This window comes from Passer domesticus, chromosome Z (assembly GCF_036417665.1).
Source record: "Passer domesticus isolate bPasDom1 chromosome Z, bPasDom1.hap1, whole genome shotgun sequence".
Taxonomy (NCBI): domain Eukaryota; kingdom Metazoa; phylum Chordata; class Aves; order Passeriformes; family Passeridae; genus Passer; species Passer domesticus.
Genome location: NC_087512.1, coordinates 68,240,711 through 68,529,068, shown reverse-complemented (window position 1 = coordinate 68,529,068; position 288,358 = coordinate 68,240,711). Strand labels below are relative to the sequence as shown.

The 288,358-nt window shown below is 36.8% G+C and overlaps 1 protein-coding gene and 3 long non-coding RNA genes across 14 annotated transcripts; 3 read left to right on the top strand and 1 right to left on the bottom strand.

Moving 5' to 3' along the window:
- The first annotated feature begins 49,412 nt into the window (after window positions 1-49,412).
- On the top strand, window positions 49,413-81,889 carry LOC135291140 (uncharacterized). 7 transcript variants are annotated; one of them, XR_010354009.1, is made up of 12 exons: window positions 49,413-49,491; window positions 52,629-52,760; window positions 53,280-53,329; window positions 54,655-54,708; window positions 59,882-59,998; window positions 60,329-60,507; window positions 60,683-60,785; window positions 62,273-62,351; window positions 67,961-68,035; window positions 77,042-77,179; window positions 79,232-79,372; window positions 80,901-81,889. It is a non-coding gene; the product is annotated as an uncharacterized LOC135291140 (long non-coding RNA). The 7 variants fall into 7 exon arrangements; XR_010354008.1 differs by lacking the exons at window positions 79,232-79,372; window positions 80,901-81,889 and having other exon boundaries at window positions 77,042-77,475; XR_010354011.1 differs by lacking the exons at window positions 59,882-59,998; window positions 79,232-79,372; window positions 80,901-81,889 and having other exon boundaries at window positions 77,042-77,475.
- Window positions 81,890-86,463: 4,574 nt separating this feature from the next.
- On the top strand, window positions 86,464-94,498 carry LOC135291108 (uncharacterized). Its single transcript, XR_010353975.1, has 3 exons — window positions 86,464-89,127; window positions 90,408-90,448; window positions 92,316-94,498. It is a non-coding gene; the product is annotated as an uncharacterized LOC135291108 (long non-coding RNA).
- Window positions 94,499-109,513: 15,015 nt separating this feature from the next.
- KCNN2 (potassium calcium-activated channel subfamily N member 2) lies at window positions 109,514-184,317 on the top strand. Of its 4 annotated transcripts, none has more exons than XM_064405119.1 (9): window positions 109,514-109,960; window positions 110,201-111,366; window positions 111,556-111,651; window positions 129,841-130,259; window positions 154,850-154,991; window positions 167,359-167,469; window positions 169,979-170,106; window positions 174,588-174,657; window positions 176,485-184,317. In XM_064405119.1, exons 1-9 carry the CDS (start codon window positions 109,939-109,941, stop codon window positions 176,770-176,772), a joined length of 2,442 nt encoding a protein of 813 aa, XP_064261189.1. In that variant the 5' UTR covers window positions 109,514-109,938; the 3' UTR covers window positions 176,773-184,317. The 4 variants fall into 4 exon arrangements, 2 of the variants coding, with proteins under 2 accessions (XP_064261189.1, XP_064261191.1); XR_010353970.1 differs by lacking the exon at window positions 109,514-109,960 and adding an exon at window positions 170,698-172,580 and having other exon boundaries at window positions 110,173-111,366; window positions 176,485-176,556; XR_010353971.1 differs by lacking the exons at window positions 109,514-109,960; window positions 174,588-174,657; window positions 176,485-184,317 and adding an exon at window positions 161,398-161,540 and having other exon boundaries at window positions 110,167-111,366.
- LOC135291106 (uncharacterized) lies at window positions 184,311-269,700 on the bottom strand. 2 transcript variants are annotated; one of them, XR_010353973.1, is made up of 5 exons: window positions 268,941-269,700; window positions 258,186-258,421; window positions 254,019-254,083; window positions 190,381-190,661; window positions 184,311-188,335 (listed from the first exon to the last, which is right to left on the bottom strand). It is a non-coding gene; the product is annotated as an uncharacterized LOC135291106 (long non-coding RNA). The 2 variants fall into 2 exon arrangements; XR_010353972.1 differs by lacking the exon at window positions 184,311-188,335 and having other exon boundaries at window positions 188,343-190,661.
- Between the last annotated feature and the right edge of the window lie 18,658 nt (window positions 269,701-288,358).

Genomic DNA, 288,358 nt, shown 5'->3' with positions numbered 1-288,358 from the left:
AGAGGAGGTACTTCTTCTCAGTCCTTGCACTCAAAGGATGTAATAGAGAGGGATGCAGATGAAGATTTTAGCTTAATCTGAACAATAGGAAGCCGTGCTTCTAAGCAGTGATCACTGATTTCGTTCCTGGTAACGATCCTAAAGCCAGAGCAGAGAAGATGATGGATGTGAAGTCCTGCACAGCCACAGTATAGTTAACTTTCTCCCACATATGCAATGGGGAGATATTACACCCTTACGTATAGTTAAAACTTTTCTTCCATTTTGTGCACAATTGAAAGCTGTGTATTCATGTTCTAGGTTTGAGTATTAATCACTATATCCTAGAGAACAGAATATTCAGAGGGGTAAGGTGGTAAAAGGCATGTTAGCACTCACTGAAATGTGGCTTTCCGAGTCCTATAATACTAATTTGTTACTTTTATGAACCTCATATACCTGATTGAGAAGAAAAGCTCTTATCTTTTCCTCGCCTTCAGCAGCAAGCAGTGTTTTGTGGTTTTTTTTCCAGGAGAAGCAGTGCAGAAAATGAGCAGAGGGCTTGAGGTTTGAGCAGGAGCAGTCTGATCTTCTCAAACTTGTTTAACTGTTGAATTAACATGTTTGTTGGGCAATTCAGACACACAGATGCAATTATTATTCTCGTATATTTTCAGACTACATGGCTGAACCTGTTATAGATAAATGCTTATTTTAGTTCTTTCCTTTTCTTCTTCATGTTGTTAATCCACAGTATATCTTCACAAAACTCAAACATATTTTCCTCAAAATGACTAGTCAGGAGTTTCTTTGAAAACAGCAATGCTTCCAGAATTAGTACAAGTTTTAAAATATAGAATAAAAGGCAAGGGAAATATGAATAGACAAGACCAAAGAGAGAACTTGTTTTTTTTCCAGTTCTGCCAGGATAGTCTAAGATATATAATATCTCACCTTGAAAAATTTTACTTGCTTGTATCCTTACAACGTCACAAATGCATCTCCTACTACAATGACAAATGTATCTTAGAAATCAATTTTCCTTGACTTTGGTAGACAGCAAAGAATTGAGTCATAAGCTACTAAAATTTTTGTTATTTGGCCACAATTGTATGAGGAAAACAGGCTTCCACTTCAAAGTAAGAGCAGAATATTTGCACTAGATCTTAATATCTATGGCCATATTATTAATTCTGTAAAAGTAACAACCATTACAAAAATCAGTCTAACAAAGAAAAGTAGCTTGTTTGAAGTATTCACAATATGGTTACTTGCAATGGGTGTTGTACAGAACTCCTCAGATATATTTTATATTCTGTTTAGTCTGCTTTTATAGAGACATTGCTATGAATTAGGGAAAAGTTTTAGTCTGAAACCTGTTTCTTATAATGCCATGATAAAAGAATATTTTTTGAGTTAATTCTGAACATCTAATTTAGTGAAAATTAGAGGACATTATGCAGTGTATTAAATATCTGCAAGTACTCTCAGCATCTGGCAACAACTCTTTCATTTACTGGATAAAATGTCTGTCACATCTGAACAAGTAATAAAAAAGTTTAGTACTTGTACATATATGATATTTTTTACAACTCTATATGAATATGCAACATGAACAGGAAAACTGAGGACATGAAATTTACTTGTTTTCTCTTTCATTAAATGAACAGCACATGTTGTCTCCTTTTTTGTGAATTAAAAACTCACTTCTTGATCTCTACACTGTATTAAAAAAACACAGTCAACCAGGTTGATATTAAAAAAACCAGTCTACTTGGTATTGGTCCTAATATTTCTTTACTGATTTTAAATTTAAAATCCAGACATGTTAGGGTACTGATTTTCTGTATGTATCTCGGGAAAAATATTTTGCTGTGTAGGATGCTGTAATGTTATAATTCATGGTAATGGATTTTTGAGTAAAAAATCTCATGAAGATTTTTTTGCTGTCAGACTTCAAGACTTGAAAAGGAGCTTCCAATCAATAAATAAATTTCACGAAATCATGTGTTTGGGCTTTGAATGAGTAAGAAAGTACATTTCTGCTTACACATTGTCTCTTTTTAAAGGGAAGGCTTGGCATAGGGAAGAGCGAGTATCCTTATCTGGAGGATTTTGCTTTAGGTTAGTTACACTGTACCAAACATGCAGAGCACAGGCAGTATCTTGGTTATTGTTGTGAGCCTGCTACAGGTGATACTAAAAACTACCAGATTTTCAGAGGTGATGTTTTTCGCAAGCAGTGATACTCATGCAACCTCTTCAGTGACAAAACTGATGTGAACTGGCATCAGGATCCCTGTCCCCATAAGGAAGTAACAAGGAAAGTCAAAAATTTCTGTATCAGTTAGAAACAAGAAGATCATTTTGCTTTATTTTTCAATCTGTACAGAGAATGTAAAGGAGAACAAGTAAAGCCCAGATGTTGTGTGCCTATGAAGGCTAATAGATACAGCCTTGTCATTCAATAAGAAATTAAATTGCTTGGGAAAGAATGACTTTCAAAACCAGTGTTATCCCAAAATAGGTCAGTGTACTGATACTTTGATATATTTTGAAATCTCGTTACATTTAATTGAAAGCTCATTTTTTATTATACTAAATGAGGTTGACGTTTCACACTGATAAATAGGCTCCTTCCATTTGGCAGAAACAGAACGATTAATTTAAGAGCAGAGGTAACTTGGATTGTGTCCTGTGGGTTTTTTAGTTGTTTTTTTTTTTTTAATGCTGATCCAGTATAATTAATCAAGCCATCTTATAACTTCAAGCCAGACCTGCAGCATCTTGGGATGCTATCATTCCTTTCTCCTTTACCATCCAATCAATGAGGTCCTATTCAGTTAAGTAACAGCCACAAGTCCAATACTATCAAAGACAGTAGACAAATAATGTCTCATGTCTCATTTATTTCTCTGTTATGTGTGGAACACTACCATTTGCTCTGTATGAGGGAAGCTACCAATATGGCCCAGCTGAGACCAGAGGCTACCTCCTACCACAAGCTGTACTTTGGCATCCCATGTGAATAATCCTGTCCTACTCAGAGGAAAAGGCTGTATTTGACTTTTTTTTTTTTTTTTTTTTTTTATGGAAGATGACTGCAAAAAGCAGAAGAAAACAAAGTTAAAAATTTATGTTGCGCATTAACTTTTCTTTCTTATTAATAGCTAAAGTGTTTTTCTTTTAAATTTAAATTTAAGCATGACTTTTTAAAAATTCTGATGATCTTTGTATATAATTTCTGTGAAGGTGTTTCAGGTTTCCCTGATTCAAGGGAAAGTTTGATGTATATACCAGATGCACAAACAACACATGTGGAAAACTTGCATGCCTGCTGCTATATTCTCTCTTTCTATTCTGGATTTTCTGAGTTAATCCATTGTCAAAACCTTTAAAGTTGTTGCCATTTGGCAAAAATCCACCTGTGCTAGAAATATTTCCTTTTTTTCCCTTATGTTCCCCTGAGCAGATTTTCAAAATTGCTAGGGGTGGGCAGAAGAGAAGAAATGGCAAAAGATGTTAGATTTTCCAGGTCAACTTCTTTCACTAATAAAGTGGAACTTTAATTGCTGTTTTTAGAAAGTGTCAGCTAAAAGTAGTGTAAAATTTATCAATTATTTCATTTGATCTCTGCCTTCCAAAAAGGAAAGTTTATATTCAAAAATTTTATTTTTTTCATTTAAGATGTCCTTTGATTTTACTAGAGAAATAAACCTAAACAAAATAAATAATTTGAATAAAATAGCATTTAAAAATAATTCAAAACTTTTTTTTCTTCTTGAAATGCATGTAAAACATTTTTTAAAAATATTTTTAAAAACATTGGTGCTTAATCTGAATATAATAATCATTATTTATACAGCTTAGGTCCTAGTCCAGCATCACTTTTCTACACCTCAAATTAATTTTTTACAATAAGAGATTTTCACATTGCTGGTGACTCTTTTCAAGTCAGTTGCTGATGTAAAAACAAACAAACAAACAAACAAAAAAAACCAAAAACCAAACAAAGCAAAACAAAAAACAAACAAACAAAAAAAAACAGAAAAAGAAAAAATTGTCTTTAAAAATTTTTAAAAAATCTGCTTGTGGATACTTTTTCAAAGATGAGAAACTTATTAAAAAAAAAAGTAACTTATCTTCCAGTTCCTAGTAAAGGTTCTTTTTCCTTTATTTTTAATGAAGCTGGGCTTTAAGCCATGATGCAACTTAAGAGATTTTCGCAAAGCCAGGGAAGAAGAGATAGTGGTGCCAGGATCGTTATATGCTGGCCACTAGGACATTTGCATCTATAATGGAAGATTGAAGAGTATGACTTACAATAAAACAGATGTGAGACTTGGTCTTAGATTTTCTTTAAGATGGGGACATGATCCATTCACTGGACTAGATGAATAGCAATTATTGCTTGTCTTCCTCTTCCTTTAAATTAATGGTATCCAAATTTCTTCTCAATTTTGGATGAAGGAATTTACATTTTAAAAAGTTAAGTCATAGTGGCTTATATATTGTATTTTCATTTTCATTTTAATATCCCTTCTAATTTTTTCTCTGATTATGTCTTACAGACAAAACAAAATGTTTGAAACATGTTCCTCCAAACAGAGGTGGCTTTGTGTGTTCTGAGAATACCTTTTAAACAATTATATTGTAAAAATATTTTGTAATTCCTCTTTCATATATATATTCCCTGTAGTGGAAGTGAGACCAGAGGAACAACCCCCCCACATTTTGTTACTCACCTATGAAAGGTTATGACTGTGGAAACAAATCCCTGGGTAGACAAACAGCGCAATACAGTCACCTGAAAAAGTTGTCTTGTTTGAGGTCGTTTAGCAAGGAGCTTGTGGTGAGAGGTGAAGCCTATTCAGGGTCTGTCCTCTGTCTTGTCTCATTACAATGCCTTCAGTCAATAATGCAAGAAGAAGTAGTATATTTGCATCATTTCCTACAATATCTTCTAAAGGTTTATTTATTTCTTCTCTCCTTATTCAAATGTCTTTGCTTTCTTTTCATCAAAACATTGGGAAATTTTATGTGGTTCTTTGTCAAGCCTTTTAAGAATGACATGTAATTGTTAACAGATGAATTTGAGGTTGACAGTAGCAGCTGTGGAGCAGTACTGCCCCTTAGAAACATTAGTTCCTTGATATTGGGACAGCCAACAGGTGTTTCATAAAAGACCCTATGAATTAGAGAAGCCTTGAAGCAATCATGACTAGAAAATTAACAAAATCACATAGAAAGCAAAGGAAGTGTGGCTTCAAGTGTGACTTCCTGTGATAGGCAGAATGGAAGTACTTGCCCATGTAAAAAATTCTTTACATTGCTTTACATCATTTTTTGCACAATGATAAAAATTTAGTTGATTTTAGTGAGAGTGCCACTTTAAATGTAACAGGGAAGAAGTCATTTCAATGACAATCTGCCAGTGGGACATTATATTCTAAAATGATGTGATAATAGAGTAAAATTACTTTAAGTAACTTTAGATTAAGAAACAAATTTATATGTTTCTTTACTGGTTATAGTAATGATTGTCCTAAATTATCTCTGTTGTGTGTATGAATTGCTGGATTTTGCTTTTTCATGAAGGTTCCAAGGACCTCTTTCACATTTAATCATCTTTAAAACAACAAAGTGCTGAAGAAAAGCCCTATTTTCACAAGATTGGTGTTCAGTGTTGCATGAGTACTTATCTGGCTACATTGCAGTGTACTTATCTGGCTATGATGAGAAAGATGATGCCTCCTCTGATACTTAGCTGGTGAAATACAAAACGATTCTAGGTCACATTAAATAGTCCTGTCACAATTTTTTAAAGGCTGAGTTTAGAAACAATTAGGTTTTGTGCCTTGCTGTCACAGGAATGCTGGTACAGCACACCTTGCCATGAGGGCTCTGGCAGCCCCATTCAGCTCAGCTATCAAGTAGTGGCACAGTGAATTTCCCTTGCTGCTGTATTTTAATTTTTAGAGGTTTACATCATGAAAGACATTCAGTAGGGATGCAGGCCAGCACATGTTCTCTTATTTCTTCCCCTATTTATTCTTTAAAAATAAAATGTCCATAGTTCTACATGGTTGTTTCCTTAAAATGGAAAATTGATTTGATCATGGGTAATTGGTAATGGTCTTATATAATTAAGTGCTTTGGTAAAAGGCCAGATATGTTTTTATTAAGAGAGCTGCAACAGCCCTTGTCTATTTTTGAAGACTTTAGTTCCATATTAGGAAGCAATTTTTGATGTCTCATTTGCTGGGACTTATTTTGACATTCTTGACATACTCCTGTCAAGTATATAAATCCTGATGATGTCTTTTTACATAATCTGATTTTTTAAGGAATCTGTAGCTTGGTGTAACTGTAATTTTGAGAGTTTTCATATTAATTGCTTCAGAAAAAAACCAGCAACAAATATGTAAACTCATTTGTTTTAATCTATTTTTTATCTCTGTAATGACTTGTGGCAGTGAGTTCCAAACACAAATTATGTGCCATATACAGAAAAGGACAGCTTCAGTTTTTCACCATGCCATGTTACAGTTTTGATCTCATAACACATATCTATTCATATTTTTGTATGGAAAGCAGGCATTCTGTAGCTGTCCATGGCAAAGAAATAGGAAAATACAACTCATCCTTTTTCTATTAAAACAATAATGCCACTTAGTGTTTATATAACTCTGTACTTAAAACCTTTTACAGATGTTAAGCAATTAATACTCATAACAGTACTCTGCTAAGTTTAGCCTACAATTAGAGAATGTACTGAAAACTGCCTACTGTCCTCATTAATTACTTTGAAAGGGGATCTATCAAACATTATGTTTGTGCTTGACCATTTGCAGAAAAACACTTCAGCATTCTTCTGGTCTCCAGTCCTCTCCTAGGAAGTTTTTAGAAATGCTGCTGCTGCCTGCATCCTGACCTGATAATTAAAATCATTGCATTTTCCCACTCACTTTGGCACATGAGAGATATCTAAGCAAATTAGTAAGTCATACTCTGTGTTGTCCTTGTGCTTCCTTGGCTGGTTAAAGATGTTTGTCCTATGGTCATAAGCAGACTGAAGCAAGTTTTTAACTGAACAGATACTTTTTGATTAAGTGATCATAAAGTCTTTAGAATACATAAATTATTTTCAAAAACAAGAAGTTCAGTAATTAAGTGAACCTTCATTAAATGTATGAAAGATATTACTGGCTAAACTGAGAGGGGAAAATTAGATAGCCACATAACCAAATGAGGATGAGAATTTTTTGCAGCTTGTAGTCCCTGCTTCTGGGCATTTATGTTGTTCCTATTTGACATTCTGCTCTTAAGCCTTCCTAACCTCCATCTCACGTCAAATAGCCTGATCAGCCATAACATGACGTCTTTAGAATTATAAATATCCCAGCCTTGAACTGTAAGTTTCTAGAAAGTGATTCCAATTACTTTGGCTTCTGCATAATTTATTTCACATCACTGTAGTTGGAAAAAGTCACCTGAAATTCACATATTACCCTTTTGGGATTCATTGCAGTAACCATTAGAATATGCATAATATTAAGGCTGGAATGAGGCCTGTAGTAAGCAGTGTGAAAAGGTTTCTTGCTGTTGTGAGTGGTTTTTTTAATGTATCTTAAGTGACAGCTTTGAGCATGGATGAAGGTTTTTGAAGTTACAAAGCATCATATTGAATAGCAAACGTTCTTGGTTTGAATGTAACAACACTGATATAACTTTACTTATCTAAAATAAGTGTACAAGCCAGGAACCCAGTTTTGATTCCACCCTCATGCTGGAGGGTGTTTTAAGGTTTATCATGCAACAAAAATTTTTTCAAACTCACAGGAGAGTTGAAACTTCATCATGCTAATAAAACCAGTAATTTAATTCAATTCAGTATTCAAATCTATCATTGTGACATATCATGAGCCACTTTTATACTGGTTGCTGGAAACTGTCGGAATTATTTTATGTAAAATTAACTTATAATGACCCACACTTCTGTTACAAAAGTCAGACATTCAGACTACTTCAAATGTCTTATAGTTTCAAATGTGACAGTCGGCTTTTAAATCCCTAGACAAATCTCTGGTACTACAAGAAAAGGAAGAAACATCATATAGAATACAAAGGAAGTGTTGAAACTGTATTTTGAGCAATATATTTTTTTAGTTTATATATTTCCAGAGAACTTAAGGAGATGGAGCACAGAATGACTATTTTAGCAGGTTGGGCGGGAGATTTCACAGAATCACACAATAAATTTTGTTGGAAAAAATCTCCAAAATTGAGTCCAAGCTTTGACCAAATATCACCATGTAAACAAGACCATGGCACTGAGTGCCACATCCAGCCTTATCTTAAACACCTCCAGGGATGGTGACACCACCACCTCCCTAGGCAGCCCATTCCAATGATCCATCACCATTTCTGTGAAGAAAATCCTCCTAATGTTCAACCTCAACCTTCCATGGCACAGCTGGAGACAATGTTCCCTCTCCTGTCACTAGTTGCCTGGGAGAAGAGACCGACCCCCACCTAACTACAGCCTCTGTTCAGATGGAGAGTGATAAGTTGTTGATATTTTATGGAGCACAGTCTGCCCTGGGCATACTTCACAAACATTGATACCAGTAACATTTTTTTGTCAGTCATTGTAGTGAATAGAAATGCTTTACCTCTTGTACTTGCTGGAGGATATTCTGCCAGAAATTCTGCTGGTATTTTAGCGTTGTGCTATCTGGGATACAAAAGAGAAGGTGCAAACCTAGTGTTTTGGAGTGCCAACAGAATTACTGACAATTCTCTATTGCATTTCTGAGTAATTTCTGCATAATTTTAGTTCTGAATACGTTTTGAATAAGTGAGTATCTCCAGTACACTTCATGGAGCGTTAAGCAAATAAATGCATCTGGTTTATAAAAGGACAGTGCTTTTTGGGAGATAGATTTGAAGAAAATAACTTTAAAAGAAGCAACAATCTAGGAAATTTTAGTTTTCTGCTTGAGTGGAAGAAGCATTGCATCTTTGAACAAAGCGTTGTTAGATAAAGTGAATCAAGACATCAATATGAGAAGTATCTTACACCATAAAAGCAGATCTTCACAAAAAGCAGGGCATGGTTGCTACTACCCAACAGTAAAAAAAGTTTGTCTCTATACATGTGGGAACAAAACAGTAAAATGGTCGGGTGAATGGGGCATAAGACGAAGTGCATGTAAAGGCACCTGGTGTCCTTTATTTCAGGTGCATTTGGCCGTGTATACCACAACTTTCTTTGACAGATGTTGATCTCTCTACAGTACACATAATGTATCCTTCTTGGTTTTGAACTGACAGAAGTATTCGTGCAAATTGCTGTAGTATCAATAGGCTATTTGAGCTGGTTATATAAATATCCTGAAAATTTATGTCAGAGCTGGTTCAGTCCTCAGAATCTCCTGCATTTTAGCATTTATTAATTATTTTTCTTCTGCTTTATAATCAGATAGAATACATGAAAAGAATATTTGATAGCAAAATCAAGTCTATCACTTTAAGGTACCCATTTCAGGAAAGTTTTTAAATGCAATTACCAAACCAAACAATAAATTTCACATGTGTACTGCAGATATTTTTTTATGAGCCTGGGATATTCTATTTGCATATTGTATTCTGGGATATTGTATTTGCATTCCAGGTTTATATTCCAAAGAAAGACCAGAAAGTAACAATGCTGGAAGAGATTTTTGCTTTTCACTTAAGAATAAGAAGTTTAAATCAATTTAGGATTCAGTGCAACTGTCTTCTATAAGGGCATGTGTGAAAGAATGCTAGAGAAGAAAGTAATTTCTCAGTGATGCAGAAACCAGATATTGGTAAGATTTTAAGGCACCTTGCAAACCATCTAATGGAAATCTAAGCAGTTCAATTAAGTTTTACCTGCTTTGTGATACTGACCACTTTAATCCAAGATTTTACCTGATTATCCTTCTTTGGCAGAAATGTTGTGCTTTTTGAGATAAGTTTTCCTTCGATAATAGGAGGTTTAGCCCATGGTCCTCCGAGATGAAAACAGAACCATGGAATCAAAGAATGTTTTGGGTGGGAAGGGACCTCTGGAGATCATCCAGTCCAACCCCCTCCACCAAGGCAGGGTCAGTGTAGTAGGTGACACAGGAATGCATCCGGGTGGGGTTTTAATATCTCCAGATATTAAAATATCTCCAGAGTGGAGTCTCCACAACCTCTCTGGGCAGCCAGTTCCAATGCTCAGTCACCCTCAGTGTTAAGCTCTTCCCCATGTTGAGGTGGAACTTCTTGTGTTTTAGTTTATTGCTTTTGCTCTTCATACTGTTGCTGGGCACCACTTTAAAGAGTCTGGCACCACCCTCTTGGTATCTGCATTTGAGACATTTGTATGCATTTTTGAGATCCTCTCTGTGTTCTCTTTTCTAGACTAAAAATGCCAAGCTCCCACAGTTTGGCTTCATAAAAGAGATGCTCCAGACACCAAATCATCTTTGTGGCCCCTGCTGGACCTGCTCCAAAAGCAGCTTGTCTTGAACTGTGGAGACCAGAACTGAACTTCCATGACACAGTAATGTAACCCTAGCTCAGTAGCTATGGTCCAGTAGTTCACTACCTTGAAGAGTCTTCATCAGCACCAAACTAAAAAAAAGTCAGGAACAAACACAGAGAGTACAGAAAACAAAATATAAGAGAAATTTTCAATAGTTGCTTGAATTATCACCAGGGAACCAAGGGATTATGGAGGAAAGGAATCACATTGATATTTAATTAAAGTAAGTCTGTAGAAGTTCAAGGTTGCAGAGAGATTTTGCTGAAGTTTAGTTATTTTGTAGGACAGGAAAAGACTCTGGTTAAACAGTTAGAAAATGCAATTGCTTTATCTCACTGTACCCTTTCCTTGGTTCTTTTTAATTGACGTCTTTATCAGTAAAGATACTTTTTAAACTTTGGAAGTGCATGTGATCCTATCAAGCCATGATTCAAGCAGGAAGGAAGACCTCAGATCACTTGAAGACCTGAAATCTTGTGTGGAATGATATTTCAGGAACAATTAATGAACTGCATTTTTAAATGGAAAACTGTGGGATCCTAACTGAGCAGTAACCGGTAAATATATGGTGACATTTAAAAGAATGTTCAGTGAATTCTGGGATCAGACACTTTTAGTTTTATCTGCTGACTGAGGGAAAACTATAAAAACACACAAGAGGTGCCAGGAATTTAATTACAGAGGCCTGCCAGATGCCTCTCTGCTTGAGATCAACATTTTCTGTTGCCTCTTTAAAATTTCTGTATATTCTAGTGCAGCAAATCAACTGCCAGAGCTGTAGATGTTTTGGCCCTGACAGATACACAAGGGCTTCAGCAAAGTAGGAAAATCACTACCATTTGGCTAGCCGACTGACCCAGAAAAAAAATTTGTTCTGTAGCAGAATACAAAGAGCATTGTCTGCCTCACACAGAATTTATACCAGCAAAGCAGAGAGGAAACTCTAGTTCAGATACCTTCACTGGACATAGCAGACTAGCTTCTTCTTTATATGCATGCAATAGTGCTAGCTTAAAAGCCTCAGAATAAATAAGAGGAACTTCTACTCTTGAATATATTTGTATTATTTGGGAAATCTGGAATAGTGTCCTGGCTTTAATAGCAGCCACAGCTTGGTCATGCCTGGTGTGAATTTGAGCAGCTAAACTATGTGAGAAAATTCTTGTTCTGCACACAGAAAATGTATGTATGATATTTAATAGAGCTTAGGAATCATTCCAAGAGATTTTTAAGGGCAACATAAACACAGACATTTTGGATTTACTTCTCTCATCGCTGCCACAGAGTGGCAGCATGAACACGTCTGTGTAGTGAAATAATTCCTGAAAAAGGAAGCCCTTAAAAAAACCTGATGGATGTAGTAATTTATAGGAGAAAAAAATAAATCCTCTCCATTTCTGTGCTCAGAGTAAAAAAAACCAAAGCTGACAGCATTAACAGTGAATGAGGAATTAGCTATTTTCAGAAAAAAAGGAAGCATTCAACAGTAAACACAAAATTGCTCCTTAATTGTATAGCACAGACAAATATACAGAGGAAAATTGATGCTCTCGAGGTAATGCTTGGGTATCGCTAAAATGAGTAAGTTAGAACTTTCACGTAGTGAAGAGAGCATCATGGATGCTCTGGAAGAAGAATATATGATGTTTCAACCAGTCAATTGATCTGCTCAGTTCTTTAAAATATCACCCTCTTGTGCCTGCCCCTCACCTCATCCCAAATCTACTGGTTCACATTTGTTGCATTCATGTGCTTAGAAAAAGTGATTTTGTCTCAGTTTTCTTGGAAGGAGGAATGGGGAAATCTGTGAAGACCCTTTTCCTACACAGAGTATCACATGTCCTTCCAACCCAGGTCATTTTCACAACACCAAAGGGAAAGGTGAAGAAAAACTGCTATTGTACCAGTCTGACTCAAGACATGTAGGCTAAACCTGGTCTCAACAGAATAAGCAGAATTGTATTGTTTGCTTTACACACCACTGAAAAACACAGAAAATACCTCTGGATGTTTTCCTCCTCCACAGCCAAATTAAAGCAGGTAACCACATAGTAATTTTGGAGATATTAGGAAAATAATATTTATTGAAATTCCATGGAGGAATTGCAGATAGGAGAGGATTATAGGAGGGTGGGGAACAATTCTTACTAAGTCCTCTGAAAAATAAAGAGGCTTATTCATGCTCCAAATGGAAATATGACCTTGGAAACATGATCTCTGGACCTTTTCTGTGACTGAAGAATGTACCGGACAGTAGCTGGCATGGTCTAAATTCATGTGACCCTTTGGGAACTGTTTTGCTTGTCAGGATTAAGAAACAGTCCCAGGCACTCTGGGAATTTCTTGAGAACATAGTCCTTCTGCTGATACATACTGCATTTTTTGTGCTAGATTGTAACATTTGTAGCCATGATAGCAGTGATACCTTCTGAAAGAGCACTAAAAACATCTTGGGATCCAGAAAGATTTATTATTTCTATACTGAATCCTGAATTTAGGATATGGGTGGTTTTTTATGCCTTAATATCTAGCTTCTCAATTGCAGCTTGAGCTCTGTGGTCCTGCTGGGATCCATCTGCTTTCTGAATATTTATCACCAGTGTGGGTATTGCATGGGGAAATTCTGCTCATTCCTGGGTCTGAGCAGCCTTATATACGGATACACAGGACAGAAGAGAAAGGATGCTGTTCACCAGCCCCAGGCTGCGGTGGTGGTGGTATGGGAATACATAAGATAAGAGTGCAGCAGCACAGCTGTAAGCTGTCCTGCTTGTATGTGCGTTCTTTCCTTAAATAAATGCAAGATAATTTGAAATATTTTGTCTACATTTAAAAGGGCATGAAATGAGGTAGGAATAATCAGAAATGGTATGTGATGTGAATGCAGAACATTGATTCAGCAGAACAAGTGGTGTCTCTTGGAACTATGTCCACGTCAAAACATGTTGTATAAACCCTCTAAGGGAATTCTTTTCTGAGTAATACAATAATTGCTGTAATCTCAAAGTTTTACTGCATAATAAATATGATTAGAATGTGTGTTTTCTGTTCCGCTCAGAGAAATGCACCTATGTCCATGAATGAATATCTAAATAATACAGTGGTCATTTCCAACTTAAGTTATTGAGTCTGAATTGCAATAACTCAAGGTGGATGATTTCAAAGAAACTTTTCAAGTTTCAACACACCTATTGGTGTATATTTAAAATTTCAGAATTTCAACAAAAATTCTGTATGCCAAGAAATAGTGAGTTGAAGTAATAACAGCTGAATTTCTCACCACCTAATCTGACAGGAAGGCTTCACTGAAGCTTTCTTTTTTATGATTCACCTCACTGTCTCCTCACATGGAAAGACTTCTGGTTGCCAAAAACCTGTCAGAGCCCTTCTGCTGACATAAACAGGGAAGATGGTTCACCATTTCCTGGAAGTTACCACCCTGAATAACTGCAGTAGTAGGAGTTTGTTGTTCAGCCATTTTCAATTGTGCAGTACTGATGGTATTATTATGACAGTTAAATATGTACTCTTAAAACATTGTCTGTATGTGTGAAGAGATGATATACAGGTTAGTGAAAGGGATAGAATAGAATTTGTGCTAGAGACAGATCAGTGCAATTTACTTAGTAGTTGTTGTGCTATCCTGTGGAAGTTGTTATTCTATCCTGTAGAAGGTGGATATTTGTTCTCAGAAACATCAGTTGTTGATTACAGCTAGAAGACCTGCTAACACTCTAGGTCTCAAAGAAAGCATTTTCCTACAAGAACAGCTTCCTAATCAGATGAGTATTGCCGTTAAAGCAGCATGTGTTATCTGAAATAAGCATGAAAATCTTAAACCCTGAAATCCTCATGTCACTTTGAAAGTTAAGCCAGAGAGGATCTTGAAAATGTATATTCCAGCAGCTAGTTTACAAATTCATAGCTGACTAGAAAATATATTGTTTTTAAACTTGAGCAGAATGACTTCCTATCAGACGGGAACATAAGAGGATTTTTTTATTGTTCTTGCCAACTACCGCATAATGTTATCAAGTACAGTAGTTCATCTACTCCTTTAAAACTGGCTTACTTTAAAAAAAAATAATGCGGGATTCTCTCTGGTTTCAATTTTTGTCCTGTGAGGGTTAGGAGCTGAACACACAGTTGAGAGCATTTAGTGTTTCAGAGACCGGAGCACAGAGAAAGTAGACAACAGAAAAATTTTGCAAACTTATAATAAAAACTAGCACATTTATTTTTTTAATTTGTTTTTCTTACACATGAAAGCTGTAATTTCTCAAGAGAGAATATTTAGTTCAACATATATTCCTATACATTCTATTAGAACTTCAAAAAATGTTGCATTTTTCTTACAGAAAATTCTGAATATGGCAAAATGTATCCTGTGAGAGTGCAGCAAGGTTAAACACTAACATGTGTATACCAGTGAAGTTTAATAACGTTTTTTCTTCCTAAGCATTTAGCTTTTGCTATATCCCTGAGGCAGTCCCTTCCTCTGTGTCTCTGTTGGTGGTATCTTCATCTTACCTTGATTTCTGGCTGCATTTTAAAAGTAAATTATTTTCTTTACAATCTTCAGATCTGATGCAAGGTCTTATGATGAAATATGTATTATAGCAGGTCAGATTAATTGATCAGGTTGTGTCCTTTGACCTCACTGTCCAACATGCTGTGAAGGCCAGCAAGATGTTATGAGGTACAGCCTTGGTTGGGCCATAGTTGCAAATGGTTTGAGTGCATGGGTGAAAACTTTGGGGAGGCAAGATAGTGTTTATTCAACTCTGAGTTGACTGAGTGGTCTACTGTACAAACAAAAATGGCTTAAGACTGTTCTGTCTGAAGATTTCTGTCCATTCACCCCACCTACCTCCATCTTATGCTGAGCTGGATATCTAAATCTTCTGTGACAACTTCACAGCTATGGAGATTTCAGTTTCTCTTAGAAGAAGGACCCAGCTGCCTCTTGAGAGCAGATATCTTTCCAGTATAGAGTAAGTGTGTCTAGAACCACTATTTGAATCTTATTTGAATCCAGGTAGACAATCTCTTAATTTCTTTTATTGTGATACTCTCTGCTATAGGTGACTTGTAAGCTGCATATTTAAAGTCTATCATACCAACAAAATAAAAAGGGGCAAGGCAAACAGAAACATCACATTCTGTTAAGTCTCTCTCTAGTGAATGAGACAGTCCTAGAACTGTCAGCTGAGAATATGACAAAATCAATGCCATCAGTTTATCTTTCTCTAAACATGTACAGTATTATTAAACTTCTGTTGTTGACACTATTCTCCATTGCCATAATTCCTTTGCTTTGGCTTTGGCTACTTGCTCTTAGCTCTTGCTGCTGCAGGAGATTTTTTTTCCAAATTTTATTCTTATTCCATTTTAAAAAGTTCCCAATATTTTAGATGGAATGTAATTTCTAAATCAAAAGTGTCTGTCATTTAGATGGAATGCAGTTTCTAAATCGAAAGTGTCTGTTATTTAACTCTGAACATACTGATACCTGTGATCTAAGATGTTGCCATTGGCTTTTTAACACAATTTTTACTTTGTTGGAGGTTCTGAAAGCGTAAATACTTAAGCAGCATTATCATTATGCCCCTTAAGTTTAGCAAAGAATAAGTTATTTCATTTTACTCATTTGAATGACTTGGTTTCAACTGTTACACAGTCGTTGAATCATGATGCCAGTTGCTGAGAAACAGAAAATGAAACAGTTACTTCCATTATTTAACTGAGAACCACACTTTACTAAAGTCATCTTAGAGGTGGACCAATGGTCTTTGAATATTTTACGAAAACCTGTTGATTTCTACTGAGTCCTATTGAAGCAGCCAAGATCAGCCACTCAGAGGCTGAAAAAGGCAGTTATGTGCAGCATCTGATCTTAAGAAACTAGCAGAATGATAACACCAGTGGAATGGAAGGGTGTTAGAGGTGTCACATTTGGAAATGTCTGTGCACATCCGACCATGATCAGCATCCAGACTAGTCTCTGTTACTTAAGTATATAATTTCTCAGTATTTTAAATCCAAACAGCTTAAAAACTATTTTAACACTTGAAGTTCTACTAATAAAGCAGCACAACACACAATACATGTGAAAATATACAGGTCTGTATATACACACACACTGGATATAGTGTATATAAGTGTGTATAATATACACACTTTCGTACAGTGGAAACAAATAACATAATAGATGTTGTAATAAACCCTTAAGTTTCCTGTAATAATTATTTTGAATCATTCCAGAAGGTGGTAGGCATAACAGTTCTAAGGCAGCAGAGTTAATGTGAGAGCTTGCAGGGAAGAGAACATCAGCTACACAGAGTGACAACTTGTCTTTCAGGGAGTGCAGGTTCTTCATTTTGTTGTGTTCCCTGCTCATAGATTTGAGGCACTCAAGTCTCAGTAGACATCACACTGTGTGAGTCCAAAGTCTTCTCTAGGTCTTCTTGTCCACCTTTGTATCAAAAATTTAAGAATTTTACTCCTGTAGCTTTTTTTTTCTTGCTCACCATTATCTATTTTCACAGTTAGCTGATATATTAGTACTTATTTGTCAGACCAATGAGGTACCACTTAATAGCAGCAGCATTTTTATTTATTTTCAGAAAGTAAACTGCTATCTTCTGAATCAGACGCTAACCCCAGGAAGCTAAGATACCCTTCATTATCCTAGGAAGCACCATATTCTCTCTTCAAGCCTCCATCTCATGATGCAAACTTGAGAGATTCACATAGTGTTCCTTTTTTTCTCAAAAGGAATTTTTCCTGGTCTCCAGATAACTATTATCTTACTTTCCCTTCTCTTTCTGTGAGTATAACTATGTTAAATGTGGGAACTGTCCCAGCAAAAACCCATATAAACCTTCCAAACCTTAGAGAAATGAAACTGGATTTTTAAATGTTCACACATTCTCTCTTCACAGCAAATTCTGTGATGAATATAACCTACATTCTCTGTTTATACTTTGTGCTTGAGTTTCCTTTGACTTCAAGGGTGTTTACTCCTTGAAATGTTATGATGTGAACATTGTTCTAGTTTGGGTTGGTTTTGCTCTTTGCTGTTTGAGACTTTCTTCTTTACAAAGGGCCACAATAAAGTCTAAGTGATGTTTAACTCCCTCTGATGAAAAAATGAAAAAAATATGTTTATTTATTTATGTTGATGTATCAAAACCACCTATGCTGAATACTTTAGACCCACAAAAATGTCTTTCCCAGGCTGATGCTGCTTCTGTAAAGGATTGATGTAAATAATTGTAAAGATTTTTTTTACTTTTGTCACTAGGACAGAAATAGGAAGGGAAGAAGAACTGTAATATTCTTAACAACTGTATACCTATGCCTTGATATAGTATCCTAAATTAGGATGAATATTGGCCATAAATTACTACTTTCACATTAGAAGACAAGTTCATCCACGTGAAATTTCAACAGGAATTTTAAAATCACTTCTTCTCAATAGATGATATTTCATTTTCCAATAATTTATTAGGATACGTGTGGGATATAATAACAAGTTTTTTTGTGCTCTGTACAGAAGGGATTTGCTTAAAGTTCTAAGATTACAGCCCTTAGAGAGGACAGATAACAGCATTTAAATGGATTGCAAACATATTCTAACACACACAACCCCTTGAGTATCTTTCATAGCAATTTTGCTACTTGCTGGCAAGATTACATTTTCTAAGTATTTTTCAGATCATGGTGTAAAGAAATTGGGGAAGCCACAGATTTTCTTTTTTGATATCAACACAGTGAAAATGTCTTGGCTAACATAAAGTTTAAAATGCTATGCCATGTCCACTTTAAATTTATTTTAAGTGCTAAGTTCACTTTTGCATAACTACTCAGATATTTAGAGAGCTCCCTATAGTTCTCATTTATTTTGTCTTGTGCAAGGAGATTGGGATGTCTGGCAGCATCTCTTTGCCATCTCTATGCTTTCTTCGTCTGTCTTTTAAGCTTAAAGAGCATTAACTGAAAATCTCCTTCCTATTTGCATTGTGTAGTGATTTGACAAAGAGGGAGGTAAATGCTAAAAGACAATGTCAGGTCTTTTCAGCATCTTGTACTTTTTTAAAGTTATCTTTAAAGCACTCTTATTTCTTAGAAACCTGAAAGCCTTTGCTGTGGGTTTTGGAACCAGACATTTGTTTAAACTCAGGCACAGTTGATCCTCTTTAGAAAAAAGGTAAAAACACTGATGGATGAGTAAAAAGAAGACCATAACCAGGCAGTTATTTCATGTGCACTTAATTTTATTATGTCAAAACATTTGTATTTATTTGTTAGCATAACTAATGGTGACTACACAACCCTTGGAAAGTATAAATTGAAAGACAGACAATATAACTTATGTTGATTAAGTTTTTCCCATCAAAAATATAAATATTTTTATTCATGCAGAATAAATTATTATTTATGCAGATTTTTTATTCAGATATCTGTTTTGCTACTTGGACATCACAGTGAAAAAAAAAACCTGTACTGCAAGATTATAAAATGTAAACAAGTACAATTCTGAAGGTCTGCATTCAAAAGTTTTGAAGACTGCCACACCTAAATGTCCTTTATAAGTCATTAATCCTTCCTTGTTAATTGAGTTTCTTCATAATATATAATTGCCACCATTTTTCTTCATTTAACCATCCCTCCATATATAACTTTACTTCATACCCTTTTGAGGACTCTACATAAGAGGTTACTAGCTGCAGTCATCTTTCAAATTCTTCTTTTCAAAAGTGACCAGTTATCTCACTCTTCAGTTAGATATCTGCATATAAGATATGCTTGGAAAATTACTTTTTAGTTATTACAAACCAATGTGCTTGTTTTAGACTCATTGACTTTCACTGCGTTTAATTATAGGTTTTCTGTTCCTGTTGCCTTCTGTATTCCTCATTGCACTCTTAAAAATGGCTTGGAAATGTCAGGTTAAAGTCTGGAAAGGGGGAAAAAAAGGCCTAAACTATGGAAAAATTGAGTTCAAACCAAAACAGACCATTGTGACACAGTAAGAGGAAATATTCTGAACTTTTTTGGGTCATTGTTAGGGGAGTAGTAGGAACTCTGGTACCTATTTAACATCCTACCCATTAGCCTAAAATGTCTAGAAAAATTTCTAAAGTAGCGGCTGGATAGAATTCCAAGATTGACAGAAGACTGAACATGCAGAGTCCCTTAATTTTAATGATGGGAAAGGAAGATAGAAGAATACCACAGCAAAGTTTTAGAGTTATTTAAATTAGTCAGCTGTTATGAAGTTGTAGTCAGAAGTAAAGCTAGTGCATTTCCAATTTTGACTACTTGGAATTAGCAAATGAATACATGTTTCTTCAGTATCTTGGCAGCATTTTCTGCCTTATATGAAACTTCAACTCAGAGACATAGGAAAGATCAGCATGATATTTCTTCTGGCAGTAATGTCAGAGCACCTGCACAGACATCTGGAGGGAAAGCCTGCACTGCTGTGTAAGCAATGTAGGCTACATGACTAAGGCACTTGAATTTGTCTGATACCTCGCTGTGAAAAGATTCCCTAGTAGCTTCTGGTGAATACCCTGGATTTCTGGAAAGGCTCTCCTGTTTAAGAGAAACTCACCTACTGTTCTCTTTGCAGAGGGTTTTTTTGCAAGTTGCTAGTTTTGACTCCAGTTGTAAATCTTCCCCACCAAATTTTAAATGTATAAGTCTGACTCATTCCTGTTTTCTGCATAAATAAACCAAGAAACCCCCCCCAATTATAAACAGGTATGTCTGTTGATTGCAATATTTTAATACACCAAAATATACAGGTAATAGAGCTCTACAAGCAATCCTCTGTGGCAGACATTCTAAATGGGTGAATTTATTCAAGTGACAAGCTCGCACATTTAGCTGGTTTCAACTGCAGCAAAAATGTAAACCTGCAGGTAAGGAATAGAAGCCTGGATAGTGCAAGGAGGTGATAAATTGTCACAGTAATTCATCACAGGCTTTTTTTTATTAGGTTCCAAGAGTGTCATGAATTTTTTAATTTCTACAGTAATAAATTATCTTCTCCTAAATACTGTTTAAAGCACATATAGCCTTTGCTCAAGTGTAGTATTTTGCTGATCTCTACATGAGTTCATTTTTCTTCAGCAAACATGCCCGAGGAAGATGAAAAAGGATCAGAAATTGTCCTCTACCAGAAGGCAACTATTTTCTGAAATTGTCCATTTCTGAGTAGTATGTCGTGTTCTTTTCTGATTCATGGACTGAGACAGAATGCAATTGAGAAAAAAATTAGCACAGTAGTTTCACAAAAGGCCTTAACATGTTTTACAGTATGCTGTATGAGTTTCTGCTTGAGGACAGTATATATAAACAGTCCACTGCCACTGTCTCTGCCTGCAGGTTCTGAGAATGCTCCGAGCTGAATACAGAGCCAGACTCCTCCCAAAACCCTTCTCCCATAAAGGAGCAGGTCTGGGTAATATAAACTGAGTGTGTCCTTCAAAATATGGGAATGGCAAGACTAACAGTCTATCCATTCCATGAGCCCCACATTTGCTTTCTTGAGAACTTTAAATGCTGAATGTCATTACAGAGTCAAACTGTATTCAGTTTTTAATGATAAAAGAATTTTAGATAGTACTGGTAAAGATTCTGTCATTCATGGCAGGAATGCCCTTGGCTGGCTTCAGGCTGAAGCTTATTCATCACTTGTAAGGGGGTGACTGCTTGCTAGTTTTAGACTGTTGGTAGTGTTTTTTTAAATCTGGTTGAATCTAGTACTGCAGCAGTTCATTAACATCTGTTACATGTTATCTGAAGATTAATTTATTGGGGTGATGTCTTAAGAGTAGAAAGGAATGGCACTGGTACATATATATGAATATATATATGAAGTTCACTAGCTGCTTCCTTCTGGATTACAGGGGTCTATTCTCCTCCCTGTCCCCATTCCCAATCAACTCAGGAAGTTGGCTGTCCTGGGGACAAACTGTCTAATTCTTGGCAACTGAGGTAAAGAAAGTGTTAAGTACCTCAGTCTTTTCCTCATCTTGGGTAACTATAGATGCCGTGTCCAAAAAGAATTTAGGTTTTCCTTGACCCTTCTTTTGATATTAATGTACTTATAAAACCATTTTTGTCTTCCTTTACAGAAGTGACCATATTAAGTTCTAATTGAGCTTTAGCATCTCTAATTTTCTTTCTGCATGAAATTTCAAATGGCCCTTGATAAATGGAGAGGAACTACAGGCAGTATTTAAGAATGTTATGGCCTGTCTAGCAAAATTTCAATTCACAGAACTGAGCATTTCTTCCTGTTTGTCCCTTTTTTAAATAAAGAGGAAAAAACAAGAAGAAATTCTCAGTTTTAAACAGAGGTACAAACAGGAGGAAATGCTTCATTTTAAATAAAGAGGGACAAACAGGAAGAAATTCTCAGTTTTAAATAAAGAGGGATAAACAGGAAGAAATGCTCAGTTCTGTGAACTGAAAGTGGGGCAGGCTATGAATCGCTGTTGAAGCTATTAGTATAAGGAGTGAAACCTATAATCAGCATGTTTATATTAACAGTAGGGATTACGTATTTTGATAATTCAGGACATGGCTTGAAAGGTTTGCAGAACCATTATCCTTTTAAAACCATGAGAAAGAAAAATCAGTCACTTTATAGTTTTTTTTTCTTTAGAATGATTAGAAAATATCATGACACTCACCAAAGAGGTGTCTGAAGTTAACACCAAGCATATTTGATAAACAGAGTATTACAAGATTATGCTGTTTGAAGTCTTGCATGAAAACAAAGTTTAATTTCCTTGGTTTGCAAACAGCTTGAAGAGGCTGTATCACATCCCTTTCTCCACTTCACCATCCCTATAGAAATCTCATTAGCAGAACCGAGCAACTAGTGGAAGTCCTGAACTTGAATTTTTGTAAAGCTTAGAAATTCATAAGTTGAACTTTATTTCCTGGAGAAATCGAGTAAAATTTCTCTTCTTAGGTACAATATCTCTTTTCAATTGCTCATATTGAAAAGAGATATTGTACCTAAGAAGAGAAATCTGAAAATTTCTCTGAGTGAATCAAGTTCCTGTATCACAAGTCAGAGTGGAGACTTGCTGAGGCAAAGTTTGCTGACATCTTCCCCTCTCTCCAGCATTTGATAGTCTGGTCTAGCTTGTGTGAGTTTGTATTAATTCACATGTAGCCTAATGATATTGTGAGAACCTCAGGTAGTTCCTGAACACATCTGAAGATCATCCTGAGAAAAATGTTTTAATGGTCCCATATGTGTTGAGTATGCTAAGCCATTAAATTCAGATGCTTCTTTTGACTGTAAACAATTACAATTAGTGATGCCCAAATATTCTGCATTATGATGGCACTAGCAATACGTGGCAGTTTAGATTAAAGTTAATAATAAAGAACACCTATCTGCTATATTCATTTAGTCAAAGTAGGATTCCAAAATATCAGGTTCTGGGTTATGCTTGCTCAGTCCTGAGGGGAACACTTCTCACAGTCTTGTGTGCTCAGTGTCTTACAGTTGTCTTATAAACATGCGCATAAAAAGTATGCATGAGAAAAGAAATGTTGCCCTGAATAAACGCACACTTACTAAATCACTCACAGTACTACTGGATTTGCTAGGACTTGGGAGACAGTGACAAAAGTAAAACTACTCACTGCTTTTGTTTCCTATCTGATTCACAGAAAACAGATCGATTTCAGTATGTTCAGTAGAATAGAGTGTTTAGAACTTGGAGAAGAGAGAACTTTTCAAACACTGGCCATTACAAAGCCTGAAATTGTACTTAGCTTTTAAATATTGCAAAGTATATTGCTGAAGTTGTTCTCAGCTTTTCTCATTGTCTTTTTCTTGACATCTTTGCTCAAAAACATCCATCTTTTCAAAACTGCAGATGAAACAGATTCTATTATTCTTGTCTTCCCCACAAGTGGCCAGGTGCTTATTTAGTCCCTTCCAAAAGCCATCTCAAATAGACTTCTTCATGGTTCTACATTTGACATTAATTGTACAGGGGTAAAAAGCACCCAGTCTTTTTGGTTCCAAAAGTATTTTATTAGTTGTTCTGTAGGTGATAGAAATGACATTGGTCACTCTCATGGTAGATATATAAAGTCCTGCAAATCTGGTGTGTACGGAGCATTGAGAAAGACATAGCAGAGTTGTGGGTTATGCTTTTTGTGGGGAAAGGGAGGTTTGGTAGCAGTGAGTATCAATGCTGGGACACAGATTTTCCTTCTTTCTGATGCCATTCAGTGCATCTCTGCTGGCAGGGCAGCCGAAGTGCTGCAGTGGTACCATGAGTGGGTTTGGGTGTGTGGCTTAATGTGCATGCACGCAGCTTCTTTCTGCCACTGCTCTCCTTGAAGGGTTACTCCACAGGGCTGATTCTACTAACTCACGGACACCAAAAGGTATCCTTGTCCATCTTCTGTCATTTGGGCAAGCTTTGTTTTACTGGTCTTCTTTTCATGATCTGTTAGGTATAAAAATTCACTTCTGTACAGAGCAGTGGAGCTATTTGTGGTAATAACTTGACTTATGTAGATTCAATGCTCAGTACAAAGACCTAAATCAAACAATACAGCAAAGAGAATCTGATCATTATTATGCCCATTGAAAACAGAATTGCATTTAAGAGAAGGAAAAAATGAGTTTGTGGTACGCTAAATATATATATGTTATGTCTCTGTATAAAGTATTCTAAGTTGAAGTAGGAAGATTAAATAAGTTTTTTTATGTAAGAGCCCTAATAAATTTAATTGTAGCATTAGAAATGAAAGACATTTCAAACTTATCTACTATTTGCAAACAATCAGAAAGGAACAAGAAGGTGCATGCTGTGGTCATTGAGTGGCTCTGGTCATCGAGTTTTTTTACTTACAAAAATTCTACCCTGTAAAATTATGTTATTCACCACAGACTTCTAAGTCTCAGACAAAATGCCTATAACATGGCATTTCAGGGGTAAACATTTGTATCTCATCTGGTTAGAAATGCACTTATGCAATATCAAGAAAAATATTTGGTAGCTGAGACTAAAGTGATCTAATGCTCTGTTCATCCATATGCATTGCTAGTGGAACTCTTTATAAATTAATTTTCTTCACTGGAATTTTGTGTTGATCAAAAGGAAACTTTAAGCAGTACTTTGATGGAGTAAAAAGCTTCCACGCCTCTTTTCTTCAAATTAAGCAGCTATATGAAGTTTATTTTCTTCTGGATAATACAGCTGGAACTAGGGTTTTATTTTACTAAGATTATTGTTCCTTTTATTAGCTTGAGGTGAATGAGAATGTAAGGTATTTGCAATGCAAAATTATGTTTTTATTTATATATTATTTGTTATATTAGCACATTTGCAGAGTATTGTTCATTAAACACGGAACTTCAATACACAGATTTTTTTTCCAACTATAGTTGAAAAACATGAACAGTAAATATATATTTAGATACTTGCCATTCTTTGTTGACTTAACTTTTTAAAATATAAATTTCTCCTCATTTGTTTATCATTTTTCCCACTGTATTTCCTACATTTTTTATAAATTAATCTCTTTCCTTATCTTCTAAAAGTAACCACCTGTCTCTGGATTGTCTGCCAATCATTTTTTCCGAACTAGTGGTTTTGGTTTAGATGGCAGGAAAGTAAATATTAAAGAGTGTCAGGTGTTCCTGGAGATAAGGTTATCAGATGTAAAATGTCCAAGACTGAGAAAAATAATTATAGCTCTGAAAGGAAATTTAGAACTGATTTTAGTATATCTTAATTTATATCTTAGATTTAGCAAAATCTTGCTTTACAAGGTGTGCTTATTTTCTTTCTTCTAAAGTGTTTTGTGTGTGATACAGAAATGTAGAGATACATGCAGAGATGTAATTACAGAGATGAGGACTAGAGCAGCATTCACAAAAAACAGCCTTCTGCTGCATTCCTCAGAAATGTCTTGAATATTGAAAACACTGAATTTGAGGTTGGTTGGTGAGAGTACAACTCCTACGTTTTAACTTCTTGATTTTGTAGAATTATGTTAGCAAAATTTCCTGAATTGATTTGCTGTCTGTGAGGAGTCTCACCACTGTCTTTGAAGAAAGGAGACAATGGCATAAACTTCAAGATAACTGCAAAAAAGATAAAATATCAACGTAAAAGAGATGAATGAACAATAACCTAAGCCACTAAGTTTTTGTAGTGACTTTTTAGTGCTTTAAAGAGTGAAAAATTCCACTGGAAAGGGACAAGATCAGCCTTTGCATTGATATAATAAATAAATAAAGTTTCATAAAGAAAAAAAAATTCAATGCCAGAATCAGTGGCATTGAAAGAGTGGATTCAATGAATGCATAGATCAGTGGATTTCTGTGTTCTAATTTTTCTTGGTCAGTGTGCCTGCCTTCTTTCTATCTTTAATTTTTATATGCAGTATGCCTGCTTTCATTCACTAATTCAGATCTTCAGGAATATGAAAGATATAAATACATTTAAATTCAGATCTTAGCAGGTGGGCTAGAATTCAAATAACTTTTACGTTCCTTTTTTCTTTTCTTGCACTGTTTTGTAATATTTATTTTTCTTTATTCTTTGTTCTCACTCAGTGAGTCCCAGCTCCAGATCTGTACTCTGCAAACACTCATATGATTTATTGTCTGTTCTGCAAATACTCATGTATTTATTGTCTACTGTGAACTTAATGAGACCATTCATATTTGCTAAAATTGACATGTATGTAGCTGTTTCTTATGCTTATTTCTCCTTTTGGTTTCTATTTAAAAATCACTGTAGTTCAGATTTAACCAGAACTGGTTTTATACAGTGTCGTGGTGTAACCCCAGCTGGCAACTAAGCCCCTCTCATCCACTTGTCACTCAACAACTGATGCCCAGCCAGCTCCCAAGCAGCAGCCCTGCCCAGCCTTCTCCCCAGTTTATATACTGAGCATTATGTCATACGATGTGGAATGTCCCTCTGACCAGCTTGGGTCAGCTGTTTGGTCTCTGTCCCCTCCCACCCTCTCGTGCCACTCCAGCTTTCTCGCTGGCAGGGCATGAGAGGCTGAAAAGTCCTTGACTTATGGCAAGCGCTGCTTAGCAACAACAAAAACATCAGGGTGTTATCAACATTATTCTCGTGCTAAATCCAGAACACAGGACTTTGCCTGCTACTAGGAAGTAAATTAACTCCATCCCAAATGAAACCAGGACAATACACATGTGATTCCTCCCCAGTTATAGACTGCATCTTCTTATGACTGTTTTCAGTATACTTGCTTTTCGGTCAGAAACCCAATGGCAGAAAATTTGGGCTCTGTGTGTGCTTGTAGATAAACAAATTAGCTACTCTGTGAAGCATCTAACCTCCTTATTTTACTATGAAGTTTATCAGTGGTGGAGAGCCCAATATTTGCTGCAGGAAGAAGAAGGAGGGTTATTCTCCAAAGCTTATTTGGTTCTAAGTTTGACAGGACGTCTGAAGATATTCTTACAGACTAGTTCAGGATTTGAAAATTTTGTGTTATGGCTACAGTCCTTTAGCCATGTTTGAATGAAGAATCAAAGAGTTAAGATAGATAATATTTGAAAAAGTCTTCCATAGCAAAATTGTGTCATGAAAATATATATACAAGGTGGGGCGGAGGGGGGAGGGGAATTGTATTTCAACTGAAAAATGTTTTTGCCCTTGGTCTTCGGTGTTTTTGTTTGGGGGGTTTTGTGTGTTTTTTGGTTGTTTTTGGTTTGTTTGTTTGTTGGGGGTTTTTTTGTTTGGTGTTGTTTGGTTTGGTTTTTGGGGTTTTGTTTGTTTATTTGTTTGTTGGTTTGGTTTTGGGGTTTTTTTTCATTTTTAATGGGAGAATATGAAATTGCTGTAATTACTGCATACTGCTGTATATAGGTATTTTGGCTTTCTTGCCATAGTGGGGTGCACCTGGCAAGAAAAAAACACTTTGACTGGCTTTAAAAGCAGTGGTTTATTACTTTTAGATTGTTAAATGTTCTCAACACAGACAAGGAGAGAATAGGGTGGAGAATGCCCAACTACCGTGAGTTTTTGAGGCTTTTAAGAAATAGAGGGGATGCAGGACTTAATGCATTAGTTTCAGAGAAAATGAGCTCCTTTTTCATATAAGCAGAAATACAGGAACCTGAAGAATGAAGGTATTTTGGTGTTTTCCATTCTTAAATATCTCTAAGTATTTAATTTATTAGTACACTTAAGTTCTTAGCATTGTATCAGTATGTTTTTGTCTATGTGTACATTTGTGTCTCAACAGGAGTTTCCTGCCTTGTGCTTCATGTAAAGTTATTCCATAAATTCTCTTACTATCTCTATGTAATATGTCAGTGATTGGCTCCCTAACCTGAAGCCCATCAATTTTATTGATCACTGTTTGTTTCCCTTACTGATTTTTATTCAGTTGTAATTTTACTAGTGTTTCTTTCTGCTTCGGTTGTAATTTGGAAACATTTGGAAACAACAGGCATGTTGTCTCATTACATAGTTTGTCCAGGTCTGCTTGGAGGGAAACTATATATCTGCATGTTCTATTAAGAACAATGAAGAAAAAAAACCCAAAGAACATCCCCGGAATCTTTCTTCCAATAATAGTCATTAGTAGCCAAGTAACAATCTAATGCCTGATAATTTAATCATTATCAGAGTTTGGGAAGGACACTTGCATCTATTTTAGAAGTAGGAGATTTAAAAAATCAAACATATGATGGGACCATTTGTAACAATGATTTAGATTGAGAGTGGAGTTTCTAAATCCAAACAGCAACTTTTCTCATTTTTCTGCTCAGTTTTATCTTAAATCAGATGGAGATCCATTACACCTACTTAGCTATTTTATAGTATTGTGTCTTCCTCTCCTTTTTCCCATAGAAGGCAGAAAACCCTATGTGTCTCTGAGGCTTTAGGAAATAAATTATTTGGTTCTTACTAGCCCATTACAGAACATTCACAGTAATAAGAGACTAATTCCATGCAGTAAATAGAAAGAGAATATCATTCAACATAAAAACATTAAACACAGTCTGTATTCTTTTTCAACTGCTACACTGTCAAGAGTCTTCCTTTTAAGATCATTAATATATTTCTTAATTCTACTGCCTTTAGTGAGGGGATATTACTTCTGTTTGAAGTAAATAATCTCTCTCTTATTACTGTTACTTGACTGTATATATCTGTGAAGGCTTGTTTTGTGGACAATCCCATTTATTTGACTGATTATGTTATGCAGTATGTGGAACTCAACATGTCTGTATTGAAGCACGAGACAGTGTGATTAATCACTACTCTGCTTATTGATATAAGCTCCTGCTTATGAGCTTTTAAGGAGCTTTGTGGGAAATCAATTTCAACTGTTAAGACTGGAAGGGCAGCTAGCCATGTCTTTCTTTTCCATCTCTGTGCGTGCATCTTTCTATGTCTTACAAGTTTAACTGTTGCTTGACTTGTTAGTGCTGTTTCATGTTGAGTGCAGTGTTGCTGGTTTGCTGCACTTACTTAAGATATATCCTAATTATAGAGTCTTCTGGATGGTATTACTGTATGTATTTTACAGCTTTGTCCTTGCTAGAATATTTTAAGATACTATTCTCTATGTACTTGCAAACATAAGTGAGGGTTATATTCAGTGAAGTTACACTGCCCCGACTGAGTGATGGAGTTAATGTTTGGAATCATTTTGCCTCAAATCTCAGCAAAACCTGTATATGTGTGAATTTCTATAATGTTCAAGCGTGGATGGATGAAAGGACAAGAGCCAAGGGGCCTTTGCTCCACTGGACAGGCTTGTGCTTGCTAAGCAGTGAGGGAGCACATACTGTGAGGTAACTGCCCTGCCTTGAAGTAGCACTTTTATGGCTCTGAGTAGTTTTAGAAACAGCCCAGGCATTGGGGCAGGTTATAACTGCACTGCTACCCCTTGACCAGATGCTGAGTATTATTCCTCTAGTTAGGCACAGCTTTTGTTTTATAAATGCTGATTTATATTCCACACAGTGTATTGTGGGGCAGGGAACACATGCACCAGCTTGCCCAATAATGTACGTGAAGTAATGTATTATGGTAGTTGACACTAACCAGGTCTGGTGTTGACATTCTTACAGAAACCTGCTTTGATAATTCTAGGGTATAAATGGCAAATGATGTCAAGGAAGTATTTCCACTCATTATCTATCTACCTATCTGTCTGTGTGTTGGGTTAGCTAGTATTTTGTATCTTAAACTTTTTGCATTTCAAAACTCTTTTCCATAAATAACAGCTTGAAATTGGTGTAATAGAAGCGTGGATGTTGAGCAGGGAAGTAAACAGAAAAGTAAGTGGACATTTTTTCATTTGGTTTGGTTCTTGATTGCATTCAAGTTGGGTTTTTTTATAGTCCTGTAATTATATGCATGTTACCTATGAAGCTGCAATCTTCTTGTAAGAGTGAGATGAAGTTCTCTAAGATATGATAGTGTCACAGCAGATTTGTTTCTATTTTGCAATCATTTGACAGTATTTGAGGAAGACCTGAATATTCCTTCCATTTTCTCCATCTTCCTGCCTATATACATTTTTATTTATGAACTATACACCTTAACTTATACACCTCCTACCTCTTTCCTTATGTATTTACCTATTAATGGTGGTAACAGAGCTTATAGTAGAAAGATAATTATATTCCTGGAAATCACATGAACTATAATCCCTTCATGCAAGAGGACAATGTGTTCTTAATATCTTTGTAACATCCTCCACTTTCTGATTATAATACCAATCAGATGTCTTGTAAGAGCTTACGTACATGTTAAAGCTTTACGTCAGCAAGAGGCTTTAGCTAACAGAACTTAAACAATTTTTAGGTAACAAATTACCTTGTGCTTTCTGACATGTTCATACACATAAATACTTGTTTTGAACTATTGTCTCCAGTAATTGTGGTCACAAGTAAGTTTTATATCAACACTGCCTGTCCTTATGAATTCTTATATATTTGATTTTTATAATACATCTTAAACTGACATGGCTTTTATTTGTTTTGCGGTTTCTTTAGCTTTATGAAGGAGCTGGCCACTACAGATGCTGCACAGATTAAAGTCAGGAAAACCAGTGGTTTTTTGCCCACATTTTTTCTTGGTTTTGGCTTCTTTGAGAGATTATGATTTTGACTTTTCCTCAAGTAGATGCTTATGTTCTGGCCTTGTACTCTAGAGCTTATTGAAAAATGTGTGGCAGGGTTTTGTCTTTATGGGCAGAACATGCAAATTGAATAGAGGAAGTTCTACTTCAAAACAGTTTTGATTATAAATATTGCTGCAGGCCTGTTTCTTTCCTGTTTCCCTTTATTTGTTTCTTTATTTTTTTATTGCTCTTCATTCTTACACTCCTTAAATCATGTTCCAATCAGCACTGAAGTGTCCTTTTTTCCCCTCAGCTTTGTTCTCTTTAAGCATTTTCATATTTTCATTGCAGAGTTTTAAAGCTTTCATCTTCCTGTCCATCCACTGAGCTTTCCTCAGTGCACACAAGGAAATAAACATAGATGCTACCTCCAGCATTTTTAAAATCCCCTGGAGACACGATGCCTGTCAGCTGAGTGCCAAACCACACAGAAGGAATACAAGTTATCTTTCAAGACTGAGGCACTGAAAAAACATTTGGAAAACAACTTGCCATTTTTTCCCCTGATTTTTTACTTTTCCTATATTTCCCAATTAAAGGTCTAGATGAACTTTTCCCCTAGTTTTATTTAGCGATACACTTTTGACTAAATTACTTAATAACTTTTTCTGCCTTTGGGATAAAATTCCAGGGTGATCCCACTTGCATCTTGGATAGAGGTATTCACTTTACCAACTGCAGTGTTTGGGCCTGTTATTATTTAAAATGTGACAGAGTTTCTTCTCTATGTGTCTAGACCTCAGAAGATTTCTCGGTGGCAAGGCCTAGATAAATTTTTGGCAGTCCTGATGCAGTCTTGTGTACACAATAAAATACAAACCACCCCTTGCAAGCCAGAAATTTTGTCTGTTTGCAGAATAAGAAATGTGAATAACCACAGTGTGAATACAACAGCCCTGAAGAGATTATTTAAAACACATATGCCCATCTAGAGAACATGCTTCTTCAGCTTAGGTTTCCTCTTCTCACAGGAAAAGCTTCTTGCTTGTTCAGGAAACCCTCATTTTGGGTTCTGCTTCTGCTCTGCCATTGCTTCCCCTTCACTTTTATGTCTACTCTAGACACAGGTTGGGGAAGTTGCAGATCTTGACAAAGAAAAACATTGATGTGTCAAAGTGGAAACTGTCAGTTAAGCACTAATAAGTGAAGCTTACCAATTGCCACTGGTAGTTACCCTGGGAATGCTGGAGAGCAATAGCTCATGGAAAAAGAACAGAATGAAAAGGACTGCCACAAAAGTCATAGGAATAGTACAGGCATACCTACAGATACATAACTCCTTCAAAAGGTAAAAACTAAAACAACTAACAGTCTCAGCATTACTGAGATACAGATTCATCTGCACCACTTATAAAAATTTTTGAATATTAAAGGTTTCTTCTTGTTTCTAAAGCTTTGCTACTGAAATTAATTTCTCTTACAGTATTTAATTTAAACTTATTTGTAGAAACAACTTCAATAGGAAAGCTTAAGCTTTATGTGTTGGATTTTTTAACTGATTTCTCAGTAAGAATTTACTTAATGAATGAAAATCTCAAAACTTTCAGGACATATTACTTTAAATTTTGTTAGCACACTTCCTTTCCCAGAGCAATCAATAGAATGTATAGCACTCATTTGGCCTTTCCTTGTCTCCTTCTACCCTTCTTGTTTAAAGAAATAAAAATTCATCAATGTCAGGCAAGACCCAATACAGTAGTTGTAAAGAGTGTTCCAGGTATAGGAGGTAAAAGAGGTAAAGGCTGGATGTCCTGGATTTTAAAAAGATTGGACACTGTTTTGCTAGGAATACTCATAAATTACTATCTAATTTGTGCCACTCTTCTAGTCTTATTTTTATTGCAAACAATGGCTCATCAGATATGTTCTCCTATTTTATTCACTGTAAAAGTGATGGAAGTCAATGGGGAGGGCATAGAGTCTTTAGATTTCATACTTCCATTGCATGTACCAATGTCCTGGTCCACAAAACACTCAAGACTTCACTTTAATTATGCAGTTGTGGAAGAGTTCCATGCTTGAAGGAGAAAAAAAATAGTGCAGAGGACTAAAACCACAGGGAACTGAGGCTGACAAAGTTATGTCAAGGAGCCTCTAAACACTGCATTAATTTGTGTTATGAAGGCTGACTTACAGCTGCATAAAGACATCCTAGGGTAAGTCTCTCAAGGTCTGCCTTTATTACTATTGTCCTTTAGTTTTTCCTGTTTTCTTCTATTTCTTTGTCTTCTATAATAACTGCAGTCAGAATCCCATCTCTGTGTCAAAGGGCAGCATCTGTTCTTCTATGTCAGTGGCTAGCTGGCTGTGTCTTCTGGAGTTGTGTGCATGATTTCATTTTCTGGAATTGTTCCTGAGAAATGTATAAGAACATATTTTATTATTTCCTGAAAGTCACGTGACACAGTTGCACAGAAGCCAGAACATTTATCTCTCTTCCCTAATCCTTGGCTTCTTTGTGGACAGGAGGAATTTCCTGAGATGAATAACCTAAGACTAACATTTGTACTGGCTTTGTTTTGCAAGATGCATTTGTGATTAAATAAAATAATAATTAAACAGATGAAACTGATCCCTTTTGGCAAAGGATCATGCAAATAAAGAAAAAAAGCAAAACTTTACTTACTATGTAGTTTCTCATTTGTCTTGGGAGGAATAATGAGCAGAGCTGTCTAAACTGCATGTGCAATCTGAAGTGAAAAGACACTATATAAAGCAGACTTTAATGCTAATCTTCTAATATTTGTCATCAGGATAACTCAGTTTTTGTAAAAAGGGGAAATCATTATTAACTTAATACTTACAGCACTTCTGCTGTTTGCATGAAGTGTCGGTTTCTTCAGGATGAGAGAGCTGCCCCGGGTCCTGCCAGGACAGGGTTAATTTTTGCAGTGGCCAGGAGGGGCCATGGCTAGGATCCACCTCATATCATTTTCTGAGGATGGAGGAAAGGCTCTCTTTGGGGTTGGGTAGCACGGCAGTAATCAGTGTGTTACAGCTCTGAAGGGTGAGCAATAACCTGTGAATAGTTCTCCTATTCTGCTGGATTTTGTTATTAGTGTCATTGGTTTTCTAATTACCTTGATGTTTAATATAAGTTGTTCTTATCTCAGTCCATGATCTTCACCTTTTGTGCCTCCAATTCTTTTCTCCAGCCACCCACAGAGATAGGGGAAGGGAGGGAGAGGAAAGCAAACAGCGCATGGTTTTGTGTTTCAGTGGGAGCACTAAACTGGGAAATAACTTTCTAAACCATAATACTTCAAGTTATTGTCCTTTCATTTGCTATGAGATAAAGACATGGTTTCAAAATGACACATGGTAAAGATTACACACTCCTCAAAAAACAGAGTTAGGTGGGGAATCCAGAAAAAATAATATTTAGAGTTCCTCAGAAATAAAGCAAGAGTTGTACAAATGCCTTGTAATTAGCAGAAATTAACTTTAAACAGGATTACTCATCTAGTTATGGGTTGGAAATGCTTTTTGATCTGAAAAAAACATGAGACATACAGTTCCTACTCTGTTTTGAACATAGAAGGGGCAGGAGAACAAACGGCTCAGCATGATTTTTTCATTCAGCCCAGATTAACCAACCATTCAGGACTGAATCCTCCTCTACTTGGGGAACCAACACGCTTCTTGGAGATTCCTGAGTGGATTCCCTTTGCTCTAGGCTGTGGTGCCTCTGTGATTCCACTCATGCTCCCCAGGTTTAATCAGAAATTAATCAGTCACACAGATGTTGCTTATTTCTTGACAGGGAATGTAACATGCAGAATGTCCATCTACAAATCATTAGATTTGAGAAGAAATTCCTCTCTAATGGTTCATATCATATTGACTGGTGGCATGTTTTCCAGTCAGTGTCCCAGTTCTTAGCACCTTCTTTGAAAATGTAGCAAGTTGTTGCGTAGTGTGTGCCAGAAGTCTTTTGGTCTAGTTTGAGGTGAGAGTATTTTCCTGTTTTGGACTACTCTTAGCATCTTTCAATCTTTTGTTTTGACTTCAGAGCAATGCCACAGACATTAGTCTTCAGTTCTTTCAACTTAACATGTTGTCTTTTGGTGGATAAAGATTGAGTCAGCAATATTTTTATAGACACATACATACACAAATGTGTGTATATCAATATATCTAGAAAGATATAGATATACATGTAATGCATATATATGGGTAAGTGTGTGTGTATATGTATATACATATGTATACACACTTATGAACCAATTATGCATAGAAGCTCTGGAAGATATAGGCCTTCTGTGATAGAAAGAGATCTTTAAAATTATTTGCATTATGTTATAATACAAAATACAATATAAATTACCAATACAAAACATCAGAATATTGTGAATGCTGTCTTTTAAAGGCAAACTCTATGAGCTGTGTACTTCTAACAAATAAAGAAGATAATGCTGCTTATAATTATTGACAATAATGACCTGTATCATATGAAAGGAGTTTAACTTCAGCCAGTGATGAGTATTTTTCCCAACAAGATTACCAAACAGTGTTGAGCTTTAGTTTATTATCTTTTAAAGATGTTCTAAAAAATTATGAATTTACTGTTAGATGAGAGAGGAGGTAATGCGTAATGATTAAAAAAAACATTTATACTGAAGGTTATGCCTAATTAGAATTATTTCTTTTTAACTATAACTTCTGAATGATGAAAAAAGGTTATTACTACTAATAATTTCTAACAATAAATCCAGTTACAATTTTCTCTTGCAGTAAAAAGAAGCAAATTATGAAAAAAAACCTCAAGCAATCCCTGACTGATGAAATTCACAGTTTTGTCCCAAGATAAAAATTGAAATAGATTTCCTCTCCTTCTTGCATGAACTTCTCCATATACAGTGTGGGAACTGCCTTTACTGTGGATTAGGAATATGCATACACAACAAACTTTTTTGCCCTTTTGGAATAAATAACTTTCTATTAACAACACTTTGCTAAACTTCAGCCGTTGTCTTGGTCTTGAAGAAATGGCGTACACAGATCTCCATAATGACTGTAAGATTTCAGAAGTAATGGCAGCAGCTGTATTAAAATGCTTGCTTACTCTGTTGCAATGATACTATTTCCTCACAAATGTGTATTGTGTAATTTTCAATTATTCTTAAAAGTGCAATTTGATACACCCTCGAGGACGATTATGTGCAATGCATATTTAAACACCAGCTGGCATAATGTGCTATTCTGTTACTCCCCTTGAACATAAGTGTTAAATAAGAGCAAAAATACAGCTTGCTTATTGCAAATGTCTTTTCTCAGGAAATCTTAGTCTTTCACCAAAAGCAAATACAATCTCTCCCTGCCATCATAAAATGAGAAAAAGCCTTTCCATTACAAGCATCAGATGATTTAGTAGTCTAGTCTCATGGGCTTAATTTAATGTCCTCTCAATATGATTAGCATCTTTCTAGTGGTTTGTGAAGTTTGATAAGTTTGGGGTTTCTTTTGTTTGGTTGGGTTTTTTTCAGTTCTGTCTTATATAAATGGAAATACTTTGGAAACAGTGTTTTTTCCTAGAGTTTATCTTCAACATCTAAAGATTTCCAGTTTCTGCCGTCAAGAAATTACAAACTAAATAATTTCTGACAACTGTGGGAAGAGAGATGAAAAGCCAAGAAATTTATCTAAATTTATGACAAGCATACAATATAAAATACTTGGAGTAAGGCTTGCCTTCTATTTTGCTTTTTGCAACATCTGGCAGGACAGTCTCTCCAAAAGGAATTGTCAACTGCTCAGGCTTGGTGCTAATGCCCCGGTGCCTCCCCTGTAGCAGGAAGTTTCACACTGAATGATGTGGTGCTGTGGATCATGGGACACTTTGGGAGTGGGAATGAATACCTTCAGGCCTGTGTGTGGATGTCTGGGTGCTTCCCTGGAGGGGAGTTTCACAGCTGACCCATTGGTATAAGTAGGTTGACATCATAAAAAAGCGCTATCCCACCTTGCAGGATTTCCCTCTTATCAGCCTCTTCCCTTACCTTGTTCAACATCCACCTGTAGCCTCTGGTGATGGGTGTGCACCTACTCTACACCCCTGGGTGGCCAATTGTTTGAGTAAACAACCATTAATATTCCATTCTCTCACTGGCATGGTCAGTCATGCCAGATTTCTGATGACTACAGGGTTGGTTAACCAGGAGCAATACACTCTTTTGTGCACTGGACATGGGAAACATGGATTTGGAGCCAATTGTTACAGCCTGGGTATTGCCTACTACGCTGACTTTTTGTCAAGAAATAAATCAATAACTTTGGGGTGAAGTTCAATGCCATTATAATACGCTTGCTTACAAGATCTTGCAAGGACTCAATTAAGAAAAAGGTTTTAAACTTATTAAATACTTCCTGTGTGTGTTCACACAAGTACCAAGTGTATAGTAATTGGCTGTATAATATTGGCTGACACTGCAGCTACCATGAAAGGTTTTTTTCAAGAACAAATTACCATAACTGTACTTGACTATATTTAATGACATAAATCAGATACTTCTAGGAGGAAGTAGTAAGGGCGCACATTGTGAAAGTTCAATTTGTCTAGGGGTCTATTATGCATATATTTAATATCAGTGATTTAGAGTGTCTCATCCTATTGCTAGAAGTGGTTTTCTGGTTCTTACAATCCAGTACTACACAGACATAAACATTATGAATGGAAATCAACTTACACAACTGGTGATGCTGTGTTTTTCTTTAATAGAGATGTGAAGTTTAACTTTTCTCAAAATTATTTGGTCTGATAATTGTTTTTCATTATTTTGTACCCATCCTCAGTTTTTTCCCCTGATTTTGATATATTTAGAAGTATTGAAGAGCTGTCTGGATATAATTCCGTGCAATGTGCTCTAGGATGACCTGCTTGACCTGGGAGGTTGGACCACTGTGATCCCTTCTGCCTTGACACATTCTGTGATTCTGTGATGCTGTGAGGAAATGTGCCTAAAGCAGTTTCTTGGAATTAATTTTTGAGAAAACTGCTGGTGTCTGTACGGCTTACAGATTTATCAGATTATGAATTTTGAATGGCACATGATAACAGACTCTGATTCTACCTAGGAGCTCATCATACAGAAGATCAAATGCTGCAAAAGTTGAAACAAATTGGATTGCATCTGGATCTTAAGGTGTTATAGATTAATATAACCCAAATTCTTACTTAGTGCTTAGTTCTGCAGCAAGATTTCTCCTACAAGTTAAAGCAAAATCTTAAAATGTTTGAAAATAGCTTTGTTTCCCTAAAAAAAACGGTCTTTCAAGATTTGTTAATTTATTTTTATAAGGTGTATTTGTAGGTACTCGACAATAAAGGAATTCTGAATTCATTAGTTTATTATAGTGCATGTTTGCAAGATGTGCACAAATTGCATGTGCTGTTTGTGAATTGCAAAATTTATATGTTTAAAAGTGTAAATAACTGACATATTTTAATAACCTGATAGGCAAAAAAATCTATTAGAAGGAAAGAAGTTATTTCTACCTTTTGAAATGTTGTATTTTGAAAATATTAATGAAAAGAATTTTAGAAAGAATTTTAATTTTTAGATTAGAGAAACTAATTTGCCACTTTGTTTTTGTGTGGCCTCAAAGCTGACTAATGTGATGCAGATGATGAGACTGCATCAAGTATTTTCTTTAACATATTTCTGACATTTTTGCTGCAGGTAGCCAGTTTTAAACTCAACCCTAATTTTGTTGTCCTTGTGTTGCTCATGCCCTGCTGAAAATTTTTAGAACTGGTGGAACTTCAAAAACCTTGCTATGTGTCTGCTTAAAGAAATTGAGTTGGTTACCAGAATGCTGTAAGATAGCAGAAACATGTACATAATTTGAGAGTTTGTCACAACCACTACTAAAAGCTGCATTGCTTTAAATTTATTTGAAATTATAGTGGAAGGATTCTTCATTTGTGTACAGATTGCTGAAACTGAGAGCACTTGGAGGCTCAGGTCTTGCTCATTCCATGCATTATGTACTGTTCAGCCATAGCTACTGATAGTATGTTATCCTGCTGACATAAAACTTCAAGTAATTGCTGACTGACAACACTGCTTTTGATAGGTTAGATCACATCACAATGTCTTTGACACTAAATAAATTTCCTGAAGGCAGACATCCAAATCAGAAAAAGTCTTCTCTCAATGAATACCTCTCTGCCAAAGTCTTTTTATTAGCTGCTCTGTAAAGGCCATAAAATTTTCTGGACATGGCCTGTAAAGAAAATGTTATGACAGATACAAAGCTTCTCTTCTTATGATATTCTACACAGAGCGGATTTGTAGGCTGGAAAATATCCTAATATAGTTTATTGTAGATTACTAGGAAGACAGCTGAATTCTGTTTGCATTTTCCCCTTTTAAGCTTTGTTTACTTACTTGAGGACCTATTCTAAGCTGTGGAAACCAACGTGAATAACATAAAGGAATATCAAATTTTTGATCACCCTCAGGCAATGGGGAAACAATAAGTTTAAAACTTACTGGTCATAGGAGTAGAGGAGTGGGAATTAGACATTTATGATAGAGGGTTTGAAGGAGAGGAGGCAGTGGAAACCAAGAGGGCCTGCTGATGTTCCCCATCAGCATCTGCTGTGCTCGTCTTCTGAGGGTGGATGTTGTGAGGCATTTCTCTGTGCAACAAGGAGTAACCAAAACAAGACAGAGGTTCTAATGTTTTAGGTCAGTGTGAGAGGTAAACATTTGTCTCCAGTGTAACTCTTTCTTAATCACAATGGCTTTCTAAGATGTTTTCTCTTGGGGAAAAGGTCTGTACCTCTGTTGTGGTAGAAACTGCTGCTTGAGCTTCTCATCATGTTCTGACAAAATTTTAAATTACTTAATCAATCAGAAATTATGCCTGTGGCAAAAACACTATCTTCTTGCTCTAAATATTTCACTGACTGTCTGGTCAATTTACTACAACTTTGTTTTCCAACTGCTAGCATTTAGAACACAATTTGCAGAAACTTCTGAGTTCTCTATGTTGGCTACATGTTAGTAAGTTGGTGAGGTTAGTAATGGTCACTCTGATGCAACAGTTTCATTTAGGTTTCTGGGTTTTTAAGAGTGGTAAGTATCCCTAGCAGTTATAAAGTAGAATTTCATAGTTTTGAAATACGACAATGTTTTTACAGTAAATTATTTTATGAATGAAATTGTTCTTTGTTGTCTTGGTTTGAAAAGACAGGTGTCTCCTAAAGCAGGACCCTCCCTTGAAATAGGAAAAGGAAACCTCTTCCCTCCAAATTATTACAATTTTGAAATTCAGGGGCTCACAGGCAAAGATATGGGAATAGGAATAACACTTCCTTACCAGGAGAATTAAAATAAAAATGCAGTAATACACAAAAACACTGACAGACCAAACACAACCTGACACCTTGTGGGTCAAGGTGTTAGTAGCAGTCTGATTAGATTGTGGCTGCAGTCCTCTTGCAGTGACAGGTGTGGTTCTGTTGAAGAAGTGATCCTGTAGAAGGCTAGAGTTTTCCTCTGAAGGTCGAGTGGTGGTGCAGATGGGCCTGGTCTTGCTCTGGGAATACAGTGGGAAAAGGCTCCCCTGGTGTTCCAAATCTCTGATTGCATCCAGGTAGGAATGCCCCTTGGTGGAGCATCTCACAATGGGATGATGTAATTTTATCAGTCATGCAGTGAGATTCAATGGCCCATTAACAGAAGATGTTTCCCAGAGTTATGAGGGATAGGTCATGGAAGAGATTAAGAACACTGCTCCACCTGTTTTTTAATAGGTGGTGATAGAATTCATACTTCTGGTTACACCTTGCATGCAACCTAAGACACTTATTAGTGTGTTGCATTTTTGCTTATAATAGAGTTTTTCTGTTTCACTCAAGGTAAGAGTTTACCATAAACTTCTACTTTTCTTTTCTATGAGTGATGGCTAAAGACTGAATAAATATGCAAAGGGCTAATTCTCTCTATTATATTGTATTTCATAACCATAGCAGTTCTCAAATATATGTAACAGATGCCAAAATCAGTGTGAGAACCTACAGTCCTTACTAATATAAAGCCATGGATGAGTATTTGGGGACCAGCTGGCACTACTTCTAGATATGGTGAATAATAACTTACTTAGTAACAAAGCACTTTTATAATTTTGATAGCTTGTGGAGTAGGAAGTCATTTGGCTAAGAAAGGTTATGTGACTTCAGTTCATAAGTCTGTGTGTTCTATACAAGTGTTTTTGGTTTGCTACATTTGTCTATGCATTAAATATAAATTTGATCAATTGATACATTGTCCTTGTTTTGCTGCAATTTAAAAGTGAAGTTAGTTAATGGGAGCACTGAATAAATCTTATTTATGCTACTGCTCACAGAGTTCAGGCTTTAGCCTGGTTTTCATTTAAGGCACTATGCCAATTAGTACAGTCATCTCTGTGCTGTATCTTGCACTTATGACTAACGAGAAAGAGTTTGAAAGGGGAAAGATGATGTGCCAATTTGCAGTAGAAACTGTAGCATTGCACTTAAATTGTACTCCAGGTCCTCTGTCAATTTTGACAGGCATGGAGCCTTCAATGGCTGTTATCAAATCCAGAGTCTCAATACACTTGCTAAGTATATTTGCCACAATATGCCAGTTAGTGGATGCAAATTAGCAGTTTTCTATGTGAATTATAATCTATGAGGGAAGCATAAGAGGGGATTAAGAGTAAGATGGTAGCTTAGCAAGATATATACTCTCACATATTGTTTGTTCACTGGGGCTGTATGAAAGGAAATGTGAAGGTAATTGCACACATTTCCTCAAAAATTAAAAATGTAGTGAACTACTGTTGTGAGCCAGTACATGGTTTGGATGGGTGTTTCCTGAGGATGAATATAAATATCAGTAATTTAAACTGTAGCATATTACTGTGTGATATTTTGAGCAAAGAATATGTCTGTCTTGTTCTGAGGTAAAACTCTATTTACTGTGTCATGTCCAGACTTTTTCCATCTTTGCCAGTGCCTCCCAGGCACCAATATTTTTGCAGGTGCTCCCTAACATTAGCTTTGTCCTGAAGGGACAAAAAGTCTTTAACTTTGGCAAAAGAAATGCAACAAGTGCAACAGTCCTTTCTGCCCATTGCTGTACCTATTTTGATGTGGATTTTGGTCTCAGAGATACTGTTTTTGTAAGACAGAAATTTTTAGGCTTAAACTAGAAAAGAATAAGGCTCTTACAAAATTCAGGGGTATTTAGAAGAAGATCCAGAGGTTTCTGAAACAAAGAAGATTCTTGAATAATGACTTATAAGTGGGAAAAACACTTAATGTTTTTGTATAAAACTAACCATACAATGACACAATGAATGGGTGCATAACCAACAGCCAAGTGGTTTTCATTCAGTGGCAGTGCAAGAGAGACCTTTTGCATACAATCGTATGTTTGGTTTGTTATTCACTGGTATTTTGTGGTACAATTGCACAAAAAGATGAATAATTTTCACTTAAATTGGCTGCATATATCAGTGAAAATAGAAAAAGAGAACAAAACTGAAGAGGATCAGTAACAAGAAACAACCTTCTTTCTGTCAATGGTAACTTGTGAATACATAGAAATTATATTTCCTCAAATAAACTAAAAAAATGTCTTTAAATAGCATTGGATATCAAATTTCTTTATAAAGCTGCATATATTTATTTTATTTAACTTTTCCTGGGAAAATATTCTATGACTGTCCTGTTCTATGCTGGTGTCTTAAGTTTGATAATGGTAGAGTGATATCTAGGAAAAAAAAAACCCAAAAGTTACTTTAAGGTAATTTTGTTTGTGGGGACTGTTATACTCATAGCAGTGCAGACAGCTCCTCCAAATACCTGTATTCTCTGTCTTCCAGCAATGCTTGTCTAATCAGAAATGCCTCCAATAGCCTTTAAAACAGTCTGCAAAACTGTAGGTTTTATTAACTGGCATTGATAAATGTCTAAATTCAGCACAGTTTCCCAATACATTATAAAGTTCTGGTCACCTAGGGGACTACTTAAAATAGACCTACAGCATAGTCTCCTGCTGTTCAAGCCAAAGACTCACTATTTTTCAGCAAAACAAATTAAAACAAATTTGATCATGTGTAGTAGCTTTATAGGTTCTCACAAATTATCATTCTTTGTGATTTTTCTTTGATACATGGCTGAAAAAACTTTACCTAGGTAAACGTTACCTAGTTTCCAAAACTACTTGGAAAACTGAAGTTCCAGAAACTGCTGCTTTGATGCTGTCTGTTTATTATTCACACCAAGGAATTCTGAAGAGAGTAGTATTGAATCAGTCCATGTCATAGCAGAGTTAAATGTGTTTTATATGTGCTGTTGTGTTCACAAATATAGCTGAACTGGTGTACTATGGGACGGGGAAAAGGCTATTAACCATAAACCATACCACTTACCTTCTTACTTAATTCCTCATCACAGAAGAATTTAAAAAGTGTTGTTTCTCTACCAAATTAATTAATAGCTTTTTTACACTTTCTCTCTACTAATTAATACTGTTCTGAGGATAATATTAACTATAATATATTAATGAAAACTGCAAGCTTTTGGGTAATTGTTAATATCATTAGTGTCTTACACTAATATTACTTAGCTCAGTTGCATGAGCGTGAAGTACCCCCTGAAACATGCGTGTGAACAATCCCTAACCTGGCCTAGTCTTTTCCTGATGGCAGAACAAATATTCACCTAACTACATATTCTTATATATAAATAAGTCAATTCTATTTTCCTGTGATCAGCTTTTGAAAGTGAAGTTCTTTAGTAGTGTTGTTTTTTTAACAAAAGTCTTGTGCTTATTTTGAGGTCAGTCAGGCAGAAGCAAAAAGAAAATGTGTTTTGTTTGCTTCAGGCACAGGTACAGAGAGTTTGAACAGCTTTTTTACAAATTATATGTGCATTTCAGAAAGAACCTGTAGGTCTAAAAGCATCTGCTGGAGTCTTATCTCAGGTCAGAAACTGTACCAAAAGAATCAGTGGTCACTGGTGCTTTCTTTGGGGCATCTAGAAGACAAACACAACAGCTGTCATAGATGTCTTACTGAGGTAAATGCACAGTTTATCTGTAACAAATAAAAATCAACAAGAAATAGAACTGATCTAATGACAGGCTGAAATTAAACTGATATAATTCAGTAGAGTTCTGATAAAGGATGAATTAGGGAAAAATGCCTTACAAAGCACATTAAAAACTAAGTGATAAAACCATCCTGTTCCTCTCTTTTTTCCTGCACTTTTATAAATACAACATAAATGAGTGGGTTATAAACAGCACTCTCTATTTGTATAACATCATAAGGTACCACACAGCACATAAAAAAATCATGCTTAATTAAATTGTGGAAGTTAAAAGATCGCTTCATTTTAGAGCCTGTTTTTAATAATGGCAAAGTGGGAGGACAAAATTGTAAGAAGTTAGTTATAATTCAGCAGTATGCTGAACAGAACAGAGATATCACTTTAAATACGACTTAGTTTACAAGTGGAGAAAATACTTTTTTATTTCACAAACTCTATTGTGAATAGCAATTGGTTCAGTCTTCAAGACCTTCCACAGTTCTCTGGCAGAGGAAGAAGAAGGATATTTGCTAAGTTGATGATGTTCTATTTGAAATTATTTAAGTCTTCTGAGCTTGGTCAATTTACTGATTTTACTTTTTACAACATTGTAGGCATCTGTGTGTGCCTTGTCAGAATTCCACCTAGTATAGATCTTTTTTTTTTCCAAACAAACATAACACTTGGAATATGAGAAAGATACTTTTAGATTTATCTACAAAATCAAAGACAATGTAAATTTTTATATTGTTTTCATATAAAAAAAAGTAAGTTACAGAAATGCACCACATTGAATTTTTAGTTCCATTAGACTAATCTACACTCTTGCACTGAAATTCCAAGTAATTGATAATTAAAATTTTCTTGTTGGTGGGAGAGACCTGAGGTTTCATTACCTTGATTCTGTTGCAGGTATTTCAAGTAAAATGCACACTGCATACTCTGGATAAAACTGTTAATATTGCTACCAAGTTGCAAGAAATTATGGGCCTCAGTCTTACAAAATAACAGCGCTGTCATGACATTTTTCCTTAAATGTCTTTCGCTTTTTGTACAGAGATGGAAATATAATGAAGGGGATGATGAATCCTAAATATTTTTAATTTTCTAAAAGCTTTGCAGAATTAGTGAAATGACAGTCTCATAATTCTTTAGTAATTTTACAATTTTGTGAAGACATTAGGAATTACTTGATAACAGAAAACAGAAAATGCTTACTGGGCAGACACACAGGAATATGTATCCTGACAAATTTTATTCAAAACATACCAGAGTCAAGTTTGAATTTATAGTGCTGCTAGAGTTAAGTTCCCAGATGTCTTTTATACACCAGGAGATATATGCAGTCAATTGCAAAGGTTTTTTTTTTAATTTTGTTATAAAATCCACTGTGTCTCTTCCTTGAGCAGCGACCTTCATTTTGTACTAAAGTTAAAATATTTCAGAAAGCATCCTCAGGAGTTCATACAAAGCAAAATGTCATCAATGCAGCTCATGAGAAGTTCCAAAATTTCCTGTATTAAGCTTTCCAAACGTGGATGCTCTTTCAGCAGAATGTTTGTGCTCCTATCCAATCATAACAGTGAATGAACAAATGCTTGAACTTACAGTTTTGAGGCTGTAAATTCTGAGAGTGTAAATTCATAGTCTGAGGCTTGTAGGGGTGATAGGTATTAAAACTGAAATTACTACTTTTTAGGATTGTGAGAATGTTTTGTTATGAAATATCATGTACTACATAACTGTTTGCCAGTACAGTATTAAAAAAAATAAATCTGTTGGTACAGAAATTTACATCTCCAGCTTTTGTTATTTATCTTTACAGGTTAAAATTTAAAATTTACTGGTTTTAAGTGAAACAGAAAGAGGGGGAAGAAGAGAAGGCTTTTGATAGTCTGAAACAAGGCAAATGAAAACAGGGAGCATAAACAACCTCCTTGAAATGTTTGTTTGAATGTCTTAGTAATACAGTTTAAGATCTGATCAGAGTTCTTCAATACCTACTAAATTAATGATTATAAATTAAATTGAAATTAAATATAGATGCTATAGCTTGGGTTCAGGGTGTTCAGGGATCTTTGTGTAGAAAAATATTATTGATGTCAAGAACATAATATTTGGTCCATCATTTCTATTTTGGCTTTGAGGTAAGTTTTATTTCAGGAATGAAAGTAGTAAGCTCAAAAGTTCAGCTCTGCAGATTGTGCATATAGTGATGAACTACCAAGTCTTTTCTGTTCTATTTTTGTTCTAAGCAGGTCAGTATATTCTTATTTATTTATATTTTAGATGTTGCCAGTTAATTTAAATACTTCTTTGCTTGGATAATGAACCATTTTTTTGACTTGCTTGTAAAGCAGGAATGGAAAATTGTATTTACTTTCATCAGTTCTTTGTCCTTGATTTTAAGCAATAGCAGTGAATCAGTCATGCAGCATCTTTTGTAAGGTTTTTGATATGCTGCACCTGCAAAACTCCCTGAGGCAAATGTATGGAGGTGGAGCTCAAAAGACCAAAGGAGGAAAGAGAGAAGAGAGGTGAGAAATGAATGCTGGTCAAAGAGAAAGTCTACATGAAGAAATAATTCTCCAGCAGCAGGACAAAATAAATCTAAGATTCTGAATACTACGTGTGGGTGAAATATTGGGAATAATACATTATAAACATAAATGAGGTTTTGGGGTGGGGTGGGGTGTTCTGTTGCGTGCATGCCTAATGCTTCATGCCTTGAAGAAAATCAGCCAGCTGCAAAGCCCAGGACACTCTGTCCCAGAACTGCCTGGCAGCACACAGTGCCCACAAAAACCCTTCAGGTGTGTAGTTTCTCTCCTGTAGCCTCACAAATACTCTCCTGGACCTTTCACAGAGGACTCCTCTTGACATTTTGGTAGTTTTCAAGGAGCTGTGAGAAGAGCAGGCTGTTTTTGGGGGCTGTAGGTTGTGCTGCCAGTGGTGATGGTGTAACAGGTGCCGTGGATCAGCCACTTCCGCTTGCCTGCATGGCAGGACATGAGCCATGTGGAGGAGGAGTGCTCTGCCTGTCCCTTGCAATGGGGGAATATGCTATGGGGAGCCCTGTTCAGGCACAAAGGGGGCAGTGCTCCTCAGCACTGCTGTTCTGCTTTGTGGCCTAAGGCCCATTTATATCCTGCTGTTTTATTTCAGACATATAAGGGATTTTTAAAATATAATCCTATGAATTTATTATGCAAGGTCTATGCATTTGTATGTTTCAGTGCTTGCATTATTGGATGCTTGGCTTGTAAACATGCTGAAAGGTGGATGAACAAATATAATTCATTACAAAGATAATATCGTTTAATATAACTCTGAAAGGAATATCAAAGTCAAATGGTCTTTAAAAAACAGACAATACCATCACTTACTGCTATTCTGACTACAACATAGTGTTGCTGCTCACTGAAGTTCCACTCTACTAATCGCTATCTTCTAAGAGCAGGATACCATCAAAATCAATTAGCAGTGGAATTTATTAATATCCACTGAACAAGGAAAAATCAATGGCAATAGAAAACAAATACAAATCCTAATCTACAAAATTCTGCTATGTCAAATATATGTCAGTTAAAATAAGTATAGGGAATATATGCTTTTTTGAGACCAAGTATAGAAAAGCGAATAAGGTTTTTCTTATTATTTCATAATATAAATTATATATTTTCTTATTATAAAATATTTATAGCAGAGACAAGAAACTTGCTTTAAAAATAGATGCTGATCACTAATTGTCCACTTCATGTAAACCTTAGGATCCTAAGTAAGACATATGAATTTTTTTATTAATCTAAGGACATATTTAAAAATCTTCTTGAATATCATTATAACAATTATGTGATTATTAAAATTTGGTTTTTGACTCAGATTTTTCTACCCCTATCCAGTTGCATATATGCAATACATTTAATGATTATCCTAGACAAATGATTGAGAATTATTCCTTAATTTGTATTTACAAAGTGTCCAAGGCTTGTAAGGCAGAACTTTTGAGTTTCTGTATTTTGAGTTTGGTCATTGTTCAACTTACTACAAAATGACTTGTGAGATGAGTTCTGAATCCTGCTGAAAGCCAGTGAAAACTAAATGTCAATTCCATTGTTGTGTATTATGCAAGTACCAAGGCAAGGCTAAAAATATTAAGAAAATATACAAAAGAAAAATAGACTCTGTGTTATAAAAATAACCCAAGTGACGTTTAAGTAATGCTTAATGATCCAGGGACTTATTAAATCCAGAAAACTGGTTGATGAACTATGTCAAAGGACAGTGATATTCAGGGTATTAATTTGTAGCTATGTGATTCTTTAGTTTTAGTAGGGCTCACATACAGTTGTTATGTCTGATCAATCATTTTTCTGCTCTGAGAAATCCAATAGGATTATTAACTCTCACAGGCACCTCCAGTTCATCAGAGTTCTAGCTCTACTATCCCATAAGTCTAAGGCATTATAGTAAAAGAATGTGTTTCATACTTTTATGTGATACATACAATATATGTTTTGAATAGTTATTGTAATTTTTGTGCTTTTTCTGTTAAACACTAGCAACACAAAGACTTCCCAGAAGAGAAAAACAGACAAAGAAAGGGAATATTCATTTGAATCAATCTCAAAATTATTTCTTCTAAGACTATTTAAGTTTTTGCAGTCTATAATTTTAATTTGAAACTTGCTTTTTGGGTTTTTTGGGGCTTGGGGTTTTTTTTGCTTAGCTTTTTTCAATTCAGAGCCATACATACAGACACTAAAGTCAGAGAAGTCTGTATGGCTATAACCTGCCCATGGAGAGGACCACAAGAAAAAGTATTCAATAGAAAACCCTCATGAGATTAATGCTTATTAGTGATCTTCAACTTGAAGATCACTAAAATGTTTTCCATAGAGCTGCTTCATATAGCAAACTCAAGTCTGTGAACAACCATCTTTATTCTCATAACTTTCTTCTACCCTCCAAAAATAGTCTTGGTGGCTTCTCCCTGACTACCATGCCAGACATGAGTGTATCAGCAGCTTTTACCTGCTGCTGGAGGTTCAACACCTGGCAAAGGATCCATCTCACACAACAGTTGTGCTACTGAAAGAAGCACTGCTCAGGCACTTCACCTTTTCTTCTCGCAGGATACTTCTGAGCACAGGCTTTGCCCCCTTGCCTGAGTAACATTAGAGGGATGCTGTGTCTAGCCTCATACTGCCTTGACTCTGGCTGACTTGGTGTTCTGGGCTGGCTATAGGATGCTTTTATCCCCAATCGTCTATTCTGTTTATGCTGAATAATGAGTTTTATACTTTTAAGACTTGTTCCAGAGAGTGAAGGGGGAAGGGAAAAGCATGCAACTTGTTTTCAGACACTGCGCTCACTCCTCCACATTCCTGCTCCTGGACTGCGTTGTCTGCGGATGGACAGACCGTGGGACAGAGCTCTCCTTTGCTTTTAGTTAGTTTTTAGCTAGCTGAGGCAAGGAAGTTCCCTGGACTGTGGTTTTTTCCCCCTTTTCTTTGGAGCTGTTCAAGCCTGCTCTGGACTGAGCACGCAGAGAGCGGCGGCAGCTCGGCCTGCGGCCGCCGGGCCGGGCCTGGGCCGCGGCGTTTCCAGCCCGCAGGGCCTGGCCAGAGACCGAGTGAGCCGAGCTGCAGCCCGGGGAGGGGAGCTGTCATCGCTTGTGGAGCAGCAAGAGGTTTTGTTGTTTAATATCGTTTGGGTTCTATTGTTTAATAAACAGTTTTCCACTTTTCTCCAAGGAGATATTTTTCCTGAACGGGTTGGGTGAGAGGCCGATTGAATCTGCTTTTCTAGAGGAACCCCTTTGGGGGTTATCTCCCAAATTTGCCCTGATCCAGGACACTTGGCTACCTCTATTTATCCTGGACCTGCTTGTGTCTGCCACATCACCAGGGTGGGTGTGTCAGACACATGTCCTTCAGTCACCCCTGTCACTATCCCAGCCCCGCACTGGTATCCTCTTTGGATTTGGGCTGTTCTCAGTGGCCTGCTGCCTCTGCCACCCCTGGGATGTCAGCAGTGGTTCACCTTCCCTGACAGAATAGCCCTCCCTTACTGCTTCCTGACATGTGTAAAAAATTGCCAACAAGAGCAATTTAGTCTAAAGCAGTCAACACTCTCTAGAAGAAGCAGAAGTGCTTTCTGATGTGTTCTGCCCAAGCACATAATCAGGAAAAAAAAAACATAGAAGTGTGAGATATATTTTATTATTTTTCTGGTTGTGCTCTGTTGGCACCTGGCAAGTAAAGCCAGACTTAAATTTAATTTCTGATATTTTTGATCATATCAGAATTGTTTCAGTTTTTTGCATCACAAAGATAATTTGGTCACCTAGGAATGTGATGAAAAAATGAACATTTTTTTTTATGTTAAATATTATGGTTTTCCTCAGCTGAAGTTTCTAGAGTATAAAGACATGAAATATGCCAATAGAAATGTCATCCTTCATTTGAATTTAATCTTTGTCATTTCCCATGAAAGAGGCTGTGCTAGGATATTAACATATGTTGGCAGAGGCCTGAAGTAATTAATATGTACAAGAGAAGCTGCTAACAAAACAAAAAAGGGAATAGCTTGTAAACATAACACTCCAAAATGTCTTTGATACAACTGTTGCTGACAACATCTGCTTTTAGACAGGAAAACAGCATAAACACTATTGAAGGAAAGAGTGGGACTAGATTTGTCCTGACTTCTTAATTCAGATGTTCTTAAAATACAAGGACATTTGAATTCTACCTATGCTGCATTTTGTGTTTGCTGATCAAAATTTGTGCCTGCAAGTATCAAGTGTGAAGGCATACAAAGCTTATGTTTTTTTACACATGGATAAAACTTCAGTTAACCACAGCACAATATGGTGTTTTGTATATCCTCCTGAACTCTGAAAAGGGGGATAAGAATCATATGAGCAAACAAGGTATGCCTTATAGGCATGTAGTCCACTAAACTTGGAGTTCTTTCCTTGATTCTCAGTGGCTCTAGATTTTAATGTTAATTTGTATCTGGTTTAGATCTGAGAAACAAATTGAGAAAGTGAGGCAAAGTACTGAGATGGGTACTGACACTGTGTTGTAAAGAACTACATGTGACAGCTGAGGGTGTCATAGCTGAAGTGTTGAAGTTTTCTGCAGACCAGGTATGGTCAGCAGACCAATATGGAAAGATTATCTGCCAAAAGCAAGTGAGCCTTTTCCCCTTTCCATATAGTCTCCTTTCAGTTGAATCTACTTTGTTTGATTCTGTAGTCCCACCATTCTTCTTATGTATAGCTCTTCCCTTCTTCAGCAAAACTCTGTGAGATAAAATGAGATTTACCCTGTGATGGTGATCCACAACACACCTGCATGAGATGGCCGTTATTGGAGTGCCTGGGAAACAAACATAGAAGGTCTTTTCTCATGTTCTCCGAATAAAACTAGTTATGAAGATAGATACTAATGCTGATGTCAGCTACTATTGACTGGGACTGTCATGATACTCATGACAACAATTGTTTGGTTGACTGATTATATCTTCATTCTAGAGAAAAAGTAATGTTTTACAGTCTGAAAGCAGATTGCTTATTGACCTTCAAAAAGTTACACAATAATAAAAAAAAAGCTATTTAAATTCTTAATAAGTGTTCGTGTTATCAGAACAAATTTAAAACTCAGTTCTAAGCCCTTTATCCATTTTGAAATTTTTAATTATTCATGCTTGCTTTAAGTTGATAAGGGACCTATACTTCTCTGGTTCAGGATCGTTTTGTACTTGAAAAATTTCTCCAACCTACATCTCCTTCCTAATGGGAATAGAAGTATATCTAGCACATTCATGAATGGATTAAAGTTTCACTGATCAGCTTAACTAGTCCAGTGAGAATCAAGCAAACAGCAGGCAGAGGCTGAGCAGGAAAACTCTTACGTACCCTGCTCTACTCTGAAATGACTAACACCAATGGGGAGACTATTAGAAATACTTAGAAGGTCACAATGTATGTTAGGTATGGTTGTAAGGAGTAAAAATGAGTAGTTTTGACCTCCTTAAAGAGAAGTCTAGATATTTATGCATAGAGAACTCCTCACCACTCAACGCAAAAAATGCACATTCAATCCTGAGCTCCAGAATGCAATTTCATTAACTGGCATCCCCGCCCATGGCATGAGGGATTGGCACTAGATGATCTTTGAAGTCCCATACAATCCAAATCATTTTATGATTCTATGTTTTATTATGTCTGTAATCATCTGGCTTGCAACTGAACTTAACTAAACTGAATGTTGTCATTCACCTGAAAGAAACAGCCTTTCAGATTGTGTGATCATTTATTAGGGTGATCTTGAGATACTGAAGATCTGTTTTTTAATATTCTGTCTACTTTTATTTTCTTTCTGCTGAAATCACACTCAGATTTGAAACAGTTGTATCAAGTGACTTAGGCTCCTTGCAAGATCCATAATAACTTTACATGGTGCAGGAGTATAAGCACGGGGTTATATTCTAAAATGTCCTTCTTCTAGTGAAGTAACTGCTCAGAGGCACAAGAATAATATCCGCTGTAGAAAAAGGAGAAAAAAAACCATTTTTTATGCTTCACTGATAATAGAAATGCCTTCTAGTTTTACAACTGTAAATCCCTTCTGAATAATTCTTTCCTTCACCTTTTTTTTTCAGTAGGAACTTCACCTTTACTTTGTTTTCCAGGGCTGGATCAACTAATATAACATTATGTAGAGTAATTAAAACAATGACAAATGCAGGATGTATAACTGCAGAATTTTTTTTGGTTTGTTTTTTAAAGTAAAACAACTTCATAATTTATTTTTTTAGGGGTCGGTCAGAGGTATTTGGAAGTATTACCAAGTACCTTCAGTGAAAACTAGTAAAAGAGCCAGGACTAAGATGTTTCTGGTTGATGTGAGCCCCTAACACAAACTAGAAACATCTAACATGGGTTATAAGGTAAGATATCAATTTCCTGGTAGCTATTTCATTAATCAAAAAGCATATTTGGTAGTCTCAAATTGGATTGGCAGTAAACACCTAAGTCAAAGCATGGAAATTGCTGTTAAGGTGTTCTAGTAATTCAGTGAAACCAAAGTCACAACTCCAAGAGTCAACAAAGGCAAGTTGTAAAGTGATGATAGAGGAAGTATGGCTGCTCCTGGGTGAAATGGCTGATACAATCTGAATGCTTTTCTGGGTTGTTGCTCTTGCAGTGTTTAAGTGCTTTTATTTTATACCCATGGCATGTAACAAAAGCCATATGGAAGTATTTTTCCAGCTGAAAAGGTATATAAGCATAATGCCTTAGACCCTCATAGAAAATCCATCTGTGTTTTTTGTACTCCTACTGAAAAGAAAATAAAAAGATTAATTTTAAGTTTCTTTTCTTAGCTTCAAGACCAAAGGTTTCTTTCAGGTGATAAACTTTCACTGATATTCAGAGATGCTTTTCTTGCACTGCTGTCTATCTTGCAGACAGTCATCAGCTCAAGAGCTGCAGGGATTTCAGTCTGATATCACAGCAGGTACTGGCTACTTGCCTTTTCAGTAAAAAGTTATCCCTGACCTCCAAAAGTGGTTTATTTTTCCCTGAAAAACAATTTACCCATAATGCTTCAAGAAAACAATTTAGGATCTACAGTGCAGTTACTAGAGGTTTCATCTTTTATCAGTTATCAATTCTCAGCTGGGAAAAGAAAATACATCAGGATAGGATACCTGGTGACATGCAGTTGGAAGGTGGGGAAGGGAAGGTGATGGAGTGATGTTGATAGCAAGGTCTGTTCCTGCTTTCCTTGATTAACCTCTGGGCAGCAGAACTGCAAGTAGCATAAAAAGTGTTTGTTAGATGAATGTGAAAAAATCATGCCTGGCTGGCATCTTTCTTGGTGCAGTGCTTCAAGTTAGCAATGCCTCAGCAGGGAGAATGGCTGGGCTTTAAAACAGCTGAGCCTTCTGGCCTGTTCTCTCCACCCATCCAGTGTTAATGGGATTGAGCTGGGAGTCTGTGTAGGGGTCAGAACATTTCAGGCTCCTACTCTGTCCCACCTCTTGACAGTTTTCTGACACTTTGTCTTTCTTGTACTTTTTACATCCTTCAAATAAAGCTCAGAGTGAAGGGACTGGCTACAAATATATTCTCATTGCTTTTGCTGCTCTCTTTACTGCACTGCAAAGGGATTACATCTGTGGAAGTCTACAGCAGGTACCAATCACTTTAGGGGGTAAAAAGCATTTCTGGTGGAAAAATAAGGAAGTGCTAGGTAGATAGTGGGCTTGGCCAGAATCTGTATTTTGGGAACCTCTAACATATAAACAAGAACATATAGATAGACAGTAATAGCCTTGGACATAACAAAGTCGCCCTATCCTGGCGCATGCTTTTTTTGACAAGGGTCAGGAGGAAGCAGCAGCCAAGGAGATTGGGATTATAGCTCATTTTCACAAAGCACTGACTAGAATCTGAATATATGAATAGTCACTTTTGGTATTAATCACGGGCAATGAAATAATACGTTCACACTTTATCTCTGCAGTTAAACACACACATAGAAATTCATAATTTTCCACGTATTTTTGCATTTCTTAAAATCATAAAATTGTTTGAGTTAGAAGAAACCTTAAACAGTATTTAAAAGGAGTCCCAACCCCTTTGCCATGGGCAGACACCTGCTAGAGACCAACATTGTCACCAACGCAGATAAGGCACATATTAGAGGTGCTGAAGACTTCCCATCCTGACCCATCTTGCAAATGAAGTACATACTGACAGAGAGGAAAACCTTCAAAAAGGAATATAAAGGGTTACCAAACCCACAAAAGTGTAATGGTGAAAGTATTCCTCCTCCAGGACACTGTGGGTGGACAGAAGAATCAGATGAATCAATGTGAAGGAACAACTGGGGTAAGTGAGGAAGCTGGGTTTTTTTAATTTTTGTTTTCAGTTTTCTGTTCATTTTTATCTGAGAAAAAACATTGACACGTCAGAAAAAAAAAAAAAATACAGATGCAGAACAGTTTTACATTTTCTGTGACCAGAAAGAAGAATTCTCATTCATCTGCTGCCACAATATATAGCCCATATATAGGTTTTCTTAATTTGTGTCTCTGCTTTCATGTTGCCTTATTGTCCTTTGGTTTTGGGTTGTTTTTTTTTTTAACTGCCAGCTTTAGTACATTTCAACTTTGCAGATATGTAGTGGACAAAAAATACAGCCTTTGGCTTTGCTGCATCACTATATGTTTCCAAGTACTTCCAAGTTGTTATAAACAGAGTGTACCAGCTGTTGTGGGTTTTTGGTTTTTTTTTTAAATTGAAAGATGCCATGATACCAAATCCAATTGAAAAAAAAAAGGAAGTAATAGAAAAAAATATTTGAGAGTGGTCATGTCCAGAAAAAAATACAGAGTAACGTGCAACTACAGGACACGAATGAGATTACTTTTACAGTGGAATGCAATTGCCATTCTGGACTAGATGAATAATTTATCCAGTCTAGTCTTTTTACCATAGTAGCTACTATCAGCGTTTTAGGGAAAATTGCCAGAGATTACTTAATGGATAATTACTCATGTAATAATTTTTCTGTGAAAAATAACAAGTTCAAATCTGCCTCTTCTTTTTTTTTTTTTTTTGCACATTAACCATATGGATGTTAGCTTCATTGTAAATCCTTTCTGAGTCTCACTAATCTATGGGGTTTTGGTTTTATTTTTTTCTTAATTTGTTTGATATTTGTGTCTGTCTTGTGGCTTCTTGTCCCAAATGTCTATCAAATTGTAGGAAAGAAATTATTTGCATCTAGTTTGTGATATACTTGACTTTTCTTGTCTCAGTCATTGACTGCTTTTACATACATTCTTGCTCCTTTCTTTATTTAAATGGTCCAAATTTATTCCAATTATTCTCACTATGTCTGTCTCTCAAAAAGTCTTTGCACTCAGTTAGATGAAGGTAGTTGTGCCTCCTTTGACCTGTGACTTAACTGTGCTTTTGTCTCTTTGTATCTCCTTGCAGAGGTATTTACTAGATTTGGACCGTTACATTAGATAGATTGCTTCTTATCTGACTGTAGAGGATTATATTTTCAGAATTGCACTTTTTTTTTTTTTAGGTGAATGAGAGGCTTTCTCCTTGACTTCATTTCTTGTTATCACTAAACAGAGGTGTTTTCATTTGTCAATAAACCTTCACAGTTTATCTTCATATGTAAATTTAGAACACAGCAATATATTGAAAACTTGTTATCTTCATCTAAAATTAATTTATTTCTGCATTGTCATAATCTGCTTTCCTGGATTTATTACAGGGTCAGGTTTTGAGCTAGGCTGCTGCTTGCTTACTGTTTCCAGGAGCTTTCCTACCAACCCCCCTGATACACAGCACACTGACAGCTGTGGTGTTCTCCATGTCCTTGGCTGGATGCTGCAGCTGGTAAAGCCAGAGGCAAACAGAGCAGCAGCCACCTCACAGAGTGCCAGGGAGGATAGGTGCCATGGGGATCCACATGCAAGTCAAAGCAGGCAAGCAGCAGAGCAGCACAGGATCAGAGGTGAAGGTCCTTCCCTAGCACTTATGCAGAAGGCATGAGATTTGTCCACTGTAAATTGCTGAGCAGAAGGTTGAAGAACATGGTTCATCAGTCTTGTCTCTTCTGTTTACTGTCCTGTATGTTTGTGTAGTTAAACATAAATGATGATGAGTTTATTACCTCTTTTTAAGGGTTTAATATACTTTCTAATGTTTAAGGGCTATTATAACTCAGATGTACAAACAATTCCATTGTACAATCATATAAATATATTATCTATTAACAGTAAAATACCTACCACCAACAAAAATTGCAATCCTCTAACATTTTTTGCCGCTCATTAATGGCAAAAAAAAGACCACTACCTGTGGAAGATCTATTATTTTGTCATTGATTAGGTGACTAAGATTAGTTACCTAATCAGTTTCATGAAAACCATGACATGGCATTTGTCTTTTGAGAGATGAACTAGAAAATTATTGGCTGATCAACTTAGCTCTGATGCTTGGAAAGATCTGATAATAAAGATAATGCAATTTTTTAAAACCTGGAGCGTAAATCTTGTGATAAATAAATTCAATCAAATTAAAAATTAAATTAGTTAGGTAGCCAATTAAAAATTAATTAGTTAACCAATTAAAAAGTTAACAGAATGAAACCAGCAGGAACATTTTTAAGACCTGATAGTCAGTTTAATATTATTTTCTTCTTTGTCAAAGCAGCTGGGTACTGAGGAAGAAGGTGAAGCAAGATTTGACTTGTGTTGCCTTCATACCAAGACTTAGAGTACTCTGCAAGACACTCTTTACACTTAAAACATAATGAGTTAGAAATCAATCATTCTTTGAGTGATTGTCATGTCTTGAGTTGCTTTAGGTGATTTCTCCCAGACATTGGGTAAACAGATATTGCCATTAGTGATTTCAATCACTGATCAGAAAGTGTTTAAAACGCAGTCAAGCATTCAAAAAAGTAGCATGATGACAACCTTAAGAAGAGAAGCACTATTCTTGGTACTTTACTGGTGGGGTTATAAAGAATTAGGAGAAATAACAGCGGTGTTTTTTGAGGGACTACCCACTCTGCTGGAGGATGTGCTCTTGTTTGAAGAAAGAAGAGTGCAGAGAGTCACAAGGAGAGAAACAAGGAGAATGTATTTGGACAATGCTGCCTCAAGCACAAAATATGTCTTATGAGGGAGCGATGATTTCTTAAGTTCTCCACATAGAAGGACAGGAAGAGATCAACATATTCTGCAAGGAATCAATTAGATTTTGTAGCAGGAGACACTTTATAATTTTAGGTGCTTTTGACTTTCTGTATGGGGGCTGGTTAGACAAACTGCTCTCTGAAACTGTCTGATAGTGCAGATTTTACATGGAGAACCAAGTTGTTCTTGAAACTGTCTTTCTCCGCCCATTTCTCAGTCTCTTCATTAAATTCCCTTTTGTACAGTAGTTATTCCTATGAGCCTGCCACTTTTTTCAATTTCTTTTCAGTTCTTACACTTCTATGCATCACTCACCATATAAAAAGAATAAGCAGAATGGTGTTTATAATTATTTCAAAATAAAACATTTTTGCCTAAAAAAAATGTAAACTGAGACACATTTACAAGAAATGTGGCATATTATTTGGCAACATAATTTCAAGGGAGTATTGCATGTATTGCATTCTCTTTAAAATCATATGGGATTCTTCTGTAGGTGCTTGCTCACCATAATTCTTATGTTGATGTCCTGGTTTCAGCTGGGATAGAGTTAATGTTCTTCTTAGTAGCTGGCATAGCTCAGTGTTTGGGATTTAGTATGAGAACAACATTGCTAACACAGTGATGTTTCAGTGGTGGCTGAGCAGTGCTTGCACAAAATCAGGAACGTTTCAGTTCTTCCTGCTCTGCCAGCAGGGAGCCTAGACAAGCCCAAGAATCTGTGAAAGAAACACAGCTGACCCCAACTGACCAAACGGATGTTCCACATAATATGGCATAATGCTGGATAGTTCTACTTCCCCCCCACCGCCCCGATTCTCCCCCTGTGAGCAAACATTTTTATGGGCTTGTCTCCCTGCCAGGTTAAACTACAGCTCTGACTAACACTTTTATATCATATTACCTTCAGTCCTGTCAGAACTAGTAGTCCTGGACTAAAATATCCAGCTGTTTTTTGTTAGTGTTTGTACCTGAAGAACTCTGTGCTCCAGATGTCTTTTCCAAAGTATCTTTGCAAATACATAATACCTTAAACTACACTTTAGGATACAGACCACAATATTCATTCCTAATTTGCACATGCAGATTCCATGACCATCTGTGATGTTCATCTCCAAATTATGTTCTGCATAACAGTGGCAGGCCACTATCCTACTTGATAATGAAGATGTGTGCTGAGACATGAAACTGAGGTGTGTTCTGAATATTCAGTACTCTTTCAAAGTATAGTAATACCAAGCAATTATATAAAAAAAAAAAACAAAGCTACATGAAAAGTTAGAAGGGACCAATCTTATAAGTAATTTTTTCTTATGCTCGAAAAACTGTATCCATAGTGATGAAAAAAATACGTTTTTCTAAAACATTACAGAAAATTTTCTGGAGTCACAGAGAAATGTGAATTACTGTGGGGAGTAAAACCTATGATCATTAAAAGTAGAAAAACAAGGCTGCATGACTTATTGAAAGAAAGTCTTTAAGCACTGTTATGTCAATTTTTTTCCTTCATGAAGTTGTCTGTTGTCTCCCTTGAAAGGTAATAGTGCTCCACCTTGCTCAATACTGACAGGATCTGACTTAATGACAAGTGCATTTAACTGAAGAAAGAAATCACAAAACTCAGTGAAATCCAGAATAACATGAACAAAAGGTTTACTTGCTGAGATAGTCAAGAACTAACCGACATTTTTGAGACAAAAAAATAATTTATTTCACTTGTTAATATTGATTACTTTTTTGATTAAGCTGAATAAGTGTTTCTGTTTGATTAGCTTAATTTGGGATGAACGGCAGACTGGCCTCTGGACCTCAAACCAGTACTTACCTTTAAATAACTGCTCACTGCCAGGCTCTGCATAGCTCACACTCCTGGCCCACTAAATGAATTTCCATTCATTAAGAAGCCCCACTAAAATAATTGAGGACACTTGGCATAAGAAGGGTGATAGAGAAGGACAAAAACTGCCTCTTACTATATAGTGTTGATATTCAGCATCACAACACCTTTCTGATTGACCTTTCTTCAGTGAAAGGGACAGAAATGCAGAATTACCAAAAAGATGAGTTAAAGTTTTATTCCAAAGAAAAAGGAAAACTTTTGTAATTAAATTATCTTTCATAAATATTTCATAAATATTCTTTCATAAATCTGAAATTATTAAAAACTTTGTATGCTTTTGACATTTAAAATGCAAAAGTAATCTGCAAATACAGAAAATGGGGGCATAAAAATTTATTCCTGAAGGTCTTCTTTGTTGTAGTGGGGTTAAAAAACAAATAGATAGCATCTCTTGGGAACATAAAGACAACAAGCTGTACATTATTTTTCTATCCAGGTGCACAGAAGAAAGAAAAGGAATCAAAAGGAAAATGGCACTCCAGGCTGTCTGTCATGCAAATTTTTCTATAGCCTGTCTCCTCTTCAATATGCTATTTTCCTGTCAGATATCCCTGTAAGCACCAAAGTTCCTCTCTGTTTTTCTTCCCAGCTCCTCTTAGTAGCAAGAGTTGATGGAAGCTAAAAGTGGTTGCTTGATGCCTTGGAAGATTGTATTAATATTTCCAATTATGCTCTCAGCCTTGCACACAAATTATTATTTTCTTCTTCATCTTCTGCTTTAATGACTTTATATCTGTGCAACTGGAAGTGGAGAGTGAGTGAGAGAGAGAGAGAGAGAGAGAGTGAGTGAGTGAGTGAGTGAGTGAGTGAGTGAGTGAGTGAGTGAGTGAGTGAAATAAACTCACAGTTCTTGTTTGTCTCACACTCCCTCCCACTTTTGCAGTGACACAGGGAAGCATGGGGAAGAAGACCGTGAGTGGTACAGAAGGTCACACTGTGTGGTCAGTCACCACCATCCCAGAAGCAAGAAGGACCCTTTGAGGGCAGCCTTGCTGATCCCAACAGCTGAAAGAGAAGGTACTAAAAAAGGACTTTGTGACCTGATGAAGCATCATGCAACAGGTAAGTTAAGAAATTACTTTGTGCTTAGGGAAACAGAGTTTTCAATTTGATTCATTTAACAGCTAGAATAATATTTTGAGGGAAAAACTTCAAACAAGAGAGATCAGATTATATAATAGTATTTAATCTCTTTCTTTACCCCTTTTTAATATTGATCAATTGATTTTTCTTTAAGGTTCTCTAAATCCTCAGATAGCTGATTTATTTCATTTGAGCATGCTTTCATTGAGGACACAAGACTTTCCTTTTCCAAATATGTGTTTCTACTCCACATTGAGGTGAGCAGGGCTAGCTGGATTCTGGGGTGCTTTTCAATGCAAATAAAACCACTGCTCTATAACTTTACTGGATCATCAGCATCTTTCAAACCTAGATATTGCTTAGCTTTCAAATAATGACCAGAGGACTTTTATATTATAGCTGTATTTGGGGATAGAGTCACATCTGAAATCATAATATAATTTGATAGAACGCCAGTGACAGATTGAAAACCTTGTCCTTTATTTTATGTTCCGCCATGCAATTTATATTTTACACAAAAGAACAAAGGCAGAAATGTTTAAAGTTTTTTCCCTTCCCTCTCTTTTTTCTCTTTTTTCACCTGTGAAGAGCAAGTTGAAAACTCCCCTTAGCGGAACTTCTATGAATGGAATAAAAAGATAAAAAGGAGCAACTTTTTTTTTTTTTTTTTTTTTTTGCTAGAGATGTTTGGGCAATTGATACTGTTTGGTTTAAATTCAAAATCAGATGACATTATCATAACTAGATTATTTACAGGGCTTAGTTTTGATGGCTCTCCTTACACTTTTACTGTAAAAGTTTCATCACTATTTAATTTAGATTTTTTTCAACACATTAGCATATACTCCAACATTATTCTCTTATCTAGAGTCTTGGCTGTGCATTCTCTTTCGTAAAGTCAGCACAAGCTCATCATGGCCAAGTTTCTTTTGATTTTGTTGCCACTTTTCTATGGCCTCTTCTAATTCATAGCTCTTATACAGAGGTACAAAATCAAAGATTTTCTATAGCCTGAGGATTCTCACAAGATCAAAGCTTTAAGATTACATTTGTTGTTAATCTGCTGAGAATGCATCTTAAAATATTTAAATTGCAAGAGAGATCACTTGTCCTGATTGCATATCCCAGTACACGCCCAGAGAAATACTCTAATATCTTTTAAGTTTCTGTTGATGTTTCCTCACAGTGTGAGGGAGACCACAGCATACCATTGTTTGTAATGACCTTGCATTGCAGGTGCCTGTTATATAAACACATGTCTAAAAAATTAAGTGGCTGCTTTTATTTGGGGAAAGGAAAACATGCAACATTTCTATTTTCTTCTCAAGTGTTAATTTCATTACAACCTTTTTTTTTTTTTTTAACAGCCTGGAAAAACTTGAAATACAGCCAAAGTTGATCATTTTGGCTTTTTGTCATAAATGTCTAATTATAATAGAAAATTGTTGGTTTTTATATTATTGCCTGCTGTGGGATAAGTTGGTACCACCTGTGCATGTTGAAAAGATGTTTAAGCATTTGTGCCCTAAGAGTAGGGCATAACATACGCTAAAACAAACAGATCCTGAAATTATGTGGCAATCATAATAAGTGACTGACACCTTGCTTAGCAGAGTAAGAGGTTTTGTCTCTGCTTGCACAGAAATGTGAAAAAAATTAGACAATTGATGTGGTCATTGACCATTTGCAGCTTAGTGCCATAGTAGATTCATGCTTGTTTTGTCTTTGTATGCCATTTTTACAGATCAAAAAGGCCAAAAGTTACCTTAGACTGGAAGACATGTCCATGCCATTGTGATATTTACAAGATCCTTTGAAGCCTTGTGTGTATCCATATATATAGATGGTGATGGGGTATTTTGTGGAGGTTGTTGACAATGTGTTGAATCAGAACAGACACGATTAGCATGGCTAATGACTAGAGAGGAGGGAAAAAAAAAAAAAAGCTGTGTTTTCTTCTGGTATAAATACAATATTTTCAATATAAACTGGAATAGTTCCAAAATCCAGTATAAAAATGAGGGTTTCTTCCAAAGAAATACTTGCTGTAGGTATATTGGTGAAATTATATCTATATATAAATTTGTTTATAAACATACAAATATATTTTGTGGTTAGTTTTCTGTCTCTTCTGATTCAGACTGAATATGCTTTTCAGCTTTTTTATCATAAAAATTGAAAATTTCTGTATCTTAAGTCAGAGAATGGCAATGGTTTAGAAGGCATGTGAAAATTGTAATAGAAAAAAAAATTTTTTTCCTTTCTCTGTTGTATAAGGTTTGCTTTCTACAACAGCTGGGTGTTTATAGCAGACTGCAGACAACAAATCTGAGTGTAAAAATAACGTAATATGATACTGACATGCCTTGACACTCTGCAGATGTTATTTGCTTGAAATGTTACTGGTGTGGCTAACACCAAAGTACTTACTGAAATAACTGCAAGGTCTCTTAAGCCCCAGTGGTACTGTTCCAATGCAATTCTTCCTTTGAAGTCAGGGATTAGTCACAGCCTCAGTGATCTCGTTGGCTACTCCATGTACCTTGCTGCTATTTCCTGTGGAACTCTGTATGAGCCGAGCTGTTCTCCTGCAGCTAGGAGGGAGGTTGGACACCTGGCTGACAGTAATATAAACTGGGCTGGGAAACCAGAGAGACAGTTTTTGTTCTTGGCTTTACTTGTGGGAATTGTTGGGTGACCTTCAGTGAGTCACAGTGGTGGGTTAGCCTCGGAGTTCAGCCATGCCACTCACCAACTCACCACAGCAGGGGGAGAACAGAGAGTGGGAAAGCTCAGGAAACAACTACTGTCTCAATCCAAACATTTTCTACTTGCAGTAAATTCATTTAATTCATTGCCAATAAAAAATAGGGTAGGATGGCGGGATAAAAAGACAAAAATTAAAACAACGTCTTTCCCCAACCTCTTCACCAGGCTCAGCTTCACTCTTCTACCGCTTTTGCCCAGCGCAGAAGGATGAGGAATTAGGACTGTATTCTGTCTGTAACAGAGCCACTGTTTCCTTCTGACATCATTCCCCTGCTCCAGCATGGGTTCTTCACAATGAATTCAGTCCTTCACAAACTACTACAACATGGGCTCATCTCCATGGGTTAAAGAATATACACCTGCTCTGACATGGGACACATTCTCCTGCCCCTTTTTCTCCAAGCTCAGTGTCTTTGATCCTGTTTGACATATATTTTCTTCCTTTTTCTCTCCCCTTCCCAGTTCTTGTGGGTTTTTTGCCCTTTTTAAAATACCCTAACTGCAGACATTGGACACCTGCACCTGATACAGTCTTTTATCTTCTTTTACTTTGCTTCACTCTTCCTCACCCATTTATGATTCTATTCTTTTCTAAAATGTTTGGAAGGTACAGACAACTCTGCACCAGTGTTATTTTATTTTGTGACTATTACAATTGAAATTGAAGAGCATTATTTATTTTATTTTATTTTATTTTATTTTATTTTATTTTATTTTATTTTATTTTGAGAGACGCAGGTACTTCCATCTTTCTGAAATGGAAATCTTATTTTGGACTGAAGTTGCTGAAATTTATAAACTTTGCTTCAACTAGAACTATGTCAGAGCTGGAGATTTTTAAAAACAAATGTGCTGCACAATGTATTTTGTCAGACACATACTTGCAGTTACAGCTTGCCTTTACTGGAGCAAATTATAATGGTGTTAAGTTTCTTTTTCCCCCCAGTTTTAATAACTACTTAGGCACTTCTCATTATAAAATGGCATCCAAATGGGGCTCAGATCCAGCACCATGGTATGTCGCATTCCTGCTAAACAGCCTAGAAAAAACTGCTTGAGGTCTTGACGATTGTGTTTGGGCTTTGGAAGTGCAGGAAGATGTCCGTGTGTGATCATACTCCTGTTCACTCTCTTGCATCCCTGTGTTCTGACCGGGGAGCAGTACTGGCCTGTGGGCATCAGCTTATCTTACCTGCAGAGGAGAGAGCTGAGCAGGGAGCAGACTGAAGTCTGCCTTGAGCTGCAGAACTAGTTTAGTGTAGAAAATATCCACATATATAACACTATGGCAGTAATGGAACTCTGCTGGGTCATTCTCTAGACACACTGGAGGTGTTTACAACGGAGGTACTTAATGCAGGTGTCTAGTGTATCAAACTACTAATCCAGATATAACTTGTCTTTAAACCTTGCAACCTCTAAGAAGTCTTAGGCACAATGGAATCTTATTTCTGCTTGAATTTAAGTAATGGGTAGGGTAACCTTTTATCTTGATAGAGACCCTTAAAAGTAAAATAATCTGAGACAACCGGAGTCTACAAATACCATGAATTTACTCTAAATTGCTAAAATTCATGCAGAATTTCTAAACCAGTATTCATTACAGCAACAACTTGAATGTTTCTCACAGTGGGGAGACAAGAACTTTTTGCAGCAGAAACGAGGTGAGCTGGAAACGAATTAACTTCCTTCTATTGCAGTTCTTGGCAGCTCTTTGCAGTCTTGATAATGTCCTAACTGGCACCAATCATGATGTGTTGCCTCACTGCTGGATATGAATGACCATTGTGTGCCGTGGCTGATGTAAATTAAAATTATGATGGAGTAGAGAGTAAACAACTGCCACTTAAGTATACTTTATATTATATATTCAGTATTATATACAATGAAGTAGCATTTCACTTTCACCAGGGATATTCTTGCTGCTGCTGGTACAGAAAAATTCAATAGTTAGATCTCTGCTCTAACAATGTAAATTCATTACTGTAAAAACAAGCACTCTTGAGAAAAACGCCAGGCCTCCAGGTATCAAACTTCAGATCCTTCTGATCTCTGTGTCAAAACTTTCACTAACATCAAGGACTCCCAGGTGCCCTTGTTGGAACCTACTGAATGTACTACAAATCTCTCTTTGGAGGAATTATTCCCCGTGCTTCTTCTCCAGTGAGTGGTCATCATGTTCAGTTTATTTCTTGTTTCCAACCTTTCACATCTGGCAGCTGAATTTCAAACCCCTTATATGTCCTTTTCCTCTGTCTTAGTCAGCTAATAATTTTACAGATCTCCTTTCGACAAAAAATTCTGCTTCTATTGAAAGCATGATTTCCTCTTTTTATTTTGCTCAGCCTTGACAAAGCTTTCCCATAGGGTCAGAAGGTTATTTTATGTAGTGTGTTGGCTGAATTCTTGTGTCAGTTTTGGCACAAAAGTTGAAAAATTGCATTTAATGTTGAGGTGTAGGTGAGGTGCAGTTGGAAGGGAAGCAATCTGAAATAGTGCAAAATACAATGTAAGAGAAAGTAACAAACGTAACTGAGGTACTTGGCAGATTTAGGTTTTGGCATGTATAGGGGACACCACTGTCACAGCTAAAAAGCCTCAGCTCTGATAAAATACTTCTATTATTTTATACTGCCATCTTTGAAAGAAACCTAGATAAAAATATATATTGTCACACTAATGGACATTGCTTGAAGCAATTATTAGTGTAGCTGACAAGAGCTTTTCAGAATGCAGTATCAGCAGCAATTTTCTGATTTCTCTCTGCCTCTCCATATGGAGTATTTTTAGTATCAGTTTTATACTCTCATCAGATCAACAGGCTATTGGTTTCAGTAAGTCCTCTGCAGCAGTTTCCATAACTCCAGCACCCTGTCCCTAGTATTTGTCATGATAAGTGAGGTTACTTCGTAAAAGTTTCTTTAGCAGAAAAGGAGGAAGGAAAAACCTCCCCCTCTGTCCTTAAGCTTGAAAAGTTTTTTTTGAGAGAATGTCATATTACTGCTAAGTAATAACTCTGAATTGTTAAAGGTAATTTTAAAATTTTATAGTCTCCTTAATAGTCATGAATCTTAATACAACTAGGAAGCTTTTTTCTCTCCATAAAACTGTGTTCTTCAAACACCTGGTGTCAAAAATGAAGTAATGTTTTTATATATACACTTCTTTGTTATTGTGGGTATTGAGGTATTTTCTCTGGATAGAGAAAGCCTCTGTGGCAACTCTAAGCAGTATGAGCCTCTCATAACAGAATCTGTGGGCATCTTGAAACCAAAGTCTCTTGGTGTTTTTCTGGATTTGTACTGAGAGATAAGATAAAATTTCCACTGATTTTTTTTGCATCTTCTCAGTTTATTTCCAGGTGCAAATTATGAATACAGTCCCAGTCTGTGACCTGGCTTCAATTAAATGGATGGGGTCATTAGCAGAAGTTAGTGTTGGATTTACTAAAGTCTGAAGAGACATCTTTTCTCCCTTCTCAGCCATTTATCATTTTGTTTCTGTTTGCAATGACTGTGCATGTTTGCCAGTAAGAAAGTTTCTGTTAAAGTGCCTGGTGTCTAAATATGAAGTCTGAAAGGCATTTCTACAAATAAGTTTTTACTTCTCATCACATTCATATAGTGCTAACAAGTTTTTAATTTTCTTTTTAAGAATATTTCCCTTCTTGAAAAAAAAGAAAAGAGAGATGTCTTTGAGGCATTTAAAATAAAAGAAACTTGTACTTCAGGATTAATCCAAGTATAAATAATTTTCATGACCAGAGTTTACAGAACAAAGATTACAGAATGTACAAGATGATCTCAAATGTATTTGGTTCAGGAGCCTCTGTCCTGCTGTGTCACACCTTTTCCCAGTGATGATAAGTTTGCAGCCTTCTGGTTTTTGTTACTTAAGGATGGTCCACCTGCCTCACTTGTCCTACCTGACATGACCTGGAACTATTTCCTATGGAGCACTAGCCAAGTTGAATACCTGACATTGCTAAAGAAAGACCTAAAGGATTGGTGGAAAGTAATCAGAGAGGGTTTTACATGAAGTAAAAAGGAATCAACTGCAGGGAAGTAAAGTATGTGGAAAGCTGTCCACTCGAGGATAATGTGAGGTTTCTGATGTCATCAGTTTGTTCTGTGACTTTGGACAGGACAGTGTTGACCCTGGCCATACCCCAGGGAAATGATACTCCCATCTCCAGAGTAGAATACTATTAATTCTGCAAAAGGAGTGAAAAAGCATGGTCCTCTCATTAGTCTCTACATTTCAAATAAGGAAATAGTGTAGGCTTTCCCTTTTGTGAAACATTTTTCAGCCCATTGAATAGTGGTAAATTGTGAATTTCAAACTGCTACATCTATCTTTGTAAGCCCTCACTATCAGCAGATAAACACATTTCTGGATGCTTGCACAGCAGTGTTGCTTGTCACATTAAATAGAAGAATCTTTATATAAAAATTAGTACCTTTTTATATTAATATTAATAACCATGTAATCTTCTGTATGTATATGCTAAAATACCATTATTTTGGTTGCTAATCTTCCATAAAAACTAAAGATGCTTTTAATAGAAGCATCTATTGTTGTATTGACAGGTATTGAAAAGAGCTATGTGAGAAACAGTGGGGACCTATAATTTTGTTTAGACTGTCTTGTCCTTCCTTTCCAGGCCTCAAAGGAGTCTTTGACAAGAAGAAACTGTGCTGATTCTCACCTACTGAGGCAGTGATAACAAAGGATCCAGGTGACAACAAATCTTTTTCCTTCATTATAGTCACAGAGCATCTCTCATAACCCACAGTGCATCTCTTTCAGGCAAGCTTGGGAGAAAATAAGAGTTAAAGAGGCTTACTGGAACATATAGTCCAATTTACTGCATTTACAGACAGTTATTTCTGTAATCCCTTTAAAAATATGATCAACTCCACATTTGAACTGGCTAGAAATTGTGATAAGAGCAACTTCTGGGATGCTTTCAGTTTCTGACTCCTTTTTGAGTTACATATCTTTTTCATATTTACAATCTAAATATATTCACAGTCAATTTGTTCTCTGCTCTTCCTCCCTCTCCCCTTGCTTTGTGGTTTAGGCAAAAACAGTGCTCTTGAGTTGTTCACTGATAATTTTCTGTAATCTTTCCATCTTTCACTCTTGCTAACTGTGTAGCTGCAAGGAGAACTATTCCTTCTGTAAGTAAGCTCTGTTAATGAATTGGGTTTTAAAAGTTCTGAGTACTTCCCAGAGGAATGGAAAAACTGCTCAGGTCAAGGGAAACATCCCCAGTGCTGTACTTACGCTATCAGAGCTGCAGTTGTTTGTGGTCGTGTTACACCTCAGCTCAATCTGTGCTCCTAAGCAGTGTGACTTAGAAGCTAACAAGGTTGTTGCCATGGTACTGCTGTTGGCACGCTGACATTTTTTGGAGGAGGTGGTGAAGTTGTCTCAAAGCAACGCTAGTCTCATCCTCTGCCTGTATGTCTACTGGTGGCTGGAAGGCACTAGGTCATTTTGTGGGAAGCATTTAACTTTCCAGCGTCATCCAGAAAGAATATAGCTGTTCTAGTCGGAGCCTGCTTCTTGGCATGAACCAATATATGTGAAGGTAATTGGCAAATTCTTTTTGGAAACACACTCCCCATCTGGCCTACAATGCTAATATATCTGTTCTCATTCCTCCTTCACTGTGGAAGATTGACAGGGACATTCCTAAGACCAGAACTCCTGTACTGCAGGTTTAAGGTGATGGCACTGTATTTCTGCAACTGAAACACCCAGGTGTGCAAGATTTAAATATAATAAGTCTAGGGACATATTAGTATTTCTTTCAGTATAAAATGGAAACTGTGTGCCTGCTGGTTTCTCCCTCAGCATTGAGTTTGTGTTTGATATTGTTTAAAGGGACTATTGATAAAATTAGTTCTCTGCAGATTTTTCCTTATCCATTTTGATTTTTGTGAGTTTTTTGATTGGTTTTTTTTTGGGGGGGGGGGGGGGGGCATTCCCCTTGGGCTGTGTTGTGACCTACTGAGTTTATAATTAGAGGCAAACCAAAATAGCACCACCAGAGAGTGCAGCAATGATCTCATTAAAAAGTCAACATTGCTAATAGAGAATAACTGATGTTGAAAATGCCTTTAGGTAGAAATTCTTAACAAGCTGACTTCACTATAATGATCACTTACATACCTATTAAGGTTGCATTTCTTTTTGAGAATTCATCTGTTTATTGTAGAAATGCTGAATGAATATGCCATTTATTTTCTAATGTGTCATTTAGAAGTGGGCTAAGATGCCATTATCTGATATGGAAGCAGCAAAATAAAGGGCTTATAAGTTCTGAACTCTTTTTGATACCATAATTAGTACTGCTGCAGTTTAACCATCAACTATGATGCCATAATTAGCTACTGAAACAGAAAAGTGAAGGGCTTGTAAGCCATGAACTTTTCTTCATACCACAACCACTATTGCTGCAGATTAACTGTCTAATACCTACTTTAGGTTGGTTATTTGGCATCCTGTTTTAAATAAATAAAAAAGTCACTTAAAATAGGGGAAAATAACCACCTGGGAAGTGAGAAGGTTTAATGTAGACTTATTGCATTTAAAATATTTACAAAAAATGAGAAAAGAGTTTTTCTTGGCTTCATGTTGGGCTGCAGATTTCAAGGCACCTGAAAGCCTTTCAGTGAAGATAACAAGCTGTAATATCCAGCCTCCTTAGGCAGCTGGTTCAGAACATTGTTCTTAGCTATAAGCCTGTAGTGAGCAGAATGGTTGATGAAATAACTTTAAAACCAACTCAGAGTTTCAGATTAGGTGTACTAAAAGTGAAGAAATTCCTCTGAGCTGTTTGTAGTTTCTATGAAAGATGGGCATAAGTCTTTATGGGACTGACTGTGGCTGCCAAACCCAGAAATATATGCTCACTTTGAGCGTATAAGCAGTGTATATATTCATAGAGACTCAACTACACAGTATTTATCATGTGCCAAGCTGGGTATCTGAATTGAGCACTTTAATGGATTGCGCAATTTAATGGATCAGGGAAGAAATATGGCACATGGCCAAGAACCAGGAAAAGGCAGTGAACTAGGGGCTGGAATGAAAGATCAGTTAAAGGACAGGATTCCAGGGAAGAAATAACATCTGAGACAGCCTTGGAATTAAAGGTCTTTGGAGGAGACACAAGAAGACTGGAAGCACCAGGGGAGAGAAGGTATGGACTACAGAGCAAAAGAATGTGAAATGAGATACACAAACTCAGCTCTTACCTCTTTGATTCCTCATGCAGAGTGGCCTCTGTAGGAAAATATCCTATTGTATGATTTAAGCCTATCAAGAAGTTATCACAGGACAGTTTGGCTTTGAAGGGTCAAATCATAAAAGGTCATCTCATCCAAACATTCTGTCATGGCAGGAACACCTATCACTAGACTAGGTTGCTCCACGGCCTGTCCAGCCTGGCCTTGAACACTTCCAGGGATAGAACATCCACACATTGCTCTCTGTGCAACCTGTTTCAGTGTCTAAGCATTTTCATTATAAAAAATATATCCGTGTATCCCATCTCAATCTACCCTCTTTCAGCTTTCATCATTGCTCATTGTCTTGTCTCTACAGGCGTCAGTAAAAGGTTTATTTTCACCTTTCATTTAAGTCCTCTTTAATACACTGAAAGGCGGAAACAGAAGGTCTCCCCAGAGTCTTGTCTTATCTAGGATGAATAACTCCAACACTCTCAGCCTCACAAGGGAGTTTCACCCTCTAATCATTTTAATGGACCTCCTCTGGACCTGACCACAAAGGTCTACATTTTTGTCTCTCCTAAATGGATGTCATCTAGGTATCAAGTGTGAGGCAAGATTTGCCTTGTGGGAAAGAGGTCATCAAAACCTTTAGTTACAGTAATATTGTGCCTGAATGAGTGGAACACAGCTAGGTGAACTTACAGAAAATAAAACCAAATTTCTGTAACAGAAGGTCTGTGAAAATATCTGTCATATCACAGTAGAAGAAAGCAAGGGAAAAAATCAGGTAAAATTTGTTTATCCAAAATGGGATTATTTATTCTTTGTGCTGCAGAATAACCTCTATAATTCATTAAACAGGAATAATAGAAATTCTAGGCTTTTCTTTCTAATTAAGAAAGCGTTTGTGGTATAGTGCATAAATGACTCAAATATATGGGAAGACAGTTTTAATATGAAAAGAGAGATTTAGGTGATTGAAGAAGTGACATAGTGACATGCAGATAGGGAAAATACTTCCTTTCTTTAATGAATGTACACTAAATTCTCCATCTTGAAACTTTCATGGACTCAGAAGTTAAGTGTGGATGCAAACCAATCATCACTCTTTTGAAAAAATATATATTCAAAGTTTAATCAGAAATTGTCTTATAAATGTTTATTTAATATATAGCACTTTGCTATAGTCATATAGTCATTTGAAGTTATTTAAGTGTCAGGTACATGTAGTACCTATTAAAAAATCTCAATTTTGGCAGGATTTGTGTGTGTGTGTGTGTTAATTTTTTTTGCTTTTTTCTTCATTTTTTGCTTACTGTGGGTGGTATGTGGAAGACTGGGGAGTTTCTGCACTACTTCCATCTTGTTTTCTGTAGCCACTGACTAGCAGTAGTACCTTCCTCTAAGCAGGAGACAGAGGACTCTTACGTGTTAAGCACTTGGTTATGTGTTCCTTTGATCAAAGGAATCTTGAGGTAAAGGCATGATGTGTACCAGAATTCCCTCGCTTTACGATGGAAATGAATCTGTTTAATCTGCTTCTGACAGATTCAAACTAGAGAGTTCAGCACTTGAAATACATAATACCATAGTTTGATTAAGAAGGTAAGGATTTTTAGGAGGGTACTGCTGTAAATGCTCACCATGCCCCTTATATCTGTTGTGCTTCTGGACCACATCAGATTTCATTGAGAAATTTCCAAGTTGTAGATTTTTGCAATAATATGATTTTAGAGTGGTTGTTTTAGTAGATCAATAGAAATTGCTAAAGAGGTTATTTCTGTGCAATTTTCTGTCACTAAGGATCCCATGTCTGTTGTGGACCAAATCAGCTCTACTGTCACAGGAAACAGTAGTTCCCTCTCTGTATGCTTTGTTTTCCTTCTCAGCCCCATATCACCCTAACTAGTCCCCTTCCCATACCATAGGATCTCCCTGTAAGGCAGGGATCCAGCTCTGAGAGAGCTTCACTTCACGGTGTCTGGTCCAGGACCATGGTCTGGGAGCCTGCTGGGCAGCTGATTCTGCTGCAACCTCCTGTCTCACTTTACCACTGTTACAGCCTGCCCAAATCGATATTTCTCTGTCTGCTATTACTGCCACCAGACCTGACAAGCGAACTAGCTGGAGTCTGTTTATCATATGTAGGCTGTTCCCTCCCTCTTTCCAAAGGTGTTAAATATGAAAAGAGTGCCCGTTTCAGTGCCTCTGAAAGCCCAGGCACGCTCTCTCAGTATTGCAAACCTCCAGCTTGCTGTCCACTCTGAAGGCACACAAAGATTGCAATCCCAGAAGCTTGGTTGGAGGACAACTCAGTTAAAGCTTGCTCCTTAGGTTATTGAAAGGTTCCTGTCTTTCTGCTTATATATATTTCTGAGATTAAACTCCTCTGAAGCAGACTGCAAGAGTTGATGTGGATGAGAGAAAGGGACATCACCTGCGTCTTGACTTCACCATGAACGAGTTGGGGCTCTGCATCAACGTTATTGTGAGGCCCAGATGGGTTTTTTGACAAGTAGCTGGCTGCACAGAAGGCTTGTCCTGCACAGCAGAACACCTGAGCATCCTGGCTGGGACAGTGGAATGGTCCTGGGTGGTCCTCAGGTTGCTCCCATCAACCCTCCAGCCTGCACCAAGTTGTGATGTTACTGCTTAGACTCATCCAGATCTGATTTTGTTGTAGCACAGTTGAAGAATTGCACTGGGGTAGTTGGAAGAACGTGTAAAAATTGTCTAGGCAATCACAAAAAAAGGCACATAATCCCAAAGAGAAGTAACACAGTGTGATTAACCAATGAATATAAATAAAATGACAAACATCTAAAATTTTCAATAACCTGGAAATCAATACTGACTTCTTGTTATTAGGATTTAATCTCTTGCTATCATTGTAAGACACTTTAATAACAAAAACAGGTCATACTGGTAAGATTGGATACGAACAGTGGTGTTATTGCAAAGACTGACATTCATCTGACAAGAAAACATTTTCTTGCAAGCCATTTCTTCCTTTATTTCCCACTTAAACCACTTGAATTTATATCTGAAACCCTACAGTGCTAGCATAATCTGAAATCTCCAAAAATTTAGAGAAACTTTAGAAGGCTTGTCTTACTGTTTAGAATGTGTACAAATCAAAGTCCAGAGAAAAATGTTAGGTATTTTTTTACTCTTTATTGCAGAAGCCACGCCTCTCTATCACCTACATATTCTTTCAAAGTAATTAATTTTTTCATACTGAATAAATTGTCAATTTTTGCATGCACTGAAATACTTGAAAAGTGAAGAGAAGACAAAAATCTGATGGGCATGCTATAGAAATAAGAACCTATTTTAGAGGTTTGTGTGCATCAGCATTTCAAAAACCATCTCTATGATGCACAATTACACACTACAAATCAACAGTTATCACTGATAATCTTTTATTAGGCAATTTACATTTCAAAGAGTTGGTGTTAATTTTTCATCCTACTCTTATCCCACCCTTATATCCTTCACAGAAAAAAATTAAAGGACATTTATTTTGAAACAAAAGATAAAGTGACCCAGTTCCACTTTGAATAAGGCACTTCCATATACAAGTAGTCAGATGGATAAAAATTTACTCTACAAATTAATAAAAAATATCTCTTATCTTTTTAAAAAGTAACTCTATTTTCATACTGTTTAGAGTCCTGGAAGCAACTGAATCTTTTGATCCAGTATGTTACATAATGTGTCAAAGAACATTCAATCTCCACAAGTATTTCTGGTTGTGGGGCAGATTTTGATCTCATTTATTTTTACACTAGTGCATTCTGCTCTTGGTGGTTTTCTCTGGCTTAAATTCTGTACCACATACCAGAAGTAAACTCTAAAGCCTTCACAAAATCTGATTATATACTAGAATGATGCCTTTTCTTCACAAAGAAGGCAATGTTTAAAAAAGAATTTATGTGCTTAGCTTTCTTTAGAAGTCTGCAGGCCCAAAATTAGATATTCTGCTCAGTTGCATCTTCGTCTGTGTGTTCCAAAGCCTTTATCATTCTTCAGCAGCTGAACTTTTCTGCAGACAGCATTCAGCAGCATGTATCCCTCCTTTGCTTAAACACCTTTGGATGCTTCTTACATCAATTTCTTCAAAAGCAATCATAAAGGAAGCTAGTAGCTTCTCCCACCGAGCAGCTCAGTGTGAATAGTCTATTGTTTACCCAAAGTGATTTGATCCCACACCTCCTACCATGCTGCTTTGCCTCCTAAATTACGATGCACTCTCTGGTAGGACTGTTCTGGTTCACTCCTATTAAGCTGTTCCCCTCAATCTCCAGCCTACAGCAGATGCCCGTCTGTCTTAGAGTACCTTGGAGTAACTGTTGTGACAGCAGTTTTGTGTATGCGAGTGCACGGGCACAGACTCACTGGGCTTGGACAAGTGTCTGAGATCCTTCCAAAGGATGTGGTCAAATTTTAACTAATTGCTGGTATTCCTGCTTGTACTCTAGTTGATATTCCTTCTGTTTAGATCATGGTTAATTCAGCCTTCCTTGCCTGAAGTATCACTAGTAATTTCTTCTGTTATAGTCCTTGCTAGTTTTCACTTAGAAGAGTTACTTAGCAGTAAAAAGGCCCTTTGTCACTCTTCTTGTTGCTGTCAGGCATGTCTTTGACAAACTGAGGATGAGGCTTTGTTATGCTAGCTCTGCACATTAAAGAGTCAAAAAGAAATGCCCCAGAAGGTGTGGAAAGAGCTCACAAGCAGAGTGCTGGCTGCTGACAGCTTGGGTAGCTTTTGCTGTGGTTTCTCTTGGTTGAATTTGCCATCTGGCCTGTCCCTTCATTTTTCATCCTCTGAAGCACTATGAGTGCTTTTGCACTTGTGTCAGGTGGCACCACCTAATCTTGGCTTTGACTGGGTGGGAGACCTGTGGTGACCTTCTCTGGTTCCAGCTGTGACTCTTTACTTTGTTCCTCATGAGACAGCTGTCGCTGCTTTAGCAACTTCTATCATTTCTCACCCACCAGACTGCTGTGCTGCTACTGCAAAACATGATGGACATTTCTCCTTGAACTTGTTCCTCATAAAGGGGCAATGTAGCAACACACTGCCAGGTCAGATGTGAGGATGTGAAAATCCGCAGGCTGCAGGGCCAGGGAATTGAAGTATTTTATAGTCCATTCGTGGAGTAGTAATGCCACAGCAAGGACCTTGGCAGACACAGGACAATTCTATCTGCAGATTCAGCTAATTTCATTTAGTGATTTCAAAAAAATTTTACATTTTAAATAGCAACACATAGAAGTGTTCATTTTCTTTATTTAGAATGTAAAAATGGAACAGCTGATCCCTATGACAGCAATTATCATGATGGTATGATGTTGTTGATACACAGACCATGCAGCAGAAAATGAGGACCTGCAGATAAAGGTGTCCAGTGGGAGAGTATAGTGCAAATGCTGATCAAACCTTTTTATTTGGGGAGGTTCATTTGTTTATTTGCTTTGTTTATGAGTAAATGACTTGCATTAAGACTAATCAAAGGGAAGCAGTTGTTCTGTGTCTGTGTAACAATTCTTAAATCATATTGGAAAGTAACAGGAAAAGAGAGATGAATGATAAAACAGGGACAGTTTAAAAAGTCATTTGGTTTCTCAGGAATAATTTGCTTAGGAAAAAATATTTAAACCAAAATCAGAAGTAATGTACTTGTTTCTACAGTTTGGAAGTTGAAGTGTGGTGTTACTATTTAGTACTCTCCCTTTATTTTCTGTGAGTGGACCAATTCAAGTCACAACAGTGTCTGTAGTCAAAGGTTTGATTTGCACCAGGATAGGTAGATGAGATGAGTTGCTCTGTTCATTTGAATCTATTTCAGAGCATGTCACAGCATTTTCACTAGAACAACAGAGAGGTTAGAGAACAATGAGGCCAGAGGACTTCTGATATCTACTGGCATAGAGAGAATCAGATGAAGCACATGTATGTGTCCCCTCAGTACCACTCCTTGTACCATTGAGGGGATGGTCAACAGTTTTCATTGCTTTGCCCACGTCCTTTCACTTTCTTTTTCCCTGGAAAGGCTATGTGGACCACCTTTCAGTCTATTCCTGCTGCTCCTTAGGCATCTTCTCCTGAAATCCATGAAGTGAAATGAAGTCTGTCTACTGGGTATCTTAATTGGGAAAAATTACAGTGTTTAAAAAACTTGAAACTACACCTGAAGCGACTGAAAACAGTGCATGGCACCAAAAGATTTTGTGTCTAACTAAAGTTTAGTGTCTAACTTCTGCCTGCACTAGGGGTGCAGCCACCCAGTGTTTGGCACCACCCACACGTAACACAGAAATTTTCCCTGTCCTGGAAAATTGCTATAGAATAACCTCAGGAAATGAGCAGATTCAATAAGCAGGAGAAAGGATATAAATCAATAGTGAAATAAAATTGGCTGGTAAAATAAGCAATGGTCAAAGCACATCATCTGCCTTTTTTTTTTTTTAATATATTTATTTTTCTTTTTTTTCAGAGCCTACAAATCGGTAAACAATGGCTGGAGTGAGTTTAAAAGCATTTGAGAAAAAAAAATTATGTTGCTGTGGTTCCTGAGCATATGTGAAAGAATGGATTCCAATTGAATATGCATTTTTTTCCAGTAATTCACAGGGTATTAGAATTCAAGACTATCTTATTCAAAAGTATTTCTATTTCTGAATCAAATTTCTGACAGCCAAAGCAGCAGCTATATTTACAATTCAGAGGCACAGCTCTGCTGTCAAAGCTCCAGGAAAAGCATCTGTATTGGAAAACTTTCTATGAGGCAATGGCAATTTTTTTCTTTTCTGAAGGCACATAACTCAAAACTGCTGTGACTTGAGACTTTGCTGTTTTTTCTCAAAACACCTGGAAAATTTGCTATCTTCAAAAAGGTGGTCATATATTAAATCAAAATGTTTGCTGAGAGTCACATCTTTTGAAATTTATCCCCACAGGAGTAATGTGCCTCTGCTTCTTCTGGCAGCTTCACTGAAAGTAGACTTTGGACTGCATAAAGAATCAGTACTGCCCTTTGTTAAAGAAATAATATCTTTTTTTCCTATGGCAAGAGATTAGATAATATAAGAGGTACTATGAAGCACATCCCAATATACTAATGGCCCAGGACTTGAACGCAAAATACAACTCCCTAGTTCCATGTCAGATACTTCAGTGAAATTGTCACTCTTTATTGACACCTAACACGTTATCAAGAGGATACCAAAATCTACTGCATACAGTCGCTGTTTTATGTAATCTATTCTCTCTGAACTGTGTGCCTAGTGACAGATACAATTCCTCCTCCCAAACACCACCTTGCCTTGAAGTTGGACATCATGTATATAAGAAAATTGTAGTCTTGCCAAGTTGTTTGTCATTAAGGACAAAACAACAGTATTGGTCTTATATTTTAAAGTAGCACTGGTTTTGATTATTAGTAAACTTGTTTTTTTCATCTATTGCACTAAGTTACAAACAATAGAAACTAGAACGCAAAGTAAGAATGATTTCCTGCTGTTTCCCTTCTGATACTACAGGTACCTCTGAGATTAAGTGATTGTGCTCTTCATCTCCACCACTTGTCTCATACACTCTTCTAGATGTATTTCATCAGTTATGTGGGAAAAATCTCACCTAATTGTCTAATTTTCTAGGTTTTTCTAAATGTAAGATTGTAATAGCCAAAATACTTGAAAGCTACTATATATCCCATGGTCAGCATTGTAACACAGGGAAGCAGAAATGCTAAAGAGTTAGGGATTTCAGCCCTGAAGGCCAAGGTGTGTTATTTAAGTTTTGTCAAGCTTCAGGCCAGATTATAATACATATTGCAGCTGATAACCATCAAGGGACCAGTTCACGATCTGCCCCATCTGCTTTAGTAGTGTATGAACAAAACTTGGACATTCAGTAATCTCTTGTGGGTTTTTTTTTTGTTTGGTAGGTTTTACTGTTGAAGTGGGTCTCAAGGGATCATCTACTTATCATTTTCCAAGTAGCTATTGGGTGTAGTCTGTGGATGACATGAAGAACCCTGTATTTTATTGTTTCTGATGTGGTCAAATGAGACACAAAAGCCTTACTTTTCTGTTATCACTGATCATCATTCATCATAGAGCTTGCAGTTAAAACAAATACATATTTTCTTACACTTCTATACCTCACAAGGGCCACAGTCCCATGCTTTACTATCATGTTTTATTGCAGTATAACTCAGATGGTGATTTGAGACTTTCAGGAGAGTAGAATAAAGGTCATTTATGTGGAGGGTTTTGCAAATATTATAAAAATTTTGAGGCCATAAAAGGTGAAAAAAAATTCCAGTTATTTTTTTCTTCTTTGATTCCTAAAATCTAGGACATTTGTGAAGTGTAAACATGGTAGTTTTTCTTGGTTGTCTTGCAGGGAATCTGAAACACTAATTAATACATATATATATATATATATATATATATATATATATATATATATATATATATATTATATATTACATTATATTATAATACTATGTTAAATATATATATATATTCAAAATATATTTATTTTTGCTAATTGTATGAAAGAGGAGAATATGTTTGTGAAGGGGAATGGCTTCTTTGCAATCTCTTTTTTAATGAATTGGAAAAGTCAAGGAAATAAAATATGTTTGAGTCCTGGTTTTCTTTTTTCCTCCTGAAAATAGGTGGGACAATTTGCCCTTGGAGCTCTTTGGAGGAAAAAAAAAATATTTGTACATAGAAGTGCACTTGGACTCGGAAGAAATCAAAGCCTTTTCATCACACTCCCCTGCTTCCACCACAGTTGTCTAGCATAACTCAACAGGGTGGGTAATGTGAGAGAAAGAAACTTACAATAACTAAACACAGCCCCAATTCAAGTGCAGGCTCTACCAACTACCAATGAGTTCTGGACAGTTTCCAACATTGCAGACAAATGCAAGAACTTCTTCAGATGAATGCATATGTGATATAAAATTAATCCTGGATCTACAGGAGTTTTCACTGTTGTCTGATGCAATCTGTGAGGGATTTTAATTTATCTTACTTTGGAAAGGAAACTGAGAGTTCTTGGTCAGTAAAAATAGAGAAACTTTGTTCTTTCTGTAGGAAATAATTGCCATTGTAAATTTTCCACATGTTGGCTTGTAAGGCACCAGCCTAAGCACTACAGTTTCTGCAAGCTTGCAGGGGCTGTCACAATTTGCCAGTTTAATTGCTCTGCTACTGTTTAAGGCTGCTGGACGTAAAGGACATCCAACTATTTTCAGAAAATACTGAAACGTGATTTAATGGGTCAATATAGAAAAAAAGAAAATGAAAGTAATATGAGGATTTATTTAACTGTGGTTTTTTCTCCACTCTGTCAAATAATAACTCCCCGTGCTCTCTTAGAATGTGTTTCAGCTCCCACTGTGTTGTTGTAAGGGATTCACTTGCAAATTTCATCTCTTTTCCTCTCATTTGTTTGACTACTTAAACTTGTTGACTTCTAAAAGATAAACAAAAATCCAGACATTTGTCTTGCAATTGTCTTGGGAAAAGGGTTATTTCTACAGGGTGCCTTCTGGTATCTTTGTGCTCATCTTTGGTTGCTGACGTATTGTCTGGCAAACTGTGGCAGGCTTTGGGCTGCACCATAGCTTTGCCATCCTGGAAATAAAACTCTAGGTAACAAAAAACACCCTGTACAAAATGAATAGACAGGAAACCTACCATGCCTTTGTGCATAGACTAGACTAATATATTATTTGTTGCCAGGTGTCACATGGTCCTGCTTACAGGAAAAAATCAAAGAAAACTCAGCAGACTTTTGCTAGCTGGTGAATAAACCTATTGCCATTATTTTTAGTTGTCTAGTGATTACTAGACATTTTTTCATGACCTTTATGCAATGAAAGACTAGCATTTCTCTATTTCCAATGATGCAGTTAAACAAACTAGGCATTCAGTGGCCACCACTTACGTTAAATTAGTCATGGTTTAAGTTGTGATGTGACAATGTGACAGGAGTCAAGTTCCTCCACTTTCAGCTGGACAATTAGGTGTAAGATATGCCCAAAAGTCTTCTAGCATGTGGTCACAGCTCTAGAAGGACATTGGGAAACACCTTATTTGAAGGGTCCATGCACAATCAGACACTAATCCTGTGGCATGTATACATAGTAATACAGCTCCGTTTTCCCCATTTCTTGTCCTGTCCTGTTAGGATTTTTATTCATGCCCAGTTCAATTAAGTCAGATTTTTAGCAGTAATTATAAATAAATATATCTTAGCATTGGTGTCAAATTAAGATTTATGATCTGGTTTCCATGTATACAGTGTAGCCTTCATAAACCTTTGTCACTCTACAGGGTGCTCCTTGGGGCACTAAAGAAATTGGATGTTTTTACACTGTTCTGCACATCACATCATAAGAACCATGAGTAAAGGAAATAAAATCTCCTTGTTCCTATTCTCTGCTACACTGATGGAGAGCAGCATCTGAGAGGTGGGTTTGGCTCCCTAATTCTCACTTTTTGTAATGTAAAGAAGCATAGGGCTTCTGGTACTAGCTTAGACTAAAATACATAATGGGACACAAGCTGTGCAGCTTATAGCCATATGCGCCTAGAAAATTTGAAACATCTTCTTTCCCTTCAGAAGCAGGAGAGCATCAACCACTGTATGGTTTATTGGCTTCAGGCTGGCATGGACTGCTGCTACTTGTTCAACTGATATTCAATTCTAGACCTCAGGCTATCTCAACCCCACTCTTTCATGTTCACTAAAGAAAGGAGTTTGTATGCTGCACAGTTTGGACCAGTAAATTTATTTGTTGTTAGTGCAACATCTTTCAGCATTTGTGCTAAATTAAGCTTTGGCTGAGTTACCAAAGACAACAGGAACCCATAACCCTCTGTGGACCTGCATTGCTTTGCAGAAATCTGTGAGAAAAAATGAAAAGCAAAAGGATTACTTTGCAACATTTCACTAGTATGATGTTAAACTTCCTCTAAGTTGTGTTTTCATAATTAAGGGGGTAGGACTAAAACAGTAGAAAATTTACCAAGTCTCACTTAGATGTTCACTTTAGAAATGTGGTGCATTAAAAAGCTATTTTCCTTGGATTGTTTGCTATAGCTCTTTCCCAGAACTTAAAACAAAGGGATGAAGAGGACCTTTCCAGTGTTCATTATTACTCTCAGGACAATTAGAACTGTATTGACATTACCATGTTGTAGAGGTCTCCCTGAAAAGGAAGCTGAGCATGATTCCCAGTACTTCTGGATTAGGAACTGAACTCTCACTTTGGGCAATAGGATTTTAACCATTGTACCAATTGACTCAGTAGGGATCTGTCTTTGTTTATCATCTTGCCTTGATAGAAATGTAAGAAAACACTGAAAGATATTTGCAACTTGTTATTCAGATACCCTTTTTCATAAACTGGTAAATGGTTTTAGGCTTCATTTTTTCTCTGAATGTAAGAAGAAACATACAGACAAAAAATTAAATTTATTTTGCTTGAATTTGGGCTGTGATATAAATCTTTTAAAATTTACATATTTCCTGTATTTCACCTCTGAAATTTTAGAGGGAACTTCCTCTTGGAGGGAAACATGCACATTTTGTGATCTGATTTGGAACAGACATTAATTTGAAAACTTCAGTAAGATAGGTTGATTTCTTCCTATTTCTGCTTATTGCAGACTCATTATGAAATCATGGAATGGTTTGGGTTGGAAAGAACCTTAAAGATCACCTAGTTCCAATCCACCTGCCAAGAGCAGGGACACCTTTCACTAGATCAGGTTGCTCGAAGTTCCATCCAGCCTGGCCTTGAGTACCTTCAGGGATGGGACATCCACAGCCTCTCTGAGCAACTTGTTCCAGTGCCTCACCACCTTCACATTAAAGAAATTCTTCCTAATAACTAAACTTTCCTCTGATGTTTTCTTCTGCATTCTTTTAACTTTTTTGGATTAGATGCAGTTGCAGATGCAGGTCGGATTTGAAACAAAAATATGTGTGATATATAAGTAGACCTCTGGTCATAAGATTCAGATTTGGGTTTGATGCAATAAGGAATCTTTCCTCTTTTAAAGACTCTCCAAAGAAAGAAACAAATGAGAGAGTGCCTAAATAAATATAGAAAATTGCCTTTTTCTATAGCTCCTAGAAACAAATACCCATCCCTTGACTTTATTCCTCATCTTATTTAGTTTTTGCATGCATCTTTTTTTAATTGCTGTTATTGTCTTCAGTTTGCACTGGCTCTCTTTTGAGCACCATGCTCAGATTACATGTGACCATGACATTGTTCAAGGTTCATGTTTTATATTAAATTGCAAGATGATGGGGAAGTAGCATATGACTGTTGCCAATAGTGAAGAGAGATTGCTTTATAGACAGTTGGATAGATGGCTAAGCTAGTGCAAACTCTGACCTGGATCTGCTCAAATATTCTCCTTACAGTGAACTCCTGTTCAAAGACCAAAAGATTTTATAATCCAAAAATCCTGGTTTTCGTTCTAAACACCAGAAGGGTCATTGTTTTGAAATAAAAAAAAGCACCAACCAACAAATTAGGGCAGAGCAGAAGTAAAAAGTGTCTGTATAAGACTTGGAGTCCACCTCTGTCTTGTCAGCGAAATGCTGCTGTTGCTGGCACAGCTTACTTTCTCAACAGAAGGTTGAGAAAGTCCAGGTAGAAGAACAAAGCCCTCTCTTTTCCCAACTCCAAGGAGCTCTGTTTGCCTTAGTCTTCTTAAAAGAATATATGCATCTAAGTAAAGAGAAGTTTCAAAACAGAAACTCTCTGTGATTTGCATAATGATCACAGAGTTTTCTCAGGCATTGCCTCTAATTTTTGATATCAAGAGGGCCTGTGGATAGAGGCGCTTTTTCCTCAACAGTAGGGAAGGATCAAGCACTTAGCTCTCATACAGAAAAGCTGCAAATGCTATTTGTTTTTATATGGAATTCCTTACATAAGATATTAAATATATTGACATTTTAATTTCTAATTTCATTGCAGGCTGATGCAGGCAAATAATAAATCAAAATATTCTATTTACTGGAATGATAGAATCATAGAATGGTTTGGGTTGGAAGAGACCACAAAGAACATGTAGTTCCAGCCCTTCTGTTGTGGACAGAGAAACATTTGACTAGGCACTTTCTCAAAGCTCCAACCAGCCTAGTCTTGAGCTCTTCCAGAGATGGGCCATCTGCAACATCTCTGGGCTACCTGTTCCTGTCCCTCACCACCCTCATAGTCAAGAATTTCTTCCTAGTATCTAGTCTAAACTACTCAATTTGGAAACCATACTCCTTTTTTCTGTCACTACATGCTCTTATAAAAAGTCTCCATCCATCTTTCTTGTCAGCGTCCTTCAGGTACTGTAATGCTGGCTTGTCAAAAAAAAAAAAAAAAGAAGTTATGTTCCAAAAGAAGCAGTGCCTCCTGATATTTACAAAGAGGAATTATTTCCAAGGCAGCTAAATTGTGACTCAAAGGTGTAGAAAATTAATGAAAAAAGTTTTGGCAGAAAGATTTCAATTCTTGCTTTAAACTGCTCAAATGAGACATCAGTGTACAGAAACCCCAACTGTGACCAAAATTAATGCTTTGCAACTATGCAAATTTTTCACATGCATACGAGGATAATAATATGATAGAATAGTTACTCTGCATTGTAATACTGCCAGTGACTGTTGGATCAAAGACAATGAAAAAATTTGATGATGTGTATCACATTGCGATAAGCATCTATTAATTAGCACACACTTTTGCATGCCAATGTATTCATAGATTATGCAGCTTGCAAGAGAGTAACAATGGGTCAGGAACAATAGTATATGTTCAGGATTTGGTTTGGAATTACTGAGTAAATTGTGGCCCAGAGTGTTAATCTGCACTAGAAACTTCCAAAACATTTCTCTCCTAAGGTATACCCTAGCAAACTGGATTTAGAGGTCAGGTATGTCTGGTGGATTGAAAGAAACATGTTTTCTTCCATGCTTGTACAGAACAACCTATATGAGGGAGAGAGTGCATAGCACACATGTATTTCTTTTCCCCCGTGTGGTTAGGTTAGGAGACCTTCTACAGGGAAAATTCTGCAGGATGGCAAGAATGAAATGACATCTATTAGAAATGCAGCTTATGAGGGCTTCAAAGAGAAGTGTTTTTCTCTCTGCTTCTCACTTGTTTCACTTGTGGGCTTTGCCTCACTCCAGAAGAATGCAGGGGTCTTGATACCAAAAATTGGTGAAGGAAAACTCTTTAACATAAATGTAACATTAAGAAGAAGACATTCTTTATTCAGCCAGATGCACAAGGGGATATAGGTACTGTACATGCTGAGTACAGAAAAGGCTCCCGTTTAACTATATTTCACATATATTGTAATTTGTTTTCCTGGAATGAACATGCATATGATAATAATTTCTTCAAAATCCCTTTCCTCACTCCTCTTTGTGCACATGTTCTTCTGTTCTGGGTACTTGTTTGGTGGACCCTGGTGGCTGGTGACCCCAAACCCCTATCTGACAGGATGATAAACTACTTCTTTCAAAGTTAGTAGAAAAGTTGGCATAAGTGGTCTGGTTACTCTTCCATTTTTCTTCTTGGTTAGTGTTTAACCTGATCCTACAGAATAAGCATTGTGTAGTTCCATGGGCTGGTGATTTTTGAAGAATAAGCATTGTGTTAACCCACCAAGTGTGCAAACATTTCCCCATCTGCTAACACTCTTAGAGGACTCCTGGAGACCGATGTGACTCTGGAGCATGAAAACCTGCAGTGAAAACAAACTAGAGCCTCACAAGGACAAAATGAAAAGGGTTTTGACATGTCACATGGTAACTAAACGATTTGTAAATTTTTATTCATACATAGATGTGTATGCTTTTCACATACAAGATTTACCACAGTCTTGGATGAAGGAGATATGTAGCAAGATTGCTGCAGACAGGTTGCACTTCGAGTAGTTGCAGTGTCTAGGGAGCTGGATATATAAAAGGACAGTTGTCTTGATTTAGTCGTCTATTTATTCATTTTTTGTAATTAAGACAATTTGAGGTGCATATAAGATCATGGTCCACTAAGTTGTTTTTTTTAATGTAACCATCCTCTGATATCTATTATTTCAGGCTTGCCTAGCCTCTCCACACTGAAGGCTCAGATATCTCAACTCAGTTTCCTTCAATTTTTTAATGATTTTCTGAAGATGTAAAATTTTAAATTCAGCAGCAACTAGAGAAACTTCTGTTAGTGAGTATTGCTATAAAAGTCAGAGAGAATCACAAGCCTGAAATTTGAAATGTTTGCCAGAAGTAAGTAGTGTCATTTCCTCAGCCAAATTATGAATCATTCCCGTGAATGTTATTGTTTCCAACAATGTTATGCAATTTCCAATGGATGAAAAAGGGAAAAAAAAATCAAAGATAATTTTGTGGTGTTATCAGGGACGGAGGAGAATTTTAGTGGGTTTTAATCAGAGAGATTACCTACACGATATTTGAAGTATTTTCAATTTAAATCTTTTTTGTAGGAATAGAGAAGAAAGGGTGAGCACACAGCTTTGTTTACTGTGGGTATCAGTCCAAGTCTATTACCAGAACTCACTATAGTTGAAATAAATAAAACAATGTTACTTCAAATTAGAAGTATCAAAGAAAAAGAAATCTATTGTTCTGAGACATTGATGAATTTGGCTCAAAGGGTCATTGCCATCAGCAGACAAAAGCTGACACATGCTGGATTGTGCTGCACTGCACGTTGTGCTCCAATAGGCATGCAAACACATTGTTGTTCACTTTGCATCATGTGCCATTGGTAAAACACCATAGTCCTGAAACATTGACTAGGGAGAACTATCTGTCCTTTTGCGCCTGTAAATGGAATTGAAAATTGTGTCACATGTGCCATTAAATGGAACTTTCAATTATGTCACCCCCACAAAGCAGCTGATAAAGAAGACTAAAGCAGAACAGTACTGGATTTTTTTTTAATAAATCTTAATTAAAAGTGAAACAACTATCAGTTTGGAAAAGGAGTCTTCCCTCCAGTAATGTGTCAGGGAGAAAAAGACAAGGTAGGGAGACATAGGCTTTTCTAAAAATTCTGTGTTGTGCTGGAGAGGCAAGTGAGAGACAGCAGTACTGATGGTGGTAAGAATGACACACATTGTGTAGATTAGGCCCCAGCAGAAAATTAATGACCTAAACTTGTGAGCCACTATACACATCGGGCCAAGAATATGTCATGAACTTTTCTAAAACTAGTTCAGCACAGGAGATGAATACTCAGCTCTCCTAGGCCCAGCAACAAAGTATACAGCTAGAAGGGACCTCTTTAGATTATCTAGTTTACTCCCAACCTCAGGAACTCTTCCAGAAATTTTCCTAGCAAAAGGGCTTTCTTTTCTAGAAGATTCTATATTCTTTCTTACATAACACATTCTCTCTGTTAACCATCCATACCATCATAGACATCCTTTTTCTATATGCAATTCAGGATTATTGCTCTTGTTCTATATCCAGGAGACATATGGAAGTACTTATTAATTCTTTCATTGAAATGTAGTCTCTCAACTAAATAAATATCCCAGTCATGCCTGATTACCCCAACACCATGAAATTTTGTTACCAGTTGTTCTTGCTGTCCTCTCAAGTCTTTCCCTTAATATAATAATAGTTCTTAAACTGTGGTGCTTAGAGAAGAGTATTTCCATTAGTAAGGCTTTTACTTGTGTCAGTTGTTAGTCAGTTTGACTGCTGGTAGTCCTGCTAACAATTCAGATGATGCCATATTGGAAAAGTATGAGTTGATAAAGCCTCGTTGATCTATGAGTCATTCTATCCCCATCTCCTTTCCTGCAAAGCTGCTTCACAGATGTCTTTCCAGTTGAACTTGTGCAGTTCATTATTCTCATAGAAACATAGCATTGTGCACAGATTATCTCCTTGACTTGTCAAAATAATTTTGCATTACTTCTTTTGCCAAAGTGAGTGCAATCTTTTCCACTTCACACACATGCAAACATATTAAGTGCACAGTCTACTCAAGGGTCCAGAATGATTAATGTAAAAGCCCATTTGATAAATTTTTAGAGTTTGATGGTGAAGCAATAAGAACCAGTCTGGCTATTATTTTTTAATCAATACTATATTTGGTTCATGGTAGCTCCCACCTGAACTGTATTGCTGCAGTAAAATTCTGGAAAGGTCATCAGAGACAGACAAAACCTACCCTAAAGTAAGAGATATTGCATCTATTCTCTTTTGCCTATCTACAAAGCTTTCAAAGACTTTTTTGCCCTTGAGGAGATTATCTTAGAGGGCAATGTATTTTCCCACTACTTGTAGCTTTTAGGTTAGAGAAACTGGTGTCAGGAATGCCAGAAGGGAATTGCCTAAGAGAGCTGAGTATATGATATCTTGAGGTCTGTTTCATCCCAGTTTTCTGTGATAGAAAGACATTGCTGGCTAGATTGTTCTTTGGCACTCTGCTAGCTTTATATAAGCCTGATGAATGCAGCCTCCAGAGACTTATCACATAAAACTCAATTATAAGTGGTCCAAGAAAGAGCTGGAAGAAAGATATACTGGGTTGTTAGGGAAAAATATATTTTGGGAAGTGGAGATGTTATTCAGGTATACATCTCATCCTTAATTAAGGATTGAGCCCACATAAAATCTCAAGTGTTTACATATCTTCTTGGTAGTCATATACTTTATGCTTCACCAATAAAAATAAGTTGCCAGTTTGCACTGGACTCCTCTCTGCTCTGCTGTCATTTCCTACTTGCAAAACCACCAAGAACTTCTCCACACTTGACTTGGAAGTTTTGAAACTGGTGCAGTTTAAAGCAGAGTCCATGGAGTTGCAGGAACCATTGGCACATCCTAGACTAAGACCCAAGCTTGTGCCCACCTGTTTCTTTGCAGAGCAGTGTTGTGACATAACACTGCACCACCAAATCGGAAAGAACAGTGGGTGGAAGGGGAGAATTGTGAGCCATACTTTAAAGAGAAATGCTTCAAGATGCATTGAAAAGAGACATAGTAACTGCTTTTTTCTGTGACTGTCAGGGTAAGGAGTATAGAGGGGATAAAAATGTCTTATTTTCCATTTTAACTGCATATGATTATTTTTTGTTTATATCAGAGTTGTTTCCAGCTCCAGTAATGGTTTGTAGCCACCTAGCCTTCTTGTCATTACTGTCCTGGCAGTGCAAGAGCTTCATACTGTTTAATGCACACAGTTTAGAACCTAGACTTTTGTCTTCACAAAAATTCATTTTTTGATCAAGAAGTAGTTATATATCAATGCACTTTCATTTTAATCCACCTCTTGCATTGTACAGGTAGTGAAGTTTGACACCTTGTTTCCACGTTTTCCACTGCACAAACACTTTAAACAAGTGCACATAGAAACTACATGACTGTTGTCTTAATACTCCCAGGAGGCTTAGACAGAAAGACTGGATCACACAGAAGATAGACAGAGGAAGAAACTAGTGCAGGGTATGCCACTTCTGAAAGCTCTTTTCTAAATCATGTACTTGTCAACCCTGGTTTCTTCTTTTGGTAAGTAATATAATTTGTCTGTTTCTTCTGGGGACAAAATGGCAATTTTTATGCCTCAGTAAATGTGAATTGTAGAATATGCTATTTCCTGTTGTAACTAACAAATGACATAGTGACCTTTTTTTTTTTTTTTTGACTTAGTGGTTATTCTGGCACTACCTTAAGCAGATGGGGTTTTTTTCCTGTTCTTTCCAATGTGTTTTTTTATAGTTGAAACTGTTAAGTTTGCCTAACTACCTCAATGACTGGTCTTAAGGAAAAGGCTGTCTGTTATAGTAAAATAGGTGGAGGTTTGATTTGTAAAACAATTTGTAAGTTCTCATCCTTTCTTCTGTACATGCAAACACATGTACAGAAAATATTTGGGCTAGAGATGGGAGCATTTGAATACTTGGGATTATCAGCACAAGTACTGGCAAATAAGTGAACTCATTGTGGATAATGTTATACTGATTTTTTTTGTAAAAAGTTGCATTTTTCTGCCCTTTTCTCAATTTTTTTCTTCTCAAACAAAACAGTAAGCAAACCTACTCTTTCCAAATAGAAATTCATTACATTATTTTTGTAACTAAATGCAAATATTTGTTTATAAGGTAAAGGATAACATGATCTTATTTTTAATTTTTTAGTAAGTGTATTAGGCTTTTCACCACTCCTGTGCAAACAGTAATCTAATCAGGAGCCACATAGGTTTGTTTCACTGCTGGGAAGGTATATGAAGACTCTCTTATCTTCCTTTATGTGTGCTTGCATATAACACTTTATATGCTTGAATAGAAGGCCAATTATTGTAGAGTAATAAATAATGAAATCTGAGGCCTATGTGATACAAATGCAGAAGCAACAGATATCTGAGAAAACAGAATGCTATGGCTAAAAAATGAAGTCTTGCACCCAGCAACTCAGGGATTGTACGAAAGTTTTGTATGAGTCCATCTGCTTGCAGAAGGGAGCTTCCTACACAAGGAAGTTCTGACGCTTTGCTTCTGATCAGGAACAGTCTGATTATGTTGGAATGATGGTGGTTGAGCCCTGTGTTTATCTGTTTATACAAATATTTTTTCTTTACACTATGTTGTAAAATTAAATTCCAAACAGTTTCAGTTTATTTTCAGTTTATAAGAATTAACTGAGGGACAAAAATGCTTCATTTTTATCAAATGGCTCAGGGAAATGATTGAACACAATTGCAATTCATACCTTTAAATATTTATCTATCTTGGACTCTACAGTTTGGATGATACTTAGTTTAATCTGTTTACATTTGGCTTTATTTTTAGGGGCAAATATCTCGGATCAAATTCAGCTTCATTCGTGAAAGGTACTGAATCATTTACATCAATGAATACTAAAATCACTGATTTTAACAAGATACTTTCAAGTGTTGAGCCCATCTCAAAGTTAGGATTTGAACAATAGCATCCTTACTAATGTAGCAAAATATGCACTTATGGCAATAAAAAAAAAAAAAAAAAAAACAGGATCTTTTCAGGTTGAAAAGTATCTTCCTGACCTCAAATCAGTTTGTTGTTCCAGTGATCTTACTGTAGATGAGGAAGAGGGAAGTCCACTGACTGTTCACATATTGGTGTAGCCAAGCTCTGTTTTCTCATGTGTGAAGACTGTATGCTGCACTCGGGACAAGCTGCCCGCGTGTTGAGAGAAAAGTGTGGCTGCACTGCTTTTGCAGTTTACAGACTGTAAACAATAATGTTACAGCAAACTGAGGTGGGACTGGCTCAGTCTGAAAAATGTCTGGCTGTGCTAATGCAGCTAAAGGAAAAACGGGAATTACAACATCCTTGCAGATCATGTAAAAACACTTCCATTTTCATTAATTGATGGGCAACATGGCTGAGAAGAAAGATGTATTCCTATGTGAAATACCAGGTGAGGGTCACTGGTTAGGGCACATCCAGCACACACCATCTTGTGCTCTGGCTGTGTGCTGAGGCAAGGGTTTCTCTAAGAGACTTCTCTCAGACAGAAGTGCTAAAATATCACAGAATATAGAAGCATAAATTCACCTCATCAGTGTCTGTCCCAAAGTCTACCAAATTTCTCTAGCTGAATCTCTTCAATGTTGTGAAGTCTCTGCTGTAACAACCATTTCCATGCATTGAAAGTGTCTACATTTCTAGCCTTTGTTATGCAGCTCTATTAACAGGTACTACAATTTGTTTCTTCCAAAGCACCACACAAATAATAATTCAGATGAATGATGCTCTAAGTTTTTAAGTACTTCTCTCTGCTAATAAAGTTTCATTAAGTAAACATTTTCTTTGGCTTTCACATATTTACAGTCATTCATATATCTACCTGCAGCAGTGACATACCTGTGGCTAAACATAAGAAGACACCAAAGCTTTATAGAAAAGAAAACAGAAAGCATACTTTATCAGTTTGGTAATGATAATAAGGTTGAATTATTTTACCAAAATGAAAAAGTAATTTCTAGAACTAACAATATAATATATATATATATATATATATATATACACTCAATTTTAATAATTGCTAATATATGTATTCAAGCTGGTATTATTTATTTATTGAAAATTTAAAATGTATTTGTTGTAATTGTCTATTAAAAAAAGAAAACAACACAATACTAACACACAATCCCCCCTTTCCTCCTCAAATTCTCAATTTATTGTGGGTCCAGTGAATTTTGTTTTGTTTACAAATTGTGGCCTAATTATCATGACTGGAAAACAATGCTCGACTGAGACAGAAGCCTTGGAGAGAAGAGAGACTCTGGGCACTTTAGCACTAATGGGGCAAGACATCCTTGGGTTTTTTTTTTTTCTGCCACTCACCTTGGGATCACAAGTACAAGAAACAAGACCATGGGACATTCCTGAACTGACTGGATAAAAAATTTGTTTTCCCTAGGTCAAAGTAATGTCCTCTCAAAAATTCCACTTATTCAATTTGTATCCATCACATTAACAGATACAAAACTCTGGTGAGGAAAAAAAAGAGGCTGAATATTCTCAAATATATATAAATAATTAAAATGCAACCCAGGGAATATTATATAAACAAAGACAGAATCATTTTTGCTGTTAGCCATCTCGCCTGAGTCCAATAAACACATTTTACATAATCCTAAAACTTTTGTTAATGAATTACAGATAAGAGACCTCAAATGAACCACAGATATTTTGTATTTTCTTTCTTTTTAGGGACCAATCACAAGGGAAATGTAGGCAGACTGAATCACTAGAACAACGTGGGCATGCCAAAGAGTGGTAACACAAGGGAGCTCAAGATTGCAGCTGTGCTTTGCTGCTGTGTTGATAACACAGGACACATAGGCACACAAGATGAGGGAATTTTTTATATCCTCTTCCCCTTGTCCACCTGAAAGCAACAATGAAAGTATGATAAGTATTCATAAACATTCACTTTCATCTAGGAGGCCTTCTGGGGGGTCTGTTCAATTCTAATCTGCAGGACCTAATCCATAATTACTCTAGTTTCTTCCTCTAAAACTATTTTTCTGCACCGGAAAACACTGTCGTACCTTTGTTGTACAGTTAACACATTATCTCACTTCGACACAGAAATTAGATGTTAACACATCAGCCTCTTTGAGGCAGTGATCTGGTAGAGTTTCATACAGCATACATTGTAGAAAAACTAGAGGACCACAGTGTTAATGAAATGCAATAACCGCAGGCATTGCCGTCTTCCAAGCATGGCTGGAAGAGGTAATGGAGGTGATGCTCTGGACTTGTATAGGACAAATATCAGTCTTGGGCAGAAGGAATCTCTGTCCTACTGAATACTGAATAGGCTGTATAGTCACGCTTCTTACCTCTTTCTTTCTCAAAGACTTTATTCAATGATTTGGCAGGAGAGACATACAGACAGTAAAATATGATTCTGGGAGGGTTTCCAAAAGGTAGGAGATTAATTTCTAATTCCAAGACTATGATGCAGGAGGGAAGATTCTGTTTCAGGCTGTCTTCTATACTGACATGTTCAGGAGATATTTTGGGTTCTTAACTGGAGAGAGCTTTTTGCCTCTGCTTAGTAACCTGGGGAACAGAACATATATATTGTATATATTTTACACTTGTGTTTACCTATTAGCCAGCTCTTAGAGTTCCTCTTTGGAAAACAGTATCTGTGCAGGAAGCCTAAGTGCTTAAGACTAATTCCTCTACTTCAAAGCAAAGTTTTTGCAATGCTCAGAACTGTGACACTAGACTGACGTGATTGACATGGCACACTAAATGTGACAGAGTGGTACACTGATGTGGCAGCTAAATGTGGCAGCTGATACCACTCTACACAGAGGTTTTGTTTCAACCTCTGTTGCAATTAATGTCCTTTTACTTATTCTTAGAGGCATTTGATCCTACTGAATATTTGATTTTCATGTGAGGAATTTGTCTTTTATACTTCAGAAAACAGAGAACTAAAAAAAAGGCTCAAAGACAGTTCCAATAGGGATTTTATACAGGTATTTTATATACAGGGACTTATACAAGTATTTCTCCTTGCATCAGCAGCAGTTACATAGAACAGGTAAAAGTCCAAGACTTTCACAGACCTACAATGACCTTGGAAACACTGCTTTTGATGATTTCAAATATTTTCAAGGTGTGATACTTGAGACTGGATTTTCAGCAACTTCTGAAGACCAAGACGCTGTTTAAAGCATCAAGCATATATGTCAAGAATTAATAGAGTCAGCTTTTATACTCACATCTGAAATAAATAAATTAATCCTTTCAGAAGATATAGATTCTTTAGCAAAGCAGTTATGAGGAAACACACTGATGAATTAAGCAAATGGATATAAAGTATGCATAGAGATATGATGGGATAACCCCACCCCCACCCCCCACCCATGCTGTGTTCTCCAGATCCCAATTTAATTTATGAAGAGAGCTAGAAGAATTATTCAGCTCTTTGGTGCCTCAGTATTTTTTTAACCACTTTCTCCTAAGTTAAATCCTTTGTAACTCATCTGCAAAGTACAAATACTATGCAAAGGAATTTTGAAGAAGAAAGACAGGTTTTTCACAATACGGTATGCTGCAAAAGCTGTAACTAAGTCTAAAATAGATACTTTTTTTCTCTTTGGCTTAGCCATGTGAGGAAGTACAAAAAAACAAAGCAAGTAAAAAACAATGTCCTATATATTTATAGATTGGCTATATATAGTCCAGCTGCAAATGCTCAAGTTCAGTTTCTACAGTTCTTCTTTAGTTTTCTTATATTTTGAAGGGTGTGAGATAAGTAACATTATTTTTATGTAGATTGTTAATGCTACTCCTTTTAGATGGAAGACAGAGAATTCAAAGGAGAAATTAATATAAAAAGAAGATTTGACTTCTCCCATTAACTTAATATCTTCTCTTTTTGTAAGATCAGCATTTCTCAATGCTGTTCTTTCTCTTTCAATAATCCTTCTGTATCTTTCCCTTTCATATAACTGAAATCAATATTGTCAACTAAAACTGCTTCCTAAATTCCGTTCAATGAAGAGGAGTGATAGAGTGCAATGGAATAGTAATTAAATCCTAAAATTTGAAATTTTTTTCCTCCTCATGACAAAAAATTGTAGGCATAAGAGTCCTTTTGGAAAGGTCAATAATAAAAATTATTGACCGGCTGTCAGTTAAAAGGTGATTTAAGGACCCTAGTCCCTCTGACCTCGACTGCCTTGGGTTTTTTCTTAATTAAATCAGTCTGCAACTACATATAATTAGGTATAAAACTCCACCCACAATTATAGCTTGAATAAATTATAGCTTGAATAAAGCTACATAAAGAGGAGGAGAAAACTTTATGAGGAAACACACTGATGAATTAAGCGATATGATGAAAATATCTCTTTTGATTAAAAGCTATATATGTTTCACTTTAAAATAGAATTATTCCATTATCCAGCTAATTCAGTCATGTGAAAAGTCTTCCTCTAAAATCCAAGCAAAAAAACCCTTTTTCAGTATTTATTTACCTGGATGGTTTGCTGGAGGAGTCTGTCAGTTTGCCCACTGACTCGTGAACTAGCCACCTTAGCAGGGGTATTCTTGCCACATGACTCATATCCTCAAAATGGAAAAATTAAAAATATGCCATATTTTGCTGCAATTTTTTCATATTCAGCTGCCATTTTCCTTTGTTTTGTTTATTTACAGTAGGGTCTTGATGGAACAGCAGTAAGATTGTCTGGAGTGCTGTGCATCCTCTTAGTACTTACAGACAAAATCTGAAAGTGTTTATACAGAAAAAAAACCCCCCGACTATTGAAATCAATGGGTTTGAAATGCTTTGATGAAATGACTTGGTATTTTGCTTCACTAAATGATTAAGTAAATTTTAGTTTTTTGCTCTTGTCACATGGAAGTCTATTTTAACATCAAAAAAAAATTTATGATTGGGTAAAAATTGGTAATCATCCCAAGACATTACAAAAAGACAACTTTGCTTCAGAGTCCTCTACAGATTTTGAAAATCCAAATGTATTAAATGGTTGTCCCTTGTTAAAACCATTGTGTTGACTTCATCAAGGAAATCCATTGACATTTTAGGCAGGACATCTGCTGCGGGGAAGAAAAAAGATTTGAATCTTTTCCAAACTCATATCAATCAAGTAAGTATTACTATTATTTTTTAATATAGTTCTTACTCATATTTGCAGTTCTAACATCAGGTTTACTGGTCTGTAGTGTCACTTATCATTCCAGGAACCTTCACACTGTATTAGCCATTTGCCAGCTGTCTGGTGTTGATGTCGTCTTTAGCAAGAGGTTATATATTCTGCAGTTAGCAATTCAGCTACTTCATCTTCAAATGCATTTATAAACACTGGCTGATATTTTTCCCCTTTATTTATTTTTTTTTTACTATATCCTCTTTTACTACAAAAATAACATAGGATAGGTATTCAAACTGTCCATCTTTTTCTTCTTTGTGGGGTACTAGGTAAAAGATGTAAGATCAGGACTCAAGGCCTTGAGGTCTTTATCATATATACTACTTGACTATATAGATGTTTTCCCTTCTAGCAGCTAAATTCTCATGTCATTTGTTTTTGGGAATTCCCAGGACTAAAATCTTTCATGTAATAATCAGCTAACTACCCAACTCATGTCTGTATCTGGCTAAAACTGATTTTGAGTATTTTTTCTACCTCTTTCTCACCATCATGGCCAACTCCACTGGACATTTTTTGCTATATAATTTCTTTTCTTCCCTCACTGCTCTCTTCAAAACAGAGGTGTTGCTACATGTTTCCACAAACTCACTTATTTAATAATCTTAGGAGATAAAAGTGTCCCTTAGCATGTGAGAGACCATGCTGTAGATCCCTTCTGTGTGATAAAATTTTGAATCCCGCTGAGCAGGATCACTAATTGCCAGAATATAAGGTAAGGTTTTTTCAATTACTCTTACTGTAGAACAGAATAATTAAATAGCCACTGCAATGCTCTTCATACTAATGGCTGAGGAAGTCATTTGGGACTTGGAAACCTGGATTCCAATTTCTGTACTAATGAGTGTTTAAAGTTCATTCTATTAAGTGTTTTATTTCAGAAAACCCTTTAGGTTAGTGGCTAAAGCATAGAGCTAGGAGAGGCACATTGAAACTCATCAAGCAGAAGGAGATATTGATCCTATTTGTTCTGCACTTGGGCATGTGCTGAGCAGGTGAAACATTGCATGGGCACTCCTGCATCCTGTTTGTCTCTTCTTCATATTCTCTCCATTTTTGCAGGGAGCAGTGATGAATTCCATGCTCCAGGAAACAGATTGGGTGTGGAATCTATCCTGAGTACTGTATGGTAGTATCTCACTTCCCTGAAGTGCTATCATGCTTCACAAAGCAGCTGCCTCCTGGCTAGCTGATGCTCAGGTGTTGCTTTTCTGTTTTACAGTTAGGTGATTAAGTCTTCAAGTATATTAGGTAAAGTTTCAAGTTGAAATCAAGTTGTAATCAGCAGGTAAAATGTCCTTATTATATTAGTAGCTAGATACCTAAGAACAGTTATAGTGCTGAGAAATACAGCATTTACAACCACTGCTGATGTGGTGCACAGCTTTTGAACCTCTAAGTCAGGTCACTTCACTGATCTTTTATAATTTCTCAAGTACCTGGATTATTATTACATCTTTTTCCCAGTTTTGTCATACATTAGTGCTCCTTTGGATCACTGAAAAAAAACTAAGAGGAGACAGGCAATTTAGTGGCTAAAAATCACCCCTTAAACTTCACTCTCAAGGCATTCCAGGCATACAGGGATTCAGAGAAAACTAAACAATGTAAAAGGATTTTTTAATCACGTTATAAAAATGATTATATTCTCCGAGCCAAATAAGACAGTTTTACTTATATTACTGTAAAATACGTATCTTTACCTCCATAACTGGAAATGCTATTGCAATAAATATTATTCCTACATGCAGGAGCAGTGGGGAAAAAATGCAAAGAGTTAATTTATTAACTGCTTATTTAGAGTTAAATGCCTATTGTGGTTTTTCATCTATTGATCTCATTCCTTCATAATTTTTAGTTTGTCAAAATGAACAGGACCCTCTTTAGTAAAACAGATTTAAAGGGATGACTTTAGCATAAGAAATTTCTAGAATTACACAAAATTGTTATCAGGTAATTATTTTCTTGGACATTACTAGAAATCTATATTGTGTCACGCAACTATACAAGCCAAAACTAAGGATTTGCTTCCTGTAACATGTAGACATAATCTTATGTTTTGAATCTCCTTGCCTGTTTCATTCATGAACATGTTCACACAATAAATACATCTATGCAATCTCTTTACACAGAAATACAAGAGTACTACAGCAGCTGGACAAACTCAGTAATATTGTGCAGAGCTCTTCATATTTCTCCTTGAAAGCTCTTCTCATCTACATGGCTTATTTGTGTCCACTGTGATATTGTTACTGAGAAAGTACTCTCCAGTTTTCCAGGGCATCTGACTTAATTATTAAATGCCTGTTTTCATATATTTTCTTTCTTCCTGAATTAGTCTAATTCCAATAGTTTGTTTCTAATGTATCTTATTGATATAGAATTTAGAAAAAAAGTCTTTACACTCAGGGGAATCACCTAAACTCACATTGGCACTGTGACAGTATTTTCTTCAAGCTGGAATATTCTTCTTCTGCCTTGTACTGAAAAATAAAGTCTTGTACTAGAAGTAAGAAAGAATACCAAATCTAGTAGCACAATAGCAATTGGCTTCATTTTCAGTATTCCTAGGCACCAGATGTAATTGTCAGTTTGACAAAATACATCAGTCAAGAAGTTCCAAAAGATCTGTCACACCACCTCCAAGAGTTCGACATAATTTTCAGAGTACCTGAGTCATATTCTTCACAGGTATAACAGAAGCAAATCTGTCCCTTTCACTGCAGTGCTCTGTGACAAGCATTTTTAAAAACCGTGAATATACACAACCCTCCTGAAAAGTAAACTGGGTTAATCTTTGCTCATGCCTTAACAGGATAGAGGATGTTAAGAATGAGCTCATCATTACTAATCCTGTGTTCTCTGCTTGAACTTTGGAGATAAGCTTGGTTTCAACAAATGACACAAAACTAGAAACCTTAGGAAACTACTGCTTTAATGTAAGAATAAATTAAGAATTTTTAATGTTCTTTTACAAAGTCACCTGAGGTAGGAATATTAGACATCACTGCAGGTAACTCAGTGAACAGTTTCAGTATGCTGTCACAGATAAAGATGCATATAAAAATAATAGGATTAAGAATAACAAGAATAGTTTAATAACTTTGAAGACACATCAGTAAATGTTCTGCTCTGAAATGCTGCCCTGGACATTTCTTCTCAAGGAGGGTGTTTCAGTTCTGAGTGTGACTAAGGAATGGATAATTTACATTGGCCAGTATAGAAAACACTTTTGAAAGAAAAAACTACATGGACTTCTTACTTCTTAACCTTTTTGAGTGGCCTTCTCTTGTGGAACACAATGTTATAAATATAGGGTTTTTTAAATAAAAGACCCTAAAAATAAAATGCAACAAGAACAAAAGGAATAAGACCTGTGTCTTCTTTCTCTTATCAGAAAAGTTAGCAGCAAGTAAATGAAATATTAGAAAAAGGATTATTCAAAATTTATAATGAGATTGGGTTTTTCCCTAAATTTTTTTTCCTGAACCTTTACAAATTATTATCCTGGGGAGTCTGAGCTCCAAAGTCAGAAAGATTAGAAGGTGGATAGGGTATCAATTTAGATTTATAACTAGTGTTTCAAATAAGAGACCTTGGAAGAGGGATCCAACCTATTATCTCATAGCAATCACTGCCAAAACTGCTACAGGGCGCTCTGAGACCAGACAGGTCTGAAGACCCTGTCAGCCTGCTGCATACTGGAGATGCCCTGGAAAGGGACTCCTGCCAGAAGCAGAGCTGCTTTCTTGCTCCACATTGACTGATCCAGCCACATCAATCACCAGGCTTCTGTCACCCACAGCATTTAAAGTCATGCTGAACACATGCCCTAGCAAGGGGAATGGATTGTCCCCTTATTTACTGCCAAGTCTTGAGCACCATCCATATACCAAACGTCTGATCAACTCTCATCAGAGATAGGATACTCTCCTAAACTTGGGGTCTAGACACTGCCTTCTCCTCACAGATTACAAAGAGGGGCAGCCCTGGTGATCACAGGCCTTATCTGCTTTCTGTAGCTGAGAGGAAGGACATGTCAGCCATCTCCATCATCTGCTGATGACCTAGATCAAGCTTGTAAAAATGACAAGAAATTTTCACTAGTACGACTATTCTTAAAAGAGCAAGTACTTTACAGCAGTAAGCCAGTTTTCACTGCTCAGGAGTTAGGCTAAAACGGTATTTGTATTCTACATAGATAAAATGTGTTCCCAGAATTTAAAACTGGCATTTAATTACAGACATTCTTGCATTTTAAGAAACTCAGATACAGTGACACTCTAATTGAGACAATTTTTTTTTGTATATGTATTGTATTTCTGGCCAAAACATCACCTCTCCTACTTTTAACCACACTTTCCAAACACTGTGTCTCAGATATTTTTTAAACATCTGCTGTCACACCTATTTAGGAATTGCAGCTTTTTTTATCCCTCATTGCCATTCTTTCCACCTCACATAATTAATCTCTATAGTTCCACTATTCCTTCACAGTGACTGCTGTCTTGTTTTCATTTCTAGTTCTGCTGCCATGAGTCAGTTTCATACTACAGATCAGAGACCAGTAAGCAATACTGTTCTACTTGAAAGGCTTTTACCTGCTTACAAGGAAATTGTTTATGAGCATACTAGGGGGCATTTTCATGCAAGTTCACGCTTTGCATCATAATAAACAGAAATTACCCTCTTCCCTCCAGTGTGTGACTGCAATCACTTCCAGTGCTTTAGTGCTCACCTTCCCAGCCTGCCCACAGCCCTGTTATTACATAAGTACACATGTAGAAATAAACATATTGGCAGAGTTTGTGCCTACCAAAAGCAGACAACCTTCTCCAAATGTAAATCACTATATTTCATTTGAAAATGACACCTATAATTGTATGTCTTTTTATTAATGCCTCCTAGTGCCTCCTGTATTTCACTTGTTGTAGATCTATCATCCTCACCTAGAATCTGCGATTACATTTGCAATGGTCTTCTAGAACAGTTTTCAAAAGTAAGCCTTTGGACTGTGTCTACAAAATACATGTTTACTTGTGCAAAGAGACACTTCTGTAGAAAGACATGAGCAAATGTTAGATAGCATGTGCATTTGATCTGTGCAAATACTTGCCTGTAGAAATGAAAGCATTACACTCAAAACAGTTAACTAGAGTAGAAGGAGTAAAACTGAAGAATTTATTTGCCACAGAGTAATTAGGTAATTCAGTTTTACATCAAAATAGATTTAGAAATTCTTTTTAATCCCTGATGAAATTAGAAACTGAAAGAGGTTTTGTGGTTGCAAATAAAAGAAAATAGATAAACATATTTTCATAGTAGATGTCATTATTTTCTTCCTTATTCTATAATCCTACTGCTAGACTAAGCTACCTAGGACCTTGCAAATTTCTGCATTTGTCTGGGAGATCCAGCCCTACAGGGCAGCACAAAGTGGTCTGACGAGAGACATTCTTGTGCCACCCTTTTCGTATTTTTGTGCATTGGATAGATAGCTGTTCATCAATGCAGACGCAGAAAGGACAGCATTCACCTGACAGCCTTAGCTGCTAGACCTCAAAGGCCTGAATGTATTTTTTGATTTTCCTGTTTAACATTAAATTTAACACCCTCATAAGGGGATAAGCAAAACCTTCTGTTCTAATCCCCTCATGCACAGAAGGGAACATGAAAAGGCATGACATGGAAACACTGCTTAGATTGTTTGAGAAAGCAGAGATGGGCTTTATTGATTTATTTTTGTGAATAAACATAGACAAACTTTTTATAATATGGGTTTCTTCATTAATGCCACATTTCACTTTGTAAATAAAATTTTTGGATATTTGAGTCAAATAGAAAGTATTTTTTCCTTTTTTTGTTATGCAAAACGTGCTCATAAAGCACAATTCATAAAAATTTGGTGAAGTTGAAAAAGAAATTGCCAAAGCTGAAGTCGCTCTTCAGAGTAAGTAAAGAGTGCATACAGAGACTTAAAATCAATTATTTTAAACTAGCAGAAATATAGCAGCTCCACGTCTTGGAAAAACTGTCCTGTCAGTTATGTAGCATGTGCATGAGAAAGGCAGCAGAACAAAAACTCATCCAAACTGACATATATATATAAGCTCAATGACAAATGAATTTGACGGCATTTAGCTTATAGAGAATCCTCCTTTTCCCACATACCTAACATACCTAGGAGAGATACTGAATTTAAAATGCAAGAATAACAGTGACTACAGATCACTACAGGTCACTACAGGTTGGCATGTTTTAAAGTATAAGCAATCCTTGAATGAATGTCAGATTAAACTCCCAGAGATTGTCAGAAATTTCTGGCAAATACTATACAAGCCTCAAAATTTCAGGGCAATTCTGAAAGTAGCTTTAGGATCTGGGGTTCAAAGTGTTGTGTGCTTCCCTGAGCATTCAAATGATGATACTGCACTGAAGCAGACATAGAAGCCTGATAATGAAAGTCTGGAAATAACCAACCCATTCCTTTGGCTCCTCTAAAGGGGACAGCCCTAGATGTTGCTGCTGTTGGGTATGTATATGCACACGGTTTTGGAGAGGTGCCTGTTAAAGGGCCTCTCTGCACCTCCCTGTGGGGGTGGGGAGTCCTGTTCCTATTCTGATCAGAGTGACTGATTTTTGTTTAGATACATTACTTGGGTACTTTCCTGATCAGTGACCCAATGAATGATCTCAAATTTCATAAGCAGACAGTTGTAGGGGGAGGAGATTGGTTGTTTCTTCCCTCAGTTACAATACAGCTTGATTTTTAGCACCTGCTCTCTGAGATGGAGCTTATCCAGGCTGGCAGAAAAGAAAATAACTTTTTCTTCCCTACTGTGTTTAAGTGAAGAACACTTAGATACATATACCTTAGATTTAAGAGGTGAACATAATAGCTGATGATATTTTAAGGAAAATATTGTGCTCCCACCCCATCTGGAGAGATTTCTGAATAGAACCATTGGTTAAGTGTTGGATTTGTGATCGTGTTCCTCTCCTCTGTTCACACTTCTGACTAGCTGACTCTGCAAACAGGGTGGCTAAACCCTGTAATCCACATCCCCGAACTCCAGAGTGGGGATCAAGGGCCAAGAAACAACATGGAGGGGCATGTAGATGTTGCCACTCCACCCACCAGAGAACATGCCTTGCTGGATACCAGAATTCTGTTCTTGAAAAGATTTTTCATTGTCAAGTGGTGTGTAACACTTCGATGACTTGTTGCTCTCTGACTGTCACTTGGACTGCTGTTTCCTGAGACAGTGCAGGAAGACCTTTTACCTATGTGCCTTGATCATTCTGCAGTAATGATCACAAAGGGGAAAATGGATTCCTACTATGGAAGGCTTTCTACTCCAGAAGACAGGATTCTTTGAGACAGAAAAAGCTAGTTTTATTCAGACCAGCTTCAACACTGATAAATTTTCAGTATTAGTAAACTTTTCTGAGAAAAAACTTTCAGGTCATATTTTGTAACAGTAACAGCAGAGATTTCATAATTTAAATAGGAAGAGTTTTTCCAATTTGAACTTGGTTTTGATCTTCTGAAAAGATAAATAACCTAAAATACTAGTCAGAGTGAAGAAAACACACTGTCTATATATTTTGCACGTTTGCATCAGACTATTCTAATGTAGAATATGTTTTGAATGTGTGAAGAATAATAATTTTTTAATTTAAGAATAATAATTTTTAAAAAGTAGTTTTTCTATTGAGAAATTGTCTGGTTATCCAAACTCTTTAAAGCATTCTACTGTGTTATATGTATTTTAAATGTCACTTTTTGGATACAATAGCTAGTAATCTCATATAATGGGTTGAAAAGTTATCTTTTACCCATCTGGAAGGAATTAATTGTAATTCTGTAGAAATTCTATTTTCTGAATAGGGTAGGATTTCATGTGAAAAGCTGTGGTTTAACCCCAGCCTGCCAACAAGCCGCAGGCAGCTGCTTGCTCAGTCCCCCATCGGAGAGATCTGGGAGAGAATGGGAAGGGTAAAAGCCAGAATACTCATGAGTTGAGATATAGACAGTTTAATAGGGAAAACAAAAGCCATGCACTCAAGTGAAGCAAGACAAGAAATTATTTCACTGTCTCCCATGTGCAGGCCGGTGTTCAGCCATCTCCAGGAGAGCAGGCTCCCATCATGCGTAGTGCTTGATTGGAAAGACTAATGCCATCACTTCAAATGTTCCCCCTTCCTCCTTCTTCCCCTCACCTTTCTGTACGGAGCATGATGTCACATGGTCTGGAAATCCCTTTGGTCACTTTGGGTCACCTGTCCCAGCTGTGTCTCCTCCCAACCTCTCATGCACCCCCAGCTTCCTCACCAATGTGGAATTACAAACAGCAGAAAAGGGCTTGAATCTGTGTAAGCCCTGCTGAGCAATAACAAAAACATCTCAGTATTATCAACCTTGTGTTCAGCACAGGTCCAAAACACAGCCACTGTGAAGAAAATTAACTCTTCCCCAGCTGAAAACAGCACAAATGTATTAAGCCCTTTCACTTTAAAATTAGGTTTGATAAATAATACTGTCTAGTCTTTTCCTCAAAAACACAGCAAACTTTTGGTTGAGTGATATGGAAATAAGGGATAAAGTAAAGAAGTGAGAAGAATTATACTTCAGGGAATGCAAATTTTATAAAACCTCCCATCAAGTTCTGGAATATCACTTCAAATAGTTGTTTAGCTGTACAGCTTATCCAGCCAGAGCCAGCTTGAAGCAGAGGCTGTTCAAGTAACTCCCTACTTTAATAAATGCTTCTCTGTCTTCTACCACATCAGAAGTGCTTTCAAGTAACGTAAGTGTACTGTTTCCTCTGAGGCAGGGAAGGGTGAGAGGGAGGGGTAATGTGAAAGGTAGAGGAGGGGAGAAAATAAAGTACTGCAGACATAGCTAGCTAGGAAGGTGGGAGATGCTCTTCCCAAACTCATTTCTCAAACCAGACATTTCATAAATTAGAAAAACAAGCATATAAATACAACCAACTCTATATTGAGTAGGAAGTGTAACTGCAGGTAACATAAAATTAAACATTTGCTTTCATCTTTTTCCTGCTTCCATTTGTTCTGCAAGTGCATAAACTTTCCAGACTTGTTAAAGAGATAATTTCTGTAAGCAGGACCACAATGTACGTTGATATCTGTGTGTACTATGAACATATCCATAAAACTTTAGGCGTGATGATGACAGCACTAAACAAACAGACTTCTGTGACAAGAGATTTGAATGTGCTGAAGGAATTGCAGTCTTTCAGGTTATCAGGAATGCAGAAACAAATAAAAAAATCTCCCAATAAACACAAAGCAGCAACCTTACATTTTATATGTGTTTTGAATTGTGAGGGCTTTTGGCTGGAAGAACCTATCATTAAAGATTTGAAAGCAGTCAAACACACCTGATAAAAGCAAGTCCATCTTCCACATTTTTCAGCCTAATAATGGAACCTGTTATTAAGTAACCTTGAAGGAACTTTCCAAATAGAACAAAGAAAATGCAAATCTATAGCAATTCTGTTCTTAAAGCTAAATGGAGCACTGATGTTAAAGTACCTATGGAAAAAAAACATGGGCATATTTTTTAAAACATGGGCAAATTTATTTATTTAGAACCAATTGCTACCTGAATCACAGAGGACATATTTTACAGAAAGAAAAAGCATGGCTAACATCCACCTCTGCAAGATATAATCTTATATTTGGATGTAAATGCTGTCTCACTGGATTTAACAGGTCAAAATACTGCAAAAACGACACTCTGCACAGCTAAAAGTAAATTCTTACACTTGATAATCCCATACATGTGAAAAGTCACTCTGTGCTCTGGCATAGGCTGAAATAGAAAAAACTGCATTAAATTAGCATTTCAGTAAATGTACTAAGTTATCTGAGTTCCGTTACAAAGCTGCAAAAATTTGTGAGAGTAATAAAAAGCAGTCTGATTAAACATAATTTAAGATTCACCTGCTAAGCACCTGTATCAGCTGGCTAAAACAGTATTAATGTTGATGTATTTAGCTAGCTCTGAAATTCTTTAAAGGTGGCAGTCTCGCTATATAATGAAAAAAAGCAAAGGAAAGAAAAGAAGTCATCAGGTTTGTGTGACCTTCAACTACTATAAAAATATCCAGAAAAGATGGAAAGTGAATTAAGTGAAGAAATACTTTTACCAGGTATTTTTGGACCACATTCAATATTTTCAATATGTATAATAAAAATAAAAATTGCTTTTATTAAAAAAATAATAACCCCCCAGCCCTTAATGCCCCTTAACTGGAGGAAGGGCATGCAGCAATTCTAGATATTTCTTAAGCTACATCCCTTAGAATTAAGACACCCCCAGCCTTGAAAACTTTGGTTTACTGTTTTAGAGCTGTCGTCAATCCAGTGCCCCTATGCACTACATCCTACACATCCCAGATTACAAAAGAAGATTTTAAGCTGGAGGGGACTTGCTTTTCCATTGGTGTTGCGGGAGAAACAGAAGAAAGTGCAGAAAATTAGTCAAATTGTATAAAATCAAAAGTAGAAACATCCTCTTAATACATAATTGTATTATCTGTATGGAGTCATAGTATTTTCCTTGTCCCATTAATGTGGAACGTTATCAAAAGGTCTTGGAAATAAGCATAGGTACAGCAGAGGTGGTATTCCAGCTAGGGTATGTAATTACATGACACCAGACATTGCTGGGGTGAAAGTTAGAGGAGTCTGGTGGGTAAAAGCCCTGCCAGATTGTACGGAAAAGGTATTTTACACACGTGGTTCATACAGTTGGTTTCCACGCCCATCATCTCAGCAGCTATACTGCAGTCATTTGGTATGGTCTCAAAAGCATGTTTATTGCTGTATAGATACTCTTGAATGATCTTATATTACCCTATATTACCCTGGGTTACCTCTCTTTTTTTAGTGTGATTCTGCCTTCACTGAATGACACCTTTCAGTCTAATGTTGAGCTCTGCAATGCCTGTTTGTTCTTCTTTTTGTCATTGGACAAGGCTTTTTCCTTTGCTGCTTTCTTAAAAACTCTAGGTGTTGTGCAGAATATGCTTTGAGAATGGAATTTCCTAGGCTTTTTTTTTCTCTCTGTTTCATTTCCTTTTATTTACTGTCTTTCTATATTTTTGACCATATTATGAGTTCAGAATTCCCAGTTATCGTAACAGGAGCTTGGCTTTATTAGGGGTAATAGGGTAACAGCCAAAGTAGCTTTCTAATATCTTTTACTGTAGTCTGTAAGTGTTGCATCTCTGTTGCACGTTGCTATGTGAGGTTTTCAAATGACCAGCCAATCCATGTCACTTCAAATATTTCATAGTGGTTTTTATCCTCCCAAAAATCTAATTTTTCTTGTGTCTGTTGTGTTTCCAGTCCTGTTGTTAATACAGTTTAGCTCAATACTGCTTGGCAGTATTTATCTTGTTCTTGCAATTAGGAAAAAAAATTCTGTTTTCCGAATATCTCCATTAATCATAATTATCAAGTGAGATCTGCAGTAACTGTTTTTCTCTTACTTTATATTAAGGTGTGCATGTACATGCATGGAGACATACTCATGTAAAATCAACCTTTTTGGCACAGCAGATACAGGCCTTGTGACAATCAGTAAGAGCAGTTCCACCCAGTTTATAATGAAAAGATAGGAAAAACCCCAAAGCTTTATCCCAAACAGATAATGTTTCTTTCACAGGCGTTCACTGTTGCCATGTTAGCATGATTGAGCAGTTCTGAGCTGCCACATTAATTAATGTGTGGTACAAAAGAATGTAACAATTAAGTTCACATGAAGAATAGATTTTTTTTCTGAAAACAAATACATTCATTCTTTAAAATGAACTTCAAAATTATTTAGCAATGGAAAATAGAACAAATAGCTAATTTCTGTTCTTTCTCATTAATCATGCCACAGAAGGGAAGGTTTATTTAGCTCTGAAAATGCAAACTCTCCACAATTCTTAGTTTATACCTTGAAATTGTGATAAAATATCCCAGACTGCACAATAAGACTAAAGTGAAAACCTGGCTTATCAGTTTTCTAGCAAGCTGTGTGATGAGTATGACCTCTTGTGTTAGACATGGGAATATTCTTTTTTTTTTTTTTAATTCATACAATGAAATAACCAAGACTAAATATCTAAAAGCTTGTAATAGCACTGTCCTTGCATTTCAGCAAATATACAGGATAGCAGAAGCAGAGATATAACATTTGGGACTTGTGACTTCTATATGTGAATTAGAAAATAAATGAAATAATTTCCCCATATAGCATAAAGATATCAGATACTTTAGTGTAACAAGACCTAAAAGGATATTTTTCTTCTTCTTCAGAATTCTAATATAAGCTTCCATGATCAGAGTAGATGAAGTTACAGGACAGAGACTTGGTGACTTCTAAATAAAACATGTAGATTTACAAATTTTTTAAAAGGCTTTCTAAGGTAAACTAGGTCAGGACAATTTATATCCTGGTAAAATGAAAGCTTAAAAGAAAGTACCTTTAAGGAAAATTAAGGACACAGCTTGAACAAAAAAGGACAGATGGAACCTTGCCTATCTAATTTTTAACTAGTTCACAAAACATGCATTTTGAAAGCAAGCTTCAGCAAGAATGAAGCAGAATAGTAGAACAGTAGAATTACAGAATAGTAGAAGCCCAGCTTCCCTAGGATTTTAATTTCCAAAGATTCCTGATATTCATGCATATTTCAAAAAACAGGCAAAATGGGACAAGAAAGATAGAATTACAGCACTGTGTTTTTTTCAAAGAGAATGGAATATCTGAAACTGTGTTAAGAGTTCATATTAACTATTATGAACTATAATAGCCTGTTCATTCTTAAGAATGAAAGCACTTTTTATCTTGGCCATTGGTGTTCAGGGAAATTAGTGCAATATTGCGCATCCAGATACGCTTCCGTGTAACTTAAAAACTGAAGTATTTTTTCATTTGTGCAATGAAGTGTGTGTAGATTTTTATTCAAAACTTGGTTGTAAGACAAATTTTTACTTATCACAAGACATTATGATTTTGTGTATTGTATATATTCCGACTTATGAGTGCTTTTTCAAAATAACATGCTACGCAAACATAGCTAAATTTTGGTCTGTCTCTAAATAATTTATCTATATTGTAACCCATGATAATCACTACATTAGTGAGGCTTGTTTCATTGTGTGACTGATACGTGTATTGCTTTAAAAGCTACATCTTGATTAGGAATTAACTTTAAAATTTTATAACAGAGCATATTTAAAAACTTTGCTAATGACACTGCCTCACTCATCTTTCTAACCTACAACTCATCTAAGGATTTCAAAGGAAATTGAATGTCACAGGAGACACAGAAATTACAAAGATGCAGGCTTTTGTCCTAGAAAGGCTGGTGGATTTTGCCTTTAATATTGCCGAGAAATTAAAGATGTAAGGAAATCTTTCATGCTATCAAATATTGACTGGGGAAAAAAATAAGGAAGAAAAAAATAAATATACACCCCTTATAGTCTTGCCTAGTTGACATTTGACAGGAATGACACAGCTGTAACAAGGTAAATCACTTCTCATTTTCATAATTCTTTCCTTAAATAATCTTTCCTTATATAAATGCAGAAAGCAGACTTTACCTGACGCAGACATGGCTCTGCCTAACGGAGCTGCCAGAGCAGATTACTCAGTGGGGGCTTGGGAGGCAAAGAAAGGGGAAAAGGCAAAATGGCAGCATACAACCAACTTGAGGACCGTGCAGGCAGTGCACGGCAGGGAGCCGCAGGCGGAGGGCAGCTACTCAGTGACACCGGTCCCGTTTCCCGGTACAGCTCCTGCCGACCCGGCGGAGCAGCTCTGCAGCCCTCGAACCACCCCCGGCTGCCGCCCCGGCCGCGCCTCTCCCTCCTCCGGCTGCGGGAGGAAGGAGCAGCCGGCAGAAGCCGCGGGTCCCCCGACCCGTCCTTCGGGAGAGGCCCGGGATGTGCCGGGGAGGGCTCCCCGCCCCGCCCCGCTCCGCGGCCCCTTCCCGCTCTCTGCGGCCCGGGGCGGCGGGCGCGCAGCGAGCCCCGCGCTGTGTTTTGCAGGGCGGCGGCGGCGGCGGCGCTGCTGGACAGCTCCGGAGCGCGACGCGGCGCCCATGTTCCGGAGACGGCGCAGATGTGAGTGGGGAGCCGGGGAGAGCCGCCGGGGAGAGCCGCGGCGGAGCCCCTCCGCCGACAGGCGAGGGAGATCCCGGGAGCGAGCGCGCTCCCCGCCCCCGGGAAGCCCCGGGTTTCCGCGGCGCGGGCGGGGCGGGCGGGGGGCGAGGGCAGCCCTCACCTGCGGGGGGCGGGAGGCGGGATCCCCGCGGGCGGGGCCCCGCGCCCCCGCTGACGGCGCGGCCGCCCCGCCCCCGCCAGGTGACGTGATGCCCGTTGTTTTGGTGCGCCCGACCAATCGGACGCGGCGGCTGGATTCTACGGGAGCCGGGATGGGCCCGTCGTGGCGGCAGCAGGACGCTCCCCTGCCGACCGTCACGCATTGCGCAGGGTGCACCACCGCCCGGTCCTCCTGCGGCTTTAACGGCCCCGGCATGGACCCGCCGCGCCACTTCCCGGCGGGCTTCGGCCCCGAGCAGCAGCAGCAGCAGCACCACCAGCAGCAACAGCAGCAGCAGCGCCCGCCGGCGCCGCCGCACTGCCAGCAGCACGGCCAGGACAAGCAGAGCCTCCAGCAGCAGCAGCAGCAGCAGAGCCCGTGCCTCCAGTGCAACAACTGCGCCTACTACGGGGCTGCTGCGGCAGCCGCGGGGGATAACCTGCCCCTGCTGCTCCGCGCCTCCTCGCCGCTTTCGGGCGCCTTTCGGACGCACTCCTCGCCGCTGTCTTCCGCCGCCTCCTCCCGGCACGGCAGCCAGCTGAACGTCAGCGAGTTCACCCCGTCCAGCCATGCTGGCGCGTCCAGACAGCCTCACCAATATTCCCAGTACCACCAGTGCCATAGCCTGCAGCAGCAGCAGGCAGCCAGCCCCAGCAGCAGTGTCAGCAGCAGCAGCACTCACCATCATCATCACCACCACCATCACCACCACCATCACCAGCAGCAGCAGCGCCGGGAGAGCAACCCCTTCACCGAAATAGCCATGAGCAGCTGCAGGTACAACGGCGGCGTCATGCGGCCGCTCAGCAACCTGAGCTCGTCCCGCAGGAACCTGCACGATCTGGACTCCGAGTCGCAGCCGCTCCAGGCGCCGCTCGCCAGCCCCGCCGCCGCCGGCTCTGCCCCCGCCGCCGGCAGCCCCGCCGCCCCGGAGATCGTGGTCTCCAAGCCCGAACACAACAACTCCAACAACCTGGCGCTGTACAGCTCCGCCGGCCCCGGCCCCGGCCCCGGCACGGGAAGCTCCAACAACGGCGGCGGCAAGTCCAGCAAGAAGAAGAACCAGAACATCGGCTACAAGCTGGGACACCGCCGGGCTCTCTTCGAGAAGCGTAAGCGCCTCAGCGACTACGCGCTCATCTTCGGCATGTTCGGCATCGTCGTCATGGTCATCGAGACCGAACTCTCCTGGGGCGCCTACACCAAGGTACCAGCTCGGCGGCAGCCGGTCCCACCGCCCGCGGCCCCCGCCCCGTCCCCGTCCCGTCCCCGTCCCGTGGTGTCCCGCCGTGCCGTGGCGCGGTGCCGCCGGCCGCCTCCTCGGGCCGGGGTGGCGGCGGGGCGGAGCGGCCCGCGCATGGGATCTCTGAGGAACGGCGGTGTCTTTCTCTTGCAGGAATCTCTGTATTCCCTCGCTCTGAAATGCCTTATTAGCCTCTCCACGATTATCCTGCTCGGGCTCATCATCGTGTACCACGCAAGAGAAATCCAGGTAACGTTTCCTTCTGTGGGTCAGGGAGCGTTGCTGGCTCGGGGTGGGGGGTGCGAGGCGGTTTGTCCAGGGGAGCTGCGGCGGTAAGTACTGGGCACGTCCTGCCGCTTCAGAAGGCAAACGTGGTCTCTGCAAGCCTGCCGAAGTTGGTGAATGGACCTCAGCCCTGGAGACGGGCACCAAGCGACGGGCAGAGAGCAGCCAGGAAGCTTTGCCTGCTGGGGAATTCTGCCTGCTAGGAACTGTTGTCTGCAGTTGTGCTATTGGATTGCCTAGCCTTAAGGTTATAACCTGCTTTCCAGGTGATGTGCCTGTCGTCTCCTGCAGCAGATGTGCAGCAATAGTCTTTTATTTTTCAGTGACTAAATTTCATGCTGTGCATGTTCTCTTGACGGTAAGACGGTTAATGGTCCTCACTGTGCAAGGTATGTAATCCTCAGTGAGCTGTCTGAAATAGGAGTATACTCTAGGAGAGTGTTTAAAAGGAGGGGGGAGATTTGATATTTGACTTGTTTTATTTAATGCTGTAGTGTCTAGGAATGTGACCAGAGAAAAGTGTTAAGAAGAAAAGAGCTAAAGGTAAGAGGAACATAAAGGTCAAAGATATAGAATAAATTTCACAGATACTGTCACAGGTTCTGTCCAGGTGACTTAGTCCTAATTTCAGCTTCAATTTTTTTTTTGACCAAGAAATTAAAATGTAGCATTTAATCTCAACCAACTGTACAACAGACAGAATTCAAAATTTTGAAGGGAAAAAAGCTTACTCATAGGTATAGTGCCTTTGCTTTTTCAGAGACTCCTTGAGCTGAAGACTGAAATGTCAGGTTTCAAGGGCAATGAAGACTTTTCCACTGGTACCAGTCAGTTAAATAAAAAATAAAATATTAAGCATTGTATACTACAATTCTTCTTCTGTGCAAATGAGTGCATGTAGTTTCGATATGAGATGGTACATAGTCTCCTTGACACTCACACTTGGGGTAGTGTTTGAAAAGTATTATGTCACTGAAGACTTTTTCCCTAATTGAATCCTGTTGTACAGTTTTTGCACATGCAAAACTTCTTTTCCTGGCTCAGAACCCATTTTTTTCTGTGTTAATGTCAAAGATATTGAAAGCTGTTTAATGATATTGTATTGAATAAACAAGTATTCTGGAGAGAGAGCAAATTTATAAACTACAAGAGTACTGAGGAACGGGTTTCTTTATCAGTATAAAAATAAATAAGTAGCACCCCTGCAGTGTGGGATCCTTATCTGGTCTATCTTCCCACAAATGTTTCTTCAGGCATGAATCTCAAAGCTTAAAACAAGCCCTCTCTAAATGTTTAAAATATTCTATGCATTTTTCAGAAACTTTAAGTGAAGAATTTTGTGGAAGATAAATAATTGAATGAAATAGTTGAATGAAAATGAAATAACTAGGTCTGTGCAGGTACCCCAGCTTATACTGAATAGTTACTCTGAGATTATATTATTTGTTGGGTTTTTTCAGGAAAAGATTTTAAAATTTTCATTGTCTTAGGAATCAGATCCCTTATGGATAAAAAAAAAATATTTCAAAAAATTGTCATTCCATTTTGGTTGTGTTTTTTTTTTTTAACTGATTGTTTTAAATAACTTCCTCATGTATGCAACTCCATGGCAGGAGTTGTGCAGTCATGTGGCTTAATCACGGTTAATGTGGTTTTCAGTGCCGCCGGACAGAGCACAAGTATACCTACCTGCAAAGCAGCAATACCCCATGTTTCAGAATGAGAGACACCAGAAACTGCAGTAGTCATGACAGTGCCTGGAGGAGCTGCAGCTTCAAGGGGTTCTGTCATCCAAATCAAAAGTGAAGAGAAGTTCTCTGTTTCAAGGAGTTTGTTACAAGGAAAGGATGTAGTACCCTTTGTAGCTCTTAGATATCTGCTCACTTTTGAATTTTAGCATAGTATGTTTTTCTGCACACACTTGACTTTTAAAAAATATGATGATGTGAGTGCAGGGCAAAGGCTATATCAATTCTATGGTAATAAAATATGTGTTGCACTAGACACCAGGGGAAAATGATATCTTTAAAATCTCTTGGCTAAGTGCATAATGTACATTGTGTTCTCCAGGCAAAGGAAGATACTGTGTAACCCTGATAATGTAATGTTTTTAAAATAACCTTTAAAGCAGACTGTTTTCTGAAGGCAGACATGTCATTTATTCAAGAAAACATTCTTCTCTGTGCAGAAGAATGAATAAGGTCTGTAGAACAGAGCCCACAGTTGGTTGGTTGTGTCCTGGAGGACTTTTTGCACCAGCTATTTGTCAGTCTGTTCCCGTTGAAACATTCTTTTCTCATTATTATCTGAAATATACTTAAATATTTGTTATAGTGTAAATAAGCAGGAATTCATTGAGAGAAGAAAATTTGTTCTGTAGAGCAGAAGAAGGCGGTTGTATTCACCTTGCGGCTGTGGTGTCTTTCATACTCTGGTGGGAGTAGGCCAACCTTTGCATAAGTAGATTTTTCTACAAAGCATGAAGCAAAAAAAAAAAAGTTGGGGAATAAGGAGCGGACAGTTTAATAATTATTACTGAGTGCAGGATGAATACTGACTGAGAAACTCCTGTTGACCTAGAATGCTGGCAAGTGGAAGTCAGCTTTTTCATTCTTTTGAGTAGTCTTTGACCTTGATTTATTGGTAGGAAGATCAAACAGCCATGCTGCAAGGATATCCGTGGGACGGTGCCTAGCAGCACAGCAGGTGGCTTTAGTCTTCTCTTGAAGTGACATTACTTGTATGTTTTGTTTTAAAAAATCAGCCAGTTAAACCAGTCTCTACAGTTTGCCTGCCCCAGACTTGCTGCCTTTTTTAAGGGAGTTGGGAGGGAAGTTTATAAAGGTTTGCCAAGATTCTTCCCAAGCCGAGAAGTGGTACAGCAGCGTAAGACAAGTGAGGTTTCGTCTTTTCCCGCGGTCAGACCGCGGTGGGTGCGCGGTGCGGTGCTCGGGTGCGGCCGGGGCGGTGTGGAGCCGCCGCTTCAGCACCGCGGACAGCTCCGCGCGGAGCGCCCGGCTCGGCGCCGCGCCCCGGAGCCCAGGCATGGCTCTGCCCCTGGCGGACCAACGTCTCCAGAAGGGTGGTAGCTGCGGTGTTCAGACAGGGCTAACTGTAGGGATGCTGAGTAGCCTTTGTGAAATACTGGAACTGTTTAAACATTTTCCACAAATATGTTTTCAGTGATGACGCTGTATTAGCCAGACTCCAGGAGTAAAAGTGTGAGCTGTTATGAATTTTAATAAATGTGAGTTAGTGTTAGGAATACAGTCAAGGTCAGTTGGAAACAGTTGGGTTCAAATTCATAGCTTAATTTATCATTTCCCGAAAAGAGGATAAAAATTGTGAGCGTTTGCTTCACATCCTTCCCCCTTCTAGAAAAAATCCTAATGAGAAACAGTAACAGAATTGGACTTGAGGCTAGTGATAACCACAAAATGTGTGTTCATTTTTGTTCCATTTTTGTTGTGTCTATAATGATGTTAAAAACATTACACTTGGGAGATAATGAAATATGCATTGCTCTCTCTCCCGGCCTGTGTGGTTGTTGATTCAGTTCTTCAGAACAAGTGCTTTGTGTTTGAAAGATCAATGGGAAAAATGTAATTCATCATTATCCCAGCCTAGAACAGGTATTTCTCTGACTGTTACTCCGGTTGAGAGTTTGAAGAGGTGAAAGAGGGAAGAGCTAAAAAGACATTACCCAATTTTCATAATAATTTTTGATATACTAATTATCCACTTCATGCATAAACAGTTTGTTACTTAATACTATTTTACATAATTAAAGCAGAGGCTGTATGTAACATAATTAAAATTGTATTCTTTAGAACTTACTGATCCATTCCACATTCCTCTAGTGGAATTCAATCCATAAATAAAAGGGAATTTAAGAAAGTTTTGAGTGGGGGTTTTCAAGGTAAATTGCAGTTTTTCTAATTTTGTTTAAAAATGGACCTCTCTGTGTGTCTCTAGATGGTTAGAGATAGAAATGCACTATCTTTTTAACTATTCACCCCTGAACTAATACTGACACTTTCTTGTATTACAAAGAGCAAAAGGATTAAATCAAAAGTCTGTGAGACTGCCATTCAGTGTTTTGTTGGGCATTCCACCACAGCCGAGTATTTCTTCAGAGATGGTGGTCAGTGGAAGAATATATCCACTGGAACACTTCTTTAATGCTGGCCTGCTTATTGTACCCTTTCTGTAAATAAACATACTACCTGTCCTGAATAATAGTAACGTGAGTATTGCTAACCTGTGCTGTCTCAGACAGCATCTGAGCTTCTTTTTCCTGATACATATGCTGTCACTCGTACAGAATCATGAGTGTTGTTGGTATTTGTTAAAGCAAATAGAAATCTCATGTGTGTGTGCGTGTATCCGCTGAAGTTTGTAACCACTTTTAAAATGTATTGCTTGTTTTTACTTCGATAGAACACCTGTGGAAAGGCTTGGAAACTCCAGGGTTAAGTTTAAGTTATTGCTTGCATGGCAGAGCCTCACAGGGCTGCAGGAAAAAAGCAATATCAGTCCCGACAGGTCTGAAGTGGTGGGAAAACGTGCTACTGATAGATTTGGAGTGAAACATTTTCAGTTGTCATTGCCTTTCTATAAAACTACCACAGCTGAGAGCCCAAATATCTTGCTGAAGAATCAAGAATCTTCTTTTCCATGTGCCTGAAAACTAGAAAAAATTGAACAAGCAGTATCAGGTAACAGAAAAGAATGATAATACATAATACCTGTTTATTGTGCAAATACATCCCATAGTGCATGATGATAATAAGCACAGTTATGGGAGTTTCATTATTTTACTGGCATCAGTGGAAAGTTTTACTGTAAAAATTGTGCACTTGTGAACCTTTAAACTCCCTTACAGTTTCTTGTCATAAGAAGTAATGCTTGTTCTATAGATCAACTTATTTATTTTTTATTTATCTGTTATTTATTTGTTTCTATTCATGTCATTGTTTTGCCTTCACTGGAGTGGTACATGTGCATTTCATTGTCTTGCTGACAATCTTTTGACTGTGTGGAGTTCAACTTGTCTTTGCTTAGATGTATTGAAGCATCAGGGATTGCTCACGCAGACTGTAAATCTTCAGCTTAAGAAATTAATGAGTTTGACTAAGAGCACAGAGAGCAAGTCTGATGGAAAATGGCTGCAAATCAAGAAATAAACTTAGAGTGTTACTTAGTCTGATCTGAGGTCTCTTGAGAATCAGTGATTTTTTTTCTAATTATACTAATAGATTTTGAGTCAAGCAACAAACTTATTGTGTGGCAGTTTATCAAGGATATGGTAACTTCATGTTCAGATTCAAAAATTCCCCTTTACCAATTAAATTTAATACACATTTCACTTCTGTAATGAACTGCACAAAATCATACAGGAATCCAAGGAATCACTCAGGAATCCAATATCACCATATTTGACAAATTAACAGCATATCTGTCAAGTTAACAATGTAGAGTTTTTTTGTGAAAACAGTAAGTTTCAGTTCCGTTCAGTACATTTTTGATAGTTTTATGTGTAGAGCCTGTTGATGTAAGAAACACTGCAGGTGCCCGTTGTCTCTGAGAAGCAGCACTGGAATGCATATGGCATGGAAGGCAGGCTTGAAAATCCTTTCACGGTGATCAGCCTTGGAAGGGGCAATAAGGTTAAACATGTATTATGCCTCTATTTCCAATAGGCTTCATTAGATTGTAGAAGGAGGTGGTATGTGGTGCTCAGTACACTGAGTGGTTGCTCCAGCCATACCTATTTATTTATATCTGATGTTGTTCCAGCCATTTGTTAATGAAGCTGTTAGAAGTTTTTCAAGACATGACAATGCATTATGAGGTGTGAGAAAGTATGTCATTGTCACTGTTAGAAGAGAGAGAGCATTGAGAACGTTTGTAACCAGGGATCAGATTTTGGATTTGTATAAATTCTGTAGCTTAGCTGAAATGAACAGATGCTCTTGTCTGCAGTGTTAGATGCATTCTGCATGCCTATCTTAATGTGAAATTATTGTACATGTTAGATCATGTTAGATGGGACCATCAAATTAGGAAATTCTATCAGGTACTTGACTACAGCTCTTTTTTGCCTAACTTTAAGTGAAAGTGTGCCAGAACTGACAAGTGTACATAAATGCCTTTTTTGTTTTGGTTCTGGTTTGTGTGTGATCTACTAAATGTAGTATCTTGGGCTTTGAGTTTGATTTGAGATGTTTTTGACATCTGTTTTGCGTGAAGATCAGAACAGGAATGGCTGCTGTTTAGGACTCTGGAGAATTAAAAGGTTCTCTTTCAATCAACTGTTTTCACTGTTGATGATGAAAGTTGTCACCTTCCCTTAGTAGAGGACAAAATATTGCTCTGAGCCTATGAAGTTCCTTTTAAGATGTAAATTACCACTAAGAGAAGAGGCTGTAACTGATCTTGTAACTAGCATTCAGGTAAGCTGGAAATATTGATCACTGTAAAAAAATTTAATTAAAATTTTATAAAGTGTTCAGGATTTTTGTGAGGAAGTTTTCACAGCTTTTTTCTATGGAAAAGAGAAAAATTGCATATCATGGTAACACACACAAATAGAATTGAATTTTTCTCATGCCTTTTTTAATTTAATAATTTACATGACATTACATTGAAAAATATGAATGGGAAAACTTCTGTTCAGTAAAAATGATATGAGAAATATAGATCAAATCCTTAACATATAAGGAGTGCTCTAAATTGAAATGCTCTAAAGATCAAGTTAATTTAAATACCTACAGATATAGATAGATTTCTTAGTGTGATTATTCCTCATAGAGAATTATTATGTATTCTTGATTCAGTTGTGTAAATTGACCTTGTTCCATTGTTGTAATGAAAGCCACATTAAGAGATTCCTTCCTATGTCTCTCAGATGATCAGAAGCAACTGTCACAGGAACACTCTTTACAGCTTAGAAATAATTATTTTGTAAATGGAACAGTTAAATATGAACATCTTATATTTTAAACTGGTGTGTCTGAGCCCAGACTTTTGCAAACAAAATGTTCAGTTAATATCATGCCTAAATATTTTCATAGTTGCAGAGTATCACACATTTGTAACTAACTTCATTCTCTTCTTTCTGCTTGAACAGTCCCTGCAATTGTGCCCTTCATCTGTGAGGAAACAGTTGTTAATAAGCATTGTTTTATATTGATATTTAGTAGAAGGGCGTGAGTATTATATATTCCATGAAGGAGTGAGAGAATTGGGTTCTGAAGAGCAATGTCTGTATCTTCTAAGGTGCTTTCTCATCTCTTTCATTTTGTTGGAGACAGACCGATCTTTTGGAATTAAATTTCTTTTAAGGAAATTCTAAACCTTTTCGTGATGTATGGAAATACACTTATGTGTTCCATATACAAATAATTTTATATTTTGATGTCCTGCTCTTAATCTTTTAAGAGTAATGTGTTCTGGGTTTGGTTGTTGGTTTTTTTTTCCCCTACAGAAACATATTAAAACAAAACCTTGTGTCAAAGTGGCAGCTTCTGAAATTTTATCTATACTAGTACTATAGAGTTATCTTGATGTACAGGTGAGAGCTGGGTTCTTTGTTATGTACTGACCAACAGAACTTTTTATGAAATTCTAATTGAATACAATTATAAGATTACTGAAGGCTGCAGGAACCATGAGGGTCAAAAACAGAGTTAAGAGGCTGTATAGTGTAACTTCTTAAGTATAGTTCCTCTTCAAAAGCTCTGCTTGTTAAAGAATATATTTGAAATAAAAAATAAGTGAGAAATAAATATATGTGGGCTCATATCTACAGATTTTATTTTCACCTGTGTATAAAGAGCTTTTTGACCTTTATCTGTATTCTGCAAAAAATTATGCAACTGTGTGTTTTCCACAAATAGTTATACTTCAGTTCTGTGGTTCAATGAGAAGGTGTAAGATAGTCTGAAAAGAAGGAAAAGCTTTTCTAGCAAGTATTTATATTGTAAAAATATTTCATTGTAAAAGAAAATTATCTGGACAATTCCTTACTCTTTTTTTTGTCGAAGGATGTTTTTTACGAAAGAGAGCACTGAGATTAAGAGTTCAAGTCCTGTGGATGGCTTCATAGCTAAACTTGGAGTTCAGGCTTGCCTATCATGTAGTCTTATGCTCAGATCAGTCATTTGTCATGTAAATAAGACATTGTAATTGCCATCCATCTATGCCTATAATTTTCAAGAATTATATGCCTACTTTAGCAGATGTCCCAAAACCTACAATATGAAATGAATGCAGTGCTCCACAATATGTTCTAATGAGATACTATTCTTTATGAAGCATTTTATTCCTATTAAAAGTTTTATTCCGTCTTTCATAGTTCTGCAAGTTCTGTAGCATTACTACAAATATACACAGTCATTTGCACCTGCCCTATAACTGACCTCTTATGGTAGTGTCTTTCACTAGAGTAATGCATTATGAAACAATGCTTCATTTTCAGTCACTTAGCAAAACAAAGATGTGTTCTAGTTGGCGAATGGTCTTTCTGGTTTTGTGACAGTTGTTAATAGCTGTCAATAACTTTTAAGAATATGGTCTCTTGCAGCCAGAGAATAAGGCATGTCTTTAATTAAAAATAAAAATGGTACAGTAACTTTGATTCAGTCTGCACTATTGCATCCACAATATAAATAAATAAATAAATACAAGTAAAACCTACATGCATAAGAAATCTGAATTCAGTCTGGGAACCTGGAGAAAGACTCAATGTCCAGGTATAGCTTGACAGCACAAAATAAATTACCTCCTACCTAAACATATTTTAAAAAATCATTAGAAATAATGACCCTGAGCACTTACTGACAGTGTCTAAGTGACACTAATGACATTTTCATCAAAATTATTCTCACTGTGTTTCTGTTGTACTACTACAAGTACTAGTTATCATTTTACAGCAGTCATGCACAACTGACTTCAGAAGTGGATCTGTATTTTGAAGTATCTAAATTACTGGGATCTTTAGAGCATTTCCATTTAGAGCAGCCTTATTATGTGTTAATGATTTGATCCTCAACACCTTTGCTATCATTAAAATATTTTTCAGGAGGTTTTGAAAACTCTTGAACAGACACTGATTTATGAATAAGCTAAAGTTATCTTAACTGACTTTGCCTTGGCCATTTCTCTGCAGTGGCAATAAAATTCTGTTTTGACCATGCAGCTACTGTAGCGAGATTGTAGTGGGTTCTTTTTTTGTAAATTCCTTCATAGTTTATGACCCATTGATTGTTTCTGGGCACTACATGAGAAGTGGACTGCTAGAGCAGAAATTCTCGTCCATCCAAATTCAAGTACAACTGAAAAGGTGCCTTATGGCACCTGCTACGGAACATGATCCTTATCTGAATGGTGTCATGGGTAAAGTGGATTCACGCTAGGACCACTCCATTCTTTTGCCCTTATTCAGCATTAGGCTTCGTAGCAAAAGCCAATAATTTGCATTCTGTTGTAATTTTTGCAGTATGATAATTTAGAGTAATTTAAACTTCATGTGGTATGATAGACAAGTGCTAATTTCAGTGTAGTTTTAAGACACTTTAATGGCACAATGTTTTGAAAATATATTGATATAAGACTACCTATGGCCAGTCTGATTTTCAGATTCAGGTGTCAGATAGGAAAATGGTACTTTTTATGAGCAGCTGTACATGAATAGACCTTTGTCTACATCCCAGCAACAAAATAGGATGCACTGGAGTCAGATGAGGAGTTTAACAGTGTGGCTGTCAGCTGGCAAGCCATTCTTCTCTCCCACCATTTGGCACTGAGAAGGAAAAGAGGGGACAGGGTTTTTTTTTATATACAGCTTATGTCAGCTAATCCAAAATTATAGTCCTTGCATTTCACCTTTTGTACATATGTTGTGGCTGAGAACATCCTATGTCAGCTGCTGGACATCAGAATTTTTGCTTCTCTAGTATGTTCCATAAAGGTTGTGAAAATAAAGCTTTCTGAAATGTTTTGAACAGCAATTTTATTTTTAAATTGTGGATGATAAGGGGGTTGACCATAATCAGTGCAAGCATGCTTGGTGTATTTGTTTTCCAGATATTAAAAAAGCAAGTTTCTTTGAGAGCAGACCATCTTTTACCTGAGAGCTGCTGTAAACCACACAGATTTGATGAAGCTGTAACATTAATATAATTATTGGGCAGCAAAAAGAACTTTGTGTACTAAGACGTAGGCTGAGACAATTTTTTTTCCCCTGAGGAAGCATGTGCACTCATAATTAGGAGTGATCAAGTAAAATGGTTTTTTTCCTATTAAGAAATACAAGTAAATACCTGTAAAGAAACTTGTGCCTATGTTTGTTTAATCTGGTGTTGAAAACTGCACTACTTAAAGATATTTTAAGTTGATCTTTGAAGCAGTTTGAAGACTTCATCTGCTGTATGGTTTAGCCAGAAGCCACTCTAGGCCTTCAAGAGGAAAAGATATTAAGTACATACTTCCTTTATTGCTGCCTCCTCAAAACTTTATTTGCCAGGACGTGTTATGGAGCCATTTGAATAAGAACAAATGCTTCTAAACACTTTGAGTTAGTGCATAATTATGTTTATTAGAATTTTTAAATACATAAGTAATTTTAACTCCATTCTTCCTTTCCTTCTGCACATACTTTCCCTTATTTTAGTAGTCATGCTTTAGGACAATACTTGGATTTTCTATTTCTATATTTGTAGTTGGTTTTAACATACATTTGAATGAAATTCTGGGTTAAACTGTGTTTCCAAGATAGTAAAAACACTTACAGAGACTTCATGATTCCTGTGTTGCTGATGTGTAGTCACCCACTGTCATGTAAATAAAAATGTAATTAGTTTAAAAAACCCCAGCATTCAAACTTTCTCACATACCTAAAGTATTTATGTAATAAGTAAACACTAGAGGAGGAACCGAGAAGTCAGATTCTTGTGTATATGATGTGTTGGTACCCATGATTTCCTAAAAACAATTTCCTATTTTAGAGTCACTGTTGTGCTCCTTTGGCAGAATGAATGAGTTATCTCATCTTATTTAGCCTCATATTCAGTGTTTGTTCCTTTAACTCCTGTCTTCCCTGCAAAAATATTGCCATTTTCTTCAGAAAATACGTGCTTTTTAAAAATTTATTCCAGTTTTCCTAGTAGTAATGAAGCTGATCATCCCCGAAGAGAGTGAGGCTTCTCTCACACTGGTAGGTGGCAGTCGTTTTGGGAGATGGTCTTTTCTTCATGCAGCAATCCATAGAACAAATTATTTTTAGTTCTGAATGAAGAAAAACAAATCCTAAATGAAGAATTGTAAAATAATTATATAAAATTAATAACATAAATATATTGAAATGTAGATTTCTTCCCAGTGACTTTTGCATCTCCAAGAAGAATGTAGAATTATAATTACTTTATTTCTGAAGTACTCAAAATGGAGAAAAATATATCACAAACCACTGTTTCTTGATATACATTTTTAAAGTTAGTTCTACAAAATAGCACAGTTGCTTTCTGTGTTCTTCATATACAAAGTTTTGTAACTGCTGCTCCAGTGCAAAGCTGAAATCATCCCTTTCTTTGATATCATGTTTCCATCCTTGTACTACTAAGTTCATGGTAGTAGTGGAAGCAGACCTAAAAGGCCAGAAGAAATTTTTGAAGAGTTTTTTTTTGTTATTGTTGTTAGAGATTATTTTATTAGCATGGCTGTTTGTTCAGTGTGATAATTTTTTTTAAATTTGTGAAAGTAGACGTAAGCAATCCATTTACTTTGCAACTTTCCCTTTTAGGTGTAATAAAACTGGCATAATTTTTCTGCACTGTTTTAGCAGGGAGAGTGTGCCAGAGTGGGCCAGCAAATGCGCAGGGCAGTGCAGGTTGGCAGCTGATGGAAGCTGAACTCAGAACAAGGTGTGGTCTGGCTAGCTTAGGTTACTGGTGGGTTTCATAAGGGCTGGCTACATGCAAATAGCTTTGCTCAATCCTCAGAGATGCTCCAGACCCCTCAGCTCTTTGTGGTCTCCTCTGGACCTTCTCCAGTAGCTGCTTGTCTGTGTTGTACTGAGGAGCCTGGACCTGGACACAGCACTCCAGGTGTGGTCTCCCTAGGACCGAGTAGAGGGGTATACTCCAGCATTTAACCATTTATCACCTCCCTACCCTGCTGGCCACACTTGTCCCAATGCACCCCCGGACACCACGAGCCCTCCTGGCCACAGGGGCACTGCCAGCTCACGGTCAGCCTGGCATCCACAAAGACTCCCAGCTGCTTCTCCACGGAGCTGCTCTGCAGTAGGTCAGCCCACAACCTGTGCTGGTACCTGGGGTTATTCTTCCCCACGTGCAATGCCCTCTACACTTGCCTCATTAAGTTTTCTTGGCCAGCTCTCCAGTCTAACAAGGTCCGACTGAATGGCAGCCTTCAGGTGTATCAGCCAGTCCCCCAGTTTTTCTCCTTCTTTCTTTCTGTTCTTGCACTTCAGTAGTGTTCAGAGCTTTAATAAACCATGCCGCTTCTGTATCTGCCTGAAGGACATTATTGATTCTCAAAGCCAGGCACAAGGTTTTAGGAAATTTCTGGTGTTGGACGGAAGCCTTCTTCATGTGGTGACTTAGGAGCTTGTTTTGGTTGTTTTATGCAGCACTGGGGGTAGGATCTGAAACGTTGGTGTAATGAAATAGCTGTTAAATTAATATTGTTGAAATGAAGGAATACCTTTCGCAGACATTGACAAGTAGAAACTACTGTTTCAGTCAACCCAATTGAGTTGCATAGTGCTTATTCTGCTGAATATCTCAAATGAATATACTCACCCTGAGCAGTGGACTTTTATTTATGGAGCTCTGATTTGTTCAAAGGTTCATAAAAATTCATGTAACTAAATATCTCTCTGTTGATTACAGATCTGAGGAAGCTCAGCTGTGATTGTTCAAGCAAGACTCCAAACAGAATTATACTAGGAAATTGTCTTGTGAAATATCTGTTTAATAATGAAAGTGAAAAAACCCTGTTTTTGTATTAATTTTGTTTACAATCTGTTATTAATAATAAGCTCATTATCTAATTACTTTGATTTTTAATATATTTATGAGCTTTTGATGACTTCTTAGCTCAATCCATAATTATGCTTTTCTCAGGGGGTTCTTCTCTTTATCCTTGGGAAAGGATAAAGAGAATGTATCTTGGAACGTATTTTCTGGGTTTTTTGTAGTCCCATTAAGAATGGATTTCCATTCTTAATACTACGTGGAAAGTAATGACATTGTCAGGAGTGTCTCATCTTCTTTGAGTGCTTAGAGCACATATATGTACACGGAGAAACTTATATGGAAAGAAATTATGTACATCTCAGCAATTGCTAGTGCTATAATGGTCTTTTAGCATTGTAGGCTGTTGGGGGGAGGAGGGGGTGTTAAGCTATTTCATAGCTTGGGATGAAGAATACAGCTGAAAATCTGTACAGTACCATTTAAGAATATTGAGGAATGCTTCTGAATATCTTTAGAGAGAAAAAGCTAAAAAGAATACTGTTAGCATGTGGATTAAACCAGAAGGGAAATATGGGTAGGTGGAATTTAACTTTGTGTGCTCATGCAGAGTTTAACCTTGTGTTATTCATTGATTCTAAATTACTTTCTTTCTAAAAACTCTCCTATTTATTAATAATGATCTGAGGGATAGATATTAGAAAAGACACAGACAGACCTGGTCAAGAGCATTGTTTAACACACACCTGTTTTTTTTTAAATGATTGTGGTTATTTGTGACCTTTTGTAATTTTGTCAGAGTAACCAAGATGTAGTGTTCAGAAGTAATTTAATGTGAAATTTTTGGTACTGCACTTTTGAACATATAGTTCACAAAGACTATAAATTCTCTGAGCCTCTTTTTCCCATCCCTTCCCAAGATGATAACATTTAAATGCAGTATTTGAGAGAAGTATATACACATACCTATCTATATAAATATTTGTCATTTTTAAAGTGAGGCTTTGATTCTGTGTCTTACATTCACATAGAACATGCTAGAAATATATTACATAATTCCAGGTGAAAATAACTTCAGAATTTTTCACACAAAGTGGAGATGTAGTAAAAGTATATGAGAGTTCTGTATTTGGAGAGCCTTGCAGGACACTGATGAAGTACTTGCATTATATTTTAACTCTGAATAATTACAAAAAATTTAAAAACTATGAATAGGCATAACGTATATGACCTTCACTGAAGTTTGTCCTTCTCTGTGAAGTGCAGGACTCAAATCTACAGGAAGCTTTGATCACTCTTTTATTAAATTCTCTTTTTATTGCTCGTGTCATTTTCCATTCAGATGAGGAGTAGTATCTTGAAATTACTGCATGCTTATTACAGCCAGATTGTCTGAAATGAGCCAGGAGTGTGCATACACACCCTTTGAATTGTGCTGTTCACCTGTCTTTTCCCTTCTCCCTTGATTTATGTTCTTCACTTTCTGGAGTGGAAATGTACATAGCCAAGCACACAGGCATTCACAAATACCTCTGTATCTTCCTAATTAGAAGTGAAACTAGCATTAAGTAGATTTCATAATTGCAAGTATATAAAATGTATATGAAATCCTCTACTAGTTTCTATGTCATTTTATGATGATTGAACTTAATTGTTATTCACAGCATATTCACAGTGGTTGAGGCCTGTTCATGTTCTGCAGTGTTTAATATCCATCATAGTTTAAACCTAGGCAAAGAACTGTAACAAAATCATCCTCATAAATGCAATTTTGAAATGTTTATATTGTTATGTAATATAAATGTTTTACTGTATCTGTGTATTTGTGACGACCGATGTTTTCTGCCTTTCGTTTTTTTACCTCCTAAATCTCATTATATGACAGCTTAAGATATTATTGCTTTAAAATACTAGTTTTCTTAGAATAAATTGTCACACCTAAGGTCACGGGAGGTTGGTAAGGACCTTCTGTGTCCTTACCTCTTCCACTGAGATCTGCAGAGAAATTTCTCTGTATGTTGCATGTTAGGATTTCTTCTGCTGACAGGTGACAATGTTATCAAGTATGTCTTCCACAATGATGCCTCAATGTTTTTTAAAAAATCAGTCATAAAATAACATTATCTGCTATAAAAATGGCAAAATCAAATTTTAATGCCGATGTTTAGCTCAACATTTTTCTATTCTCACCTTTTAAATTGAATTAGTACTGAGGAAATAATTTTTTATGAATTGCCTTTCTTCATATAGAATAGTTTTTGAAATCTATGAAAAGCATACATAAAAAGGGAGGAGAAAAGACCATTGCTTTTTTCAGCAGATTTTGAAACTTTGTAGCACTGCCACTTTGACATGTATTTGATATGTATCTTATAATTGAAATATTTAAATCCATTGTAAATTTATTCTTTTTTTTTTTTTTTTTGTAAACCCACACAGCATTTGAGAGATCTGATATTATCATATTTTTTTTATTTCAGTCACACTGGTTACTATTATTCTGTATTCTGAGTGTTCTAAATATCTAGATTTCTTCATGACTGATGTAACACTTCTGAGATCCAACTTACAAGCATTTGCAGGCTAATCACAAGAATCAAATGCACTGGAGCATGTACAGTACTTTGGAAGTTTCTCCCTTCATACCAAATAGTGTATTTGCTAAGCGAAAACCTACATTGTCTTGGTAAGACAGATGTACAGACAGACATAGATTAGCCTTGCGGTATCAATTCACATATCTAGTATCTGTAGTTTGCAGAGTGACAACAGGTAAAAGAAATGGTATGTGCTCATGGTGCATACCTTGAATTAATGGAGTGTTTCTTTAGCTTAATTCAACAGTGTATGACTTTGTCTTCAATAATATTATAGTGGAGATAAGAACTATATGTAAATGTGGTAGATTCACCTTGGCCAGCTGTGAGACCCCTACCCAGCTATGCTTTTTCTCTCCCTCTTCAACAGCACAAGGAGACAAAATAAGATTAAGAAGTTCACTCATTGAAATAACGATGGGAGATCCCTTGCCAGTTACTGGCACTGGCAAACTAGGCTCAATTTGGGGAAAATTAATTTACTTTATTGATATTTAAAAGCAGAATAGGATGGCAAAAAATATGCTGCCCCACCCCCCTTTCCTCAGGCTCAACATCTTCATTCCCATCTCCTGTATCTTCTCCTCCCTGAGTGGTACAAGGGGGTATGAGGAATGACAATGTGTTGACTGTGGTTCCTCTCTGCCATACATTTCTTCTCACACTTTCTTTGTGCTGCTCTGTGGGTCCTCTCTGTGGTCTGCAGCCCTTCAGGATAAATCTGCTCCAGCATGGGACTTATGTGGGCATTAGTTCTTCTAAGGAGAATCTGCTGCAGTGTGAGCTCTCTGCAAGTGAGCATTTCTTCAACAAATATCCGGCTTGCTCTGGAGTGGTCATCTCCAAGGGCTTCGGGGAACTGCCTCCTTTATCATGGTCCTTGTTTTCCATGTGTTCCTCTCTGTTCTTGGTGCCTGGAGCACCTATTTCCCTCTTCTTCTTTTCTGACCTTAGAATTTCTAGTGTTCTTTCTCACATTTTTACTTCTACTCCTCACTGCCTGGGCCATGTTTTGCCCTTTCTTAACTATGCTTTCACAGAAACACCACCTGCTTCACTGGTGAATTCAGCTATGTCCTGCAGTGGGTACATTGCAGAGCAACCCTGACTACTTCTTTCTGACATCAGCCCTGCAGCCATCCCCAGAGCCAAAACCTTGTCACCAACATCCAGTGTAATAAGATGGAGAGAAAGAACGTAAGGGATAAAAACCAGATCCATAAGGACTGAAATTTATTTTGGTTTGTTGCGCTCCTTTCTGTGGTTAACTTCTTTATTTCTTTTAGTATCAGATCAACTACAATGAAGTTCATTTGTGACTGTCACTTTTCTAAACAGTTTCAATAGAGCACTTTTATGAAAGACAAACTGAAGGTATTATGAGGAGGATGTAGAGTGATTTTTTGATCACTAAAGAACACATACAGGGAAATCAAGCTTGTGTTTTTAAACTTTTGAAAGAAGGAAGGGGGTGAAGAGCAGTGCAGATGAATGGAGTTTTGGTGTGTATATAGGGTTTAGGATGCTAAAAATACCTTTCTTACATTAGAGAACACATGATGTGCTTTGTCTTCTCACCCATTATTTTTGAATAATCTAATTTTTAAAATTCTGCAAAAGTATTTTTTCCCTCTTACCTGTTTACTGAACAGCCTTGGTTTAGATTCAAACTATAGTTGAAGTGATGGGAAGGTCTTCTGTCTGAAATTGTATCTTGTACATATGGGCTATGTTCCTCTCTAAAAGAAGTCTGTTTGCAAGGTCTTGCATATCTCTCCTCTCACCTAGTGAAAAGTACTGATTGATTAGCTATTTATTTCTTAAATCATCAGGCACATAATTTGCTAAACAGTGTGAAATATTTTAGTACTTTTGTTCCTGGGTGACAATTTGAAGGCCTTGATTGTGCGATAGCCAACATGTGCATTTAATTTTCAGCTACTGAACATCACCTGGCTGCCTGGACCACTCTGATATTTGCTGGCTATTATTTTTCATATTTTCACCATGAGGTATCTTCTTGAGTCCTTGTCCACTTTCTCATGTAGTTTTGTATCTTACATTGATTAGTATTGATTATAACTGGTGCCTTGAAGAAAGATTGGGTACTTCTACAGAAGCTATGATACCACCTTGGCTGAAGCTTAATAGGAATCTAAAAAAATATTATTACTTGTAATTTATCTGTCTATTCAGAAAACAGCTAAATGCTTCTCAATTTTATGAACTTTGAGTAAACAATTGATTTTGAATGGTCAAGGGGTCCAGACTTTTTTTTCACAAATAAAATATTACGATTTTAAAAATATGAGGAATTCTGATTGAATAATGAATGAATGAAAATTCAGTTTCATGTGCAGTTTTAAAAATAGTGTATTAAAAATTCTTTTTGTCTTATCTTTTTATAGTGATGTAGTAATATAATTTTCTGAGGTGGCACGTCTAAAAATTTTTTGTGGTCTTTGGCAGCATAGAAAACTGTGGTAATTTAAAATGGAATTATAACAGTTTTTTTAATGATGTACTAAAGTTAACCTTATATTTTATTATTTCAGTTGTTCATGGTGGACAATGGAGCAGATGACTGGAGAATAGCCATGACTTATGAGCGTATTTTCTTTATCTGCTTGGAAATACTGGTGTGTGCTATACATCCCATACCTGGGAATTACACATTCACATGGACAGCCCGGCTCGCCTTTTCTTACGCTCCATCCACAACAACAGCTGATGTGGATATTATTTTATCTATACCAATGTTCTTAAGACTTTATCTTATTGCCAGAGTTATGCTTTTGCATAGCAAACTTTTCACTGATGCCTCATCTAGAAGCATTGGAGCATTAAATAAGATAAACTTCAATACCCGTTTTGTTATGAAGACTCTAATGACAATATGTCCAGGAACAGTACTGTTGGTTTTTAGTATCTCATTATGGATAATTGCTGCATGGACTGTCCGAGCTTGTGAAAGGTAAGGTTGCTTTTTTTTTTCAGTTCTTTCTGTTTGTCTTTCTATTTTTCACTCCTGTTTTGTCTCTTAAATTTTGATTTCAGGGGACCTAAACATTGTTTAGAATGGAGCTCCCTAGTGCTTGATAATTTATGTGTTGGTTGCATTCTATTCTGTGACAGTCATTGTCAGGAGTGATTTGCCTCTTAATCTGGTGGACCTCTGCAAAGAGATCTGTGCCCCACTGTTTACTTGTAGCACTACAATTTCATTTCAGTGTGCTGACGTATTTAACACACTGGACAGATTCCACAAAATGCCTTTAAGAGTAGTTGTTAATATTATGCATTTATACCATTTTTCATTTATTTTCTTTGTAAGACAAATGTAGTGAGGATAAGATAGAAAAAATAGCCAGGGAAAATGCTTTGGGGGGATATGTAATTTGAGTGTTGTTGTGCTGAAAAAAGAAAGAGAGTGCAAAATGCAGTTAAGTAGTTGGCAAGATCAGTAAAAGGAAACAGGCAGAACACTTATAGTAATATAACCCTTCCAATGAAAATCAGAAGTGCATTTGAGAGTATGACTTTCAATTTCAGATAGTTTTCCAACCTCCCTTTATCACAGACTTCAGTGTAGGTGGAGAATAAATGGCTATCAGTGCTGACAACTTGAAACAGAATTTCTCAAATATGGCTTTAAGAAAAAAAAATGGGCTTCTGATTGGAGAGGATTGTTTAGGAATATGAGATATATTAAGTCTAAGAAGACAATTTAAATCTATAAAAGATTTAATGCCTTGGACAGTTCTTAGATCCTGGAATTGATTTCTCCTTCCTTGAGCTGAAAAATCATCAACAGGCATTTGAGGCATTTCTGCTGCTGTTTGTTGACCATTTTGTTTTTCCTATTTCTTTCCATGTCTGTCCATTTTAGAATCAGTTGGGGAGAGTTACTTGTGACAGCTAAATGATTCAAGTCAGCAATAAATAATCAAACACTGTTGTCCATTTTTAAGTTATTCCTTGCATTCCTTTTCAACTTATAAGGAAAAATACCTGATCTTATAAAATGACTGTAGGGATCACGTTTTTGTAGTTTTATTGTTAAAATTTATTTGTATCAGTATTGTTTCCTCATATTACAGCTAGATTAGTAGTTTAAGAATATTCTGAAAATACGATGTTAAGACATAATGACATATTAGAGTTTCAGAATATTCCCCATAGTGGCAGTGAAGAAGTACCCTAGATTTTGAATCAATCTGTAGTAGCTGTATTTTCATAAACATGTTCTTGTTTCAGATGTAACTGACTTCTGCAAAGTCTCTCCTCTTTATCTCATATTCTCCACTTCTCTTCCCACCAGTTTTCTTTTAATACAATTGCTGCTCAGGAATTCTTGAGTGTCTACTCAGGCATTTCCCAAACTGTTGGTTTGAAGTGGCTCTGAATAACTTCAGCATCCATTGCTGTCATCATTGCATATAACTGCTTGATGATGACGATGATGATGGTGATGATGATGAAATAAAAATTTTTTATTAACCTTTTTATACACATACTAGCTAGTACAGCTCAGTGAAAATTACTGAAAAATATTTGCTACTGTCTGATACATGTCTGCAAAACATGTTTATTTGTTAGTTTACAGATTGCAGGACAAGAATGTATAGTATATAAGCAACACTAAAAATAAAAGAAACAATGACCACCTCACTGATTTTTCAGTCAGGGGAGTGAAAACAACACTCCCATAAAGTTTTGATTTTTCTTAGTTTGCTTATTTATATTTAGAAATTGACGCACTTCTGCATCACTGTTGTTCTGGGAAGAAGATTATTTATTTGGTTAGATACACTGAAGTCAGGGCTGCAAAAAGCTGAATTTTCTTCAAGTATCTGCTAAGTTAGTAATAGATTTTCCACATTTTATTTTGCAGTTGCTCTCCTTGAATTGACTATAATAGTTTGGACAGTAGGCTGAATAGCCACAGACTCCTCTAAATTGAAGTACAACACAACACAACTAAAAGCAGGTTAAATATAAAAGTTAGTACTCGGTTAATATATCTCTAGCATAATTGCCTTCTGTCCCTGGCTTCCAGTCCAAGATTCATATTTTAAAAAGGAAAAAAAAGTTAATTTTATGTTTCAGAAACATTAAAAAGAATATATTTTGGCTTTTGGAATTAGATACTTAAGTCATTCACGCTAGTTGCACAGCCAGTTTTTTGTGTTTTTCTTCCAGTTTTCCCTTGGGAATATGTAAGTATTTTGCCAAACAAATGATACTGACCCTGGATTCCAGTTACTAGTCAGCCCATCAGAACCATTTAAATCCATAGCCCATATAGAAGTATGTGGTAAAAAAGAGTTCTCAGAAGAAAACCTCAAAACCCCATATATTGGAATGCTCCTAATATTCTGCCATCTGAAGTTAAGCATCCCTTTTTTGCAGAGTTGGAGGCAGATACAATAGTAATTTATCACGAGAAAGGACAATTATGGCCACTGAGTATTTTCTGTTCTGTGTAGAAATCATAGTCCTCAGAAGACATCTCCCAAGGTCTTTATGCATTTGAATTGCTTAGATGTTAAAAGTTTAGTTTACACAAATGAGATACACTTTTTCCCAGCTACTCTTGACTTTTTTCTTAGTTTTAACTCAAGGGAACCTTTTTTTTATTTTAAGTAGACTAGTTTTGTACACAAAATGATCCTGAAAATAAATTCTATCATTAGGAGTGTTTTCTTTTCCATTTGGCACTATGCATGAAAACACAATGAATTTTAATACATCTAACAGAAATTAGGAATTAGGCAGCAGCCTGGTAGCTTTGGTTTAATAAGGGGTGATTTATGTTAATAAAATTTGATGTTGTTAACTCTTTCTTTGCATCACTCTAGCACCATGCTATAATTTCTCTCATATAGTAGCATTGCATGAGTTTGCATTAGCAGTAGTTCTTTAGTGTATTAACTCATTTAACTGACCATCCAAATTGGAACAAGATGATGGTGATAAGACATAATAGATTAAAATATTAAGACTTGGGATTGGAGAGGAAAGATTCTCCTTCTGTTCCATGTTCTCAGTGAGAAAGGAAGTTACAGTAGGCAGTGCCCTTTATTGTGGAGTTGTGTGTCCTCAGCAAAAGCTGTTGCTGCTGAATGACAACCTGGTGTTCAGATTGTTCTTCTGTTCAGTTAGGTTGTTATTATTGCAGACAATCCTGGGAACAGGAAGGGAGATTGGAAGCCCTACATTTCACAGGAAGGTAACATGAAAGAGCAGCATTATCCATCTCAAAAGATAACCTCTGGAGACAGGTCATGGGTTGAGCCCGGCAAGTTGGCTGTCTGAATGAAGACTTCACTGCATTAATGGTCATCTGACTGATCACTTGATATACACTGAACTAAGACAGGACATGTGTCTTTCTCGGTGCCTTAATGACTGTATAGTTAGCTCCCAGAATGCTAATTATAGCAAGTGACACTTTGGGTTGGTGAGCAAGGTATTTTCCACAATTGGAGTTTAAGGTCATGTATGAGGGCAGAATGTGGTACAGATAATGGTGGTGGACAGCCAGCTGAGTATAAATGGGTTGCTAGGGCTGCAGAGTAATCTAGATGAGGAAATTTGGAAGGTAAAAGTGGGGAAAGCATCAAGTGTTGCTGTATATATAATGTCTGTTTTGAGGGGAAGATTGCATTGCATGGGTATCATCTGCCTTCTCATTGCCAGTAGCAGTGTATTGCTGTTTTTCATGTGTATGCTTCATAATGAAAATCTAAATTTTTTATTGGGTCTTACTCAAAAGATGTTTGTGTTTATAATATCTCTGAGGCACATGATCTAGAACATTATGAGTTTATTACTTTCACATTTGAATTATGACCCCCTACAAGCAGATTAATTTTTGCAGTTTCCCATACATATGTTGTTACAGAAAATAGATTTGTGCATGGGCATCAGTTGTTTATTTCAGTTAAAATAGAAAAGTTTGGTTTCTTGAGAAAAAGAAATTAGTATGTTTAACATTAAGTCATTGAAGAGTCTGACTAGAAGAGGAATCTGAGTAAAAGAATTCTACTCTTCTATAGAATGGGTGTCTCATCTGTGAGAAGTGGGCTGCTTTCTAGGTTGTGTGGAAGGTAGCCACTCTTTATGATCTGGATTTTTTGGGTGTTTTTTTTTGTTTTGCTTTGGTTTTTTGGGTTTTTTGTTTAGTTGGGGGTTTTTGTGTGTTTGTTTTTGTTTTGTATTTTTTTATGGAAAGGAAGAAAAAATATTGTTTTCTGAATACACACATGGGTATAATGTGCCTGTGTACCAAGCAATATGAACCACAAATGCCCACATTACACTGTTGTATGACCAGAACACATCCTGTCACATGCCTGGCATTTCTGTGGATTTACAGAGGAGAACTGAGAACAGAACTGGATTTTCTTCTTCTGCAGAGAGCACACTTTTGGCACCATTTGTTGTTCTATTTGTTCATCTCTTTGACTTCTGGCAATGAAGTCAGTTCAGTTAGAGCAGTTTGTTTTAGTCAGCATTTCTCCCTCTTGTCAGTTTCTGCTCTGTAGTCTCTCCTTGTTTTAACAAAAACAAACTCAAAACCCATACACATACGCAAAATCCCATCTGTGTGTGATGGTGAAATCTTTTTCTGCTTTCTGCTCATTCTTGTTTTCTACAAAGAAATGTCTGTCTTATTTCTTGGAAATATGATACCATTACAAAGTTTCCAGTAAGCAGCTCATACATGACAACTGGGAGGCAAATGTTAAGGATTCATTTGATACAAGCTAGTGGATACACTGACACTTCAGTTGTAATTCATGAAGGAAAAAATGTTTCTTAGCTATCTAATTTCCTCACAGTATGTATTATTTCAGTTCTTTACTTATATTGAGGATCTTATCTGATGTCATACGTTGCATGCATACTCACAAGGCCACCTTCTAATGGAAATTACTCTTTGCATTCTCTGCCGTGCCAGTGGGAAGATTATTGTTCTTAGTTTAAAAAAAGCAACCAAAAAAAAACCACCAACAAACAAGCAATCAAAACCCACCACCAACAAACCAAGCCTGGATATTTAATTTTAAGTCTATTTTTAGGCTCAGAAGGTCAGAAGCAATGACATAGGATTTTCATTTTTTTCAGTCTCATGACTGTCAAGAGATCAAATAGAGTTTGTGCATGACCAGTGCTGGCTGTTTGTCATGGTTCTTTACCTTCCCTTGGCTCACAGCGCACTGAAACTAGAATGTACTACTGGCAGACAGGTTTCTTCAGTGGTGGCAAACATTAAAAGTTAAGTATTCAAAACAACAATAAGCAATGATCTCCAGTCATCATCCTGACTTGCACCTGTGCTGTGAATGAATGGTTCTCTGCCTACTAGTCTTAATTCCTGGTTTTGCACACTGAGTGTAGCTTAACTTTAAATGTTAGGTTACTGTTTTATAATATTTACATCTCAAAACAATCAATAGCTACAACCACATGTAACCAATTTCATTTTTGCTGCAAAAGTTACAATTAAACCATCAGATCCGTTATTTTATCATGCAATGAAGGCAACAAGGGAATTTATTCATAGAAGTACATTGGTAAATGTCTGACAAGCATAACTCAGATCCAAAAAAGAGCAATTGATCTAAATAAAATATTCCTATTCTAGGTGTATCAGAAGGATAATGTGTTCTTTTGCTGCTTGAAAACAAAACAGCTATGTATATTTAAGGGGGAAAGCAGATGCACCTGTTCTGATTATTTAGGTTTGCTATTTTTTTAAGTCATATTTTGCTTCCCTTTGAAAATACTGTTTGTGTATTCTCAGCAAAATAACTTTGGGAGTATAAGTAAGAATATTCTTCAGTTGGTTTATGTTATTAGAATTTTCCTTATAAATATGAAAAATAGCAATAACTGATGAAGTGTCACTGGATATAATCATTCCTTCACAAAAATATTGCAAGCCAAAGGATATCAGTGTTTCTGTAGTCCTGAAATAGCAGACCCAACTTTGAGGAAGGGAGCGCAAAAACCAAAAAGTTAAAAAACATGCAAAAAAAAAATCTACTTGCTTAATTAAAGAAAAAGATACCTGTCTTTTGGATTAACTAGAGCAAGAAAACTTTTCTTAGGTTAAATTCGTTTTTATTTACAAAGGACTTATATGTATAATAGTTGTAGAATAGTATGAAGTGGAAAAGCTCATGTATAGTTCAAAAATAGTGAGCAAAATGAAAACTATTTTTCTATGCAGAAAAATCTGAAAAGAATGAAAATACTTACAGGGCACTACGTACCTGCTTTCAATGATGAAAAGATTTTTTTTTAATTAATCTTGAATTTATAAAACATAATTAGGAGAACAGTCTTTGTTCTGGTCAGTAAGAATGGTTGTACGTGCTCCAAATTCTTTCAGAAAAGAAAGCAATTTCTGGAATTTTTTTTATCATTATTTCATTACTGGGTCCAAAGTTATATATTCTCATCCTCATATTTTTAGATGTGATAATTGAATTTTTCCTCTCTCTTTTGGCCAGCCTTTTAAACTATTCAGAATATTTTGCTTCAAAATGAGTAAAAGCTGTTTGCCATATTACCCCAAAAGCAATCCTTATAAAATAGGGTCACACTGAAGCAAAAAGCAATGTCTTGTCATTTCAAAATAGAATTTGTTGCTGCAACAGTTTAATGTCTTTTAAAAGTGCACCCTGAAGTGTGATTTTAAGCTTTTCTACTGGTTTTCTTTTGCTTCTTGGGCAAAGTGAGGAGTATAGGCCACAGTTATCACTTCACTGCGAATAAGCTTCCAACATGCCGACTGAACTCTAGCCTTAGATATTGAAGAGTGGATTCTATTGGGAATTTACAACTCGGTCCTAAAAATTCAAATTTATGAGGTCAATACAAGGACATAGATAGAGTTATGAATTGTGCAGTTCAAGAGAATTAGTGGTTTTTTGGCGAGAAACAAGAGGAGGTGCTTTTTCAATATTTTGTATGTACTGTATTTTCCTTTTCTGTGATTTTTCCGTTTTAATTTGTTCTCTCAATAGCAGATTTTTCTTGCTTGGGTAGTTTCTTTTCTTTAAAAGTTCAAAATCAGCTATAGTTTTTACTGCAGCTGATATTGAGATAGTAAGTGATTTGCAACATCACTTAGAAGTAGTAGGTGTTGGTGTGTGTCCTCATTTACACTTGTGTTCCCCAAACAGTGGTATGACGTAGTTCAGAGCTCAGGCTGATCAATCTAGAACATTTTTGACTGTGACAATAGAACATTATTGTACTTGCAGTTGTTTTTTCTCTAAACCAGATTGATAGCCAGTATTTCTTTTTAAGCCTTATTCTGTGATAAATGAAATCCACTGACAAAAGTCCTGTGGCTTTGCACAAGAGTGGTTCACTGAATTGAAGTATATCAACTGAGTATTGAGGGCGTCGGTGGAATGCGAAGTGAACAAGTGTCTTGGATTATTTAGGTTGCAAGTTTCTGGGTCAGGGGCTGTCTTTGAACTGTGTTTGCACACTGCTCAGGACAGTTGTGTCCAAGAATAACACTTACTGCAGTACTAATAATTGCAGTAATTTTTAGTAAGGAAGAAGGGGAGTTAAACCCTTCTGGAGGTTGGTGGTGTTCAGATGAAGATGATGCCTTCATGTGTTGATAGAGCAGTTTAAGCTGAACTGTTCAGTTTTGATGGATGGTGACTGTGCTGACAGCTTGTGCTGAGAACACTGCCCAGGCAGGAATTATGCCCTGCTAGCTGGCTTGTTTTCCCTATGTACTCCCTGCCTCAAGTGGAGAAGCGCCTCTGTGGTCTCACTTGCAGGGGGGGTATGTTCATGTTGTTTTGGTGGTGGGACCTCCAAATCCCTTGTCTGGTCAGTGAAGCTGTGCTCCTGCCAGGTGTGTGCAGGCTCCGTGCTCAGCGCTGCAGTCTCACCTCAGGCTGCATTGGAACAGCCAGGCTCTAAAGAGAAGTCCCTGTACTGTACTTCACACACAGTGCTTGTGACTCAGGGCTTAAGGATATCTTCTGTTGCCAAGGCTGACAGCAAAAGAGATCAGTCCCTAATAACTGGGAGGGTGCAGTGAAGGTGAAAAGTACTCCAAATGTTCCAGAGCAGCAGGTACATGAATCGGTTAAGAACACACAGAAATAGAGGGTGTTGGGGCCATGGGGGTACAGCCTGGTTTGAAACCTGGTGCAGACTCTGTGGAAGCCAGTGGGCTTGCATTAGCTTAAAGTCCTTTGATGGTGGGGATAGAATGATTGCATCTGCCCAGGTAATCGTGCAAATCCTGCCAAATTGTTGGCATGAGCCTTGGGTACAAACTTAAGTATCAGTATCAGGAATTGTGTACAGGCATGCAAATTGGTTTTGCAATGTTTTTTTTGGTTTTCTTGTTTGTGGGGATGGTTGTTTTAAAAATTTTATTTATTCCATGAATTAACTAAATATTTACAAATAACTTTGGCTTGCAAAAGACTACTTGAAATGTGAAAATAGCAGTAAAAACCTGTGTATGCTGTCTTTAAAACAATAAAACCTATTATAATACATAAACAATAATTATTAAATGTGTAACTGCAGAACAGAGGATTTTTATTAATATTAGTGTTAATGTAGTCTTCTTTGACTAACATGGCCAGCTGAATGTGTAAAAAAGTATTCACTTAATAAGAAGTGAATGGGATTCACATTTCAGGTATGCCAGGTGTGTGTCCAAGCCATAGGAGTGCAATGATACATTGTTCAGCAGTGCTTATTTTGTTGATGACATTATAAAGTAGGCCATTGGTCATTTAAAGAATATCTTAATCTTTTAAACTTGAGTAGATAGAAATGGAATTCCATAGCATTTGTTTTGTCTAATTAGACTGGTTGCATTAAAAATTTCTTGAGTTGTAGGCAGTTTTGGAGTAGGAAGCAGAAGGATTTTAAAACCTGGGACTTGAAAGTTATCTGTAGATAAGTGAACTTAATTTTTCAAATATCAGGATTTTCTATAAGGATGGAATACTAAAACTCAGTTTTTACACAAGCAGTTCAGCAATCCAAAGGCTTTCACTTACTACATCTGTGCTTCAGTTTCCTTGCCTGTAGTGCTGTCATTCCTTTTTTGCAGGTTATTCATAAATCTTCAACAGGTGCAAAGAGACCCTACAAGCAAGGTATATGCAGCTTGAAACTGCAAAGCAATTTTTATTTACTAGAAGTAAAATATCCAAAAGCTTAAGCTGGAATTTAGTGGGCTACTAGACTAAACATTAGGACATGCCCAGTAAGACGCCAAAAAAGCTTTTGCTGGCCGTGCAGAAGTGAGATAGGCAGTTAATGTCTGTTCTCCACAGCTCCCTTTGTGCTGCTGCATACCTGCTGCTTGCCATGCTGCTGTGGTATGTTGTCCAGGTATGTTTTCTCCAGATATGGATGGATGATCCCAGCTTCCAGTGAGACCAACCAACTTGGCTGGCCCTCTTCTTTTGTTTTTTTTCATTTCTTTAAGACTTAACCTTTCCACATTGGGAATGACCTTGAATCCTTGAGCTATAGACCATAACTTTCAGGAAGAGCTGATATAGTTCCTTTTAGTTAAAGCAAAAATTAGTGACTATTACCCAAGGCATTGCTAACACATGCATATCCATTTTATAAAATTATGAAACACTTATATCTTGCTGCTTGAGCACAGCAGCTGAACTTGATTTTATTTCTGTTATCTTTAAATCCTTTTGTCTTTGGTTGGGTTTTTCTTTCGTAGGAAACATCCAATAGCAGACTAAGACGGATGCAAAGGACATGTTTTTAAAATAGTGAGCTTCTGGTCATTGCACAGTAGAGCAAACAGTTAAACAGAAATGTGACTAAAAATCTTTTAAAGTTTGGGACTTAGCTGTCAAAACCTATATAGTTCAACCTGTAACCTGGTGATCTCATAAGTTGTTAGCTTCTGCCGTGAAAAATCCATGTTCAGGAAGGGGTGCTGATTGAATAATTCTTGATAAATTATTTAGGAGTTAACAGTTCTGTGACATGGAAGGGTCTTTTTTTTTTTTTAATAAGACTTAAACAATGCCTAATTATTATCTATAAAATCTATTATATTTTTAGTAAACACAAGAGACACCTAGAAGGGGTATCTTGTCTTGGTTTACAGAAAGAACCATGAGCCAGTCTATGTTTTAGCTGTCCCATAAGGTCTGGAAATCTTTTTAATGAAATGAAGCATCAAAGAGTCAAAACACATTGCTTCCTCAGCTGCTGTATAAAAGTTAAATTGAAGAATTTTATGTAGCAGTAAGAAACAATATTTTAGTCTTATTGCAATTTAATGTTGCTTGAAGAGAAAAGAGGATTTTGGCTGACCATGATTTCCTTTTTTTGGCTGTCACCTTTCTAGTACATACAGGGTGGATGTGGGACATGAGTTCTAAAGAAGAGAAGCTGCTCTCTTGGTCAGCCTGGCAAAAAGCAGAGCGTGGAAGGTGTTTTGTTATAATCAGTAGTGCCAGCGGGGTCAGTTGCTTGGTGTTGAATTCAGTACTGTCTGAGTACGCCTGAGGGAGGAACCTGGCCATGGGTTTGTAACACGCGCCTCACCAGCTGCTGGGCTTGCAGTGGGGTAGGAGAATGTGGAGTGCACGTGGGTGCTGGTGCTGTTTGGAAGTGCAGCCATCAAGCTTCAGGCTTGCTTTTGGTAGCTCGCAAAGGGTGGCATTAATCTTTGTTCCATGTTCTTCGGTCACTGCATTCTTTGTTTTTACTGAGCAGCCTGAATTTACCAGTTTGTAGACACTCCAGTTTGTTGGATTGACTTGAGAATTGTCTGGAACATATACATGGACCTTAATGTCAGTTGAGGAGCTGGACTATGCATTTTTGGGCAGGCAGGAGTACGTGCGGAAAACAACCTTGCAAAATATTTGCAGTGAGTAATAGCTTTCTAATAAAAACAATGTATCTTTTCACTGCATTTCAGAAAGAAGATACTTGATGTTCTAATTCCTTGAGTTAAAGGTGACCTTTTATTATTTTGTACTAAAAAGAATGCAGTGGATGTAATTGGCAAAGCTTCTCATATTCTGAAATCAGAGATACAACATTCCCTAAAATTGAACAGAGATTTCAGATGAAGTATTCATGCCCAAATATCTTTTCTTTTTAACTCTGTTTTTAATCATTCATCTTTTCAGAAAATCACGATACACCTTCAGACTAATGAGCTTCTAAAATTGTAACCCTGACTGTTTAAACTTTGATGTTAAATTGCAGTCTTTCACAGTAGATTCTTTCCAAGGCGTTTAAAGGCAAATTATATGTTACATTTAGTTAATTGAACACCTTGATACTTGTCAGCTCTCAGTAATACCTCCTGCATTAAATTTAATCCTTTCCCAAGCCTACAAGGATTTAACAAAAAATGTGCATGATAATTCTTAATAATACTGCTTTTAGAGTGGCATTTTCTCCTTGCAAGCAGATCACATCAGTTGCCTTCCTTGTTCCTTGTGTGCTGGGAGGCAGAAGACCTGCTGATGCAGCCAGTGTAGCTCAGCAGGACACCATTGTCCTTCAGTGATTGCATTTCTGATGTGGACTATGATTTCTCTTGATTTTTACAAAAATCACTTCTAGCACAGTTAATAGGCCAAGAAGCAGATGCTATGTCCTGAGCTAGTATCTCCAGGAGATACAGCAGTCTGTACCAGGAATTATACATTCTATCAGTTTATTTTCTTTGTCTTTTCAAAGGAAAACAAAAATTTAGACTGCAATAATGTTAGATTGGTTTTAGTAGGATCAACCCTAGCACTCTTCTGTTATTGAAGTAAGTGGCAGTGGCATTTTTGGTAGTATAGAACACTGGACTGAAGGTTTTGTTATACCAACAAAAGTATGGCAAATATATACAAATAATGTGTAAAGTCACAAAAGCAATAAACAGTGCATTTTTTTTTTCTTGGTTACAAACTGCGTAATTTACTGGCAAAAAAAGGTATTCTGTTTGTTGAAAATAGCATGAGCTAGAGAATCCAACCTACAATTCTGTTGTGACCTTGACCAAAGTCATTTAAGCTCTTTGTGACTATGTCATGCATAGAATCATGTTTACTGCTGTTGCTTGGTGCTTGCTGAATAGCAAAATTTATTTTAACTTAGTGAGCAAAAGATTCTACTAAAGTGGGGTTGCAGTGCTGTTTTATATTTTGAAGTTATTGTACAGGTAGAGATGCAGTCTGAATATGTTCATTCTGAGAAACCAGGTGAGAGGTATGAAAATAGAGGAAATATTGTTAATTCTGCATGCTTACATTTTTCTTTCTCATGCTTTTGGGTAGGATATTCAGAATACATAAGCCATTCCCTGCTGAAGTCCTTGTGGCTTTACCACTGCTTCACACGTACTTCTCTAGTCAGGACTCCAGAATCTGAGAGCAAATTGACTGAAGCTGTACATCATGGATAAGAAGAATTATATATCTCATGTATTTTCCAAGGATCTTTAATCCATATAGTTGGAATCTTTTTCCTCTCCCTCTTTAAGGAAGTCACAACTGAATTTTTGGAACTCAGTGGATGTATCTAGAGAAAATCAAGGGGTTTTTCTTTTAAACGTGAAAGATAATTTTTCTTTTAGTCACATCATGGTTTTGAGTTCTCTAAAAGGTAACACTCAAATGTAGTTAAATTCTTACAGGAAAATTTTTCTGTGTATACATCTATCTATCTATCTATATCTATCTATCTATCTATCTATCTATCTATCTATCTATCTATCTATCTATCTATCCATCTTTCTACCCATCTACAATGTCTATCTATCTATCTACAATGCTTGTTTATACATTTTTAAAGTGAAAGTTTTGTAGCTTCAGAGATACAGCTTAGGTATAACATGGCCCATCATCTACTCAAATGAGACAAACTTATACAATTCAGTGTGTAGCTTTTCTTTTTCAAACCAAATATGCGGAGATCTCAGACTTGTTTTATCTTTAATAAAAGAAGTCATGGACTTCTGCTAATGGAATAAAGTGTCTTTGACCTGTAAGTTTTCATTACTCATTAAAATGAGGAGGGAAAGAAACCCCAAATAAATATCTCTTTTTGTTACTTTTTGCATTGCTTTCAAGTTATAATTTCAGACACTTTTTATGAAGCAGGGCAGCTGAAACAGTTAAAATACCATAAAAGCTGTAGCTCTCTAGTCACTCTTAAAAATGCCTGTGATTCTCTTTTTCAACTGGATTGAGTTTTTCTGTATTTGTAAAGTCTTGCAAGTCAAACAAGTGAATGGAGGAGGCTTAATAGCTCCCTAAAAGCACCATTCTTGCTAGAAAAAGATCTGCTTGTGCATATTACACTTTCTCTGTATTTGTCCCATCAGTGAACTCATCTCATCTCTAGGGCTAAGAGAGCACTGTAAATTAGATTGCAAGTTTGTTTAACATTTAATCTTCCAGCATGTTGTTATAATTTAATGCTAATTATGTTGACAGCCTTTATGAAGCATTCAACATTCTGAAAAATGAATAATTAGTAACAGTTAAAATTAAATCTAGTTTTCATAACAAGCCAGTATAGTTATAGATAGCAGTCCCAAAGCTGAATGTTCCCACTGTGTACATCCTTAGTTAAGCATAAATCTGATTATGTGCTTGCCTGTCTAAATCTTGACCAGGGAACTGAGTTGAAGCATGACAGTCACATAGATGACTCAAATATCTACTGTATGATTTCCATAGAATTTGCCAGCGGTGTAAACAATAGGCATTAGATAATTTCTAATTTATTAAAGGACTTTTACAACATGTTTTACATATAGACTCTAAGACACATGCTTCAAGTGTAGATAGTGCAAAAGGTAAGTTCTGTTGCCACACAAACCAGAGTTCTCCCCTCTATTAAAAACAGAGTGAAAATATGTGGATTTTTTTTCTGAAAATGTCATCTGCTCAAGTTCCTTCGGAGCACAGAATTTCATTCTTTCTTCTGTGCTTCATTGAACGCAGTTAAAATGCAGTCAGAAAGCTTTGAATGAAGGCCAAGATATCAGGCAACAAAATGGTTTTGGTAAAAAAAAATGTATCATTAGAAAGTGTTCTGTCATGTTCATAGTCTTCAGAGAAAATAGTACCAGATCCTTTGTTTTTGGTAAATGTTTGTCATTAAAATGAGGATGATCACTACAAAAGTTATTTTTTACTGAAAACAAATGGCAAACAAACTGAAAATGCAAGGTTTTTTGCCTGACAAGCAAAATGTCAAATTTTACTCTTCTTAATGACTAAAGGCGGGGAGAAAAGTACAAGGTTCAGACTACATATAATCTCACACTGACAGTATGACAGAATTTGGCGACAACATGTCAAGGCCTAAAACAGAGCGAAGAAAGCCATAATTGCATCTAGCATATTTAACATTTTATGGTGAAGGTCTCTTAAGATTTTCTTTTTGGTTGCATTTAGGTGGGCAACACATCTGTCTTCAAATGTGACACTGCAGAGGTCTGTATAAGCATGAGGATGATGTTCCTTTATTACCATGCCAGAGTAAAGTACTACATGTAGCCCTATTACATTTTTTCTAGCCTACCTGAAATTATGGTATTCTCTCACCTCGCATTTGCCTTGAGGACCTTGTGACAGAAGTCCATAGTGTAAACTCAGCCCGCTGTAAGACGTGGTGAAAGTGTCACAAGATTGTCTCCTGTGTAGACAACCTTTCTCAATCCCTGTAAATGAACTTCTCTACGTTAATCACAAAAATTTACTCCAAAGTATTTTCCTAACCTTCTGGTTGTTTTGACAAAGAGAACAAAATTTCAAAAGGGAGAACCATGGATTTTTTCCTTAAGTATTTGCAATCTCATGCTGAAGTTTCATACGTAAAAAGTAAGTGAGAAATATTTGTTACAAGTGCTTTCTTTGTTTCTTTTCCCATACAGCAATCCATAGTTATGTTTTTATACTTTACGCTTCAGAACATTAAAAATGTAGTCCCCAGTACTTTACAATGAACAGTTAGTGAGATCTTGTACAACTTTCAGCTGACTCTCAAAAGTACACAGACTTTGGGTTTGGAATTTTCTTTAGAAATATTCAGTAAAATCTGTTTAGTTCAAAGCAGTGACTTACAGAAGCTAAACTGTAAATATAGTTATTTCTTTTTATAAAATAAATTAAAATATAATCAACAATAAGTTCAATTTGGCTGATTTAAGTTAAGCATATAGCTTCAGTAGTGTTCCTGATACAGAGCATTAAACTGGTCCCCAATTCTGAATAACTCAATAAAACTTGCACTGACTGCAGGCTTCTGTTCTGATCTAAACAAAATAAATTCTGTCTAGATTTTTTAAATGTTTATTTATAAGGTGCTGTCCTATTTAAACCAGTTTTATTCTCCTGTTTATCCAGAACATACATTTTGATTAATCCAGTATCAATTCTAAAGGGAAGGGAATTGGCATTTTATTTTATTTTATTTTATTTTATTTTATTTTATTTTATTTTATTTTATTTTATTTTATTTTATTTTATTTTATTTTATTTTATTTTATTTTATTTTATTTTATTTTATTTTATTTTATTTCAGTCATCTGTTCCCAATGTCCATTACATTAGAGAACTTGCATATGTTGGTAAAACTGTTGATATCCTAATGAAATTTGGACAAAAAAACCCCAAACCAGCAGGCTTTATGACCATGAGCTTGTACTTAATTTCGTTTTATAGAAGGTAATACATCAGCTACAGAACTAATAAATTTTGTGATGGTAAATTAGTTCCATTAAAGAAAAATGCATCCAGGGTGCTCTGTCAGAAAATCTTTTTTAAGAACTCAGCATAATCTGTGCTATATAATTTCACCTCCTCCTGTTTTCCCCCCCATAAAAGGCTAACTTTTACCTTGTTTTGCTATTTTATGCCAGAAAAATAGGTATGTTTCATTTAAAGTCTCTTGTGATTAATTCTATTTCTACTTTCTAAAACTTTATTTATAAAGTTTTTCTTCCGAAAACTAATTCAGAATCTTTAGATATCAGTTGATTCTAATAATCTCAATTTAAAAAAAAATCTTTCTTCCTTCTGAGAGGGGTTTAGGTATAAGATAGTAACAGGGTATCTCCAGAGGAAATGCAAAACGCAAGATAAGGGAAAATTTTAGAAGAGCTTGAAGTAGTTGCCAGTGAATATAATGGATAATTCACAGTAGAGCTCATTAAGAAACTGTTTGATTTAGAATGATTCATATTTCTGTCATAACACAGCTTTGGCCACTGATTTTGTGGACCTCAAAAATTAAAGCAAAGCAAACATTAAAAATAAAATTCCTTCTTACTGTATTGACAAATTTTAGTGATTAGACTTTGTGAAAAATATGGGTGTAAAAAAATATGCAGGCATATCTTTTAAAATAAAGATTACAAAGTACTGAAAAACAGTTTTCCCTCAAGCTTGCTTATGTCCCTTCAGTTTCCTTCTTTTATTTTCATGTATTTTAATATCACATTAACTGCATATTTATAGTAGTTTATTTTACAGAACAATTTATGATAAAGACAATATACAGAACTACAGAAAGAGCAGCTCTTGGATATTTCAGGTTTTATTTCTAATAGTCAGTGTGTTTGCAGTCACTGTCCTTTCTGGATTACTTGTTGAATTTTGCTTTCAAAGTGAGTTAATATTTACTCAAAGTGTGGCTTGTCCAGGATTTTAACATACATATTCTTTTTATCAGCTTCTGTCTCGAGCTTTTCAGACAGTATGTCTCTCCACTGGATTAAAGAGTAATTTTAAATTTGATTTTAAATTCAAATAGCTTCAAAAACTTATTCTTAGGTGCTTTTACAGTGTGTATACTAACAGGTAGAGCAGTGAGATGAAGATGCTGATGTAAATCAGCTTTGTGCTTAAGAGCCTGACAACAAACTCACTCCCCATTTGTGCTCTCCTCGCTAAGCTGCTAAAGTAACAAAAGAGTGTCAACTACTCATTTTCCCCATGCATTGTGGAAAGCCTGATGTATTGCTTGTTCACTAAGAATTTTTTCCATGTTATTTCATGCATGGGTACTGATGCGTTTAAGAGGCTGTTTTGCCTCTTTGGGATCTGCCACTGTTTTTGGCAAAATGAAGAATTTCGGTATGATGCAAATTTTTTATGTCTGATTTAAGAGAATTATTTTTAAACGTGTGTCATTATAGAGAACTTTTAGTTCAATGTGTTTTAGCTGGAGCTTTGGGCATAAAAGCTAATCAAACTGGGAAGCCAGGAGCTGAGACCTCGCAAGGTGAAGGTCATCAAAATAATCATCAGCTGTAAAATAAAATCTTAATTTCATCCAAAGAGTCTGTCAGAGAGCTATGAAAAATTAAAATGTGACATTTCATTTTCAAGAAAATGAGGCTAAAAGTGCCAGTAAGGTATTTTATGCTGTGGCCAGTTGTTCTTTCCATTAGAAAAGATGCTAGTGTGTTTTTTGTGAAGACCAGAAAGTCACATGTGATTATGGAATTGTGGAGCACATTGTAATACATGTGCCAAAGTCCATGAGTAAGAATACTTTTTCATACCATACTGTTTTGGTGCTGATTGCTATTCCTGATCCAGCAACTAATATCAACTGTTAGAGCCTGATTTTGCCTCTTAAAGCTTGAGTTATGTGAAGCATGCTTAGTTATTCTGCAGAGTCTGGGTGTGTATATAGAAGCTGGGAAAGGCTAGAGAGTTGAGTTTTTAAAATCTAAAGGCACTCCTTTGAAACATGCAAACTCTTTTTATTGGTGAGAGAATATTATCAAATGTAAAGAAACAGAACTAAGAAAAGCTGAATTCCTGAGCCTGCTCTACAAAATGAAGAAGATAGACCTTTCTGAAGGAAGACTATCTGAATATAATAAAATCTGCTAGTCCAAATACTCAAGATTAACCAGAATTTTGTACACAGAATAATTATTGTAAGTTTTTTGAAATGAGAAGAATCAGTCAGGGAACCTTTGTGACAGCTGCTTCTGTTAGTCCCAGCTTTCACCTCTGAGAGACACAAGGGTATTCCTACATGCTTTACATTCTGTTCTGTTGTGTGCTTTTAACTTCATTAAAATAAGCCATGTTTAAGCACAGTGAACCTAATTGTTTTTCAAAACAGTCAGATTATATGTTTAAAAAACACATCTGTAGGCAAAGCTGAGGACTTTTTGTACAGCTTTCCAAGAGCTTTAGGTATATTCTTTATTCTGCTGAGTCACAACAAGTCACAACTTCAGTTGTACCACTGCAGGAACAAAATAGCTTGAAACTGTTGAAAAGAACACAGTGGGAGTAAGAATATGCCTGTACTGGGGGATAAGTACTAAAACTGGGGCTTGAGGGGAGGTGGGTGTGTTTCTTAATTAAGGCAAGAAAAAGTTCTCCTTAAACTCTCTGGAAACTTTGATAAGACACATTATTTTTTTTCACATAGTCAAGACCTTCTGAAGCAGTAGTCACCACTTTATTTGCAGGATTACTTTTTGGTACATTGATACTGAGCTCTCCACTTCTGTTCTTTGTAGTGGATTGCTGTCTGTCACAAATTTAAACCTTTCCCAATTTCCCAATATTTACAGAACTGATTCAACAGATTCTCCTTAATATTCTTAACACTATTGTTGAAACCACAGGGTTTTAAAAAAAAAATGGTTGGGTACTTTTAAAGGAGCTACAGCAGATTTTTTGCTTGTAACTAAATGGCTTCTCTTGGAAAGATGGAAGATCTTCCCAGCTGCTTCCCAGCTGCAGACAGGTATAGTGATTTAGCACAGCATTTGCTCTCTACAGCGCCATTGAAGACAAGACCTTCACCAGTGGAGGACAAATAAAAGCTTGGCATCCTTAGTGAAAATGGCAGTTTATCATTATTTCTCTACTGGTGGTTTGTCTTGCTCAAGAATTGATGGGTGAGTATCTGACAGAGGCTAGGGGTAATTTTATGTCTTTACCCTTATATTTAAACTATAGTTTATATTAAAAATAATGGTAAAATTTCTTAAAAACACACAATCTCACCCATTTTTGTGTTGATTTTGTGTTGATTTTTCTCCCCTAGGTCCTTTTGTTTCCTTTTAGATTATTTTTCATTTATCTTGCAAATAACATGCTAATTACATAGAATACTTCACATTTCTTGGTTTTATTAGCTTTTTGTAAATAGCCTGAAAGTGCTCTTAGCAGAAAAATCATTAATATTTCTGGCTGTGGTGGAAGCAATCCATTCAGCTGACTCTTACCCATTACTTTTGATTGGGTTCACAACTGCTACAGTTGTGAATCAGTCTGTTTGAAATGCAGGCATTTGTTGTAGTGTTTTGCACTTTCATTAAGCAGTTATTGTGACAATAACATTTTTGCTGCTCTTCATAAATATTTGGGGAACATCAGCAGAAGTGTTACAAAAATGATAAGGAGCACCATACATTTTTCCAAGCTGCCCTTCTGATCCTAAGCCCATGAAGGCGGGCAAAATTTCTTCCATTGACTTCATCATATTTGAAGTCAGCCCCACTGTTCCTTCCATGTGCCATTATGGATTTCTTTTTTCTTTCTTTTAAACAGGAGGAAGGGAGAAGGAGTACAAAGACATCTCTGCTATCATCTTAGATAAATTGCTGCTGGTATTAACCATCTAACTAAGACTAAAAAGACAGTAACAGAATGGTCTGATACTGTGGGGGAGCTCTAATAAGTGGTTAGATCAATCAGTTTCTCAACAGAGCCTTGACAAGTTTCTGATTTACTGGAATAAGCCTGTTTCCAGCTGTTAATAGTCTAAAAGATTTTTACGTTTGACAAGAAAAAACTCAGCCAGAATTGCCATTGCCAGGACTTCCTTCTTGATTATGGTAAAAGCAGTCCATTTCTTCCCTACAGAAATGGTCATCTTTTCAATCATTTTTAGTTCTTTCCTTTACTTGTTCAAGGGGGCAAAACCAAAGATAGCAAAGTTATCAGAGACTGTTCATGGAAGCGAGAGTAACGGAATTGAAACTGCTGAGTGTGAGTTAATGCACCAGTGGTCAAGCTTAATGTTACACTTGATTACTTCTTATTAATCTCTTTTTAAGATTAATGTGTCTTAGATGTCCAGATGTGAATGTGTGATAATTATGTGCAGCTGAAAAGCAGATGTTTCTACCAACTAAATGAAACTTCATCACATACACAAAGGGAAGGGAAGCAGTACTAAAAATCATGACACCAACAGTGAAAGCCGAAGAAGGAGACTGCTGTTTGATAAAGAATTTGAAATATTTCTTTGACAAACAAAGCCACTGCAGTATTGTCGCCTGAGGAATATATTTATATTTTTCTGAGATGAGTTGTAGAACTCCCACTCAGTTTGGTTTGAGAAGGAATTGAGCCATGCTATTTTTTCACAAATACAATAATTCAGCTATTTTTGGTTTCAATTAGAGTGGTGTCAAGACTTATATATGCTGATTAGTGAGAACTGGATAGTGGTGTTTCACAGGATGATGATTGCCTGGTGAATAGTGTGTTCCAGCTGCAGCACTGCCTGCCTGCTGACTTATTCCTTATTAGAAAAGAAGTGTGATAAATAATTCTTATGCCTATGTGACTTCAGCCAATGATTTTTGTACACTGGAGGAATACATAGCTTTTCTAAATGACCCTTTATTCTGCAGCTGTGTGAGGCTGAGTGTAATCAAGAAAATCATACTATATATAGATGCAGGTTTAATACAATTATATACTAGTTCTTATCTTCAAGTGATTCACAATCTTTCTTATGCAGATTTTTGTTCACTAAGAATAGTGGGCTTTAAATATTTACGTGAATATTTGCCATGACTAATTTAAAAAATAAAAATATATAAAAATAAAAACTTTTTCAAAATAAGAATTAGTGACAACAAATCTTCCGTTTTGAAATTTGGTTGGTAATGACAAGATTCTGCTTTGTGTAAAACTCTTCACTGAAAGGAAATCTTTGTCTCTATTTCTTTAATTCTGAAATTTCAGGCTTCCTAGCTTTCCATGGTAAAGTGTTTTCCTGTTGGATTTCAGAAGTTTCAGATATAGAGTGAATGGATACTTTGGGAAAACTACAGTTGAATATTGGAATGTGTTATACCCAAGCTGTCTTTCACAGTCCAGCTGGAATGAGGAGATGTTCGTAATGGCTTCTGATTACGGGCAGAGAGCAAGACAGCTCTGCTTCAATGCTGGTGTAGTTGGCTTCTCTGCTCTCTATAATGTCCACTGGAATTGGCTCTACTGGGGATAATCTCAATGGTGAAGTGAACAATACAGTTGTAGGAATGGCTTTTATGAGGTCTTCTGGTGACTTCTACAGCCACATGTTAGAGATGCTCTTATAGAAAAATGTGAGAAAGTTTAACTTTTGCTGTGACCATTTTGCTATTCCCTGCATAAATGGAGAAGTTCATTCTTTGATGCTGGGATGACTTCAAATAAACATCTAAAGGCAGTGGGTTGATTTCTTTCCCCTTCCTCAAAACAAAGTAGTTTAAATGCCTCTGGTGTTAATTTTTAGCCATTTTCATGAATGTACAAATAAAGATTCTGCAATACTACTTTCTTAAGATACTGCTTTTCCTGCTTTGATGCAGATATAATAATATTTTTTTACCTGATTGTGGACACAGGGTAGCAGAAGACTGTCCTGGCTTTGCTGGTTCAGGCTTGAGTCTCAAGTGATAGTAATGCTTAGTGACTTAATAAAGGACTTGGAAATCTCTGCTGACACAGCAGTAATCTTAGGAAAATCCAAAGCATGTAGACATGTACCACAACTGCTAACCACAGAGATTCAAAAGTTTTAAGTGAGGTTACAAAATATATGAGACAAGATTAAACCACCTTCTTAAAAATATGTCAAAGAAATTATTACAGGATTATCATATTATCATGAGTGTGATACCCTTTTATACTCTCTCGATTTTACCTACAGATTTTTAACTTGAGAAGTCAGCCCTTCAACTTTCTGTGTACAGTTGCAAAAAAAAAAAAAATTTAGTTTTTTTTTAATATTAAATTAGGCAAATTATGTAATTTGCATGCTTTACTGTGCTTGAGCAGTTGCAGCAATAACTGCAACAATTTCATGTCCTCCCATAGCCTTTGTTTCTTAATCACAGTAAATTCATTAATATATACTGGTGATGATTTTTAAATTAAGCATGCAACATTTGATTGCTGAACTATAGCCTTAAAATCATAACTAGGTGAAATACTCTGAGCAGGAAATCCAGAACGCCTGACCTAACAAGATGGAAACATTTAAACAGGCTCTTGAATTGTGCTAACAAATATTGATGTAGATACCTTTAATGAATACTTCATCTAGGGAACCTTAATTGTCTCCATGTCTCCAATGAAACTTGAAGAATTTCTGATGTGCCTTTTAAAATTTATGTCACCTTTTTTAAAGAACCTATGTGTAGGTTGGCTTGTATGTTTTCTTACATGGGCAAAGGAGCACAAGTGGATAAAGACTTCCATTATCTCTTCCCCGTGTCGTTCAAGACATAAGAAAGCAGTTTTGATATTCCTTATGAGTTATTTATTTCTGGAACTTAGTGAGTTGTCTTTGAATGTTCTGTTTTCAGTCATATGAAGCATGGAAATGACCAGGGTCAAAGTCCAAAGAGAGGCATTAAAGAAATGTATTATAAATATTTATGTGGGCATTTCTTAATATTTGCCTCAGTTGCTAACCTTAGAATGTCTTGTAGCTTTAGTACCCTTCTGTAAGCTCATCCAGACCCTGTGGATCATATCTCTTACTTGATACTCTCTAGGGATTTTTAGCAAGATTTTTAGTCCTGTACCGGACTTTGTTGTTGCCTCCTGGATGGGAAAACTGTGTTTCTCTCTCTGCATCCATATATTTGTTTCACTGCTGTTACTTGCTATGTTTGTTAAGTTAAGACTAAAATCCCTAACATTTAGTGCAGTCTAGGGAAAAAAAACCAAACAATGTCAGATTGTGTTTTGCTGTATGCAAAGCTCTATGATCATGAGTTAAATCTGCCGTTCTTTTTAGTTCTTTTTTTTAACTCTTTTTTGCTGTTGTGGTTATTATTGTTTATGTCCTTAGGACCTCCAAATCTGGGCTTTTCCTACATTTTTTTAGGTTTTGTTCTAGGCAAAACAGAAAAACCTGCATAAAGTATGTGAGAGAAAACACTGACACTGGGAGAGAGGAAAATCCAGGTGAAGTCTGAAACAGGCTTGATTGGAGTGATTGCTGTGGTCTCTGGCAGTCAAAGAGCTTTTATGTTGTTGTAATCATCAGAGCATGGATGGGACTTTGAAGATAGCATTTTTCAGACATTCATGGTGAATATCTTACAAGTGTGAGAACAGGGAGTTTCCTGAGGTGCCTGTGTGCTTGCTCTGCATTCTTGGTCTGTCACGGAGACTGCAGTCCGGAAAGGAAGGAAACAGAAGCAGTTATTTCAGTTGTGGGAAGAAGATTGTTTACGGATTTGTGAACTAATTAAATAAATGGCCCTCTGTGACTGCTGTGAGACACAGATTTAGGGACTGTCTAAAATAATACCCTTGGGGAATCTAACAGCATTTAGTTAACCTGAGGCTTCACAGAAGCTGTAGGGGTGATTGCAACCTTGAGTCTGCAGTGGCTGCTGCAGAGAGTCTCTATGGCAGAGCTGCCCTGTCCAGGAAGCAAAATTCCACCCTACTTTAGGCTATTAGGCTTTTTTTTTCTCCCCACCGCAGAGAGAGTGGTGACAACAGGTTTTTAAAAGTAAAATGTATCTTCACCTTCTATTCGGTGTATATGTCATGTGAAGACAAGATTATTAATCTGAATTTGGCAGTTTTTGGAAGGAGCAAGTGAACATATTCTACTATAATATTGAAACTAAGTCAAGAAATGGCGCATTGTGAAATTTCACGTAATAGCTGACTAGACACTAAAGGGAGTTTTTGCTATATTTAAGATAAACATCTTTTGATGGTGAGAAATACAATGGCATACATTTTATTTACCTTGAACTTGTGGAAGGAGAGGGAAGACCATAGGTTGTCTAAGTCAGCATGTATGTGTTCATTTAGGATTAGATTTCAGGTCATAGCATTGCACTCAGTCCAAGGAGATGAAGATGTACTCTGCTGATTGGTTGTGCACGCAACCTGTTCTGACTCTCATATTTGTTTCAAACCACAGCAACTGTGGTATTGTGGTGCCTTATGCTCCTGCAGAGTATTACCAGGACTTGTACCCCTGGTGAAGAGGTTATAATAAAAACAAAGAGTTTTCTGCTACTTTACAGTAATAAACAAATGCTGAAATATAAACCATTTCTAGTACTGGTGTTATTTCTATATCTTCTGATTCATTACTGCTCATGTAATTGTATCTGAGTTATGTTTAGTTCCTTACAGCTGCTTTTAAAATGAGATTGTATACAAAAATGGTTGTACGGACGAGTTAATGCATTTTTTTTTCTGAGAGCACAATAGTTTAACAAATATTTTCACTATAAAGAAATTGTTTTCTTCTTCTTTTCAGATACCATGACCAACAGGATGTTACTAGCAATTTCCTTGGAGCAATGTGGTTGATTTCAATAACTTTTCTATCCATTGGATATGGGGATATGGTACCAAATACATACTGTGGAAAAGGGGTCTGTTTACTTACTGGAATCATGGTGAGTGAATTTGTTAATTGGATATGAGATTGTGTTTGCTGTTAATTAATTTGAAATTAAGCCCAAAACTTTTGGTAGCCATAAAGAAATATTTATCTTCTGTCTTGTAGAGTGTATACGTAATTAGACCATACGTATAGTCTCTCATTCCTAGTAATAAAACGGAGTTTTCTTCTTTTTAAGCAAAAATGTAGTAGCTCTGCAATAAAACAGAGAAACAAATTGCACCCTGACATAATTCATAGCTTCAGAAATCTCAATAAAGTCTTTCATTAAATGTAAAGGTATCGTATCATCTTGATCATCTTTTGGGTATGTGTAATTGGACCAGTACTAATAATGGCTCTTCAGTTATGAATTTTGTTTCTTAAAATTAATCACAAAGAGACATAATGGTGGCTAAATTCTTAAAATTCTTTTGTTTGAGCATAGTTTTCTACTCTATTTCTTACAAGTCTAATAACATATTATTCATAACAGTCCATTGCTTTAAGTGGAATTATGTTATGCAAATTGCACAATAATATCTTTTACTACCATTGATATCATGCAGCAGTTGTTAGGTTTTGCATGCTCAATATATATTTATTAAGTGTATTTCATGTCTGGTTTTAATTTGTTGTTTGGTCATAGTTGGGCAGGGAGTAAAGCAATATATTGTAATGCTGGGAAAATTTACACATATCTACAGTAAATTAGATGCAAACAAGTTCTGGACTCTGCCACTCTTATTTATTCCAGCTTCTGTGTAAATGTCCCTGTGAATAAGAAAGACTGAATGATTGTCATGTATGCGCAGTATACAACAGTGAGATACATACTTGCTTCTGAATTTTTGCCATTAATTATAAGTAATGCATGTATAAGTAATCTGGATCTGTTAAAACAGCTATATTGGGATTATGGCTGAAAGAAAATTATATCAAAGTGTTGCTCCTTTTGAGCAGATAGGTTGATAGAATATTTGTTTATAATAAGTGTACATTTTATGTCCAGAGAGGAAAAAAACCATTTTTTTTTTTTTTTGTAAGGTTTGAGGGGTTTTTTGACAAATGCTTCAAAAATGTTTTAAAAAAACCTGATAGTTTTCAATTCATTGACCATTATTGACAAAGATTAATAAAGATTTCTAGTATATTTTGCAAAAGGTGGTAAATACATATTGAGTTTGCAGTGGAGGTGAAAGGTACAGGCTAAAAGCAGGGGGAGGACTCACAGGGCTTTTTTAAAGGCTGTTGGCTGAGCTCAAATCTGCCATCTTCTGGGGTGTTTGCCTTTGCTCCTTTCTGTGTTGGATACTGATGCCAGAGAGAATGAAGTGTGCTCATAAATTCACGAGGAAAAGAGATGGAGAAGCAGTGTTTATTGACACCTTGCAGGGCAAGGATTGCAGAATAGAATCCTCATACAAAGTCACTTCCACTGCTTTCATGGAAGTATGGATTTATACATACCATTTTCACACATTGGCATCTCTTTTTCACATCTGGTAGACTTGTAAAATGTATGGATGAAACTTTCATTTCTCTTATTGGGTTTTCTTAGTGATTATAGGTTCTGCAGCTGTTTTGGATCAGGATATCATGGTAATGAATTTGGGATAAACATCTATAGAGACAGAAAGCATTCTTAACAAGAAAATGAGCCAAGTAGCTGCTGTGCTGTGATAGGTAAAAAAATAGAAAGCCTAACCACTAATTACATTAAAATAATCTTTGAGATAAAATAACATGGAGCAATGAGAAAAAGTCAGATGCTGAATTACTTTGGGGTTTTTGGGACTTGTGTTTTGTTTTGTTTTGTTTTTATAAAGGACCTGAGGAAATATGGCACAGTAAACATAATAATGAACTCTCTTCTAGCCTAACCTGTAATACCAGAAATTTTCCAGATCTTGAATATCATTCTTTAAAAGCAATTACTCTTCTGAAACTTGTACAGTAACTAATTAATGTTTGTTGTGGAAAATATAAAATCCTAAAAGAACAGACGTAGTGATTTTTATTTCAATAGGAGCAATTGATCTAATTAAAAGACACACAAAGGTAATCGTTGAATGGATGTAGTAAAATAAAAACATAAATTTGGTTTTAAGAAGTAAAGTGTAATTCCCTAGCATCTGAAGCAGTAAATGCATTGGATTACTGTGATCAATGCCAAATACTGTTGAGTGTTTGCTTTTGGGTAAGGTCCCTATTAAAATGGATGGAAGGGCGAATAAATAGAAATACTTGTGAGTACAAGAGTAGTTACACAGAAAACTGAAGAATTAATATTGGCTTTGTGGAACTGGTGGCTCAAGGAAGCCTACTTTGGTGTCTTGATTCCTATGAAGGAAAAACCCTGGAGCCGTGTCTATCCTCCCACTTCTGCCCCAGGAATAGCTTTCTGTGCAATGGAAATGGGAGTGCTCAGGGGGTACAAGGCAGTGAACTCTGCCTTGTACTCCAGCCTGAGAAGTGGACTTTGTGCAGTCCGCTGGTGGCAGCAAGTTGTGTTGGTGATTGACATTATAACTACTGATGTCTTAGTCTCTGATTTAAAGTGACATCTTTTAAACTCTACAAGTGCACACTGCTGCAAAATAGGAAAATCTTTACACATATCAAATGGAAGAATGCCTTGAGAATTGTTGAGAGTAAGATAGCAAAGAAGTTTGATTAATGTATTAGAGAAATTGGGGAAAAAACCAAAATAAAACAAACAATACAAAACAAATAAAACAAAAAAAACCTGTGAACAAAAAAGGCAAACAATGAAAAAATATGAACAATTTACATTTTGATCTTGCAAAGCACTTAAATGTATGAAACTTTCATAAAAATACTGTCACAATGTGTTACAAAGAGGAGCCAATGCAGAGAAGTTTTACAATCAAGCAAGTGAAACTGAACTGGATGCCTCAACTCAATTACCAGTCTGTGTTTTTCCAATGAGACTTTACTAAGCGGCAGTAGTAGACTGTGGGCCAGGTGGACTATAAATGTATTCTCTGCCCCCTGTGTACATTAGGTAGGTCTGGAAGAGTGTGTTGGATAGACACACATACAGCTGCTGTCACTGTTCTCAGAACAGGATAGAGAGGAGATGTGGAGACCTGTGGCATCCTCGCCATGCTGTGCAGCTTGTGTTTTATGCCTGCTGAAGCTGCCATGCCAGGTTGTCAGTGCCCACCCAGGCAGATCTCTCAGATGCTCATCAGCAAGGTGATCTCAGCTGCAGGTGGAGCAATTTCCTTGTATGGTTTCTAAGTGGAATTTAGAAACCATACGAGGTTTCTAAGAAACCGTACAAGGTTGCTGCTTGTGTAGGCAGCACTTCCACCTTCCTAATGGCTTTTTGCATCTAGGGCCTTGGAGTGGTTTGCAAAATTTTCCCTGCTTTATAAGGAGATTAATGAAGTTAGCAAAAATTTAAAGGTCTGTAGAAATTGGTAAGGAGGAGTGTGAGAAGATATGGAAAGGTGCATAATTATGGACTGTGAGAGGGATAACTTTTGCAGACCTTTTTAAGCTGTTGCAGATAAAGCAATGGCAATTCATTCTTCTGCCTGCAAATACATGGACTTGTTATGAGTTTTAAGAAGGACATTTTCCTTTTAGATCCAGCACTATGTGGTGAGGTGGTGCGTTTGTTGTCTGATGCAAAGTTTATGATGCAGAATCTTCCTGCAAAGCCACCCACCAATGGTTAGTACCAGACATGTAGGCCAAACCTATGTTGCTGCAAATAAAATGGGTGAATTGCAGTTGTCCTGTCACAGAATGCAGTTGGTTGGGTATAGCTTGATGAAGTTTGCTTTAAATGAAATAGATTTTATTACATTGCATTGCTAGTATGGAAATTATACTTTAATTGCTTTTCTTGTTGAAATGAACTTCAAAGAGATTGTTAGGCCTAGGAAAGAACCAAATAAATAGTGAGAGTTTCTTAAATGTATACAATAGCTGTGGACAAGATACAGAGAACTATCTAAAATAGGAACAAGGCGCTTAGAGTAGCAGTTTCTAACTGTCTTATTCTTTGTTGGTAGCAAAATCTGAACTGTATTATTTTTGAAATTTAATAGTTGTTAGATTGTAAGAAAAAAGAGGTGAAAAACAAGTAGATTCTAACTACATAGTTAACACTGTCTGCATGTCTTCTGGAATGAGTTCTGAAAAACAGAAAAATAAGGTAAACATCAGATTGAAGCAAATATGGACATTATTTTATATAACTTTATGGATAATGTACAAAAATATCATAAATTATTATGCATAATAATGTCTAAAATTTGTGATTTTATGAAAACTTCTGTTCAAGTTGTTTAATTGTGTAGTGTGTCAGAGAAACATAATGCTTTATAAAATACAGACATGTATTTTGAATTACACTTTAAAAGCTGAAAAGGTATGATCAATTTAAGTTAAAGCACTGTGGTGCATGACTCTGTGGATAAGAAGATATCAAACATCTAGAACACTGCTCAGTTTTTACTTCTCTGAGAGTACAGAAAATATGAAAAGCTTTTTGTGTGATTTGATAGCATCTTGGGTCCATGTCTCAGATATATGCTGGAATATAATTTAGTAGATTCTGATAATACAGTAATAAATACAAGTATTTATTGTTATTATAAGCTACCAACAAAGTATTTAGAATAGACGGCGTTTGTTCCTTCTAGCATAGTACAACCTAAGTAGGCAATGTATTGAGCAGAAATTTTATATGGAGAAGATGATGCCTGCATCTTAGGAGTAAAGCTATTAAATGCTGGTCTGCTGAGAAATTTGTCAGGTCCTCTACTACTGTTGTTCCAGCACAAAAAATTGTACAAATGATAACTTTTGTAGGGAGGCAAAAAGGTAGTTTGGGATTATTTTATGTCTGTGGCTTGTTGGAATGAAATTTCTAGCTGAAGTAAAGAATCATAAATTACCAAAATCAAGTTGGGAAGCTTTAAAACATGAAGTACGTTAAGAGGACATTAGTCTGAAAAGTGAGACAATGGCAAAAGTTCTACTCCATTTGAGTAAACAACACGTCTTGAAAGGTTTCACCGTCTTTCAAAATGAGAAAAATTAAGGGAAAAAAGCTTCTTCAGAAGGTCTTTAGTTTGTACTAGTAGAGCAGGGAAGTTTTTGAAGTGTCAGAGGACACAGGAACTTTTTCCCACTAAGGTCTAGTTATGGATGCATTTCAGTAAATTCAAAGGCAATTAGTTCCTGGCTGGAATGAGAAGCAATTGTCTCATGTTGTTGTTTACATAGGTATGACTAAAGTCGATGACTGTTGCAGTAAAACTTCTTTGATCTGAGAAAATGTAATTTCGTTAGCAATAGCCTTAGATTTAATACAGCAGTTTTTGTATACTTTTACACATATTCTCATGAAACTTTTGTATTTACAACACAGGTGAAGAAAAAGAACGTCACTGGTAGCTTTCATCCTGAATTATTGAAATTATGTTTCCCATCAGCCTTACAGGCTGTTAAGTCTGCTCATTTAAGGAAATTGGACTTCAACCCTTGCTCAGCAAAAAGTTTTTTATGCCTTTTGGGATACACTGTCCAGGGGTGTTTTACCTGTTATGACGACTGAAGGTTTACCAGAAGCCCAGTCATCAGGGCATATTCAATTGTCAGAGTTCCCTGACAATCTACAGTCATTAACAATACATTCATTAACACTACAGTCCTTTATAGGTTCCCCTGTAGAAGAGATACTGTCTTCATGTTATAAATCATTATGTCCTGTGCTGTCCCAGATGTCTCTCCTAGTACCCAGCTTTCATGTCCCAAGAAGTCTACTTCACCCTCACTTAAGACTACCCATTCTTATGTGTGACACTATTTAATCAATTTCACATTTATACATAACAGTTTAATGGTCTTCATAATTTTTTTTTTTTCACAACATTGCTAAAAACCTTATGGGCTAATTCGAAGTAAACAATCCTGCTCATCTACTCTTATATAGATCAGAAATTTAAATGTTGCAATAAAGTTCTAGATGTGATGCAGACAAACTCCTCTGAAGATAATAGTAGCAAGGCAAATATTGAATATTTGAATATTCAATATTCGTGTATTTGAATATACACGAAAGTATAAATAATGCAAAGGTTTTTTTGATCACCCTTTGGTGAGATAACATAGTTGTTGTCCTATTACTCTTTTATTTCAGTCTTGCAAGGTTATGCATCTCTCCCAGTAAACAGTGACAAATGCAAACCCATATTAATACAGCACCATTTCCCTAGCTTCTGTCTGTATTGTTTTGGAGAGGTTTTTTTTACTTCAAGCAACATTTTTTAAAAATTTTTTCCCCTTCCCTGGTGGTCATGTATGCCCACCTTTGAGAGAGCCGAATGAACAAAATACCTGTTTAAATTCTTACAGGATTTTCATTTTATGCAGAGCAGCAGGAGGAATGTTGTGCCTTTTCTGGTGCAGAGCTAAATTTCCCACCAGAACCATATGTCTGCAAAGCGCACCTTCTCTCTCCCTCAGTGGATCCCAAGAGAAGTAAGCAAGAAATGTGGCAGCTGCCTTCTTTCTGCTACAGGCAAGTATAGCAGGACACTTTTGTGACGCCTACACCACTTAAGATTGCACTTCACTTCCAGTCCAGTAAACCAACCAAAGATGCCAGAGAAAGTCAACAGAGACGCTGATACACAGTGTTGCTTCCCTTCTCACCAGCAGCACCCTCCAGGTGGTTGCAGTAGTGACTCAATTTGCTGTAGTCTTGTAAAGGTATCTCAAAACCTTATCAAAAAAAGAACCAATTGACAATGCCTGAGGCATTTACTTAGAGGATGACAGGGTTTCTCTGCTGACCTGCTGCTTTCAGTTCTAACTGAAAATGCCGCCGGTGCTAAGCTTTACTTGCCTTAGATAAACCCTTGGTTGAAGAGTTGAAAACACTTCTCTGGCTGCCAGTAAATCTGGGCCTTGACAAGAATGCTGGATGTACATGCTAGACTGCCCTTGAAGTCTGAACCCTGCAGTTTTCCAATCACTGTCTTGCAGCTGTGTGAACCTTCAGTCTTAGCACTAGTGAGTGGTAGTAAAGGCATGGTCTTGATCCAGATTCCATAGCCACATTTTCGTTGTGTGCTGTGGGAAACACCAGCTTGTTCCCTCCAGCTGCCATGGCTGTGTCAGGTGTGGTTTACTGTAATGTAAAATCCTCTGTAGTAACTTTTAGTTAGTCAGCTTTGATGTGGTGATTCTGCTAATATCAGCAGAAAGCTCAGTGTGGATTGCAGAAGTGAAGAGGACAGAGGATTGAGTTTGGACTGCAAAAGGCATCTCAGCTGCCATATAGAAGTATAATGGTGAGTGACTTTGACAAGGAAGGAAAAGGGAAAGTCAGGTCTAGTATGATGCTATAACTGGTTATAGCATCAATAGCAATTAATAAAGGCCTACCACCTTTATTAATTCTTATTTATATTCCTGTAGCCCTTCAGGACTCCTAGTCCTATTGATACCAGTGTTGTATAAAGAGAATGGAAATACATAGTCCAAACTACTGACGAGTTTAGCATTCCCATAGAGCAAATAGAATGGGAAACAAAGAGGAATTATGTAGGATCAGTAGAATTGGCATACCAGAATCTGACGTACCTTCACTGATTTTGCTAGGCTTTGTAGTAAGTAAAATCCTAAACAAAGGGGAAGGTTTTAAAAGAAAACTATATATTAGATTTATATGTTTCTTGGGAGCTTTTACTAAGTAAATAGGTGATGCAAAGAATCTGTCTGAAAGATGTTGTTAGAAATGAAATCCATGAGGAATCATAAAATACTGCAGCTGAGGGCAAATGTTCTGTATACGATCCTATAGAGAAGGGACTGCATCAACACAGAGCGGAGTAGCACTGTAAGAATGACAGGCAAAGAAAATAACCATTGCAGCAATCTCTGATGTGTCTAAGATATAGTTTGTTTTGTTAAAGCAGTTGAAAGGAGGCTTGCAATAATTCAGAACTAAGTGCCAAGAGGAGAGATTGTGCAGAAAATAGGGGAAGTTGCAATTTGTGATGGCTGTAAGTAAAATGAAAGACAACACCAAGTAATAGTCATGCTTTTTTCTGAGGGTCACGTTGAAGCTAAATTCATGTCACGTTCAGTTGCTAAATTTAAAATATAGCTTAAAATACAATTAATTTAATCTTTCCTCTCTTTCCCTTTTCAAATAGCATGGGCTTGACATTAATGCCTATGATGTTATTTTTTCCCCCTCAATTTAATCCATACTTCTATTCATTTTTTAAGGTGTTTCAGTCATCGTATAGGTTTATGTAATAGAGAAAATTATTATCCTACTAGTGTTTAAAAACTGCCTGACCATATATGAGTAAAATGCCAACATACACTTCCACTTACATTTCTGTCAGGGAAACTCACTTTGGATTCTAGGCATCAAAGAGGGCTAGAGAGGAGAATGGCTTTCACAGACTTGTCTACCTGCATGAGCATTTGAACTTTAGGTGTCATTCTTTGTTCTTAACAGGAGCAGCATATTTAGAATTAAAGGTGCTACAAAGAATGTCTTCAAGTTGCTTGCAGTCACATCCAATTTTTTTCATAAGCGACAGCAGCTAAATTGATTGACAATCAAGGCAAGTTCTGTCCTGTGTAAATGGTTGTGAACTTTATGCTAAAGGTTGTACTGCTCATAAATGCATCAGAGATCTGATGCCACTGTGAAGTCCAGAGTTTGTTGATTTGCTCAGCTGGAAGACTGTGGATATTATTTTTATTTATTTTCAGACTTCTTGCTTTTACTGTAGACAAATATGGTACACTTCATATCAAGCAAGAAATAATGTGTGTTCAGGATGAAATTCATGTTCTTCATCTTCTGATCCTTGCAAACAGGAAATAGGCATTGCTCAGCTCATCAGTGGAGTCCTAATCTTGCCTATTCTTCAATCTGTGATCTTTAAGAGCTTCTCATGCTTTAGTAGATAATTTCATTCAGCTTGTACATGCTTTCTGGAAAACAGAAGAATTCAGGTATCAGAATCAAGCTTTTGAAATGGGTGGTTGCTGGCAAACACTTGATCATAAAGTACTTGAACACCATCAAATTAATGAATGGTTAATTCTGATATTATTATTTCCACTAAGTGGAGCAGATGAACACTGTAGTCAGACCTTAGCCTTGGCTTGATCAATTTGCTTACACTGCATGTGTTGTAATAATTTCTGTCCTAAGTGCCCTTAAAACCAGGCTGCTTACCAAGCCAAAATAAACTCTGTAATGCAGGAGGTGGTCAGGCTGCTGATTAAGGAGTGTGAATTTCAGATAGAATTGATTAATGCTTTCATACCTGAAAATATATATGGTCCTGCCTTTTTAATTTTTGTCATCTTACATATAATTCTCCTGAACAGGAGCTTGAAGCAATGATTTATTCAATTATTTACTTCAAAACTGGATAAAAATAATGATGTTGAAAGTTAATGCAGTAATCAAATATAAGACTTTGTAGAATTTTATTCTCTAGAAAACCCCTCCTGCAGATGAAATAGTACTTTTGCTTAGATTGAGTAATTTTAATAAATAAGTAGCGGATGCATTGCATAGTACTGATATAACAAACTGAGCTTACCAGCTGACCTACTGATTTTCCTATGAATCAGCATATTCAAAAAACATGGCAAGTATCATGCACACAATGCTACCATTTTTTGAAGTAACTGTATTTCCTCTATTTAATTTCTGCAATTTTGAATAATTTTATGAGTATTTTTAAGAATGCTGAGCTCTTTAGGGGAGCCATGTATTACTGCAGGTTGCTGCAACATAAAATATTAATCAGCATCATGTAGTTTAAGTGGAATTTTAGTCATTGTTGTAAGCTGCTATGAGTGATTCTTTTCCCCTTAGAGTACTGTGAAATGTAAACATGCAGGTAGTATAATACTTCCGACTTCTGAAGAAACACTAGAAGAACTCATGTTCGTGTCCTGAGATCCCATCGTATACCACAAAACCAGGAGGTTTAAACTGAATTTAGAATACCTTGCCATCACAACAAGTTGTTCTGGAGATGAGGAAGATAGCAGTGCATATACACCACAGAGGTGGTTGTCACAGCTCACCAGTGACAGTATTGTGACACCACAGGCAATATATTGTATGTGAGACATAAAACTCCTACTTTTGACAGGATTTGGCCCTTACAGCTGCTGTGCCATGTTGAAAATGGCTTAATCACAAAGGCTGGAATGACTTTGCTTCAAAGCAAGCTCTTGCCTGCCACCTTCCTCTACCCTTTTTGAGGGAGATTGGGAAAAAGTCATCTAGTATTTCTGTCCCCCAGTAAATTGGCTTAAGTAGGTGTTTTTTAAACCACCCCCCAGTGGGGTCTGTATTGATAAGCTCATTTCCATTCTAGCTTTCTTGCTGTGAGAAGGCAGAACTCTGGTTATGTCATTAAATCAACATCTGGCCCTAATTTTCCTGACACACTGAACCAAAACATCTCTGCTTTTATCTTCATTTCCTTGCCATTATATGGGGTAATTTATTAATCTAACTGCCTACAGAAAAGTCTTCTGTATATTAGGATTTCCCTCAACAGGAAGAAGACCTAAAGAGCACTGTCTGTTTTCTGGGGAGGTAGGATGTGTTAGAGAATCTTCTGCCTTGTCCTCTTCTCAGTGGAGGCTCAGTGGGCTCCTGAAGTGCTTAGCCTTAAGCTGTGTGGGCTGTATTCTTTCTTTTTAATTGTTATTGGGGTCTAGAGAAGAAAAAGAACTTGGAACACTATTTTGACTCATGGAGAGAGCAAAACTTCAAGTGAATTTCCATGAACTTCCATTGTCACAAGACTGGATAACAGAGAGGTAGAGAAAAATAAAGGCTTAGTACTGAGGACAGGAAATAAGCAGGAAATGCAGCAAAATTATAAGGGCCTCATTTGAAGGAATGCTGAGAGCTTTTGAGGATGGAAGATGAACACTAATTGGAGAAAATGAGAGGAAGATTTGGATGGATTTTTACCAGGGAAATGGAGAAATTATTAATTCAAGGCTTTCACAGAATTCGTTGTATGCCTCAGTAAGTACACAGACAGACAGGATCCAGTTTTTTTTAAGTACTCTGTGTGTAAAAAGGGTTTCCAATGAGTTAATTTATTTTGCAGCCTCTATGTTTTTGTGTTTTGAAAGCTAAATTCTGACATTTCTTCTGGATTTTCTGGAAAGGGTAAGGCAGTTATAGATGTGGGGGATAGAGAATAAATTTATGAGAGAAATACAGAATGAATAGAAGAGCGCTCTGTGACTAAAAACGTGCTAAGCTTCAATGAGAAGCAATGAGAGATTGTTTTATATTGAAAACTGACACAAATGAATAAGAGCTAGATTGGAATGAACCTGCAAGTTAAATGTAACCTTGTATATTTAATGAGATATTTATACTTTTTTAAAAAAAGAAGATGTAAAAATTTGTTTATTAAAACAAATATTAAAACAGCAGAATTTATAAATAGTGTAAAGGTAATGATAACTCTAGATGTGTAAAATTGAGACTGCTTATTACCTGGCTCATTTTAGCCTCCTTTCCTTTTCACCTGCCCCATAAAGAAGCATGTGTATTTGTCATCCTGATAAAGCCACTGTCATTCCAAAGAAACAGGCACCTTCTGGAATTTGCTTGTTGTGCACATGCATACATGCATCTGCACACATATACACAGCATGAATTAGAAAATTGGTATTTTCTCCATGAAAGTTTTGAAGATATGGTCCTGTGTATGTGTTCTATTTTATATGGTAATAAGATAAGGAGAAATAATGTAGGAAAATATCACTGAAGGACCCAGAACAACAGGAAAATATACTAAAGTGAGTAAATACTAATTTTACTATTATTTTTAGGCCCTGCAGAAAATTCTAAGAAACTTTTCTTTTGTGTGTGTGTGTGTTTGCTAAATACTAATCTAATATTATTTCCTCTTTAACAGTTGTGATAACCTTGAGAAAATTTTAAGAAAAGGGTACTCTGTTACTGGGTTAAAAAAGTTGGTGTTATCATTCCCTTTGTTTATGCATTAAAAATGGGATATGCTCAAATGTTCAACCCCTGCAGGGAAAAAAACAAAACAAAACAAAACAAAAAAAAACCACAACAGAACTTTTAAGTGAAGCTGCTCAATAATTATTTTGGTGCCTTAATAGTTTACTAGCCTGTAAATACTGACTTGTCATAATACTCTGAAATGAAACAGCTGTAGTAAGTTCACTGTATTTACCTGGTATTAATCACCTGATGCTTGCCATACTTCTACAGGAGAAACTTCCTGTAAAAACTCTGCAAAATGCAGTAGTAACATCTTGGGGGTTTGTTTTATTGTTTTCAGGGTGCTGGGTGCACTGCACTGGTGGTAGCTGTGGTGGCAAGGAAGTTAGAACTTACCAAAGCTGAAAAACATGTGCATAATTTCATGATGGACACCCAGCTAACTAAAAGAGTAAGTCACACTTTATATTCACAACTGAAAAGGAATACTGTGCATTAATTTCTTTCTGCATTTGTTTTTAAGTAGTCTCCTGCTTGGTATCCTTGCTGAACTTTATAATGAGTATTATTTTGAAAGATTAGAAATTGGATGCCTTGAGTTTTTCTTTAAATTGAGGGCAACTGCAAGTTGTCAGCAAATTTTAAGGATTTATATAGAATATCGTATAGAGGTGCCTTGTAACTGGAAGGTATTTGGTGTTAATTACTTAATTAGCAGTTAAGTGCTGTGAAACTAGAGTATTGTATTAAACCAAAAGCTTTTTCATGGCATATGAAAAATATATCTATTTGTATCTAAAACAGGTTAAATGACTGATAAAAGCAAAAATTTCTGCTATGAGGGATGTTCTTAAGAAAACAACATATGTTTTCATATGTTGATAATATATGAACAATAACAGTGAGGCAGTCTTTCCAACTGCTTTTTTGTACACAACACATAGTTTATTTAGTGGCAGACAGTATGAAGGACTCTGAAAGATATTTTTATATATTATTTTTAGAAGAGACCATTTTTCACAAAATAGGAATCATTGGTATTGATAGAAATATTTTAAATGAAAGAAAATGCAGCAAACAAGGCAATACAAATCCTTTGCTGAAATAAAACAGGTCAGTGTTGAGGGAACAAGAAAATGAGTGGTAGCTGCACAGTCCACTCAACTTGTCCAGTCTCCATTATTGAGAAGAGCTAATGTGAAGACAAAGGTGCTTATAATCACAGCTCAGCAGAACTCAGCAGAGTTTCTCCTTCGTGGTGGGTGCAGAGGGATGTCAGTGCCTGAGATGGAGAGAGTAGTTCTGCTCCAGGCAAGGAGGAGGAGGATGGCTGCCCCAGCACAGCTCCCTGCAGCACTGCAGCGCTGCACTGCTGCAGGTGTTGTGCTGCAGAGAGCCCTGTCCTGTCCCCACGTGCTGTGCTTCTCAGAGCACTGCTGTGCTGGCTCTCATTTCTGTGCTGCTCACCACTACCTGCCTGTATCTCCTCTAAAGAGTCACAGCCGGGAAAGACTAAGGATGAGTGGGAAGACAGTTCTTATATAGGTGTAGAGGGTGTCTGACAAGGTGTCTCTCTGACCTTGTTGATTTACATTTCTATTGCAGTCAGTTAAGGTGTTGTTGATACTAGACCACAGAAAATAATTTGTCCTTCCATAACACAGTCACTTTTCTAGTGTTATCTGACAGCTGAGCCCTAAATGTATCTCAGAGATTGGCCAGATTTTGAGTCTAGTCTTTATTTATGCCTTTTGAAGTTTACTTTGTTCATTTATTCTTCATGTAAATCTCAGTGTTAATCTAATACTTTATTCAAGTGGTGCTTTCAGAGCTTTAAGCTCGTGAAACTCAAAGCATATGAAAGTTGAGCCAAGCAAAGAAATCCAAGATGCACATCAGATCACAAATCATGCAGATGCTGGGGATCTTTCCTTACAGCCTGGTGATAGTCATACCTCTTGGAAGTGCAAGGGCTACTTAGGGATTATGAGCAGTTCTCTAAACCGTGGTTGTGCTTTCAGTGAAGACAGGACAAGGTTCTTCAACACTTAGAGGTGCAAGGTAGGGGAGCCTGTTCTGGGCCAAGCTATTGCATGACATTCCTGCAATATCTTAGCCATTGACTTAGCTCTGACACTGCAGTTACTGGCATGATGTAAAGCTGGAGGGAGAGAAAATAAAGACAAATAAAGACAATTAGGACAATTTTTCTTTCCAAGTAACCCAGTCATTCAGCCAGTAATCAACATTGCATTCAAATTATTTGTATCTTTTTAAGCATTCTTGAAAATTTTGGAGGGCCTAAAAAGAGAGCTGTAGGTATACTTAACACTTTATGGAAAGCCAAATGAAAAAAAAAAAAAAAAAGTCAAAGCACTTTTTAAAAAGAACTCTGCCCATATTAATTGGCAACATATTTTTTCATCTTCTTGGAGAATGTTAAAAAAGAAACAAGTATAAAAACTAAATGCCACCCAAAAAAAAAACAAAAAAAAAACCCCAAAAAAACAGGGACCAAGTGCTCAAACACCTCTGGAAGTTTAAAAGACTGTTAAATTGCTAAAAGAATTAAGTGTTAACCATAGAACAAAAAAAGAGAGAAATGTTATGGTCCTATTGAATACACTTAATTAACATACAGAAAATGCATTAGTATTTCCTCACTGTAATTTATATTGCCGTAAACACCAAACAGTTCCAACTCTTTGAAGAGGGAAAATTATTCCTTGGTGCAAAAACATTTGATATCTGAACACCACATCTGTATAAAAAGGAAACTGCTCAGCAGTCCCTTTAATCCAGTTGTTGCTTTCTTCCCTCAGTGCTGCAGATTCTTGAGGTATCCATTTCCCACAGTTAAGACAGCATTTCAAAAGCTTTAGGAAGAGTTAATAACAGAAAAGTAAAAACATAACATAAGACTACTATTGTCAGCCTGGTGTTTTTCTTTTATTAAACAGGTGAAAAATGCAGCGGCCAATGTACTCAGGGAAACATGGTTAATTTATAAAAACACAAAGCTGGTTAAAAAAATAGACCACGCAAAAGTAAGGAAACATCAACGCAAATTCTTGCAAGCTATTCATCAGTAAGTACTATTTTGCTTTCTTTTTCCTCCCAAGGTGTTTTCTCTGTTAGTTTCCTTCTCTCTCAGTCACTCTTAGTCCCATCCTGCCCCCTCCCTCCTCTCCCCCCACCATTCCTTTCCCTTCATAGGTGATTGTTCTGGAGTTTGATTTTCTTTCAGAGTAAGTCTAAGATAACCATTTGCTGTATTATCTGTTTACAATAAAATAAAAAAGTACACTGGCAGTTAATGTCCATATAAACTGGTCAGTGTTTTTTAGAAGTTTCCCATGCTTCTTGAATTATCTAAGACTTTTTTTGTTCTATGCCACTGAGACCATCCTTTGTTTTTATGCATTTTCCTCCAGGTAGAAAGATGTGAGCTACAATAGACAGAAGAAAATTTTTAAAAACCATTTTCTTTGTAGTAGATGTTTTAATATTTTAAAATCAGAATTATGTTATAGAAGAGTATGTAGTGTTTAATGAAAAGAATATTCATCAAGTTTGATTTCATGGCCACCAGCATTTAGTTGTGTCTCTCCACTGTATATTCTCAGTGCTTAAGATCAAATGTTGGTATGTCAGCTATAACCCCTGCTATCTGTTCTAGGAAATGGGTGTGTGTTCCAATAGTTGAGACCATTGAGCACCTCTGGCATTTTTCGAATGAGTTCTTCCCATCTCCTTGAGAGTCTGAAAACAAGCCTGAGACTAAAACTGGTAGTAGGGTTAAGCTGTGCCATGGTATTGCCAAACTACAAGGATTTGTCTAAAACTGACAGTATGTATTTGTCAGAAACCACATTCAAATGAGCAGAATTGCACAATGGTTACTATTCCTGAACTACATGAGAGGGGAAAAAAACTCAGTTTTGTCCTCAGGAGCCAGAATTGTTTTGAGGAATGGTCAGGGTCTGTTTCTTCGATTTGTTATCCCCATTCACCCTGAGGCAGTCATTTGTACAGCCTATGAAGATAGTTCCCATGAGTTACAGGGAAGAAATAGATAAGTTTAATTTCAAACTGATTGTTTCATAACTTTTGAGTGTAGGTCTGTGCCTGAGACAACCAGTGAAGAGATGTGAGGGAAGCGTCCGTGATGAAAAGAACATACATGTAACATCTTACAGGAAAGACAGGAAGGAAAGGCCCAGTTTACTCATTTCCTATTTGTAAATTTAGACTAACAATCATTCTCTCTTTCATAGCAATGTTTCAAAGTAGCAGGTAGATCAGCTTAAGCTATTAATTTCTCTGTAATTCTTGGTTACTGTATTACATTTAGCAAACTTGCAGGTTTAAATGTTACTGTGTCATTGTGGAGATATTTTGAGGAATAAAAAGACAACAGAAGTTGAGGCATTTTTATGTGAATATGAAAAGTACATTTTTATATAGCAGTTTGGCCATCCTGCTTAGCTTAAAGGATTGGGAGGTGGAGGGGAGTGGCAGGGGTTCTGGGGAGAGGATAGCATGTCATGTGCTCCTTGCTGGACTTGAATCTTTGATTGTAAAGGTTGTTCCCTAACATTTTAACTTTACTATTTATTGTGTGTGTGTTCCTGTGTCTGTGTGTGTATGAGTACATATGTTCAGAAAAGAATCTAAAAAGCACAGCAGGCTCGATCTCCAGCTTTTTTTATCGCTCAAGCTTGGAGAACTTTTCAGGATATAAAGTGTGTGTCCTGCACCTCCCTTAAAAATTAATTAATCAGGTGGAGGGAAGAAGGTGTCATCAGTAATTTTTTCCTAGGTGTGACAGCTAGATTACACAGCTATCTTAATTATTTCTCTCTATCTTTTACCACTTTGCACTACAGCCCCAAAACTTTTGTATTCAGGAAAACAAAAAAAAAAGATAATTTTTTCAATATGCTGAAGAATGCACCATGAGTGAAAATATTGCACTTGCAGTTTGCTTTCTTCCTGTAGCTGGATGGAAATGCATCCTGTAGATGGATGCAAATATTTTTCATCTTTGCACTTTTTCTCAAGTGACTTACAGTTTTCCATCTTTCCAGATTCTTAAGTTTTGCTTAGTCCCCCTCCTTCATCTTCCAACAATTTCACTGGAGACAAAAATAAAAAGAGTGGAATTTCAGGGCTAATTTAATAATAGAAACCAGACCCAGATCATGATAGCAGTCATGGTCACAGCTCTGAAATGTATTCAGCTGGTCTGGGTGTTCTGCTTCTCATGCACATTAGATAAGATGAAGGTGAAATCATAAAAAAGGCATATCATGTATTGTATGAATAAGAAAATCTACAGATGATAGTTAATTGGAAGGCTTGAAGATATTGCAGATTCCTTCATCATGAATGTGAGTTAGACTCCTCCTCAGGTAGCTACTAATCAAAAGTAGCAATTCCCTAGGACTTTCCACCTGCTGAATCGAGCCCACTGTGCTCATTTGGTTGTTTTAGTATATTTTACACATTGTTTTCTTTTGTTTTGTCTTTTTTTCAACAAAATGAAAATAGAGCTCGGAAGTAAGTTGTATAAGCTGTTCCTTTCTAAACTTGCAGAATTTAGCACTGTCTGCATGCAAAAAATAGAGTTTTTATTTGTGACTTTCAGTGGTCTGATTGCTGCCATGGAAATGCGATCCAGAATCATGATCTTTTTCTGTGATAAGTGAAGTTCATAAAATCAAAATTTTATTTTAATGAATTATACTAAGTCTCTTGGTTTTCTTTAAATCTGGCTGCTGCAGCTAAAGACTTGCCATATCTATACGTTCTTACAGCCTGTGGTAGGTGTTTGGTTGCTTACTATGAAGAATTATCATGTTGGTGTCAACCGGTACTACAATAATAATGAGATTCCTGGAATTTTAAAATTAAAATACTGATTGTCAAAACAGATGAGTCAGTGAATCTTAAGAAAAGCAGAAAATACATATTCTGCACATTATTTGAAAGAATGGTCACAAAACACTGGGGTTTTCATTCCCCAGTGAAATAATTTCCTTTGAATAATTATTCTGTTCTGACATTGTGATGATATAATTCTGTACCTTGGAGACTCCTTCATATTTTTTGCTTTAGAAGAACTCCACCTTGTAGCCTCTGAAAACACCACTGGTACCGTCTGCATTTATGTTGTGCTCTGACAGAAGCTTCCAGGGGAAGAAGAGCATATGGCATTCCAGTAACAAGCTCCTGGAATGCCAGTTTTATATGATCAGTTCATTTCTACCTTAACAGAGTTATTTCTTTTTATATTTTAAAGATATTTTTAAATGATATTTCACAACTTACTTTCTCATACCGGTTAGCCTGGATATGAAAGGAAATGCTTGTCAGCTAAAGAGATGAAAGAAACTTTCTGGTTTTGGAATAGCTTCAAGAGGGTTTTCTTTAAACTACCTTTCTAAGACCATCACTGAGAAATGGGCAGAGAATGCATTAGCAACCCACCTGTCACAAAATGCTGCCAAACTTACTTCCATTTGACAGCTAACCAAATTGTTATTTTGGTTGGCCCTTGGCACACTGGTAGACTGAAGTAGTATCTTATGACACATTGTTTATAAATTGATACCTTGGTTTTGCAAAGCCCTATTTCCTGCTCTAGAACAGCCAGAAAAGTCATTGAAAGTCCAAGTATGGATCTGTTATGAGATGCTGAACCATATTTAAGGGAGAAATGGGCTATTTGTGAAAATAAAATCTACAAACAACTCTTCTGGTAGTCCACCTGGAAAACATGGGGTTTGTATCAGAGAATTTATAAGAAAGGTCATGTAACTTGCAAAAAATGTGCATAACCAACAATAATGCAGATAGGTACGCATCAAAGAAAAAAATGCACCCTTGATGCTTCTTTCATAATTAATCAGTACTATAGTTTAAATAGCGCTTTGAAAAAGAATTATGTAAATTTAAAATATAATCATATTTAGATTCACAAATTATCCAAAAAAACCCAAATGTATTGGCAAGCATGTTGGTTATTTAGCTGCTGGTCTGATGGAAGTTCTGTTTAAAGTAAGGAGAAACTCACTTATCACTGTATGTTCATCAGGTTCCAACACCTGCTAACCCAATCCATTTCCGACAGAACAGGGCTAATACCTGTATCTAGTCATGTAGGCATGGGAAGATTCTTGATTACTACAACAATAATGACAAAAAACTGTTGTTCTATGTTTCTTCCTATATCTACTTGTCACGATACTGAGGCTTTGAGGAATGTTTTGGCTTTCTTTCATGTAGTCTGGATAAATTGTTATCTTCTTTATTGAATTCAACTTTGACCATGACAAATGGTATTCTCAAGGACATCACATTTCCTTGCTCTTTCCTTTTTTGCGGTGTTGAAGAAGCATGCTTCTCATTGTAGCAGGCACATGAAAGATTCTGACTCTACACAAAGTAGTCAAGGCATTGTCCATGCAGTTATTTGCTCTCGTAAGTTTTGTGCATGCTCTCTAGAAATCCTAGTATGACCTCATACAAAAAAAAAACCATCTGACTTAAAATTCCACTTTTTAGATTAAGAAGTGTAAAAATGGAACAAAGGAAACTGAATGATCAAGCCAACACTTTGGTGGACCTGGCAAAGGTTAGTAGGCAGTTGCTGTTGTTTCAACATTCATCATTTCAAAATGAACAGTTTTTAAGTGAAAATGTTACGCATTATATGTGCAAATATTATTAATAAGGTGTTATATGTAGCAAATGAAAATATGTGTGTGTTTTGTGGTAGCACCTACATCTTGAAAAAGTATCCTGATGAAAGTTTGAATGTGCCATATTTATTTATTTTTTCGTGCATTTGAAAAAGACTTCACAGTTGAGAGGCTGATCCTGAGAGCTCCTGAGGTGACTGCAGAGGTCATGGTACATGTTGAACTGTGAGTGGGCCATAGTGGTGTAGTGCTGTAAAGTAAGAAGAATTTGCCATATGGTGCTAGTGGCTGTGCCATGACAGACCATAGTAAATAGCCTCTAGACTGGAGTTAGAAGTTCTGGATTCCTGTTCCTGTTGTCTTATGCAGCAGTAACTTTGGACAAGTAAATTTATATCTGCGTTTATTTAAGTTTTTATGATTAATAATAGTTGCCTACTTTGCCAATATATCATAAGGCTTTTAAAATCCTTTTTAAACCATTTGTGTTGAGGTAAAAGAGGCTATCCAGTTGTGAGCTGCTTGTTTATTGTTGCTAGATTTTTTCATAAATATATAACAGCTAGAAAGCTGGAGGTCTGAGCTGATACCATTTTGGATTTCTCATTAGAACTCAATACTGTGAGCTTAATTTGAGGCTACATTAGAAGCATTGATGGGCTCTTCTTAAGAGTTTCTTGTACACCTCTTCATTTACCTCAATATCCTCCTCAATTTCAAGTGCATCAAAGCAAAGATTAAACTCTTCAATGTTCATTCCCCTCTTGCTTACAGAACCACATGACAACTTCAGGTGAAAATACAATTCAGTCTAATGCTTCTGGCAACTAATAGGGACTTTTAATATACTATTTTGTTTAGACTACTTCACTTTCAAGGGCTATGCTAGCATCCTGAAACAGGAGGCAGAGCAATAGGTTATAACCCACCTGATACTGAAGTGGTTTACACTTCAGGCAGCCATTCAATTATTTTTTCTTTCCTTTGGATGGTTCATAAATTTCAACTGATTTTTCTACTGAATTGCATCCAGTTTTGACTCTGATTTACATAATCTGAAACCTCAATCTATAAGAGGCAGACATTTACCCATTATGTTTTAACCAAGTCTCTATGAAACACCACATTTCAGATTACATTTTTACTGACAATTGTGTCATTTTAAAGTACACTCTATATATCTGCTGCATTCCAGCAGTGTTTTGTAGAGGCCAGATAGATTGGAGAATGCAAAAGTAGAAAAGCATACAATTGAGTTTTTACTCTTTGCACTACTTTCCAAAAACAATCCACTCAACTACTCTTACTACCAATTCAAGAAAATCTGCCAAGTTTAAGTAGCAAGCCAATGAACAATATTTGTGCTCTGCTTAGAAGAATGAAGGTATTTAAAACCAGAACCAAGAACAGTTGAGGATGAAACACATCAGTGGAGCCTTCAGTCCCCTGGTGGCTTACACTGACTGGTCAAAAGGCTTAGCCTGCTACACTCCCAAGCATCTGAATTTCCAAAAAGGGTCTGGTGTTTAATTGAAATCAACTTCGTCTAAAGTGCTACTAAAAGCCATTATGTTTTTGCTCAAGAAATCTAGTAGAAAGTTTAGTCTACTGTAATTTAATCTACTGGGAAAATTATTTCACAAAACTGGGTATTGTTGTAATACTCATATCCTGTTTCACAAACCCTTGTAGAGTTGTGCTACTTGTTACAATACTTGTGAGGTCTCTCTAAATCTTTACTTACATCCTTCTACTTTCAGACTCAAAACATCATGTATGACATGATTTCTGACTTAAATGAAAGAAGTGAAGATTTTGAGAAGAGAATTGTTACTCTGGAAACTAAACTGGAAACTTTAATTGGTAGCATTCAAGCTCTTCCTGGACTGATTAGCCAGACAATCAGCCAGCAACAGAGGGAATTCCTCGAGGCTCAGATACAAAATTATGATAAGCATGTTGCCTACAGTGCTGAACGATCACGATCTTTGTCAAGAAGAAGGAGATCATCCTCCACAGCACCACCAACTTCATCAGAGAGTAGCTAGAAGAGAATAAGTTAACCGCAAAATAAAGACTTTTTGCCATCATATGGTCAATATTTTAGCTTTTATTGTAAAGCCCTATGGTTCTAGCCAGCGTTATCTGGGTTCTGATGTCAGAATCCTGGAAACCTGAACACATTTTAGGCCAAAATGAGTGAAAACTCTTCTTTTCCTCCCCCCCACCCCCCCAGATGCACAGTGAATGCACCTAGTATTGCTATATTAGATTGTTCTTCCTGTAATTTCACTTTTTTTTCATGCACTTCAAATAAGCTTTACTACTACAATACATAATCTAATATGATAAAAATGTTAATTTCTGCACATAGTTACTTGATTACCTTGACCTAACAACCAAAAAAAAGTTCACAATCAAAAGACCTAATTATGAACTTTTAAGAAACTAAATCAAAGCTTAATAATTGTTTCTAAGTATGAAAGCTAACTGTCTAAACTTTGCTTGCAGTGGAGGGGGAAAAAAAACATTATTAATCTAACAGTGTGCTGTATCTGTATAGTCATTTTAAAAGGTCATGAACAGCTTTGATTTCTGAAGTGATTAATTAAAAATATAGTTTATCCTAGAAAATAAGTCTCAGAGAAAGCTATGGGTTTTTTTTAATGCGGTTAGGGCTTTTATTTAACATGCATTGATACCTACACACACACATAGATAATATATATATACATATGTATTTATGTATATAAGATTATTTATGCAATGCCCATAGCAATGATCTTTTAAACTGACTATTCGTAAAGCTACTGGCATGCAAAAAGCACAGGCAAAGTCCTGTTTACTTATTCAGAGTCTCATAACAATGCCAGGTACGTTTATCCAGATCAAAAGCATCACTTTCACCCAGAAGTCTCCTAATAATGCTGTTTGGGTTTTGAAAGTGTTAGGTTGCTACTTTCTCCACTCCTTTCTTTGTGTTTCTGGAGTGAATGACTGACACACAGACTTACAGTACACATGGTTGTGTGATGGCAGCACAGTGTTCTGTATATGTTATGTTTGGGCAATCCCCATGGTTCCTGCTATGCAGTCAAGCTTAGCAAAACACTACTAGCAATATTTCCAAAACCTCCTGTAAAAAGCCAGCTGTAGACTGGAGTTACAACAGAAGGGTATCTATCGTACTTTATTTTCATGCATAAAAACAAGGTCTCCTACTTTATTAAAGAAAAAAAAAAAACAAACCAAAACAAAAAACAAGTCACAAAGCATAGTCACCAGTAGGCACTGGTGAAAAACTTTTGACTGACATTTCTCCTGGTTTATGCTCCAGAATAGCAAAACTAGGTAAGTTTAAATGCTCAGTACATGCAACTTGCATGAACAATTCCTAGTTATAAGCAGGAAATTATTCGACTTTATGAGACATTTTTTAGTACTTGCTATTTATGAAATGTGCCAGTCCAGTCTGCCTCTCCCCCAGTTTACAGCCAAGGGTGACATCTCTAGCTAAACAAGTAGACGTGGCTGACTGTTTCTATGTCTGCCTAGAGGTAACCAACTTGCTCATTGAAGGAAATGAGGAAATGCACATTGCTCCATGAAACACTGTGACTTCTGGTCAGCAAGGACAGGCAGGCAAGAGTAATGCAGAAAGTCAGGGTAGAGCCCTTCTGGGCAAGACAGAAGAGCTTTCCAGCAACCAGAATTCCCCAATCCAAATACACTACATAATCTGAAAAAGAGCAGACACTTTAGGCCTATTCAAATTAAAGGATCTTCCTTTTTTGGTGTTACGAATGTATAAATGATGAATGTATAAGTGACATCCAGAGGTATTGCATGCTTATTAAAAGGTCAAGAATTTCTCCAACTTTTTATGTCCTTGAGAAAGATGATGACTTCAGTATTTTTCCCCCTAGAGCAGGACAGTTGCATGCCTTTGGCGTGCCTTATTTACAGACTGTGGTATTTTGTGACTGGAAATAACCAGCAGTATGCATAGTATTTGCAGTTCTGCTTTTGTTTTTATGGAGATCATTTTCAAAGGAAAAGATGGATATTATATAGTCCTAATACTTTTCTAGTGCGGTCCTTAACTAGATGACATTGTGAATGGTCATAAGGCCAGTAGTAATTAATAATATTGGAATTTAATAGTCAAGTTTTAGAAATCTTTTTTCTCCTTTTTTGCATTTAGTTTAGAATACTCTTCTTGACATTGAATGTGAAATACACTTTCTGTAGCTTGAATACATTCCTTTTTCTCCTGTCAGCTTGAACTAGCTCTTTCATTGTTTACATCTTTTTAATATATGTATAACACTCATTTTTTGCACAACTGGGTTTTTAAAGAACTGTAGCTCCACTTAGAAGAATTTTTGTCAATCTGTCAATTTTAATTAAGATCCAGCTAAAAGTATTGAGCTGGCTATTTCTGTTGTGAAAGAGCAGCTTTCAGTCTTTGACCTCTCTGTTTCTTTTACTCACTAGGACTCAAAAGCCTGAACCTAATATTATTGCCACAGCTTTATGCAATGGTGAGATTCATCAGGATTATTTCCATCAGTCGCATTCTGTAACAACCTGCCAAATTATTTTGGATTCTTTTCTTTCTTTTTAAAGCAAAAAACAAATGATGTCACCATGTTATACTCCAGTTCTACATCTTAATTTACCTTCAAGATCACTACAGATATTTTATCTGCATTTTCAGCACGTGTGACTTTTTTCTTGTAATATCTGATTTCAGCACTAAGGTGCTGCATGGGGATACACTACATGAAAGGACTGATATAAACTTTTATTCAGGAGAGCACAAAGCACTCTTGGTTTGATTTTCTTACTCTTGACACTAAACTCCTTTTAGTCTTCCCTTGTCTGACTTTTGTAGTACCACAAATTCCATTACTGAATTTTTAGTTCCAAAGCTTTAGCTGTATCATTGTAAACATATGTAATCACCAAAAGGAAAACATATCATTATGACAGATCGTGGAAACTGTATATTTAAATGTAGACTTTTCTTGTAAAGATTGTTTACAAATGACAAGGAGTCTTTCTCAAAGCATATGGCATATTTACCATATTACAATTGTAAAGCTTCATGCACCTCTTGCCTTAGTTTCACCAGTAGGAAAATTCTGCTTTCTGTTGCTATTAAACTCCTTTTCACTACATTCCAGACACTGATTCCATTTTTAAGTTTCTTGGGAGTCTTTTTGCTAGTCTGCTTTTTTAAAGACACCGAGCAAAGATACCTTGCTCGGAAGGACTGCAATGTAAGATCACAATAGACCTGTTCACTATGCTTAGAATTAAATGCATTCATTTAAATAGTACTTTTTACTTAAATTTACTATTTTTCCAGAATCAGAATAATACATTCATATATTTTATGCTTGCAAATGCTCTGCAATTTTTGATTCTGTAAATCATTATGTATTTTAAGCCTGCATATCTTTCCAGATAGACTTGCGCAACTCAGCTTTTCTTTACCTCCTGCTGCTCCATAAGGATGTATCTTATATGAAAAGAGATTTGCTATGTAAAAGTTTGGCATCCAGCTTAGGAGCTCTGAATGCCTTCTGGAGGTTCATACCTTGTGAGCTATTTCAAAACTATGGCTCCCCAGACTGAGTTTGGAATCACTGTCATCATCAGAGCAAACATAAGTGATAAGTATACTGTTTTACAAATTGTAAGACTCTTTCCACGTCAGATCATATGTAAACATTCAAGCTGATATGCCACACATTAAGAGCATATCTAAGCATAAAAGAATAAAAGGTGTTCAATGTGTCTAAAATTCAGAATAAAATCTGTAACCCTTATCAATACAAAAAATTTAAATTGTTTGTAAACTCTTTTCCCGTAACTAAGTTATGAAAAATTCTTACTAAGCTTTAGCCACAGAAGGTTTTCTGATTAATGTGTGTTCTCTCCATCTGTAAAAGTTTGTGTTCATATCCATTCTTTTTTTAAATCAAAGTCCTTGAAGTATTTTTGTCCTTTTATTAGTAATTATTAAGGGGTGACAAATAATTATAAAGGGGTTACAAGGAATGAAACAGAGGGGAAGGTAGGAAGGAGCTAACCTTATGTATATAATTTTTAGAATTCCACCTCTACATCAGCATATCTAAATGCTCAGGTAGAAATGGACACAAATTTTAGCCAGCACTCCTAGCTACCCAGGTCCAGGCCAGCCCTAGCCTGGGAAGAGCACTGCCATATCTGAGAAGTTCTGAGGTGGAGCTTGCATGCACTCAAAGCCAACCATTTATGTGTGTGGAAATTAATGTCCACAGAACCTTTTATGTGCATAATAAAATTAACCTACAAGTGTCAGGGCTTTCAAATATGGTCCTATATCTGTTGGCACAAATTCAGAGAAAATTAAGCTATAATGTATATATTTTTATTCTGAACTTTTTAAGGGATATCTGTAAGATTTATCTCTCTCCATGACTGAGAGAATAAAGAAAAGCAGATGCTTAGAAGCTGCTTTGCAGTCAGGTGTGCATAGTGTTAGCTCTGACTTGCCTGAATACCTCACTGCACATCAGCTTTGGTCCAGAAACCACACAGTTTTATTCATTCCAGAATGAACAGGTTTCTCTCACTATAGAGGGAGTTAGCACTGAGCAAATAAGTCCTTTCTCTCAAGAGCAGCCTGGTGTACAAGATGATAATAATAAATAGGAGAGGAGAATTGTGATAATTTATGCAACTCTGCTCAAGACTTAGAGCTTAGCACACCATCAAGCCCAATGCAGACACTTGATTCCCTGCCAAGAATTGCTTGCAGCTGGACAGTACAGCACATGGTTGGAGCAGGTGGCAGTGTGGTCTGGACTAGGGTATGTAGACATCCTAAAATGGAGCCAGTTACCAGAATTAGCATCACCATACTGCCATATATTAGACTTTGTTACAGTGATATAGCTGAAGATCTGTTAGATAAATAAATTTCAGGCCTTTATGTGAAGAAGAGTCCCCTGCAGAGAATTGCAGTTTTTCTGCACACTGAAGGATATGCAACACCATGTCAGTGAAAGAAAAAACATAAGCCACAGTTTTGAACCTGTTGCGAACTAGCAAGGCAAATAACAAAATTAGATGGAGAACTGAAGCTTTGTGCTGACTTCCCTTTCATTCAGATTCACTTAAATCCATTATCTTCAAATATTTAGGAGAACCTATACTGTTTTCAATTATACATGAAGCGAGCTACAAGCTTTTAGTTAGATTAAAAGGTTCTCCTTTAAGACTATGCCTATTCTGACCTACTGTTCCCTTTCCAACCTGAATTTCAAAGTACCTTGACTATAAAGAGAACATGCATATTCTCCTATGTGGATTACAGCAAAGTAGGTCTCTGAACAAAAAAACATCTTTAGTCCAGATAAATGACCAACCATCATATAGCACCAGGAATAATAATGGAGTTAAAATGTTCAATTCAGACCTTGGAAAAGGTTTAAGTGAAGCCTCATGCCAGATATGAAGTTCATGGGGATCAATGAAATGTAAGAGATTGTGCAATTATATTTCCTGACAATGAATTATAGGGACACAGTGTATGTGTTTAATACCAGCTTATCACCTTATATAGAGAAGTTCTCCAAATGTGAGTAATATGAAGAAGACTGATCACCAGAATAAAGCAGGATTTTTTTTTAATAAAGAACTCCAAACCCTAATGGAAATGTGGAGATCTGAAAGAGATTGTGCTAGACTATTCTCTTAAAATGCCCCTACCCACCATAGCCTAGTGTAAATTGCAAGAGCTGAGATTTCAAGTGGTTTCAAGCAAAAAAAACAAAACAAAACAAAACAAAAAAAAAAAAAAAAAAAAAAAAAAAAACAAAAAAAAAACAAAAAAAACCAAAAATATATCTCAAGAATAGTTTAGGACTAACAAAACATCACTGTGTTTGTGCTCAGTACTACAAATATGCGCAAAATGAAATGTGGCAGATCAGTTTTCCTGATGGAGGAGTTAGAATGTTAATCACATGAACATGACATGCATGTATGTAGGAGAACAAGAAATCTATCTTAGAACCACTCTTTAATTTAACCCACAGTTTCAAATAGTATGGCAGCCTAGGTAGTATAATAGTAACAATTAGAGCTCCAGTTTTTGGGTTTTTTTTTTTCTAAAACTTACCACAAATGAATGCATTTTGGGTAGGAGGCCTCTAAAGGGTGCATGCCACCCCACAGAGCACACCCTCAACCTTGTGCTCTGTGCTTACTCCTTATTCTTCCTGCAGCTGCGAGCACTGAGAGCTGTGGTTGCCTCTGTCAGCATTCCTGGTACAAGGCTGCCCAGACTGATCTGAAAGGAGGTGGCCCTGGGGCACTTGAGAGGCCACTGGCCCAGTGCCTGTTACTGGAGAGAGCAGATAGCAGCGCCCAACCTGAAGGTGGCCATGGCCCCTCAGTGGGGCAGCAGCGTGTAACCTCTGCTCTTCCTCCCACACCACTGTATCACTGCAGTCTTCTGTTTCTTAAATGGTCTAATAGACTGAAAAATGCTTTTCTTATCACATCTGAAACTTGGTAAGATGTCACTCCTTATGACAGGCTGTGCTGCCACTGTGAAGAAAGCACAGGGTTTGCTTCTCCACTGTGGACAAAGACATGCTGTGCCACTCAGCAGGACTCTGTATGACAATGACCTGCTCTTAAGATAGAAACCAACAACACCCCACCAGCTTCAGTTATCAGGATTCAAGGGTAATAAACATTAGAAAAGTGTTTTGGCTTGGCAGTGAGATTTGGAATCTTGGCTTCTCAGTAATTAAAATTAAATCTACTTAAAAAAAAATACACACAAAAATCCCCACAAAACACACAAGTTCAGAAAACAGTCCCAAGGCTGAAATGTGCTAGCAAACCACCTAGTTTCACTGGCTTTCTTTGAAACAGAGCTTTCAAACAGTATGGCTAGTATCGGTGGATCAAGAACATTACAATTCCGGTGGTTTCAACATGCTTGAAAGCACTTTCTGCAGAGCTCAGTACCCTTGCACTGACTTGAGGCTGCTCAGCTGGCACTGCTGCCCAGCCAGTTCCACAGACCTGACAGAAAATATCTCTGCCCACTGAATTCACCTGGTCAGCCGTGCTGTAACACCTTCCACTGAGCTCAGGACATCACCCCCAGTCAGGTCTGCAGAGAAGAAGCTTTTTCATGATTTCCCAAGCTACTTTGGAAAATAATGGAAAAACAGCTGGAGAAGTTTCTTTCCTTTCAGACTTTTTAATTACAATCTACACACAGAGGAAGCTGTTCAGTTATCGAAAGCACAGTGGTAGGAATTTAGGTCATTTTTTTTCAGTTATCAGGTGCATACAAATGAACACAAAAATTGAACATAAAAAACAGATTGCTTTTCCAGAGCTTATATATTCAGGGTTATATTTCCTTCCTTTCCACCCTGTTTTATCCAACCTTTAAAATGCATTTAGTAATTCAGCTGTACTTATGTTCAATTTGAAGCAATTACTGTAATACAGCAGCATGAATATATATGCATTTCCAGAATTGCAGATACTCTTTTCAGTTGCAGGGGAACAAGAGAGATGGGCAAAAAAGCAGGTAGGCCTTTCAAATAATTTTTGCAATGAATTTCAGAGAGGTAAAAATAGGACAGAGAGGGTTTGATCCTCAGCCTCTCTATTAGTGGGTTGTGGATACATCTGGGTTGTCCCTTGAAGGCTGTGCCCACATCTGCCATGGAGAGGAAATAGACCATATCTGCAGACAATGCAAGAGTGGTGTCTGGTAGCAGCACGAGGGCATCCCTTTGTTGCCCACATTTCACTCATGTGAACCTCTACTTCCCCAGCTTTCTGCTCAAAGATCTGCAGCTGTAGTACACAATATTCACAAATGACTACACCAAAAAAAAAAAAATTGAGAAAATATTTCTTATGTGTGTATGAAATGGCCAGAGACTCGCTGGTGGTATTTGAATGCAAAATTCAGGATATGAAGTTCTACCCCCTATGACTCATGCGATTTGCTCTGCACCTCACACTTTTCATGTTTCACAGTTTTTTGAATAGCTCTGGCTCAGATCAGCTGAGTGCATGAGAAATACAAAAGGCTGAGCAACACGGCTGGGTACAAAGTAGCTGCAAAAATGAGCCCAGCAAAGAGTGTGGTGATTTGATTTTCTGAATGAAGAAACATTTTCCCACTACTCTGTTTAATTCACTTAAAGAGAACCAGAATACAATCCTTCCATGTGTATTATTGTTCCAAATAACTTCCAAGAAGACTGTCAGAAAATCTTGATAGAAATAAATTGTTTATGTTGTAGGTCCTGGCATTTCTGCTAGATAACTTTCATATGGAATGAAAGTCTCTGAGAACAATGAAGTTATTTATCCAAAGTAATTTATAGGAAATACCACTATTTTCACTGAGATTTGATTTCTAACCCATCAGGGATGGATGTACATCATGCACACCTGTAAATAGACATTTCCTTTTATTTTCAGGCAGTTGAGAGGGGAAGAACATTTGAATTAATGCTAAAGCAGGGTAGCAATGATGTTTGTAGGAGAAAGATACTTTTCATTTCTGGAAGGTTTAGCTGGCTAATTTTCTCTGTGTCCTCAGAAGATTTAAACATAAAGACACTTAGAGCAAGCACCAACAAGCAGATTTCTTCTCCTGCTCCTTTCCAGGTACATGCTATAATAGCTACCTATTCATCAACTTCATTCTTTCAGTGACAGGATACTCTCCTTGAGAAAGCAGGAAAACTGGGCTCAGAACCCTGTTGAAAGCAGTAAGTGTGTACTTTCCTACAGCCTTTTTCTTGTCTTATTGTCTGGGAAGAACCCTGGGCAGCTTGGTGCATAGCTTCTTCCTCTGTGAGTCAGAGACAGTCTGAACTTCTGCAATCAGGCAACACTGTGCAAGTGTAAAATTACCAAGAAAACATGAAACTGTTTCTTGTGGGGTTTGAAAGCAAACCAGACAGAGAGCAGGTCAATGATGCAAGTGCCAGACACTGTTTGAGAACTAATGCCATTGTTAAATATCTCATGTGAAGTTAGTCCTGGGCTCGTCCTGTTCCCAGTCTGTTTTTGTGGAAAAGAAAGAGGTGTTAAAAAAATAGCCTACAGTATTTTTAAAAGAGGAAAGAAAAAGATAATTACTTCAAAAGTTCTTCTGTAACAGAAAGAATGAACAAAACATTTTTTTTCCAGAAATAATGGAATAATACAGCACTTGGGAGACTAATCCCATAAGGAGCAAGAATTAAAGGTCAGCAGTTTCACCAGCTGGCCTATCAAGTTCTGTGCTTTTGCTTTCCAATATTTAAGTGCAATTTACCTTTTTTCCCTTAACAAATTTTGGTTACTTAATGTAAGGTGTTTATACATTATTAGGTCTTTTCCTTCGCTTCAGTAACAGAAGAGAACTCCTCCAGATTTTGTTTGAGGTGTACTGAATCACTTTTGTTTACACAAGTATGTTCATCTGTGCAGTTATCTTGGTCACTCTGCTTCAAACTATGTGACATCCACCAGAGAATTAAACAGAAGGCAGCATATTAAAGCAACAGGCTCTTGAAATCAATAGGTGCAATACACTCTTCTCTGTTTATTACTTTATTTCTTTATTACTAGTAGTGTAGATCTGTAATGGCAATAAGGCAAGATAAGTTTACTCTGGTTAGAAAAGATTGGGGTTGTCTTGTTTTTAGGGTGTCACTGAACCCAGTGAGACAATTCCTACTCACAAAGGCACTTCAATCTATAAGTTTAAAAGCATGGGGGAAACTCATCCACCAAGTTTGCCGTATGAAACTATCATGGAATTTCAAGGTTTCAATCTAGACTGGACCCCTAAGTTCATAGGCCACCGGCTGCCCTACCAGTACTTCTACCAGCAATCTTTTGGCAGCTCTCTGCTAAGCGTGTGGAATCTTCATATCGCGTTTCAAGACATAACCTTTCAGATACATTGCCTGCATATCCTTGACACAACCTTGGCAGTCAGGGTCACACAGGATAAACAAGAAAAACAAGGAAGTGCACAATTCTCATATAACCAAAGCCTTTGTCACGACAGTTCCTGCCTTTTTTGGGTTTTTTTCAGAGTTGGGGGTTTTTTGGTTATTTTTGTTTTTGTTTTTTTGTTTGTTTGTTTTGGGGTTTTTTTTTGTTTTGTTTTGGGTTTTTTTGTGGGGAAAAGAAGTTGGGTTGGGTGAGGTATTTTAATTTAAAAAGGTTGATATGTCAGTGTATTACCTTTATTAGTACTATTTTTACACTACATTGAGATAATGCCTTTGGCCCATTATACCTTTTGTCCAAAGTAACCTCTGAGCTCTATCGAGTTATAGTGCAAAAAATCCAAAAACTTTTATTAAGACTTTGGATTTCTATGCTCCTCTTTATGTAGCTTTCTTTTCACTTTCCTTATTATGTTGGTTTCAAGGTTTGAGGTCTCTCTATACATCCAATATAACTTCCTTGGCCACAGCAACTGACCTGGATGGGTACAAAGACCATAAAAATTTGAAGGCTGTTCTCTATCTAGCATTAAGAAAGCTAAATAAAAAGATAATGCTGTAGACAACTTGTTTGCAAGATTTAAGATGAAAATAATGTATTTCTAAAATTAATTTACCTGAATATTTAATCTTTGCTATTTTACTTCTATTCCTAAATTCCTGAGAGTTTCTGCAATTTCTCTATTTGCTTTGGAAATCTCACTGAAGAACTTCAGTCCTTACAGTCTTCCACAGTTATCTCTCCCTGAGAGAAGGCAGCCAGAGACCAAACAAATGGCAAAGTTCCACTGTGGAGAATTCCACAGAGGCAAATACAAAAATGCTTGTAGCAACAGATGAAGTTTGAAACTGAAAGAGAGGAGTCCATGTTGATTAAAAGTATGTTGCCATTTAGACAAGAATAATATTGGAAAATCCTTTTGTGATGTCTGGATCTTCCTTACAAATACTTGCAAGTTTTAATATAGCTGTGAGACAAAAAAGAAGGGGACTTCTGGCCATAGATGGATCTTGCAGATGAATAGATGCTGAATGTCAGCTTAATCAAATGGGAGCTCTCACAGATGCTTCTAAGCCTCAGAACTCTTTCAGCTCATGCATAGCTGGATTTGCACAGCTGGTAACTTTACCAAGCTTCAGAGAGTTGTTTTTAGCTTGGTTGTTGTAAACTGGTCTAAAAACTAAAATGTGTCTTCTATTGCAAGAAAGTTGGTGCAAGATTTCAAAACAGTGAGGATGATCCCACTGTCTTCTTAGAGGAAAAAAGAGAGAGAGACAGAGGAATGATCCCAAACCCAAACAAACCCTCTACAAAACCAATTAAAAAAACCCAACAAAACCCCAAACTCAAACCCATCTAACTTTCTCCAGACATATCACTCAACACCCTCCACATAATTCACAAATACTGACAGATTTCCTTCAGTGGAGGAACCATAAAATTGGTTTCCCAACAGAAACTCTCTGAGGATCCAGCTCTGCAAGGGTGTTGCCTCTGCAATGGCTCTTCCACAAGCAGTGCAGTAATAGATCCTCTCTCTCTCCATCCGCTAAGATCCTAGAAGTTTTAAAGAAATATTTCGTTTTAATTTCCTACTACAGGGAAAAAGTTAGGGGTTTTTTTTCTGAAATTAGGCAACGTTTTTAAGAAGAAAGGAGGGACTGATTAATTTTATAACCCTTCATGCCTCCCTGTTTTAAGAACCCAGATCAAAGCACTTTATATACCGTACACTATACCGTACACAGGATATAAATGCTTTGGTCGAGATTGGTAGCAATCTCTACTAAAATGAGCTAGCTAGTTTGCTGTTTCAGTTATTGGTAGCTGCCTGAGTAACAAAATCTGCTTCTCCTACAACTGCAAAGAATCCTCAGATGGATGTCTCCCAAGGCTCCTTCCACACACAGGCATTTACTAATTAAATCTCCTGGCTGACCTGTGGTGAAGATGCGCATGCTCACCTTTCAGAGGCAGCTGGTGAATGCAGGTGTAGGAGTAAAAAAAGGACATTTTTGCCTATAAATTTCTAATGTATGCTTTATTCAATAACTACATAACTACTTAGAAAGTACTGTCACCTCCTTGGGAGCTGGAGTCCACAGTATCTGTAATACATCAGACCCTGGCTACCTTATAATACTTTCCAGGCCAGAGTTATCTGGCCACATAAATACAGAAGGAAAACATCATTTGTTCATGTACACACAAGAAGCATACCTTTTCCTCTCAGCCCACATTTGCCCCTGATGCTTTGATTTCTTCTCCATATAATGTGATATTAGCTATCCATTCTGTTTGTCAGTGTGTGTATGCTCAGTGGTATGGTATTACACCTCAACCCACCCTGCCTAGAGGTCACAGAATCACAAAAGTTGTGAAGGCTAGGTAATGAAAGGGATATAAATTGTGCAGTTGTCTTTAGTCTGACAACAACGGCAAAGATTTTCATTTCTTCCTCCCTCATCTCTACTCTACCAGATACCCCAAATTTGTGCTTTCATAGGAGAAGAAAGCCCACACCACAGTAGTTCCCTCCTAGACACTTATATTAAATAAACATGTCTTTAATAACTATGTATTCATATATTTTATTGCACATATATAACTGAAAAAAATGTACAAGTATTACTCCTAATTCTCGATCTTTTCTACACATTTGGCAGTCATGCCCATGACTTACTATTTCGCAGAGTAAGTCCACAGTTCTTGGACACTAATCATGTGTTACTCCAATCCACAGGATGTACATTCTTACATGCAACAACAACAGACCAAAATTCATCTCCCAAAAAACAGCATTATTTCTTCACTGCAAATAAAAGCCTTGTAAATAGTACTTTGGCACATTAGTTATCAAGTTTCCTCTTTAGGACTTTCTTTCCACAACAGCTTTTACTAAACAGCCCAACATCTGTTCATTAAATCTGAACACCTGTCCAGATGTGCAAGTTTTTATTTGCCATGGATCGAAAAAAAAAATTACTGGATGATGGTATGTGAAAAATAATTTTAGAGAGATGCAAATACACAAACTAAATTCTTGGTGAATATATAGTACACCTTGATTTTCCTAAACTCAGTAAATCAATTTCAAAGTTTTAGTGCTTTTACCAAACCTTAGTATTAATCTTTGTACACAGTTTTGTGATTACACATTTCTGTGTGTAGGTTTGAGGAGAAAGATTGACTTCTTTATGCTGGCCTTAAAAGACTCCAGATATAGTTCCTAAATCCATATGCCAGTACAGAAATAGCCAGCTTAGTTGTAGAGCCTTGAGAATGCATTAACTTTGATCAAATTTCCGATATTTCACATATCACAATATTTGTAAAGTACTTTGCTTCCCTAAACAACAGCACACCCCCCTGAATTCTGAACATACTGTCTGTTTAAACCAATTATTATATTTGTTTGGGGAAAAAGTGAAACTGCTGTCTATTGTGTAAACAAAAATACCATTGTCCAATTTGATCAAACAGTCAGTTTCAAAACAACTGACTACACTCTCCAAAAAACCAAAACAGAGCTGTAATTGCATCATCTGCTATTGTGTTTGCAGATACTGAGTCTCCATTCTCTTAAATATGTTACATTTTACCTGAGGCACTGTATGCATCTCATTTCATAGAGATGTAGTAAAGAAAATAGGAAGGGATAGGGTGGATGGTGGTTTGTTGTTATTTTTTTTCTCCAAAATATATCCAGGACATCCAGCACTGCAAGAGGCAGGGTACTTGCTTAGCACTACAATTCATAAGGAAGACAGACATTGATCTCTTGAAATGGGAGCTTTCTTCTGTCTGCCATCAAGATTAGTTGTAGGAAGAGGAAAGATCATCTATCCTTCCAGTCACTTCAGTGAATCTTGGAGGTAAACACCTGAGTGAAGAGTAACAGAAAACAAAAGGAAAAAATCAGACCTTAGTGATAAGATGAAATTAGACATGAAAATGAATAGTTTGGCCATAATTATTGTATTCTCTGACAGTGAAATGGAGTTTCTCTCAAATGTGATTGAAAGCCAAGATGATATAATCAAATCCACTTGTGTTCCAGAATCACCCCAGAATCACTGGTGGTTTTCTAAGTTTGTTAATGCTAAAAGGAAAATAGAGAGTTCATATTAAGTACACACTAAGTGAGAATTTTAAGTATCCTATTGCAAAGAAACTTCAAGTATTATACTGCAAAATAAATATCAAATGTCATCTCCCTTGTAGAGAGCAGCCCTGTACTTCTCATATGAAGCATTACTTTGGCAACTGGAGAGCAAGATGCAAGGCTGACTGCAACCAAGAATTAATGTGAAGATCCAGTAATAGCAAACAAAACAGGGAACAAGTGTGCTTGTTTCTCTTGTGGCCTTCTATCCCCTGACATATTGGTGTCACAGGCAGCTTCAGCCAGTATCACATATCTCTGGACACAGTCAGCTTGTGCTCTTTAGTGCCTGACACCAGTATAGAATATGGTATCCCAGACTTATTTCTTTCAAAGTTGTGTGAATTCAACGAAAAACTTCTTTTAAATTTAAGTGAATCCCATTTAAAATGAAAAGCAGTGTATTTTTAGTTCCTAAACGCATTGCTTCAGGAGAGATATGGACCAAAATCTTTAAGGAGGTCTTCCTTTTTCTCTGTGCTTCCTATATGAGATAATAATAGAAAAGGTAACTGAGTGCTTTCAGGTATGATGCCTTGGAGAAGGAGGAGGCAAGGAAAAGGAAGAGAACAAAACCAAAGGAGATCCATCCTAGCACTACAATTCTGAAATTGCACCTCAAAAAGCATGGGTCAGAAATATTTCTTGCACCAGTGCAAAGGTCATGTATTTTGAAACAGATACTTTTTACTGAATGATATTCTATCTTCCTAAACAAATAACTAACTTAGTCTAAACTTTTTTGGTCAATGACATGATGACACTGGAATAAAAATTCATTGCTGGCTGCACTGGCTCTGAGTTCTTTGGGAACTGTTCTTCTGGCATAAACTAGATTTGTTTTCTTTTTTTTTTCCCTTTTCCTTCCAGTACCACTAAATAGTAGAGGATCCTTGTGAAGTGTTAAGCCTTCCACAGCTTCACAGCAGGCAGCTAGAGTAGGAAACACATACTGAGTTCATTCTTTCTTACCACAAAGCAGAAATAGTCTCAGCCCAATGCAATTCTATCTTGCTGCTTTAGAGATCTGATCAGAGGCTGATGCAAGTAAGGGCTTTGGCTTAGACTTATTGCTGTCAGAAAGACAATGTTCAGCAGTCTGTAGGAATACTGTGCACACTTACAGACATGTGTCCAACAATACCTGGCCGTGTGGGAGGGACAAATGAAGCATGTAACTGGATTTTGTTTTGGATGATAGCAGTGTTTCTGGCATGATCAGCATCTTCACAGGAAGCTGCAGGAGTTCTCCACAGATGTGGGATTTCAGTGAATACTCCTGTTGAGCAACACAGATTCTGGTGCTTGGGTTATCTAATTAACATGGCTTCCACATGGGTGAGCTGCCTTGAACTGGTGTAAGCTGCAGCCTTCACATCAACAGCGAAGAAATCAATTAAATAACAGACCTCAGAAGTGAGTAATATATCTTGATCTCTAACCTCTGGCCATGTCATGAAGCTTAAACAAAAGCTTCAAGTTTTGTTTTTGCTACAGCTCTCAGCATCCTTTCCCTGAAAAGCCACTGAAGTAGAATTAAGGACCATCTGGCAAGACTGTTAGTGGAAATTTTCTGGAGTATCAAGATTTTGCTGGCTACCATTAAATCACTGATAGCAGCCATTTCACTCTCCTTTTTGAATGTGGACACATTCAATAAAATGGAATAAAACAGCATAACTGCTGCTTTCAGTCAGAAAACTTAGGAATTTTAAAGATTTTTTTTAATAATATTCTGTCTTTTTGCAGCAAAATACTGAACAATCTGAAATTATTTTGTTTTACTACTATATCAAATGTCTTTTTTAGGTTTGGGAAGAGTCCACGAAAGTCTCCTGTTTTATGATTGAGGTCATCAAATGTCAGCATGACTTATTTGTCTGAAACTATGGTCACAGCTGGAAGGGAAAGGGTTGTTGTAAGGATAAGGGAGATGAAGTGGCTCATTAAAATAATGCCAATGATGGTACTGTGACCATCTTCTGAACTGTCTTCAACCTATGACAGGAAATCCTGTTGACCAAGTATTGTTCTATCTTTTCTCTTACCCGTAGGCAGGTTTTTTGTTGTGTACAATGAAAGACTTGAGAATACAAACATGGACTCTGAAAACACCTATACCAAGGAAGCCTAACTCTGTATTAATGAAGTTTTGGGAGGCAGAGGTGGACATGAATAGTGGGGGAATGTTTATAATCATAAGGTGCAAGAACTTTCCCTGCAACTCAGAGCTCAGCCATGAGAAGCACCTAAAAATAACTTTTAACTTCACAAATCCACAGTCCTGCAGCAGACATTTATTTCTGCCAATAGACTGAAATTCCATGAGCAGTTGAACATGAGCAAACTTATTATTGAGAGCACAAGGCTGTCTTCCAGCAGCTTCCTGAAAACCATTTACAACAGTGTTCTGGACTAGAAAACTGATCCTGGTGGGATATCCAAATACTTCTTTAAACTTAGCATTAACAGCATATCCATTTGGGGAAGGGAAAATTTAAACTAGGTTGCTATAAATACTGTCAATCCCAGTGTCATAAGAGGAAGTTCAATTATCTTAGACTGGTCCCAAATTCATATTCTGAAAATGAAATTATGAAACACCATGTTGTGGTATTTTTGGTGTGGGTTTTTTTGGTTTTTTGTTTGTTTGGGGTTTTTTTTTTGTTGGTTTTTGTTTGGTTGGTTGGTTGGTTTTGGGGTGGGTTTTTTTTTTTTGTTTTGGGGGGTTTTTTTGTTGTTGTTTTTCGGGTTTTTTGTTTTGGTTTTTGGGAGTTTTTTGGGGGGTTTTTTTGTTTGTTTGTTTGTTTGTTTTTTAATTAGCCATTCTGTCAGTTGTTCTGAGGGAAAGCTCAGCAGCATAAGAAAGCAGGAGTCTTCTGTTAAAATGCAGCAGCTGTTTGTAAGGGCTTGTTGAAATCACCATGAAACTTGAACTGTATTGGAGGCAAGACTGTGAAACAAAATAGCCTGTAATGAGCAGCTGTGCCTGAGGAGTTCAGCTTCAGTGTTTTTAAACTGCCAGCTCCTTGCAGAGAGCTTTTTCCAAGCTCAAGAACAGATTCTCTTGATAGAAGGGTCAGAGGAATTTTTAAAACTTTCTGGGTCATAGAGCTCATTTATCTATTGATTTCTTGCTAACCCACCAGACGTTCAAGCACTGATAGCATCCCTCTCACTGGGAAGGGACTGAAGGAACCAACCCAGTGACTATGACGGAGACAACACTTGATCTATTTTTAAAAATCTAGGATTGCTTACAATGCAAGTTAAACTACCCTGTATTCCATTCTCCTCTGCTACAGAGGACAGAGTCAAGAAATTCCCCAAATGTTGCTTTTCCCTAATCAGTTGAAAGCAGGAAACTACAAACATCCCAAAAGGATTGCCAGATTCTAAGCCTTTTTTTTTTTTTTTCTGGTTGCTGTCACAATAGATTCACACAGAATCACAACACACATTACTTTTCAGGAGTTTTCAGATATGTGATTAATACAAATAGGGAATTTTTTAATCATAAACCATAATGTTGGCTTTGTAGTACTGGCAAGTAATTCACTTTTATAAAAGAGTGTTCAAAAGCTAAACTGGAGGAAGGAAGAAAGGAGGTCAGAACTCCTTAATAAGACATTTGCAGAGACACTGCACCCAGATCTCAGGAAGACCCAGCCAAGAGCAGCTGTTTCACTCTGAACATTAGCTAGCTCATCTGACATGGATTCTCTCTTCTGCAACTCCTGGCACATATAAAGCAAGTGAAGCTGCATAACTTATTTTGACAAAACAAGCAGAGACTATAAAGCCATCTATAGCCCAAGCCACAAATTTTTGCTCAGAAAAAAATATCACGTGAGCATAAAATGGCTGCACAAATTTTGCCATATTTGTAAAAGTGGGTTTACGTGTGTTTGGGTAGGCAAATTGACAGTTTTGGGCCTAACCCCAATTTGGTGTGTTCAAGAGGATAGCACTTAAAAGGAATATGAACAAACTGCTATAGGTCTGCACAGCCCCCATGATTCTAGCACTAATCCTTCCTCTACCCATTTCCAGCTTGTAACTGAAAACTGCAGCTCACGATTGAAGTGGAAACGCAGAAACACTTTGAGGGTGCTTACCTCTCTCCCTGCAACTCTCATAAGCTCCCCAGCCTTTTTGTCCCTGCAGCCAGAATAAGGGCACCCAACGAGACCTGCAGAACTCCTCAGGGAAGAGGCTGATCTGCTGTCTGTACCCGTGCTGGCAGTCTCCCACCTGTCATTTGTCACAAGACATGACAGGACAAGGGCTGGCTCACCAACATGGGAGAAGCATCTGCAACTGGGTGGATTTACGGGAAGATGACACTTAGGTCTATCAGAATACAGCTTGTTTCACCACAGAACCCAAAGCTAAAAAAAAATCACAACCAAATAATAACAGGTAGCACATTTGTAAAGAAAAAGAGGAATATTCAGGTCAAATCTGAGTGCATCCCTACAAACTCAGAGCAGTCAGTGTAGTACACTTCTAAACCCTGACTTTTCTACTTTCTTGGTCATTTTGGTACTACATGATGTCGAAAAGGAAGGGGAGGAGAGAGGAAACTAAAAAATGTTCCCAAGTTCACCCTTAGGAACTGTCAAGATCTTTTGAGTATAACTTCAGAGGTGTTTTCTCCGTTTACAAGATGTCTCATCGAAACAATTCACAGCATTTCACACTCATTTCTCACAATATTGGACTTTTCTGCCAATGTGGGTGTCTCAAACTCACATGGTATCAAACTGAGTTAATATGATAGCGCAGCATTAGGGCCAAGGGAAAGTGTTGCCTCTTTCACATACCCCCCATAAAGCCTCCACCCCCATCACTGCAGCTGCTCTGCTTCATCCCTTTCTGTTGTTTGGTTTGCTAGAATAAGTAGTGCCAGAAGGAGGTATGAAAAGGGAGGTTTCGGAGGAGGACTGTGTGGCTGCCACATTAATTCTTGGAACTGGAGAACAGACTCAACAGCAATGGGGAGAGGCAATCACAGATCTCTGCTGGTGGCATGTTATACTGGGATCAAGGCAGTCAATCAAGACAAGGTTAAGAGTTTTCCATTTCTAATACTTTCTGCAGTTACAGTTGTAATTTTCTTTTGATAATGTAATTTCATAACATGTGATTGTTCTGCTTACTTCTAACTGAACATTTGAAAGAAATCAACTTTAATAGCCTGCCTGATACATTGGTATTTGCAGTGTTTTCCTGGTCCATAATCTAAAGTCCAGTTGGTGGAAAGATCATTATAAAAGAGAACCCCTTAAATATCATATTAATAGTTCCATGAGCCTGGAGCTATTTAAATTTATAAATTAACTGAGATAAAGTATTTTTTTTAATGGTGTAGCATGCCAAGGCTCTGTTGGGAGGGAACACTGCAATCTTCCACGCTGCTTTTCAAGGTTTAGTTGCCTGTGTCTATCGTTGGCTCTGCCACAGTGCAGTCTTGGGTGAAATTCCTGTGTTAATAATTTTGTTATGAGAAAGACCTGAGTGATGACCCCTCGGCTCAGGAGATACATTAAAGGTCAGGGTGTTGCTCTTTGGTCATTGCTTGCGCCATCATGCAGATACACATTTCCCTCTGCCTGTCTTTGTCAGCAGCTGCTCCCTGACAAAGGCTGTCTTAAAAACAAAACAACTTTTGAACCAGAGGTAATATCCAGTATTAGCATCACAAAATTTTCTGGAGGATGCACTAGGCTACCCCTTCTGCAGTTGATTTTCTGCTTTTTTTCAGGGATGCCCACCCCAGAACATCCTGAGCAGCTGCTTTCCTCTCCTCCCTGCCTGTTTTCTTTTGCAAGGCTAAGCCGGTGTGCCAGGGGCAGAAAGCAGAAAAGCCTGATGAATTCCCTCAGAATTTGTTCATGTTTGACTGGGGGTGGCAGGTGGGGAAATCCATGAAGAGCATATATATCTTCTCAGTCACCCTGTAAAACCGCATGCCAATCATCCTGTGCCGTCTGCGTGGGATCCCAGGGGTGCTAAAAAACAGAAATCAGGACATATTGGAGGATGTATAATTCACAAATTATATCTGCTTCAGAGAAGAGGTACTCCTTCTTATATATTTGTTCAGCTCTGCTGCACTGCAGCCCTAGGCATCAAATTATTGTAATTTCAGTTCTGTTTTCAGAACATGTCAGAAATCTCTGAAAACACTCACTGAGAAATGCTTGCAATCATTTCAGTGAATTAAGTGCCCATTTGGGGCCTTTCACTTCTTCAGCTTCTGAGGTTTGTCTAGGAAGGAGGGTTAGGTTAATCTGGAGCACTTCCTAAGTGCTGTTGATTTGGATTAGGCATTTGCTGCTTTGCTGTTCACTTTCATATAGCACAAGAAAAAAATCAAATGTTATCTGGAACATGGGTTCTTTGCCCTTTCGTTGTGATATGAAGAAATAGGCTGTTTTGCTGAATAGGAGGAACAGAAAACCATCATTCCTTTTCTTTCACCCAATGGCTGTATTAAGATAGTTACAGGTATTTATTTTAACAAACTCAAAAAAATCTTTAGAAATATGTAATATTACATTACCAGTTGGTGGGAGGTTCTTAAGCAAGTTGCCATGTATCATTTTAGCATGTGAACTATGCAGCAAAAGATTTTTGCATAGAAAACATTTAGTATTTTGCTTATTAAAGATGTGCACTGTATTTTACAAAACACAAATTTCTGCAATTTTCTGGCATATAAATGCAGCTACTCTGAGCTATCTCATCTTTCAAATTCAACCTTCTATTATACTCTAATTTCCATGAGAAATAGAAACTTCACCATGCAATTTTCAATTGCTAAATTTTCAAACAATGCAGCTCTTCATGTATAAACATTGAGTTGTCCACACCCCACTCATGCTTGCATTCCAGAAGAAAACAGTTGTTAGGATTATACTTGTTTAGTAGTACACGTTACAATCCAGTTCCATCATATATTTCAAATTTTTCACATGTTTTGGGCAAGACTCTCTTTTCAAAATCTGATATATATAGACAGGAATCCAGCTGCCAGCAGCAGTGGATTCTGCTGCTGTCACTACTGTACCTTAACCAGTGTTATTAAAAGCTGCCCTTAGTTTGATTGTTTCTATATTGCTCCCCACACCATCATATCCATTTTCCTTTAACAAAATAATCTCATCTACTCCCATACCATACTCTGACCTGCCTTTTCAGCGAATTGCTCTAAAAGTACCCACCACACTGCTGCAAAAATGAACCAAAACTGCCTTTCCTCACCACTGCCATCAACTCTTCCACATGCTGTATTGACCACAATTGGCTACTAGTTATTATTTTTTCTTTGATAATCAAGAGTTACTCTGCAGGTGTTTTTTAAAGCACCACAGCGATTATACAGCAAGTGACTTTGGCTTCACTTCTGGCTCAAATGTTTATAGCCAAAAAATTAGTTTCTTGAATGTGTTTCCAAGTAGTGATGAGGATTTTTCGAGACTGCACATTTCAGCCTCATAGAAATTCAGAAATTCAAGATCAGATCCTTCAAAAAAAAATCCCCCAAAAGGCCAAGATAGCAACGACAAAATAAGCATAATTTTTAATATTGCTGAGCACATTTATTACATAGTCTTTTCAAACTCATTCTGAGAATCTTTGTTACAATCTGAGGTTAATTGAGTGGCTGCAGAATTAAATCAAATACTATCTGTCTGCTGCATTAAAGCATTGTCTTTCCTCACTTTAGTTGGTCCTAAAACTTTCATATAAAGGCATAAATAACACCTAGAATTAAAAGTACTGATAAAGTTTATTCAACGTGCAAATAAAGCATAGTTGAATATGGCATGAAAAGTCTGAAGGAAACAAGCATTTAAGAATGACTCTTCCCCCACTCAACTTTTGCTTTTGAAAAAAAGGAAACAAATAAAAACCAGGTATTTTTTAAGTTGTAGTTTTGATGTTTTCATTGTTTGTGTATTTTTGTTTAGTCTTGGTGTAGTTTTTTTCTTCAATTGCCACATGTAGAATGTGGTTGCAGACAGAAAACTACTGGGTCATTTTGCCATAACTTTCTACAGTTTCCATGGATAATGCATGAAATAACTCTCAGAACCACTGAGAGTCTATATTTCTGGTCAGACATAGAACACACTTGGAAATACATGCCAAGAGGAGTCAGACACCTGTAAGCTTGTAGGGAAAGGATTTCTATGTGCAAATAAGGTAGACATATATATTTTCCCTTGAAGATATACCCTTTAACTTTGAAATTTGCCACAATCAATCTTTTCCCTCAGGAGAAAAAAAAAGTTTTAAAAAAGACCGAAAACAAAGCAAAACAAAAGAAAAAACGAAAACCCAACTCAGACCCACTTTTTTTCCATCCCTATATATAGTTTCTGCTTGTTTTTTGGCATATGCACTACTCTTCTCCTTTGCTATTATTATTTACTATTGTTATTTCTATGAGAAACTACTATTGCCTTTTAAGAGCAAAATCCCCTAGGAGACAGGTAAGAGCTAGCCCCATGCTAAGTTAAATCAATTTAATAGGAAACAAGCCCAAGTCTTTGGTTCTTTTCATACACCTCTATATAAACAGCTTCCTGGTCTGCACTGTCCAGTACAGATTCACCCCTTCCAGAGATTAGTGCTGATCTTTATATTTTCCAGTTCAGCTTCTAGTCCGTGCTGAAAAATTGTTTAGAATTGCTTATAGACCTCCCAGATGTTAAGATGATAAAAACTGAGGTGACCTGATATCCAAACATTTGTCATTTCCCATACTAGACTGCATAAATCCAGAGTTAGATTTAGAAGCTGTTACAAATTAGAGTGTTTGAGATCACTTAAAAAATCGTTGGTAAGGGCATGAGCAAACATCAGATTTTATATTTAAGTGACAAAGCACAACACGATTGTTGGGAAGATTCACTCTGTTACTTACAGGACAGCTAAGGCACAAGGGAAAGTGAGCAACAAAAAACCAAACAATATCCAGGCAATCAAACAGAAATTTGCTGGGAACTATCTAGGGGGGTGGGTGTGTGTTTTTAGGGGTCTGGGTGTGGTGTGGGCGTGTGTGTGTCAAAAGACAGTGCAGGCAAGGATAAAAAGGAACATGTCCTAAAAGATTAACAACACTCAAACTTAGCAGTACTTTAACTTAATTTATACCTTAAGCCTACCAATTTAACATAGGAAAAACACTTAACAGACACCCAACTTAACTTATAACTTAATTTATAGCTTAACAATCTATCAGAGGAATAACACTTAACAGCATTTAACCTAAATTATAACCATAACTTCAATGTCAAACTTCACAACTTAACAGAAGGACACTCAGCAACACCTAGCTTGGCTTATAACTTATGTTTAACAATTTAGAAAAAGAACAACACTTAGCAGCACTTAAGTTTATAACTATAACTTAACCTTATTTACAGGCCCAACTTACTTTGATATCCAAGGTACTTAAGCATCTAGGAAAGCATAATTTCTCTCAGATTTGCTGTAGCATATGCACAGGGGCCATATGCAGACAGACAGTGCAGGCAAGGTAACTTGTGAAAAATTTCTCTCAGAGGTCAGTCAAATTCGCACTTTGGATGATTTTGCATCTCCCAACAGGAGAAGGATCAGGCCTTGAGGAATGAAGTATCAACCTAGGACATGTCATGTTTCAGCAATCATGCAAGTACAGAGAACCTAAGGGTTTGCTGTCTCTGAGGGACACTGCTGGTCACAGGCCACTGTGGTCCAGGAGTGCTCAAAGGCCCCACCTTGGACTGCTGTTTATAGGGTCACAAGAGGGTGGGCTTCAGTCAGAACAATGTTTTATTGCAGCCACAGTTTGGGTCGTCACCTTCTTTGAAAGTGTGAGAACAGGAACTTTATGCCATTCAGCCCAGAGGAATATTTTTCAAGGCTTGTCGTAACGAAAACAGGAGCTTGTTAGCAATTCCTGGGAACAGACCGTGTTTCTGATAAACTTGGAAAGAGCTGAGCCCAGGTGCTGTTTTCAAGGCCTAACAAGAATTTCCCAGATCATGCTGCAGCCTGGAAAGGGGCAGGGGGCAAGAACCACCACAGGGGTATAAATGCCGACATAGATGAACTTAGCTTTGCAGGATATTTCCTGGTCATTACTTTCAGGCGTATGAAAATTAACAAGTCTTTTCTGAGACTGGGCTTCTGCTGTGCTTGAAGACTACACAGATTATGAGCTGAGCTTTCCACTCCACTCTGAAAGGTGTCTTTAGTATTACATGCTACATTGCTTGCAGCTTACATAAAATATGTAAGAGTAGCTCAAATACAAGGTATTTTTCACACTAAGATTCAGCCATCATTGAAAAGACCAGACAAGTTATGTTAGGTTCAAGGATCACAGCAGAAAATAATCCTTTTAGATTAAGGGTTCCACAGAGTTTTGCAGTCTTACACAATTCAGAGAGCATTAAAAAAAAAAAAAAAAAAAAAAGCAATGCATTCTTTAAAAACAAATTCACACTAGTGAACTAGAGGCAGTTCATTTTATAACTCCATGAAAATAAAATTCCACCTGTTTTCTAAATACATGTCTCTTTCGCACAAGAATCAATACATTTTCTCTTTCAAGGCGGGATAGAATTAATGTGTGAACATTAGGTTTGAGTGAGACGATCTAGATAAGATTCTGGTGGCATTGAATCCATGGGTAGCAAAGGTATTTACATTGCAATGCTAGGAACACAGTGCCTTTAGCTCCTGAAGTCCCAGTGCTGGATCTGGGAGAAGGTTGCAACCATGAAGTGCACAGTCCTGCTGTGGTATAAACCATTCTATGTTCATCACATTCTCGCAAAATGTCAATTTTGCAAAAGCAGGCAGCAGACTTTGGGCTAGTTTTATCCTGACTAATAAATGAAATACAAGGTTTTGCCCATTCTGTTCTCTTTACCACATCATTTGACAAGTTCTACAGAACTGTGGTCCCATGCCATGCCCAATTCAGATTCTCACCCATGAGTGACTTGAGTTTGTAGTGTGCCCATCCTGATTTATGACTGTGGAAGCAGCAGTCAAAAATGGAAGAGATGTTTATAAGACAATGAACCTTACACTCATGAGTAAATTCTGTTCCATGTGTAGCACATGCAAATTATTGGAGATAAATAATTCTAACATCTTCAATAAATATCTCTCCACTGGTTTTTGGTTTTGTAACTGTACCCGTTCTTATTTCTTGAACCTTCTAGTTTAACATTAATAAACACAAGATTGTTATTTATACTGAGGAGAAACTAACCACAGCTTTATGGCTTGGCACTGTTGAAGGCAATGTCTCAAATGCTGTCCCTCTCTGTCACAAGTGTTTAGATGCCTGCATTCAAGGTCATCCCTGCCATGATGAAACCTTGAATGGAACTGCTGGAAAAGCGCAGCATTTTCCCAGAGAGAAAGAAGAGTGAGCTGTGCAATGACTTGCTGACCACCACTACCTTCCTGGCATGGGAGCTGCATGGAAGCTTAGGCAGACCCTGGCCATCTTTGACCAGCCAAACCAACATTGGGCTCCTGGCTGTACCTGGAGCATCCTCCTCTGTGGTGGGCTCAGATCCCTTGGCTTTCCCTGATCACTCTGTCCAGACCTAAACCACTCTCTTTGTTGGGATGTGATAGGTCTGTATGTGGGCTGATGCAGGCATAGTCCTGCATCCTTTTTAACACCCTCAATACCCTCAACGCTTGCTCCTGGCTTTTAGGAGTCTTAGCTCCCTGGTGAAATCCTAGACTTTTCAACTTCCTCTTTTACCCCAGAGTTAAGCAGTGGTGCTCATTTTATTTCAGCTATTTTAAGCTTTGAGATTGTGTCCTTCTGTTGCTCTTTTTAATCTATGTTCCAGAAGTGTCAGGGGAGATTATCCCTTTTTATTAGAAGTTCTCAGTAAATTAACATTTCACACTACTTACAACAGTAGTAGTAGAATATGTAAAGTTAATTTTTTCTAGTTAGGGAGATAACAAAATATTTTTGCTTGAAAACCTTTTCCTCTGTGATTGGAAACTGACAGTCACCTAGAGACAAAAATAATTACATGGTTCCCAGTTAATTTTTTTCATAGACAACACTGAATTCTGGATTTTTCCTACAGCATACTGATTATTTATGACAGTTTTTAACCTCTCTGATGACAATTTGCCTTTGGATCTTGTGACATTCAACATACTGTAAATTCAGGTATCATGAAGGCAAATACTAATTTGGGTACCTGAATTGTCTGGTTTTCCAGTTCCGTAGCCTGAAAATAAGCACCATTCAAATCCCACAGCATAATTCAGCTTTAAGTAGGTCTCTTCAATTATAAGTGTTCATTTAGTGCTTCTAGAAATTTTCTTACAATGTTTAAACTTTTTTTTCTATTTTCCAGTGTTTCCTTATCATCTCTTACAGAGTTGCTCTTCTTTCCATGGCAAGTAAGTCACCAGTACCACAGATCTTGTCTCATAGAATAGTCAGTAGTCTCAGGACTGGTCAGTACTTGAAAACCAAGCTAAGCACTGCAGAAAGTGATACTAACCAGCTTTTCCATAGTATTCAGTACAGAATTGATTGCATTTCTATGACTTCTATTCTGTTTTATATCACAGTAAATAACTCAAATGTGGAACAGTTCTGTGAGCCAACTTTTTTTTTGTTTTGTTTCTTCAGTAAGTTATTAAAATTATTGTGCATCATTTGGGAGAAGTGGCTATGATACAGTTTCATTTTCATATTTCAATGAACATGAAATAAAGAAAATTATTTTTCCTATCTCTTCATTCAGGAAGGCAGGAGGCTAGGTGGGTGATGCAGAACTCTCCAGAACAAAAGACAGTTTTCCTTTTTCTTTTATTTATCTTGTACCACATTATTATTTCTATCCACATAGCTAAATTTCCTTTAAAGCTCACTGTAAGGCACAGGTTAGGAAACAGCAGCACTGAAATTTAGGACCCACCACTTAAGTGCTGAAATTGTAGTGTTCACCTTCATTGCTCAACAGTCATACAGGGATTGTAGGAAAATCTGAGAAATGCCATCTTGACCTTTGTGCATAACAATAAAATGAGCATATCAGAAATATGCCAGCATCCAAAATGAAAACATACTCCTTTTTCCATTCACATCTTCAAAGATGCAAGGGAAGCACAGAAGGAGCTAGATGGTCCCACAGACCATGACGCTTATTTAAAAGGTGTACCAATGCTTCTCAACACCTTCTCTTGCAAGCTTACAGGTCTTCAACACATTCAGATCTTACTTGTGCAAGCTGGCTCTGCAGCCATGAGTTAAGATCTTGAAAACTGTTCCTGTGTCTTCGTGAAGGGCTTTGGCCATGCCTTGGCATTGGACACTTACCTGAGAGGACTTGTATTAGCCATAGGGTGCAGCCAACTGGAGATGACAATTCCTCAAGCTACAGCTGATTCCTCATCACTTTTCTCTTTGTTCAGCTTCCCTTCTGCTCCATATACTTCCTATCCCTGACAATGTCTAGCTGAGTGACAGGCTAACTTAAATTGTATTTCACTTTAAATTTGCTGTTTCATAAGGCATATGTAATGAAAAATGTTTTTCCATGTCCTGACTGTGTCATCTGGTTTAACTGATTGCTTTAAGGCCATACATCTATGTACATATAATTCTTTCCACCCTATCCATGCCACCACTTTTTGTCATGGATTTCACAAATCTCAGGAAGAAGTTTCTTGCTATTTAAAGTGCTCACATAGAGCCTAGCAGAATTTTTCCACAGTTCTTACATCCCTTTTTTCCCATGTGTAGATTTAAACCCTTCCTTAGAGAGATGCATAGAAGCATCACCTTGATGACCTAGTGAGCCAATATTTCCTTTGCTTAAGACACCAGCTCACAAAACATCACAAGGCTCTATTATAAAACTCTAAAACTCTACCTTGTCTACTAACACAGCAGTTAATATACTGATTCTATTTAATATCACATCTCATAGCTTTGTTATAAAAATCTTGTGTTGTTTTGTTCCTAGCTGGAACTCCGGATCTGGATTCCTAAAGATTCCATGTCTTGACCAATGTGTAGGACAACACTGCAGAGATACAGATTCCTGATGAAACAAAGCTATTCAAATTGTTGGTAGAATGAGATTTTTTTAAGGTTTTGTTTAAATCCATAAGCAATAGAAAATGCTCATGAATATCCATGAAGATCTTCAGGATACTTACCTTTGGTTACTTAAAAAGATTAAACTCTGAGAACATATAAACATCTAAGAAAGCAAAATTACTGAGCTAAGTCTTCACTACAAAGAAACAAGGCATACAAAGGAGAATGGGACATAAAGGTATTTTATTTACATTCTAAAAACTATATGGCCTTCATTCTCACATAAAGAATACTGGATGTTCTAGAGACAGATTAATGAAGAAAATGTTCTGATGTTTGTCTCAAAATTTTGATGTCTTTAGTCAAATTCTATATATTTAAAAACTGGAGGGGCAGAAAATATTAATTTCAAAATAGTAATGCTATTTCTGGATAGTTCTGGAAGACTTAACAGGCTGGAGTCCAAGAAATAGTGAAAGAAGAATAAGAAATTCCATAAATTAAAAAGACTACAAGCATGAAATTGTTTTCCTTGCAACTCATAATAAAAACACTTTTCTTGATAAGGTGCAGAGAAAAGATGTTGAAAAGTCAGGAGAACCTGAGCAGTTAAGCAGCAAAAAGATTTATTGTGTCAGCGATAGTAAATTGCAAGTGCATGCAAGCACAAGGCCATGGCTTATTATAAAAGGAGCAGCACAGTTTCCATTTCTGTATAGAGGAAAAGGAAGTCACAAATTCCAACTAAGCAGATTTACTATGGCTATATGCAAACCAGAGCATTTATTTCTAGGATATTCCCTTATAGGGAAATAGAAGCAAACTGGAGCAAATAAGAAAGAAAAGCAAAAGGACAAGTTTAACAAGAACTTTTGACAAAGTTCGTCTAACAGTAAAATAAGAAAGAGCTGCTGATCCTGAAATATCTGTCTGATAAAGCATATTATGAGATAGGGTGCAGGCTTCAGAGCCAGCCACACTGCTAAAAAAAGGCATATTTCTCTACCATTTTCCTTTTTGGAAGAGTACTACTGGAACAAAATTGCAAAGCACCCAGGTTTCTGTTTTGCTCTGTCATTTCCTTGGCAGCTGCTACAGCAATGAGTTCAGGAGTCAGCGCTCAGACAGGGAGGCAGAAAGAAAGAAACACTATCTGAACTCTCATCTGCCTTGTCCCACAGGTTAAGTCACATGCTTAGGCCTGAGTCACCTGCTACCCTGCTCTCCTCCTACATATCCTCTCTCATTTATGCAGACTCCTCCTCCTCATAAATTTAGCTGCTGTCAGCATCTTTTTTCAACATTTCAGTTTTCAACTTACTTCTCACCTTGCAGGCAGTCCTATATATGGAACACTCACACACGGCTAACATCTTGCACCTCCTCCTTCTGCTCCCCTTGTTTACTAGAAAGCCTCAAGCTGCCCACAGAGTAGTTTGCTTCTCTCTGTACCTTCACACCAGTTGTGAGCACTGTGAGCACAGCCAACAACTGGGCTCCTCCAGTGACTGCAGCCAGGCAGAGCTCGGGTCTGGAATGAGGGGGATCAAAAGTATCCAGCTGCTTGGAGTAGGGAATGACTAGGCAGGAGTAGGGAACGGCACATACTGAAAACTCAAGGAAGGTCTGACAGCTGCAGAGATTGCAAGATTCAGGATGTTGTTTTGTTGTTCTAATCCAAGGCTCCAGCATCTCTGCAAGGATGGCCCAATCCACAGCCTACATCTTTCAGTATTGTGCCTCTTCCTCAGGACATTAGTACTACTACTACTATTAATTTTGAGAAACTGAGAAGACTGACTTCCGGCTCAAGGTGATCTATGGAAAAATTAGCATGCTTCTGTGTATCATTGACAGGCAGAAGTTTCCCTTCAAATATGAGGAGATTTGCATATTTATTATTTTTCTTTATATAATGAAGCATTGCACCATAGGAGTGACAATTGATGGTGGGCATATCCCAAGTCATACAGCAACAAAAGAAGAATTTGTTACCTGTGCTTGTAATTTAAAATTAGGTTGCACTATTTAAGCACTACTACTAAAAAGATTTGTACTATTAGGGTAATAAATTAAATTACTTCTAAAATATTTTCCTACTACTATATTTTGATCTGTTTTTTCAAGGACCTAGTCTTTGGTGTGCTTAACAGGCCATACCATAAATTGGGAAAAAAATTGAATAGGCTTAGGAAGCCTATTGCTACATAACCAGTGTTCTGTTGTTAGTTTGATGTCACCAGGGAACTCAAAGAAATCCTTAATACAAGAGAAAGTCATTAGAGAAAAAGGCAAAAGTCATTATATTTTGCATTCCAAGTAGCATGACAAAATGGCCAGACGACCAATTCTTTTCCTTTTTTAAAATGTAACATCCTGAAGAAGGAAGTGAATTTGAAGCTTTAGCTTTGTATGCTGGAAAGAGAATAAATAGTCTATGACTAATTAAGCCCCAGGTAAAACTGAGAGTAATGCCCCCAACATTTTTAAAGGAAAGACTAAGAGAGAGATTCTTATCCTAGAAGCCAATGCCACACCAACCTCAGAAAGACTCTCCAGAATACCCAACAAGACATGTCTGGCACTAAAATATTCCACATACATTTTCCACAGCAGACTAAATGCCATAAAGAATATTTCAGCTTTTTTTTTTTTTTCTGAGGTCATTTCTACTGGGAAAGTAACTATGCCACTACTATGCCACTTCCATGCTGAAAACCTCTGTGATAGGAGCCTTTTAGCCATCTGCCATTAAAGCTTATCTTCATACTTAACAGAAGTGCACAGCATATCTTCTTCATTTCCTCTTCAAGAAAATGTCCCATCTACAACTATTTTTGTAAAGACCCCAAAATCCTGTTTCTACTGCATTTAAGGACAATTTCTAGTACACAGCCGTAGCTGCTTGTTACTTGAAGGAAAGCATGAGCTCCGCTGCCTGCCAGCTGAGCTCTGTCTCCTACAGTGACTTAGCAGACCAAGGGGCACAGGCTGGCACTGCACAGCAATACGTGGCACTCGGACCACAGGCTCCATGCATACAATCACAATCCCTCAAAATATTCAGATGACTATCCATGGAGGTTGTTCTACGCATTCAAATGAAAAACCCAAAGGCCTCCAACATGTATTGTGATTATGAAGGATAGTTGTGTTCTTTTAGGAGGTTCAAGGACAAGCATGGGAGTCTTGAAAAGACTCAATTATCAAACACCCTCTTTAAAGAATTTTTTATGCAAAAAACACTAAGCCTCTCCTATCCTTGCAGCACATAACATTTTTATTATCCTATCTAAAATAGTAAGGGTAAATAAGTAAGAAAGGGGAAAAAGTGTTTTGTTCTCTATTAGGTCAAAGGAATGTATTTTTCAAAAATCTTCATTCCCACATTTATTTTTGAAATAAACCATAACCTCCTACTCAGACAACAGATTAAAAAATTAGGTATTTTTGTTCTTTTAAATTTGAAATAACAGGGGAATAAAAGGCATCTTCTTAACTACTTGGTTCTCAGAAGTTATGACTGCAAATCAAGTTTCCATCTGTCAGACTTTTGCTGCTTAGATGCGAACAAAAAATCAATATATCAAGAGAGCAGTTTTTTAAAGATACTGTAGATTCCAAATAAAGTTCTTTTACCCACCGGAGACATAAGAACAAAAATTTCTGGAATGTTTGAGACGTGGCTCACTCAGACACTGAAAACTTGAGAGCTGCGGAGGTCAATCATATTTTACCAGGTGCTTCTAGAAATAAACACATTCATTGACTGCAAGTACTAGAAGTTAAGAATTATTTTAAATAGACATAAGCAGATATGGTTCTGATTCTCAAATTTCATCATTTCCATAAGAAAGGAAATATTTTTTTTCTCCACAGTATCATAGTAGAGACCCAAATGTGACATAACAGAAGTGTATGAGGTCATTTCCTCATCCAGAAGACTTTAGTGTGATACAGCTGTACAGAAAAATTCTATATCTCTAGATGTAAAGACATGCTTTACAGTTACAGTGGTAAAATAAAGGGCATTAATTATAATTTTTAGCCATTCATTCAAACAGAAGTGTGTTTGTACTTTGATAGGACTCTAGATATTCATGCATTGGTGAAAATTGCTGTCACAGACTAATCCTTGCATTTGCCCCTGATTTATCCTCATAGATATGGGATAAGGAATAAAGCAAAGTCTAGTCTCTGTGATTAGTTAGAGCTTACTCAGCATTGTTTTCACTCATGAGCAGCTGTATCCTGGCCCTTTCTGCCTCTTCTGATTGCAAGCAATTACTTGAATACATAGGTGCTTGACTGTCATCCCTTCGACCCAGAAATATACTTGCCATTGAGACCATGGTGAGCGGGAGATATATGTACATCTATATCTATATCTATATCTATATATATAAAAAAAAGATATATAGAGATAGATAGATAAATAAATAGACAATTTAAGGTAAAATAAGGTAAATTGCTGTGATTTCTTGGTACCCTATTTATCAGTGTAGAGTACAACAGTACATTTCTAATGATATTATACATATTCAAATTTGTTAAGTGTTCATGTAGAAGCTGATGAGGATTGAATTGAATTAACTGAAAAACGACTACTGGTCAAATACCACAAATAAATTCCAAGACTATTGTATATGTAGAGAATTAAATCAAACTGCACATTTTTTACTCCAAATTAATTTCTAAGCTAATTTCAGAATACTTTAACCACTAATTTATTGTAATAAAAAAAGAGGTTTTGAGATTGATCATATTACTTTATGCTCAGGAAATTTAAAAAACAATATTATGGATGATAACAAATTCAGTTCTAAAGAAAGATTGTCTGAAAACCTTCATAATAAACCTTTCTTAAAAAATCAAGATATTTCAGTTATTTTGTGCAGAAAAAGGCCAACTGTCCTTCATTTGTCATTGAGAGGGGAGAAGAAACAAAGGATGAACCAGATATTGACAAAGTCTTTATTTCGAAGACATTTTCTTATGTTATTAAAAACTGCTATTTCAACTGAGCTGTGCACTTGATGAGAGGAAGTGTTTTAATGTATGTCTCTATCCTGCCGAGCCATCGCTGGTAGCAGAGAGGCACAGTGCTCCACTCGGCCGTGCCACTGAAACGCTGCAGCGTGAGCAGGTTGCACTCTCCTTGTCTGAATGAGAAGTGAGAAAGAGCCTGCAGTCTGTGCTACACCATCCTGGATGGTGTTACTGAGTGGTTTCTACCGGACAGACATGGTCTGCTGGACATTTTGCACTGCTTTGCTCTAATTCCCAAATGAGAATGGATTCAAGGTATTTCATGAATAAATCATATTCAAAAGGTTACACTTGTGTCATGGGGATATAGCCTACTGTTCTTCATAGAACTACTGTTCATTTTGCCATAAAAAGCTCAGTTCAGGGAAGTTAAAAAGACAGAGGTTTCATAAGTGGACTGTTTCTTTGAGGTAGATAGGGTTCATAAGTGTTTCACTTGTTCACTGATGTTTCACTTGCATTTTGGATACCCTAAATCTCACATCACTATTTTTCACTTGAAGGACAGTGATTATTTTCTGCTTGTAGTAACTATAAGACATCTGACTTTAATATTTTTCCATTTCTTTCTCTCTTTCTCATTTGAGGGACCCTAATAAAGTCTTTGTGTTACAAAACAAATCCATGTTTCTCTCCTTACACACTTCAGCTAAGCCTTCCTTTGTTGGGGATACTAAAACCCACTGCTGGTATCAGTGGGATTCCCAGCCTCCTGATGGAGGCTGTGCTGCCAAGACAGGGCAGGACTGCAGTAGTTGCAGCAAGCCAGACCTGAGCTAAAAGGGCAATGTCATATCTGTGCTCTGTATTGAGCAGGGTACCAAAACCACACTAAAAAAAGCCAGATTAGGCAAAGATACGTATCATTTAATTTCTGTTTAAAAAAAGGATTTCCCTTTGTGTTTAACAGCTACAAACATAGAAAACCATGTTATATATATATAGTCCAGGTTCTTAAGTGGCACAAGTAGTGAACATTAGACACTTGTCAGAGTGTCAGAACTTGTCAGAACAATTTTGTTGGTCTAACAGGATCTGAGCTCTGGTTCTATCACCAGTTAGCCTCTTTCTTCAGTGAGTATTGCAGAGGGGGAATCTGGTTCCTTATCCATTTTTGTCTCAAGCACATTATGACTGGAAATGACAGATTTGACAGGGAATGGAACCTCTTTATATTATTAGGAAATTGTGCTTGAACTCACTTTGTGTCATTTTGGTCCTGGATGCCTCCGTTGCATTTCCACTGGAGTTTCGTAGTTTTTTGTAAGTGCTCAGGTATCATTTTAATTATTACTCTATAACCTCCTAAGAAGATACATGGAGGACAGATTATCCATATGTTTTAATCTTATAATTCACCATTTGATTCTGTCCAAGTGATGCCAAACTTTCTGCCATTTTGTTTTTATATATATTTTTATATATATTTGTAGCTCTGTAGCCTATTATTGTATAACCACATATACTCATAGCTAGCATTTTACTGAATCTGTTAGACAGAAAGGCAAAACACATTCCTAAAGGCTCCAATACTAATCTTGCTTCCTCTTGGAACCAAGGTTAAAACAGCTTCTCGAGACACTTTTTCAGAAACAGGGTTTACTAAAGGGAGAGTTTTGGAGAAGAGTTGAACCAAAGGGGAATAACCTCATCACCTGTGTCTCTAACTGGGGATTCTTGTCAGTTATGCTAACCTGCTAAACATGTAAAGTTGTGCCTGCTTTATGTTACGGTGTGCATCTTCGGCGCATTTTCAGTGTTGTATTTCCGTGTGTTGTGTACCATAAAGGAACCTTTATAAAGATAACTGCATTTTATCACCTAACTGTGTCTGCCTCCTGATTTTAGGACCAGGAAAAGACATCTCAACCATGTTTACACTGAAACTACTGTAGAAGTTTTGCAGTAAATCTAGCATTGTAATAGGAATTGTTAGATGCTACTACGTACTTTTCTGGATGTGACTAGTGAAAAGAATTATGGATCAATAATTGTCTATAATTTTTCTCAGAGATCAAATGGTAATAATGTTTCATTTTATCCAGAAATTATAAAATGCAACACATTTATCCCCAGCATATTGTTGTGGTTTGTTGGTTTTTTTTTTTAATATAAGTATATCATAAAAAATAGCACATTAAATATGCCTTATATATATATATGTTCATCATTGTTCCAAAGGAATCATTCAGCTGAATCACTGCTGAGTCAAAGTACAACCATTAACTCTAAAAATACAAAATATTCAAGTTATATATAGGACAACCACTTATGAATTATAACCATCCAGGTTTTATAAAAGATAACACACGAAAATAGTGAATTTATATTTACTAGCAAATTATAGAAACTACCACAGAACTGTGTAAAATGTTTGCTTTAAAATAAAATTCTCTAGGTTTTTTAATTAAGAATTTAGAACTTGGGTAATTCTCCATGCCCACTTTTTGTTTCACCAGTCAAGTATCACTGAGTAGGCTTCTGCACAGCAGAACAGTCAGGATAATAACACCAAGGCATACACAGCCTCTGCTATAATTCTGCTATGCATACTGTAGGTTGAGCTCTGCTCACTAATGTCAAACTTCCCCAGTGAAACTTAAAAAACATTTTAGTGGAAAATTCCTACATTATGCAACATGCCTATCCACTTTGAAAATTGTTCTTACATACTGGTACTTTTATTGGGTAATTTTTAATTTGAACAGCAATATTACATAGGAGCTCAGCTGTGGGTTAGATCCCACCACACTCACCACTGATAACCATAGATGCAAAAAGAATCTGTGCCCCAAGGAATTTTAAAAATACGGGGGTTTTTTCACTATTCTCATGGGCAAAGTTTTGCTTTTCTGCATCTGCTTATCAGAGAAATTTTCAGCTTGCAAAAATGGACATAAAATTAGAACACTATAGAGAAATATAATTCAAAAATATCAGTTCAAATGAAAAAGGGTATATGGGTATGAGACATACAAGGGCTAGCTCATAATAATTCATCACCTTCCATGTAGAATGCAGTCCCAAGAAAAATGGTAGATCTTCAAAGCCAAAAAAATTCCAGAATACTGGATAACAAACCGTGCAGAGCCAGGTACAGATGCAAAAGGTATTCTCTGTTTTTTTAGGTAACTTTCATCTCTGAAGTCTTGATTTTTCTATCTTCTATTTATGGAAAAACTTATGGTAATATTTGTGGTAAATGCAATTCATCAGCAAAAACAGACAGTGCACATAAGCCTGTAAATTCAAAGCCTTACTTTTACACACAGAAGGACTGGGATACTTCCATGGTCTCTTTCCAAAAGAAAGATGTTAATATTGTAGGAAAACTATAAATGCTTATACACCCTACAATTAAACAATGGCATCTAGAAGTATATGTACCAGGTCTAAACTGTGTATAGTGAAAGTCATACAGATGATACATGGGTTAAAGAAAACTAAGAATTTCAGAGGCATAGCTTGAAGCTCAGAGACTCCATTCAAATGTCAGGGCATGATTGTGTCTTGGGTCTGTGAGATAATATTTTACACACAAGTACAAAGAAACAAGGATTCTTGGTCAAAACCTATCTGTTGAGTTATGAAAGGTATTTAGAAATTAAAGCTTGTGCTTATTTATTTTTGAAAAAAAATAATTATATGACTCATTATATAAGTAATAAATTATATTTACTCATTAGTATTATATATATGTTATCTTTGTCATGACTCTCAAAGGTTTTTCCCATAGGCATTTCATAAAAAAGACAGAAGCACCTTTATAAACCCTTGATTTTTCAGCAACTGAAGCATCAGGAAATTTAGTAAAAGCAATGGACTGCTATTCCTGCACTTGTATGTGCAGAGTTAGGACTTCTGTTTGTTGCAGATGGAGATCAAGAAGCAAAGTATTATTAAAGGAAATGACCCCCAGAACACATACCTTGCATGGTCCACTGTTCCTGCCTGTGAGTGCAGTTCTTTGGTGACATTTATGGATTTTATGTGCCATATGTGGATGATAGAAAACTGCAAACTTTAAAAAAGAAACAACCTAACAACACAATAAGGTATAACAAAACACACTATTGCTACCTTAAATACAATTGTCTGAGAAATATGATGCCTTAATGCCATATATACTTGCTATATGTTATTATCTAGTATATCTCTTTGTTATTATCTAGTATGTCTATCTATGTTATGTAGTATACCATCTATCCATACAGACGACTATTCTTTGCATTTCAAAATTGCTAAGATTTGTTTTTAGCAACTAGAGGCGGATTGATTTAATACAATTTATTACACAAAAACATGATGAACTAAGAGAACTCAACAAAGCTGAGTTTTGTGTGGTGTCTGTGTAGCAGGGAAGTTAAAAGGGTTGTACACCTTCTGAATTTTGCAGACGCCAAAATTAATTTAGTTAGCTCTTTGAGCTGCATTCTTAAATTTAACCACGTACTTATTTGATGAAAGGGTACTCTTCTTCAGGCTGTCATTTTTGTCAAGGCCTCCCCCAACCCTGTATGCCATGTAGTAATTTCATTAATGTTAGTAAGAATCATCAACTTGGAAATACCCCAACCAAGAGTAAAGTAATCCTAAGATGCATTTATTGTTGTAAATGAATGAAATATTTATTAGCATTAGCAGATGCAATACTTACACAAGAAAGGAACAAGAGTGAGCATCAAGTCATTAGATTGCATTAAAAAGAGAAATGAGCTTGAACTGAAAAATCTATCATTTAATGACTTAAATGTTATTAATGTTTAGCTGCCAGACTTTGAGTCCACTTTTTTTAATAAGGGGTTGTTTTAGCAAGACTTTACTATATACTTTGATTAAAAGAATTGTCCATGTTTTACACTGCCAAGATGACCTGAAAAACAGATAGAGATAAGGACAGCAATGTTTATGTCATATTATTTAAACTATAGTTCAGTATATCTATTCCTATGGATGTCATTGAGATCATGTCCTACTAGAAAGGTCATGTGTGTGTTTTGACACATTTGTTGTTACCTTTCAGACTCCACAAGATTTGGAACTGTTCACCTAAAGCTTCAGGCTGATGAAATAATTTGGTAGCAGCTTACATTATGCCTATAGCTTCCAGTGAAAGTTTTGTTCCAGAAGCACTGTGAAGCACTGTGATACAATCACAGATTTAAATTATTTCTACATATTTTATTGAATTCTCAAGAAAGTATCAAATATAGGTATACTAGATAATGTATTTAACTTCTAGCTGAGTTGTTTATCATTGAGCATGTTGTCTGGGGATGCCTCAGACCTATATCATTTTGAGGTTTGGAGGGGACAAATTTAAGTCTCTGGACACAGTCATATTGCCACAGCCTGGTCATCTAGCCTGCTGCTTTTGCAAAGTCATGGCAGGACTATATAAAAGAAAAAATCAATCTACTAATATCTTCCTTAATTCTTTGGAAATTTTTTCTACTAATATTTATTCAGAGATAGTTTGGTATCCTTGTTAGAGCAAGGTCATTTAATACAAGACAGAAAGCAGAATATGTTTTATCCTTGCTTAAATATTTACTGCTAACATCTGTGACAATGATATAATTCCTGTTGTGTCTTTTTAAAAGTCTACCTCACAAATAATATTTTCACTTTGGCTCAGTAAATTGAAGCCACTTTCTGCTGCAATTGAGATAAATGTATAACTAAAATCAAATGTTCACTTATTTCTTCAAAGCTGCTTTTCATAGAGAAGATTTAAGTTCAGAGAAGGACTGCTGAAGAATAAAGAGGATGTTCTTTGAAATGTTACCAGGTAATTGTTCTTTACTGGCTTTCCTCAAATGGAAGTAGAAGCTGTTAACAGATTAAAATGAAAAATGTATGTCTTGTTTCCCAGTTAAGCAGGAATGTTCATGATCAATATAAAATGAGTTATGAAATATGGGAAGTACACAATTTTTCAAGGAAGTTTTCAAGAGAAAAAGATTTCATAACATGTTTCTTCTGCTCTCCAAAACGCATATGAAATTCCTCAGAATACTATTTTATTTCTCTTTCAGGCAGAAATTGTGATGCAAAATCTTGATCTATTTTATGTTTTAAATTCTTATGGGTACTTTGAAATTTTTTTCCACTCTCTACAAGTTTGTTTTTTTCTATTTCTTTCCCTAGAAATCAATATTTACCTTTATTTTGATACTTATAGTGTTTTTTTCAAAGTAAAATAGGTCTTGCTTATTTATCCTTCAGGATGATATTCCCCTAAAAGTTGGTTAATGCAAAGATTCAAAAATAAGGATTGTTTGACTTATTGCAAAATCCTGCAAAATAATGACTATACAGGGAAAAAGAGGAAAATAAGAAGACTACCATTTCAGAATGTAAAAGGTCAGTGATTAATTTGTGCAGGCCTGCCAGTATTTCAGTGGGAAGACAATGAGTGTAAGAAGTGAACCTGCATCTTTTTTGAGAGTTCAGAGTACTGAGGATCCAACTCAACCAGACAATCTTTGTAAACAGAATTTGGTTTTATAGATCATTTTTAATACAAAACCATAATCTCTTCTTGCTAAAAAAGCAGTGACTTTAGAAGACTGATGGGAAAATGTTAATTTCTAATGTTTAATGTAGTTGAAAAAATTTTGTCAGAAGCAATGATTAATGTGTTCAGAATTTTCTCTGCAGGATGTATTCTGCTTTAAATGAAAGAAGTCAGACCTGTCGAAAACCTGTCTCTATGGATTGCACACAAAGAAGGTTTCCTCCCTACTGCTACATGAAATTACTGCAAATTGCCCTTCAGTTGATGGTGGCTTCAAGCTATTACAAAACATTTAGAAAGTATGATCCACACATTCAGTGGCATTATTATACACAGTTTGAATAGGAGTCTAGAAAGCAAAGAGAAAAAGGTGAGATTGGTAGAAATTACCACAGAATCACAGAAGATGCTGAATTGGAAGAGACCTGCTAGGATCACCAAGCCCAGCTCCTGGCCCTGCCCAGGGCCATCCCCAAGAACCTCATCACATGCCTGAAAGCATTGTCCAAATGCCTCTTGAGCTCTGTCAGGCTGGTGCTGTGACCACTTCCCTGGGAGCCTGTTCCAGCCACTCACTGGAGGAAGAACTCTTTTCCAAATACTCAGTCTAAACTTCTCCTGACTCAGCATCCATCCATTCCATCAGGTCCTGTCACTGCCACCACAGAGAACAGACATGTACCTGCCCCTCCCACTTCCCTCACAAGGAAGCTGTAGCTGCAGTGAGGTCTCCCCTCAGTCTCCTCTTCTCCAGGCTGAACAGACCAAGGGACCTCAGCCACTCCTCACACGGCTTCACCCCAAGGCCCTTCACCTTCCTCATGGCCAGATGGAGGAGATGGAAAGGGGTGTGAGACAAAGCCCCCCATGCTGGGCTGAAGGGGACCTGCTGTGCCATCGAGAGAGACCCCAGTGGTGTCACTGACAGCTAGCAGAAGATTTCACTTTGAAGTCAGGGAACCAGAATAACCTAGTGCTTCCTGCAATCCACTAGCAGCCCTGGTGAACACTGTCAGGTAGGACACAGTGGTAGTTTTGCTCATACTCCCAGCTCTGAAGAAATCAGTCCTACAAAATTCCCTGGATTGAACAGCACCACTGAGTTTTCATGGCTGCAAGTATGAGCCTCCAGATGTAGTATCTGATAATGAAAAGGAGCATAAGTAGAAGGAAAATTTAAGAAAGAAAAAAAAGAATGGAAGGTTATGGTGTATTTCAAGAGGACAATTTTGGAGATGAAGCTGGAAGTTCCTCAAAGTTGAAGCAGTCTAAGGGAATACATGTCCTCAAGAAACCCAACTTTAAAAAAAAAATTAAAAGGAATTTGAAATTAAAGAAAAACCCAAAATAAAATGCACAGAGAAGATAAACATAAGGAAGAAAAACATCAAGAAAAAGAGTTAAAAGATGTAACTGCAATAGAAATTGTAAAACAGTGAGGAAAAAAAAAGCAAGCAATGAGCAACAAGTCAACCCATTGCCAAGTAAAGACAGGAAAGAAAATCTGTTTTCATCAGGATCGTTGTCTAGGCATAAAATCAACTGAACTGTGAAAATATTGCAATTTGAATCAAACTGCACAAATTACTGCTGGCTGTATAGACTCTCTAAAGAAACCTTTCTACTAAGCCTGGAGAGTTTCATATTTGTGTCTTTTACACATCAGATTCAGGGGAGTTTAGAGAGCTCAGAAGAGTTCTCCAGTGACCCTCAGATTACTTAAAGACTGATTTTCTCCAGGTGATTTAAAATAACTTAGTAACAGTTTTATTTCAAATCAAATTAATTATTTACATTATAACACTTGCCTTGCTGTGAGTTTGTAGGATGGGTTTTAAGATACACTGAAAGCACCTGAATGTTAAAATCCTTTTGATCCATAATTTTTTCCTTCCAGACTTTACTATGACTAATTTCCTGATGGAGCAGCTTTTTTAATTTCCAAAACATTATTTCTATCACTGTTTAATTGTAAACTTCTGTTGGTTGATGTTGTTTGTTAAATATATTAGTCAAACTACAGTGAGCAAATTATCTGAAAGTCACCATTCAACGCAAAACAAAATTGTCCAAAATTGTGCATGCTTTCAACCTTAAGCCAAGGCTATGTGGGAGAAAAGAGGAAAGTAGGAGATTGTATGTCAGGCACTCTTTATGGAAAGGCAGATTGGCATCTAATTGTTTGTGTGGGCTTTTCTTGGTACAGCAACATACAGGCCTTTAATTAATCACTTTTAGTCATGCTATGAACAGCTTACTTTTCATAATTGCACATAATTGTAACTTTTTTTGTTTGATTTGAAGTAAGGTAAAAAATAATTTGTTTCCCTCTCCAGATTTTTTACCCTCTGATTTTTTACCTCTGATTCCCTTTTCAATGAAGAATGTTTAAGAAAAAAAATAGCAAAATTTCAGCTTTATATAGTGAAGATACTTTAAAAGTGTATGAACTTGGCACCCATAATCACATTTGATGATCAAGGTTGATACCTGATTTTATTTAATGAGAATTACTCATCAAATTTCATCATAACACCTATCAGGCTTGTAACATTTGCAGCCTTCCAAGCAGAAGACAAGCCCCAGAAGACCATATGTTGAAGTGACTCTCATGGACTGGGAAATCTCAACCTGCCTCTCCACTTGTACACATTTCACAACTGCAGAAGTCTCCAGATAGCAGGATTTCATGAGAGGAAACACCAACCCATTTTAAGTAAGTGGAGATGGTGAAAATAACCAGATGTTTCCGGAGCTCATCTCTGCAATTTCCAGCCATGCCCAACAAACTCCGGAGGAAGAAAATGGCAACAAATGAATTATTCAGGTAGCTGAGAAGGGTACCACGTTTTTATAACTAGATATAGATTTGTGTAAGGTTATTCTATGATCATGAATGCAAATGAAAAGGGTTGCTGTAATAAGCTGTGGTCTGAAACTATACAATTTTATGTTTAGGTACTAACAAATAATAGGCATTCATAAATAACATTTCTACAGACATTGATTATTATAGTTTGAGTAGCATCCTAAATTAAAAAATATGAAAGAATTGTATTGAGCTGAAAATTGTATTCAGCTCAACAAGTACTCATAGCTATGAAACACCTGGAATAAGTATATACACTTTTAAAATATTACACATTTCTGTGAATCTGCCATATGTTCTATTTCTTCCATATTTTCCTGCTTAAGTATCACACAGGTAGGAATGTCTTCAGACATCCTGGGATTTGGGGGTATGTGGGGAGTTGGAAGCTGACACTAAAGAACAAAACAGAGCATCCCATGCCAAAAATTGCAGTTACAAGTAAAGGTGGCATATGGCATACATGAATTATTCTAACTGAATACCCTGCTTGCTTCTGCAGCTGGAGGATGCCCTGCATGACAACTTGGAGGGTTAAAGCCTAAATGATTACCTGGTTTTGACAACAAGCAGGAGGCCTTTCTGAGTCTAGATAACAAGCACACTTTAATAAGTTAATTAAATTCCTTATGGCTTTTTATAGAAAGAAAAGTAGGCAGCACCTTAACACTGTAAAGTTAGAAAGTGAATGTAAAAAAGCAAAAAAAACCACTATAAATCTGTTATGAGGAATCTGGGGAAATCCAATGCTGATTTTGTTGTACTGAAGGAAAGAGGACTAGAAACACAGTCTGGAAAATTTCATTGCCTAGGCAATTATAGACTTTAACAATTTGTTTTATTAAGTCTAATTATAAGGATCTCTGGGCCTATTGTTATATTCTTGGTAGATGAGTTTAAAACATGTACCACTCAGAAGAGCACTTAAATATGTTTCACTTTAAACATATGAATCCTTCAATTGTAATCAGTGGAATTACTGAGTGCATATTGTCAGGCAGGTGTTCAAGTCCCATGTTGAATCAGTTTTCTCATTGCTGTTCAGTAGATTGCACAGACCAGCATTTTTAAAAGACAACTCAACAAAGCCCAGCTGCATGGTTGGTTTAAAAAATAATGGAAGTTACAATTGCCAGTGCCATGGCTTCTCTTAACACTTAAAACCAGAAAGCCATGGGACTGTTAGTGCTCGTGAATATTTCCTTAGGTGTCTCAGTACAACACTTGACAGTTTCTCCAGATGACAGGAAACTCAGCTTAGTAATTGATTATTAGGAAAGGAATACAGAAATATTCAGAGTTTTGGATTAACCTCACTTATGATGCATGACCAATTTAAAAAGAAAATGGAGATAGACAAATGAAAACCTAGAATCACAAAATTACAGAATCATTTCGGCTGGAAAGGACACAATATCACTGAGGCCAACTATACACTTGACAATGCCAAGTCCACCACTGAATCCTGTCCCTAAGCACAGGTCCTTTAAATACTACTTCCTGGGCAGGAACTTTTAATCAATTAAAAGTGTAAAACAGGAAGCAGACCTCTAAAACTGAGGAATGTGATTCAAAAGAAAGAGGGACAATTTGCCAAGAAACACTGTCAGAATATCTTTCTGTTCAATACTAATCCTAAAGAGATCTAATGAGCTCAGGAAGCTGAGACAGCTGATCTGAATCAACATTACTTTGAATCTAACAACCACAACACAATAAAGAGAAGTCTTCACCGTGAGTACACCTCACAGTCTTCTATGTCAATACACCACACAGCAAGATTTCAGCATTCCCTTGGTTTATCTGTCACATGTTTAGCATTGTGTGATAGCCAGCAGGTAACTGATAGCAATGATGGCCATCAAATAACAGTTTTAATATGTATAGCCTCAGAATGTGAAATACTAATTTTCAAGGATTTCTATATAGACAACTTCAAGACAGAAATGAGGCAGCAGCATTAAGAAGAACATAACTTATATAACAAAATAATATTCTTTCTTGGTACTCATATGCTAATATCCTGTTTCAAAAATCTTCCCTGCTGTTTGATGTGCCTATCAAACAAGCATGTCTATGGTTATTTCCTGTTCCACAGTAACTGGTGTGTAGAGAATCTACCTGACAGCAACACTTCCTCTCAGCTGGAGACAAAGGAATGAGGAAAAATCTTCAGGAAGCACCTCCATTCACTATGCAAGGATTTCCTGTTGGCTAGCAAAAAGTAAAACAGAGAGAAAGAACAGATGACACCAAAGGAGCAAAAGTGAGAATGAATCCAAAGGTTTTCTGAGTTTTTGGACTCTCTTCCAGTGGAAGCAGAGAGTACTGCCTACTACAAGCTGCTACTGTTGCCGCATAAATCCAGCTCACACTGGTAAAATATTTACTGTGGTGTATTCGATAGAAAAATCAAACCACTTAGATAGATATCCACTTAAGTTTAAGTGAGGAGGTCTCTACGATTGTACAATATTTAATTTTGTCAAACAAAAACCATAATGACAGAGGTGAAAGCCTGAGTATGAGAAAAATACTGTTATTAAAAAATCTAGGCAATCAAGAAAATTACTTCTGAAATGTCCAGATTCTTAAAGTCCCAAATGAAAATGTGGGTTGCTCTTAACAGCATAGTCTATATATGTCTATACTGTACTCAAAGGTGATTCTATTTCCAATATCTGCGTGGTAGCAAGTAATGCAACACCTTCACATAAATTGAGTAATTGCTGGACTGTTGTGTGACACATGGAAATCAAGTCGAAGACTAAGAAAGTGATATAATAAAACAGTAGAGATGTGTTATCTCTACATAAAAATATTTAGCAGCTACAGAAATAAAGCAGAAAGAAAGTGAATGAATAAGCAGCTTTTACCACATGATCTATGTTCAAACCTCATTGCTTCTCAACTACTTTGTGATTGTAGAAGTTTTATTGTATAAAACTTCTTTTTATTTATAATACCAAGTCTGAGTCTGATAGCATTGTGAGTGATGGTCTAGAACCTGTCTGGGGACCACATGAACCTCCAAGACTCAAGAAAATTTATCTCCTCAAATTTGCTTCTTGGTCCTGATAGGAGATAGTTAATTTAAAAAAAAAAACCACTTTCACCAAGAAACTTGATAAAGATCCAAGATGTTTTTCTCGTGGAAGGCACCAGAGAGTAACAGCCCAGCCATTTAAAGTTTGTGTGCAAATTGTTTTAGAAAAATATTTTAAGTTATCTTTAGCAAAAGAATATGGAAATGAAAGAACTGGAAAGCTATGGTTACTTCTCCTGTTTTACAAGGTACTTATATTTATTCTTATTTCCATTGCTTCACTCCTTTCAGAGTTCTCTGTCTTCCACTTGTTATATGGAGTTTTTCAGGAATAGGTCCTCTAGTAGTCAAGTGTGGGCGAAGAACCTTCTATTCCACCCGTATTCAGGCTGGCCATGTGGAAGCCAGCTCTCCTGCTGCGGCTGCGTAGCAACACCAGTGACTGAACATTTACTGATACACTGTGACCATGACAAATACTCTCAGTCAGAAAGCCAGCTGAGCTACCCAGTTTCCAGACAGGGCTGGGGATGCCCATCCGGCACAGGAATGGCAGCAGTTTCAATACTCTCTCACACATGCCCACGGGTGACTCCTCTGCCTTTCTTCCAGGGGCAGCTCTGAAAAACTCTGATGCTGTCAGGACAAGTGCTTCTACACATCTCTAATACAGGCCTGCAGGAATTTGCTTTGGGTAGCCCTATAGTTTTGGAAAACGTGCTTTCTAATAAAAGAAATTAGTGTAGGTTTGAGCCAAGGATATTTTTTTGCCATAAGCCATATGTAAGGGAGAAAACTGTACACTTAGCCTATGGAATCTGTATTATGCTATTTCATCCATAGATAGACTATCTTTTAAAAGAGAGAGAACAGGACCAAAGTAGAAAAAAGAGTTTGCATGACACTTATAAGCTACTTACCTGGGTTCAGTGCTATTTCAGGATGAAATTAATTTTATATGTCTGGAGGAACATTTGATTTCAAGACCGATACAAAAAAAACCTGCCTGATCTCATCCAAAGGCTATTTATCTTCTAATCATCTCCCTACTTTGCCTCTAGCCCCTAATATGTCAAAATTTCTCTTGTGCTTGGAAGAATGCCTGCACCAATCAAGATGATTGGCTTGCAGACTATTTTTCCACTGCTCCTTGGGGAAGGAATTCGATCACACTCTCTGGCTGTAGACATCCAGTTGCTACCTCTGCTGACCTCAGCTGTTGTCATGATCTGCCTAATAAAATGAGAACAATCTTTATGTGAGAAAGCTTTGCAGTTAGACAGAGATTAAACACACCCTTATCAATGTCTCCAAATTAAATTTTCACATCATAACTCTTTAGCTCCAGACTGTTCCCTGTAAATGTACTGGGCCAAATTAAATTTCTGAATGCACTGCTCAGAATTGGTTTTTTAGTATCATAAATATTAATTCTTTTATTCCACATGCCAAGTCTAAGACACCACAGCTAAAAGTATACTTCAGCTCATTAATTGTCTATAACAGAAAATTCTATAAAAATGCAAGAGAAAAGGTACAGTGAAGCAGTTAGAAAATCATCTGTTGTACAATATGTCCTCTTTATAACACAACAAAATGGGGTGAACAAGAAGTAAATATGTATTTCTGAAGTGAAATGATGTCAGGAAACCATGCTTAGAGAAGTTACAAAGCAAAGAGTAAGCAGTTCTGTAATCAAAGCACATGCTCTTTGCAGCCTGTAGTGATGTAGTGACAAAAAAAACAGCCATAGCTGGGTTTTTTAGACCATGTTTAAGACTAAACCATAATACTGAACCTGGCAGCACAATGCAGTAGAAATTGTCCAGTGTCAAAAAACATGTTTAGGGAAACAAGCAACATATTTCAAATGAAAATTGGATGCCACATTTGTGAAAAAAAGTAATTTCTTATCGGAAAAAAGGTGCTGAAATGAAACATATGAATCTCTAGTATGGAAACATAAAGATCTGTGTGAATCTTGGGAGAAAGAGTACAACTTGAAGGGCAGGAAAGGCTGAAATAACAGCCTTATGTTAACTAATATGGAATAAGTCATTACCCCTGGAATGAAAGCTCTAGTTACAGTAACCATGTAACAATTTCCTTTAATAAAAATTTGTACTAACCTAAGATGTGGTTAATCCTTGTCTCTTTAGCCAATCAGTCCTTCTCCTTCTTCACCCTCCCACCAAACTTTAAACAAGAGGAAAACAGAAAATGAAAAAAAAATTAAGAATTAAGTGTCTGGAATGTGTCCCTACAAGCACTTGTATGGGAACTCCTGTTACTTTTCATTCATAGTTGAAGGATTGAAATCAAAAGTACTGAAAATCAAAAGAACTGATGGAATATTTTCAGGTTCATTTTCTCTTATAAAAACAAATCTATTACCAAAGATTGACAAACATTTCAATTTGCCTTCTTATGCAGCAAGGACAGTTAAGTATGTTTATGAGGTGCCTCAGATGTCAGGAACTTCTGAATTCCCTTTCAGGATACACCAGGATTACTAGTATCTGGGAAAAGTGAGCTAATAGCTGTAGTATAGCCTGTGCTCATCTCCTATCCATAAACTCTCTTTCAAGGAAGAAAAAAAAATAAGAAAAGGACAAGTTTTGGCCTGATACTTCCCTTCTTCTTGGAATTTCAAGCAGGTTCTCTGCTCCACTGCAGAAAGTGATGGACTGCCTGTGTGACAAGGCCAGGGGGAGCTGGCTTGGTCCTAGTGACACCACTGCTCTCTGTGACTGCAGTAGGCACACTGTGCTTTTCATGAATTGACAGCAGCTGTCAGGAGGACAGATAAGCCCAAGTTTGTTGTTCTGGCTCCCCAGTCTTTCTCTACATGTAAAAGTTCTCAGTTTTACTAATATCCACCTCTAAAGATAGAAATATTGCCTATACAGATTTTGAGAACTAGTTCTTCTCTGGTGTCACTCTTAAGCAGTGTTGAATATGGAATAGAGTATTAGAATATACAGGCTGGTTTTGGTGGGGGTGTAAGACCCAGTTTCCCACAAATATAAAATACTGAAATGAATGAGAATGCACGTTTGTGAATTTCAATGCATACTCTGCAAAGTGCTTACAGGCATGCCCATTACTTCACAATTAGACCTCTTATGGCAAGAGCACAAGGTCTAATAATATTAAATTCAATATGGAAAATTACAGGGAAGTGAGTGCAGTAACAAAAGAAGTACAGTTTTTTCCCATTTGGCACAAAGAATCTCTACCTATATTGCCCCGAGGAAACATATGTCTTTAACAGCAGCATGTGCTCCTCTATTTTATTTGGTTGCATTTTTAGCAATGCATATCCAATCTGCCTTCTGACTTTCCTTGGTAGTATTTTTGTCAGAGAACTTACATATATTTATTTCTTCATTTAGCCTTTTCAAACTCAAAAAGGGCCTTCTTTAACACACTTTTTTTTCTGTCAGTATTCATATTCCTAAAAAATATTTAGTTATATTTAGTTATATTAAAAAATATTTAGTTTATATGATGTATAAGACATTTGCATGTCTTATACATCATATAAATGTCAACAGGTGTGCTGACATTTTTTAGGATGTGCTGACACAGAAGAGCAGTGCTAATTTTCCTAATTTCTACAATGTCTCACCTTCACTTGTTGCTCTTTAAGTCACTGTTTAGATATTATCTGAAGCAAAACAGCTCCATATTAGACTATATACAAAAACTGCATACTGCATTAAAAAAAACCCAAAGAGGAAGTGGAGAAAACAATAATATAAACATATTTAGCACAATTCTAATTTTTATTAAAAGAATCTGCAGCAAACTATTTCTAACTGCATAACTACTTCCATTATAAGCTTCTCTTCTTTTTTTTATTGTATCTTTCTCCACACAATCCCACCACTGCAACTTTGTTAAATGCAAAGACATGTTTAAAACTTTCTTACTCTTTTCCATCTGGAATTCAGTCCCAAATCACTACAGAGTAACATTGCATAGTGATTATGTTTTATCATAGCACTCTGTAGTTGGGATGCTAGTCTCTGCACAGTATATGTATAACTAGTGCTAGTTATGTTAATTTACGCTTAGGAAGCTCAGGCTATCTAAGAAGAGAATATATAACCCTTGGGTTTCCTTCTACCTTCCTCTGTTATTGCAATGTCACATTAGGCCCTTTCTAAATGCACACTTTCACACCAATCCAAAGAGAACAACTATTTTTCCTTTGAAAGTACATGCAATTACAGGACGATAAACAGTAACACAGAGCTATTAGGTTTTTAGGAGGGGAAAAAGAAACATTTTGCTGTACCACAATACACCACTTCACAGGAATCCATGTCATTTCTTGCTCATCTCCCACTATCTGTGATTAGGGCCCTCACACTGAACACACCCAGCAAGCAAACTTTGCAATGTTTGTAATAATAGCAATAAGTCAACATTTAGCACTTGAACAGCCCTTCTCACCCATACATCCCTAAGTGTTGTAAAAAATATGCAGAAGTAATCTTGTACAAGCTTGAGGCTAACACCAAGCTTAGGTGAAAATCAAGATTCTCACTATGTCTATACCACTAGATGAAAGAGGGACAAGCCCTTCTCACTGATGCTGAAGCCAAGTGCCAAGTGGTGCTAAAGCCAGTATTGATGTTGCTTTAGAACTTGGAAGAGTTTATCTGTGATGGACCCCATTTCAGTCGTTCAAAACAGAGACAGGGAGTCAATTAATAATGAAATTTTGTGGATAATGATAGCACCAGTGTTGCACTGGATTGCTTGGACTTCTTCATTAGTAGTGTTGATGCATTCTCTTGTGATATATTTCAGCTGACATAGCCGTTCCTACTGACAATCTGCAAGCCTACTTGTCCCTACTGATTATCTCCAGACTTCAAATGACAAAACCACTTATCCACTGATTATAATTTATTATAAAGATAAAAGAAAAAAATTTCTCACTTCCTAAGTGCCTTTCCAATCTTGAGATTCCTTGGTCAGGGAAAAATTCACCTCTACTGCTATATGGAAAAGAGCAATCAAATATCATAAAAAAATAATCAGTAAAAAGATTCACCAAGGAGAAAAAAATAAAAATATTCAAAATTTTACAGAATTTTCAATATCTTAATGAAGTTAAGATATTGAAGTACAGTACTCTGTACTGTAACAAAATGCAAAGAATTCTGAAGTGCTCACACTATATCACAGGATATATATCACAGTTTTCTTAAAACACTTATGTCAGTTATGTAGAAAAATCTTCATTGTTAAATTAGATTAATATATTGCTCATTATTATTTTGTTTACTTTTTTAGTAAAGCAATTAATTCCACCTCTAAATGCAGTAACAACCATTAAATTATTTACTGACTTTTTCCTCTGTTTTCCTAGGTTATACACCATGTTTCTTTCTCTTTACCAGAAAATCATAACACGGTAATTTTTTATATCAACTTTAATTTTCTTGCTGAGTTCACAGTAAGGAAACTATCAACAATAAATTGTGTTCTGATAAATGCAGTTGTTTTTCTGGTATCATATAACTGATCTCTCATAACAATAAACCTTTCTTGGTTAGACTTGTAAATTTATTTATCAGATTCTTTCATGAAGCAAAGCCAAAGGGAACCCCAAAGGAGGATTACAGTCACTGATTGTGGCTTTTGTGAAACAGGTCAAATCTCAATCAGTGGTATATACTTTGTAGTATTCCACTTTTTAAACTTTGTCTGGTATTAGATTAAATCTACTCATAGAGCACTTCAAAGACGTTTTATAAGCTATAGTTGTTAGTTCCCTTCCATAACAGGACAGATCCTGAAGCCTGACTGAGGAAATCTTCATTTGGGAGATAATTACACATACACACACACATACAAACACACACACATATAGACATATATATTATGCATAATATGTAATGCTAAATATAAGATAATTCAATTTTTACTGGTTTTCTGGAGCCAGCTGGATGCCACTTTTGCATCTGTTACTCAGGGAGTGACCTAATGGGAGACGTGGCTCACAAATAGTTGAAGGTGTTCCAGGGATTTATGAAGCCTGATACTGCTTCTCTGCATAGCATGGTGACAAGACATCTTCAAAACTGACTTTGACTTACTTGCAGCCCTTAACAACCCACCTATCTTTCCAAAGAGTAGAGAAGTTGGAACCAAGAGAATAAGAGGAAAATTTAAGCATCATGTTGTCATTATGTTTGTTTGTTTATCACTTATCTGGACAGTGGCAAAGATCTGCTTCCTTAGAACAACCTAGGAGTCATGAAGATGCAGAGGAAGTCATCACACTTCCCTGCTCAGCCACTGAATGCTCAGAAGGAGCATGGGCATCAGCATCACATGGTGGCTGTTTGCTTCACAAGAAATGCAACTCTGGGAAAGTGCAGCTCATGCACAAGAAGGAAAATTCAGAGCTTTCTTTTTGTACTCCCTATCTTGGGGTTTTGTAAGAAATTCCTTTTTCTTTTCTTCATTTAGAGAGAAATAAATCACAATTTGTTACTGTAAGTCCCTTTTGACATCTCTGCATATGGTCCCAGTTTCAGACATTGTGTTCGGGAGACAGTGGGCGACAGGTACAGTACTGCTAGCTCTGCGGACTAAAAAAACCCTTCATATTCCACAAAGAGGTACGACTGTTTAATATTCTGCTCCAGTGCTCAGTCTGCTATTAGCTACAGGGAGTCGCTATTAACTGTTTTCAACCATAGAAGAAGGTAATTTAGATTACAAAGATTTCTGGCATTGCTACAGTTGGTACAAAGTAATTGCAGAGTTTCTTTATTTTCTCTTTTATTTTCTAGAAATGAAAGAGAGAAGAACATTTATAAAAATGGATGTTTCTGCTGAGCTGCTCCTGAAGGCATCATGGAAAAAAGAGCCAGATTTAATGGTTATTTAGTATGAATTGATATTCTCAAGTAGATAAAGGACTGAGAAAAAACGTCATTCAACAATTTCCAAAATACTTTGCATAAAAATGACTACTTCTTTAGTAACAGAAAATATGCAAAAGGTAAACTTGGACTTGCCCATTACTGAACCCACTCAAATTCAAACTTCTTGCTCTTAAGAATGAAATTTTTTTCTTTAACATTGCATTCAGCTTTGCAATGCTTCACTGTGTAGTCCAACAAGTCTATTTCTTCTATTGACACTTATTGACTATTAAATCCAACTGATTTGGGGTATTTTTTCAGATGAGGGGCCTTTAAAATGTATATAAGTGCTCTTAGTTTGGAAGAGGTCCCAAGCTAGAAAAACTTCAATATTGTTATTGTGGTGATTTTTTACTTATATTGTTGTTGTATTTTGTTGTTTTGTTTCTTTTTTAATTTGTTGGGGGGGTTTTGTTGTTTTTTGTTTGTGTTGAGTTTTGGGGGTTTTTTGTTTGTTTTTTAAACATGCTTTCATTTACAAGCATAGTAGCATTAATTTTTATCTTTCTTATTATCGAGTTGGACACACTTACCTGCTTTTTGTAGTATCACCTAGTGAAAAGAAGCAGCTGCATTTTAGAGATCAGTGAAAGGGAAAATGTAAAAGTCAGATAAAACAATTAAACCTTCAGATCTCATGAGTCTACAAAACAATGTGAGAGCTCTTAAAAGAAAATGGGTTTTTACACCTTTGAGATTTCAAATATAATTGGATGATTTGTGTTTCTCCTGAACTCGAAAAGCAAATTAAACTTTGTTCCTTTTTAATTTCATGCTAAATATTTGGTGTCTTGTTCAGAAACTTCTTCTTAAAATTTGATAATTTGATAACATCACTTTCAGTGGATGCAGTGAATGAAACTGTGCACACAGCTGTAACAAAGAGTAGAATTCTTATGGAATTCTTTAAATCATTATGAAATTAAGATAAAAATCTTCCATCACTTGTTAGGAAAATGTCTGTCAAGAACCAGCTCTTCCATATGATGGAAAGCGATATAACAAAAACAAAAACAAAAGGTTGTAACACAACCAAAAGACTTGATACTGGTTCAGGATACCACTGTCTCCCATGTCCATGATATAAAATTTTATATTATATTTATATTTTTATTGATATTTGTATTATATCAAACATTTTCAAAAGATTAATGGTTAAGCAGCCAACTATTTAAATAATTTTTCAGGTTTATTTAAAGTCAAAAAACTTCTTTAATTCCTTTTCATCTCTATGACTTGTCAATACCTCTGCTACCTATGTGAATCTTGTCTAAGCCATTACAGTCTATTATGTCCACCCATATTAAATCTAATTAAAGAGTTGCCTTTTTGAGCCATGGCCCTGGGCTATTCCACAAACAAAAGCATATTTTATACCTCTACATAAAAATGAAATATGAAAGAACTCTCTGAGTGACAACTCTTATTTCAGTGATTAATTGCATTTTTTAATTGATTCAGTCTTTAGATGTAAACATGCTTTGTAATTTGTTTTCTCAGAGTGAAAGAAATTATGCTCTATAGGACACAATTATTTTCACCTTTCTAATGCTGGTATTCCATTTCCACAACCCAAAACTGACATTCCCAAAATCCTCCTGTTTTTTTGACATTACCTTTCTGATATAAACCCTGATAGAACAATGCAATGAAATCCTGATATATGTGATCAATGCAATGACAGAAACAACATTTTAAAGAATTCAAAAATATGTCATAGAATGGCCTCTGTTGAACGTACTGTAAAGAATATTTAGTCCAACCCCTCTGCTGTGGACAGAGACACTTTTCACTAGACCAGGTTTCCCAGAGCTCCACCCAACATGGCCTTAAACACTTTCAGTGATGGGACATCCAAAACTTCTCTGGGCAACTTGCTGCAACATCCCACCACCCTCACAATTTTTTCCCAGTATCTAATCTAAACCTAGTGTCTTTCAGTTTGAAAGCAATTCCCCTTTGTCCTGTCATAACATGCTCTTGTAAATAATTCCTCTCCAGCTATCTTTTTGTGTCCCTCCAGGTACATCCCTTGCAGATTCTTCTTATTAAATATAGCTGGTGAGCATAAGCATAACATGTGGCATAAAGCCAACAATTGCTCTTTGTATAAAGTATATTAGAAAGGTGTATTAGAAAACAAAAACAGCTCAGCCAGAAGGTTGTAGACAATTGTGGCATCTAGCAACTCCACATTTTGAGTGAGGCTAGGGTTTCCGTTTAGTTGGGTCTGCGAGATCAGGCACACAGAATGCTGTCACTAACTTTGTGGTAAAAGACATTAATAAAATAAGACATTAATAAAGTAACTTTGTGGGTAAAAGTTGCATGAATAAAAGACAAGAAGCTTCTGAGAACAGCTAGCATCTCTCCTCTACACACCTCACCTAATCAAAGGAAAAAAGTGGAAGTGGGCTTGGAAATATGCAAAAACACTCATGATTGTTCATTTTCTGCATTAAAATAATGTTAGTCTCTTCCAAAGTCATCCTTGACTGATCAGACATTGCTTTGCCGTGTCAATCTAACTTCTAACCCCTGACTGCCTGCCCCTACCTGCTAGCTAGAACAGGCAAAAGTTCTCAGAACAGAGCTGACTCCCAGGAAAAAGGTTGAATTAAACATAATTCAACAAATGAACTTGATGATATGTTGTCTTTCAGGTCAAAATCTTACAAGAATGATCACACAGCTAATCAATCCAAGCTAGCCATGCATTCCATGTTAAGCCCTTTGAATTTTGGTAAATTTACTGAAAAAATGATTTGGAGTACATCTTGATATAAGGGTCATTATGTTTATTGGAGAATAGTAGGGTGAATAAAAAGTTGGGAAAAGTTCTGTAGATGGTTTTCTGACACTTTAGGAGCCAACAAAGGCATATGTAAAAAAGAAAATTATTTGTCATAGGTCGATATAAATATGAGACATTTCTTATTTGATATATAAAATTACTTCTGTTTGAGAAGTTCTTCATTCTTACGAACTACTTAATCTTTTTTTTTAACATCCTTGTTTGTTTTATATCTTGTAGAAATCTCATTTCCTCTTTTGTATGCAACAGTAATCTGCTGAAAACAAATTAAACAGGAAATTACAAAAGCAGAATTAATACCCATATCCAAATTCCATTACTTCTACTCCCACCACTTCTGTAACATCAAGATTGGCAAAGAATTAGAGAGGATTAATGGTTCTTGTTGCTGTATCCCATTTCATAAGGAACAGCTAACTATGCAACTCTGCAATATTATATTTACTGCTTTCTTAGTTAATTCTTTTCCCCTCTTTCTAGCCTAACAATGGCATCCAGCTTATACATATGAGCCAACTGGTGGGGCGTCACTCTTCAAGGGGACACTATATAGAAAATACTCTAAATCTCTTTGCAATATAAGATCCCTTTTCTTAGGACTGTCTACAACTATTACAACACACGAGCAATACAAACAACACCTGCAACGTACTAGAAGAATAATTGCCAGTTAAATCTCTAGCTATTTCATTCACATTAATGTGAACCTGTAGAGGATCACTACTGTGCTAAATCAATCACTGTCTTCAGCAGTGGCCATAGAAAACTATAAAAGACCAAAGTTTGATATTTCACTACAGATTTTTACATTTAAAAATCATTGCAGGCAACTTAAGGGGTAAAGGTTAAGAATATTGTCAGGTAACTCTCAACTGGAATGCTTCAGTGAGAAAAATGATATGTCAGACTGCCCTCTACCAGAAAGTAAGCCTTACCAGTCTTACCAGGCTAAGTTCTTTTAAAGCACTGTAAAATGTTTTCTGCCATTTTTAAATTTGTTTCCAGTATCCTAGTGTGCCCAACACTTACAGAATATAAGAAGCCTTTATAAGTCGGATGTCTTGGAGCAATCTATGCTGAGCATTCAAAACCTATGAAATGCAGGTTTTCCATGTATTTTCACAAAACACGACTCATGAAGATCTAGCTGAAGCAGTGTTATAAAACAAATTAATTCACTTCAGCACAGTTTAAAACAATTTTTCCAGTGTAAGGTGCTTTCTAATATATATTTAAATACTGGAAATGCAAAGCATTTGCATTAAAGAACCACTTCTAACAGGGATATTTATCCATTCTACTTGATTTCGAATCTAAAAATAAAGGGGAAAAGTAATTTAATAAGTGATGCATAATTTTGATACATAGCATATGCAATTAAGGCTTAGAAATGATAAGAAATAGAGCCTGTCAAACTCTAGTGTCAGTTTTGTGCTAAAGTGTTTACCAAGACTTGGCAGGTAAGGGCTGATGAAATAGGCTTCAGATTTTGGATTTCATTATGATTGTGGTTAAAAATGGGAAAAGTAAATGAGGTAAAGTTATTTAAAATTGTTAAAGAAATCAAGGTAGATGTCAAAATTTATGCTTATGTTTGTGGATTTTTTGTGTTTAGGGATTACTGCATTAGACCTCAAAGTGGGACTGAGTTTTGGATCCTGGGAATGTAATAAAACAATGGAAAAGGAAGTACTCATAGATTCCTGATGGGCTGAAGAATTCAAGCAAAGGCTCAATCTACTACTTAGGAGAAACTGAGTTTAAAGTGTTAGTGCAAAGGAGTTGGAAAAAAATTCCACAGTATTTGTGTCCATTAGATCCTTTCATCCCCATTGGAACTGTCACCTGAAAAACCTTGTCTTTAGGTCTGTATCTCTGATCTCCTCTGTCACTGTGGTCTAGAAACACCTTCTAGCATAAGATAAAAGCAAACCTGCAAGCCTAAACTTCTTTTAAATCCCTTTCCTACCTATTTCTCAAACAACCTTATGTGTAGCATAGTGCTCTGTGATGACCCAAGATTTAGCTCCCTCTAAGCCTTTATTTAAACTTTAGTCTTTGCTGTAGTCAGTGAGGAACATAAAAACCACCAAAAATATGTTAAAAGCTCATAATGGCTTTTTCATGTCTTCTGACCTAACTGTGAACCTTGTTCAAGGTTACAAATTTATCTAATGTAACTTCAGAAGAGCTATGTCAGCCTGTACAATATGTCTTAGCAAACTGTCACTTTTGGACAAATTAAGAGTGTTTGGCATAATTCTTGACAGAGATCAGGACTGGTATCAGTATCTGTTTTCTATCCAGCACTACGTATCTTGAGAGCATGCAGCCAGGTTAGGTTTTGGCATTTATGCAAACAAAGACCATTTGTTTACATTTAAACTGCTTGAAAAATATAAGAAAGAGGTTTGGATTTGTGTAACAGTGATGTTGACTCTCAGGTTGAAAAAAAAAAAAAAAAAATACATTAAATAGAGATGTCAGCAAGACACAGCAGTGGTCAGAGACGCAACTTGGTGCCTCAGGTCCATCTTATGTTAGGCCAAGAGGGATCACCACGTTGGTGTCAGAGTACAAGCATGATTGAGGATGTGCAGACAACACAGAACAACTTATACAGCTCATTGAAAGCTTTCCAGGAAAATGTAAAGGCTTATTTCATAAAGAACTTCAGCCAAAACATGGAAAAAAGATAAAAGCTTTCAAAATGCTAAAGCTATATTATTGTTTCTTAGTTTACTATCATAAAATGACATAAAGTTTTATTTCTTCTTCCTTGGGAAGTTTTTGTGACAATGAATTCTGTTACAATTAAAAGTTTACCTGCTTCTTTCCCACTTGTATTACTTCAATTGATCTTCACAAAGATACATCAAAATGGCACCTTGACAGCATTTTCCATGCTATCAGAATCTCTTGTGTTGACTCTACAGGCTGTATTTTTGTACTCTTCACTGTGTGAAAAACTAATTATTCTCAAAGAAAATAGCATGACATCAATAAGAACTGGGCAATCCTAAAGGAAATAGTAGCCAACTAATCAATTTAATAGTATAAAACTGGCTTTTAAAAAAGGTATGATTGTACAGAAGTCAAACCAGGCTGACAGATGCACAATGCTACTCTAATATTTTTATTATTTGGCAGATGTGTTGAGATGGACTAAGAAGCATTTTAATTTTTTTAATGTAACTGGCACCAGAGAGATGGCCTTGTGATGGAATTAATAACTATTACAAAAATTAATTGTCCCTCAGGAACCAAGGATTATAAAAAGTCCAATTTAGTCACAAAATTTCTGAAATCCTAAGCAAAACAGATAAAGACTTGCCTTTTCAAGAGAAGCAGATAATAAAATAAGTAACATCTTGTACAAGAAAATAAGCCATTAGTACTGTATGCTAAAATGTTAATTATTAAATGTCAATTAATAAAATTTATTTCCAACAGAGACAATGGCAAGAAAAAAAGAGCTTTTGACACAATACATGCCATTAAGAAGCCACAGTAATATAGGAGCATTATCATTTGTAGCACTGCCAAAACACTGAGAAATAGTTTCATTCTCATAGAGTTTATGTTTTATAGTGGGACATTTATAGGATTACAAGAATTATATATAGGATTGTAGAGTTCGTAAGCAGAGAAATAGCAATCTGCTTTTTAGAGGGCTTGAGTTACCCTAAACACTTTTTATGTTATCAGCAGTCTAGACAGGCTCCATTTCACACAAATGAAAGTCTACCAATCTGCTGGACAACTGCTGTTTTTTCCCTTGGAATGAGATTCACTCGGAATCAACCACACTGAGCACAGAAAAAAAATGTGGATGTAGTCAATTAGTAGGAAAAAACATTTTAAACCAATTTGTTGCTTCAGTATGTTTCACCTCTAGGGTAAAGAGAGATGTTGCCACTTAGACAAAAAGGTGGGAATTCCAATGAATTAAAAACTGCATTGAATTCACTAGATACAACTAGATACAAGATTATGTCATCAATTCTCACTTGCCTTAGCTCTGAAATGTTTTATTCATGGTTTAAAGAAAAAGGCTAACTTAGAAGTTATTGTAGAGTGCTTTCTTGTGCTAGAATTCTACAGGAATAGATCTTTTTCAACTCAGTAGAAAAAGAATTTTGTTAATTCATCTTTACAAACAACCTGCAATTATTTACAAGGAATTATCCAGAGAGGGGAGTCTAGATCTGAAGTATAAGATCCAAAGCATTGGATCTATCAACCCAGGTCCTTTGTTACTCTGTGAGGAATCCTACCAAAACCAGAGGGTCACACAAACACTTGGCAGTGACTAAGTCATCTGAGTGCTCCAGGTTTACTGACCAAATCTGAAGAGGTCCCAGCCTACAAAGTATGCTGAGCATCTGCCTCCTCAATGCAGATCCTTTTGAAAACTCAAGCTGGGTCATCCCATAAAAATTTTTAAATCTTTCTTCTAAAAAGGTTTCAGTTGGGCTACACCTAGCTACAACATGTATAATATTCCACATAACTATTTATGGAGCTTCTTCTAGTTGTTCCTTCAGGCTTTCTCTCTGATGTAGTCTCCCTCTGTGAGCTACCACACATATCCTGTATGCCCCAGATAAATGTAATTTTCAGACCATGTTCAGTTCAGAAAGTGGCTCAAATCAAAGTGCTGTGAGAAGTATCTACAAAAATGTGATCTGAGTTTGCTGTTTCTTTCAGTATATTTTTATACGCCTTTTGACTGGCAACTTCCTGCTTTCCTGTTTGTGCTGTTGGCAATTCTGCTTTGTTTCTTTCTGCAGCTCAAACAGAATTTTCCTAGCTTTAGCAGAGTTGTTCAAAATAATCACATGTATTTCCTGGTGCTATTTGGCAACATCTCGAACCAACCCAGTGCTGTGGAATATTTGAAGTGAAAATCCAGATTTCCACTACATAGCTGAACTTACTTCCCTTTGTCATTAAACCTAGGTCGTCCTCCACTCCATAAAATCAGAAGAAATGGACCATAGTACAGTGCCCCACATCAGCAATTTTGTGTAATTTCTGAAGAGAATAACTATAAAAAACTATGTATTTTCAGTGTCAGTAACGGGTCATTGTGCATTTTGTGTACACATCATTAGGTGCAGATAAACTCACCTCAAGGAGCCAGCACATGGGCTTGTTTAATATGAACAATGGTTTTTTACAATGTACACCAATAGCATGCTCCCTCTCAGCCCAGAGATGAATTTCATTTGCATACCTCTCATGGAATGGAAAAGCCTACTTTCCTGAGCTCATGTCCTAGGTACACAAATGAAAAGTATTTTAAACCAATATAGAACTCATAAAACTGCATAATTTTATTTGCTTAGTTCTATGTTTAACACATTGCTTCATTTATTACATAAGTAAGGTAATAACAGTGCTGAAGTAGATACATAAGTAATGTATCACTACAATATATAACTATAATATGACTATTGTAAGTCTCTTAATTTAAGAAATCAACTAGAATTTAATTCAAGAGTCTATCTATCTAAATCCAAATGAAACAGTGAAAAGAGCAAATATTAAAAAAAACACTCAACAGTTTGATATAAGGAGTTCTTAACCCTCCGAAGAAATATTCTCCAAGACCTCTATCTCCTATAAATCAAAACCCTAATTTTACCAACTAGGAAGTGCAGAAGATAAAAAAGAAACTAAATGTTATGGTTCTCCAAACCCAAAGGAGACTTGGAACTTAAAAGCTTGCAGTTTAATTACTAGTGGTTTTGATCTAAGCAGGGATATTTATTACCTCTTGCAAACCATGACATCCCAAGAGCCAAAATATTTCTGAGGTGAGAGACTTTCATATGCTAACAGGCAATGCTGGAAAAGCCAGCACAGATCTTTATCTAGACAGCAACTTAGTCAATTTTTAAGTCACATTAGGAGAATATTTAACTTCAATGAAAAAACCTACGTATGCTCATGATCTTGTTTAGGTATTTTTTCCTGCAAAGTGTTTCTATTAGGAGACATTTTTTTCCAAGGAGATTAGCAGTTGATGATCAAGTGAGCACACTCTCAGAGTTAACACAAATGGTTTTTTGCACCAATTTATTCTAAGAAAAGACAGAAATCAACAACTGCCTTGTATAGAAGGCTGTTGTATTTTGTAGTTCTTAGCTTCTTCCTCTTTTATTCTTTTTTTTCTTTTTTTTTTCTTTTTGTGTGTGTGTGTGTGTGTGTGTGTGTGTGTGTGTGTGAGCAAGTGAAGAGTTATGTAAGAACTGGAAAATCATGCATGGCTTCAAAAAGTTTAGAAGAATTTTTTAATAATAACAAGTTACTTAAATATGACCTGTTGCTACACTCTCCATGTTTTATTGCTTGGTTAACCTAGTAGTTCCAAATGTACAGACTTTTTTCACACATCACTATTTCTGCACCCACAAACAGAAGAAAGGAACAAATGTCTTACAAATATCTTACCTGGTGGTATGAGACAGAACTTTAAAAACAATGTAACTCCATCTTCAATCAATATAAACCACTGTTGGTAAGAAAATAAAGTGAAATCTCCAAGTTTGGATATAAAATATGTAAAAACTTCTCGAGACCAAGAGTCATGTGCTATTGCAAAACACTTGTATAATATGATGGATGTAGAATAAGATAGCATCACCAAGTAGAATTGAAGGATGATTTGTGGTTTGAATAAATGGCACTATGCACTTTACATAAATATCTGTGCAGATTTTGCAGAAGGGAGGGTTGGTGTCAGTTATTGTGTCTTCATTAACATGTTTCCATTTATATGGTGATGTGGCTGTGTTGAAAGAATGACAGTGCTTACTTACTTGATAGTGAGCTGCTTTTCCTGTTGCTTGAATAATTTCTTACAAATGACTGACAAATATTGTGGTTTTCAATGGCTAGATTATCCAGTAAATTCTTTTTAAACCAAACAAAAAACTCTTTTCTCTACTTTGGTAACTATATGAATTTGAAACTCCCCTTTTCCTGAGAATAGTGTTAGCACTTGCTGTGTAACTTTTGCTCTCCTTGTTAATAATTAATTTAATTTGATATTTTACTTCATCTACTTTCATTATTACCATTTCTATCATCTGGCTAACACATGCTGCACCTTCTTCAAAATGCGAGGTGAAGTCCTGCTCAGGAATAGTGTACATGTCCAGGTAAAATTAGTGCAAGGAACTAAAATACTTTTTAATACTATTAAGTATAAAAACATGGACTTAGTAATAGAGCAAGTAATGCTGACAAGATAAAGGGACTCCATCTTCAGAAAAACTGTCTTAAAATCCCACAGTTATTGTTCTAATTTAGCATTACAGTTGTAAAGGCTAATACCAAACAAGATTTGGACTGGCATGTGACCAAGACTAAGTTCCTGAGGAGGTCTAAAAAAAATAATAATAATGAGATGACATCTCCCGAACACTCCAGTGTAGGATGAGTGAGGGGATTACGCTATGGTGTGAGTTTGGTGGAAAACCTGTCTTTAACGGAAGTACTATTTGAGGATCAAAGAAAGATTTAGACAGTGACAGTGTCCTCAGTCTTTGATCCTGCACTGCAATAAATAAGATACCATCACTCCTTGACAGATGAGTGCCAAAGAAGGAAAGGACCCATGACCAGCAGACACTACGAGATTTTACTTTCTATTATCCAGGTACCAACGTTAGATGAGGAAAGGGAAAAAGTTGAGAGGAAGAAAGCAAAAATGAGCAACAAAATAGTCTTTCCACTGAGGTACAACAGAAAGCAGTTGTACCAATGCCCATGCATGATTTGTCAGTGACTTGACATTGTCTTTGCACAGTTCACAACAACTGGTTAATATTTTTCCACCTATCTTGAAAATTCAGCCTAAGTTGTAAAGGTAAAGTTGGACTTTCTTCCTCTTACATATCACCTCTCAGAAGGAAGTGTTCAGATGGCCAGTACTCATGCATTTGTACAGGCCATCACCTTCAGGTTGCACTGGCATGCCCTTACTCACCTGTTGCTGTCTGCTTTTTCAAAGGATCACTTCAATTCATGACTAATAAGAAGAAATAGATTCCTGATCACTCCCCCATCTTAAAGAATAGCAGGAATAAAATGAAGGGAAAAAAGAATGATGCTAGGCAGTACACTGGGCACACATGCACACGCATGCACACACAAGCACATTGATACGTATGTTATCAATTTGACTTAAGGTGCATAGAGAGAGGCATTCCTTAGTGCACACTTGCATAGTAGTGGCCAATGTTTTTTCAGTAGATTTTTGTTATGCAGGATGACCATATTTGTTAATTATTGCTTCACCATTATGTCGTGCAGCTTCTCTCCTCTCCGAAATTAGAGTTTAAGTACCTTGATAAAGACAACCTTTTTATGACCAGGTTGTGAGTGTGTGTTTATGGGTATACACCTCTATCTTCTTTCCATTAAATGGTTCATTTTCTCTGGATTGCTGAATATTCCTTATATCTCCAGTATACAAACAAAAACAAAGTACGATATACATATAATTTTAACTACAACAAAAAATAGAGGTCAGATATTGACTCTGCCATAAAGGCATAATAGCATTTCTTTATATTATCTTTGAATCTGCAAAATCTCTGAATTGAAAATGGAAATATATCATGTTTGAATCATTGAATCAGAATGATTTGGGTTGGAAGGGACCTCAAGGATCATCTAGCTCCAAACACCACTGCTATATCTTCTGATATGGCTCTGTGCTGGCCACAGCTTTAAAAAAAGGTTGCACCTTTTCCTTAAACTGAAAAGATCTTTGAAACTTTAATGTTATTTAATTAGAATGTGCGAGCTTTAACTAGAAGGAGTCCTAGATCTGCCCAGTGGAACAAATTAATAAAGTAACTGAAAAAATTTACCTTGCCCACTCCATCCATTCAAGGCAGGCCATTTCACAGAATTACAGTACCATTTATGTTGCATAAGATAATCAAGTCCAGCCTTTGACCAGTAGCCAACACAACACATCACTTAAACCATGACATCAAGTGCTGCATCCAATTTTTTCTTGAACACTTCCAGGGCTGGTGCCTCTACCTCCCTGTGAAGCCTGTTCCAATGTTTAATCACCTATAACATAAACAAATTCCTTCTGATGTCCAAACTGAACCTTCCCTGGAGCAGCATGAGGCCATCTCCTCTTGTCCGGTCACTGGCTGCCTGGGAGAAGAGGCTGACCCCCACCTGGCTGCAACTTCCTTTCAGGGAGTTGAAGCCAGAATTAAGGTCACCTTTGGAGCTTTCTTTTCTCCAGGCTAAACAGCCCCAGCTCCTGACAGGACTTCTGCTCCAAAACCTTCCCTAGCTCTCTTGCCCTTCTCTGGACACAGTCCAGCTCCTCGATGTCTTTCTTGTGAATGGCCCAAAACTGATCACAGGACTCCAAGTGTGGCCTCACTAGTTCTGAGTATTTGGGGACAGTTGCTGATGTGGTTCTGCTGGTCACACTATTGCTGACATGAGCCAGGATGATGTTGGCCTTTCTGGCCACCTCGGCACACGCTGGCTCATGTGCAGGCACTGCTGACCAGCGGCCTGGGTCCTTTACTACTCCGTACTCCAGTCATGTTCCCCAACCCGTAGCATTGCATGGACTTGTGGCAGATTTGCAGAACCCAGCAGCTGGCCGTGCTGAACCTCATTCAGTTGGCCTCAGCCCATCTATCCAGCCTGTCCAGATCCCTCTGCAGAGCCCTCCTACCATCCAGCAGACCAATATTTCTTCCCAAATTAATGTCAATGCAATTAATGCAGGACACTGAGACTGACCTCAATCCCCTTTACCAGATTTTCAATAAAGTTATTAAACAGAGCTGGTCCCAGTACTGAGCCTTGTGGAATCACACAAGTGAGAATCCTCCAGCTGGATGCAGCACAATTCCCCAGCATTCTCTGGGCCTGGCTATCCATGGAACAGCGCACCTGTCTGAGCAAGCCATGGGCTGATAGCTTCTCCAGGACTATGCCTTGGTAAAGAGGAACACTCATGCTTTATCACAGTCCAGCACGTTCTAGCGACTTCTCCAACTGCTATAAACTTTCTGAACCTCCTTCTTTCCACCCTGTCTGATATTTGCCTTCTTGTCTCCTCTCTGTTTCTCTCAGGGGATCTGGGCTAGATCTTCATCTTTATCATGTCTGTACCTCTCTTCACCTGGCCTGACCCTGCACACTACAAAGATGCTCCCAGCTGAAAATATTCAGATTTTTCATATGACTCGGCACATAACAGCCAAGACAAGATTGTCCAAAACCACATTTTCACTGAAGAATAATGTCTAGCATGCATATATATTGGCAAACAAAGATAATCATGTAAGGCTAGGTGTAAGGTTAATGAAATCTAGGAGGTACTCATTGCAATGGCAGGAGACACATTTTAGGGAATGAGAATTCAGTTCTTTACTCATGTAATGAGATTTTCATTTTGAGGGAAGCAACATTTTTGTAAGGAAGCAATATTTTTGTAAGGTTGCAGGATTCACTTTGTTCAGTTTTACAGATCTACCTTAAAATCTTTCTCAAAATGCACCTAGAGCTAGTAGACTTGCCATCTCCCAGAGAGTATGCATATCTATGCCTACAGGATCATCCAGTAAACATGCACATTCACAGTATTAATATTCAGGGATGATAATTAACTGTTCACTAAACTATCATCACTTCTCTGTATACTTTATCACAGCTAGACTTTCCATTCTTGTGACCTTCAGTACAGGTCAAATAGAAAAATTTCTGAGAGTAGGAGGGGATACATAAGGAATAACTAAAGCAATGGTGATACAAAATATGTCTCGTAAAAATTGCCTGCATCTTCTTATTTAGCAGCTAAGATTTTTCTGAGCCCCAGTGCTTCAAGGATTGGTCCACCCATAGTAGCATAAACTTTAAATGCTTTCTAAATTCTATCTCACGTTTTGGTAAGTGCTGAGGCAATCTGCATGTTGTGTATTGCAAACTATAAATTACATAAATCAAAGCTGACAATTTAAAAACTATCACTGAAGCACTTAAAATCCATAATGGTATAATTTAGATGCCTCAATAGATCCCCTTCCAGATTTTGCCAAAAGTTTCTATCACTCTATGGCTCCAATTTGAAAAGACAGTGCGTTATGGTAGCATTAATGGGATGTGATTATTGTTGTTAAGAGTGTATCAGCATCTATTAGGGAAAACACTGTGTTTCAGTCCAGGCTCATCAAATTGTCCATTACCAAATGATTCAGACTTTCCAATTATGTTTGAGTTTGCAACATCATCTGCTAACCCCTATGACATTTCTTAAGAATTTACTTGGTCTCTGAAAAATGAAAAGGCTGTGCACTCATGTTAACGAAAAAATTAAGAATTTAATGCAGGACACTGCGTATCAGAAAAAGTAAAATGCTGTCCCCTAACAAAAATGTTCTTGTTTGAGATGTCTCATCTTTGTCTGCAAATGCATCAGGTAGTTGAAATGCTGTCCTCTGGAATCACTTCATTTTCTGTCAACCACCACTAATATCCCAGCAGCTACAACTGGACAAATTACCATGAGAATTAATACTGCTAAGAGATATCGTGTTTGATTTAGACAGTTAGAGTACCTTTCTGTTCTGGCCTCTGCCCTCTCCTCCCATTCTGTGGGCAAATGCACAAAGACTTGCAGCACCTGAAACATATTTGTCTTGAAAAGAGCAACATTGTCCAAAGCGTTGAGAATTGAAAGGCCCTGATGTAAGTATATGTGTTAATTTGATTTAACAGAAAAGGAAGAGATTAGGTCACTGGGGTAAATGAAAATTACCTTGAAAAGAAGATACCTGCAGAACCGGGCAGCAGGCACTAAAACAATCTTAAGGAGACATCTGAGGTGATTTATATGAGCTGAGTCAAAGTGAATTTACTGTGGATTGCCATGAAATAAGGAAATGCTGTTGGCAAAAATTAAAAATGAACTGCAGATACAGATATGGGCATGAGGCATTTTGCCAATCCTTCTCTTGTTAATACCCTGCAGTTTGGGGTTAATGACTTTATACAGAACTAGTTCAGGTCCCTCTAAACATCCTGATGTGTGAGCTATCCATTTCCAGCACAGTAGTCTCAACACATGAAGCTGAGTCCTTGGAAGACCACAGCCTCTGAGAATAACATGTCTGAACATCAAAGCTTTACTTCAACATATAAAAATTTAAATTAAAAGCATAATAAATTCTGTGATGCATGAATGTACTATTTTGAAACATTAATAATCTTATTTAATAGCAATGAGCATTTTACATGGATTTTCCTTCCTGGACCCTGCAAATAGCCCATAAGAAAGTGTATTTTAGGTCACTATTCCCATAAGAAAATTGGATTAGAACTAAACACTGCTGTGCTGGATTATTATATACCATTAGTAGATACCTGCAATTTGAAGATCAACTTCTATTTCAGGCTTGCTAAAAAATGAAGGCATGTCTATAATCAAAATTTCTTTCAATATTTATACTGTATGTCCTTTGTACAGATCTGTTTTTCATACCAAACCATGTGATTCAGTCTAAATTTATATTTCAGTGTTATTTTACTAGAATATGGGAATTCTGGTTTAAGCTTGTTTTGTCCTTCTCCCCAGACAAAATTAATACTGTTTTTTTATGTTCTTTGAGTTGGACATTTGGCTCTGCTGTCTGGGCAAGTTATGTTGTGAAGTGTCTGTGTTTAGAAGTAAAATTATTTGAATCTGTGGATTAATGAATTCATGGAATAAATATCCAAATATTTCAAAGCAATTCCAGATGAGAAATCTGGGTATGACACCCTCTGATGTTTTTCTGATGAAGTTCAGAACATGCTGTTTTGATGTACTGTTCAGTGATGGGGTAAATTCACAGTAGCTCTCTATTACTTTCTAGAAGTTAATGATTATGATGGTGCACTAATATCATGACTCCTTCTCCTTAGAATATTGTTTTTACACCTTAGAGTGGATGAATCAGCTCTACCTTATCCTTAACAGACATAAACCAAGTCCTTGTAATAATATTCCATGGAATCAGCTGGATACCATTTGATACTATGGCAAGTTTTGTAAAACTCCATTGAGATTGGTACTATGGTAGAGAAGAACATATGAGAGCACTGCACTTAGACAAAGATTCACATATAACAGAAAAAAATGGAATTAAAAAAATATATAATTCCCCATAAACCCATCAGATTAAACAGACATAGGATAAACACAAAGGAATTTAAGACCAAAAAAGCTTCATCTCCCTCCTTTCAATTAATATTGAGAAATATTAAGAGAAATAACTTTTGTCTATATTGTCTTATCTCACCCTAATGTACAAGTCCATTTCAGAACAGATGTGATAGGATCTACTCAGAAAGAAACATAGCCTTCTGAATTTATACATGAAGAAGCTACCAACTAACTTCCACAAATAAATGTTCTTCTGCTGGAAAATAAACTGTCATTTTCATTCTGGGTACATCAGAGTTTAAAGTTTCTCTATAGAAAAATATTTCCATACCAAAAAAAAAAATTCAGAAGGCAAATTTTCAGATTTTCAGGGGAAATAAAATGCTGTGCTAAGTCCTTATTGTTTCAAACCTCCTTGAAATTTTCTTTAAAAAGATGGATAGAGACTTAAGTGTTTCTCTAAATGTTCCAATAAATATTCCATGCTCACTTATTATGAACAGTGAATTTGTGGCTATTTTGTCTTTTTAGAAGAAGTTTAAATTTTATTTAAAATAAGCATAAATTAGCAAGTAGCATAAGTTCCACTGGTATCAGAAGGGCAGAGCAAGACTCTCACTACCAAGCAAAAGCAATACAGAACAGGAGGTGGTGAAATGTCCTTGTGATTTATTAGTGTGGAGCATACTTCATAGATAAAAACACTACAAGTTCTGAGCAATGCTGGCCAAGTTTCAAACAGTGAAGGCCAGCTTGAGCAGCAGCTGAGGTTATTTTTGTGTGTGTTTATATGGTCTTAAAATTCAGACAATTTGGGGCTCTCCAGTTGTGTAATATTTAAGCTGCAGTGTCAGTCCATGGTTTGATTTTTCATTTCCACCACATCTACCATTTCTGCTAGTGAACTTCAGATAATCTTATTACTTATTATTTTATTATACATATATTACATATTAAAGATTATACTTTCATTATTACAGACTATTTTCTTATTACAGATTCTTTTATCTTCCCCTTAAACTGCAGACAACTTTTCCCTGTGACAGAGAAAACAATGTGGTCCCAGCACAAGGGTGCCTTCATGCCTGCTTGGGATCTAATGCCAGGCTAACATTAAACCAGTAAGTTAATAAAAAACTGATGGGAAAAGTGGCAACAGATTCAGCCACGATAACCACAAAATTGATCAGAGGTACTGAAAATTAAAGACATAATACTGAAAGATCTTACTATTTTACTGTTCTTGTATGAAACTACCTTGTTAAAATAATCAACAGGAGAGCGGGTATGTTGCTGCATTACACCTCAGTAATTCACATGATAGAAAATCTCAGACTCTGTCTCAAGTATCAACATGCAGCATTCTGCAGCCCTAAGTGCTTCTTAATCTTCTTAGGATGACAAATTTGAAACTGTTTCTATAAACCTGAAGTTTGGAAAAGATTCTTATCTATGTCTTCCTCTTTGCAAGGGGAATGCAAAATTAATATATATAATGTTTAAATTTAGAGACCTTTATGCCATTGATTAGAAATGTTAGGGGAAAGATTTAATCAGCTGAGTTATTTAAAATATTAATATAATAGTAGTGTTGAAGCACTTTCTTTCAACCTGCAGTGGTTTTCTGAGCTTCCATTTAAAATATTTTGCTTTAAAATGCTAGCTATAGAGAGGAAAAAGATAAATGTGATCAATGAAAATTTACACACTCTGTGCCTATCCCAAAAATAGCACAGATATTTTTAGTTCAGTCACACTCACAAATTCAAAATATGCATACAGTTCCATACCTAATCTGCAAGTACATTGACCAAGGCCATGTGCTCCTAATACATAATCATATTTAGAAGTCACTACTTGATATTGGTGTATTTCTTTACTCCAGAGATAACTGACTCATTAGTTGCAATTTCCTCACTGCTCAAAAGAGTCTGAATACTTATATATAAGGAGCTTGCTAAGTTCCTTCAAGAGTTTGTATGACCTGATTGCTCAAAATAGGAGGGTGAGCTGAGTAAGTGGTGCAGGAAATCTTTCCCAGTTCAACGTCTCTAAGTGTTTAAGCTCTGTGACCTTCATAAGACTTTGAGAAAAGCTTAAAATTATATGTCCTTTGAGGCTTTGCTGTATAAGAGCTATAAGAGTTGCATAATGGTTTGTTTTCCAAGTGGTATCTCAGAACTATTATATAAATAATGTAACATGCTTTGCAAGAATTCTATTTGAAGAAAATCTTCAGATGGATAGCAAACTAATGGTTATATTATTATTTATATTTCTTTTAAAGGGATGCCACAGGATATAAGTAAAATGGAGAATGAATTGCTTGTGCAGGAATGGACATTGTAACCACCAGTCTTGTGGTTTGCAGCAGGTACCAGAGATTATATCTCTTGGCACCCCTGCTGAGGGTTGAAATTGGACCATAACTTCAGACTAGTTTTATATTTTCAAGATTTTTTTTAAAAGAGAAGCATTTGAATTTATGTGTCTTAAAAAAAAAAAATAAAATAAAATAAAATTCTCTTACTGAAAAGCAGAAGGACAACAAAAGAACACCCTAGCAGTCAGTGCCTCATCACTGGCTTACCTTCTAACATATTGGGGGTCAGGGGTCTCTTGGCATCCAATGCTTTCTTTCAGAGGAGGACACAACCCTCCCCTTTCTAAAAAACAGTCTTTTAACCTCTTATCTTGTGAAGTTTCAAGTACAAGAAAAGCTCAAAGTAACTCAACACATCAGAGTAGATTTCAGATGACCTAACCATGTTTTATGTATGATAAAGGCAAGTAATTAAAGAAAAAGACAAATTTTTCATTCACACCACCCCAGCTGTCAGTACTCTGTCTTCTTCAAGGCTTTTTCTCTGATGCCATATTGTGTTGTGTCACCTCAGCTACTTTGGCCAGAACTGCAGTCCCTTGCACTTGTTTGAAGTAAGTTTGGTGATTTCATAGGTGTTGCCGATGCACGATAACTACTCAGGAGATCACAGACGCTATCTATTAAAAGGTATTTTTACATGTGTATAACCTTCCTGAGTATAACCTAAATGAAAATGTGTAGGGGTCACTCCTTTCAATTTTCTTTATTAATTCTCAGTAAAAAGTACAGATCACATAAATTCTTAAAAGTGCTATCATTCTTCTAATAGAAAAAAAATGGCAAATCAGTGACAATCATAGAATCACAGAATGGTTTTTATTTGGAAGTACCCTAGCTCCAACACCCCCTGCAATGGAAAATGTATCACATAACTCAAAATCTGCATAACCAATTGCTTAAACATTTACTTTTACAAAAAACTATGATTTATTTAGTGCTCTGTAGTAGGTGTGCACAAAACAAGTTCTGGAAAAGGATAAGAATAATAAAGAAGGAGGTGAATAAGAATAGTCAGGAGGAGAGTCAGACATTGAGGGATACTACTGGGTTGCAGAGGGATATGTATGATAATGTTGAGTAGCAGACAACATTGGCAAGAACTTATTTCAATATGAAAAGGACACAGATTTTGGAGTATTGAAGTCAGACAGAAATGGACAGAAAGTCATGGGAAGGGAAGCAGTAGCAGCAGAGTTATTTAGCAAGAATATGAAGCTCAGACAGAGAAAGTAGGAAAAGAAAATATCGTTCTCAATTTCCAAATTGGGCAAATTTTAGAAAATGAAAAAGTGGAACTTTTTAATATAATTTTGTGTGATTGTATACGTCTGCATGTGAAAGATGCAGATGATACAGGTCTTTATGTAATAATTTAAGAAGCAGGCTCTGGAAAAACTCAAAGATTGTGCTCCCTCAAAATACTGTTTAGTAGAAATTGCTTTGAATATTTGCTTTCATTAAACAAACAAAGAAAAGAGAAGGAGAAAATCTCATCCTTTCCTTATGCAAGACTAGACCAAGAACATCTCCAAAAGAATCCATGGAATCATGTTTACGCAAAACTGACAGTATCATGTTTTGAATCTTTGACTGTTATGATATTATGAGGATTATTTCAATTCAGTGTGAAATTGTTCAGTGATGATTTCAGTGCTACATTCTAGAAGGCTATCAGGATAAGTGATATATACAGTAAGTATCTATTTCAGTGAAACAGAAGGCAGAGGAACAACATATCATTCCCAGGTCTAAAGTCAGAAACACCCTTCCCAGAGGATAAGGGAAAATCTACTTCCTCACCACCAAAATTTTCTACCATACATTAGGTCCCACATTTGAACATATATATATATATATACACACATATATATATAAAGTATGCCAAAATTTCAACCTGTGAACCCAGCAGCAAGAGGTTCTGTTTTTCTTTCAAGCAACTCCTCCAAAGCAATTAAATAATAGAAAGATCTATGGAAATTGAAGATTTTATGTGTTATGAATACCAGGTATTTTGCTTTTCAAATCAACCTCTTAGATTTCCTGTTCTGCCATGTGATTGCAGCAGTTACATCTGACAACAAGCCACAGTGACAGACTAACATGCAAAGGTTAACTTGAATGCAAGAATGCAATGCATTCTCTTCTGTCTTGTACGTGCACTTTCCACAACTCGCATGCTATTCTCTAGCTGTCCTGTATATTTGCCCAAATTAATAGACATGTAAAATCCTATACTGCATAAAAACCAATGCAGGTGTGTGAGCTTTGCAGCAATTTCTAGATGAGTGAGCGGTCTCTGTAGCTGTTTTGCAAATATAGATTGGTAAAACATAGACGAATATAGACAGCTTTCATTTTGTAGTAGAAAAGGCCAAATAGTTTTCCAGTGCCATATGCAACAGTACTAAAGTTTCATTTCTAATTAGTAAAGCAGTTTTACAGGGGAAAAAATTAGGCTTATGATGCTTCATTCTGCCCTGATAGCAACTACAAATATATCCTATATTTTATGAAGAAAATGTACTTTTACAGGCTCTATTAATAGCATATGTATATACACAGGTTCAGAAACCAAGTGCTTTAACTCCAGTTTTTTTATCCACTTGCTTTACCTCACTTTGGACAAAAAGATAAGGGTTGAGTCTCTAATGCCTGTGGGATGGTATGTTGTTGCAAAGTCATGAAATTCCCTGTAAAAAAAAGCCCATTACTCCTGCCTTATCACCGTATTTCCTTCATCCTCATGAACTGATTAAACTGTGGGCTTTTTTTCTTCCCAATACAACTGCAATTGGCAGTCAATGTTTTATTAACTAAATAATGCATTAGGACTCTTAATTAACAATTGAAAATCTTCAGAATGAGAAGATTATCTTTTTTCTTTTTTAATTGGAAAATAATTACAGCAAATTGCACACAAAATTTGTTTCTAATTAAAAAAAAAAAAAAACAAAAAACAACAAAAAAAAACAAAATTGGAAAAAAAAACCCTCAGAAGTTTGTACTCTTAGAGGTCTTAGAATATTTTTCCCTTGCAATCTTCAGGGCTCATTTAAAAGTTTTCCACTACCTTCAAAACTGAAAATTTAAATTGAACTGTACAAGAGGGGAGAAGAAAATAGAAATTCTGAAGATTGCTTTGACCCCTTGAATCAAAGCATTTTTAAAAAACATTTTCCATTTGAGATTAATATCTCATCAGTCCATGCATTTCATGTCTCCTTTGCCACACTTAGCTCATAAAGGCCTATTTATTTCAAGCAGCTAAGAGACACTTTCAGTTTCCCAGATCTCTTTGACCAGCCTGCGGTGTTCAGAAAGACAATGTCTGTCCCTGAAAAATGGTTGATGACAACAGACAATCCAAGCCCAGGGATGAAAGCTTTGCAGTCTCAGAGACAACTGTCCACCTTCACATATCAGTAACTACCCAGCTACTCAGCAGTCTGTATTCCTGTTCACTCACTGGCCTCACAGTTTGTTGCAGAAACAAGGGGTATTGAATACCAACAACTCAACCTGATAAGTCTGGATGGCTTTGGTTTAAACTTGATGCCAAACTTGAAGACAAAATAACAGGCATACTAAAATGAACTGATGTCCAATTACCCAATAACATTATTTTTTTTCATATCTTAGCAATTAAAAAGGGGACTGCAAAAAGTGATGTTTTAAATAAAAGTCAGATTAACAACTATTTAGACGCTCAAGTAGGTAGCGAATATTAGAAGATATCAGCAATTTCATTTCTCTGCATTTGAACTCTAAATTGTTTTCTACATTGGTGAGTATGACACAGTGGATAAGATCCCTTTACAAAAATAGTTCATTGCAAGGGGATGAGACATAGATGAAATACTGGTAGCTTGCTAAAATGGGCAGAGAGCCATGAAAGCAAGTAGGCGCATATTTCTCACGCAGTATAAGAGGCAAAAACTAGCTGTAAATTTACTGTAGTCCTCCTCCAATGCACATTTTCCCCTTTCCCCAGTTGCTCACCAACTGCCGTACATACCACCCAGACATACTTGTTGTGTCAATTTAAAGAGTCTTTAAAGACAATACTGGCTAAAACTATTGCTCTGTTTTATTTACACTATCTCTATGAAATAATTTCTGCTATGAAAACAAGGAGTATAATTGGTTGTTATTCAGGGAAGACACAATTCTTGTCCATATTGCTTCAGTTTTGTACCAGCATGGAACCAATGAAACCAGTAGAACTCTCTTAGCATAAAACTGGCAGTGGAAATATTAATTAACTTTACCCATTAGACATCTTCATCTGTATGGAAATGATAATGGTTTCTCTGACATCTCTCAGAAGAGAATGAGGTTGGATTTCTTCTATTGAAGATCTCATTTCCACCTGCAAATCTCTATTCTCCTTAAAGGTTATATTATAACATAACTGCAATCTGTTCTTATTTTACCTCTTCACGGATAAATACACAACTTCCTGCAGTGCAGCCACACTTAGCTTTGAAGCGGAATATTGTACATATAAAAACCTCTGAATCCACATCAAATAAGTGCTGTTGACTGCCACTCTAGATCTGGACAATCAGTTTTCAGAATAATTACCTATTCAAAATATGGCAAACCTGCAGTCAGGCGCAAAAGTTGCACTGAAGACAGTGAATACCACTCAACCTTCTAAACTGCTTTAGAAAAGTATTGAAAAAGCACATCATAATTTGCAAGTGCAGTATATGAGCTGCATAAACAGAATTTCCACAGAACAAGACCACCCTATTGTCCCCAGGGTCAAAAGCCTGTAACCATCATGCTGACTTAGGAGATTCTAAACTGGTCTTTAAGGATCTGTTCCTAGGAGAGATAGTAGGAGACCATATTGCCTATGGAACCAAGTACTGAAAGATGTTGCATTTATGAAACTCTACTCTTCTACTCCAACCTCTTCTAATTCTCACCCATATTTCAGTTGTACATGAGATTCTTCTGAAAGCACTCTAATTAATATGAATTACATACATTACTATCACACACTGTTCTTTATTCTAACTTTTCATATCACTGTTATAAATTAAAAGAAGAGAAAAAAAATACATTCTAGGGGTAGTGTCCATAAAATTTAGGAGCCACCTCTTGCTCTTGTAAAGTATAAAGGAAGAAAAAAAATGTAATTTTTTCCTTTGGCTTGTCAAAGACAGGCCAAATACTGATGAAAATTAAGCTGTTATATGAAGGAATACATAATCATACAACTACAGTGAGTAAGAAGACTTACATGATTTCTTACATTTAAGAATGTTAGAAATCAAGTCTTCATTAAATCTTGAAGATCCACAGAATGCTAGGAATATTATTTAAAGAAGAAAACCCCCAGAAAACATTTATTTAGATTTTAGATACTGTAAAGAAAAGCAATTCACTAAAGAGTACTAATTTATAAAGACCTTTCAGACCTACTGTGCACACTGACAGGATTCAGGGTTGCTTCACTTTGCTGACATAATTCCAACGAAAAGGAGCCATAAAAAGAGAAAGAACAGCATGACTCTTCTAGGGACAAAACCCCCTTGTTCTTGGATTTTACAGAACTAGTTCATTTGGGAGCAAAGCATGTATTTGTGGATGAGAATGGTAGCAGGGTATTGATCTATAGATATTTATTAATCAGTAATACGATTTTAAAAGAAAAGAGGTGAAACTGAACTTTGGAAAGACTAGTCTGAATTTAGAAAGTATTTATTCAAAAATTGGACTTATTTTGTAAACTTTGCTTTTATTGCCTGATCTAAAAAATTAACTTCCTTAGAAGCCTTGATCTAAATTCGGACTGAGACATGAGATGTCACAAACATATTTTTCCTGTTTATTTGAAGCTCACTTCCAGGAAAATACTGTGTACCATTCTTCTGGTGGATATCTCTTTACTTAATTTTACTGTTATCACCCGCAAGCTGTAGAAATTTAGAAGTTCAAGATGCCAATTCTTCCCATATATAGAAGAATATGTTTGAAAATAAAATCACTAGGTTTCCCATTTTAAAAGGACAGCTTTCCAAATAGGAATAAAGAGTGACTTCCCTACTTCATAATTCATAGCAGTAGCAGACTTCCCTTAGTTTCTGCAAGGGTTCCCTCGGAAAAAAATGCACTTGCCTGGCCAAGTACTTTTCAGATAAGATGCCTGACTTGCAGCCAAGGAAGATGTCACTTTGGATATCCTGCAAAAACAAGAGACAGCCCAACTTAGCAATGCAGCTCATTTGAATAAGCAGAGGTCTCTGTCTCTTAAAGAGGAAGATTCATTCCCTATGGCAACAGCAATTCAGAGCCAAATGTTCTACAGAATTTGCCAAACAGAGAAAACAAAGCAATATATCATAGAAACATGTGATTTTATGTTACTTAAAGAAACTATAATCCTTGTTCTTACTAAACATCCTCAAAAGTCCTCTGAAACTGAATAGAATATTCCTATGGACTTCTGGATCATCTGGGTAATTCTTTGCAGGAAAAAAAAAACATCAACAACAAGCAACAGACCCTTAACTGAAACTCAAAGAGAAAGGATCAAAGAGAAAAGTAAAAAAATCAAAAAGAGCAAAAAAATCAGTCACTGTCATAAAATCCTCTTCAAAATTATTTTCCCTTCTAAGCTTTATGGGTACCAATAACAAATGCATCATTAACATCTTATACAACATGTTAAAATCCAATTACAGATGATACTTCTTTTTGCCATGCAAATTACTAGAAATAAATCCTAGAAGGTATAGAGATTAATGTGGTTTATTTAAGATGTTGCTGTATTTCTCTCCTTTACTTTCCCTAGAGATCTTTCTGAGGTTATTCTCTTTTTTCCTAAATATGTCAAAAGTTTATAGAATTAGTCTTCTGGAAACTAAAGGCTATTATTTTCCCCCATCACTGACTACATTTATGTGTGTTTTAAGTGATAAAATGAATACCGATTTTCTCCTCCTTGATCCTGCTGGACCTGTCAAAATTTTTAAGCAGTGTCTCCAAGGTCTGACTTAAGAGGGCATTGCTGAAATGCTGCCAAAGTTGTCTTTGCAACAAAGTGATAATTCAAGCTTATTTTCAGAATTTATGAACAGAAGAGAAACTAACAAATCATTGAAATTTATGATAAAAAAATCAGTCTGTTCTCAACTGCCTTTCAGTCCTTTCTTTCATTACCTTAGTTCTTCTGTCACTACTTATTCTTATGTTGCATAAATCATTAATGTATGTAGAAAAAGCAATCTTGAGAGACTGCTCAAGCCTGCAGTTTGTATTGTAAGAAAGTATTAATGAACATAAGCCTATTTTCCTTTTCTTTTTTCCTCATATTTTCTTTAAAGGAAAATATTAAGAGCTATTCACTGCTACAGAAAGTAACGGTCTGAAAGCTCCAGAACAAAACTTATTTATAATAATACTAAAATTTTTCAAATAAGGTTATTTTCAGATTGCATTTCCAGTAGTTTTCATCTAGGTTACAGCTAGATTGATAGCAACAGTAGACAGCATGCCAAAATCTTCACAGAAACCTTACTGATTTCCTGTGTAACCAAACACTGAGAAGACCATGTGGATTAACTTCTTGTGGGAAATCCAAACCATCAGCCTTATTATCTAAACTAGAGCAAAAACCAAAAAGCTGCTTGAAGCATGAGAACTAGGAAGGAAATTGAAGTGCAAAGTGCCTCTGCCAAAGCTGTCGCAGCTCCTCTGCCAACTGCCATCTGTCCAGGTGGCTGCCATTCATGGTATAAACAAATGGAGAGTAGTGGTATAAATCAATTTAGGCAAAGGATATGAGCTAGGAAGGACCCCTACATCATTCAAGAGGATAACATTAAAATAACAGGTTGACCAGCTGGGTAAGAGATTGTGCATCCCAGACAAATAATTTTTTTAATGGCCATGTTCACTTAAGAGTTGGAACTTGATCCTTGCATGTTCCTTCCAGCTCAGAATAATCTGTGGTTCTGTGAAGATGAAAAAGAATGAATATAGGAGATAAATTAGACCATCCGAAAATGTTTCATGAAAATGTGTCTTTGCAACAGCAGTTGCTGTTAATTCTCATGGAAATCAAATAATTTCAAGGTATGCTAGTATTTTCAACGAAGAAATCATGTTTAGAGGATGTAATCCTACAGAAGTTACCTGCCCCCAAAAGGCATTTGACTAGCTGTAACCACAGACTTCTCTCACAGAAGTCTCTTCTCTTACCAGGGAGGGTTTTCTGCTGAAGTAAGCCTCTGTGCCCCAGTGAAAGTCATGGCATCTCAAGAAAGACTCTGCTTTTCTTGAGTGCAGAAGTTGGAAAGCAATTTGGAAATACTAACTCTGTTTTGTGGGGGACACTTGCTGGCAGGGCCTTGAAAGCAACCACTTATGTTCTATGTGTCCACACTCTCTATCATGTGTGTTTACTTCCCAACTCAGAGACAAGGCACCATTTGCTTCATTACCCAGCAAGTGAAATCCTCAAGAAATTACTGTCCTGCTAGTGGTGGAAATTCTGTTGCTGCTACTGCAGTCTAATAGAAACAGGAGTACCTGCTAATGAATACAGACTTCTTTCCTTCCAGAGTAAGGCAGAAAGTGAAGTATGGAAACGGGTATTTAGCGTGCCCATATTCTCGCAGGGGAAGCCAAATACCACCTGCAGGCCTCAGTGGGGCTTGCAGACCTGTTGCAAAGCAGTAAACAATGCCTCTTCTACCGGTATTAAACTAGCTATTCATTGCCAGTAACTGCATATTTAACAGCATATTTATTAGCTCTTGGGGAGTACAGAATTCAAGCCAGTTTGCTTCTTTCTCTTTCTGCCTGGCCTTGTCATGTGTAGTTCTCTGTTGGGCTGCTGCCCAAGGAGTCCTTAGTTAATTGAATATAATTATTCTGCATCCTACTTTCAAATGCTAATGCAGTTTCACCTCTCCTTGTAACACAATACAGATGAGAGCCCCAACTGTTGTCTGGTACATGTAATTCTTTCCTCTTCAATACATTCACCTCCATAATAAAGCAGCAGTTTGCTGGGTGCTGTTGATCTTTAAGTATAATGTACAATGATGACTAAATTAGTAATGAAAGGTAGTTAAAAGTATTAAAATGCAGCTAGTTCTTCAGTGAAAGATGAATTTTATAAGCATTCAGCTCTACTCTTTCTGTCATTACTCATTAATAAATTAACAAGGCAGTCAATTAACACGTTCATCTTCACCTGAGATTGACAAGCTGTAGAAAGCAGGCAGGACACAGAGGATGCTTTTTCACTGAGAGAGAGTCCTCAAATATCAATAAACATCTGTCAGGGCTGAGAGAGCTCTTAATCAGTTTGGAACATCTAGATGGCCAGTTAGTGTTGCATTGCCTCCAAAGAGGTCTTCTGTGTCATTTTAAAAGAGCCAGAGCATGGGGTTTTGTTTTAGTGCAGATATGTCTGGTATTTTGGTTTTGTTTTGTTACCTTTTTTTTAAACACACTTTAAGACATGTTTTAACTTAAAAACCTAGTTATTTAAGGGTGCTTTGCAACATTATGCCATAAGATTATGCCCCTATATGCAAATTAATAGATTTGGGCAGCAAATATTCTGTGTTCTTTTATATTTATTTTCTTTATTCTGGTGCAAGACATATTGAGATTTCAAGAGAAAAAATATTCTAAATTGAGATTTTCAATCAAAAGCTCAGCTTTTTTTTTTTTTTTTTTGTGAAGCAGTTTTTCAACAGTGCTTCAGTGCTTATGTAGATCCTGCAAAGGTTTTTTTTAAAAACAGTTCTTTCAAAATACATTTGAAAACGGAAAAGCAGGTTTTCAAGACTGTTACTCTAAGGATGATCTTCAGAAAGCTGAAATAAATTTTTGATAAAGTGTGTGATTTTGAAAAAGAAAATGAGTGTGTTATTACTCAGTGCAAAAAAAATTTGAATTGAAATATTCTGATCAGTTCTGCCAATAAAAAATCCTTATGACAGTCTGTGCAGTGAACAATACGGGGGAAGATGTTTACTTAAAATTGTGTGTGCAGACAATTCCTGACACTAATTAAAATTGAAGAGCTCTTGTCAAATGTACCTAATTCAAGATTTTGGGGAATACCTGGGAAAGGCTTCTGCCAACTTAGAAATATCTAAATGCATTAAAGCCACTTTTATTCCTCTTTCATAGTGATTTTAACATCCAGGATCCTTGTAGATGTTATTGTAAATATGAAAATGTTTCAGCACTGTATCAATATGTCTTGGATAATATGTTTAATTTTAACATAGAATTCTGTCTTACCATGGCCTACTGTCTTACCTGTTTCACTAGTTGGTATAGAAAAATGTTGGTATATGCTGCCAATGGCCTTGCAAATGATGTAGCCCCAGGACAGCATGCTTGACCTTCTCCTGTCAGCCAGGGTTTTTAATTATCCAGTCTTCCACTCCAAAAGTGTTACCTGAGTGTGAAGTTCTCTATCATTTTGGTTTCCCAGCATATAGCAGATTGTTTCAGTTGGGTAAAAGTATGGTAGAAGGAGCCAAGGTGTTAATCTGAGGAAGGACAGATGAAATCATTCTTACAGGATAATTCCAGATACAACAGTTTAGTGAAATAAAAGTAGTACTTCTAAGTTAATGTTCAGATCTTGCACTTTACCCGTAAATTAAAAAAAAAAAAAAAAAAAAGTAGCAAGGCTCTTTTTTTTTTTTTTTTTTTGGGAATCTCCAGTTACAGAGTGCAAATTCAACTCCCACCACCAGTTTTTCTTTATGTGTCTTGTAAGCCTTAATAAGGGCTAATAAATATGTTTCTGGCATATCTGTACATAGATTCTGTGATGAAAGAGGAGAAAAAGCTGTGGCTTCTATATAAATAATCATCAGGCACTTAATACAAACATTCATAACATTAGTGAGAGAAGACAAGTGTTGGGACCCAGGACATCTCTCTGGATGTCCTGGATGTCTCAAAGCCCTGGCAGGAGCTCGGAGACCCTGGCAGGAAGCCAAAGACACCTGGGAATTCAATCTTAATTCATGGAGCAAATTGCCAACCTGATATAAAGAATTACAGGCCGCAAAAGTTTAAGTAGCATAGCAGTAGCAATCACAGGGTGAAAGAAAAAATTTTAGAGCGCTGTACAGGGGTTTTTGTGTGTTGTACAGGGGGGTTTGAAATTCTGTACATGGGGGTCAGGGGTTCTAAGATGGAGGGATTTGGACGTGCCCTGTCCTTCTTCTTTCTTCTCCTTGGCATCCATGTTCAGGATGATGTTGGCATGTGGGGATTGGTTCATGGTGAAGGTGCACTTGCCAACAAGGGCGAAAAGTATTGGAAATTGAAGGTAAATATCTAATATGTAGTTTTCACTATAAAAGAGACAACTGCCCTGTGGGCGGGAGAGAGTGCCCTTGGCTGTCTTGCTGATCAGACCTTGGCTGGACAGACAGAAAAACTTTGTAGATAAGGAACAATAAACTCAACTGAAGACCAAAAAGCAAGAGTCCAGACTCCTTCTTCGAAAGCGCGGCCTGCCCAGAACCACCTTTTCCCGTGCTGGGGCAGAGACAAGTAACAGCCGACCCCGGCAGACTAGTTCATAACCTTCTGATTTCTAGTTATTTCATTTCATCAGTTTCCCTTCTGCACATCACTACAGGTCTGTGGTGTTATCAAACTGTCTTACTTTATTACTCCACAGACATGTAGCCTGCCTTCTAGCCTTACCTCAACAGTGGATACTAACCAAAATCAGAACATACTTAAAATAATCTGTACCTCTTACAGCCACGAGGTCTTCTCCTATTTCACTTGATCATTATACCTAAGTGCTAATTTCTTTTTATTTGGATTAAGACGGTATTTAGTGTCTATCTGCAAACCCCTCAGCCTGATAAGGAAATATGCTGGATGGTTTCAAAGTCATATTGACTAGACAGAACTACAGGAGACTGGAAACCCACATCCCTTTGTCTTTATTTGAAAGATAAAAGTTTCCCTTGCATCTTTGAGTTTGCAAAACACATACAGGAATGTGAGATGGCAGAAATTCAATCCACACCAAAATTAACACTGTTTTCTTGAAGAATTTCTGCCTCATTTGTGAGAAAAAGAGATACAGCTTAAACACTATTGACTTGTTTAGTCATGCTGTCTTCTTCTTTTGCAGTTGCCTTTTCTAAATGGTGTACTGGACAAGTAGGGGATTCTTGACACCATTAATCATGGTTTTCTCATGCCCAGGATAAGTTTTCTTTGCTAACAAGATTATAAAACCACCACCTATTTATGTCTAAAGAATGCTATCTCACTGAGATCTGACATTTTGGAGCTCCTCTCCCAATCTTATAAAAAATCCTATGAATATTCCATTAATTGGAACATGTTGCAAAGTGGGGGAAGCAGACAGAAACACTTAAGAGTTGCTCATGTTTCCCATGCATCCCATTTTGTTTTGATGTGGATGCTCTTTTCAGTTTTGTGCTTTTTTAAATGATTTGAGTAAGATTTTTAAAAGTTTTTTTCACCTGTAATTTCTTATGATTGATTCAAAATGATGGGGAATACTGATGAGAAAAATTGGACTGTAATAGCTGTAAGAGCTTGTTACTGATTACTGCCTACCAGAAATTGCGATTACAAAAAGGCTGCTGTTGCACTGCATGTGTGGAAAACAGAACACAAAGAAACATTTTAGATACAAAATTATTCACTTGCTAACTAATATAAATAATTAAAATAATCAGCCACCAATTCTTATGGGATGATAACATACATATTTGTTTTTAACTTCAGTAACAGGAGGTCTTAAGATGACCGTAAATTGAAAGAACAGACATGATATTATAATTGCTGACCACTTCCTTGTGGAATTAGATGGTTTGCCATGGAGAACAGATATTGATTGCACTGTTGGCACTCTGTCAGGTGATGCAAACTGGGGATGCCATGTAGAGATATGAATCAGTTTTGCAACAAAATTTGAACTATTGCTTGAACAGCCAGTTTACACTAAAAGTAAGCAAACTTTGATGTAGATGTTGAGGATTGTTCTAGCCCCTTTGCAGCATTCTTTAACTAAGTTTATAACAGAAATTAAGTAAAAACAGTACCCCGTGAACTAAAGCTCCTGATGTCTTGTCTCATATTTCTTTCAGTCTCATTAACTTGGTCTGGTAACTATTATCCAGACAACTGCATGCAAATATTGAGAGTATCTCCTTAATAGCACACCATCTTGACTTAGGTGGTGCTTTAATATGGAGCTTGATGGCCATTTGGTGAGAGAGGCTTTAAACTAAAGTACTGCTAATGTCTGAACTGGTAATGAAAGAGGGATAAAGCAGCTCAAGTTCCAACATTGCAAAACACATTGCATGTGCAACTTTTCAGCTGCTTATGCAATTAGCCTGTTAAGAAACCACTTCTACTGTTCTAATGCTGTTCTGCATCATGACCACTACCATTCTTCTGTCCCTGGAAAGAGACTGCCTTGAAGAAATTATTCAGAATTATTACCTTATGCAATTTAAAAATTGCATTCACTTTCACAATTACAACAAGCTTCAGTTCATAAACATTGTAGAGTTTTTCTGCTGTTTGTACCACCTTCATTAGGTGCAGGGTGGGAAGTGGAAAACTTCATATTGCATGTCTTTCTTTGAATATTTATGATTACATTCATGTTTAGACAAATGTAGGCCTGGAGGGGACAGTTAAATCCACTGTGTGCTTCAAGACAAGAATAAGCGCACATCAAACCCTGAAGATAACACTTTTCTGTGTTGTTCTGGAAAAAAAAATAGCAGTATAGATTCTATAACTTTCCTAAGCAGAAGATTCCATTGTTTCACTAAGCTGTTACTAAGATATATCCAATATCTAGCTTCAGACTTTTTAATTAATTTTAATGCTGTTTTGTCCTATCCTAATAGATTGCTTCCCCATTCTAACTTAGACAAGCTGAAAATTTTCAGCTTCCTTTGTTTTGCTGTCCTCCTCTAGATGTAGGCTGACCCACTTGCTCTTGAAGTGTATATTGCATTCAAGATGCCACTTCAGCAGCAAAGAGTAGAACAGCTCATACTTGGAACTGCAAAGTAAACTCTGATCACTCTATTGCTTGGAGCATGCCCAAGACAGAGGAAATTTCTGGAATATTACACACAAAAAATCATTAAAGGTCTCTACTGTGCTTCTACCAATAATACTTTTTTTTTTTTTCCAAGGATCTAAAAACTTGGAAAATCTAGGAGTAAAAAAAAATATATTTCTGACACAAAGACCAAATTCTTTCCAAACAGAAAGCTCCAGTGTCCAGCATGGGAAGATTCAAGTACTAGATCTTAGCATTTCTAAATTCCCCTCTTAGAAGGGTCTCTTTTGATTCCATTCTCTCATGTCAAATTTCTCCTCAGGTAACCAGCTTGCAGCTGAGACCTGACCAGAAAATATCAATCAAAAACATGAGGTCTTCTAGACCTGACAGAATTCAAAACAGACAATGGGAAAACATTAGGTAATTTTGCCACAAACCATTCAAAATCAGATTTTCTTACTTTATTTTTTTTTTCTCCTGATAGGTATGCAGAAAAAGAAAGAAATCTGTCAAGCAAATCAACAAGCAGACATAGAAAAAATAAAACAGAATGCATCTTGGCTTTAATTAAAGAGTTTCCTCTGAATTTCTGTAAGACAGTGGAAGCCTGAGCCAGCAATTTATTTTGGATAATTAAATCTCTTTCTTTCCTTTACATTTCATTATAAAAAAGAATATTTATACCAACCTTTTTCAGAAAATGTAATGCATTTGGAAATACTTGAATAAAGGTCTGTCAGTAATGATAGACTAGAAGTCCAAATCTGTGGTCTGAAAATGTATTGAAGGATGAAGAGGTTAAGCAGAAATGAAAACAGATTACTGGCATACTGAAATGCCAGTAAAACTGGGCAGCAAAACTGAGCTGAGATAGTCAATACTGTGTTTCCTGTGATCAGATAGAGTTTTCTTAATCAGGACACAGGTAATTTCAGTAGAGCACTTGAAGCAAAAACAGAGACACTGGTGTTAAGACTCCTAAGAATTTCTATTGACAGCTCTGGGTAATGACTCATGCACGGAGAACTAATAAAAGCATTACTATGTGTGGTTTAAGATTTCAAGCCTGTAGTTGTTACTTATTTTTACAACAAATAGCACTCACAGAGTGACAACACAGAGCACTACTATCTTACCCAAAGTGGGTATTTTTACATTTAAACAGTAAATGTTTAATACTTAGCAATGTGTCCTCATCTTCCTACACCTGCCACTATTTGTTTTTATAAAAATGAACCCATATATTTTCATCTGTTAAATGTCTATGTTCATCTGTTAAATGTCTATGTTCCAAAATCAAAAATTATTCAACGCTGGTCTGGAATTTTGCTATTTCTTGAAACTATAGCTCAAATTAAACATACAGTGACTTTGCACACTGTGGGAGTGAGCGTGGAGGAGGTTAGGAATGAAAATTTGCAAGCAAGCTCTTCTTCCAGTGATCATTGTTTGTATCATGGAGATCAGATTCACCAGCTTCATAGGGAAATTACTGGTAAACAGTGGTGGAGCTTGTAGCATTTCATCCAGCTTACATACTCTTCTTACAATGTCAATTCTTACAGTGCCTTGGAATCTGCAAACACTGCTATTCTTTCAGGGAAGAAGCTGATTGGGGCAGTGTGTTACTGAAGCTAGGAAGAAATACAGGGTAAAAAATTAGGCAACAGGCTCCAGCTTCTGGAAACAGGGAAAAAAAATTGCTGGCAAAGATGAAGAAATTTCCTACCTTTAGGAAATAAGATAATGATCTTCCAAATCAGCTGAGGAGTGTCAACCAGTGACACAGCTGCTGGAGGATGACAATGGGCAGTAAAATTCTAGTGTCAGCTGGAGGGTCCCCAAAACACATGTTTATATTTTTTATAAATAATCTAACATGGGGTATATGTATGGGTGCGTGTTGAGCAGGAGTCCTCCTCCCAAATCCCTCAAACTGTATGGAAGCTCTAAGACTGCTTTAAAAATCCTTAGGCTTGAAACTTGACTTGGTTGTGAAATACAAAGAAAGAAAAAGTTGGGTTGTTAGCTCCCAGCTGTGAATCTCACAGCTCATCAAGAAACTCTGTGGAGTCACAACAGCCAGTCAGACCATCTTTCTGAGCAGGACCTCTGCAGTAAAAGCATTCTTTAACATTCCTGCAGCAGGTACACCTATCACTCAATAACTCTTCCCAGACACTCCATTTCATAGTAGGAAGCCTGATGTCAATTCGAGAACAAGGTAAAAGTTTTAGTATCAAAAGGGGATGTGCACAAGGATGATATGGTAGTCACTTTTTTTATTTCCACCTTCTATTGACCTTGTTTTTTCAGACCATGAAAGCATATGGACATTCTGTATTTCTTTATTGATTTTTCTATTGTCCCCTGAGGACACAAAGGCACAAAGCTATATCGTGCCAAAAATACCAACCAGAACTTTATATCAGTGGGAAAGGCACATGATTTTCCTCAGTTTCAGAGGAATATAGGTCAGCAATGTTAGGAAAACCATTTTGTTTGGCTGTGATTCATTGGGAGCAAATCAATGGAAATGACATCAACATTTTGTAGTTGTGGTCACTTTTGTTCAACTTCATTCTGCAGCTGTCTCTATAGACAGAAAAGATTTTTGCTCCTGCAGCCCCATAAACTGAGTGAAGAACTTAACAAGGATTTGTTACTTTCCTGCCATAGGCCTAATAGCTAATTTTTACTGGGCATCTTAAGTGTTCAGCTACAGTTTAGCAAGAGGATTAAAAAAACAATGGTTATAAAATAGTCTAAATGAAGGTGTTAAATGTATAGGAACATATACTCAAAACAAATGCTCATGCTTTTATTTAATAGGAGGCTCAAGCACTTTTTTTACATGTCCACTATGTGGTAGATTTAATGTGAAAAATATTATAAACAAGCCCACATTGTCCAATGTGACTATAGAATTCTCTGTTCACGATTTGGATGTATTCAATTTGGAAGATACAACAATGACTTATGGTTGATGTTAAATGAAATTAAATACTTGAGCACTTCATGATTCAGATGTTTTTATTAATTCAATCTTTGTGTAACAAAGCCTATGATCCTCTCCCCTTTCTGACTTACTTTTCTTTACACTTCTATACAGCCGATAAAATTCCTTACATAGCAGGAAGAAGGCATTAAAGACACCCTTCCCTGAAAATCATATGTCAGAAAATATGTATTATTTTTCTCCTAATTCTTGTTAGAAGAAACATAACACTGCAAGAATTTATGTCAGTGAAAAAAATTCATCTATTAAAGTAGAAAAATATTAATGTTGCGTCTCATAAGCTTTTTTTAGTGGTGCTGCTTCCTGGGTTTTGGGTTTTTTTGTATAGAGAGCATTGGCTGAGGTTAGAGAATAGCAAGTTTTTGTACCAAAGCTAACCAAGGGGGAAAATGGTACATCTCATTTCAAAACAGTTGAAAACTCTTAAACCATGTACTATCCCATAAGACAGCTTGGTCTAAGACTTAACTAAGTCAGGAAACTTTTGATACTATAGCTTTGTGTTTGGGAAAGAACTCAAAAAACCCATAAAGGTTAAATTTTTCATCATTTGACACCACTAAGTTGTCTAGAAAATTGTGTAAAAATGGATTTATTGAATCCATTACTAATGCTATGATGGACTTGTCTGGAATGATATAATATTTTACCAACATCAGCCAGTCTGGAGAAAAAATATATTCAGTCTTTTGAGAAATTTGTCATATTCTGACCCTTCCTTTCATTCATTAGCTATTGCAATTCTTCCGACAAGACCACAGGGAGAATTATTTTGTGACTTTATTTGTCATATTATTTCAGATGTTCCCTTTCAGGTAAGGACTTAGTTGCTGTTTTAAAGTTTTTCTAGACAGAAACAAAAAATTATAAATCCCTACAGAACAAAGGAAACTAAATTGTCATGTATCTTATTTCACCCAGATACGGACCTACAGCTATAGGCTTTCACTCTTATCACATTTCCGGGGGAAGTATCTATTTTTAATTTTTTACCTTTTTTACAAAATAAATACTATAAATGCATAAAGACATGATCTGTACTTCTATATTGCTTTACAGTTGAAGAAAAAATCCTTTAGGCTGTGGGCAAGCAGTATATTTTCCTACACTTAGACTGACTGATAGAGATAAAAGATTGATATCTACTTACAAATAGTAACATCATTGTGTCTGTCAATGACACAATGGTCATTGATATTTTGCTGGTCAGAACAGCAAAATAGGCTGATGTCTACAAAAAAAAAATTTCATTTACTGAGTAGGTAGTGCTTTATTTAAATTTAATTATACTAGAAGCATTTTTTATTAGAACACTTTTAGTCTAAAAAGAGTAAACATTAAGAGTATCCCAATGTGCAACAAAAATGTATGTACTCAGTCTGGAATGAAGATATTAGGAATAAATTCTTCACTGTGAGGTTGGCCAGGGCCTGGCACAGGTTAACTAGAGAAGCTGTCCATGTTCCATCCCTGGAAATGTCCAAAACCAGGCTGGATGGAGCTCTGAGTAGTCTGATTTAGTGGAAGGTATCCATCGTAAGGGTTGGAAATAGAACTTTTAGGTTTCCCCCAGCCCTAAAAATTCTAAGATATTTTGTGTCTATGTTAGTTCTCTCCCACCTATCTGCCTTACCTATACCATATATCTCCTTCTTCCTCTTTGTGTTCTTGTTCATTTAGGACATCCTCCTAAGTAATTACTATTGCTGAAAGGATTCATGAAAGAAAAATGGCTTCTAACACCTTCTGTAATACACAGCCAGTATTGTGGTTATTATAAAACTAGTTTCAGTAATAAATGCAAAAAAACCGCAAACCTGTACAAATGTCACTATTACTGTTGCCTTATATATTCCTTTTATATATTTGTTCAATGAGCCATGACTGTAGCAACACCTCAGAACAAACATAAGTTTCAGAAGCTCGTGAATGACAGTGAAGCACTGTGAAGACTACACAATTTGCTATATGCTGTCTTATGGATTAGTGAAATTCAAGAAAAATGGTGCTGAAATGTGAAATTGTCTCCAAAAAGTGATTGGTCTCTGCTTGTACAGTGTCAACATTCAAAGCTTGATTTAAAACGTTTGTTTAATTTGGTCACTTTTTTTTTTCTGTCTAAATGGGGCATAATTTAAAACGTAACTTCTGAGCATCAGCTGAAAAAGAAAAAAGCATTCAGGCTTAGCTAATTCATCAGTATGTCAGGAAGACATCATGAGGCACCTGCAATAAGGCTGTGACTCTTAGGGAAATGTGTTCCAAGGAGCAGTAGGACAGGGTGGAACCTTCCTAAAAGTTGTAAAAATCTATTTCCACCATAATACTTTTTCCTAAATTGAATGGCTTAAACATCACCTCTACAGTAGTTATGCTATTTTTCTGCTTCTTTTGGCAGGCCCAAAAGCTTTGATCTGATCTGGTTTCTACTTCATGTCTAGCAGGGCATATATAGAAATCAGACTGTACAGGATGCAGACTTCCTCTCTGCCTTAATATAAAAGAATGCAAACTTCACTCTTTTTGAGCTGTTCCATAAATCATCTGCATATACCTGATGCATTCATTTTTGTCTGAGACAAGAAGTGTCTCTGAGATTCCCAGTAAAGTTTATCACCATGGTCTTTTGCAAGAAAGTGAATGTTGTCTTTTTCTGTTGAAAGTTATTTACCTAACACTTCACACCTATTTTTCTCAGAGTAAAGTCAAATCATAGTTATTCCATTGCAATTCAGTTCATTGAGGTCAGCACATTTTCTTTTGCTCTCAATGAATAAAACTCAACTGTACTCTCACTATTGACACCTGATTACAGGCAATTTTTCATTTTGGATATTTGCATTTCAAGCCCACATTCTTCCATTCCAGTTATTAGGCAGACTCAATCTTAAATATATTAAATATTTTTCATATCTTGAACCCTCAAAGGCTGTCAAGGGCCTTCTGTCATGCAAAGTCTGCATCCAGTGCAAATGGGAGCTCCCCTGGCTTGCAGGCCTGCATTCTCCTAGTCCAGACCCTATTGAATAAGGGATATGCTTAGAAACACTAAATAGACCAATGAGTAAGTCATTGATCCCAGATTATGGGTCAAACCTCTCCTGGAACATCTCAGATCATACATATAGTTGCAGTGACAAATACAAATGCAATGAAACCAAATAATAAGCTCATCATGTGGTCCCCATCTCTCACTTTAAGGCAGCCTCACAGATCAGACAGCTTAGGTCCAAGTGCTAAGGATCACATTTACAGTACACAGAATGCACTGTTCATAACCATGCTGTGGAGGCGTCTGCTGCAAGGCAAAGTAATCTGGGAAAAGAGAATTTGATGTGACGTGTCTAGAGCCAAAGAGTGGAAAATAAGTGTTGCTACTTCATGACATGACAGGAGAGCCATCAGGATGGGAGTTATGGTGATGAGTCCCTCAAGGGGTGGACAACACCTATCCCCTACCCTGCCCTGAGGCTGTCATGGGTCTCCAGTGCCCAGGGCTTCCATCATGCCAAAGACAGCTTTTCCTATCCATCAGAGCTGGCTATGAAGGTGCCTCCCAGTCTACTTTCAGATACAGGATGAGCAATGCATCCATTGCCTCCTAAGAGGTCCTTACCTGTGGGTTTAGCAGGAAGGTTATTCTTGTAAATATCCTTGATAAGCCCAGACTGAATTACAGAGTCACAGAATGCACTAGTTGGAAGGGATCCACATCAATTATCAAAGCCCCACTCCTGACCCTGCACAGCCCCTTCCCCAGAGTCACACCATTTGCTTGAGAACATTGTCCAAAAACCTCTTGAACTCTGTCAGGTTTGTGCTGGGACCACTTCTCTGGGGAGTCTGTTCCAGTGCCCAACCACCCTCTGGGTGAAGAACCTTTTCTAATACTGAACCTAAACCTCCCCAGAAACAACTTCAGGCTGTTCCCTCAGGTCCTGTCCCTGCTCACCATTGAGAAGAGATCAGTGTCTGTCCCTCCTCTTCCTCTCACAAGGAAGCTGTAGCTGCAGTGAGGTCTCCCCTCAGGCTCCTCTTCTCCAGGCTGAACAGACCAAGGGACCTCAGCCACTCCTCACACGGCTTCACCCCAAGGCCCTGCACCATCCTTGTTACCCTCCTCTGCACACTCTCTAACAGCTCAATGTCTTTTTTGTGTTGTGGCACCAGAACTGCCCCCAGCACTCGAGGTGAGGCTGCCCCAGTGCAGAGCAGAGCAGGACAATCCCCTCCCTTGCCCGGCTGTGATGCTGTGCCTGATGCTCCCAGGGCACGGGGCCCTCCTGGCTGCCAGGGCACTGCTGGCTCCTGTTCAGCTGGCCATTGACCAGGATCCCCAGGTCCCTTTCCTGCACTCATTTCTGCTTTCCAGCCTGTCATTCATTTGTCTGTCTGTCTGTACACCCAGGGTTGCCCCATCCCAGGTGCAGAACCCAGCACTTGCCCTTGTTGAATTTCATGCAGTTGGTGCCTGCCCGGTCCTCTCATTTGTCAAGGCCTCTCTGCAGAGCCTTCCTGCCTTTGAGGGAGTCAGCTGCTCCTCCCAGTTCTGTATCATCTGACCTTACTTAGTAACCCTTCCAGTCCTGTGTCCAAGCCATTTATGAAGCTGTTGAAGAGCACAGGGCTGAGCATGGAGCCCTGTGGAACCCCCCAGTGACAGGTGACCAGTCTGGTGTCACCCCATTCCCTGTAACCCCTCGTGCCTGACCCCTGAGCCAGTTGCTCATCTGTTGCATGCTGTGTTGATCCATCTGAGCACTGGATATCTTGTCCAGAAGGACACTCTGAGAGAGAGAGTATCTAAAGCTCTGGATCCAAAGATATTACCTCCACTGGCTTCCCTTTGTCAAGTGGGTGGGTTACCTTGTCATAAAAGGGAATCAGGTTTTATATGTAGGAATTTCTTCCATTGACTGTGACTAATAAAGTGGTGTCTGCTTCCTTTGTACCCCTAGTTAGAAGGTAAAAATGTGCTTTTACATACTTCTGGTGCAGTCTTATCCCCCCCTTCACAGAGCAGGCAATGTCTTGCAGTAATAAGAACTGGCAAACAGCCTGCAGGACACTGACCAGGCTGGCACACTGATAGTTTCCCCTGGATGTGGGTTGGTGCATTTTTGTGAATTAAGAAAGAATGGTAAAAGCAAGAAAAACAACCCATCTGGTTTAATTAAATCAAGTGATTTTGGTATCTCCCACCCATCAGTGATACGGCAGGAAAAAGGGTATAGTTAGTACATGAAAAGCATATGGTGGAACCAAATCTACAGCCTTGCTTTTGATTATTGCCATTACTCTGTGTGTGTGTGTGAGTATGTGTATGTATGACATAAATGTCAGATTATATCCACCTGTAGCACAAACTGGTCTGTGTCAGAAAGTTAGTCGTAAGAGGGTCAAGTCTGCAGTAAGGACAAATCATTTTGTAAAGGCTTTAAAGATTATATTTGTTTAGTGCCAAGTCAGTGGTGAAATGTCAGGTGCCAATGCTGGTCCTGCTGGTTTCCTACAGACCGAAGTTACAATGGAATTAGCAGCTCACTTGCACTTTGCATATTGCTAAGTGTGTTAGGTTCCCTGTGAAAAGGCTAATTCAAACAAATGGGCTCGTATATTTCCATCCTGTAATTGCACTCCTTTCTGAAATTAGGGAAATAAATGTAAAATCTAAAAAATATTTTATATATAATATAAAAATATAAAATATGTATATGGTTTCTATAACACAGAAGCAGTTAAGGATTAAATTAAATCTACTGTATTTTTCTAACCTGAAAATTAGATACAGATTTCTGAATTGCCATTTGCTGTCATAATATCTCTACAAAATTGGATGTTTCAGATGCTCCCTGTATTAGTCCATTACGAAATGAAAACTGTCCTAAATCATGCAGAATTCCATTGGATGGTTCAAAAATAATCCGTGTCAGTTGCAGGATAATGAAGGTCTGCAAGAAGGGCCCCAACCAGTCACTTGCTTTCTGCAAACATTGGCATTTGAAAAATGCAAGATACCAAAGGCTGTATTTCATCAAATATTTAATCCCAGTCTTAACTTCACATAGAGATATTTACATATATAATATCTACAAACATAATCCCTATGTCTACAACTAAGGAAAACAATGCACTGTAGCAATGTTATATAATGGGAATCGTTCTGCAGAAGTTGACTGCCTGTGGAGAACGTTGTTTGAGATTCTTTCTGTAACCCAGATTAAGCAATTTGAAAGTCAATCAGTCTTTCTCCATTGCATATCATAGAATCACAAAAAATCATAGAATGGTGGAAGGGACCTTAAAAATTACTGCTTTCCAACTGCCTTGTCATGGGCAGGGACAACTCCTGCTAGACCAGGTTGCTCTAAGACCTGTCCGTCCTGGCCTAGAAGGTTTCCAGAGATCAGTCATCCACACCTTCTCTGGGTAACTTGTTCCCATGCCTCACCAGGTTCACAGGCAAGAATTTCTTCCTAATATCTAATCTAAGTCTACCCTCTTTCAGTTTAAATCCATTCCCCCCTGTCTTGTCACTCCATGCCTTCATAAAAAGTCCCTCAAGTTTTGATACCCACTGCAGGAGACCATGCAAAAATGCTTAAAACCCTGAGGCTGAGTATTTGTGCAGCACGTCCTAGGATGTGACTGGGCCCTTGTGTGGGTGGGAGATCCAAGCAGGGTAGAACGGATACGAATTCTCAGCCAGTAACTATGCCATGACTGGAAATTATGAGAAAGTAATCTGAGAGATATACAATACCCAAAAATGATGATGCAAGTTAGTGGGTGCTCTGGATCTCTCGTGAAGCAGAAAACCTGTATACAAAAAGAGGCACTATCCCAACATAACAATTTTCATGAAAAGCATTAACATTTGAAAATTACAGCAAACATATTGCTGTAATGACTGCACCAAACTCAACTATCACCCATAATAAGGTTTCTTAATAATTTTGAGATATTTAGTATTATACTGCTCAACTTTATGCTTGATGTGACAGGGAAATACATAAACTAAAATTCTTCTCAACTCCTTAAAAAAGTGCTGTCTATTCTTTCAATTAATCCCCTTGATCCTTTTGAAATAATTTATTAATTTTATTGCCCTATTTTTTGAATATTCCTCTGATTCATTTGAAAGCCCTGGAGGACAGAACACCAGTCTTCAGCTCTCCTGAAGATAATACAAAATAGTGCAGAGGTCAACAGAAATTTCTAGCCATCTATCTAAAACAATTCTGTAGAGAAGTGTTAATGGGTCCCATGGTACGAGTTATTCAGATATATACATTTTATTTCTTTGTACTTTGCTTAAATTATTTTTATAGCCCAAGCCTATATCTCTTACAAGAAATTCCCCTTTCTCATTAAGTCTGTATTTCACACAAATTAAAAAGCAGTAAAGTAATTTGAAATGGGAGTCTTCTAAAAAAAGATCTTTTCTTAAAAAGAAAAAAAAAGAAAACAAACCAGAATCTGAGTCTAAATATTTCAGCAGAACAAGTGTTTCTTCCCAAGACCTATTTAGTCAAGTCCACGGCAAAGCTGAATAGTATTTTAAATAGCATATGCTTACATCAGGGATTTCTCATCCTTTCTTTACACTTGGCAGAATTTGAAGGGTATTTTATGCACCAGAGTACTCTTTACAACAGTTATTTTTCCCAATTAGCATTAAATTAAAATAATGGCAAAAAAATAAAATTGGCAAAATAATTTACTTAAAACTTCTTGATAAAGAATAGTGTCAATGATGTTACAGTTTTTGCTGTATGATTCATGGTCATAAAAAAACATGAATTGGCCAGGCCATTTAACAGCAGATGTCTCTCACCTGTTCCGAAGCAAACTGCAAAACATTAAATAGTATGTGTGTGTACCAACAGAAGAGTGATAGAATTTAAAAGGAATTTGGCAAACCCCATCTTTAAATCTTTTATTTCTGGCATTTATTTTTCCACCTCTTAGTGGATTTATTACATCTTCTCTGAGGGGGGGAGAAAAGAAAGCTTAATTTTTGACAGTTTTTTACATACTATGTTAGCAAAATTCTGATGTACAGTAGACACAGAGATAGCCTCCTCTATCTACTCACTGAAATGTGAAAAATGTGATCACAGGAAGAAAAAGAGCATTTCTATGGCACAGAAATACTATTTCATTTTGAGTTTTTAAAATGTAATATTTCTGATTTCAGATATGAATGAACCTTTAACTTCAAAGTTGCCTTAAAACCATCCTGACAGATCATGTAATTTATTACACAGTTTTACTTCCATGGTTTCTGGAAACCACCTGTTTTTTTCTTCCATGGTTGTTTACAGTCAGTTAAATTGGACCACTGACATGCAGCGACAAGTTGTGAATTGTCTGGAGGAGTTCTCCTATCAGTAGCAAAAGAACAGCAAAGTCAGGGAGCTTTTACCTACACAGTGGCTGTGCCACTAACAGTACACAAGTACTTCTGTCACTCTCGCTCCAATAACTGTGCCTTTGAAGAAACACTGTAATGTTACAGAGGCTTCAAATGGTAAAATATTTGTGCTCCTCTGGCATTGTAAAGCACATGTATGCATTCACAGAATCAGAGGATTTGCTGCAATCTGATGTGACAAGTTATAATGTAATTAGTTACTAGTGCTCTATAAAATACTGATGTGATTATTACATGTATTTTCATAATGCCTGAGTGCTCCAATCAGGGGTCAGTGGTGACCAGTACTGGTTAGACAGGAATTTTTAATTCAGGCCAGTCCTTTCCCGAAGTTGTCTTATATACTATCAATGTAGATAACTATCAATGTAGATTATTATGAATATAGATAGGTAACACAAGAGCAGAATGAAGATGATTTTGGTCACCTCTGCACTTTTCAGTATCCAGCTCTTTTTTATCTTGAATCATATTTAGACTTAAAGGTTTGCAAGGCTTAGTCTGTCTTGTGCTTTGCTTCAAATGTACAGCTCTTTTAATACACTGCTGCTAATGTTATTTGATTTCTCTATCCCTTCTGACTAATGACAACTCAGATAAGTCGCCTTCCTTTTTTTTGTTTTTTCCACCAAGACTCAGAACATTTTCTTTCCACTTGATTCTCCCTTTGGCTGTTTGTTCTTGTGCAGAATCCTGACTTTTAATGTTGTGAACTGAGTTTCTCATTTGGTGAAGTGAGGTGCTCGCTGGATCTTTATTAAGTAAGCATAGTTTAACTGTTTCTCTAATAGTAGTGTTCTTTATTTTTTCTTTCTCTGCATATGAAAAGTTTTCCTTACAAAGCATCAACATCCAAACTGTAATGGTGAATGCCCTTGTGACTTGGTTGATATGGCTGGTTTTTGTTTACAGCTTGCTCTTTGGATCAGGTGATTAAAGAATAATCTGAAATTCTTCCTATTTGTACTCTTAGAATTCTTAAATCACAACAAAGCCCAGCCAGCATCTAGTGGAATATATCTCCAAATATTTTGAAATCTTGGGATTGTTCTCCAGGCTACACACCTTTAAAATAGCTGGGTGAGTAATGCTGGATCTAATGTAATGTGGACAACATGATGCCACAGAAACTAGGAAAAACATGAGAAGTACTACAGTGGGAGGATTTCTGCCATGTAAAACATTTGCAAACTTCTTTACTTCTTCCCAGGAGAAGGAAAGTTCGATAGCCCCAGGTGGAACTTCCTATCCCCATATGAGATAAGCCTTTAATTTCATGGCCAAGATACCTCACAGAGCCTACCTCAGTCAGTGTACATTTTTGTCTTTTTCTGATGAGAACCTTTGATTTATTGTCTGAAAACTGCACTCCAGTTCTTTTATTTCACACGCTCTTTCTAATTATGCTGCTTATAACAGTGTTTTCCAAGCCCTACATACATGAACTTGCTTGTTGCAAAAGCTAGTTCTTCCCCCATCTTTCTTTTTGTACCTGAGCTTTGAACCTGGCAGCACATCTGGAGAGCACGCTGGGGCACCTTCAGCAGCTGTACCACCCACCACCCAGAAGCACCGGTTGTTCAGTGAATCTCAGACATATTGTGCTGAAGATTGGCTTAACTATTCTTCTGCCAAGGATGACTGTCAGTTTCTCAATAGATCTGATTGTGGATGAATGGGAGGTTTGAGAAATCTGCGTGGTGGCTCAGCTGGAACGCCCAGAATTCCCAGCAACAGAAGCAGAGGGGCAAGGGCAGGAAAGCAGGCAGTTTTACGCACGCATTCCGGCCTCAGTCCGCAGTTCAGATTCCTGGGGTTGTAAGGAGAGACCAATTAAGGTGTTATCTACTTCCAGCTCAAACTGGATGGACAAAAATGGATTTTTTTAGAGAGGTATTATAGATGGGGGTAGAACCAGTTGTTACCCACCTCTGAGCTGTAAGATATGTATTCAGGAACAACAGGAGATCTTTCCTGCATCTAAAAATTCTCATTTATATATTTCCCTTTGTAACTGTAGTAGGAGGCTCTTTGTGACTTTTTTACAAAAGAAAGAAAGGCTTTTGCAATCACAAGGCTGCTTGGTTGTATTTTTCCACCTACTTGAAATAATGGCTCAAAAAGAAAGCCTGTTGGTTGTTCAGCAGCAAACTGTGAGAACTTCATAGCAGTTACATGGGATCATTTAGAAACAGGAGAGTGTCAAGTTAATCAGCTTGAACTCCATGTTGATTTTAAACCACAAGTTGCTACAGCACAAAAGTACTTCGGAAGAGCATTCCTTTTTCAGTAATGTCTCTCCTCTGAGCTTTCTCATGCAAAATGTATCAGGCTCTCCCTACACACAAATGGGAATCAGTGGAGACACGGCAGTTCAAGGCACAGCCAGGACATACACTTGACATGTAGAGTAATGTTTTGTTCTGTCAGGAGGAAGAGTTGCAGTACTTGTGAATGAGATATGTGTTATTACGATTGTTTTTCTAGCTCTGTGGATGTAGAATAGATGGATTTATTAACTAACATGTCACCCCAAGATGAGATACCAGGGGACTGACTCAATAGTATGATCTAGGATGGCTGGCTCCACTGACCTCTCGTTCTATACCTCTGGTCTTTGCTGGTGCTGATGGATGGTGAATTACTAGCAAAATCAAGACAATGTTTTTTGTCAGTGCTAAACTTACAGCTACTTTTAAAAAACGAGTACCTATAATAGAGACAGAAGTAGATTTGGTCTAACTCATTCTCCCACAAGGGTCTCATGTCTTAAAAGTAGTTATCTGGTACCAGTTCCCTAGCAGAGTATTTAAAAAAAAAAGACTCAGCAAAATAAGCTTCAGGACCATTTATCTTATAAAAGGGTGATGTTCAGCATTTTCCTGAAAGGAGTCTAAAACCTTTCACAGAAGGATCATTCGTATTTTAGGCTGTAGGTAATAGCAGGATATCTCTTTTAAACCAAAAGAAAGATGTATTTTTTCTGCTAGTCACACTGATTGGATGATGTCAGCAGTTTAGCCTGTAAGGCCCTCAAGATAATTCTGTGCTTTCCAGTATAAACTTCAGTAAAACCTCTATATTATGGAATCAGATTTTAAAGTCATAGCTTATTGGACTTGCTGTCAATAAGGGAGTGTCTCATTTGTGAATGAGTGTAAATACATCCACAGTTATTGCAGTGACAAAAATCTTCATGGTAGAGCTTTTACTGCTCCTCTCTGTCATATAATCTTCATTACACATGATAGTACAAACCCATCCAGATTTATCAGTTGATTAATTCCTATTAATTTCCATGTCTCTTTCAAAGAATGAAGACAGGTTCTCCTCTTTCTCAGTCTGAATTAAACATATACTAATAAAAGTCACAGGAGTCATAAGTCAGTAATGATTCCTTCCTTAGTTAGAAGAATTGTTTATTCTTGTGTTACTTAATTGATGTTTAAATTTCCGTGATTACATTGCTGAAATATGTAAATCAAACTTCCTGCTTTCTTCACAGCAATTCTTCAGGAGTTCAGGAGTTATGATGTAAGAAATCTCAGGGGAAAAAAGATATCTTTAAAATTAATGGGCATGTACTTGAAGTTCTAGTAGATATATGACTGCTGTATTGTCAGATACTAAGTTGGAATGTTTGCAAGTGAAAATGCTTTAAATTATACATTGGAGACAGCACCACCACAGTAATGACTCAATGCCAGGATGAGAAAGAAAGAAGTTTAAGGAAATAAAATGACGACTACTCACCAGCACAATGATATCTTAGCTACACCAGTTACCCTTCTACTGAGTTACCATATAATCTTTTGAAATGTTAAATATTGACAAATTATTGGTAACTGGTGTAAGTCAAGGCAGTTCCATAAATATTCTTCATCTATCCAAAGAATTAAAAACATGGTTTAAAAAAAACCAATCCTGGCAACTGTTAAAAGTACTTTCCTGCCACTTGCTCAAACAAGACAGTGTTTTGAAAGTTAGGATTCAATTTCATGGGAGTTTTGAATGCTGATATTTTGTTTAATGGAAGCAGTTACTGAGCTATGTATGAGAAACTTCAGTACTCTTTTCTTTCAAATTCCACTGTGTTCTGGTGTCATGTCATGGTTTTCCAGAGAAAAATCAGAGATTGTTTTTCATTGCAAGAGTCCTGAAAGATCATCCAGCTTCAACCCCTAAGACATTTAACCAAAAATTGCAAGGTAATCACATATGTGTGACAATAAGATAGAGGTCAAGTCATAAGAGGCCTAGGGCTACATTCACATTTGTTTAGTTTTGTACAAATGTGAACTTCCTACAAGTGAAATATAACAAGTATATCCACTTGTTAATTTATTTTATTGTCTCCAAATGTCATTTTGATCTGGCAGCAAACACAAATCATTCATATATGTATAATGTCAACTTCCATGAATGGCCTCTGACTTCAGAGCAACTCAGCAGAGATTACAAATTAGAGTGTAATAGAAATCCAATATTCATTGGGGCCTTTTTTGTCTGACAACTGAAATTTGCAAGTGCTTTCTTGTTTGCCATTTTAGGCTTCATATGTTCATTTATTGTATTTTTGAGTAATCAGAAGAGTAGTAGCCTCAGAAAGACACTTGAAGATTAGCCAAGTTCATCAATAATTTCTTGGCCTTATTGACATTTCCTCAAATGAAAATGACACAGCCAAATTTCAAAATGGTGTGTGTCGATCCATACAATCAACGATTTATGTCGTTGGAGTTGCTCTGGCTACATACTGCTAAAAGCCAAAACTGAATGTGAACCCCAAAATGAATCACTAGGAAGACTCCCCTTCTTGCAGTGATGGTGTAATTTAGAGGGACTGTCTTTGCAGCAGTGGAAAGAAGATTAGTAGTTGGGGACCGCTGGTTCAAAAGTTGCCCATCCTTTAGGTTGGTCACTGTTTCTCCTCACCTTGGAGCTGGCGCCCCACTCATCTCCTCTAGTGGCAGCTGAATGTACCCACTCCATGTCAGCTGCAGGGACCCCCGCTGGGCTTGCCACCACTGCTAAATGTAACAGGGTTTTTTGCTGTTGTGAGGTGATCAATAAGCCCTTGGATTTCTGTGGCTCTTCTGACCAAAACTCTGGAAAGATATACTTTTATGCCGCTTATGGCATTCTATTAATGACTTGCTAAACAGAAACAAACTAACTTTCATAGCATTAATTGAAACACTGGTTTTGTCATTATCCTTTCACTACTTAGTGAGAATAGGTGCTGGCTATTTTTAAGCTTTTTGAAATCTACTACACAAAAAGCTGCTTTAAGCTTAAAAAACCAACCAAACAAACAAAAAACAAGTGGGACTTCAGCTTCAAATATATCAATGAAAACTAAAACTGAATAACAGCAGAAGCAGCCAGTCAATACAAAGGATTTATTCCTGAGGCTCTAAGATACAACCAGGACACGAGACTAGAAGAAAGACTTCTATCAGTGAAACAGACAGACTTCATTGCATAAGCAAAACCCTTTTCCCTCTAAGATCTAGATCTCTACTTGGATCTTTGTCAAAGGCTTTGCACCTGTGCTATGCATGCTTTCTCAGCTGAGATGCTTAAAACCTGGTCAGGTTAACACTTCAGTCTCATTTTATGGCCATTTTACAAAAGAGAAGTGCTTTACCAGGGATGAAAATTCCACCAATGTCAGCAACAAAATAGTGCTAACTGAAGAAAGAAAGAAAGAAAGAAAGAAAGAAAGAAAGAAAGAAAGAAAGAAAGAAAGAAAGAAAGAAAGAAAGAAAGAAAGAAAGAAAGAAAGAAAGAAAGAAAGAAAGAAAGAAAGAAAGAAAGAAAGAAAGAAAGAAAGAAAGAAAGAAAGAAAGAAAGAAAGAAAGAAAGAAAGAAAGAAAGAAAGAAAGAAAGAAAGAAAGAAAGAAAGAAAGAAAGAAAGAAAGAAAGAAAGAAAGAAAGAAAGAAAGGAGAAAGCATTTGTACCAAAAATAACCACTGCAATATAAAAACCGTTTTACTTTAACTACATGCACTTTGCAGAGTCATTTACATATGTGTGAAGAGGTATTAAACTTTCTATACATGAGGTACAGAATTTCAAACCTTTTTTTATATGTGTGCCATTGAACACAAAAACACAGAATAGAAAATTAGTGAAGAAGCACAACTCCCCTAATTTGATTTTCATCCTTCCTTCAAAGGCATTTTGTACTAAACTATTCAAGATTTATTCTGGACTAAGTCTGTATTAAGTCATGCTTTTTTACCATCCAGTTTTAAAACAAAATAACATATGTATACTGTCCTAAAATATGGCAGTTCATTCCCAGGTATTGCTCATAGGCTGCATTGTACTGGGGCTTCTACCCTGATGTCAAAAGAATAAGAAAGACTGAGGCCTTAACCAGCTTGCCTATGCAACAAAAATTTCTCTCCGGTGCAGACTGACTCTGGATGAAGGAGAGAATTGTTCAACACAGTAGAGGAAAAGTGAGCAGTGCTACAACAGTGTGAAGGGAAAAAAAACAGGATTAGGGCATTTGTCTGATACATTCTTTCAAATGCATCAGGCATTTTCATTATGGCTTTTGTTCTTTTCTCTTCCAATACCTTGTGCAGCTTCCCTACCAGTAGCACAAAGCCAGGTATTTGTTACTGGTATTGCCTCTGTAACTGCTGTTCTAAGATCAGCTGTCAACTCATTTTAAGTGTTACAATTAGAAGAAAACTTAAAAATTTACTGAAATGACAAAGCTTTACCAGTGCTGAAAACAAGAATGGAAAGTCCTCAGTAGCTCAAAAGAAGCTGTTGGGTACTCTGAAATAGGCTTGTGGGTAACCACTGTGCACAAATGTTATATGAGCAAAGAAATAGGCAAGGGCTGGAAAATAAATATTTGCTTCATAAGGATTATCTGAAATTTCTATAACTTTCACATCAGCCTACTGCTGTATACTTCTTCTAGGTAAATTGAAGTTTCACACTGAAGTTTAAATTGCATTTGAATAGTTTTAGGTCAGAACAGGTTGCCATCAGATGACGTGTGAGATTAGCTATACCAGAAGAAGAAATTTCTCTTAAAGTGTCCTTCTCCTTTGAGAGGTTTTATGAGAGGCTGTTAATCGCCGCACTATTCTAACACTGTCCAAGTGTTAGACAAAATGTTGGACATTCAAAGCCACCTGAAAAGTACCAGCCTTCCTTCTGAACAATATTTCCAATCTATTAATAAAGCAATACATTTAAAGTAAGTGGCACTCCACTGCTTCCCACACCAAATATAAAAAAAAAAAAAAAGTTTTGCAAAAGTAAATGCTTTCATGTAAACCAAAACTCCTAACTCTCACTTTCCTTCTCTTTCAACCCTCTGCTCTTCTCCAAAGTGGTTTTGCCTCAGATTTCTTTGCAATTTATTAGTGGGAATGAATTAGCAGCAAGAACAGATTTTTAAATATAAATAAATATATTAAATAAATACTAATATAGGTAGTGTTATTGATAAATACACTGAAAATAAATAATGAATAGATAAATACTTGTGTAATGTGCTATTATTAATAAATACAAATAAACATAAATACACTTTCATCAATAGTAATAAATCTTAATATTAACAAGTGGAAATCGTTAAACCTTTGTAATTTTTTAGTAGTAATATCATGTACACTTTAAAATATTTTCTTGATTTCCCAGCCAGTTTTCCTTACAATCTCCTAGAAGCCCAGAATAATTTGCTTCTGATTACTACTGCTAGTTATAGTTTTCAAGACCTGCCATGATCACAAAGATCATTTACTGATCCTGTAGACCCTTTCATTTATTTTCTGTCTCTTTGGGGATTTGCTTTTCCAGAAGAAGCAAAGCTGAACAAATTTCACAACAGTGGCTTCTGCCTACCATTTGCACACACTAGTGTTGTGACTACGGTTCCTGCTGCTTTGAGAGACTCTATCAGCTGAAGGGAACATGAGAAATTGTCGTATTATTGTGCTGCATGAATGAGACACAGAAATGTTCTACCTGTAACAGTGTTTACATCACTGTTTTTATGCTTTTACCACAGTGAATCTAAACCTAAACCAGATTCTAAACATAAACTATTGCAGCAGAGAAAAAAATCATCTTTATATTAATGAAAAAGGCAACATAAAGGGTTTAAAACAAAAAGTCTGAAACAAAACAGAAGCATGTGTTTTTGCAGGAGAATGTGAAATCTGAGTGCAAAGTTGTAACCCCCACAAAAATGAAATTTCAGCGTTACAATAAGTTACAGCAGCAGACAAATATACTGCAAAGACTTCTGATGCCCCGTCAGCTTGTCCCACCTGGCATACCAGAGCATCACACCTCTAACCAAAAAACACAGACCAGACATATCATAAAAATGTTGGGTTTAACTTCTTCTTCTTGGGTTTAACTTCTTCTTCCCTTCTGCAGAGGGACAGTTAACTCTGTTGGTCTCAGAATACCATGACTAGTTGACTTAAGGATACCATTCACTCAGGTAACTTAAATGAGTACTATCTTGCTTTCTGTCATTTTAGATACAGTAACACTTAAATGTCTCATACATCAAAATCCTTAAATAAAAGTTAATCTTTTATAGCAGGTAAAGTAATTGAGTGAAGGCCATAATTCCTAGTGCTGAGTGCTTCTCAGTTTACACTAAGTTTCCTAAAGAAAGACAGCCTTATCTGTAGGGGCACAGAATTCTTGACGCTTCATCAGCATAAAATGTACAGTTTTATACCATAAAAGGGAAATACGCAAACAATTACACATCATCTTGGTCATAGCTTATGTCATAATGTAGTTTTCAGATGCAAAACAATTATGGCAATTTTGCCAAATAGGTCTGGAATACACACACATATATAAATAAAAACTTAGAAATAAAAAAGTTTCATTACTTACAAAATGGACAAGAAAGGAATCTACACATTTCAATCTACTACAGAAAGGATAAGACCCACATCTGAGAAATGATAATATATTAGGCCAAGTTCAGTGTGTACTGAAGTCAGTAATTTCAGACAGAAGCAGCCTTTTCCAAATTATGAATTCACAATTCCATCTTAAGCAGTCTTGGAAGAGTCAGAGAAATGGCTAGGCAATGTACAGTATAATAGGAAAGTACCTAAGACACCCCAGTTGTCATTGGGAATTGTCTTATAGAAATGATGGTAGAAGTAGATTCTGAGACTGTGTTCTTTGCTTTGTCACCAGATCTTTCAGAGGAGAAGACAGTTCACTTTACAGTTCTCAGTAATGTATTCCAAGAGAGATATTTTAGGACCCAGTATACTTACTATATTCAATCCGCAAATGGCAGAGCTAACTCATTAAATTCGTACACTTTTTTCTTTAGGACACAGAAAAAAAAATTTGAAGTTACAAATATCAGACTGGCCCTCAGATTGCAAGAATTTGATGGCTTCTAGCTTTATTCTTAATTTATCAGACAGGTGCCTACGTGAAAATGCCACAGGTGTGGTTTCATCTCTGTTATAATTTAAATGAAATTGCATGGCTTGTCATTTTTTATGCAGAATATACATATTTATATGCTTTCTTTTTTTTAATCCATAGAGGTTAAATATGTGACGTCAATAAAGTATTACCAAATATGCCTGCTACCTGAGTAAAGACAGATTCTTCTGCATTGTTTTAAGAAGCAGCAGCCTAATGCAACACACTTCAGGCACCAGACTGGAGCCCTATAATATCTGAAGTGTGAATCCTTGTTGCATATTCTGGCCCAATTCTGCATGTCTTATTGAAATTAGTGAGCTCCATGAATGGAGCTAGGGCAGAATACACAATGAATGAAACCTGCTTTCACAGAGCAGAAGCACTCTGCAGCTCAGGTGTGCTAACTCTACCTTCCAACAAGCACCTCAGCAATGCACCCATGTTAGGAGTTGAATTCATCATACCTTAATGCTTGGTCATCCAGGATGTGTAATTTTTCCTGTTTGCTTAGACAACATACTAAATGAGCCAGGGATGTTATCTTCCTCTAAGCTTAATACAGTGTAGATGTGGACATTTCAATAATAACATAAATGAAGAATGGAAACTTCAGTCTCAGTTTGCCCCTCTTTCACAGCATTTTTAAAGGTCCAGCATCTACAATGTATAAAGGACAGATGTAGGTAAAACTGCTTAGTCATGAAGTTGGTAAAGCTTGCTCTCGGTTTATGATAGACCCTACTAACACAAAAATAGAATTGTCAATTAAACAAGAGTCCTTCCTTTGTAATTTGATGTTACAGAAATTATGTTTAAAACCATAATCACATAAAACAAAGAATCATGGAAGAGGTTAGTTAGAAAGGAACTTTTAAAGGTCATCTAGTCTAGCTCCCTTCCACAAGCTGACACATCTTCAACTAGATCACATTACCTAAAACCCATCCAGCCTGACCTTGAATGTTTCCATGCATGGGGTCCCTACCAGCCCTCTGGGCAGCCTGTGCCCATGCTTCACTACCTATATATATTGAAAAAATATATATCTAACCTAAATACACTGTTCTTACACTTAATGCTTGTATTGAATGTGTAAAAGTTATTGATGGTCCTACAGCACCAGCAGTTTTCCTTGTGAAGAGCACAGTACATCAGGCAGTGGAGATATACTAGTGGTGCTGGGTAGGCTTCCACAAACCACAATGTGTGAAAACCTACTCAATGTTGACAGTAAACTTGTTGCAGCCATTTAAACTCTACCCTTGCTTGAGGAGGAAATGGGGTGGAAAATACATGTGGGTTCAACCATCTGGCACTTCTTAGAGAACTTAGACTGGCCAGAAACTCTGTTAAGTAAAAGATGTATCTCCTACTCTCCTGTTAAGTAAAAGATGTGTAACCAGGTAGGGCTGCTCCTCAGCTCTCAAAAGGAGTATTAAGAGGACTCAGCATGGGACAAGTCAAACCAGAAAGTCCACTGAATTTCAAAGGACTTTAAAACCAAGGGAAAACCAAGACACAATCATCAGAAATGGACCTCAAATAATATTTTGAGCTTCAGAGAGAGGCAAAGATAGACATGAACACACTTTAGCAATGAGAATTATTCTTGCAAGTTACAACTGGATACCAGATTAAGGCAGATTAATTCTGTTGAATATTTTTTTTATTTCTGTCATGCTCCTAGCTTCCATTTTTCTCTTCCTTTAAAATGTGATGTTCCAGAGGTTGCTTCCAAATCTTTGCTGAGTACAACCTCTTTTATTTCTAAAAATTGTTTATCAGAAATTATGTCCTTTTTGTAGTTCTTAATAACTAAATAAAAGGACACTGGGTGACATTTTGGTCTTTGAGATCTGTCCATTGCATTTTTAAATCCTAGACAGTTTCTCTGTATATTTACTGTCTAGTTCTCTGTAATTACCTATCCTCAAAAAATAACAGACCCACCATATAAACCCCTAGATGATGTCAATTTAGAAACACCTCTGCAGATATTACATCTGTATCAGAGTTATATTTTTGCTACAAGAACATTAGCTTTCTGTCACCTATCCCTCAGGTGAAAATCATCATAACTGTATTTCTGTGATGTTACTACAAAGAAAGACCCAGGAAAAGCAGAGTGCAAACCAAAGCAGATAAGCTTTAAAGTTATAAAGACTTTCTTTCCCCCCAGTAATATTTTTAGCCAAAGCAAATCAAACAGATTTGTCCTATTGATGTTATGAATAAGACTGAGGAATAAACTATTTTCTAAATAAAATAGTTTTCTGGATCTGCCAGGTCTGTAGATAAGCTAAGTAAACCTCATAAAACACCACCTTTCAGCTTCTATAAGGTTAGGTTGTGAAAGATTTCTATTTTTCACATTGTCTGTATTTGACCATGGCTTTCCTTCTCTTTTGTACGTCTGCATGTGCCTACACACAAATATGAACACACACAAGGATGTATGCTCTCCCTCTACTCCACTCTCACAATACCTGGACTACTATGTCCAGCTTTGCAGGCCCCAATAGAGGAAGGGCATGCATCTGTTTGAGCACGTCCAATTAGGAACATGAAAACTATCCAGGGGCTGGAGTACCTCTGCCCTCAAAAGCAGGCTGAAAGAATTAGGGTTGTTCAGCCTGGAGAGGCAAAGGCTCCAGGGATACCTTAGAACACCTTTCACTAAGGGGGGGCTACAAGACGGCTGAAGAGGGACTTTTTACAAGGGCATGGTGTGAGAGGTGAAGCAGGAATGTCTTTAAACTGGAAGGCCATGGGTTTAGATTAGATATCGGGAAGCAATTCTTTACTGTGAGGGTAGTGAGACACTGGAACAGGTTGTCCAGAGAAGCTGTGGCTGCCCCATCCCTGGGAGTGTCCAGGCCAGGCTGGATGGAGCTCTGAGCAACTTGGTCTAGTGCAAGATGTCTATGGCAGGCAGGTTGGTACAGGATGGTCTTTAAGGTCCTTTTCAATCCAAACCATTCTACGATTCTATGCAGCAATAAAACACACGGATGAATATGCTCAATATCTACAGATGAATATTCTCAGTTTTCCCTTAGGAAAAATAACAGCTATAATAATCTCTTTGCTTCCACAATACATTTTATACCTTATGGAAGCAAGTGATCTTTACAGAGCCACTGTTCTCTCTATGACAGCTCTTGTAGGACAGCTGCTTCTTTTTTGCATCGTCTGTCTGAAACCACTAATGCCATTAAAAATATTCACCAGAACACATCAAAGGGTCTGCAAGATAAATTCTTGTTGCTCAGATTATAGTGAAAATGTCAAAGCAACTGGCACACCTTGAATTTAAAATAACCTAGGAAAAACATATTCAAAATGTTGACATTTTTAATTTCCAACACATTGTTTAATTTCCAAAGCATTTTGCTGTCACTGTTGTAAAAAATGAGACCTATACAATAATTTTAGTTTTAAAAATTTTAAAGGGAAATGGGCTTCGGATCACAATTGTGGTTTGAGCCACAAAATAGGTAATATTTGGACTTTGAATATAGATCTTGTTCAGTTTTCCTATGTGTATATCCAGTTCTTTCCTGGGATTTTGACACAGGGCCATTTCTAATACATCAAAATAAAAATTCATTAAAGTTTCAATAAATGTTTTTGACCATGTAACTATTTGCACTAGAAACAAAATGAATCACTGAATTATTATTTGTAAGTATGTGATAATATCAAGAGTTATAGACAATTATTCAATTTACTAGATTTCATCTGTCTCTTGTCCTACTATAAAAACTGAAGCAGAGATAAAGTTAAAGGTTTGTGAAAAAAATTTTTGTATAAAGCAAGTAGGACAAATACTATGTAAGAGCTAGTATAAAATCATAAGTTTAAAAAGCTGGAATTCTTTTAAAAATTGTATCACTATACTGAGAGATGTATGCCAAAATATATTGCTTCAATAATACACTGAGAGACAGTTCAAACGTTGTGAAGTGACTCATGCTTACATCATAAAAGCCACAGAAGAATACTGAATTGGCAGTGAAAATACATTCTGTCTCCACACAGATATCAGCTATTCTAACATAGGTATATTTTTACATGGTCAATCAACTCAGGCCACTAACAGTGGATGGCCCCAGTGGATGTTTATTTCCATACTCTGCTTCTAACAAGAGTGATAACTGAGGCACAGGGCATAACTAAGTGTAATGATCTGGTAAGGCAAATGGGCACTGCCTGTGACTCAGGTCACCAGCCCACCTACAAGGCCATTCATCTCAGGGAAATATTTCTCACTTCAATTATTATTGCATGGCTGATAAAAAACTGATCTATACTAAACAGGGATGCCTCTTCATCAGCCTGATGGAGCAGTGCTATCTATCAAAGAAGTTCTGCCCACAGTTTATTAAGACAAAAAAAAAATCTGCAAGAAACCTTGCAACAACTGGACTGAAGAAACGGAAGTATTTTACTCATTTCCCTTAGGTGCCACTACTATTTCTGGCTGTCTCTGAGCATCCAGTCCTCTTTCAGCCTCATATTTTGCTCTGTTTGTGGACAGGACGCCTGCTACTCTCTAAGGGTTTGTTATAATCCAGTGAAAATGTTCTGAAATGGCCAAACATCTGTCTCCACTGTAGGAAATATTTGTATTTAGCTTTAGCTCACTTGCTGATCTAAGGCTCAAGTATTACCTAGTCATTCTGTCTCTGTGACTTTTCTTTTGTCCTTCCTAAAATACTTACACTTTCTACATTTTATTCCCACAGTGCTGTGTTAAAATTTATTCTTCATTCTTGCCACAATTAATATTTTTTTTCTAGATATAAATGTCAGCTGCTATTTTATAGTTTTCACATATCCTCATCCAAAGCACATGTAAAGCACTAAACAATCAGTATGGTGATATTTTACAGTAAGTTTGCAAGAAAGTACAAACAGGTACAGAGGGTCTGTGGCTGGTAAATATTCACATGCTTTTAAGAAATATGCAAAGATGGCTGAACTTTGTCCATAGTATCCTCTTCTGTGACGTTATTGGGACTGGGGAACTAGATAGGATTTTAAAACCTTGCTCATTTTTGTGGGGGTAAATAATTGGAGATATTAACTAAGAACACATAATGTTTAAGTGGGTAAATTATGAGATACTCTATCTTCTGGCACTTACAATTTATTAACTTGCTGAGCCAGAGGCTGTGTTTGGAACATCATTATTAGAAGGCAAGGAATGTCATCACTTGAATCCATTTCTTTAAATGTATTTTGCCATTAGCTCTTTGGAGCTGTAGCAGCTGCAAGATTCATTGCCTCAACCTGTGGGGAATGAGTACAGTAAAAAGCCATCTACACAGAGAATGAGATTGTTTCATTCAATTACATATTCTAAAACTGATGTATCTAGACTACTTATCTGGATTCTCCCTGTATTCACCACCCAGAAAAATGTGCCTCCAGGTAATAATTTATATTGTGTGTTTTCTCTGCCTTTCCTCATGTA

What these genes read in the sequence shown, in the direction of transcription:
- KCNN2 (XM_064405119.1), top strand. Translation starts at nt 109,939, where the DNA reads ATGTTCCGGAGACGGCGCAGAT. An exon ending in CCTGGGGCGCCTACACCAAG is followed by an intron (nt 111,367 to 111,555) that starts GTACCAGCTCGG and finishes TTTCTCTTGCAG; the next exon opens with GAATCTCTGTATTCCCTCGC. An exon ending in ACACCCAGCTAACTAAAAGA is followed by an intron (nt 167,470 to 169,978) that starts GTAAGTCACACT and finishes TTTATTAAACAG; the next exon opens with GTGAAAAATGCAGCGGCCAA.